General features: G+C 55.1%; 13 protein-coding genes and 1 pseudogene across 37 annotated transcripts; 8 read left to right on the forward strand and 6 right to left on the reverse strand.

The window, feature by feature from the left end:
- Nucleotides 1–9864: 9864 nt before the first annotated feature.
- On the reverse strand, nt 9865–11800 carry LOC102449907 (olfactory receptor 4S2-like). The gene has a single exon (XM_014570165.4). It carries the CDS (start codon nt 11760–11762, stop codon nt 10824–10826), a length of 939 nt encoding a protein of 312 aa, XP_014425651.1. The 5' UTR covers nt 11763–11800; the 3' UTR covers nt 9865–10823.
- A 9245-nt stretch (nt 11801–21045) lies between these two features.
- On the reverse strand, nt 21046–24115 carry LOC149524427 (interferon-induced very large GTPase 1-like; annotated as a pseudogene).
- On the reverse strand, nt 23780–34633 carry LOC149524428 (interferon-induced very large GTPase 1-like). The gene is made up of 3 exons (XM_089778984.1): nt 34357–34633; nt 32118–32189; nt 23780–30001 (listed from the first exon to the last, which is right to left on the reverse strand). The coding sequence occupies exons 1-3, from the start codon at nt 34631–34633 to the stop codon at nt 25317–25319; spliced, it is 5034 nt and encodes a 1677-aa protein (XP_089635110.1). The 3' UTR covers nt 23780–25316.
- A 17-nt stretch (nt 34634–34650) lies between these two features.
- On the reverse strand, nt 34651–54598 carry LOC102454697 (up-regulator of cell proliferation-like). 3 transcript variants are annotated; one of them, XR_012903725.2, is made up of 4 exons: nt 54406–54598; nt 46625–46911; nt 39749–44487; nt 34651–34782 (listed from the first exon to the last, which is right to left on the reverse strand). XR_012903725.2 is itself a non-coding variant. In XM_075928641.2 (3 exons), exons 1-3 carry the CDS (start codon nt 54432–54434, stop codon nt 39806–39808), a joined length of 4995 nt encoding a protein of 1664 aa, XP_075784756.2. In that variant the 5' UTR covers nt 54435–54598; the 3' UTR covers nt 36318–39805. The 3 variants fall into 3 exon arrangements, 2 of the variants coding, with proteins under 2 accessions (XP_075784756.2, XP_075784755.2); XM_075928641.2 differs by lacking the exon at nt 34651–34782 and having other exon boundaries at nt 36318–44487; nt 46625–46908; XM_075928640.2 differs by lacking the exon at nt 34651–34782 and having other exon boundaries at nt 36318–44487.
- A 283-nt stretch (nt 54599–54881) lies between these two features.
- Nucleotides 54882–66305, forward strand: LOC102450138 (up-regulator of cell proliferation-like). Of its 2 annotated transcripts, XM_075928637.2 has the most exons (3): nt 54882–55158; nt 58511–58582; nt 61056–66305. In XM_075928637.2, the coding sequence occupies exons 1-3, from the start codon at nt 54882–54884 to the stop codon at nt 65738–65740; spliced, it is 5034 nt and encodes a 1677-aa protein (XP_075784752.2). In that variant the 3' UTR covers nt 65741–66305. The 2 variants fall into 2 exon arrangements, with proteins under 2 accessions (XP_075784752.2, XP_075784754.2); XM_075928639.2 differs by lacking the exons at nt 54882–55158; nt 58511–58582 and adding an exon at nt 59928–60036.
- Nucleotides 66306–69041: 2736 nt separating this feature from the next.
- LOC102454957 (up-regulator of cell proliferation-like) lies at nt 69042–82174 on the forward strand. The gene is made up of 2 exons (XM_025181358.3): nt 69042–71009; nt 74237–82174. Exons 1-2 carry the CDS (start codon nt 70931–70933, stop codon nt 78916–78918), a joined length of 4761 nt encoding a protein of 1586 aa, XP_025037143.3. The 5' UTR covers nt 69042–70930; the 3' UTR covers nt 78919–82174.
- Nucleotides 82175–84681: 2507 nt separating this feature from the next.
- On the forward strand, nt 84682–98671 carry NOL3 (nucleolar protein 3). The gene is made up of 3 exons (XM_006116439.4): nt 84682–89254; nt 91599–91900; nt 94596–98671. The coding sequence occupies exons 2-3, from the start codon at nt 91618–91620 to the stop codon at nt 94985–94987; spliced, it is 675 nt and encodes a 224-aa protein (XP_006116501.3). The 5' UTR covers nt 84682–89254; nt 91599–91617; the 3' UTR covers nt 94988–98671.
- A 3326-nt stretch (nt 98672–101997) lies between these two features.
- BCKDK (branched chain keto acid dehydrogenase kinase) lies at nt 101998–121237 on the reverse strand. Of its 4 annotated transcripts, none has more exons than XM_075928659.2 (13): nt 121117–121237; nt 116423–116483; nt 115922–116142; nt 112743–112811; nt 111677–111787; nt 110838–110885; nt 108946–109065; nt 107241–107339; nt 106783–106856; nt 105849–105977; nt 105000–105089; nt 104645–104806; nt 101998–102848 (listed from the first exon to the last, which is right to left on the reverse strand). In XM_075928659.2, exons 3-13 carry the CDS (start codon nt 116120–116122, stop codon nt 102704–102706), a joined length of 1248 nt encoding a protein of 415 aa, XP_075784774.1. In that variant the 5' UTR covers nt 116123–116142; nt 116423–116483; nt 121117–121237; the 3' UTR covers nt 101998–102703. The 4 variants fall into 4 exon arrangements, with proteins under 4 accessions (XP_075784774.1, XP_089635201.1, XP_075784775.1 ...); XM_089779075.1 differs by lacking the exon at nt 121117–121237 and adding an exon at nt 119898–120146 and having other exon boundaries at nt 116408–116483; XM_075928660.2 differs by lacking the exon at nt 121117–121237 and adding an exon at nt 119898–120141.
- Nucleotides 121238–122182: 945 nt separating this feature from the next.
- Nucleotides 122183–126007, reverse strand: VKORC1 (vitamin K epoxide reductase complex subunit 1). The gene is made up of 3 exons (XM_075928664.2): nt 125798–126007; nt 123291–123400; nt 122183–123206 (listed from the first exon to the last, which is right to left on the reverse strand). Exons 1-3 carry the CDS (start codon nt 125965–125967, stop codon nt 122980–122982), a joined length of 507 nt encoding a protein of 168 aa, XP_075784779.2. The 5' UTR covers nt 125968–126007; the 3' UTR covers nt 122183–122979.
- Nucleotides 126008–131464: 5457 nt separating this feature from the next.
- Nucleotides 131465–145102, forward strand: LOC112544696 (RING finger protein 112-like). Of its 5 annotated transcripts, XM_089779015.1 has the most exons (17): nt 131465–131551; nt 131983–132338; nt 132535–132750; nt 133408–133545; nt 133863–133967; nt 134853–134903; nt 137583–137639; nt 138252–138338; nt 138462–138585; nt 139845–139975; nt 140140–140193; nt 141006–141098; nt 141364–141576; nt 142197–142265; nt 142540–142752; nt 143358–143426; nt 143847–145102. In XM_089779015.1, exons 2-17 carry the CDS (start codon nt 132090–132092, stop codon nt 144216–144218), a joined length of 2241 nt encoding a protein of 746 aa, XP_089635141.1. In that variant the 5' UTR covers nt 131465–131551; nt 131983–132089; the 3' UTR covers nt 144219–145102. The 5 variants fall into 5 exon arrangements, with proteins under 5 accessions (XP_089635141.1, XP_089635140.1, XP_089635142.1 ...); XM_089779014.1 differs by lacking the exon at nt 131465–131551 and having other exon boundaries at nt 131558–132338; XM_089779016.1 differs by lacking the exons at nt 131465–131551; nt 131983–132338 and adding an exon at nt 131558–131918.
- Nucleotides 145103–146309: 1207 nt separating this feature from the next.
- LOC142829289 (RING finger protein 112-like) lies at nt 146310–157826 on the forward strand. Of its 2 annotated transcripts, none has more exons than XM_075928655.2 (12): nt 146310–146460; nt 148591–149346; nt 149704–149841; nt 152153–152257; nt 153003–153053; nt 153709–153765; nt 154001–154117; nt 154240–154363; nt 155606–155736; nt 156538–156591; nt 156941–157036; nt 157179–157826. In XM_075928655.2, exons 2-12 carry the CDS (start codon nt 148696–148698, stop codon nt 157551–157553), a joined length of 1899 nt encoding a protein of 632 aa, XP_075784770.2. In that variant the 5' UTR covers nt 146310–146460; nt 148591–148695; the 3' UTR covers nt 157554–157826. The 2 variants fall into 2 exon arrangements, with proteins under 2 accessions (XP_075784770.2, XP_075784772.2); XM_075928657.2 differs by having other exon boundaries at nt 154031–154117.
- Nucleotides 157827–178785: 20959 nt separating this feature from the next.
- Nucleotides 178786–194479, forward strand: LOC142829035 (RING finger protein 112-like). 4 transcript variants are annotated; one of them, XM_089779030.1, is made up of 13 exons: nt 178786–179100; nt 180460–180815; nt 181012–181227; nt 181883–182020; nt 182366–182470; nt 182657–182707; nt 190919–190975; nt 192095–192181; nt 192321–192444; nt 192720–192850; nt 193012–193065; nt 193387–193479; nt 193692–194479. In XM_089779030.1, exons 2-13 carry the CDS (start codon nt 180567–180569, stop codon nt 194211–194213), a joined length of 1827 nt encoding a protein of 608 aa, XP_089635156.1. In that variant the 5' UTR covers nt 178786–179100; nt 180460–180566; the 3' UTR covers nt 194214–194479. The 4 variants fall into 4 exon arrangements, with proteins under 4 accessions (XP_089635156.1, XP_089635158.1, XP_089635155.1 ...); XM_089779032.1 differs by lacking the exon at nt 180460–180815 and adding an exon at nt 180259–180398 and having other exon boundaries at nt 178789–179100; XM_089779029.1 differs by lacking the exon at nt 178786–179100 and adding an exon at nt 179434–179517.
- A 4278-nt stretch (nt 194480–198757) lies between these two features.
- On the forward strand, nt 198758–215425 carry LOC102461837 (serine protease 53-like). Of its 11 annotated transcripts, XM_089779021.1 has the most exons (19): nt 198758–198857; nt 203062–203088; nt 204488–204656; nt 205733–206013; nt 206134–206300; nt 206417–206633; nt 206766–206916; nt 207605–207864; nt 208011–208174; nt 209355–209586; nt 209812–209868; nt 210406–210462; nt 210837–210893; nt 211276–211332; nt 211804–211860; nt 212524–212580; nt 213247–213303; nt 214374–214430; nt 215203–215425. In XM_089779021.1, exons 1-19 carry the CDS (start codon nt 198815–198817, stop codon nt 215244–215246), a joined length of 2211 nt encoding a protein of 736 aa, XP_089635147.1. In that variant the 5' UTR covers nt 198758–198814; the 3' UTR covers nt 215247–215425. The 11 variants fall into 11 exon arrangements, with proteins under 11 accessions (XP_089635147.1, XP_089635151.1, XP_089635153.1 ...); XM_089779020.1 differs by lacking the exon at nt 198758–198857 and having other exon boundaries at nt 201703–203088; XM_089779025.1 differs by lacking the exons at nt 198758–198857; nt 210406–210462 and having other exon boundaries at nt 201701–203088.
- Nucleotides 215426–220901: 5476 nt separating this feature from the next.
- LOC106732760 (perforin-1-like) lies at nt 220902–223862 on the forward strand. The gene is made up of 2 exons (XM_075928665.2): nt 220902–221428; nt 222749–223862. Exons 1-2 carry the CDS (start codon nt 220902–220904, stop codon nt 223860–223862), a joined length of 1641 nt encoding a protein of 546 aa, XP_075784780.2.
- The last annotated feature ends 15365 nt before the right edge of the window (nt 223863–239227 follow it).

Raw genomic sequence — 239227 nt, forward strand, 5'->3', positions numbered from 1 at the left:
CTTGGTCCTGCCATGAGGGCAGGGGACTGGACTTGATGGCCTCTCGAGGTCCCTTCCAGTTTTCGTGTTCTATGATTGTATGATGAGCTACATGAACATCTAGTGCAACTTCTATTGTATCATTTATATACACTCCTTGAGTCTCTTTTGCAACTGTCTCTTTTAATACAAGAAGAAGAGCTTGCCCACATTGTCCCTGGCTTCTAAATGACTGTTTTATGCTCCGAGTCGCTGATTTGAACATCCGCATTTGGGACAGAAATGTAAGGAAGCGATGTAGAAAAACTGGTGCCTGCATATTTTCCATCAGAAAAATCTGGAAATTTCTCTTCTATTGTAATGAATGTCATTACTAGAGTAACATATAAAGGGAAATCAGATACTGATATATTATAAATGAATACCAAACAGCTGTGCTGTCCAGACAACAAAGGAGATGGTTAGAGGCAAAAATACTGCTCTTAAATATCTCCAGAGATGGAGATTCCACAACCTTCCTAGGCGACTTATTCCAGTGTTTAACCACCCTGACAGTTAGGAACTTTTTCCTAATGTCCAACTTAAACCTCCCTTGCTGCAGTTTAAGTCCATTGCTTCTTGTCCCATCCTCAGAGGCCAAGGAGAACAATTTTTCTCCCTCCTCCTTGTGACTCCCTTTTAGATACCTGAAAACTGCTATCATGTCACCTCTCAGGGCACGTCTAAACTACGTTTTTTCGAAAGAGAAAAAAGCTCACGTTTTAAAAATCTCTCAATAATAAATACAAATTGTGAAACGGGAATTAGGAGACAGGATTTCAGAGTCATACTCCAATGTAATTATTGTGGGTTCAATTGCACTAGATTGAAACCCCAATTAAAAGATTATTTTCCTTTATGTTATGTGGGTAAAAATAAAGAAAAAAGAATTAATGTATATAAAGTATTGAGCCATTCTGGAAACTTACACTGATGTAGTTGTAGATCCTAATCATTTCTTGGAAGATGTTCTCTCCCGAGCTTTCACCAGCACCAAGGATGAAATCTTCTTATTCTATTCTCTTCCATTCTAGTCGATCTAATCTCAGCAGTGACCAGCCATCTCTAACGATAAGTGAGGACTAATTTAGTAAACGGGAGTGTTGGATGGCCCCTGTAAGCACAGAGCGATCCTTTCCTGTTCACTTCTTTCATCGTTTGAAAGCCATGGGGCAGAAATTGATCTGAAACTCTGTCTTCCCCCGATCCAACCGGATCTCTAGGAGAATGCTCTTCCTCACCTAGCTTTGAAGTGACAGCAGAAATATTAAGAGGGAATCATATAGTGGTAGCACATCACTGCCTTGGGAAATGAGTTCCCAGAGGCATTTCAAGGTGTTTCCATTGGACGCAGCTAGTGAAGAGGCCGCTAAATCATATTACTTGGGACACATCTTTCAGGCAACTTTTTTTTTTTTGCAGGATGTGCGTGCGTGTCATTTCTCCACTCAGCATTACAAGGGATAAGGCAGGGGTTTTCTACCTTTGGGCGGTGGCTCGTAAGGGTAAGCTGCTAGCTGGCCACGAGACGCTTTGTTTGCCTGAGTGTCCACAGGCATGGCCACTCACAGCTCCTGGTGGCCACGTTACACTGTTTCCAGCCAATGGGCACTGCGGAAGTGATGTGGGCTGGGCCACCACTTCCTGCAGGTCCCATTGGCCAGGAATGGTGACCCCAGCCATTAGGAGCTGGGAGCGGCCATGCCTGTGGACCCTGTTAGCCAGCCTGTGGGTCACTCTTCCAAGCCATGCCCTGGAGTTTGAAAGGAACTTGGCTATGCTGCCTTCTCAAAATTGACTTGGGTACCGAGCAACCGTTGGGAATTAGGACTCTAAGGGTATGTCTACACTACCACCCTAACTCGGAGTCCGAACTAGCGGACATTTAAAAATGGCGGCACCCGGCAACATGCAAATGAAGCCCGGAAAATTCAAATCCCGGGCTTCATTTGCAAGTTCGTATGACTACATTAACCACCCTACTTCGAACTAGGGTGGTAGTGTAGACATACCCTAAGTGCCTAAATCAATAGGATTTAGCAATCTAGGTCGCTGAGGCCCTTGTGAAACTGAGCAGAGCTACCCCTAAATATCTTTCCCAAATCTGGCCTTTAGTCCCTTTGGTTTTTCTGTGCCTCACACTTACAACTGGACACGCAGGAGTGGGAAGAAGGGGTGTGGAAGTGCTGCAGCATCCCTCCGTTTTTCTGTACCTCAAGGGTGTGTCTAGACTACATGGCTCCATCGACAGAGCCATGAAGATGACGCAGGATGACAAAGGGAAATGAAGCGGAGATTTAAATAATCGCCGCTTCATTTAAATCAAAATGGCCACTGTGCTGTGCCGATCAGCTGTTTGTCAGCACAGCGCGGCAGTCTAGATGGGGATCTTCCGACCCCAGAACCCTTCGTTTCATGATGCATAAAGGATCTGCTGACAAAGGGTTCTGGGGTCGGCAGATCCCCGTCTAGACTGCCCCTCTGTGCCAACAAAGAGCTGATCGGCACGGGGCGGCGGCCATTTTGATTTAAAGGATGTGGCGATTATTTAAATCGCCACTTCATTTCCCTTTTTCTAGTAAACTAATCTACATGGCTTCATCAACGGAGCCGTGTAGTTTAGACGTACCCCAAGAGGGACCCAGCCACCAACCCACACGAGGAGGTCTGCTACCACCTGGAGTCCCAGACACTGACCCTGCTGCCTCTGGAAGTCCCTGCCACCAGCCCCATGGACTCCGTTGAAGGCCTTAGGTCCTTCTTGGTGGGGGTTCCATTGCTGGCCGGGCTCCCAGCAGCTCCACTGCTGGTTCCATGCCCCCAACCAATGGCCCCATGCCTGGGACGCCGCAGCCGCCTGTAGCATGGCCCCAGCCTGGGGCAGAGAGGGGCAGCATAGAGGGGGGAAAGTAATTACTTTATGTCATGAGCATGTAGAACAGAAACATTGTTAAATCTCTTCTTTAAGTGATTGCGTAGGAGGGGTCTGTCTACACTAGCCCCCTAGTTCGAACTAGGGAGGCTAATGGAGGCATTCAAAGTTGTAAATCAAGCCTGGGATTTAAATATCCCGTGCTTGATTTCCATCTTCCCGGCCGGTCGCCATTTTTGAAATTTACAAGCCCGGACTAACTGCCCGCGTCTACATGCGGTAGGGACCCGGTAGTTCGAATTAAAGCCCCTAGTTCAAGCTACCTGTTAAGCCTTCTTGCAGGAGGAATAACAGGTAGTTCGAACTAGGGGCTTTAATTCTAACTACCGGGTCCCTGCCTCATGTAGACGCGGGCAGTTAGTCCGGGCTTGTAAATTTCAAAAATGGCGACCGGCCGGGAAGATGGAAATCAAGCACGGGATATTTAATTCCCAGGCTTGATTTACAACTTCAAATGCCTACATTAGCCTCCCTAGTTCAAACTAGGGGGCTAGTGTAGACATACCCCTCCTATGCAATCACTTAAATAAGAGATTTAACAATGTTTCTGTTCTACATGCTCATGACATAAAGTTGCAGGACTCAATGGTGACCAGAAAGGGTCCCCTAGACGTAATGGTTTAGTAAGTTCCGCAGCAGAGACATTACAGCAAAATTGATTCAGGGGGGCTCTGGGGAAATGCATACCCAAATGAGTCCTGCCACATTTTTGTCACAGGACGTTGCTTACATCCCACCCTATGACTGCTCTCGACCTACAGCTGGAGTGGAAGGAGGACCCAACCCAAGTGGAACATCTAGCACTACCCGTGATGCTGTAGGACCCAACCCATATAGAATATCTAGCACTACCCGTAGTGCTGTGTTCCTAGGGTGAACGTCAGTGAAAGATTCATTAGTACCCGGATCAAACCCCAGGCAAATTTATGGGGTGGCTGCTCATTGTTCACCTGTGCAAGATATGTATTGGGGATAAACACACTCACCCACAACCTCACTTAACGACTGGCAGAACCAGGACTGCACTGATCGGTAACAAGAGACTTCTGATGCTAGCCTAGATGCAATGACACAAAACCAAGACTGTGACAACTCTCTCGGGTGATGTCTACACTATAGCTTTTTTTCGCAAAAAAAATTTCCTCAATTTGTGTAGCATTTTCCGATTGCTTTTCCAGAAGAGGCTTTTCCAACATTTGGCCCTGTATAGACGGGGTCAAATGGCAGAAAGGCCTCCCTCCTCTTTCAGAGGAGCCCTTATTCCTCATAGAACGATGCATACATGACTCCCTGAAAGAGCGTGTCTGCTCTTCTGCGAAAAAAAAGCAAAAGAGCAAATGTGTTTTCTGGACGCGGTGGAGTTCCCGTAAGAACCCCACAGTGTAGACATAGCCTCAGAGCAGGAACACTGCAAACCCAAACTATTTTTTACAAACAGGATGCACTGGGCCTTAGACGTGGGTTTTGCTTAATGAATCATGTATCAAATAAAACAGATTTCCTTTGAATGAATTTGGTATTTATAAGGAATGGGTAGTAAATTGGGCCAAATGCTATTCATTTCTAGGTTGTTTGCCAGCTGCTCATCCTGGCTTTTTAGTGTTTGCCGGTTGTTCTTTTGTGAGACAGGACAGCTAAGCCATATGATCTACCTCCCACTCCCTGCTTGAAGGGATGAAGATGAAACTTTTTCATCTGGAGAACGATGAAAGGTAGAAAAGTGCTTTTTCTGAGACCAATTTTCAGGAGAATTTGCAACAAAATCTATAAAAGGTTTGGAGTTTGCAATCTCACGAACATGTCGGTGGTCATCAAAATGCTGAAATCACAGAAAACAAACAGACCTTAATGGATTACAGTGACCCAAAATTGTTACTTTGGTGGTAGATACATTCAATCATTTTTTGCCCGTTTTGCTTTAACTTATTGGACCAGACATAGGAGATAGGCTAATATGAGTGAAGCAAACAAACCTCTAATTTTGTAATTCTTCTGTTCTGCTTTTACTTCAGTGTCTGGAGATTCCACTAATTGTTGTTGTGCCTGGCATATTCTCAGTCTGTAGCCAAGTCATTAAGTGTGTGCAATAGTAAAAATTAGTTTGCGTGAGTCACTTGCAGAACTTTTTTTTTCAAAGAAGTTTTAATTATGCCCACTGGACCTATGCTAAGTATCTCTGAAAGTCACCATGGTATCTCTGTGTTGAGGTTTATCTGGGATAAGAACAAAGTTATATAAAAAAAAGTTTTCATCTGAACTGAGTCCTACTTCAATGATCAAAAAGTTCTGAATTGAACCAGCAACCTCCAGAATTTTTAAGCTCACTGGATTGCAAAAATGTGCAAATAAAATATGAAGATTCCATATTTTGCAGAAATCAGTTCTGACGGCGTTGGAATCAAGCATTTTGCCCATTGATCCATAAGTGATCTGTATGATTTTGGCATACATTAGTGAAGCTGTAGGATACAGAAAATGCTCACGCGTATCCAAAAGTTTAAGAGTGGAGCGGGTTGGAAAATTTGTTAAAATCTTTCTGTCAACATCATATCAAAGTAAATGATGTTTTTCATTAAATCAAACTGATTTCAATGAAAATTCCCAGGAAAACAAATCATCACAAAATAGTGGTTTTGGTTAAAAAACAATTATTTTCAGAAAAAAATATCAAAACTTTTGTTTTGAATTTCTTCTACTTTATTTTCATTGTTATGATACTTACATTATGTATTGGTGCAGAATTATCAAATGATAGCATAATGGGACATTTCATGTCAAACTATGATTGTATAATTGTCAACTTTTTATTATTTAAAATATTAAGAGTAGCTGTTATTTAATTCAGATTGAAACATCACATATGGCTGGCATGATGGTGGCAGGTCTGTTCCTGATGGTGATGGAAACAAATTCTTCTTAGGTTATTTTCCACACATGATGGTTCCAGTAGTTCTGGAGGAGTTTTGACCTACAGCCTGTCAATTTGGCTTCTTTCTCCTGTTGTTAGTAAAATTTAATTATTCAGTATTGAGTTTGTTCTCAGGTTACATTTCAGTGGGGTTATTCAGATGAATAAAGCTAAACATGTGGTGTTGTTGCAGAATCTACTCAGAATATTTTATATGACAAAACTTTTGAACTATTTTGAAATTTTAGGAACCCAAAAATGCTGGGAAAAAAACCCCCACAATGTTCTTTGGTCACAGAATGATTTTTCCCAATGGAAAAATTTGATCATTCACCAGAAAGGGGATTTTTAAAACATATTTGTCTGAAAACTGCTGAAACCAAAAAGGATTTTATTTTGGCCAAAACATACAACATTCATCCATTCATTCTGCCTTTTTTTAAGGCATTCTGCTTACTTATGAAAAACAGAAAAAAAAAGTTGAGGAAAGTAGTCACTTTTTGTGAAAATTTTCGTTTAATTGAAAACCCAATTTTTTGTTGGGTCTGAAAAAAAATCTGTTAAAACTGTCCAGCCTTAGAGTTGAGTCTATTCTCGGTTGAAAGGCATTGGACAAAGGCTCATAAGTTACATGAGTAACTTTTAAAAATTGTATTCTATTTAACGTACAAGCCTTTGTCCAATACCTTTCAGCCGAGTGTAGACCCAAATGTAAAATTGGGCAATTTTAACAGAATTCCTCCCCACTCCCCAAAATATTGGATTTTCAATTAAATGACAATTTTCACAAAAAGTGAGTTCCTTCCTCAACTATTTTCTGTTTTTCATAAGTAAGCAGAGAGCCTAAAAAAAAGGTTCTGTCCAAAATGGAATTTTTGGTTTGTGTGTGGCCAGAACCCTTTTTGGTTTCAGCAGTTTTCAGTCACGCAATTTTTTAAAAATCCATTTTCTGGTGAATGATCTTTTTTTTTCCATGGGAAAAAGTCATTCTGTAACCACCTCTGTTCCTAAATCATTTTGGGCTTGATCCTGCTCCAGTGAAGCCACTGGATGTTTTGCCATTGATGTCAATAAGAGGAATATCACACCATTAAGTACTTTGGAAAATTTTACTGTAGAATATATGTTGTATAGTGTATACAGGCCCCAATTCAGGAATGCTTCAGGGTTGCTTTCAAGGTTATTTCAATGACATAACTGCAGCTTTATGAATGGGGCAGGACAAATAAATTAGGTGTGGACTCATTTCCACAGATCAACCATGAAATACTTGAATTAAGCCATAAACTATGAATAATTTTTGGTCTGTAAAGCATTTGTGAAGAGTTTTGCTTTGTGATCAAAACTAAATACTAGCCAGACAATTCCTCCAGGATACTGTTTGCTTGCAGGGCATTGGCCTGGACATTTTGTACCTATTCTAGTGGCAAGTACTAGCTCGTGATTATTATTAAACATTTCCTTTTTGTGTATTGGTCTGCTCTCTGTAGGGAGTTAGTTTCACTCTTTCCCTGGGATAGTCAGTGCTAGACAGTTTCAAAAACCTTGCCTAGATCAAGAGAAGATTTAAAAATGTGAAGGTTTATTTCAAAGGATGTTTAAAAAAATCAGGATGTACAAAGAGGGGATCTTTTTAAAACCGATGAAAAAAATAAGAAAGGAAATGCTTGTGGTTAAGACACTGGACACTTAGGTGGCAAAAACTGCAGAAGATAGAAAATATATAAAGATTGTTAAGACCGAAGCTGATGGCAAAGAGTTACAAAAGAGATCTCACAAAACTGGATGACTGGGCAACAAACTGGCAGATGAAATTCAGTGCGGACAAATGCAAAGTAATGTACATTGGAAAACATAATCCCAGCTATACACACAAAATGGGAAGGTGGGGTTTAAATTAGCTGTTCCCACCCAAAAAAGAGATGTTGGAGCCATTGTAGATAGTTCTATGAAAACATCCACTCAATGTGCAGTGGCAGCCAAAAAAAGGTAACAATGTTGCAAATCATTAGGAAAGACCAAAAAATGCCATATCGCCTTTATATAAACCCACGATATGCCCATCTCTAAAAATTCTGTGTGCAGATCTTGTCACCTTATCTCAAAAAAGATATATTTGAATTAGAAAAGGTACAGAAAAGGGAAACAAAACATTTCTAGGAACAGCTTCCATATGAGGAGAGATTATAAGGCTGCAACTTTTCTGCTTGGGAAAGAAACGACTAAGGAGGATAGGAGAGATCTAGAAAACCATGACTAGTGTGGCGAAAGTTAAATACAGTAGATTTACAATAATCTGGCACCTTTGGGACCTAGGTGGTGCTGGATTATCGGATATGTTGGAGTACCAGGAGGTACTGTACTTGGGATGGAAGAATCCCTGTCCCAAGTCCTGCACTTGGGACGGAAGAATCCCAAGCATTGTTGCAGGCTGGGGACCAACCAGCTAAGTAGTAGTTCTGCAGAAAAGGACCTGGGGGTTACAGTGGATGAGAAGCTGGATATGAGTCAACAGTGGGCCCTTGTAGCCAAGAAGGCTAATGGCATATTAGGGTGCATTAAGAGGAGCACTGCCAGCAGATCCAGAGATGTCATTATTCCCCTTTATTCGGCTTTGGTGAGGCCACATCTGGAGTATTGTGTCCAGTTCTGGGCCCCCCACTACAAAAAGGATGTGGACGCATTGGAGAGGGTCCAGCGGAGGGCAACCAAATGATTAGGGGGCTGGAGCACATGACCTATGAGGAGAAGCTGAGGGAGTTGGGTCTGTTTAGTCTTCAGAAGCAAAGAGTGAGGGGGGATTTGATAGCAGCCTTCAACTTCCTGAAGGGAGGTTCCAAACAGGATGGAGAGAGGCTGTTTTCAGTAGTGACAGATGGCAGAACAAGGAGCAATGGGCTCAAGTTGTGGTGGGAGAGGTCCAGGTTGGATATTAGGAAAAACTATCTCACTAGGAGGGTGGTGAAGCGCTGGGATGGGTTACCTAGGGAAGTAGTGGAGTCTCCATCCCTAGAGGTGTTTAAGTCTCGGCTTGACAAAGCCCTGGCTGGGTTGATTTAGTTGGAATTGGTCCTGCCTAGAGCAGGGGGCTGGATTTGATGACCTTTTGAGGTCTCTTCCAGCTCTATGATTCTATGATGCTATAATACTATAAGGGTATGTCTACACTACCCCGCTAGTTCGAACTAGCGGGGGTAATGTAGTCATCCGCAGTTGCAAATGAAGCCCGGGATTTGAATTTCCCGGGCTTCATTTGCATGAAGCCAGCCGGCGCCATTTTTAAATGCCGGCTAGTTCGAACCCCGTGCCGCGCGGCTACACGCGGCACGGAGTAGCTAGTTCGGATTAGGCTTCTAATCCGAACTAGCTGTACTCCTCGTAGAAGCCTAATCCGAACTAGCTACTCCGTGCCGCGTGTAGCCGTGTGGCACGGGGTTCGAACTAGCCGGCATTTAAAAATGGCACCGGACGGCTTCATGCAAATGAAGCCCAGGAAATTCAAATCCCGGGCTTCATTTGCAACTGCGGATGACTACATTACCCCCGCTAGTTCAAACTAGCGGGGTAGTGTAGACTTACCCTGAGAGGGTATACTCCCAATCCAATACCCCTTCCCTCACCTCCACTCCCCTTCACCAGAGCCAAACACCTCCACTCCCAGCCGTGAGAGTGGCTGACCAGAGCACTTCCGGATTCCAGTTGCTACCAGACTATTGGGAGTGCCGGACAACTGGATGCCAGACCATTGCAGTTTTACTGTAACGTGTTATTTACTCCTTCTCATAATACAAGGAGTTACCAAAAGAAATGAATAGGCAGCAGGTTTCAAATAAAGAAACGGGAGTATTTCTTCATAAAACTCACAGTCAACCCCTGGAATTGCTTGCCTGAGGAGGTTGTGTAGGCCAAGACTAAAACAAGGCTCAAAAAAGAGCTAGATAAATTCATGGAGGATCAGTCCATCAATGACTATTCGCCAGGATGGGTGGGGGTGGGAGTGTTTGCCAGAAGTTAGGAATGGGAGACAGGGGAGGGATTACTTGATGGTTCCCTGTTCTGTTCATTTCCTTTGGGGCCACTGTTGGAAGATAGAACACTGGGCTACATGACCCACTGGTCTGACCCAGTATGGCCGTTTCTACTGATAACGTTTCAAACTTTTTTCCCTCAGTGGGACCTTCTAATCACAGATTGTCCTCATTTGAGTTGTCCATCTCTATTCCCCAGGTTTTCCAGATGGCCACTACCTCCCTGTCATTCCAATGGGATGGAAGCCCCCCTGTTCTCAGGAATGGTGGTTGCTTCACTTTTGTGCTGTAAATCTCCGTTAATATCTGGTTCGTTTCATTCTCTTTTAAAATTCCCATTTTTTTTACCAAAGCAGGACACAATGGAATCGCATATTTACCAGCTGAGAGTATGTCCACTTTGGTTTTCCATTGGGTGGAAGAAATTAGTATATATAGAGAAACATTCTATTGGTTAGAAGTTGGTATAGAGAGGGCAAATTCGTGGTGGATTGGATGGGGTGCTTGAACTGTGTTTTTCCTAGTTTCATTTGATTACTCTATTCTTTATCTTTATTCATACAGTGGTAGCATCTACCAACCCTGCCATAGGCCAAGCCCCAGTTTGAAAGGTGCTGTACAGACATGGAACAAAAAACAGTCACTGCCCTCAAAGAGCTTACAGTCTACGTAAAATGTGATTCATGTTTTAGTGTTTTGAATGTTCACCATCACGGAATGATTCCCAAGGTCTCCATAGTTCATTAATTAGAAGTTTAGTATCTTATGCATCTTAAAATAGAACTGTCGTGACAGCTGAAAGAGGTTTGTCCAGATTCGGCAGTCAAGGGGAATTTTCACGGATGAACTGAAAGCAAGAGACAAATATTTCTCTAAAATCTCATGAATATTGTCCTCATTTCCTTCCCGATTTGTGTAACTGCCTGAACGCTGCACATCACCCTTTTGAGTTCCCATCTGACATAATTTTTCTGCTCCACAATTTTCTCATGGCGCTTTTCACCTCCTCGTTTCTTAGCGTGTAGATCAGCGGATTCAGCATGGGGGTGATCACGGTGTAGAAGACGGCCACCATCTTGTCCTCTGCCAAGTGGCTAGAAGGTCGGATGTAGGTGAACGTGCAAGGCCCGAAAAATAAAATCACCACGGCAATATGGGAGCCACAGGTGGAGAGCGCTTTCCGACGTCCTTCAGAGGAACGTTGCCTCAAGGAGATTAAGATCACCACGTAGGATATAACCAAGAGAAGGAAACAGCCCAACGCAATCATCCCACTATTGGCAACAACTATGATACCGGCAACATAGGTGTCGGCACAAGCCAATTGGAGCAAAGGGTGCACATCACAGAAATAATGGTCTATCTCGTTGGGCCCACAGAAGGGTAATGAGGTGGTTATAAGAGTCTGGACCATGGAATGCACAAAGCCCCCTACCCAAGAGGCCACCACCATCTGGCCACACACACGCCTGGTCATGATGGTTGTGTAGTGCAGGGGTTTGCAGATGGCGATGTAGCGGTCGTAGGCCATCACCGTGAGGATGAAGATCTCTGTGCAACCAAAGAAATGGACACCGAACAGCTGCGCAATGCAGCCAATGAAGGAGATGGTTTTCTTCTCTGTGAGGAAGTCCGCAATCATTTTGGGGGCCGTGACGGAAGAGTAGCAGACGTCTACAAAGGACAGGTAACTCAGGAAGAAATACAGGGGAGAGTTCAGACGCTGACTGCTAATGATTGTGAGAACAATGAGGAGGTTTCCAAGAACAATGGCTATGTAGAAGAATAAAAACAGCGCAAAACACATTTTCTGCAACTTCTGATTCCGGGAGAGGCCCAAGAGGATGAATTCAGTCACGTTGTTTATATTCGCCATGTGCTCTGGTTAGGTGGCGGCTGAGTGAGATAGAGCTGATTTACCTGCCAAAATAAGGAATTATATCATTAACATAGATACATTGATGAATTATTACATTAATATCGAGCTTAGAACATAAGATCATAAAAGTGACCAGACAGGGTCAAACCAAAGATCCATCTTGTCCAATGTTTTGCCTTCCTATAGCGGCCAAATCCAGGTGTTCCAGAGGGAATGAACAGAACAGTAATCATTAAGTGATCTCTCTGACAAACAGAGGCTAGAGACACCATCTCTACCCATCCTGGCTATTAGCGATTGATGGACCTAACCTATATGAATATATCCAGCTCTATTTTGAACCCTGTTAAAGTCCTGATCTTCACAACATCCTCTGGCAAGGAGTTCCACAGGTTGACTGTGCGTGGAATGAAGAAAAACTTCCTTTGATTTGTTTTAAACCTGTTACCTATTAATTTCATTTAGTGACCGCCCTAGTATTATGTTCTGGGAAGAAGTAAATAAGTTTTCCTTGTTCACTTTCTCCAAATCGGTCATGATTTTATAGACCTCTTTCACACACACACAAACATCCCTTAGTCTCATCTTTTCAAAGCTGAAAAGTCCTAGTCTTTTTAATCTCTTTTCATATGGCACCCTACCGTAGGAAATACAGAAAAGTAGCTGTATTTTGAAATGGATTCTTTCAGAAGACCATGAGGGATTACGGCTTCTTAATAAATAATTCTTATGGTCAGGGATGTTCAAAAAAGAGCAAGATAAATTCATGGGGGATAGGTCCATCAATTGCTATTAGCCATGGAGGGCAGGGATGGTGTCCCTAGTGTCTGTTTGTCGGAAGCTGGAAATGGGTGACAGGGGATGGATCACTTAATGGTTCCCTGTTCTGTTCCCTCCCTCTGGGGCACCTGGCCCTGGCCACTGTAGGCAGACAGGACACAGGGCTAGATAGGCCTTCGGTCTGACCCAGTTTAGCTATTCTGATATAAACGCTCATTTCAATTTTCAGGCTATGTTCAAAGTACACCCTGCTTTTTAGGACTTCATGCCTTTTGTTCACCCCAGAATAGATATCAGAAAGCAAAATCCAAACCTCTGCATTGAGAAAGTGCCCCCCCAGAGATATTTCCCTCCCGAAAAAGCGAACGCCCCAATTAAAGGGACATCATCACTTTAATATGTAACCCACTGACCAACCTGTTAAATATAGACATAGAATCTGCCTCTGATTTCTCAGCCATTTGGGAAAGAGGTTAAAAGAATTTGATCTTTAAAAAAAAATTTCTTTGCACCCCTCTTGCTCCGGGACACACCCACATAAGGGAAACTGAGTCAGGCCTTGTCTTCATGGGAAAGATTTGAACAGTTACAGAGTTAGCTCCACCCATTACCAGAGGGGACACTCCTAGTCCTTATGTACAGGAAAAAGCTTGTGAGGCTGTCACTACCCCAGTATAGTTACAGTACACCAAGTGTGGATGCACTGGGAGGAGTTGTGGATGCATGCAGGAGAATAAGCGACACCCTTCTAAACACACCTTTATACTGGCTTCACTGTTTCTAATCTAGGTGTTGCGTTACCATAACTATTTCAGTGCTCTTTCTGTATTTGGGACAATAGCAGCATACCTATCAATCTCAGTCCCCTTATGTTATGCCCAAAAGCTTTCCCACATGGGCAAGTCCTAGCGCATAAATCAGAGAACTGGGTCATTCCGTAACTCAAATTAATTGACCACCCATCCACTGATTTTAATGAACACTAGGATCCAGAATCGAGACGTTCTAGAAACATTTGTTGTGCTACAGTATAGCATGAAACTAGGCCAGGAGCAAATATTCAAAAAGGGCACAGCTCACCATTCGCAGTAGTGTTACATAGCTCAAATTAACTGGCAATTGGTTCAATTATCAGCATGGCCAAACATTCTTGACTAGATAAAGCGTAACAGCCCATACGAAGCAAACAGTGAAACCAACAAGTGTACAAAAATGCAGATGAACATAAAAACGGTCACACTGGCTCGGATCAAAGGTCCATCTAGTCCAATATCCATATCTCAGGCATATCTGACTCAAATGTACAAATCACCCTAGCCAATAAGCTTTCTTGCGCAGGGACTGTAGATTTCTGTAACACTAGGGTCTCTGGCATGACTGACTTTGTCTGCCTACCACAACTGGAGCTGGGTAAAATTTTTCAGCCAAAAAAAAAAAAAGTGATGCAGAATCCGAGTCAGTAAACTCTTTCAAAAGTTGGTGCTGCTGCACTGTTTCAGCTCAAGTTTTAAAAAACTGGAGGGGACCTAGAATATTCTGTGGTGAGACCCAATCTGAGCCCTGCCCCTGTTTTCCTAACACATGAATCAGGGAGTTCTCTGGCTGTTGCAAACACCAGTCAGGCTTTGTATCTGCAGCTGTTTCCCACCACCACTTTGCTGGCTCTGTGCAGGTTTTTCATAGTCAGACTTTGCCAGCAACCAGATCTCCTTTCTGTGCCTAATCTTTCTCTTCCCCTTTTCTCCTCTGCTGGCTTCCTTCCTCCTGCCTTTATAGCCTTTGGCTAATTAGCTTGGCAGCTGTTTCTTGTTGCCAGCTGTTCTATCAGCCCCAATCTAACCCTCTTGAAGAGGGCAGGAGTAGGGGCTGATTAAGTCCTCCTTACTCAACACTCTATCTCAGTTTCCTTTTGATACTGTCTCCACTGAAAAGTTTGTTTCAGTTCCATTGATACATTTCCTTCAGCAACCTTGAAAAGCAACTCACAAGCATTCCCAAATGCTCAAAGCCATTCAGTTCGGGGCTGAGTAAAACCCCCTCTTTGATACAATGTGAATTCTTTCCCACCTTCCCATCTGCCAAAAATTCTGAAAAATGAAAGGTTTGATTTGACCCCAAACTATTTTTTTAAAAACAGTTTTGAATTTGCCAGCAACCTCCCCAAATCTTATTTGCATGGTCCTAATCACAATTTAACAACAGGGGAAGCTCAGATTCTTGTCTACATGGTTTCAGGAAGAGAGAACTCGGGACAGGCAGATAGATTAGATGCAGTTCTTAATACGTTTCCTGCCTTTGCTTGCTACAGCTGTACAAGATGAAAAAATTGCCAGACATGGTAGAAAACTTACCCTGCCTCTGTCTGCAGATTCCAGCTGTCTCCTGAATGTTATTAGGTTTTATCATCCCGGCTCCTACCAGCTCCTGTGATAGAGTCTTTAAAAGACGTAAGTGTCTGTAACATGGCATGTTTTGCATGAGTCTCCCTGCAATGTGGCATCAGAAAATCATTTCAGGAAAAGCTCCCTGATTTGTACATTTCACAAAAACCTGTTCTCACCTGTCTCTTGCCAACTGTAGTGGCTTATTCTCCTCTGTCAAGGTGGTAGCTAAATTTTTGTCCCAAGACGAGGATGATGAATGGATGGACTAGACTAGACAGAAGAATTAACCCCTAAATGCAACATGGCTCTTTCTTAGCCCGGTATCTCCGAGAGCAGCAGAAGCCAGCTCTGACTCTCTGGGATGAAAATGATCTAAGTGCCGGTCTTCAACTTGTACCTGGAAAAGTTGATCAACTGTCAGGGGCCGTGGAGAGGGGGGAGGGAGAATGGCTCTGTGTCCTGTTTGCAAAGTTATAGCAGGAATCTAAGTTAGGTGCTGGTAGTAAGTCACTGCTTTTGGTAATGAGTTCTCAGGGGCATTTCAAATATTTCCCCCTTGGAATAGTAGCCAAAGGAGCAGCAGAATATTATATTGCATTGGACCTAGTGTTTGTAGCAAATGTTTAATGAGTCCTTTTAACTCTTTTCTGAGTTTCTCAGTAAGTAGGACTTAGATGTTAGCACCAGGAGGGACTGTGAGGTCACCAAATCTGATCTGCTTAGCCCTATAGGGCTTGAAATCCAGTGTTTACATGATCCATTTATAATCAACTTCCCTTTCTACTCTTTCTGTAGTCAACTGAAAACAGGCAATAGAAATCTACAAGAAAAGCCAAAACAAGTGTAGCCCATCAATGAGTAACTATTAATGGCCCTTTCCCCCTCATACTGACCCAGAGAAGATAGGAGTTTTTATAGCCAGTGGCTTGCCTTGTTAGCTCAAAACATACTGCTCCTGTTTGTAGTGCTGGGTCCCACAGGTTCAATCCCTGATGTGTAAGATAGAGGTAGCCCCTCACAGAACCTGTCCCTTAACTAGTGCAATAATAAGGCAGCGTGGTTATAGAGAGCTATTCAGTGGTAGATCTCAAAGGAGCATTATTCCCATTTTGGAATTGGGGAAACTGAGGCAGGGTCTTGGTCAGGGTTGCTCAGCAGGCCAGTGGCAGAATCAGCCACAGAAGCCAGGTGTCCTGAGCAATGGTCCCTCTCATCTTTTCCATCCATGTGCTGAATAAATTTTTCTGTGTGCACCGAGGCATGTGCGGAGGTGCACCACCAGTAGAAACAGAACACCACACTGAGGGCACTCTGCTAATCCAGGGGGTGGTATTGGAATCCCCCCTAAGGGTGCACAGCTTATAGAGAACACCGCTCCTGAGTCCTGGTCCAGTGCACTTGTAACCCACATACTTACTGGGTGTGGGTCACTGTTCCACGGAGAGGCAGGTAGACCACTTACGGCGAGATAAGCATGAGTTTGCTCTACAGGGTTTGTTGAGAAACAGCTGGCGTTATAGCTCCAACTGTAGAGGCTCCTGTACCAAGCTCTACTGGTCCCAGGTTTGGTTCTGCCTGCTTCCCCACAAAGAGGAAAATATCACGTCACTCATATTCTCTTTGACATATGCATTGTTGATCCAAATATAGCTGTACAACTCAATGTATAGCAAGTCCTGGACATGGATTAAAATCAAGGAACGCAGCCTATTTAGCTTACCAAAGAGAAGGTTAAAGGGTGACTTGATCACAGCACAGAAGTAGGGAGGGAGCAAATACTTTATCAAGGTCTCTTCAATCTAGTAGAAAAAGCATGATCCAATGGCTGAAAGTTGTAGACAAAGTCAGACTGGAAATGAGGTGCAATTCTTTCTTACAACAAGGCTACGTCTACACTGGCACCCTTTTCCGGAAATGCTTAAAACGGAAAACTTTTCCGTTAGAAGCATTTTCGGAAAAAGCGCATCTACATTGGCAGGATGCTTTTCCGGAAAAGCCCTTTTTGCGGAAAAGCGTCCGTGCCAATGTAGACATGCTTTTCCGCAAAAAAGCCCCGATCGTCATTTTCACGATCGGGGCTTTTTTGTGGAAAAGACTCCTGTGCTGTCTACACTGGCCCTTTTCTGGAACAGTTTTCCGGAAAAGGACTTTTGCCCGAACGGGAACAGCATAGTTTTTCCGGAAAAACACTGACGATTTTACATTAGATCGTCAGTGCTTTTTCAGACATTCAAGCGGCCAGTGTAGACAGCTGGCAAGTTATTCTGGAAAAGCGGCTGATTTTCCGGAATCAGTGGCCAGTATAGACACATCCCCAGGGTAGTTAGCCACCGGAACAATTAGCCAAGGATCAGGGTGGCTTCTCCATCATCGACAAGTTCTAAATCAAGACTGGGTGAAGGGGTTTTCTTGTTTTTGTGTGGCAAGATCTGCTCTAAGAATGGTTTTGGGGATGTTCTCTGCCCTGCCTGATACAGGAGGTTAGAATACCTGATCTCAGTGGTTCCTTCTAGCCAGGGCCTCTATGATTTATTGAGATGTGCTAAAATATCCCTCTTTGCTCTAGTGGAGAAAGGCACAAGAGCCAATAGCTGCAAACCAGATGTGACGAGGTGGGCTGCTTCCACCCCGCGGAGGCGGACCCACCCCGCACTGAACCCACGATCGCCCTCACGCTCCTGGGGGTGGCCCGGGTGCCTGAGCGGCGTGCAGCCCCTGCATCGCCACCACCGCTCAGCTGAGAGGTGGGGACGGGGACGGAACAGGATGCCAGCTGGCATGCCGGAGCCGGGTGGGGGGAACGGGAGAGGCAACGTGTGCCGTGGCTGACGGCATGCCGCTAGGACGCCAGCGCGGGACATTTAAGCCCGGAGCAGGTCCGGGAAGGGAAAAGGCAGCGGAGGCTGGAAGAAAGAGGCAGCGGAGGCTGGGGAGGAGCACACTCGGGAGGACTAAGCCGGGGACAGGGTACATGGGGCGACAGGGGTCTGGTGAGAAGGTAGGGGGATAGGAAGTAGCCCAGGGCAGGGCGTGGAGCCGGTGAGCTGGTGAGTCTCGGGCGTTGGCCCCACCGGCTGGACAGGTCCCAACAAACCTGTCCTTAGGGCCCTGGGCTGGGGTCCGGGAGAGAGGGTGGGCCCGGACCCCCATATCCCCACGAACTGGGGTCTCAGGTGAATCACGCGTCTGACAGCGGGATAGTAATAGAGACGACTGATTAAGGACTTACTCCGAACGAGGAGAATATGGGGGGTGGGTCCCCACTCGTACACCAGACAAAGAGGCTGGCGAGAGGCTGTTCTCAGTGGGGGCAGGTGGCAGAACAAGGAGCAAGGGGCTCAAGTTGCAGTGGAGGAGGTCCAGGTTGGATCTTAGGAAAAACTATTTCCCTAGGCAGGCAATGAAGCACTCGGCTGGGTTCCCTAGGGAGGGGGTGGAATCTCCATTCCTAGAGAGCTACGTCTACACTGGCATGATTTTCCGGAAATGCTTATAACGGAAAAGTTTTTCGTTAAAAGTATTTTCGGAAAAAGTGCGTCTGCATTGGCAGGATGCTTTTCCGGAAAAGCAATTTCCAGAAAAGCCTCTGTCGACAAAGAGTGTCTAGACGACATCCAGTTCTGTCGACAAAGCAAGCCGCTTTGTTGACATGACAGTGTAGACGCAAAGGACAGTGTAGGTGCAATAACACTTCCTGTCGACATAATTCTATCGACAAAAGGCGTTATTCCTTATAGAATGAGGTTTTCAGCCGTCGACAAAACTGCTGAGTTCTGTCGACGTTATATCAACAGAACTCAGCGGTAGTGTAGACGCAGGTCTAGTTTTGTCGACGAAAGTCCACTTTTGTTGACAAAACCCTGTAGTCTAGACACACCCTTGGGGTACGTCTAGACTACCGGAGCCATGTAGATTTGTTGTTTTGGAAAAGGGAAATGAAGCCGCGATTTAAATGATCGCGGCTTCATTTACATTTACATGGCTGCCGCGCTGAGCCGACAAACAGCTGATCAGCTGTTTGTCGGCTCGCGCGCTAGTCTGGACGTTCCCCCTGTTGACATCAAAGCCCTTTGTCGGCAGCCCCGGTAAACCTCATCCCACGAGGAATAACGGGGCTGCCGACAAAGGGCTTTGATGTCGGCGGGGGAGCGTCCAGACTATCTAGCCCGTGCCGCGTGTAGCCGCGCGGCACGGGGTTCGAACAAGCCGGCATTTAAAAATGGCGCCGGCCGGCTTATGCAAATAAAGCCCGGGAAATTCAAATCCCGGGCTTCATTTGCACATTCGGTATGCATACATTACCCCGCTAGTTCGCACTAGCGGGGTAGTGTAGACATACCCTAAGGTGCCACAGGACTCCTCGCCGCTTTTGCAGATTCAGACTAACACGGCTACCCCTCTGATGAGGGACATCCCTGCGTTCATACCCTTTACAGGTAACGGGTGCACGGCACCAGGCAAAGACCTGACATGACCGGGTAGGACAGAAGTGACCAATGTGACAGACAACCACAAAAGGACTGGTAACCATGGTAACGAACTGATGTATGTGACCATAAGCTGAGATCACGGATATGCTAACCTGGAGGGAAAAGACACTTCCCTGTGAGTAAGGGGAGGAAACACAGCTAAGGAAAAGGGGGGAAATTGGACATAACGGCGTCCCTCTCACCGATTATGGAAGTGGCATCCCAGCTGAGGGGCGGTAGGAGGAGCTGTAGCCCTTGGGAGGGGCCCGGATGGTGGCCACAGACGATGACGGGGAAGGTGATGCTGATGAGGAAGACGGTGGCTAACACCTCAGGTTGGTCTACTGGGGACGGCGTGAGTCCAGGGCTGTGGCGAGGGCCATGGTGTGGTATCTCCGCCCGCCTTCCTGCGCTGGGCTGTTTGTGCTAAATCGATGGATGAATGACATTGGTACATACACAAGGGTTCCTCTCATGCACATGTGGAGACTGGGCCCACGGGGTTCCCGGCTACGTAACAATTTACGGGCCTGATCTTGGGGCAAGAACCTGCCCAAAGTGATACGTGGGGAGTTTTACATCATTGATAGAATTAATACTGGGTCAGCGGCTTTCAAACTTTTTCTCTCATGGCCCTGTTGAAGAAAATGGTGGATGCCACGACCCGACAACGTGACTCTGGGGTGGGGCTGAGGAGGGGAGCTTTGGGGTATCAGAGGGGGCTCTGGCTTTGGGAGGCTCAGGGCTGGGGCAGGCGGGTCTTACCTTGGGCAGCTCCCAGTCAGCGGTGCAGCGGAGTGCGGGGGGGGGGGGAGCTAAGGCAGCCTCCTGCCTCTCCTGGCCCCACAGACCATGCTGCCCCCAGAAGTAGCCAGCAGCAGGTTCCCAGCCGATGGGAGGGCGGAGCTAGTGCTCGGGGTGGGGCAGTGCACGGAGCCCTGTGCACCCTCCCCCACCGCCACCTAGGACCCGGGCCTGCTGCCGGCCGCTTCTGGGGCACAGCTCAGTCTGCAGTGTGGGACAGGCAGGGAGCTGCCTTATCCCCCTGCCCCCGCTGCTCACCTGACCCCCCTGCAGCAACGAGCCCCAACGCCCGACATTCCACCCCCCAGTCATGGGCTGCACCCCCTAGTTTGAAAACCACTGGCCTACAGCATGAGTGACAGCTGTATGGCTCCTCCCGGCAGCGCCTGGGCACAGACCCAATGCATTACAAGCCAGTAAAGGGTGGGGCGGGATAGGCAGAGCCAGCCACACAGCAAAGCCGCTGCCCAGCCCCAGGAAAGGGACTTTCCCCGCCGGTCGGGGGACACCACCCCCTGCTCCGCACCACTGCTGCTGCTACTGGGACAGCCCTTTGAATTAGTCCCAGAGTGCCATGGCGGGTGCCCCATGTGGCTCGGAGGGCTGGGACTGGGCCCACAGCCACCTCTGGGCAGTGCTGAGGGCCAGCTGCCCCCAACCCCACCCCCTCTGCCCAGGACCCCACCCCTTGGGGGGCCGTGGAGCCCGGTCCCCACACAACTTGCCCCCAGGCCCAGAGTGGCTACCGGCCCCACTGGGCTACTCCATTGCTGTGCTGGAGAGGCTGCTTGGAGAGACTGCAAACCATCCGACACGCATGCACACAGAGCCGACCTTTCAGTCGCATGCACACAGAGCGCCCGATTTTCAGTCTCTCTCTCACACACTGACATAGCCACAGCCAAACTTCCAGTCACACACGCGCAGCGACTAGCCGCATGTCCCGGGCCCCCCGGCAACGGAGAGGCCCTGGGAGAATGGGAGCTCCTTGTGCCCTGCCCTGCTCTGCCCACTCACCAGCACCCCTATGAGAGAGTGGGGCCAGAGAGCTGGGATTTACCCCTCCCTAGCCACCCATCCCCCTGCCCCTGCTGGGGAGTGGGAAAAACCCCCAGAGCCAACCCTGCTCCTCGACCAGAGCGCTGGTTGGCGCAAGCCCCCTGCCCTGCCCCCATTTCACTGGCAGGAGCACCGGGAGAGGAGACCCAGGGGAGGATGCAGGTGGGCGTGATGGGGAGGCCCCCCAGCAATTTTCTCCGGCCCCACAAAGACATGAGGCGCTGGTGGCTACAAGCCTAGTTACCTCTCAGGGATCCTACTCGCTTGACAGCAGTTCCCAGCTGGCAGAGACACCGGCTGGATGGAGCGAAGGCTCCCTCTTGTGTTCTCTTCAGGGGAATCTCCTCTCCCGGCTGCGTTCCTCTTGCCAGACTTGCTTGGACTGGCTCCCTGGGAGCTGACTCAGCTACACACTGGCCAGCAGGCCCTCCGACCGCTGGCTCCGGCCCACCACGGCCACGCACAACCACTCAGCAGGGAAACTCCCTCTCACCCCACGGCCCCCGCGCCAGACCCCTGGGGATGAACACACCCCCCTCGGGCTGGTCCCCAGCCTTAGAGAAGAAACAGGAGACTTAGAAGCGGGTGGAGGAAGGGGACTGTTTTATTGCTGAGGCGTGTTTCCCCGTAGGACAAAACCTTATTTGCAAGCTCGTTGAAACACACATCTGTCCGCGAATCCCGGCGCCGCCTCTTCGTTTCTTCTGCGGCTTCTATGCTGACTTTTGTGACATGCAGGTGGGGGGGGGTTGGTTGTGTTGGGGAGGCACATCCACATAGTGTCTCGATATTGGTGGGTGTGACGGGGTGTACCAACCCCGCACTGGCTGGGACAGGCTTAGTGGGTGGAGAAGACCCCTCCCGGTGCAACCCTGGTATAAAGGCCAGAGAAGCGGGTCAGTTTGGGCTGGCCACCGGGGAGGGAAGCAGCGGCTGTCCCAATCCAGAAGGAGCCTGAACCCATACCCCACCCCTGTGACCCCAAGAGGGGGGAACACACACAGTTGGATAGACTAAGCCACCGGGCCTGACTGTGAGTAACTGGGCCCAGGGGCCCGACTGCCCCAAAAGAAGGGGTTTTGTTTGGGGTCTCAGGCCCGGACTGACCCAGAGGCTGTGATTGTTTGCAGACCAAGCCGCTAGGGACTGCGAGCGAGGGGCTGGTCTGCGGGGTGTCACCCCTCAGAAGAGACACGGGGCCAGAGGCCTTGTCACAGGGGGGAACATGAGAAATTTCAACCTGCCCAAGATAGGAAAAGGTAGCTGGACATCTCATGGCTTCCTCATAGCAACAGAAAGGGAGTTCCCCTCCCAAACCATTTTAACCTGGGAGGGCTCTTCACAGCCCGTGCTACCTAGATGACATGTGCTCAGAGCTAGGACACCGGCGCCTCGCCGGCGTAGTAAGGAATCGATGTTCTTACTTTCAGTCTCCATTTGAAAGCTGCAAATTGTACCTGAGTTTGCTGTATTTCCCACCGATCACAAAACATCCCCCAGGGTGTAGCCACAGGTGGGCTTGGCTCACCCAGCTTGCATCCAGCCCCACCCCCTGCCACCGTCCCTGGCACTCCAGCCTGGGAGAAGAATAGAAGCACGGGGGCTAACCCCACTGCCCAATGAGCCAGCTGGGGAATGCAATGGGGGTGCCAACGCTCACCCTGCTCTGTGCCAACACTGGGGTGTAAGGGAAAGTTCGATCTCATCTTTTTCATCCATGTGCAGCATAAATTTTTCTCTATGCACTGAGGCAGATGCACATGTGCACAATGGAATTTGTCCACCCCTTGTTATTTAATTTTGAAGGCTTCCTCCAGGCTCTACAGGGCCTGCTCTTGAGTGATCTTTTCCTAGCCTCCTGGGAGCTCCGCTGGTTCAACTTTATACGTTTTGGCAAATTCTCCATTGAACTCCTTAAACACAAACTTGCAGTAATCAGAAGCGTCGACGTCGGGATCTGGCTGGATGCGCCAGTCGGGGAAAATTACACGATACTCCTTCAAGGGACGGGCCTCCCATTGTGTCTCTGGGCATCAGAACGTGCTGCTGGAATGGACAGCAGTGGTGCATATTTCACAGACAAGTATATTTGATTTCAGCCCGCGGTATCTCCCTAATCCTTGAGGCCGATGCACCGATGCAAAATGTTCCGTATGGTCGGCGCCTATCGCCTAACAGGGCACTTCACAGAACGGACACTGCTTCCCACAGCCAAACACTTGCTTGAAGATCTCCTCCTGTAGGTTCACTGACAGATGGGAAAGTTTAGACTCGATTTCCAAATTTTTAAATCCAGCTAAGATTTGGGGTTCCAGCTCCGAAAGGAAAGTGTGAATGAAAACCGCAAATTTCTCCACGTTAACGGTGTTTATGAAGCGTATCCCCTCTAAGCCGTGCTTGGAATTGACTAAGTCTTTCTGCAGCACTTGGCAAAAGTTGTCGAGAAAGACCAAGGTCGAGTTCGTCTGATCTTTGGAGTTTTCCAGCGCGCCCTGGACTTTCTCTATTGTTGCGGAGAGAGAATCTCTCTCTCCATATCTTCCAGGCCTTTCTGCTCACCACAGTGACCAACCAGGTGTCCCTAGCCAGCACTTCCATATTGACGCCTTCCTGGGAGGGGTTCATTATGCTGCGTATAGAGTGCTGGAGAATCTCCACTAATTCTTGTTGCAAGGGGATGTGGATTGCAACTGCTTTAAACTCTAAGGAGAGGGGATCACCACATGGGAGTGTAAAGGGTTTGTTTATTCAATTAAAACTGGGAAGGGAGGGGAATCTCACCCATACACTCAATCACACTTACAGTCCCAGGCAGGATGATAAGGCGAGTAGGAGTCAGTTCATATTGTTTCATCTTCCCAAGTTGACTCCTAAGCTGGTCCACTGGCCAGGAGATCTGAGCAGAGGGCGTTCTGGGAGGCTCCACTTGATGGTCAACCCACTGTGTCTCTGTCCCTCTCTCCTTTAAGGATCATCCACATGCAGCCTCTGAGTGTGGGCCATCTTGGGGCCGTGTGCACTCCCTGCTGGGGGCTGTGTGCACTCCCTGCTGGGGGCCGTGTGCACTCCCTACTGGGGGTCGTGTGCATTGTTGTTGGGGGCCATGTGCATTGTTGTTGGGGGCCGTGTGCACTCCCTGCTGGGGCCGTGTGCCTTCCCTGCTGGGGGCCGTGTGCCTTCCCTGCTGGGGCCGTGTGCACTCCCTGCTGGGGCCGTGTGCATTCCCTGCTGGGGCCGTGTGCATTCCCTGCTGGGGCCATGTGCACTCCCTGCTGGGGCCATGTGCATTCCCTGCTGGGGGCCGTGTGCCTTCCCTGCTGGGGGCCGTGTGCCTTCCCTGCTGGGGGCCGTGTGCACTCCCTGCTGGGGCCGTGTGCACTCCCTGCTGGGGGCCGTGTGCATTCCCTGCTGGGGCCGTGTGCACTCCCTGCTGGGGCCGTGTGCACTCCCTGCTGGGGGCCGTGTGCCTTCCCTGCTGGGGGCCGTGTGCACTCCCTGCTGGGGGCCGTGTGCACTCCCTGCTGGGGGCCGTGTGCATTCCCTGCTGGGGCCGTGTGCATTCCCTGCTGGGGGCCGTGTGCACTCCCTGCTGGGGCCGTGTGCACTCCCTGCTGGGGGTCGTGTGCATAGTTGTTTACTCCTGCTGTTTACCTCAGACATTCTTCTTCACTCACTCAGGGAAGGGATTGGGGGTTAACAGACAACACCCCAAAAGTTTAGGGAACCAAATATCATCATTAACAGGTGAGAAAGAACAACCACCATTTTAACTCTCCCCTTAGTCCTCCTTTGCCTCCAACACTTCTGTCCCATTTGGGCTGTGGCTTCTCTCCAGCATGTTTCACTTGTTCAGTTCCAGCACTGAGGCTAACTTTTCATGAGTGTGGACAAGTGGTCCCATAAAGTTTGTTTACAGCCACCAGTCCTGGCTTTCAGTGTTCTGTGCTGTTATTGTACTCGGAGCACTAAAGAAACTACAAGTGCAGAAAAAGCAAGACTATTGCATTCAGGTAACAATCAAAACCATACTGGCCTTTGGCATATGTCCATGCCGCTTAAAGAGCCTCTGTGCTGGTTGGTTGTTTTATGTTAAATGCCTCCTCTAGGCTCTCTAGCGCCTGCTCCTTGGTGATGTTTTTCCAAGCCTGCGGCAGATTTGCTGGCTTTGCATTGTATTTCCTAGCAAACTTATAGTTGAACCTGTTAAAAACGAACTTCCAATAGTCGGAAGTGTCGATGCTGGGATCGGGCTGGATGCGCCAGTCGGGGTAAATCTGTCGGTAATCTCTGTAAGGATGAAATTTTGTTTCCGTTTCTGAATTTGTAAATACTGCTTTGGAAACCACGTCGGAAGAACACAACGAGTACTCCAACATCCCTGTTTTTTTGTTCTTGCAGTGCCCCAATCCCTGTGGCCGATGGACTGTAGCAAAATGTTCCGCATGGTCCACCCCTCCTGCTTCACAAGGGACCTTACAGAACGGACACTGCTTCCCGCAGCCGAACACGCACTTGAAGATTTCATCCTGGGGCTTCACAAACAGATTGGAGAGTTTGGATGTAAAGGTCATCCCGTCAAATTCAGCTAAAACGTCTTTTTCTAGCTCAGGGAGAGCAGCCTGAACATCAGCCGCAAACTGTGCGGCATTTGCGGTGTTTTTAAATTGTGTGGCTGCGAGCCGGTCCCTGGTTATCACCAAGTCGTTCTGTAATGCTCCACAAAACAGGCCTAAAAAGTCACCGACCGTGTTCGCTCTTTGGTCATTGGCAAACTCCAGAGCCTGCATGACTTTCTTCATGATTGGGAACAGAATCTCTTTCTCCAGGTTTTGCAGCCGGGTTTTCTGGCTGTAGATATCTTGTAAGAGGCCTTCCACCCAGATTTTGACAAAATTTGCATAATTGTTAATGTATATGATATAGGAGTCAAAGTTTTCATATTTCAGCAGCTTCTTTAGGACTGTGAACTGGAAAAGGCTTCGGTTTGTACATTCATCAAATTGCCCACTGCTGAGAATGTCATCCACTATTTCTAACCCAAGTCGGTTATTCACGTATTCCACCAGGGCAGGTTTAAGACACCAATGACAAAAGTCCCTGGCTCGTGTCTGGCAGGAATCCGTCCCCAAATACAGGTTTTTAAACGTGGTGAGGTATTGGGGTTTTAGTTTCTCCAGATACACTTCAGGATCATTTTCTTGGAGGAAGTTTGCTTGCATCTTCTCTAATAAAGGAACCACTTCCCCCAAAATGTGAAGCTTCAGGTCCATGTTGAAGCAAGCGCTCGTGTGAAGGTTCTGAACATCGGTCTCTTGAAGCCGCTCATTGATCATCCTCAACAGATCTCTGCCGTAGGTTTCGTCATAGTGCTCTTTGGCATCGGCAAGGCATTTAACGTAATCCTTGCACTGTTCCCTTAAAGAGTGAACAAGTTCTTCTGTTTTACGCCAGCGTTTCTGTGTGAACCGTTCATTCAGGCTCCTAAGCCAGTGTAAGTCCAAATACTCCTTTTTCATAACAAAAGCTTTTGTGCCATGATTCAGTACGTTGCTGTGCTGCTCTAGCGTTAGACTGGGTGACGTCTCCAGGTCCTCCCTCAGCAGCAACTCAATCTCTTGATAAATTTGCTTTTTGTCCAAACAGTTGAGCCGTATTTTTGACAATGTCTCACTCCACATTTCCTCAAACTCCACGGCCAGCTCCTTGTTGTCTATTTGGTGCTTTCTCGTTTTACAGTCTTCCAGAAGAATGTCCAGTTCACCTTCAATGGTTTTTATGTACAGCGCCTGAATTGTGTTTTTCTTTCGCCATTCTTTGCCAGCGGTCACCAGGTTGGAGCAAATGGAGTGTGAATCACTCGTCCTTAGCAATGAATGAGAAACTGTATTCCTAACAAAAGCCTTCACATTTCTAACTGATTGTTTTGCTGCTGCAATTTGAATCTGCTCCAGAAAAACATGCGATAAATAGCTCCATTTCCGCTTCGTCTCCTTTGTTATGTTAGTGAGGACATGAGCATCAAAGTTGCATGGTAGTTGATTCTGGAAGAAAGTTTGTTTTTCTGTCACCCACAGATTCATCTCCTTGCGGAACTGCCATTCGCACGCGACAGACTGTGCAGATACCTTGGTGTAGGCGTTGGTTACGGATGGGTTTCTAAAGCTGAAGAGGAAGTTTTCATGCTTCAGAGCACTCCACAGATTTCTCACCCATTCGATCAGCTGTGGAATGTCTTTAGGAATGCTGTAAACGGAATGTTGTATTGCAAATGCCAATACATCTTTCCTTAGTTCATAGACTCTCTCACTGTACCCAGTGCTCACAGATGCCGTGGGAAGGTCTTCTTGCCACAGGCCAGGGAGGCACCAGTTGTGTTTCTCTGCTGTATCGCCCATAAGGTCAGAAACTGTAATTTGCGTCTGTAGCTTTTCCATTTTGGCTGCAGCTTTGATCATCTCATTCAGCTGCTCCGCAAGGTATTTCCTGTCCCTCATGTTTTGCTCGTAGGCAGCTGCATCCTTGACACTCTGATGCACAAATAGACAGGTGGGTGTGTGTCCCACTTCCTCCATTCTGAGGAAGGCATGGACCACGACTTGCAGGACCGCCTGCATTTCGGTGGCGTTCTCCATGGCCATGTTAACGAGGGTGATGTCGCTCAGTCCAAACACCAACGTGGCCAGCTCATTGTTGTGCTGGTAACCATCTTCCAGCTTGGCCAGTTCAGGGGCTTTCAAGCCTTCTGTGTCGATCACCAGAAGGAAATCACAGGCCAGGTCCTGCTGAAAGGTCTCTGCCACTTTGACGAGTGACATGAAGGCTCCTCGTGTACATTGGCCGCTGCTCACTGCAAACTGCAGGCCAAACATGGTGTTGAGGAGGGTGGATTTCCCGGTGCCCTGCCCCCCCAGCACCGTTACAACCAGCATCCTGGACTTTCCCTCCAGCTTGCCATGGAGCTCAGTCAGAACGTCGGTCACCCACTGCAGCGGGATGTTGGAGGCATCTCCATCGACCAGCTCCATGGGAAACCCTTCCAGCATCAGATCAGCAACTAACCTTGGGAAGTGAATGAATTTCCTTTGATTTTTTGCTATTTTGCCTTCCTTCATCATGGAGTATTCAGCCTCGTAGAACTGCCCCAGTTCCCGTAAGAAATGCTCCACCCCTAGGGAACAGCCAGAGCTGGATTCATTCAGTTTTGGTAACTTTGATGGGCCAGGCTGCTGGCGAAGGAGGTTCCCCCTGGCGATACAATCTAGATTAAATGTCATGCATTTCAGGAAGTAGTGTATTGCCCTGGGAGACAGCATTCCTATTCCATTGACAAATTTAGTCAAACCATCGGGGAGGTCACGCTCATGCTGCTGTGCGCGTATCTTCAACCATTTCTCTTTCAGCCTCGATTTATATTCTTCAGTGGGTATGTCCCCTTGTCCTTTCAACCGGCACATTTCTCTTTCCACGTTGTTTAAGTCCTTCAAGGCCCCTTGCAGTTTCAGTGTTTGTCTCTTGTAATGCCTCATCTCTTTTATTTCTGCCGTGATTTCTTTCGCGCAGGTACTTGCTGTCTGGCATTCCTCACAGTCCTCATCCAGCTGGATTCCCAGTGCCCGTGCGGCCTCGGCCATACCTTCCGTACTCATCTCTTTGGGATGGTCATCCATGATACTTCCTATGACAGAGCACAGCTTTTCCGTGAATTCCTCTTGGTTGGTCCCGATTTCTTTCTCGAGGACGTGTTGTTTGCTCAGTTTCAGCACCGGTGCCAGTTTGCTGAGGAATTCCTGTGTTTCGGTCTGTTTGCTGGACTCATGGCTGAGGATGAAGTAGTATTTGATGTCTGACCCCTTTAGAGAGGAGAACAGGGCGTATTCTCTCTCACCGATGCCCTCGGTAACGATGAACACCGCTGAGGAGATCTCTGTTAAAAATCTGAACTGCAGCCAGTGCGACTCAATGTCCCCGCGCAGGTTTGTAATCGCAACAGGCTCAGGGAAAAGATCCGAATTCTCCCGCCCGGCAGGGAAGTACCAGGCAATCTCGACCAGCCCGTCGGCGATTTCCCGCCGGACATTCCCAGACTCCATGTCCCGATGGACAAAGAAGTCGTGGTGCTGCTGGGCGGGGCTGAGAACCTCGTTGAGGAGCTGGGACTTGGAGAAGCTGCAGCTGCCCAGCCGCACAAAGGAGACGGTTGGCATTGGGGTGAGCACCAGGCTCTCCTCCCTGAACCCTCGGCTCTGTGCCAGGGAGTGCGGCCGCCACCTCCTCACAATGTCCCGCATGGCCCACAGCAGCAGGGTGCACCTGGGGGAGTCGAGGGGGGGGAGCAGCAGAGGCAGGGCAAACTGGCACATGGACATTCTGGACAGGATCTCCTGCTGCAGGAAACTGTCTGAGCAAAGCAGCACGGCGCAGAGAACGTCCAGGGGGTGCAGGGAAGCCCTTGAGACCGTGTTGCTATGAGGAAGGATCTCACCACCGTCACCTTGTCCCTCGTTCTCCTCACGGCCGGCTTGGTCACCAGGTGCTCCCTGCCCGAGGCTCGTGTTTCTGGCTGCCCCATCCAGAGCCAGGACCTTCCTCAGGAAATGCCACGGTAAATCCCCTACGGCCCGAGGAGTCCAGCTCTGCAGACTTTCTGGGTTGATTTCCTGAAGATCCCTCAGCCTCAGCTTCCTGCTTCTGTACGGCTCCATCTTCAGCCGGGACAGGACGCCCTGGAGAGCCTCCCTCACTGCAGGAAGAGATTAAATCATGCGCAGGTTACATAATCCTTGTGGTATTACCTGTGCATGAATAGGTTTAGTCTGACAATGTGGTGAATGGGGGAGGGGCGCCATTTTCTGGACGTTGCAGCTGTTGGCTTCGCAAACGTCTTTTCTCGGCAGTTGTGAACTCTTTAGACCCAACCCTGCGGGCCTTGCCTACAGGGGTTACAGCCATGGACAGTGAGTCCCCAGGAAAGCTGGGGAAGCAGGAAGTGAGCTGGCAGGAGAGCCAATGAAAATGGAGCGTGGGCTTTTGAAGTGGAAGTAGCAGCACTTCCTGTTCCTGTTGTCGGGCCAGAGCGGAGCTGCTAAAAGGGCTGGTGAGGAGCCAGGGAGCCGGGCATGGAGAATCCAGCCACATCCCTGCCTAGCGCAGCCCTAAGTCAGTAAGTGGCGGGCTGAGTGACTAATGGAACCCGGGATCCCCCAGAGGCACCGCCCACGAGAGAGCTGATTGGACAAGGGCTTGGCTGCTCTGATTGGTAGGACAGTGCAACGAGGTAATTTCCTGTATGGCTCTTATATTGGTCTCTTCCTTCTTCTCAAATCTGTGAGCCCTAATTTCCCTGCCTTGTTTCTAGTTCCTGCCTTGCTACGACTATTTCCTCTGTTATCCATCCATGTGTGGAATAAATTTTATTATGTGCACCCAGGCATGTGCTGATGAGCCCCACCAAGAGAAAGATGTGCTGCTGGCTGTGGGGGCTCTGCTGGGTGGCATCTGAATCACTCCTGGGTGGCCACCCAAGGGCTCAGCTTAGCGGGAACACTGCTTCCTGCTGTGTTCAGGATGCCTGTCCCTGGTCTATGACTTTGGTTCTGGCCTGACTCTTGGCTTGATTCCCAGCCCTGGCCCTGCTCTGACTACTAGGCATGACTTCCCAAGTCCTGGTCATGATGCCAAAGACGAAATCTCTTCCTGCTCTCTTTCCTAGGTGTGTTCCGGACCTAGAGCAATAGCAGTGTTTCACTTGGAAGGCTGACACACCCACCAGCTTTCACAAAGGGGGCATAGTCACTTAACCGGAGCCAACGTTTTAGTACCACTGCTCATCCCAAAATCGTGGCTCTGCTGCTGCCTTATGCTGTAGATGCCTAAAATCTCCGAGGTCCACAAGCATCCACCAGTCAAGTCCCTGGTACAGCTACATCTCAGCAGCTGGACACATGCACAGACCTGTTTGGGGTGGGCAAAATGTGGCCTGCAGGCTGGATTCTGCCCCCCAGACCAGCAGATCTGCCCCCCCCCACCTCCCATCATGCAGCGGGAGCTTTGCGCAGACTTCCTACCTTCCTCAACCTCTCATGCCACTCGCTGTGCTCGCGGGGAGGAGCTTCATTCACTTCCTGCTCCCCCTGCACAATCTCACAGCTCCCATTGGCCAGAAACCAGCCAATGGGAGTTGTCTAAGCTGTGCTCATGAAGGCAGTGCATGATACCTGCCCCTTCCCTAGGGGTTCACAACATGGGCCCCACAGCCATCCCCTCTAAATGGTGTGAGAGGGTGGGGCAGGCAGGGAGCCTGCCTTAGGGTCCTGCTGGGCTGCTGGCTGGGAGCCGTGTAAGTAAGAATCTCCCATCCAGAACCTGCACTTTGCACACCTGTCTTTCCTTCCCACAACCCTCTGCTCCCCCTCCTGTACCCCTTCCCTTTGTAACCCAAACCTTCTGCACCCCCTCCTGCACCTCTCACCCAAGTCACAACCTCCTCCCATGCCCTGTACTCCCTCCTGCACCCCTCCTCCAGGCTAGAACCCTCTCCTGGACCCATACCTCTTTCCTGACCTTGCACCCCAGTCACCTACCGCAACCTCCTTTCTGCACTCAGACTCCACCCTAGACTCTGCACCTCCTCCATAACTATGCAGGAAGAGTGCAGCCCTTGACCACTTACCAAATTCTTGGACAGGACCCCCTGCAAAAATTATTTCCCACCCCTGGGTTGGATCTAGCACACAGAAGAGCTCAGTTCAGTTCCCACGGTGCCACCGCCCAACGGCTAAGATTGTAAAGAATTAAGTAACACTGCATGACATTCCATAACTGTGGCTTGTTGCAGTTGCAGAAGAGGAATCACCTACCTTTCAGAAGAGCTTTCTCCCCCAACTCTGGAACTTGCTGACTGTCTGCTTCCTGTTCAGAATGTAAAGCACCTAGCAAAGGCAATCAGAGAGAAAAACACGCATGGGAACAATGTTTAAATGACGTCCACATGTTATCTTTATTGTCTTAGGTGTGTCTGTGCAAGTTGAGTTTATTAGGAACACTCTGATCACAACAGGGAGCAGTTTTGTATTCAATAAAGTTAATCTGACACAAACAGGCTGGAACAGGGAGGTGGGATCGTTTGGTAGAAGACGGCACCATGAACTTCTGGTAAACCAAAGTCACACACAATCCACGGTACTCAACTGAAATCAAAAGTTTTTTAAAAAGTTCAGTAAGTTACAAATCACAAGTAAGGACTGTTGATCAGCTGCTTGATGGCTGAGGGAAGTGCTTGGGAGAGGGCAGAGAGCAGCCAAGGCAGGGGCCTTGTGGGAGGGGTTGGAGTGGGAGCAGGAAGAGGTAGAATGAATGTGGGGTCTTAGGGGAAGGCTAAGAGCATGGGGTGGAAAGAGGTGGAGTTAGGGTGGGAGAGGGAATAGAGTAGGAAGTGGCAGGGCAAGGGTGGAGCCTCAGGAGAGCAAAGAGGTAGGGTGAGGGCGGGACCTCAGGAGAGGGAGCGGGAAGAGGCAGAGCGAAGGCGGGGCCTCAGGAGAGGGAGCAGGAAGAGGCGGAGTGAAGGCGGGGCCTCAGGGGAGGGAACGGGAAGAGGCAGAGCGAAGGCGGGGCCTCAGGAGAGGGAGCAGGAAGAGGTGGAGCGAAGGTGGGGCCTCAGGGGAGGGAGCGGGAAAAGGCGGAGCGAAGGCGGAGCCTCAGGGGAGGGAGCAGGAAAAGGCGGAGTGAAGGCGGGGCCTCAGGGGAGGGAGCGGGAAGAGGCGGAGCGAAGGCGGGGCCTCAGGGGAGGGAGCGGGAAGAGGCGGAGCGAAGGCGGGGCCTCAGGGGAGGGAGCAGGAAGAGGTGGAGCGAAGGTGGGGCCTCAGGGGAGGGAGCGGGAAAAGGCGGAGCGAAGGCGGAGCCTCAGGGGAGGGAGCAGGAAAAGGCGGAGTGAAGGCGGGGCCTCAGGGGAGAGAGCGGGAAGAGGCGGAGCGAAGGCGGGGCCTCAGGGGAGGGAGCGGGAAAAGGCGGAGCGAAGGCGGGGCCTCAGGGGAGGGAGCAGGAAGAGGCGGGGCCTCAGGGGAGGGAGCGGGAAAAGGCGGAGCGAAGGCGGGGCCTCAGGGGAGGGAGCAGGAAGAGGCGGAGCGAAGGCGGGGCCTCAGGAGAGGGAGCGGGAAAAGGCGGAGCGAAGGCGGGGCCTCAGGGGAGGGAGCAGGAAGAGGCGGAGCGAAGGCGGGGCCTCAGGAGAGGGAGCGGGAAGACATGGCACAGTCACACACAGCCTCTAGATACCCCCTGCCATCCTGGGATACCCCCCTCGCTGTACACAGCTTCTCACTACCCCCTCCGTGTCCCCAGGGCTACCTCCCTGATCTCACACAGCCCCTAGCAACTGTGTGGCTATCCTCTGGGCTACCCCCTGCCTGCACAGTCCCTTACAACCCCATCTCTGCACCCTGAGCTACCCCGGCCACACACGGTCTTTAGCTACACCCTCCCTGTACCCTGAGCTATTTTCAAACTTTTGGAGCTGCAAACCCCCCTCAACTTTGAGTTATAATTTTTGGTCGTGCTCCCTCCCCAAAGCAACTCAGGCCGGGTGGCCTCCTGGGGTGGATCAGGGGAAGGTCCCCAGGTTACTAGCCCCAAATCTCAAAATAGAAGTCGGGCTACATCTATACCTGAGCGGCACCCCCTTAGCCCAGACTCCTATTGCCCCGTTTCCCCCACTGGTCCTTGGAGTTTTCATATGTTTGGGCGGGGCGGCTACTGCCTGGTTTGAATTGCAAGAAATTTTACCAGGCGTCCCATATTCCCCGGAGGAAAATCAGCTCAGCCTAGGTGTAGTCACAGGAAGGTTTGAGGCTACGGAGGTGAGAGAGGCCGTCCTCCCCCTCTGTCCGTCTCCTGCCCTGGGCGGCTTCCTACCGCCCCCGGTACCCCTCTAATCTGCTGTGCCCAAACTTGTCGAGGGGGGAGTATGAACAAGGAGAGACCCTACAGCTCTGATGCGGCCCTGCGGGGGGCGCTAAGTCCCAGAGCCTGGGGGGCATGGGAAACAAAAGCCAGCCCATCCCTGACAACTATGGGGGCTGATTTTTTTCAGGATTTGCCTCTTACCCTTTCCGGTGGCCTGGGCCAGCTTCTCTGCCAGCTCCCTCTGGTTTATCGATCTCAGCACCTCCACGGTCACCTCCAAGGCGTAATCCCCTTCGTAAGAGTCAATCAGGTTCTTAGCAAGGTCAAGGACATCTGCTTTTTCTAGCTTCCCCCAGCCAATGGCTCGGTATCCCTCCTTCAGCTGCATTTCGGGCAGCTTGTGCTTCAACTTCTTCAGCTCCTCTTCCCCCAGGTCTTCCAGGGCTGCCAGCAGATGCTCCCTTGGGGTCTTCTCCATGCGCCCTCCTCAGAGGCCCACCGAGGCCTCGACACCGCCAGGCCGGGGCAGAGCGAGCCAGGACACGGCTGCATGTAAGCAGAGGGCCCCTTTCTTCCTGCACCTCTGCCCAGCTGAAGGGTTGTTTGTTTAAAGGGCAAAACAGCGAGCTGCGAAAGCAAAAATGAAACCAGAACTCAAGAGAACTAGGCTGAAAGCAGCCCCATTCCCTCCACTCATCCTTCTCCTCCCACAAAGCCAGTGCTAGGCACTGTTGTAATATCCCCCATGCAAATTCCACATCTGATCCCTCCTCTCCGTCCTTCCAGCCTGCCTGCCGGTTGTTACTCCCTCCCATCTCTTCTCACGCTGTGTGATAAAGAAAAACAATTTAAAAAAAATGAACAGTCCTGTGGCACTTTTGAGACTAACAAAAGAACACAGAGGCTGTGTCTAGACTGGCCAGTTTTACTGGAAAATCAGCCGCTTGTCCGGAAAAACTTTCCAGCTGTCTACACTGGCCGCTTGAATTTCCACAAGAACACTGACTTCCTACTGTCTGAAATCTGTGCTTCTTGCGGAAATACTATTCTGCTCCTGTTCGAGCAAAAGTCCCTTTTGCGCAAAGCTTTTGCGCAAAAGGGCTAGTGCAGACAGATTAGATTTGTTTTGCGCAAAAAAGCCCTGATCGCGAAAATGGCGATCGGGGCTTTTTTGCGCAAAAGCGCGGCTAGATTGGCCACAGACGCTTTTCCACAAAAAGTGCTTTTGCGGAAAAGCGTCCTGCCAATCTAGATGCGCTTTTCCGAAAATGCTTTTAATGGAAAACTTTTCCGTTAAAAGCATTTCCAGAAAATCATGCCAGTCTAGACGTATCCAAGAAGTAATTCTGAATGCTTATTTCTGGCTTGTTTTCTTCTCACTCTGGTGCATGACCGTTCCCTGGCTCCTCGCAAAAGCAAGTTGTAATCTTTCTCTTTACAACCTGGGTGGAGGAAATGTAATTGCCGTGTGAACGATTTACAGGAATTAAGCTCTAACCGATCCCAGAAAATTTTGAACTTTACTCTTGGAGCAAACACGAGAAGTAATTCTTCTTAATTCTTGCTTTCTCCTCATTCTGGGGAACAGATTGTTTATCTGAACATTTGTTCAGTTCCCTTGTGGTTCCTTCAATTCTGAAGTAATGGAGATTCCACAGCCTCCCTAGGCAATATGTTGGGAAAGAGGTTGCCAGGTTATTTTTTTTAATGTTCTCTATTTCGTTTTCCTTCTGGTCACCATCTCCTATCAGGAAAGGTGGGAAAATGGGTTACATAACCTTCATCTGCCCGGTAACCAGAGGTTTCATAAGGAGAGTTCACCCTCCCGTCAGGGCTCTCTGGATGTATCTAGACTACAGAGTTGTTTCGAAAAAAGTGGCCTTCTTTCGAAAAAACTTCCTCTGCGTCTAGACTACTGCCATGTTCTGTCGACAGTAAATCAACAGAACGCGGCAGTTTTGTCGACAGCAGTCAACCTCGTTTTACGAGGAAGAACGCCCTTTTTCGACAGAGGAGAAAACTTTTCTATTAAAAGCATTTCCAGAAAATCATGCCAGTCTAGACGTAGCCACAGAGGCAAAAACTTCCAGTCTCTCTCTCACACACACACACACACACACACACACACACACACACGGGGACACCCTGGGACAATGGGAGCCCCTTGTGCCCCACTCTGCTCTGCCCACTCACCAGTGCTCCTATGAGGGAGTGGGGCCAGAGAGCTGGGATTTACCCCTTTCTGGCCACCCGCCCACCACCCCCGCTGTGGAATGGGGAAAACCCCCAGAGCCAACCCTGCTCCTAGACCAGAGCGCTGGTTGGCGCAAGCCCCCTGCCCTGCCCCCATTTTGCTGGCAGGAGCACCGGGAGGGGAAGCCCAAGGGAGGATGCAGGTGAACATGGTGGAGAGGCCCCCTCAGCAATTTTCTCCGGCCCCACAAAGACATGAGGCGCCGGTGGCTACAAGCCTAGTTACCTCTCAGGGATCCTACTCGCTTGACAGCAGTTCCCAGCTGGCAGAGACACCGGCTGGATGGAGCGAGGGCTCCCTCGTGTGTCCCAATGGGGGGAATCTCTTCTCCCGGCTGCGTTCCTCTTGCCAGACTTGCTTGGACTGGCTCCCTAGGGGATGACTCAGCCGCACACTGGCCAGCAGGCCCTTCGACCGCTGGCTCCGGCCCTCCACGGCCACACACAACCACTCAGCAGGGAAACTCCCTCTCACTCCACGGCCCCCGCGCCAAACCCCTGGGGATGAACACACCCCCCCTCGGGCTGGTCCCCGGCCTTAGAGAAGAAACAAGGGACTTAGAAGCGGGTGGGGAAAGGGGACTATTTTATTGCCGAGGCGTGTTTCCCCGTAGGACAAAACTTTATTCGCAATCTCCTTGAAACACACATCTGTCCGCGAATCCCGGCACCATGTCTTTGTTTCTTCTGCGGCTTCTACACTGACTTTTGTGACATGCAGGTGGAGGAGGGTGGTCGTTTGTGTTGGTGAGGCACAGCCACACACTGCCTCGATACAGGAAACCCCCGACTTGAGACCGCCCGAGTTACAACCCCCCTCATTTACAATCATTTTAAAATGGCGATAGCACCTAAAACCCCCAACTTACATCCACGGCTCACATTTACGATGGCCCGACTTACGGCAGTTCTCCAGGAACCAATTACGTCGTAAGTCGTGGGGCGCCTCTATTGGTGGGTGTGACGGGGTGTACCAACCCCGCACTGGCCTGGGGGTGGTGGACAGGCTTAGTGGGTGGGAAAAGTCTGTCCCACACAGCCCTGCTGGGCATGCTCCAGATGCAGCCCTGGTATAAAGGCCAGAGAAGCGGGTCAGTTTGGGCTGGCCGCTGGGGAGGGAAGGAGGGCCTGTCCCGGCTGGAGGAGTTGCAGCCTGAGGAGCAGCCCAGGCCAGAGGGAGCAGCAGCGTGAGGAGGAGCAGTGACGGGAGGGGCGCAGCCTGACACCAAACCACACCCGATGCTGCCGGACGGGGGTAGGAAGTAGCCCAAGGGCAGGGAATCAGAAGGTGACCCGGGGTGCTTGAAGCGTTTCGGAAGGGTTCCCCGCTGAGCTGGTGGTTGGGCCCTGGGCTGGGACCCAGTGGAGAGGATGGACCCGGGTCCCCATACCCCACCCCTGTGACCCCAAGAGGGGGGAACACACACAGTTGGATAGACTAGGCCACCGGGCCTGACTGTGAGTAACTGGGCCCAGGGGCCCGACTGCCCCAAAAGAAGGGGTTTTGTTTGGGGTCTCAGGCCCGGACTGACCCAGAGGCTGCGACTGTTTGCAGACCAAGCCGCTAGGGACTGCGAGCGAGGGGCTGGTCTGCGGGGTGTCACCCCTCAGAAGAGACACAGGACCCGAAGCCCCATCACAGGGGGGAACATGAGAAATTTCAACCTGCCCAAGGACAGGAAACGTTAGCGGGACCCCTGGAGCTTTGCCAGACCCAGAATGTCTGTCGGGGCTCAGGAGACGCAGGCGACTGTGGATAATGAGGCAAGTGCTGCCGGGGGTTCAGACCACCCAGCCGTGACTCCATCGAAAGCAGCCGCTCGCAGTGAGCGGATAAAGCACCATTCTGACAGCGTTTCTGTGACTGTACAGGAGCGGACGATACACGGCCACATGCTGGCGCCAGATGTAGCTTTTAGAGGCAGACCTGTTGTAACCTGGCATCGCAACGGAGCCACGCTGGGGACTATCCCACCCTCAAGCGTGGCTAAGCCGCGTCCACACGGCCCACGCTACCGGGGCTACGCTGGTATGGCTCCTACTGATCAATCACCGCAGGGCCGACAGCCACGACGGGCCCCGGGACTAAGTGTGGGGGATGGGCCCAGCTCCATGCCCCAGAAGGGGCGGGGCTTTGGATGGAAGGGGCGGGGCTAAAGGTAATCAGTCTTTAGCACCGTGAAGGTCTCAGCACCCTGCTCACCCCCCCCCCCCCCCTTTCACAGTCGTGGTGGCAGCAGCTGGAAACTCCAGGCCTCCTTGACCTGGGACAGCTGCCCCTGTTGGCGGGCCTGGTACATTGTATCATCAGTGGCTTGCCCCTGCTTTGTGCTGGGCCGAGGGGACACCAATCTCTTCTACCGACCCTACTGTCCGCAACGTGTGTTCCCAGGAGTTCAGCACGCGTACGCCGGAGTAGAGCCGTTCTGCAGACTGTCCCTTCCGCGTAAGGCCACTCGCGTACACTAAGCCCCCCACATCTTAGCATGAGCTGGGGAACGCTTTGGCTAAAGCAGACAGACAACGGTTCATGTCAAGACAGCTCATGGCTTCCTCATAGCAACAGAAAGGGAGTTCCCCTCCCAAACCGTTTTATCCTGGGAGGGCTCTTCATGCCCCGTGCTACCTAGACTCTGTGCTCAGAGCTAGGACACCGGCGCCTCGCCGGCGTAGTAAGGAATCGATGTTCTTACTTTCAGTCTCCATTTGAAAGCTGCAAATTGTACCTGAGTTTGCTGTAGTTCCCACCGATCACAAAACATACACCGGGGCAAAGCCACGGGTGGGTCTCCGTGGACCATGGCTCACCCAGTTTGATTCCAGACTCCCCCTCCCCCAGCACCCACCCTGGCACTCCGGCCTGGGTGCAGGATCAAAGCATGGGGGCTAACCCCCGTCTGCCCGATGATCCATCTGGGGAAAGGGACAAGGATGCCAAGGCTTACCCTGCTCTGTGCCAACACTAGTTAGAAAGCTAGGCAATGATCCCTCTAATCTTTTCCATTCATGTGCAGAATAAATTTTGCTCTATGCGCTGAGGCAGATGCACATGTGCACCACTAGAAGAGACAAAACCCTCTCTGGGTGCTTGGCTAATCTGCTAGGTAGCACTGGAATCTCTCGAGTGGTCGTGCAAGCGCCCAGCTTACAGGGAACACAGATGCTGGAGTTTATCCTGTCTGCTCCAGCTGGGAGTACAACACAGGTTTACTTCCCCATCCTTCCGGTCCTGATCCCTCTTCCCCTCATTTTTGCCCATCCACTCAAAATTGGAGCCCATCCTTCTGGCTACGCCATTGACATACACACTTTAAAAGAGCATTTAAACAGCAGAAGTTACCAATTGTTCTACGGGATCGAATGCACCATTACTTCAATGGAGTTTGTCCACCCCTTGTTATTTCATTTTGAAGGATTCCTCCAGGCTCTGCAGGGCCTGCTCTTGAGTGATCTTTTCCCAGTCCCTTGGGAGCGCCGCTGGTTTAGCCTTATACGCTTTGGCAAATTCTCCATTGAACTCCTTAAACACAAACTTCCAGTATTCAGAAGCGTTGATGTCGGGATCTGGCTGGATGCGCCAGTAAGGGAAAATTGCACGATACTCTTTAAAAGGATGGTCCTCCCATTGTGTCTCTGGGCATCGGAACGTGCCGCTGGAATGCACAGCAGTGGTGCATATTTTACAAATGAGTTTATTTGTTTTCAGCCTGTGGTATTTCCCTAACCCTTGAGGCCGATGCACCGATGCAAAATGTTCGGTATGGTGGGCGCCTACCGCCTCGCAGGGCACTTTGCAGAACGGACACTGCTTCCCACAGCCAAACACTCGCTTGAAGATCTCATCCTGCGGCTTCACTGACAGACGGGAGAGTTTAGACCTGATTTCCAAATGGTTAAACTCAGCTAAGATTTGGGACTCCAACTCCGAAAGGAAAGTGTGAATGAAAGCGGCAAATTTCTCTGTGTTAACGGTGTTTATAAAGCGTATCCCCACTAAGCCGTCCTTGGAAATGACTAGGTCTTTCTGCAGCACTTGGCAAAAGTTGTCAAGAAAGGCCATGGTCGAATCCGTCTGATCTTTGGAGTTTTCCAGCACACGCTGGACTTTCTCTATTGCTGCAGAGAGAATCTCTCTCTCCATATTTTCCAGGCTTTTCTGCTCACAATAGTGACCAAACAGGTGTCCCTCTATCTGAGCTTTCACAAAACCTTCATAGTTTTCAATATATTTCAAATAGTTGGGAAAAGAATTTTCCTCCAACAATTTTTTGTGTGTGGTAAATTGGAAGACGCCCCGGCTGGTGTAATTGATGGACTGTCCACTTCTGAGAATGTCATCTGCTATGGCTATTCCTAGCCTCTTGTTGAGGTAGTCCACCAGGGCGGGCTTCAGACACTGGTCACAGAAATCCCTGGCTCTCTTCTGACTGACCTCTTTGTCTGAGTAAAGATCTTTCAGGATGGAGAAATACTGAAGTTTAAGTTTCTTCAGATTTTGGTGAGGGTCTGTTTCTCTCATAAAACAATCGTAGATCTTCTGAAATGCTCTAGCAGCTTCTCCCAGTACGTGCCGCTTCAGGTCAACTTCAAAGCAGTCACTCATGTGAAGTTCTGAAACGTCCCCCTGTTGGAGTCTCTCGTTGATCATACCCAGCAATTCTCTGCAGTAGACTTCATTGTAGTTGGCTGTAGAATTTGCTTTCTCCTCAATGTAGGCAAGGCACTGGCGCATTAACGACATAGCGATTTCCTCTGCTTTCTGCCACTTTTCCTTTGTGAACAGTTCCTTCACTGTTGTGGACCACGACAAATCTAAATATTCCTTCTTCATTGTGAAAGACTTTATGGTGTAATGCAGCAAGGTCCCGGCGTCTTGGTGCATCAGTTTTCCTCGACGCTCCAGGTCCTCTTCCAGCAGGCGTTGCATCTCTTGAAAGATCAGTCGTTTCACTGAAGAAAACAACATGGATTCGGACAACACCTCCCTCCACATGGCCTGGAATTTCCTCTCCAGTTGCTCGTTGCTCAGTTTCTCCCCACGACTCCTGCAGTTTTCCAGCAGCTTGCCTAATTCTTGTTCGATTATTTTCCTGAACTCCGCCTCGCTGTGGTAATATTTTCCCAGGCGCTTACGTCTGTTCCGGGCCCTCTCCAGCTGGTGGTGGGAGTAATTGTCAAACACAGATGATGACCTTCTTGTGTTCCTGATGAAATCTTCCTTGAGCTGTACCAGGTGTGTGCCTGATGCGCCACCTTCGATATATTTTTTGAAACACTCCAAGATTTTGTCTTCTTCATGCTGCAGTTTTTGCTTGGTTTCCCGGCTTATCTGGGTGAGGCGCTCGGTGTCTAGTTCATCGGGTGCCTGGTTCTGGAGGAAAGTTTCTTGCTCACACAAGCAGAGGTGCATCTTCTTCTGGAACTCCCATTCCAGTTCAGAAAACTTCGTTGATGCTTCGTTATAGGCCTTGGTGGCGAGGGGATTTCTAAAGCTGACAATGAAGTTCTCATGCTTGAGCGCATTCCACAGGCTCCTGAGCCATTCGCTCAACTGGGGAAGGTTTTTGGGAGGAATCCCACCGGATTGGATCCGGATTAATTCCAGCAGGTGATTCTTCAGCTTCCCCACGCTCTTACTGTAGCCGGGGTTCACAGGCGCCATGGGAGGGACTCCGTGCCAGAGGTCGGAGATGTGCCAATTTTGTGTTTCTGGATCATAGTTCACAATATCCGAGAAGGTCACTTCTTTGCCTGGTTTTTCCATCCTTCGTGCACGTTTGGTTATTTCATCCAGCTGTTCTAGGACGTCTTCCCAGTCCCGCCTGTTTTGTCCATGTGCCGACACATCACTGACATTTTGATGCACAAACAAACACTGCGGGTTTTGCCCAATTTCCTTTATTCTGAGGAAGGCATGGACCACGAGTTGCAGAACAGTCTTCATGTTGGTGGCGTTCTCCATGTTGACGATGACAATGTCACTCAGTCCAACCACCAGCGTGGCCAGCTCGTTGTCGTGTTCACAGCCGTCCTCCAGCTTGGCCGGTTCGGGGGCTTTCAAGCCTTCTGTGTCTATCACCAGGAGGAAATCACAGGCCAGGTCCTGCTGAAAGGTCTCTGCCACTTGGATGAGCGACATGAAGGCTCCTCGTGTACGTTGGCTGCTGCTCACTGCAAACTGCAGGCCGAATATGGTGTTGAGGAGGGTGGATTTCCCGGTGCCCTGCCCCCCCAGCACTGATAGAACCAGCATCCTGGACCTTCCCCCCAGCTTGGCATGGAGCTGAGCCAGAACATCAGTCACCCACTGCAGCGGGATGTTGGAGGCATCTCCATCGATCAGCTCCATGGGAAACCCTTCCAGCATCAGCTCAGCGGCAATGCCGGGGAGGTGGGTGAATCGTCTTTGGCTTTCTGCCATTTTGCCTTCTTTAACCATCGCGTGTTCTGCCTGATAGAACTGCGCCAACTCCCGCAGGAAATGCTCCACCCCTAGGGAACCAGCCGGGATTACGTCATCCTCTTCCCGTGTAGGTGGAGCACTTGGAGAAGCACGACCCGGAGCTTGTAGCCTGGGACATTCATCCTTAGCCATGAGCTCCAGCATCAACGTCAGCTCTCGGAGGAAGCGATGTTTTCCTGCGGGACTCAGCGGCTCCAGTCCGTTGACAAACGTCCTCAGCCCAGCGTGAAGCTCGCAGTTATTCTGCTGGGTGTGCAGCTCTGCTAGTTTCTCTCTCAGCTGAGATTTGTAGTCTTCAGCAGGGACAGCGCCTTGGTCTCTCATTCGGCACAGCTCTCTTTCGACTTCCGTCACGGCCTGCCAGAGAGCTCCTTGGAGTTTCAGCATTTCTGTCTGGCAAGTCGCCACGTGTGCGGTGATTTCTCTAGCCCACGTCCTTGCACTCTGACACTCCTCGCAGTCCTCATCCACCTGCACACCTAACTCTCGTGCAGTCCTAGCCAGCACTTCCGTAGTGACGCTCTTCTGGGAGGAGTCCATTACGCTGCGTATTGAGCGCTGGAGAATCTCCACTAATTCTGTCCCATTTGTGTCGTGGCTTCTCTCCAGCACGTTCAACTTGTTCAGTTTCAGCACTGGGGCTAACGTATCGAGGGAACGCAGAGTTTCACTGCGTGTCTCAGCCAGGGCGCTGAGGATGAAGTAGTATTGAGTGGTGGATCCCTGCAGAGAGGAGAGCAGGACGCATTCTCTCTCACCGATGCTCTCGGTAACGATGAACACCGCTGAGGAGATCTCCGTTAAAAATCTGAACTGCAGCTGGTGCGACTCGATGTCCCCGCGCAGGTTTGTAATCGCGACGGGCTCAGGGAAAAGATCCGAATTCTCCCGCCCGGCAGGGAAGTACCAGGCAATCTCGACCAGCCCGTCAGCGATTTCCCGCCGGACGTTCCCAGACTCCATATCCCGATGCACAAAGAAGTCGTGGTGCTGCTGGGCGGGGCTGAGAACCTCGTTGAGGAGCTGGGACTTGGAGAAGCTGCAGCTGCCCAGCCGCACAAAGGAGACGGTTGGCATTGGGGTGAGCACCAGGCTCTCCTCCCTGAACCCTCGGCTCTGTGCCAGGGAGTGCGGCCGCCACCTCCTCACAATGTCCCGCATGGCCCACAGCAGCAGGGTGCACCTGGGGGAGTCGAGGGCGGGCAGCAGCAGAGGCAGGGCAAACTGGCACATGGACATTCTGGACAGGATCTCCTGCTGCAGGAACCCGTCTGAGCAAAGCAGCACGGCGCAGAGAACGTCCAGGGGGTGCAGGGAAGCCCTAGAGTCCGTGTTGCTATGAGGAAGGATCTCACCACCCTCGCCTTCTCCCTCGTTCTCCTCACGGCCGGCTTGGTCACCAGATCCTCCCTGCCCGAGGCTCGTGTTTCTGGCCGCCCCATCCAGAGCCAGGACCTTCCTGAGGAAATGCCACGGTAAATCCCCTACGGCCCGAGGAGTCCTGCTCTGCAGACTTTCTGGGTTGATTTCCTGGAGATCCCTCAGCTTCATCTTCCTGCTTCTGTACGGCTCCATCTTCAGCCGGGACAGGACGTCCTGGGTCGCTCCCCTTCTCTCTGCAGGAAGAGATAAAAATGTGAGTAGGTTTCGCAACTGATTTTTATTTATTTTGTTTACAATTTTTTTTTTTACAGTGAGCGCTGGTGTAGACTGTGAGTAGTGAAAATTTTAGGCCCCCACTTTTTAGTGAAAGAGAGGGGAAACTCCTAAAAGATATTGGAGCATGTGTGGGTGAAGAAATGATCTGTGAAGGTAAACTTCTCAGTTCTAGTCCGTAGCCTCTTCAATTCCTGGAAATCTGTCCTGTGTCCTTTCTGCACATTTAGGATGCGTCTAGACTACATGGCTCCATGCAAATTAGTTTATTCGGCATAGTCAAAGAATTTCACAAGGCATACCGGAGCAGTCGACAAAGACTTCCTTTGTCGACCGCGCAGCGTCTAGACTATCGCGCTGTGTCGGATCAGCTGATCGATCATTGGCACAGCACGGCAGAGGAGAGGAGATTAAATTTACATGGCTCCGTTGACAGAGCCGTATAGTCTAGACACCCCCTTAAAGAAACCAATCTACCCACCCGCCCATCAAAGCAACAACCCCAATCTAACAAAATAAACTCTTTGTTCTAGAGTCTTCAAGTGTGGGCAGTCCCCTGTTTTCTACTGAGCTCACGTTTCTCTATGTCTCTAACGATTCGCAATAACAGCGCTCCCACACTCTTTCCTCCCTTCTACAAGGGCAGTCACAGCAGCAATCCTTTTAGGCCGTACCGGACGGACAGTGCTTTGCGACGTGAGCTGTGAAATGTGAAACTTGTGCCTAATTCTGCATCATCTAGGTGCTTCTATTTGCATCCAACTGGTGGGGAAGTGAGGTCGTACAAACAAGGAGTTTTGCTTGCTCAGGTGGTTTCTCCATGCTTACTCACTAATTGTTGTTAAAGACGGACATTTTAGCAGCTGCCAAACGCCTCTTGTTGTGCTCACTTTATAGCTATCTGTTTGGATTAATGACATCTTTACGTCTTTATAAGGAGGTGATTTTCAAAACCACCTAGAAGATCTTGGGGTTAGCTTGTGGAAGTGGCTCACAGATGTGAGATGTAACAGAACAATCAGTATGGATCAAAACCTTGCCTGGAGCAGGTGGGGCTTGAAGCAGGGTAGGTATCAGGTGGGCTGGGGAGATAGGAAGCCTTTCCTACTAAGCCAAAAAGAGGAGTTACTCCTCAGCTCAGGCATGGGGGGAGGCGTGAGATCAGGGATCCAGAAAATCCACCCCTCCAGTGTTGGTTGACTGTTGAGAAGTAGACAAACAGGCTTGGACAGAGATAAAGTTAGTTTCCAAGGAATAACGGGGCACTTGCTTCCACCAGTACAGACTTTGTCGTAACTTTGCCTAATCCAAGCTGAGCTAAGAATTCTCCCAGGCCCACTGTAGCCCAGTTGGCTAATCAGTGCTGACTTGTTTTGATTCATTTGGACCCTAAGGTGAGAAATCAGAGAGACGGAGAGGTGTAGTCTAGACACATCCTTTGACAGCAACAAGATTTTTTCATAAACAGACAGGAGGGCTGTGTCTAAGCTGGCCAGTTTTTCCGGAAAATCAGCCACTAAACAAAAACACATAAAATATAAAACCTGGCTCTGAAGCAAAGACAAAGATTACCCCAAAAATACAAATGTATGCCTAAAATGTAAGAGCTTTCTGGAACCTTGCTGTAAACTCCTGATATGCCTAAGGTATATGGAGAATTAAGTCCTTTCTCTTGAGGCCGCATCTACGCTGGCAGAGAAAATCGATGCCAAATACACAACTCAAGGTACATGAATTGCATGGCTGGAGCTGACATACCTTGCATCGATTTTCTGGGGTGACCCCATAATGGGAGGTTGAATGGCAGAAACTCTCCCATTAACCTGGTTTACTCCTTGGGATTAACTCTCCCATTAACCTTACCTTACCGGCGCTGCTGGGGGTGCCCTCAGCATTTGATTTAGTGGGTCTTTGATAGACCCACTAAATCAAACCCTGGAAGATCCATCACCAGAGCAGCCAAATCCTCTGGTGAGCAGGAGAGATGGCTTTAGGCTCACACACACACAGATAAAACAAAGCAAAGGCTATGCAGGGAAAGCTCACAGGTACAACAGTCGGAAAAGGGGGTATATTCCTCCAGCTGTTGTTTCTTACCAGATCCTGTGGTGTTTGTCAATCTGTCTGCAAGGCCGTGCTGGTTGATGGCCCTCTGCAGCTCCATAGTCACCTCCTTCCTGTTGTCAGGCTTGTCTCTGGGCTCTGCCCCTTGCAGTGTGCTCCAGATGTTTCCAGAACCATCTTGTGACTGACGGTCACTCCCTTTGGATGCAAACGCCTCGAACTCTTGGCCCGGGTCGTCCAGGGTTCCCAGCAGGGGGTCTCTCACCGTCTTCTCCATGCTGTTTCCTCCCCCGGCAGAGCGCAAGCTCACAACACAGCTGCTGTGCGGCAAACAGGAAATTTGGCAAAAACTCTTCCCAGAAACAAGGCAAAAATGAAACCAGACTCGCTCTAGGGCAGGCTGCATGGAGCAGCCCTCCCTGCCCCCATCACGCCCCTCCCACACCGCTTCTCCACACACAGTGCAAGGGGCCAGGGCTGGGCACGTTGCTTCTCCCCCTCCGCAATCCACAGCCGGGATCCGGCCTGCCGAGCGTTTCTCTGCAGCCCGCCCCGCTGACGGGCAGAGTTACAGCTGGCAGCGTGTTCTGCTGACCCTCCCCTGCTGCGCTCCGCCTCCAAATTCCCTTGCTGCTGTGCAGAGGGCTGGGAAGGGGGTGCTGTCCCCTGGCTCCTGTACCCCGTTTCTGCAGAGCGGGGGACAGGGAGAGGGAGACACAGGGCGGGGATGCAGAGCTGGGCAGCTTTGCCTCTCCGCTCTGTGTGCTGCACACGCTCAGTCGGTGACACAAGGTCTGTCCCGCACACACAGTGTCTGTTTCACACTCGCACACTCTCTCTCTCCTAGGGCCGCCAGGGGTCCAGTTTTGAACCCGACACTCTGGCATTGGAGGGTTCTGTCCGGGAAACAAATTGAGAAAATACCGGACGTATAAAATGTCGGGTATTTTCTAATTAGGTCAGTTTAGTATGATTAGAAGTATCAGTACGGAGCTGCGAACTGGCTGGCTGGTGGACATGCTCACGCTGCGTCGGTGTGTCTACCGGCCAGGCAGTATGCGGCTATGTGGGGGGATATGGGGGAGAATGAAATCCCCTGGGCCGGACTTGCTCGTGCTTCGCTGGGATCATGCACAGGCCTGGTCTGGACTCACCCTGGTGCAGACACACACACACAGAGGCCTGGTCTGGACACACCCTGGTTCAGACACACACACAGTCCTGGTCTGACACACCCTGGTTCAGAAACACACACACAGGCCTGGTCTGGACACACCCTAGTGCACACACACACAGGCCTGGCCTGACACACCCTAGTGCAGACACACACACACAGGCCTGGTCTGGACACACCCTAGTGCACACACAACAGGCCTGGTCTGGACACACCCTAGTGCACACACACACAGGCCTGGTCTGGACACACCCTAGTGCACACACAACAGGCCTGGTCTGGACACACCCTAGTGCAGACACACACACAGGCCTGGTCTGACACACCCTAGTGCAGACACACACACAGGCCTGGTCTGACACACCCTAGTGCAGACACACACACACAGGCCTGGTCTGACCCACCCTAGTGCAGACACACACACAGGCCTGGTCTGGACACACCCTAGAGCAAACACACACACAGGCCTGGTCTGGACACACCCTAGAGCAGACACACACACAGTCCTGGTCTGGACACACCCTAGAGCAGACACACACACAGTCCTGGTCTGGACACACCCTAGAGCAGACACACACACAGTCCTGGTCTGGACACACCCTAGAGCAGACACACACACACAGGCCTGGTCTGGACACACCGTAGTGCAGACACACACACAGTCCTGGTCTGGACACACCCTAGAGCAGACACACACACACAGGCCTGGTCTGGACACACCCTAGTGCAGACACACACACAGGCCTGGTCTGGATCCACCCTAGTGCAGACACACACACAGGCCTGGTCTGGACCCTCCCTAGTGCAGACACACACACAGGCCTGGTCTGGACCCTCCCTAGTGCAGACACACACACAGGCCTGGTCTGGACCCTCCCTAGTGCAGACACACACACAGGCCTGGTCTGGACACACCCTAGTGCAGACACACACACAGGCCTGGTCTGACCCACCCTAGTGCAGACACACACACAGTCCTGGTCTGGACACACCCTAGTGCAGACACACACACAGGCCTGGTCTGACCCACCCTAGTGCAGACACACACACAGGCCTGGTCTGACCCACCCTAGTGCAGACACACACACAGGCCTGGTCTGACCCACCCTAGTGCACACACACACAGGCCTGGTCTGGACACACCCTAGTGCAGACACACACACAGGCCTGGTCTGACCCACCCTAGTGCAGACACACACACAGGCCTGGTCTGACACACCCTAGTGCACACACAACAGGCCTGGTCTGACCCACCCTAGTGCAGACACACACACAGGCCTGGTCTGACACACCCTAGTGCAGACACACACACAGGCCTGGTCTGACACACCCTAGAGCAGACACACACACAGGCCTGGTCTGACCCACCCTAGTGCAGACACACACACAGGCCTGGTCTGACCCACCCTAGAGCAGACACACACACAGGCCTGGTCTGACACACCCTAGTGCAGACACACACACAGGCCTGGTCTGACCCACCCTAGTGCAGACACACACACAGGCCTGGTCTGACCCACCCTAGAGCAGACACACACACAGGCCTGGTCTGACACACCCTAGTGCAGACACACACACAGGCCTGGTCTGACACACGCTAGTGCAGACACACACACAGGCCTGGTCTGACCCACCCTAGTGCAGACACACACACACAGGCCTGGTCTGGACACACCCTAGTGCACACACACACAGGCCTGGTCTGGACACACCCTAGTGCAGACACACACACAGGTCTGGTCTGGACACACCCTAGTGCAGACACACACACAGGCCTGGTCTGACACACCCTAGTGCAGACACACACACAGGCCTGGTCTGACACACCCTAGTGCAGACACACACACAGGCCTGGTCTGACCCACCCTAGTGCAGACACACACACACAGGCCTGGTCTGGACACACCCTAGTGCACACACACACAGGCCTGGTCTGGACACACCCTAGTGCAGACACACACACAGGCCTGGTCTGACACACCCTAGTGCAGACACACACACAGGCCTGGTCTGACACACCCTAGTGCAGGCACACACACAGGCCTGGTCTGGACACACCCTAGTGCAGACACACACAGGCCTGGTCTGGCACACCCTAGTGCAGACACACACACAGGCCTGGTCTGACACACCCTAGAGCAGACACACACACAGGCCTGGTCTGACACACCCTAGTGCAGACACACACACAGGCCTGGTCTGGACCCTCCCTAGTGCAGACACACACACAGGCCTGGTCGGTGCCCAAAAGTCGGCTGACGTGGCTAAGGGCTGCTCCCTGCCCCACACACACACGCCTAGCGACGCCGAACGCGCCCGGGTGTGAAATTGTTCCATCGACCCAGCGCTAGGGGAGGTGGGTTTTTGCCGTGGCGGAAGGACCCTTTCGTCGCAGTCGGAAGCGCCTAGGCTCTGGCTTTAGTGATGGCGTCTGGAACGCGGGGGTCATCTGGCCGGGAGTGTCGGCTGTGGGGTGGCAGGGGTGGGCAGGCCCTGCTCGGAGTGGCTGGGGCAGACCAGCCAGCGGCTGAGGGCAGCTGGGGAGTGCAGGCCGGAGCTCACGGGGGGTTGGCTGGGGCTCCTCTAGCCACGGGGTGCAGTGTGGGGGTCCAGCGGGTGAGGGGAGGTAGAAGGGGGGTAGGGGTATGGCTTGGGGGTAGGGGCCGAGCGAGAGCTCGGCCTCTCCGAAGGGGGGGTCCATGCGCTGCCCCAGCCAGGCTGACTCGACATTGGCTGCACCTCGTGAGGCGTTTGAGAGCCAGTTGGCTTCAGCAGGGACCCCTGAGCCATCCCCTGAACCCCGGGTGGGACTGGGCGCAGCACCATTGCAGGGACTGAGAACTTGACTTGGAGACGGTTTCGCTAGGTCAGTCGGTGGAGCCCCGAGGGGGGCTGTGGCTGCACCAGAAATGGGTGGCTGCCCTCATTTCCTTGAAGGGGCCTTGAGCTGAAGAAGAGGGAAACTGAGGCAGGGGGGCTGCAGCACATCCTTGGCCCACAAGGGGGGGCTACAGAGGTGGTCAGCCTTTGCTCTCCGGGGGGCTCAGAAATGCCGGCCGGACAGAATGTTAAGGGTACAAAGTTGGGCCCGTTTCCCATGGGGGGGAGGGGAGAAAGTGCAGCCATCTGTATTCCCCCCCTAGAACTCCTCCCCCCAAACCCTTCCTGTGCTGCTCCAACAGGCCAAGCAAGGATGCCGGGCTGCCCCCCTACCCCGCTGCTCCCCGATCAAGGGAGAAACCCAGAACTCCCCTCCTTCCCCAGGCTGCCCCCAGCCAGGGAAAAGGGGCGCCAGACTCTCACTCCCCTCCTGATGCGACTGCTTCTGGGGGGGCAAGGAAAGAGCCAGGCTGGGTAAGGAGAGCAGCTGGGGTCAGCGCTGTGCAGGGGGGTATCCGTGTCCTGGCCTCCCCACCCAGGGGTCTCTGCTGAGTCTGCCCCCTGCAGCGTCCACTCCCAACCAGCTCCCTGCCTTTCCGGATCAGTGGCCCCCAGTTTACTCCCTAGCCGTGTAGCCTGTGATGGTTTCAACCCCCCGCCATATTTATGGAAGGGATGTACGAGCTTTGGACAAAGTCCCACAGGTAACCTCTCGACCAGCGGCTGGGTCTGCACCTCTTCCGTAGGCTGTTTGGGAGGAATGTAGAATGGTTCAGAGCAAAGAACTGGAAGGGAAACACGCCAAGGTAAATGTGGCAGCCAATGGAACAGAACGGGACACGATTTTGCTCAGATTAAAACGGAGACGCTTTTTCTCAGACATTTTCCCACCTCGCATAGTCTCAGCGAATCAGAGAACCGTAGGACTGGAAGCGACTGCGAGAGATCATCGAGTCCACGGCAGGACCAAGCCCCCTCAACATCATCCCTGACAGGTGTGTGGCTAACCTGCTCCCCCGAGATGTGGATTCCACAACCACCCTGGGCAACGTATCCCAGTGTGTCACCACCTTGACAGGTAGGATGTTTTCCCTAATGTCCAACCTAAATCTCCCTGGCTGCAGTTTAAGCCCCTTGCTCCTTGTCCTGTCCTCAGAGGCCAAAGAGAACAATTTTCCCCTTCCTTCTTGAAACACCTTTTTAGATACTTGAAAGCTGCCCTCTCAGTCTTCTCTTTTCCAAATTAAACAAGCCCAATTCTTTCAGTCGTCCTTCCTAGCTCATGATTTCTACACCCTTAATCACTTTTGTTGCTCTTCTCTGGGCTCTCTCCAATTCCTCCACATCCTTCCTGAATTTCCAGACAGTCTGCAGGCCACATGGGTGGGGGTGCTAGATGCTGGGGGCAGCCCCAAGAACCTTGTCTCCCCCCCAAACAGTCTGCAGGCTGTGAAGGATGTTGGGGGCCACCCCCAGACAGCCTGCAGGTCATGGGGGGGTGCTGGAGGAGCAGCAGCCTCTGGAGCCTTGTTCCCCACCCCCCAGCAACCTAGGGGTAACAGGGGGGCCCTGGCCTCTGGGAGTTGACAGCAGAGCAGCCGTCTCCTCATCATCACAGGCAGCCCTGGTAAGCCTCCTCCCCCTCTTTCCAAACCCTCTGCCCTGCGTCCCGCACCTCCCACCTGCCTCGACTTCTGCACCCCCTGTCCCTGCCCTGCTGATGTGACGGACCAGGCCGTGTCTGGGCACAGCTGAGGGCGTCCGCTCAGGGCGAATTGCTCAAATCCGGGGCTCCTTACAGCCCCCCTGACTGGCGACCTCTCCACACAGGCCACAAACCAGTCCCACAGAGCGCTTCAGCAGCCTGCCTGAAGCCTCCTGAGCAAAACCCCTCCGACACCCCAGCAATATCCGTGCCCCAGATGGCCCCGGGCCTATACACAGGTGGGGGGTCCTAACACCCAATCCCACCTACCCCGAACAAGTCCTGTCCGGTTCCAAGAAACCAGCCACAGATCCCTGGTCAATTTACCCTCTGGACCTTACCCACAAATCACGCTGGGCCAATCCTTTAGAATCTATATCTAAAGGTTTATTATCACAAGAAAGAAAAGCATGAGAGTAAGGTTATTAAAGTACAGTACGTTACATGCACCGAATCTCCCAGTCCTCGATGCAGGCTCTAGCAGAGATGTTGCAGCTGCTGGTTTAAAAGTTCTTATTGCACATCCTACGATCAGGATGGGTTCACAGGTCTTCCGGGCTCTTCAATCCCTGCAGTGCTGCCTCTGGGATGAAGTGCTGAGCTGAGAACAAAATGGCATCGACCACATGGCCTCTTTTATTCCCTTCCTGGCCTCTTCTTGTATGCAGCAAGTCACCTGGTCAGAGGCCAATCTCTATGTTCCCTGCTGGCTGCCCTCAGGTGACAAATCCCATTCTTTGGGTGTGTCCATAGCCTATTGAGAGCCATTGTTCCACAGGGCTTTGCTACTCAGCCTGTCCATAGCCATGCTTAACCACATTCACAGAAATATTCAGCTTCCACACAGATTACAGATTCCTACCTACACACACAGACATTATACACTCACATAAATAGCGTACATAAGATCAGCAAACAATAAGCTCCCATTCAATACCCCACATGGCTCCCCCCACACCAATTTCTGGGGCCAACACCCCCACCTAGGGGTGCACCAGCGATCTGGCTGCTTCCCTCCAATTCAGCAACGTGACAGCTGGGATCTAGGCAAACTCAGGCTGCGGATAAGTCCTACACGGTGAGCGCGATGAAATTCTACTGCCTGTGCTGAGCAGGACGACCCACGGGCCCTCCCAGCCTTGGGACCTCTGAATTACCCAGAGAGGCTATCGGCCTGTCCAAAAGCCCTCGGAGTCTACAAAGCTGACCCCCTGGATTTTTCCTGGCCAGCCACTGTTAAACTCCATCAATTGCCCGCAGTGATCCACCCAGGCCTGTCTACCAGCGACTCAGTAGCAATTTACGGTGTGTACACACAGGCGAGGGCGGGTGTATGGGAGGAACAAAAGGCACAATCCATTCCTCACCCTGTGCTTTGCACAGCTTGACAGCTTCCTACCCCCGCATGCCCTGCCTGGGTTTCACCCCGCGCCCTTCCTTCCATGGGATGCGAACGGGAAGCATTTCCCACTTCTTACCAAGCAGGACGGAGATGAACAGACACACCCCTTGGCTCAGGTTCAAAACTTGGGCTTCGACCTAATATTTTCCCTTAAAAAACCAATTCCCTTCCTTTCCTCTGGGCTGTGTCTAGACTGACCAGTTTTTCTGGAAAATCAGCCGCTTTTCCGGAAAAACTTGCCAGCTGTCTACACTGGCCGCTTGAATTTACGCAAAAGCACTGACTCCCTACTGTAAGAAATCAGTGCTTCTTGCAGAAATACTTTGCTGCTCCCGTTCGGGCAAAAGTCTTTTTCCGAAAGACTTTTGCGCAAAAGGGCCAGTGTTGTCAGCAGAGATTTCTTTTCCGCAAAAAAGCCCCGATGGCGAAAATGGCGACCGGGGCTTTTTTTGCGGAAAAGCGCGTCTGGATTGGCCACAGACGCTTTTCCACAAAAAGTGGTTTTGCGGAAAAACGTCCTGCCAATCTAAACGCTCTGTTCCGAAAATGCTTTTAACAGAAAACTTTTCTGTTAAAAGCATTTCCAGAAAATCATGCCAGTCTAGACGTAGTCCTGGAGTTTTAGCCTTGAACATGGACGTAAAAAAACTCACCAACTTCCAGACTTTCCTTGACTCTCCATCACACGGACATAAATCAGGAGTCGAGTCCATAAAATCAGCGGTGAAAACTTGCGTATCAGAGAGACAAAGCAGGTTGCTTCTCCTCAGTGTGTGTCTCCTGCAGAAAGTGAGGAGGAGAGGAGAGGGAGAGACAACCAGCGGGCAGGCTGGCAGGATGGAGAGGAGGGAGCGGACGTGGGTTTTGAAATCTGCATGGGGGATATTACAGCAAAGCCCAGCCGGCGTTGCAGGAGGAGGCAGCGGAGAGGAAGGAGGGGGGTTGCTGTCAGCCGAGTTCCGTCGAGCTCTGGTTTCGTTTTTCCCTCAAAGCTGTTTAAACAAACCACCCTTCAGTTGTACAGCGGTGCAGGAAGAAAGGGGCCCTCTGCTTACATGCAGCCGTGTCCTGGCTCGCTCTGCCCCAGCCTGGCGGTGTCGAGGCCTCAGTGGGCCTCTGAGGAGGACGCATGGCGAAGACCCCGAGCGAGCATCTGCTGGCGGCGCTGGAAGACCTGGGGGAAGAGGAGCTGAAGAGGTTCAAGCACAAGCTGCCCGAAATGCAGCTGAAGGAGGGATACCGAGCCATCGCCCGGGGGGCCCTGAAGAAAGCCGACGTCCTCGACCTCTCCGAGCTGCTGATCAACTATTACAAAGGGGATTACGCCTTGGAGGTGACCGTGGAGGCGCTGAGATCGATAAACCAGAGGGAGCTGGCAGAGAAACTGGCCCAGGCCACCGGAACGGGTAAGAGGCAAATCCTGAAAAAAACCAGCCCCATCGTTGTCCGGGCTGGGCTGGCTTTTGTTTCCCACGCCCCCCGGGCCTTAGCACCCCCTGCAGGGCTGCCTCGGAGCTGCGGGGTTTTCCCTTGTTCGTGTTCCCCCCTCGACAAGTTTGGGCACAGGCCTCTGAGAGAGGGGGGACCTCAGCCCCTCTTACCTCCACAGGCCTCAAACGTTCCTGTGACTACAGCTAGGCTGAGGGGTTGATTTCCCTCTGGAGATTACAGGACACAATTGAAACTAAGTGTAACCCCCCCCCCCCCCCCCCCCCCCCCACACACACACATGCCATGAAAACTCCAGGGCCCAGCAGGGAAAATGGGGCCATGTGGGGCTGGATCAAGGGGGCGCAGCTCAGGTATAGATGTGGTCTGACTTCTATTTTGGGAGCAGGGGCCAGCGGGACCGGAGACCTTCCCTTGGTTCACCCCAGCAAGCCACCCAGCCTGTCTTGGTTGTGGGGAGCACAACCAAAAATGATCACTTGAGTTCGGGGGGGGTCCAAAAGTTTGAAAACAGCTAAGGGTGCAGGGAGGGCGTAGCTCCGGGTGTAGAACGAGGAGTTGCAACGGGCTGTGTGGGCCAGGGAGTCGCTCGGGGGGCAGGGAGAAGGTAGCTAGGGGCTGTGTGGGGCCAGGGAGTCGCTCGGGGGGCAGGGAGAAGGTAGCTAGGGGCTATGTGGGCCAGGGAGTCGCTCGGGGGGCAGGGAGAAGGTAGCTAGGGGCTGTGTGGGGCCAGGGAGTCGCTCGGGGGGCAGGGAGAAGGTAGCTAGGGGCTATGTGGGCCAGGGAGTCGCTCGGGGGGCAGGGAGAAGGTAGCTAGGGGCTGTGTGGGGCCAGGGAGTCGCTGAGGGGGGCAGGGAGAAGGTAGCTAGGGGCTGTGTGGGGCCAGGGAGTCGCTCGGGGGGCAGGGAGAAGGTAGCTAAGGGCTGTGTGGGCCAGGGAGTCGCTCGGGGGGCAGGGAGAAGGTAGCTAGGGGCTGTGTGGGCCAGGGAGTCGCTCGGGGGGCAGGGAGAAGGTAGCTAGGGGCTGTGTGGGCCAGGGAGTCGCTCGGGGGGCAGGGAGAAGGTAGCTAGGGGCTGTGTGGGGCCAGGGAGTCGCTCGGGGGGCAGGGAGAAGGTAGCTAGGGGCTGTGTGGGCCAGGGAGTCGCTCGGGGGGCAGGGAGAAGGTAGCTAGGGGCTGTGTGGGGCCAGGGAGTCGCTGAGGGGGGCAGGGAGAAGGTAGCTAGGGGCTGTGTGGGGCCAGGGAGTCGCTCGGGGGCAGGGAGAAGGTAGCTAGGGGCTGTGTGGGGCCAGGGAGTCGCTCGGGGGGCAGGGAGAAGGTAGCTAGGGGCTGTGTGGGGCCAGGGAGTCGCTCGGGGGGCAGGGAGAAGGTAGCTAGGGGCTGTGTGAGGCCAGGGAGTCGCTCGGGGGGCAGGGAGAAGGTAGCTAGGGGCTGTGTGGGGCCAGGGAGTCGCTCGGGGGGCAGGGAGAAGGTAGCTAGGGGCTGTGTGGGGCCAGGGAGTCGCTCGGGGGGCAGGGAGAAGGTAGCTAGGGGCTGTGTGGGGCCAGGGAGTCGCTCGGGGGGCAGGGAGAAGGTAGCTAGGGGCTGTGTGAGGCCAGGGAGTCGCTCGGGGGGCAGGGAGAAGGTAGCTAGGGGCTGTGTGGGCCAGGGAGTCGCTCGGGGGGCAGGGAGAAGGTAGCTAAGGGCTGTGTGGGGCCAGGGAGTCGTTCGGGGGGCAGGGAGAAAGTAGCTAGGGGCTGTGTGGGGCCAGGGAGTCGCTCGGGGGGCAGGGAGAAGGTAGCTAGGGGCTGTGTGGGGCCAGGGAGTCGCTCGGGGGGCAGGGAGAAGGTAGCTAGGGGCTGTGTGGGGCCAGGGAGTCGCTCGGGGGGCAGGGAGAAGGTAGCTAGGGGCTGTGTGGGGCCAGGGCATAGAGGTGGAATAGCTTGGGGCTATGCAGGCCCCCCTAGGGGCTGATCTGAGAGAGGGTAGCTAGGGCTGTGCGTGTCCACAGATTTTAGGGGCAGAGATGGCGTAGTCAGGGGTTACCCAGGGTCTGTGTGTAGCCAGGGGGTACTTAGGGGCTTTGTGGGGCCAGGAAATACCCAGGGGGTAGCCAGAGGCTGTGTGGGGCCAGGGGGGAGCCAGCGACCTTGTGTAGCCAGGGGGTACCCGGGGCTGTGTGGGGCCAGGGGGTGGCCAGAGGGTAGCCAGCAGCTGTGTGGGGCCAAGGGGTAGCCTGGGGCTGTGTGGGGCCAGGGGGTAGCTAGAGGCTGTGTGGGGCCAGGGAGTAGCCAGGGGGTAGCCAGGGGCTGTGTGGGGCCAGGGGGTAGCCAGGGGCTGTGTGGGGCCAGCGGGTAGCCAGCGGCTGTGTGGGGTCAGGGGGTAGCCAGCGGCTGTGTGAGGCCAGGGGGTAGCCAGCGGCTGTGTGGGGCCAGGGGGTAGCCAGCGGCTGTGTGGGGCCTGGGGGTAGCCAGCGGCTGTGTGGGGCCAGGGGGTAGCCAGCGGCTGTGTGGGGCCTGGGGGTAGCCAGCGGCTGTGTGGGGCCAGGGGGTAGCCAGCGGCTGTGTGGGGCCAGGGGGTAGCCAGCGGCTGTGTGCCAGAACAGCTGCCCTGGGGCCCTTATTCCCTGAGCACTCTGCCAGCCATGGCGCTGGGTCCCCCGCCCTCGCTCCGCCTCTTCCCACTCCCTGTCCTGAGGCCCCACCCTCACCCTGCCCCTTCCCACTCCCTCTCCTGAGGTTCCACCCTTGCCCCGCCTCGTCCTGCTTCTCCTGTGACCCCGCTCTTGTGCGGCCTCTTCCCACTCTACTCCCTCTCATGCCCTAACTCCACTTCTTTACACTCCCCACTCCAATATCTCCCACGAAGCCTAACCCTGGTTTCATTCTCCCTCTTCCTGCCCCCACTCCAACCCCTCCCACAAGGCCCCTGCCTTGGCTGCTCCCTTCCGTCTCCCAGCCACTTCCCCAAGCCACCACACAACCGATTGACCACCCTTAACTGTTATTTGAAACTGACTGAACTTTTAGCCAAGGTCTTTTTTAAAAAAGGTTTTGGTTTCAATTGATTCATGTGCACTGTATCCAACGTTGGCTTACCAAATAGTCATGGTGCCGTCTTCTACTAAAACATCCCACCTCCCTGTTTTCAACTCTTTGTGTCAGGTTATTTTCATGAAATGCAAAACTGCTCCTCGCTGTGATCCGATTGTTCCTAATAAGCCCAACGGTGGACAAAAATGCACAGGAATACCTAGGTCAACAGAGATAACACATGGACACCATCTAACCATTGTTCCAATAAGTGTTTGTCTCTCTGATTTTCTTTGCTAGGTGCCTTAAATTCCCAACAAGAAGTGGACACTCAGCGAGTTCCAGAGTTGGAGGAGAAAGCGCTCCTAAAAGGTAGGTAATTCCTCTTCTGCAGCTGCAATGAGCCACGGTTATGGAATGTCATTGTGTGACTCGATTCCCGACAACGTTGGCCATCGGGGCCATGGCACAGTGAGAACTGAATTGAGCTCTTCAGTATCCTAAGAGAGTGATCTGCACTTTTCCACGATATTTATGGAGGAGGTGCAGAGTCTATACTGGAGTCTGGGTGCAGAAGGGAGCTTGGGTTAGGTGCTGTGTGTGCAGGAGGGGGTGCAGAGTCTGGAAGGGGGTGGTAACCTGGGGTAGCAGATTGGGGTGCAGGGTTTGGGAGGGAGTACAAGTGCAGAAGTGGGTCCTGGCCTGAAGAAGGGGTACGGGAAGGAATACAGAGAATGGGAGGAGGTTAGGAATTGTGTCAGAGGGTTTGGGTTACATGGTAAAGGGGTGCAGGAGAGGGAGCAGAGGATTGTGGGAGGCAGTAGCTAGACTACCAGGTTCAGGCTCTGATTGGGAGATACTTACCTACGTGAGTCCCGGCCAGCAGCCCAGCAGGACCCTCAGGCAGGCTCCCTGCCTTTCCCACCCTCTCACACCGCTCAGAACTGCTGACTGGGGCCCATGTGTTCTCTCAGAGCTGCAAACCCTCTCGCACTGAACCACAGCCCAGGCAGCTCCCATTGGCTTGTTTCCAGCCAATGGGAGCTGTGAGATTGTGCAGGTAGAGCTACCAGATGGCTTCAGAAAAAATACCGGACACACTTGATCTCAGATGGGAGGGGGCTGGCCAGGACGGGAGCAGGGCTAGGCAGGAGGAGGTGTGTGTAGGGTGAGGAACCAGCCAGTGGGAAGCCAGGCTGGCTGGGGGAAGGGGGTCGGGGAGAGCAGGGCTGGCTGGGGGAAATCGGGGGCGGGGGACTGGCCAGCAAGAAGCAGGGCTGGCCGGGAGGGGGTCAGAGGGAGCGGGACTGGCTGGGGGAGATTGGGGGCGGGGGACTGGCTAGCAGGAAGCCGGGCTGGCCGAGAAGGGATCGGGGGGAGTGGGGCTGGCCAGAATGGAGGAGCAGGGGAAGCGAATTGCCCGGCAGGGAGCAGGACTGACCTGGGAGCATGCAGATCCCAGGACGCTGCCCGTCCCGCGCACAGTCCCAGCGAAGCAGGAGCGAGTCCGGCCCTGGGGTTTCCTTCCCACTCCAGCCCCGCCTCTCCCTCATGGAGTTGCGACCTAGCTGGCTGATAGACACATTCTCGCAGTGTGAGTGTGTCTACCAGTTAGCCACTAAGTACTGATACTCCCAATAATAACACTGACCTAATTAGAAAATACCCGACATTTTATACGTCCGGTATTTTCTTAATTTGTTTCCCGGACAGAACCCTCCAATACCGGCCTGTCCGGTTCAAAACCCGACCCCTGGCAACCCTGTGTGCAGGGGGAGCAGGAAGGGAGTGAAGCTCCTCCCACAGAGCACAGCGTGTGAAAGCCGGTGAGTGTCTCGGCTTTCCAAGCTAAACACTGCCATTGCTCTGGGTCCAGAACTCAGCTTGGAAAGAAAGCGGGAAGAGATTTCATGTTTGGCATCATGACCAGGACCTGGGAAGCCATCCCTAGTAGTCAGGGTGTCGAGTCAAGCCAAGGGTCAGGCCAGAAACAAAGTCACAGATCAGGGACGGATATTCTAAACACAGCAGGAAACAGTGTTCCCTCTAAGCTGAGCCCTTAGGTGGCCACCCAGGAGAGATTCAGGTGCCACCCAGCTAATTAGCAGAGCCCCCACAGTTGGCAGCCTGTGTTTCTACTGGTGGTGCACATCTGCACATGCCTGGGGGCACATAAAATTTGTTCCACACAAGCATGAAAAAAATTAAAGGCAACATTGACACCAGGAAGGAACCAGGAGCAAGACAGAGAAATTAGGCAAGAATTAGGGAAGAAGGCAGAGACCAATATAAGAGCGAGACAGGAATTCACCTAGTTGCATAGTCGGACCAATCAAAGCAGCCAGGCATTTCTCCAATCAGCGCTCTCATGGGCGGTGCCCCTGGGGAACCCCGGGTTTCATTAGTCACTCAGCCTGCCACTTACTGACTTAGGGCTGCGCTAGGCAGGGATGTGGCTGGATTCTCCATGCCCGGCTCCCTGGCTCCTCACCAGCCCTTTTAGCAGCTCCGCTCTGGCCAGATAACAGGAACAGGAAGTGCTGCTACTTCCACTTCAAAAGCCCACGCTCCATTTTCATTGGCTGTCCTGCCAGCTCACTTCCTGCTTCCCCAGCTTTCCTGGGGACTCACTGTCCATGGCCGTAACCCCTGTAGGCAAGGCCCGCAGGGTTGGGTCTAAAGAGTTCACAACTGCCGAGAAAAGACGTTTGCGAAGCCAACAGCTGCAACGTCCAGAAAATGGCGCCCCTCCCCCATTCACCACACTGTCAGACTAAACCTATTGATGCACAGGTAATACCACGAGGATTATGGAACCTGCTCACGCTTTAATCTCTTCCTGCAGCGAGGGAGGCTCTCCAGGGCGTCCTGTCCCGGCTGAAGATGGAGCCGTACAGAAGCAGGAAGCTGAGGCTGAGGGATCTTCAGGAAATCAACCCAGAAAGTCTGCAGAGCTGGACTCCTCGGTCTGTAGGGGATTTACCGTGGCATTTCCTCAGGAAGGTCCTGGCTCTGGATGGGGCGGCCAGAAACACGAGCCTCGGGCAGGGAGGATCTGGTGACCAAGCCGGCTGTGAGGAGAACGAGGGACAAGGCAAGGGTGGTGAGATCTTTCCTCATAGCAACACGGACTCTAGGGCTTCCCTGCACCCCCTAGACGTTCTCTGCGCCGTGCTGCTTTGCTCAGACAGTTTCCTGCAGCAGGAGATCCTGTCCAGAATGTCCATGTGCCAGTTTGCCCTGCCTCTGCTGCTGCCCGCCCTCGACTCCCCCAGGTGCACCCTGCTGCTGTGGGCCATGCGGGACATTGTGAGGAGGTGGCGGCCGCACTCCCTGGCACAGAGCCGAGGGTTCAGGGAGGAGAGCCTGGTGCTCACCCAAATGCCAACCGTCTCCTTTGTGCGGCTGGGCAGCTGCCGCTTCTCCAAGTCCCAGCTCCTCAACGAGGTTCTCAGCCCCGCCCAGCAGCACCACGACTTCTTTGTGCATCGGGACATGGAGTCTGGGAATGTCCCACGGGAAATCGCTGACGGGCTGGTCGAGATTGCCTGGTACTTCCCTGCCGGGCGGGAGAAATCGGATCTTTTCCCTGAGCCCGTTGTGATTACAAACCTGCGTGGGGACATAGAGTCGCACTGGCTGCAGTTCAGATTTTTAACAGAGATCTCCTCAGCGGTGTTCATCATTACCGAGGGCATCGGTGAGAGAGAATACGCCCTGTTCTCCTCATTGCAGGGATCCTCCACTCAATACTATTTCATCCTCAACCATGAGTCCAGCAAACAGACCGAAACACAGGAATTCCTCAGCAAACTCGCGCCGGTGCTGAAACTGAGCAAACAACACGTCCTCGAGAAAGAAATCGGGACCAACCAAGAGGAATTCACGGAAAAGCTGTGCTCTGTCATAGGAAGTATCATGGATGACCATCCCAAAGAGATGAGTACGGAAGGTATGGCTGAGGCCGCACGGGCACTGGGAATCCAGCTGGATGAGGACTGTGAGGAATGCCAGACAGCAAGTACCTGCGCGAAAGAAATCACGGCAGAAATAAAAGAGATGAGGCATTACAAGAGACAAACACTGAAACTGCAAGGGGCCTTGAAGGACTTAAACAACGTGGAAAGAGAAATGTGCCGGTTGAAAGGACAAGGGGACATACCCACCGAAGAATATAAATCGAGGCTGAAAGAGAAATGGTTGAAGATACGCGCACAGCAGCATGAGCGTGACCTCCCCGATGGTTTGACTAAATTTGTCAATGGAATAGGAATGCTGTCTCCCAGGGCAATACACTACTTCCTGAAATGCATGACATTTAATCTAGATTGTATCGCCAGGGGGAACCTCCTTCGCCAGCAGCCTGGCCCATCAAAGTTACCAAAACTGAATGAATCCAGCTCTGGCTGTTCCCTAGGGGTGGAGCATTTCTTACGGGAACTGGCGCAGTTCTACGAGGCTGAATACTCCATGATGAAGGAAGGCAAAATAGCAAAAAATCAAAGGAAATTCATTCACTTCCCAAGGTTAGCAGCTGATCTGATGCTGGAAGGGTTTCCCATGGAGCTGGTCGATGGAGATGCCTCCAACATCCCGCTGCAGTGGGTGACCGACGTTCTGACTGAGCTCCATGGCAAGCTGGGGGGAAGGTCCAGGATGCTGGTTCTATCGGTGCTGGGTGGGCAGGGCACCGGGAAATCCACCCTCCTCAACACCATATTCGGCCTGCAGTTTGCAGTGAGCAGCGGCCGATGTACACGAGGAGCCTTCATGTCACTCGTCAAAGTGGCAGAGACCTTTCAGCAGGACCTGGCCTGTGATTTCCTTCTGGTGATCGACACAGAAGGCTTGAAAGCCCCTGAACCGGCCAAGCTGGAAGATGGTTACCAGCACAACAATGAGCTGGCCACGTTGGTGTTTGGACTGAGCGACCTCACCCTCGTTAACATGGCCATGGAGAACGCCACCGAAATGCAGGCGGTCCTGCAAGTCGTGGTCCATGCCTTCCTCAGAATGGAGGAAGTGGGACACACACCCACCTGTCTATTTGTGCATCAGAGTGTCAAGGATGCAGCTGCCTACGAGCAAAACATGAGGGACAGGAAATACCTTGCGGAGCAGCTGAATGAGATGATCAAAGCTGCAGCCAAAATGGAAAAGCTACAGACGCAAATTACAGTTTCTGACCTTATGGGTGATACACCAGAAAAACAAAACTGGTACCTCCCTGGCCTGTGGCAAGAAGACCTTCCCATGGCATCTGTGAGCACTGGGTATAGCGAGAACATCTGTGAGCTAAAGAAAAGCATATTGGAATTTGCAAGACAACGTTCCCTTAACAGCAACCACAAGGACATTCCCGGGTTGATCGAATGGGTGAGGAATCTGTGGGGTGCTCTGAAACACGACGACTTCCTCTTCAGCTTTAGAAATCCATCCGCATCCGATGCCTACACCAAGGTCTCCGCACAGTCTGTCACGTACGAATGGCTGTTCCGCAAGGAGATGAATATATGGGTGACTCAAAAACAAACTATCTTCCAGAATCAACTACCATGCAGATTCGATGATCAAGTCCTGACCAACTTAACCAAAGAGACCGAGCAGAAATTGACTCATGCATCGCACCGATTTTTGGAGCAAATTCAAAATGCAGCAGCAAAGCTAGCCCTTCGAAGCGCGCAGGGTTTTGTGAGGACTTCAGCTCCGTACTCGAGTCAAACTTCCAGTGATTCACGTGCCATTTGCTCCAACCTGGTGACCGTCGGCAAGGAATGGCGAAAGAAAAACACAATTCAGGCGCTGTCCATAAAAACCATTGAAGGTGAACTGGACATTCTTCTGGAAGACTGTAAAATGAGAAAGAACCAAATAGACAACAAGGAGCTGGCCGTGGAGTTTGAGGAAATGTGGAGTGAGACATTGTCAAAAATACGGCTCAACTGTCTGGACGAAAAGCAAATTTATCAAGACATTGAGTTGGTGCTGAGAGAGGACCTGGCAAAGTCACCCAGTCTAAAGCTAGAGGAGCACAGCAACTTACTGGATCATGGCACAAAAGCTTTTGTTATGAAAAAGGAGTATTTTGACTTACCCTGGCTTTGGAGCCTGAATGAATGGTTCACACAGGAACGCTGGCGTAAAACAGAAGAACTTGTTCACTCTTTAAGGGAACAGTGCAAGGATTACGTTAAATGCCTCGCTGACGCCAAAGAAGACTATGATGAAACCTACGGCAGAGATCTGTTGAGGATGATCAATGAGCAGCTTCAAGAAACAGATGTTCAGAACCTTCACACGAGCGCTTGCTTCAACGTGGACCTGAAGCTTCACATTTTGGGGGAAGTGGTTCCTTTATTAGAGAAGATGCAAGCAAACTTCCTCCAAGAAAATGATCCTGAAGTGTATCTGGAGAAACTAAAACCCCAATACCTCACCACGTTTAAAAACCTGTATTTGGGGACGGATTCCTGCCAGACACGAGCCAGGGACTTTTGTCATTGGTGTCTTAAACCTGCCCTGGTGGAATACGTGAATAACCGACTTGGGTTAGAAATAGTGGATGACATTCTCAGCAGTGGGCAATTTGATGAATATACAAACCAAAGCCTTTTCCAGTTCAAAGTCCTAAAACAGCTGCTGAAATATGAAAACTTTGACTCCTATATCATATACATTAATAATTATGCAAATTTTGTCAAAATCTGGGTGGAGGGCCACCTACAAGATATCTACAGCCAGAAAACCCGGCTGCAAAACCTGGAGAAAGGGATTCTGTCCCTAATCATAAAGAAAGTCACGGAGGTTCTGGAGTCTGCCAATGACCAAAGAGCGAACACGGTCGGTGACTTTTTAGGCCTGTTTTGTGGAGCATTACAGAACGACTTGGTGATAACCAGGGACCGGCTCGCAGCCACACAATTTAAAAACACCGCAAACGCCGCACAGTTTGCGGCTCATGTTCAGGCTGCTCTCCCTGAGCTAGAAAAAGACGTTTTAGCTGAATTTGACGGGATGACCTTTACATCCAAACTCTCCAACCTGTCTGTGAAGCCCCAGGATGAAATTTTCACGTGCGTGTTCGGCTGCGGGAAGCAGTGTCCGTTCTGTAAGGTCCCCTGTGAAGCTGGAGGGATGGACCATGGGGAACACTTTGCTACAGTCCATCGGCCGCAGGGATTAGCACAGTGCAAGAACAAATGGACTGGGATGCTGGAGTTCTCCTTGTGTACTTCCGATGTGGTTTCCAAAGCGGTCTTTAAAAATTCAGACACGGACGCCAAATTTCATCCTTACAGAGATTACCGACAGATTTACCCCAACTGGCGCATCCAGCCCGATCCCAACATCGACACTTCTGACTACTGGAAGTTCGTTTTTAACAGGTTCAACTATACGTTTGCTAGGAAATACAATGCAAAGCCAGCAAATCTGCCGCAGGTTTGGAAAAACATCACCAAGGAGCAGGCACGAGAGAGCCTAGAGGAAGCATTTAACGTAAAACAACCAACTAACTCAGAATCTTTGTAAGCCGTATGGACATATGCCAAAGGCCAGTATGATTGTTGTGTTACCTGAATGCAATAATGTTGCTTCTGCTCTTGTAGTTTCTTTAGCATGTGAAAATCGTCATGATAGCAAATCCCAAAGAGACGTGGCCAATTTGCAGGCCAGACACGACCTGGATTCTCATCTGCCTACCTCCTTCAGGTGATGTTCAGCCACATATTCAGTGTTTGTTCCTCGTTGGTGATGTTGTGGCGATGAATGTAAGATCCCAGTTAATCGGTTAAACATTAGGTAGACTTAACGTGTTACTCGTTAACCAACTAAAGCAGGATCCGGGCTGGGGCATCTGCTGGGTTCAGCTTCAGACATCTTCCTTACTAATTAAGTCCTGCCACTGAATAACTGAAATAGACAACGAGAGAACCAAAAATTTGAGGCTGGTGTCTCTCTCGCTGTTCTGGCGAGGCGGGCCATGCAGGATATGACTTTGTCCCGCTCTCTCCTCTCACTGCTCACCTCTCGAGCATTGCTGCTTAGCTAATAGTTTGCCCCATCTTCTCGGTGCATTAAAAAGCAATTCAATATGTTTGCATAGTTTTCACTGCACCTCACATTTTGCAGGGGTGAAAGTAACTTACGTTTCTTACAGGTACTCTCATGTTGCTTCCCCTGGGAGGAGGGGAGCTCAGGGAAGGGGGTGTGGTACGACAGTACCTGTAAGATATTTAAGTGTGGGGTGGAGTGTGGGGTGATTATGGAATAAAGACTTCCCCTGGGGAGAGGGGGTGCTCAGGGAAGAGGGTTGGGGAGGGGAGTACAGTGCGGTGTGTGGGGCATTGTGGAATAAAGGCAGGGAGCTGAGTATGCCAGCTCTGGGCAGGGGAGATGTGGGGGATGCAGGAACAAGGGCAGGAGCCTGGAGGGGGGTCTCATGGCTGAGGTGGGTAGAATGGGAAGCAAACGTCATACCCGACGGGCTAGGAATGTGGAGGAGGAGGGCCAACGACAGGCAAGCTTGAGGAGAAACTGTGACGGCGCGTTGGGGTTTCCCCGTCCCCTGCACCCCCGTAGTGGCACAGACAGACTCCACCAGCCAGTAGAATAGAGGGAGTTTATTGCGTCTCCAGGATACAGCACAGCACAGATGTCATCTGGTTACAGGAACCGGGCCTAGGATGCCTCAGCCCCCCTTGAGATGAGAGAGACTGGGCCCCTAAATTCCAGCCCCTTTCCCTAGGCTGTCTCCTCCATGCTCCCAGACAGAAACTACAACTCTTCCAGCCCTGCCCCCCAGCCAGGGGCGGTATTCCACCTTCCTTTGTTTCTCTCCCAGGGGGGTAACTGGTCAGGCAGGTTGGGAGACCCTTGCCTAGTGACTCATCCCCTGCCCTGCTGGGCCGTGCTACAGACAGCAGCCAGTGGGGGTCACCCACAGCCCCAGCCTAGCAACCAGCGAGGTACCAACACTACGTCTCAGAAACCTGCCTGCGTTTCCATACAATTCGTTTTTCAAATGTCCGATCAACCAACTTACAAAACCATTGAGAAGAACCAGGCCCCTGTTCTAAAGACGCGTATTCGGTCTGCCCTGAAGCAAACGTCTCTTTTAACCGTGTCTTAGAACGAAACCCGAGGGTTGTTGTAATCACATGACTCCTGGAGCGGAGGCGTTATGCACAGGCCTACAGAATTTACATCTGAATCCAGCCCGGTTCTTGAAGCCTTGTTTCTCTCAGAGCATGGTAGGAGGACTGATGTCCCTCCTTATCAGCCGCCCTGCAGCATGATAGAGGGACCGTGAGTGTGTGACCATGAGGGTCACCCTGGAATTACGGTACAAATCTAGAAAAACCACCTCAAACACACCCCACCCCGTCACCCTGCCTTGAGCTGAGTTTGCTCTCTGGCTGAGGGGCCCTACAGAACACAACGGGTGCGTTGACTAGGGGACCCATTTTGCACAAGCAGCCTGAACACCAGCTGAGCATTTCTGCAAATCATGCAGCCCCGCGTCCGAGCCGGTGGGCCCAGCTGGGCTCGGGAAAGGGCTACTTCTGGGGCTACTGGGCATGTCTACACTGCAAAGCGAACCCTGCGGCACCACATCTCACCCCACCCAGGTCAAGGAACTCTTCGGCTGTGTCTACACTGGGCCACTTATTCCGGAAAAGCAGCCGCTTTTCCGGAATAACTTGCCAGCTGTCTACACTGACCACTTGCTTTTCCGGAAAAGCACTGACGATCTACTGTAAAATTGTCAGTGTTTTTCCGGAAAAACTATGCTGCTCCCGTTCGGGCAAAAGTCCTTTTCTGGAAAAACTGTTCCGGAAAAGGGCCAGTGTAGACAGCACAGTAGTGTTTTCTGCAAAAAAGCCCCGATCGCGAAAATGACGACTGGGGCTTTTTTCCGGAAAAACGCGTCTACATTGGCCACGGACACTTTTCCGGAAAAAGGGCTTTTCCGGAAAAGCATCCTGCCAATGTAGACGCACTTTTTCTGGAAATACTTATAACGGAAAACTGTTCCATTTTAAGCATTTCCGGAAAAGGGTGCCAGTGTAGACGTAGCCTATAGGTCCAAGGAAACTGCCGTCTGGGGCTTCCTGCGATACCCTTCCCCAAAGGGGATCAGCACCCCAAGTAAATCACACAGGCAAGCCCCGTTTTACACTGACAGGAGGATGTGCACCCTGCATGCTCCCCCCGGGGAATAATTATTTGCAGTGGGTGGGACAGTAAATAAGTGATGTTCTTAAGTACGAGCAGGAGGAGTTAAGAGGCTGCCAGCCACTGATCCAGAAACGGGGGGAGCTGGCTGGGAGTGGACGCTGCAGGGGGTAGATTCACCAGAGACCCCTAGGTGGGGAGGCCAGGACACGGATACCCCCCTGCACGGCGCTGACCCCACCTGCTCTCCCTGCCCAGCTTGGCTCTTTCCTTGCCCCCCAGAATCAGCCACATCGGGAGGGGAGTGAGAGCCCGGCACCCCTTTCCCTTGGCTGGGGGCAGCCTGGGGAAGAAGGGGAGTTCTGGGTTTCTCCCCTTGACTGGGGAGCAGTGGGGGCCAGCCCGGCTTCCTTGCTTGGCCTGCTGGAGCAGCATGGGAAAGGTTTGGGGGGAGGAGTGTTTCGGGGGGGGGGGACACTGACGGCTACACTCTCTGATGCCCCAGACTGGAAAGACTCCCTCTGGAGGACACGAGATGAGCCCAGACGCTGCGTGAATTGGGTGAAATGAGGCTTAATAACCTGTCACATCTCCACCCACCAGAAGCGCCTCAGAGCTCAAAAGCAGCCATTCAGCATCAACAGGCAGGTGGGTGCCCAGGAGAGAGTCAAGTGCCACCTGGCTGATTATCAGAGCACCCACAACCGGCAGTGTGTGTTGCTCCAGGTGGTGCACATCCGAACAATGTTAGGTGCATATAAAACAATTTATTCCACACATGGACGGAAAAATATTAGAGGGAACATTCGTTTGGGGCAGGAGCAGGCTCTAATTTTCGGAGGGGGGCCACGTCATGACTTTCGGGAGGTGGTCACTGTCATGGCTCACAGGCGGTGCCCACACTCGGCCCCTCGGCTCGGGGGCAGAACCCCCCTCTTCAGTGCGGCAGCCCCTTCTCGGGGAGCCCACTCCACTCCAGCAGCCGTGAGACAGCCCCTTCTTAGGGAGCCCACTCCAGTACGGCAACCCTCTCGTGCGGGGCCCACTCTCACCTGGGGGGTCTGCCTCTCTGTCTCTGGGACGGTGCCACTCAGCTGCCTGCCTCCTCCGTGACCCCCTCGGGGGGTCCACTCTCTCTGGATGCCTGGGGCCTCCATTCCCAGAAGGCATAGCGCCCCCCTGTTCTCTAGACCAGAGCGATTATCAGCCAGCACCAAACAGAAGGGTCTAGTGAGCTTTGAACACAGCAACGGGTCTCTCAGGCCAGTCGGCCTGGGCCCTCAGCCCCACGTGAGACCCCCCTGCAGCCAGCTGAGTCCTGCCTGCTCTGCTCTGTCCCCCCAAAACAGCCCCCGTCTCCCAGCAGAGCCTCCAATACCCCAGCAACAGCCTCCCCCCCCAAATCCATTGTCTTCTCCCCCGGTAAGAGGGTCACCTGGCCCCTCTTCTCCGCCTCCCTCCCTGTCCAATGTTCTCCCCTCCTGGGACCAGCTGGGCTGGTTGCTGGGGTCCCCTCTGCAGCCCCTTGTCTGTCGTCTGGCCAGAACCGTCCTCTGAACAGGACTGGGGTCACCAGGCTCCTAGACACCCCGGCTCCAGCTCTGGGCTGTTCTCTGAAACAACAACCCCCCCCCTTTGTCACATTGAACCAGTAACTCCTGGGCACGGAGCGCCCCCCTGTATGGAACACCCCCCTTTGAGCCCCCAAAACTCCCCACTTCCTCAGTCACAGGCTGGTTCCAGGTCCCACCAGAAGGGGCGTGGCCTCGGGCGGAAGCGGGGGCATGCAGGCGAAAGAGAGAGCAAGAGAGCGTGCGCGTGTGAAACGGACACTGTGCGCGAGACCGAGTTTGTGACGCCGATTGAGCGTGTGCGGCACTCAGAGCGGAGAGGCAAAGCTGCCCAGCTCTGCATCCCCGCTGTGTGTCTCCCTCTCCCCGACCCCCGCGCTGCAGAGATGGGGTACAGAAGCCGGGGGGACAGCCTGACATCGGCACCCCCCTCTCCACCTCTCTGCTCAGCCGCAAGAGAATCTGGAAGGGGAGCACGGTGTGGGAGGGGCGGCGGAACACGCTGCCAGCTGTAACTTTGCACATCAGCTGGGCGGGCCGGAGAGAAATGCTTGGCAGGCCGGATCAGTTTATGGATTGGCGGGGGCGGGAGAGTGAAATACACAACTGTGGTCTCCTGCACACTGTGTGGAGAAGAGCTGAGGCAGGGGCGAAGGGGAGGGCTGCTGCACACAGCCTGCTCTGGAATGTGACCAGTTTCGGTTTTGCCTTGTTTCTGGGAATACATCGTCGGGTTTCCTGTTAGCCTGCACAGCAGCAGTTTCGTGAGCCTGTGCTCCGCCGGGTGAGGAAGCAGCACAGAGGAGACGGTGAGAGACCGTTTGTTACGAAACCTGGACGACCTGGGCCAAGAGTTCGAGGCGTTTGCATCCAAAGGGAGTGACAGTCACAAGGAGGTTCTGGAAACACCCCCGGAGCACACTGCAAGGGGCAGAGCCCAGAGACCTCACTGAGGGGACAAGCCTGACACAGGATGGAGGTGACAATGGAGCTGCAGAGGGCCATCAACCAGCACGGCCTGGCAGAAAGATTGACGAACACCGCAGGATCTGGTAAGAAACAACAGCTGGAGGGAGAAAACCCCTTCTCTGACTGTCACACATCTGAAACTTTCCTGCACAGCCTTTGCTTTGTCTTATCTGAGTGTGTGAGCCTAAAGCCACCTCTCCACTTACCAGAGGCTGGATGCTCCAGCCATCTATCCTCCAGGGTTCAATTTAGAGAGTCTAGCAAAGACTGACTAAATCGAATGCGGAGGGCGCCTCTAGCAGCACCAGTACTCCTCACTGTCGCAAGAAATAAGGGACGTTGACAGGAGAGTTTCTCTCATCAACCTCCCACTGTGGGACCACCCCAGAAAATTGATGCAAGGTATATCGACTCCGGCTACAAAATTCATGTATTGATTGTCTCTGCCATTGTAGACCTGGCCTAGAGAGAGAGGATTCAATTCTCCATATACAGTAGACTTCCGATAATCCGGAACCTATGGGACCTAGGTGGTGCCGGATTATCAAATATGCCGGACTATCAGGAGGTACTATAAGATGGTTATATATATACTGTATACATTATATACTGTATATAAAGTGTTCTTAACCCTTTTTATTGTACATACTGTATACAGTATACTGTAATATTTTAGGTTTTTTAAGCCTTTTTTACTCTTTTTGCTCAGTTCAGCTGCTGCCGCTGTTACCTTGTGACTCATTTTTTGCTGAAGCTCACTCACTAGGCTCTTGCCATTTTGATGCCGGACTATCAGGAGTGCCGGACTATTGGAGCCGGACTATTGGAGTTTTACTGTACTTTAGGCATATCAGGAGTTGGCAAAGAAGGTTCCAGAAAACTATTAGGCTACGTCTGCACTGGCATGATTTTGTGCAAATTCTTTTAACGCAAGAGATTTTGCGTTAAAGCATTTGCACAAGAGAGCGTCTACACTGGGATGTGCTTTTGCACAAAAGCATCCGTGCCAGTGTAGACGCTCTCTTGCGCAAGAAAGCTCCAATGGCCATTTTAGCCATCGGGCTTTCTTGCGCAAGAAATTGATGTTGCCTGTCTACACTGGCCTCTTGCGCAAGACCAGTTGCACAAGAGGGCTTATCCGTAAGCGGGAGAGTCAGAGTACTTGTGCAAGAAGCACTGATTTTATACATTAGAACATCAGTGTTCTTGCACAAATACTCGCAGCCAGTGTAGTCAGGTGGCAAGATTTTGCGCATGCTTTTGCGCAAAATCATGCCAATGTAGACACAGCGTCTGATTTTAGGTATATGCTGCCGCTTCAGATCCAGGTTTTACATTTTTCCTCCTCTTGGTTTTCAACAAAAGCAAAAACAAAAACAAAAAAAAAGGGCTTGCAGTGTAGATGTGGACTATGTGATCCCGGACCAATGTCCGTTATTCTGAAAAAATGCTGCTCGTGTAGACATACCCTCAGAAACTAACATCAGTATCTGGTATCACGAGCTTTTGTGGGCAAACCCCACTTCCTCAGCTTCAGTGGAGGAAAAAATGGGGGGGACTTTTAGAATAATAAGGGAGAGGAAGAAAAATATGACCTGTGTGATGTAGTGAGGAGGCTGTCTGCTCTGTAACCCAGTGTCTCCCTGCACTGTGATGTGTGCTTCCTACTGACTCACCCACATGTATACTAACCCAGACACCTAGGTGCAGCCTCCCAGGGGGACAGAGAAAGGGAGGGAGGTGGAGACGAACCCCAGGTTTTGGGGGAAGGGGAAGTTGTTGGCTGGAAAACATGAAGGGAAGAGCCAAAGCTGAGGGGTGATGGACCCCGACTCAAGGGATTTGGGGCATCCTGACCCTGACTCCTGTAACTACGCTGTATCTAGGCTGTGCTGTATCCCGGAGAAGCAATAAACCCCTCTCTATTCTACCGGCTGGTGGAATCTGTTCTTGATATAGACGGGGAACCCCGACGCACTGCCACAACCTGTCAGTTGTATTCCCGGTGCTAGTAGGATTAATTGGGCGGGCTGGAAGTTTCCCATACTTCACTCTTGATGCCAATAGGGTGTGGAATGTACGGAACGTTGGTGTTATAATATGTCATCCAGTGTATGTCTTTATTCAAGCCCAGGCAAACAGTGTCAAATTCACATATGAAGATAAATCCTGCACTTTCTCTGGCTAGATAGTTGGTGATATTTCTTTGTAGAAGAAGAGCTACTTTTAAATCCGTTAGGGTATGTCTACACTAGCCCCCTAGTTCGAACTAGGGTGGCTAATGTAGGCATTCGAACTTGCAAATGAAGCCCCGGATTTAAATATCGCGGGCTTCATTTGCATGTTCCCGGGCAGGTGCCATTTTTAAATCCCCTTAGTTCGAACTGACTGCCCGCAGCTACACGCAGCAGTCAGAAGTTAATCCGAACTAAATCCTGCAATGAGGTATAACAGTTAATCCGAACTAAGGACTTAGTTTGGATTAACTTCTGACTGCCGCGTGTAGCCGTGGGCAGTCAGTTTGGACTAAGGGGATTTAAAAATGGAGCCTGCCTGGGAACATGCAAAGGAAGCGCGGGATATTTAAATCTGGGGCTTCATTTGCAAGTTCGAATGCCTACACTAGCCTCCCTAGTTTGAACTAGGGGGTTAGTGTAGACATACCCTTAATGAGTGCCCAAGCAGGTTAAAATATTCCCCCTCCAGGTTTCTGTGCGTTGCCATTTCAAATATCTCATTTGCGTCCATTAATCCTTTGTCGTAGCGATTGTCCAGTTTGGCTCATGCAGAATTAAGCACACGTTTCATGGGCTTTGAGTTTCACAGTTCCAGATGCAAAGAGTTGTCCTCACAGTACTACCTAAAGAAATTTGCTGCTGTGACTGCCTTTGTAGGAGGTAGAAATTGCATGGGAGTTGACGCTTATTGTGAATTATCAGACTCAGTAGAAAACAGGAGATTCACCATATTTGAAGATTCTAGGACAAAGAGGTTTTTTTGATGGCTTCGAGTTGTTGCTTTGATGGACAGGTGGGTTAGTTAAAATTTGCAAACAAGGGAACAGAACAGATTTCCAGGTACGGAAGAGGCAAGGAACTAGAACCGAGAAGTTTAGTTTCGTGGATGATTTCTTCACCCACATGTACTCCACAATCTTTTACGAGTTTCCCCTCTCTTTCACATGGAAGTGGGGGCCGCAATTTTCACTACCACCAGCCTGCACCAGCACTCACTGTCAAAAGAGATTTGTAAAAAAATAAAAACAAAAATCAGTTGTGAAACGTGCTCACGCTTTACACTGTTCCTGCAGAGAGAAGGGGAGAGACCCAGGACATCCTGTCCCGGCTGAAGATGGAGCCGTACAGAAGCAGGAAGCTGAGGCTGAGGGATCTTCAGGAAATCAACCCAGAAAGTCTGCAGAGCTGGACTCCTCGGGCTGTAGGGGATTTACCGTGGCATTTCCTGAGGAAGGTCCTGGCTCTGGATGGGGCGGCCAGAAACACGAGCCTCGGGCAGGGAGCACCTGGTGACCAAGCTGGCCGTGAGGAGAACGAGGGACAAGGCGAGGGTGGTGAGATCCTTCCTCATAGCAACACGGACTCGAGGGCTTCCCTGCACCCCCTGGACGTTCTCTGCGCCGTGCTGCTTTGCTCAGACAGTTTCCTGCAGCAGGAGATCCTGTCCAGAATGTCCATGTGCCAGTTTGCCCTGCCTCTGCTGCTGCCCGCCCTCGACTCCCCCAGGTGCACCCTGCTGCTGTGGGCCATGCGGGACATTGTGAGGAGGTGGCGGCCGCACTCCCTGGCACAGAGCCGAGGGTTCAGGGAGGAGAGCCTGGTGCTCACCCAAATGCCAACCGTCTCCTTTGTGCGGCTGGGCAGCTGCCGCTTCTCCAAGTCCCAGCTCCTCAACGAGGTTCTCAGCCCCGCCCAGCAGCCCCATGACTTCTTTGTCCATCGGGACATGGAGTCTGGGAACGTCCGGCGGGAAATCGCCGACGGGCTGGTCGAGATTGCCTGGTACTTCCCTGCCGGGCGGGAGAATTCAGATCTGTTTCCCGAGCCCGTCGCTATTACAAACCTGCGCGGGGACATTGAGTCACACTGGCTGCAGTTCAGATTTTTAACAGAGATCTCCTCAGCGGTGTTCATCGTTACCGAGAGCATCGGTGAGAGAGAATGCGTCCTGCTCTCCTCTCTGCAGGGATCCACCACTCAGTACTACTTCATCCTCAGCGCCCTGGCTGAGACACGCAGTGAAACTCTGCGTTCCCTCGATACGTTAGCCCCACTGCTGAAACTGAACAAGTTGAACGTGCTGGAGAGAAGCCACGACACAAATGGGACAGAATTAGTGGAGATTCTCCAGCGCTCAATACGCAGCGTAATGGACTCCTCCCAGAAGAGCGTCACTATGGAAGTGCTGGCTAGGACTGCACGAGAGTTAGGTGTGCAGGTGGATGAGGACTGCGAGGAGTGTCAGAGTGCAAGGGCGTGGGCTAGAGAAATCACCCCACACGTGGCGACTTGCCAGACAGAAATGCTGAAACTCCAAGGAGCTCTCTGGCAGGCCGTGACGGAAGTCGAAAGAGAGCTGTGCCGAATGAGAGACCAAGGCGCTGTCCCCCCTGAAGACTACAAATCGCAGCTGAGAGGGAAACTAGCGGAGCTGCACACCCAGCAGAATAACTGCGAGCTTCACGCTGGGCTGAGGACGTTTGTCAATGGACTGGAGCCGCTGAGTCCCGCAGGAAAACATCACTTCCTCCGAGAGCTGACATTGATGCTGGAGCTCATGGCTAAGGATGAACGTCCCAGGCTACAAGCTCCGGGTCGTGCTTCTCCAGGTGCCCCACCTACACGGGAAGAGGATGACGTAATCCCGGCTGGTTCCCTAGGGGCGGAGCATTTCCTGCGGGAGTTGGCGCAGTTCTATCAGGCAGAACTCGCGATGGTTAAAGGCGGCAAAATGGCAGAAAGCCAAAGACGATTCACCCACCTCCCCGGCATTGCCGCTGAGCTGATGCTGGAAGGGTTTCCCATGGAGCTGATCGATGGAGATGCCTCCAACATCCCGCTGCAGTGGGTGACTGATGTTCTGGCTCAGCTCCATGCCAAGCTGGGGGGAAGGTCCAGGATGCTGGTTCTATCGGTGCTGGGGGGGGAGGGCACCGGGAAATCCACCCTCCTCAACACCATGTTCGGCCTGCAGTTTGCAGTGAGCAGCAGCCAACGTACACGAGGAGCCTTCATGTCGCTCATCCAAGTGGCAGAGACCTTTCAGCAGGACCTGGCCTGTGATTTCCTCCTGGTGATAGACACAGGAGGCTTGAAAGCCCCTGAACCGGCCAAGCTGGAGGACGGCTGTGAACATGACAACGAGCTGGCCACGCTGGTGGTTGGACTGAGTGACATTGTCATCGTCAACATGGAGAACGCCACCGACATGAAGGCTGTTCTGCAACTCGTGGTCCATGCCTTCCTCAGAATAAAGGAAATTGGGCAAAACCCGCAGTGTTTGTTTGTGCATCAGAACATCAGTCATGTGTCAGCGCATGGACAACACAGGAGGGACGGGGAACGCCTCCTGGAGCAGCTGGACAAAATGACCAAAGCTGCAGCAAAGATGGAAAAACCAGGCAAAGAAGTGACCTTCTCAGATATTGTGAACTATGATCCAGAAACACAGGAGTGGTACTTCCCCGGCCTCTGGCACGGAGTCTCTCCCGTGGCACCTGTGAACCCCGGCTACAGTAAGAGCGTGGGGGAGCTGAAGAATCACCTGCTGGAATTAATCCGGATCCAATCCGGTGGGATTCCTCCCAAAAACCTTCCCCAGTTGAGCGAATGGCTCAGGAGCCTGTGGAATGCGCTCAAGCATGAGAACTTCATTGTCAGCTTTAGAAATCCTCTCGCCACCAAGGCCTATAACGTAGCATCAACGAAGTTTTCTGAACTGGAATGGGAGTTCCAAAAGAAAATGCACCTCTGCTTGTGTGAGCAAGAAACTTTCCTCCAGAACCAGGCGCCCGATGAACTGAACACCGAGCACCTCACCCAGATAAGCCGGGAAACCAAGCAGAAACTGCGGCATGAAGAAGACAAGATTTTGGAGTGTTTTGAAAAATACATTGAAGGTGGCGCTTCGGGCACACACCTGGTACAGCTCAAGGAAGATTTCATCAGGAACACAAGCAACTCGGCCTCTGTGTTTCACAATTATTTCCACCACCAGCTGGAAAGGGCCCAGAACAGACGAAAGGGCCTGGGAAAGTATTACCACAGCGAGGCGGAGTTCAGGAAAATAATCGAACAAGAATTAGGCAAGCTGCTGGAAAACTGCAGGAGTCGTGGGGAGAAACTGAGCAATGAGGAACTGGAGAGGGAATTCCAGGCCATGTGGAGGGAGGTGTTGTCCGAATCCATGTTGTTTTCTTCAGTGAAACGACCGATCTTTCAAGAGATGCAAAGACTGCTGGAAGAGGACCTAGAGCATCGAGGAAAACTGATGCACCAAGACGCCGGGAGCTTGCTCCATTACACCATAAGTTCCTTCACAATGAAGAAGGAATATTTAGATTTGACGTTGGCCGAAACTTTGAAGGAACTGTTCACAAAGGAAAAGTGGCAGAAAGCAGAGGAAATCGCTATGTCGTTAATGCGCCAGTGCCTTGCCTACATTGAAGAGAAAGCAAATTCTACAGCTGACTACGATGAAGTCTACTGCAGAGAATTGCTGGGTATGATCAACGAGAGACTCCAACAGGGGGACGTTTCAGAACTTCACACGAGTGGCTGCTTTGAAGTTGACCTGAAACGGCACGTACTGGGAGAAGCTGCTAGAACATTTCAGAAGATCCACAATAGTTTTATGAGAGAAACAGACCCTCAGCAAAGTCTGAAGAAACTTAAACTTCAGTATTTCTCCATCCTGAAAGATGTTTACTCAGACAAAGAGGTCAGTCAGAAGAGAGCCAGGGATTTCTGTGACCAGTGTCTGAAGCCCGCCCTGGTGGACTACCTCAACAAGAGGCTAGGAATAGCCATAGCAGATGACATTCTCAGAAGTGGACAGTCCATCAATTACACCAGCCGGGGTGTCTTCCAATTTACTACACAAAAAAAATTGTTGGAGGAAAATTCTTTTCCCAGATATTTGGAATACATTGAAAACTATGAAGGTTTTGTGAAAGCTCAGATACAGGGACACCTGGTTGGTCACTACCATGAGCAGAAAAGCCTAGAAGATATGGAGAGAGACATTCTCTCTGCAGCAATAGAGAAAGTCCAACGTGCTCTGGAAAACTCCAAAGATCAGACAGATTCGACCTTGGTCTTTCTCGACAACTTTTGCAAAGTGCTGCAGAAAGACCTAGTCATCTCCAAGGATGATCTAGTGGGAATACGCTTTATAAACACAGTTAAGGCAGAGAAATTTGCCGCTTTCATTCACGCTTTTCTTTTGGAGCTGAAGTCCCAAATCTTAGCTGAATTTAAAAATTTGGAAATCAAGTCTAAACTCTCCCGTCTGTCAGTGAAGCCGCAGGACGAGATCTTCAAGCGAGTGTTTGGCTGTGGGAAGCAGTGTCCGTTCTGCAAAGTGCCCTGCGAGGCGGTAGGCGCCGACCATACCGAACATTTTGCATCGGTGCATCGGCCTCAAGGGTTAGGGGAATATCGGTGCAGTGAAACAGAGATACTTGTCTGTGAAATATGCACCACTGCTGTGCATTCCAATAGCATGTTCCGGTGCCTGGAGACACGATGGGAGGGCCATCCTTTTAAAGAGTATCGGGCTATTTTCCCCAACTGGCGCATCCAGCCTGATCCCGACGTCAATGCTTCTGATTACTGGAAGTTTGTGTTTAAGGAGTTCAATCAAGAATTTGCCAAAGCGTATAACGCGGAACCAGCAGAGCTCCCAGGGGACTGGGAAAAGATCACTCAAGAGCAGGCCCTGCAGAGCCTGGAGGAAACCTTCAAACTAAAATAAATAGATGGGGCTGAGATGGGTGGGACTTGGCTCCTTAGGCTGGGCCTCGGGTGGAAGGGGCCGGCTGTCCATCCCCGCACTCCTCAAGCTAGCACAGAGCGGGGCAAGCCACTGATGATAAAATGTAGCAGACGTGCCAACAGTGGGGAAAGGTGGGAGTTGCTCCTGGACCCAGCAATTCAAGGGGGCCCGGAGTTTCCACCTCCTGCCAGCGCTACTGTGGCATCACAACGCCGCTTCACATGGTGCTGGGGGGGGGAGGGCAGCACGACGTGCGCCGTGCTGAGGACTGATTGTCCTTGGCCCTGCTCCTTCCTCCTGAGGCCCCGCCCCTTCCTCCTGAGGCCCCGCCCCCTTCCTAGGCACAGAATAGGATTGTCATGGTTGTCAGCCCTACTGCAGTTTAGCAATAGTATCCATACCAGCAGAGCCATGGTAGCATGGGCAGTGTGGACGCAGCTTAGCTAGGCCTCAGGGTGGGTTTGTAGTCAGCATGGCTACGCTGTGCGGCTGGTGCCCATGTTACCATTGCTCCGCTAAAAATCTACATCTGCCTCTAGCATTTAGCCTTGCACAGCATACTCATATATAGCCCTACGAACACTGAGATGCTCAAGGACTCCTAAGACGACGTTCTGGTCCAGGGCAGAACCTAAACTTCACAGAAGTAGAGAGTTTGCGCTTCCTGGCTCACTTGTTTGTCCCCTGATGCTGTGAATTAAATGCAATTGTATTCCAGGGGTTGTATTAAAATAGAATTAACCATATCATGTGCAGAACGCACCACGACACGGTCCTGCCTGAATTGTCTTTCTCTGGCTCATCAACCAAATGGACCCTTCCCTGGATTCTCTAGTCCTGAGGGAAGGAAGCTGCAATCTTTTAGTCTCAGAATTCCTTGCCATGGCTACCCATAATTCCCTTCAGCCCTAAGAAAAATAAACTCTTACACCGTCCTCGAAAGGAAAATTTTGCCATAACCTTAATTAGGAGGCTGAAATAAAAGGAGTCACTAAGGACCTCTTAACCTTAACTCGGACTCAAAATAAGTACTATTATTTCGTTTGTAAAGTCAAAATATAACAACACAAAAATGCTTTGAAACATAGACATTACATCAGTATGCATTCTCAACTCAGATTCAATCAGTCTCATATGCAAGTCCACTTGAATACCTAATATTTGCATAAATTGCTAATGCAAAACTTTTTCTAATCAACTGCAAACACAAAATTGTGTTTATATGTGCAATTTAGCAAAACAAAATCTAGTTGGCTGATAAATATGAACTGTTCATCCTTCCCATTTAAAAGTACCCCACAGAAGACAATACTTAGCAAAATCAAGTGAGCAAAAAATTATTCACACAAAACCCCATCAATCCACCGTTCAGAGTTAATATATCTGCTCTGTGTTGAAATAAGCATCTTTATACTTGATTACAATTAAGGAGTTTATTGTATCAACAGTGTAAGATTTAGGATCTTCCTAGCTGTTTCTTTCTTCAACTACATGTTTGGGTTTTGTAACAATCTAAGAAACTTAGCCATCTTCCATGGCTTCTGAAATGTGCAGGGTTTTTTGCCACAAGGCACTGAGTTTATGACTAATCAAACCCTAAATAACGACGATAAGAACTTAGTGAAAATAGTCAGCAATAAGGATGTCGATGATTATGATTATGAGGAGGGATTTGAGAGCAGCCTTCAACTTCCTGAAGGGAGGTTCCAAAGAGGATGGAGAGGGGCTGTCCTCAGTGGAGGCAGATAATCGGATGAGGAGCAATGGTCTCAAATTACAGTGGAGGAGGTCTAGGTTGGATATCAGGAAAAACTAATATCCAAACTCGTCCCTTCTCTCTCTCTCTCTCTCTTTTTTTTTTTTTTTTTTTTTTTGTTATAAATTTGGACGTTCCCACTTTTTTCTCCGCTCTCATCTGAGGAAGTGGGTTCCGCCCACGAAAGCTTCCGATATCGTATAAATATGTTTATTCGTCTCTAAGGTGCTCCAGAGCTACTGGTTTTTTTAAAGTCGCAGACTAACCCAGAGACCCCTCTGAGATGCTAGAAGGAAGTTTGGCTTGCAGCCAAAGACGACAGGCCAGGGCGACTCGCAGCCAAACAGGAAAGGAAGTAGAAGAAGAAATCGATTCTGGCCATGAAAACAAATCCAGCCCCTCTGAAAGACAGTTCGGCTCGGGAACAGGATGCGGGGGTGGGGGAGGAAATGCACAGGCATTTTCATGGTGCGGCTGTAATACTGCTGCAAACTCCATTAGGAACAGCTCGGTAACCGTTTTCCTTTCGGTAGTGGACACGGCAGAGCTCAGCGATCTGAGGAACGAGGTGAAATCGGCAGTGAGGTTCGCAGGCAGGACAAAGCACAGAGCAGAAACTCTCTTTCCTTCTCCCTAGTCACACCCCCTGGGGGACGTCCTGTTGCACCACTTGAAAAGACAAGCAGCCACAGATGAGGATCTGGGATTTTCACAGGTCACCAGTTGAAAATGTGGTGCATTTGCAAAAGAAAGAAAAAAAAGGAGTAACTAACTGGGCTAACTGGCATGTTGTATGCACCACACGGAAGGTAATTGTCCCATTCTATTCTATTCTATACACCATTAACAGGAGTGTTGTGAGCAAGACACGAGAAGTCATTCTGCCACTCTACTCTGCGCTGGTTAGGCCTCAGTTGGGGTATGTCTACACTACAGCACTAGTTCGAACTAACTTAGTTCGAATTAGTTAATTTGAACTAAGCTAATTCGAACTAACGCGTCTAGAACTAAAAACTAGTTCGAATTAGCGTTTTGCTAATTCGAACTAGCAAGTCCACATTGAGTGGACTCTGAACAGGGCTTAAGGATGGCCGGAAGCAGTGCTGGCAGGGCATCAGAGGAGGACTTAGAGCGTGGAGATGCTGTCTCAGGCTAGCCGAGGGCTGCGCTTAAAGGGTCCCGACCCCCACCCCGGACAGACAGTTCTCAGGGGTGCCCCGCTTGCAAAGCAGTCCTGGCTTGGAGTGCCCGGAGTACCCACACTGGGCACATCACACCACTCGGCCATCAGCCCGGCTGCACTTGCCACAGGCTGCCATCTGGGGAGAGGGGCCAATCGGGGGGCTGCAGGAGAGCTTCCACCCCCAGAAGCCCGCAGAGCCAGCCCAGTCCTCCCCATCGGGGGCTCGTACCCCATTCCTCCCTCACCTCCTTCCACTTACCCTTCCCTAGCCCCCCTTCTTATTGATGTACAAAATAAAGATAACGTTTCTTCCAACATTGACTCTGTCTTTATTGAACAAAACTGGGGGAGACTGGGAAAAGGAGGTGGGAGAAGGGAAGAGAAAGGCTGGGAGAGGGGAGGGCAACTAACATGATCAGGGGTTGGGAACAGATCCCAGATGAAGAGAGGCTACAGAGACTGGGACTGTTCAGCTTAGACAAGAGGAGACGGAGGGGGGACAGGATAGAGGTCTCTAAAAGCAGGGGTTGGGTGGAGAGGGTGCATTCAGAAAAGTTCTTCATGAGTTCCCATAAAGAAGGACTAGAGGACACCAAAGGAAAGGAATGGGTAGCAGGCTTCAAACTAGTAAGAGAAAGTTGTTCTTCTTCACAAAGCAAATAGTTAACCTGCGGAACTCCTTGCTGCAGGAGGCTGTGAAGGCTACAACTAGAACAGAGTTGAAAGGGAAGTGAGATCAAGTCATGGAGGTTGGGTCCATGGAGTAGTCTTAGCCAGGGGGTAGGAGTGGTGTCCCTGCCCAAAGTTTGTGGAAGGCTGGAGAGGGATGGCACGAGACAAATGGCTTGGTCACTGTCTTCGGTCCATCCCCTCCAGGGTCCCTAGGGTTGGACGCTGTCGGCAGACAGGCTACTGGGCTAGATGGACCTTTGGTCTGACCCAGGACGGCCATTCTAAGCTCAGGGCTCAGGGTCGGGGGTCTCAGTGGACCCCCTTGATTTTCATGCACACCTGCTCCTGGGTGGCCAGGCTGGCAGCTATCCTGCCTTAGACGGCCACTTTCCTGTGCCTAGTGCGGAGATCGTGGACGAGGTCCACGATGTCTGCACTAGCCCAGGAAGGTGCCCGCCTCTTGCGGTCTAGGGCAAGCTCCTGGGAGCTGCCAGCCTGGTCCCGGGAAGAGGGGGTGGGCTGGGGGACATCGGGTGGGTGGCTCTGTGCCGTGCCAGGTGCAGGGTCTGCTGGCTGGGTGCTGGCAGGCTTGCACCTGGCACGGGCACCGTAGCCAGCCCGTGCCCCTTTAAGGGGTCCGGGGCCGGGAGGGGGGCATAGAGTTTCCCTGGTGTTGGCCAGAGTGGCCACCAGGGAAAGCTGGGGAGGGCTAGCCTCCCACTAGTTCAAATTAAGGGGCTACACAGCCCTTAATTCGAACTAGTAAGTTCGAACTAGGCTTAATCCTCGTGCAATGAGGTTTTCCTAGTTCGAACTAAGCGCTCCCCTAGTTCAATTCAAATTCGAACTAGCGGAGCGCTAGTGTAGCGGCTATGAATGTTAGTTCGAACTAACGTCCGTTAGTTCGAACTAACATTGTAGTGTAGACATACCCTCGGAGTATTGTGTCCAGTTCTGGGCACCGCATTTCAAGAAAGATGTGGAGAAATTGGAGAGGGTCCAGAGAAGAGCGACAAGAATGATTAAGGTCTAGAGAACATGAGCTATGAAGGAAGGCGGAAAGAATTGGGCTTGTTTAGTTTAGAAAAGAGAAGACTGAGGGGGGACATGATAGCAGCTTTCAGGTATCTAAAAGGGTGTCACAAGGAGGAGGGAGAAAACTTGTTCATCTTGGCCTCTGAGGATAGAACAAGCAGCAATGGGCTTAAACTGCAGCAGGGGAGGTTTAGGTTGGACATTAGGAAAAAGTTCCTACCTGTCAGGGTGGTCAAACACTGGAATCAATTGCCCAGGGAGGTTGTGGAATCCCCATCTCTGGAGATATTTAAGAGCAGGTTAGATAAATGTCTCTCAGGGATGGTCTAGACAGTATTTGGTCCTGCCGTGAGGGCAGGGGACTGGACTCGATGCCTCTCGAAGTCCCTTCCAGTCCTAGTATTCTATGATTCTATTCAGCAGAGGGCCTGGGGGGGTGTTTTGCACTTCGGAAAGGTTTAGACACACTCGTGAGAGGCTAGAGTCGAGCAACACACGTGATGAGAAGGCTGGAAAACCTGGCCTACAAGCAGGGCTGGTGACAGACTTCACCAGGCCTTGGGCAATGTGTGTGTGGGAGGGGCACGCTCCGTGCTCCCAGAAGGGGCGGGGCCTTGGGAACAAGGGGTGGGTCTGGAGCAGAAGGGGCGGGGCTAGAGCTAGCCTCCCTAGCCATCCCTGAGTGCGGTCCACACCACATCACACAGGACTCCAGCGGCGATTTAAAGGGCTCTGGATACCGCTGGTGCCAAGGGGGCAGCAGTGTGGCTCAGACCCTCTTAAATCACCAGGCTCCAGGACAACTACTGTATTTTAGCGTATATAACCCGCAGGTTATATGAGTTTTTACAACACACACACCCCTCCCCCATGGGGTATACAATATTTTTTTTTACTCACCTGGTGAGTTCCTGTACAACCGCCAGCCTCCGGGTGGGGGAGCGCACATCCCCCTGGTTCCCGCGCAGCCGCAGAAAGCGGTGGGGGAGCACTCATCTCCCGGTTTCCGCGCAGCCGCAGGAACTGGGGGATGAGTGCTCCCCCACCCGGAGACTGGCAGCTGCGCAGGAACTGGGGCGTTTAGGCTGGCTAATCCCACCCCCTCCCCCGGCACCCTAAATTAGCTAATATACCCCGGCACAGTTGGAAAGAAAAGTCTTGTATAGCCTGTGGGTTATACTTGTGCGCAAGGTATACAAGATTTTTTTTACTCAATTCGGAAAAAGTCGAGGGGTATATTCGCTAACATACGGTACCCCATGCGCTCCCCTGGTCTGCAGCCCTGCCTCTGAAGAAAGGTCAAAAGAACAGGACAAGGTCAGTCCAGAGACAAGGCGGCTGTGGAGGGAGCCGGTAACTGCCTACAGCGATGGAAAAGGTTGTGAGCAAGAGGCCAGTGAACCATTGCTCTGGACAACGAGGAGCTGGATTAATTGGTGGCAAGAAAATGAAGGTTTGCTCTGAGGGGAAACTTTCTAGCTATGCTCTGGCACCAGTTTCCACGTGTGGAATCCCCATCGGAGGAGGGTTTTCAGAACAGGAGGGACAAATACCTGTCCGGGATCATCTTGGTTTCCTTGGTCCTGCCTCACTGCTCCTCCCACGGTCCCTCCCAGCCCTAAGGTTGTAGGCTCCCACGCCTGGCACTGATTCAAGTGCTCATGTTTCATGTCAGCAGCAAAGAGCGAATTGCACAAGCGAAAATGACGCAACCTTGCCGGAGGCAACAAGGGAAACGGATGGTGAAACGCACCGCTGGCTGCTCGCCAGGGGTTAGCGGAGGGCTGCTGTCAGCCATTCACTCTCAGGGTAGGTAAAAAAAAAGCCCCGTAAGGAAAGATCCCAGGCCTTTTACTTCCTGACAAGCGTCTCCTTTGCCTATCTCCCTGGTCTGCCCGCTGGCATGCCCCGAGACGCACACAAAACACGTGGCTTGTGTGCTTCCGCTTCCTCGTCACTTCCACATTCCCTGGCATGCTGTCAATTGTCCAGCCCATCAAAACTCGGAACAGCTCAGCCCCTCCAGCTGTGATGAAATCCCATCCCCTGGCTATGGGCTTAGATCCTGGGGAAACCTCTATGGGACACATTTGCCCCTCCTCCGTACACCAGAGCCTTGGAAAGCTGCCTTAATATCCAGACACACGCATGATGCCCTCTTCTCGCGGCATTGCCACATGGGGATACTCATAAAAACCATCAGAGGAGTAGCCGTGTTCGTCTGGATCTGCAAAAGCAACGAGGAGTCCTGTGGCAACTTATAGACTAACACAGTGGTCCCCAGCCTTTCGGGGCTGCCGGGCACCCGGGGGCGGGGCCACGCATGTGTCTGGGGGTGGGACCACCCATACGCCGCATGCCAGGTGCTGGCGCCACCCATGTGCCGCAGTCCCGGGGCCAGCGCCGGTCCTGTGCCGCACGCCATGGGGTGGGGCTGCCCATACGCCACACGCCCGGGGCTGGTGCTGCTCCTGTGCCGTGTGCCCAGGGGCGGGGATGCCCATACGCCATGCACCCAGGAGCCGACAGCGCCCACGGGCCCGGGCCAGCCCTGATCACTCGGCGGGCGCACAGAAATGGCCCAGCGGGCACCATGGCACCCGCGGGCACCACGTTGAGGACCACTGGACTAACAGATGTATACGAGCATAAGCTTTTGTGGGCAAAGACCCACTTCGTCAGATGCAAGTCATGTAAATTCCACTACATGCATCTGATGAAGTGGGTCTTCGCACACTAAAGCTTATGCTCCAATACATCTGTTAGCCTATAAGGGTACGTCAAGACTACAGGCTTTTGTTGACATGACAGTGTAGACGCAAAGGACAGTGTAGATGCAATAACGCCTTCTGTTGACAGAACTCTGTCGACAAAAGACGCTATTCCTCGAAGAATGAGGTTTACAGAACTCGGCGGCAGTGTAGACGCAGGTCTAGTTTTGTCGACAAAAGTCCACTTTTCTTGACAAAACCCTGTAGTCTAGACACACCCTAAGGTGCCACAGGACTCCTCGTCGCTCATAAAAACCATGTTCTCCCGCCCTCCCAGCTCTGCACACTCACCTCCATGTGTTGACTCAGCAATCAAATGAACTTTTTTCCATTTGTGGGAGTGGGGAATATGCTTTCACTTCCATGCACGGTCTTTGCACCTTCTGTGGATTTGCTGCACTTTCCCGACACACCTGGAAGATCAAAGCACTGTGGGATCCGCTGCCTCAGCACGAGAGAACTTGCAGCCGCACAAGCGAAGAGTTGTTGAGAGGTTAAAGCAGGTAAAACATTCACAGGTGAGTCACAGATTGTAACGCCAGGGTCCCCATGTATTGTCTCTGGAGATCTCCACTTTACATCTGGTAAACTTCCCCGTGAGAGTCCAAACAATCCAGAGATGCAGGATCCATCCATGAATCCACACATACAGCTTCTTCTCACAGAAAATCAGCTGCGGATTGCAGGACTCCAGGGTAAAAGATGCAGGTAACTGGGTAACATGATGGCAGGGGAAATTCAGCACAGAGAGGGTGAGATTGCGGGGAGGGGGTGGGAACAGTTTAAACGGAGTGACGTACAATGTCCGAAACAAATTAGCTAAACAAAGGGAGCACTGAGGAGAGATTCCACTCACAGGACACAAGAGGGAGCCAGCGCCCCACTCAGACACCAACCTCCCTGACCCAAAAACACAGAGGGGTTAGAATGAGGCTTGAAAGTACCAGGAAATATGAGACACGTCGACTTCACCTTATCCACACCAACTGGCGAGAACATAGCTCGGTCCATACTCAGCAACATTTACAGAGATGGAAAGTAAGAAAATCCCTGCCCGGAATCCTATCAGAGTTGGATTGAGAGCTCCTGACTTGGTACTTTTTGACATGTGGGGTTGACAATTTCGGCTTCCACAGTTATAAAGCTTTAACTTTTTGCATCTCAGCGTCGACTGGGCTGTCTTTAAATAATTAGAAGCGTCAGGGGGTAGCCGAATTAGTCTGTACAGGATACAATTAAAACACCAAAACTGGTCTGGTAGCACTTTATAGACTAACAAAACATAGAGATGGTATCATGAGCTTTCGCAGGCACAGCCCTTTTTGGGTCTGCACATCCTAAACTCAAAACTCTGGTCATCTGAAGAAGTGGGCTGTGCCCACGAAAGCTCATAATACCATCTACATGTTTTGTTAGTCTATAAAGTACTACCAGATCATTTTTGGTTTTTTAAATATGACACACGCACACCCTTGGTCTCTGATCCCGCCTCAGTTCTGAAATCATAAGTAAATAAGAATTAAAAAAGCTTAAAAATAAACCTTGATATTATCCACTGAAATTGTAAAAGAAAATATGGAAAAATCCGGTTCTGCCAAGTCTACTTACTCTCGACTTCTCTGTCCACATATAAGTTGGTTTAATCACAATAGTTCTACCCTCTAGTTCCGTGGTTTTCCCAGGACTATATCTGACAATATTATAGCAGTTTAATATTCGATATCCATACTTCAATTCATTCATTCGCAGACTGGGAAAAAGGGAAGTCTCTTCAAAGCAACATCAATGAAACACTTTTGTTCAAGGCTGCAAATTCACTGACTTTCCACCGGCTCTTGAGAAAGTGCTAAGAAACACTCCTATTAGACGTCCAGGGATTTTTGCTCTTTCAGGCCTCTGTCCTGCCTTTTCTAAAAGATCTTGATGGCTGAGCAATTCTTAACCAGTGGTGCGTGTTTGAATTTCAATAGCAACACCAACAAAGCAAGGTGTCCTATAATCGGCTCAGTTGGAATGATTGAACCCGCGACAACGAACCTAGCAGACTGCAGAAAAGCACACGCAAGAATGACCATTGATGGACCTAGCCTCCGTGAATGGATCTAATTGTTTTTAACCCATTTAAGGACCGGTGCGACGCCGGGTAAATCTGCTAGTTTGGAGGCCTTGCTCATGACTCTAAGAATAAACGTTGTTATGTTGCAACCATCCACCAAGACTGAGGTGTTTCAGCTAACCTCGGCTAGGAACTTATTCCTTAGGACGGATGCTAATGATATTGAGGGTCCTAAAGCAGCAAGCAAGCTCTTCAACCAAGAGCCTGTTTAAGTGCCAGGGGTATTGAAGTGTCTAGTTTTAGTGCGACTGCAGCCACACAGATAAGCCAGCCCCAAACAGCCAGTGTGGGCAGCAGGGAACAGAAGTGAGATGCCCTTCCTCCACCCCCTTGGTGCAGCTGGCCTTGTCCTGCCATGCCGTGTGAGGAGGGGCAGGCTGGCACTGCAAAGAAAGCCATGATCTAAGCTTTCGCCGTCTCCGTTTCATCTTGGCTCGTCCCCAGCCAGACACAAATAGCAGCAGGGACTGCGCCAAGCGCCACGGGAGAGGAGGAGGAAGCAAAGCGTCTGTGGGTCGAGACTTCTTCCTCGCTGATTTCCCAGCGGTCCTGACACACGCCTCATCCCCGTCGCCTGCTCACACCACCTGCCCGACGCAGCCAGTCTGCTGCTGAACGCAGACGCCTCCCGGGAACACGAGAGCTAGAGAGCAACTCGGCTTCCCTGCCGTGCGAAACAGAGCCAAGGGCATGCTGCAAGAGAGGCTGGAGTGACTCTGCGTTTCTGCAGGCCGACACCTTGCGGGGACGGGGATCTCGCTGGACTCTCACAGACCCAGCAGGTAGGCACCGCGCGACTTTTCACTAATCGCTCCCCCTCTCCCCTCTGGGGAAACGTTTCTTCTGCCTGCCAGAGCCTTCGCGCTCTGCCGCCCTTTCCCTCACGTAAGAACGGCCATAATGGGTCAGAGCAAAGAGCGGTCTAGCCCAGTGTCCTGTCTGCCAACAGCAGCCAATGCCACGTGCCGCAGAGGGAGGGAACAGATCCCTCCTCCGTCGCCCACTCCCAGCCTCTGACAAACAGCGGCTAGAGACACCATTCCTGCCCAGCCTGGCTAACCTGCATGGATTTATTTAGTTCTTTTTTGAAACCTGTTAAAATCCTGGCCTTCAAATCATCCACCGGCAAGGAGTTCCACAGGTTGACTATGCGCCGTGTGAAGAAAAACCTTCCTTTCGTTTTCAACCTGCGACCTGTTTAATTCATTTGGTGAACCCTAGTTCTGATGTGATGGGAACAAGTAAATAACGTTTCCTTATTCACTTTCTCCACACCAGTTGTGATTTTAGAGACCCCCTTAGCCTCCTTTTTTCCAAGCTGAAACGTCCTAGTCTTTTCAATCGCTCTTCATATGGCAGCTGTTCCCAACCCCTTCCCCGGCCCTACCTTCACTCACCACCTCTGCCGAGCTGGTAGCCATCTGGCAGATGGAGTAGCCCTTTTGCTACTCCCCTGAGATGGTGGATATGGAGCAGAGAAGCTACATTGCGGTTTTGCAGGCAGGGGATAATTTTCTCAGCACCTCAGAGAAAACGTTAAGATACGAGAGACGATAAGAAGGGCCCTGGAAGTTCAGTTCGATTTTGGCAGGGTAGTGAGGCGACCGCCCTGCTCCCGGTGAGAGAAGGGTTAAGCCCAACCCTGGAGCAAGCGGCCAATCAGGGCCCAGCTGGGGCGGTATAAATAGGAGCTGCTGAGCTCAGGGACACACTCTTGCTCCAGCGGTGGAGCAGGAAGGACCTGGCAGCCTGGCAAGAGTTTCAGTGTTTTTCCGTTTGAAACAACTCTTTCAAAAAGCCGTCTCGTTCCGTGTAACGTGAAAACAACCCAACGCCGTTCGACACGGCACCAACCCTTGCTGTCCCGGGCCCAGCCAGACATTTCATCCGCCCCCCGGATTGTGAGGTCCGGTTTTCGAATGGCCAGCCCCCCAAAGCATCCACGGCCGTGCCCCCTTCGGATCGCAGAAACCGTGCTGCTGCCGAGAAGAAAGGGAGGAGTCTGATGATCCCCACGAATGGTAACAGCTGGGCCCGGAGGAGGACCGTGCCCAACTGTAGATCCTACAGAGGGATGTGGCCAAATTGGAGAGAGTCCAGAGGAAAGCAACGAACACGATAAGAGAATGTAACCGTCGAGGAGAGGCCGAGGGACCCGGGCGGGGATAGTTGAGAGAAGAGAACACAGCGGAGGGGTCTCAGAACAGTCTTCAAATAGGTACAAAGTGGATACAAAGGGAACGGTGATGAGTTGTTCTCCGAGTCCACTGAAGGCAGGACAAGAAGAAGCGGGTTCAACTGCAGCCAGGGAGCTGTGGATTAGATCTTAGGAAATTATTTTAACTTTAAGCAAAGTGATGCTCTGGACAGGGGAGCCAACAGCTCCTGCAGGCCCCTGGGAAAGGTGGGGTAGGAAGGCTGACTCCACAATCCAGGAAGGGACGGGAGCCTCAGGCAGAAGGGGCGGAGCCTCAGGCAGAAGGGGCGGAGCCTCAGGCAGAAGGGGCGGAGCCTCGGCAGCCAGCCCTCCACACACACCCAGTCCTTAGAGCTGCCTGGAGCAAGAGATGGAAATTTAAAGGGGCGGGGACTCCAGCCACTAGTGCAGCTGCAGTAGAGCAGTGGTGGCCGGGAGCAGCGTTCCCTGTAAGCTGAGCGCTTGGGCAGCCACCGACGAAAGATTCAGATGCCGCCTAGCTGATTCGCAGAGCGCCCACAGGGCTGACAGCCGGCAGCCTGTGTTTCTACTGCTGGTGCACATCTGTGTGTCTCGGTGTGCAAAACAAAATTTATTCTGCACATGGGTGGAAAAATTAGAGGGAACAATGTCTGGGGGTCCCAGGCCCCTCTGAATCACCAGGCCCCAGGGCAACTACCCCTTTACCCCTCCCCTCCCTTCCATCAGCAGGCCTGGCTCTGGAGCTTGTGGACTCAACACTTGAGGGCTCTGAGAACAGGTCGGACAAATACCCGTGACTGGTGTCCTAGGTTTACTTGGCCTTGCCACAGGACGAGGTGGCCTCCCGAAGGCCCTTCCAGCCCGATAGCTCTGTCCTTCGATCCCTAGCGGCCTCTCTCCCCGCTAGCCCTGGCCTCTCAGGTAGCTTTACGATTGTGTCATTCCAGCCCCTGGGACGCGGGAGCCATGGCCGCCGGCGACAACTCCGCCGTGATACGCACCCGGCGCAAGGAGCTGATCGGAATCATCCAGAGAGACCCCGAGAGCGTCTTGGACGAGCTGCTGGCCCAGTCGGCCATCTCCGAAGAGGAGTACGACAGCATGAACCAGATGGAAGACACGGTGGCCAGAATTAGGAAGTTGCTGATTTACATACAGAGAAGGGGGGAGCCGGCCTGCCGCATCTTCCTGGAGTGCTTAGAAAGCTTATTCCCAGGCACAAACCAGCCGTGGCGGCCTTCTGAATATGGTAAGTCGCATGCTGAAGTGGGTTATAGAATCATAGAACCAGAGAGCTGGAAGAGACCTCAGAAGGTCGTCAAGTCCAGCGCCCTGCTCTAAGCAGGACCAATCCCAACTCAATCAACCCGGCCAGGGCTTTGTCAAGCCGAGACTTAAACACCTCTAGGGATGGAGACTCCACTACTTCCCTAGGGAACCCATCCCAGCGCTTCACCACTCTCCTAGGGAAATAATTTTTCCTAATATCCAACCTGGACCTCTCCCACCACAACTTGAGACCATCGCTCCTTGTTCTGCCATGTGTCACTACTGAGAACAGCCTCTCTCCATCCTCTTTGGAACCGCCCTTCAGGAAGTTGAAGGCTGCTCTCAAATCCCCCCTCACTCTTCTCTTCTGCAGACTAAACAGACCCAAGTCCCTCAGCCTCTCCTCCTAGGTCATACGCTCCAGCCCCCGAATCATTTTGGTTGCCCTCCGCTGGACCCTCTCCAGTGCGTAGGTTTGACCTACGAAAGCTGATGCCTTAATAAACCCGAGTCAACAGTGGGCGCTTGTAGCCAAGAAGGCTAACGGCTTATTAGGGTGCATTAGGAGGAGCATTGCCAGCAGAACTAGGGAAGTGATTATGCCCCTTGATTCGGCACTGGTGGGGCCACATTTGGAGTACTCCATCCAATTCTGGAGCCCCCACTGTAGAAAGGATGTGGACGCATTGGAGAGTCCAGTGGAGGGCAACCAAAATGATTTGGGGGCTGGAGCACATGATCTACGAGGAGAGGCTGAGGGAGTTGGGTCTGTTTAGTCTGCAGAAGGGAAGAGTGAGGGGGGACTTGATAGCAGCCTTCAACTTCCTGAAGGGGGGTTCCAAAGAGGCTGGAGAGAGGCTGTTCTCAGTGGGAGCAGATGGCAGAACAAGGAGCAATGGTCTCAAGTTGTGGTGGGAGAGGTCCAGGTTGAATAGCAGGAAAAACTCTTTCCCTAGGCGGGTGGGGAAGCGCTGGGATGGGTTCCCTAGGGTGGGGGTGGAATCTCCATCCCTAGGGATGTTTCAGTCCCAGTTTGACCAAGCCCTGGCTGGGTTGGTTTAGTTGGGATTGGTCCTGCCTTGGGCAGGGGGCTGGACTAGATACCTCTTGAGGGCTCTTCCAGCCCTAGGATGTGTTAGTCCCTAAGGTGCCACAGGACTCATTGTTTTGGGTCAGTCTCCTCCCGGAAGAGCCATGACACCAGGCGCCCGTATGGGTCCGACGGGTGCAGCACGCTGCACTCAGTACGTCCACCAGGGCCAGTGGCTACGCCCCAGAAGGCCCCAGAAGAGCTGCTCCTCGCACGTGCACCACACAGAACTGGTAGCTCGCGGGTGACTCGCATTCATCCTCCGTCCCTGCGCCTTCTGCAGGCTCATCTTTGCCCAGGCGCGCTGGGAAGGCTGCAAGAGCAGCTGGAAGCGCAGGGGCGGGTCCACCCTTGCCGGTTCTACTCGGGGACACGCAGAGCTTGGCCTCAGCGCTCAGGGGAGGCCAGCAGAGGGGTGACACTGCCGGGCACGTGCTGGAGAGGCGCGCGCAGAAGCGAGGCACGAGGCAGGCGGGCCGGGGGAGGAGGAGAAGTAGAAAGAGCCTCCAGCAGAAACAAGGAGGAGCCTCATGGCGCTTCGAAGACGAAAGCGCGGGGCCCAAGTGAACGTGTTAGTCTCGCAGGTGCCGCAGGGCGTTGTTTGTTCAGAAGCATTTGCCGGGAAGCCGGGGGAGAGCGGAGGAGAAGGAGATGAAAACAGGAATGGAAAAGGCCGGGTAATGAATGAGACATGGTGGTAAGACGTCCTGGCGTCTCCAGGAATTAGCCTCAGAGAGCCCCCTGCTGGCAGTACCTCGCCCGCTGTTACCCGTTTTTTTGTACGTTCTCCCCCACACATTAGGACCTGGGTCCCCGCCCCCAGGCCGCAGCACCCGTCCCTCAGGGTTCTGCCTGAAAGGAGGCTCATCTCCCAGGGAACCCTGTTACCCTCTACGCCGCCATCTTGCCTCAGTGACCCACTGCCGTTCGTCAGCTAGCCCCATTCCCTTGGGGGCAAATGGCCATTTGAACCGGCTGCTTCACCACTGGCAAGGGGGGTTGGCCCTGCTGCCTATTCCCGCCCTGGCTGCTCCTCCACAGCCCTGGTATCTCCCTGGGGTCTATTCAGGCCTGAGCGCCCCTGGCTCACCCTGCCTTCCCCCAGCGCTGCTCTGGCCAACGTACTCTGCTAGCAGGCAGCTGGGTCCCTCTCCCTCCAGGGCTGGAGCAAGAGTGAATCCCTCCTGGCCAGCCATCTTTTTATACAGCCCTGCTGGGCTCTGATTGGCTGCCTCAAACCCTCTCCCGATTGGCTCCCAGTCTCCGCCCTCTCCCAGGGCTGTTTTAACTCTTTCCATTCCAGGACAGAACAGCCACCCATTACAGGGTCTTAGAGGCACATCAATGTAAATGCTCTCAAACTTAACAAAACTTTTGTCTGGGAATTTTCTAGAGCTGTGGGCTGCATGGTCCAATTAGGCAGGTAAAGAAAGTCAATTAACAACGATTTCGTTTTGATGATTGAGTTGGGGTTGGTCCTACTTTGGGTAGGGGGCTGGACTTGATGACTCCTGAGGTCTCTTCCAGCCTAGGATTCTAACAATAGACTGCTCTTCTGTTTTTCCTCCTCTGCTTTCCTTGGTAGATTTTTTCAATCCAGAGCGAGATTCACGGCCTGTGCGAAACCCAGAGCCAAGGGAGAGGGATTTTTTCAATCCAGAGCACCATCCAAAGGTGGAGGAAGGAGATGGTCTCGCTCCAGAGCAGGAATCAGAGACCCTGCGAGACCCGGAGCCAGAGGAGAAAGAGGATTTCGATCCAGAGCTGGAGGAGGGAAACGGTTCAAATCCAGAGAGAGAATCAGACACTGAACGGGACCCGGAGACGGGCGGTTCCGATTTGGAGCAGGAACCAGAGACTCAGTACAACCAAGAGCTGGATGAGGAAGTTGGTTCAAATCCAGAGGAAGAATCAGAAACGGAACCGGACCCTGAGTCAGAAGGTTCAAATTCCGAGCAGGAGTCAGATACCCAGTGAGACCTAGACCCTGGTGAGAAGAAAAAACTTCTCCCAAAAGCTTCGTCCTCATAGAGGAGTCCTTCTGTATTGATAGAGTCTGCTTTTACCAGCCACGGGCTGCCCTCAGTGTCAACTTAAAGCCATGAATTCCCTCCAGGAGGCTGCCGATGGAGAAGAGCGATTCCATTGCGGTTGCCAGAACCGTGTTGTAACTGCAATTGTGGATCCCTTTGTCGCGTGGGCATCAGCATGGGAGGAAGGAGGACCACAGCATCACCAGAGTTTCTTTATCCATCAGGACATGGAGTCTGGGAACGTGCCGCAGGGAATCTCAGATGGGCCAGTTGCGATTTCCCTGGGGCGAGGAGAGGAGAAATCAAATACACCAAGTGAACCATGAAACCCGGCCAGTGAGAATGGGAAGGGACGTCAGGGTACCGACAAGATGGACAGCTGCCTGCAATCGTTTCTCGAGCTGTGGATCTTGCGGCTGGCGTCCCAGCCTTTGTCACTCCGATGCTGGATCTGCTCAGAAACGGTAGCGGATGCAGAATTCGGCAGTGTCGTTTCACGAGCAAAATTCCTGCTCTCCAACTTGCGGCAGCTGCTGATTGGTGCGAACCAATCAGGTTAACTTCGAGATCTTGGTTAAACCACTAGGTAGGTCTCGCTCCAGAGCAGGAATCAGAGACCCTGCGAGACCCGGAGCCAGAGGAGAAAGAGGATTTCGATCCAGAGCTGGAGGAGGGAGATGGTTCATCTACCTACCTACCAACCAGCTGTTTTTCTCCCGGGGATATCTGCTATGGCTCCTCTCTTGCCCAACCAAGGCGAATCTTTCCCCTCTGGTACCTCATTCTTGTTGAGGCTGCTTCTTTACATTTCACGGCTATTTCCTTGATGCGGCCAGTTGCATTTTCTTCATGGGATGCCACCCATTGTCATGTGGCCCAAATACCCATTTTACTAGCCCCGTCTGAAGCTCCTCACCCTCTGAACCAACCAAAAGTAATTGGGTGCCTCTGACCAATTTCCCCATCTCCCTCTTCATCCCGTTATTCTGAGCCGGAAACTCACTCCAGGTCTGGCGTGGATCCCATCCCTCGCACACACGGTGATGGACGTGGGATGTGTTTTCCGATGGAGGGCAGCGGGAGGGAGAAGGAGTTGTCCCACAACTGCTCAATGCCCAGGGATGGTCAAAAAGGCCGACAATGATGGGAACTATTAGGAAAGCCATAGAAAAGTATCACTGAGCCATTACACAAATGCATGGGTTCCGAACAGGGAAAGCGACGTGATCCAGGGTACGGAAGAGCTTCCACACGAGGAGAGGGTAAAAAAGGGGAACACCGTGCAGCTTACAACAGAGAGGACTAGCGGGGGACATGATGGAGTCTTTCAAATAAGGAACAGTGTAAGAAAAGCGAACAGGGAAGTGTTAAGTTACCCTTTCCTGCAATACAAAAAACAGGGCTCACCTGAGAAAATTAACAGGCAGCAGGTTCAATATGAAGGGCAAGTACTTAATAGACAATTAAGCAGTGGAACTCACTGCTGCAGGATGTTGTGATGGCCAAAAGCATAACAAAAAAACCTGGGTAAATTCATGGAGGATTCAATGACTGTTACCCAAGATGGTCAGGGACACAACCCCATGCTTGCCGTGACCCTCAACCCGTGACTGCAAGAAGCTCAGAATGGAAGAGAGATGGATCACTCCATAACTGCCTTGTTCTGTGCTGTCCACAAAAGCGTTACTGGCCACAAGTCGGAGACAAGATACTGGGATACATTTGTCTGACCCAGCATGACACCTCTTATCTTTCTGAGATAACCTTCCTTTTCTGATGGTTACAAACCTTCTTCTGATCTTCTGCCTCAATTACTTCCTGGCCAATTAATTCCCATGTGTCCTTGGGCCAACATTGTCCTTTAGCTTCAGTAGCTGTTCTCCTTCCCTGGTATTTAGCCCCCGAAGGATGGGATTTCCAAGTTGCTATGTTGGAGAGGACATTTTCAACACATTTTTCCACCATCAAAAGAGCTGTGGTAGAAAACCAACAAGGCTGAATGGATCAAGCTGTGAAACAATGGCCCGATCATCAGAGGTCCACTATCTTAGGTACATGGAGAAAACAATTCAGATTAAGATAGGGTACGATTTTAAAAGCAGAATAGCTATTCCTTATTAGCCTCATGTGTAGACACACTTATTCTGGAATAAGGTACCCATATTCCAGAATCAATGTGCTCCCATAAGGAGAGAATCCGGAATAGCTCATCAGGAATAACTCCATGTGTGGACAAGTCATACATCCACATGGGGAGTGATGGAGGAATAGCTACTGAGGGACAGACAAGCACGGAGATGCTTCCCTTATCGGGAGTCGGCTTCTGGGCCTGCTAAAACGATGTCAACGGATCTGCTCCTGTAACCGAAACGTGAGGGTTATCTAGCTTGGCTTGTAGTAAGGCAGAAGATGGCTTGCCAAGATTACATTTTTATTGGTAGCTGTGGATAAACGTGGCTTTCACCATACACACATGAACTGATGCAAAAATATTTCCATCGACAATTTTCCAAATTTACAGTGAGCCAAGCTAAGAAAAACGCTGCCTGAGAATGTAAGAGAATTTGATTTAAAGCTATCGACGGTGCACTCTTTGACCTAAGCAGTGTTGCTGTAGCCGTATCTCTCCCAGGATCTTAGCGAGACCAGGGGAGTGAAGTAGGCTCTCTTATTGGGTGGAGAGAGAAGTTTTCAAACTATATAAAACTCTTCTTCACGTCTTGGGAAAGCGACTAGGAGCATGACAGGTAAATACAAAATGGAACAGATAATTTAGCCGAAGTAGGTAGCTTTTGTTCTAAGGGGTGTGGCCCTTTAATACCCGATGATACCCCTGAGATACAGCAACGATATTTTTATCTTCTGAAGAGACAACTTCGGCTCCCTGAGAGATTTCCACCACAGCTTCAACTACCACCACCCAGCCATCCAGTTCCCACTGGAACATGCCTACACCACCACGAACTTCCTGGATACCACAACTAGCTTCAACAATGGAACTCTACCGAGAAGAAACTTCTGGTTCACCCTCCGACCTTCATGGAGCCAAACACACCAAGAAATCGGTTATCAACAGTCAGGCCCTCCGACGTTCCGAGGCGTAAGTCTGGGATCTCCACCTCAACCCAACACTGACTGCAGCAAACATTGCAACAAAGAAGTAGACCCCCATCACGGGATGGGCCACCCAAACACGCTGTGAGAAGACAGAAATACCATCCCCCCTCCAACCACAGACCCTTAATTGTCACCTAACACCCACATTGGAACCCATAGGGGGTGTCAGCAGATAACTACAACCCATACTCAATGGGGATCCCATCCTGGAAGAAATCTTTCAGGAATCACAACTTCTGACCGTCAAACAATCCCCCACTTCTCCAAGCTTCTCCTCGAAGAAAGCAGACACACCTCCACTGCTACCATGATCCACACAAGACACCGTTCACGAGCCAGGGTCCTACACAACTGACCAGAGACACTGGATTTGTGGCTTATTTCAACAACATGTAACCCACGAACCACCCCTTTTTTTTTCCCTTGTTGTTGTCCTATCTTAGAGGAGCGTTAATGGGCCATTCCACCTTGAAGGGTAGATCTACACTACGCAGCGATGGTAGTGACAAGGCTGCGTCGCTAAAAGTCGACGCACGTGTACACTGTTGGTTGGCACGTTCGCCCCACAAAATACTTCCCCCCACCCACTCCTGGGTGCTGTGCTGGCAAAGCAGCGTTGGCACTGCTGCGGCAAAACTTCTGTGGTTCAGGGGTGGGCGGGTTAAGCACGTGTGAATGACAGCTAGGCTTTCCTACCAACCGAAGGTAGTCCAATAAAAGCTATGTCTCCTCCGCCTTGTCTGGCTAGCATACTTTGACTTGGGAGGTTGACAATCTGGGTTTGAACAACTAGCATCGCAGTACTGTCTGACCCGCTCCCCCATCATTTCGCACAAGGGTGAAAACCCTCATTGGTAAAAACTTTTAAAAATAAACATTGGGATGATCCACTGGAAACTACATCAAGGAAATTCATTCAAGTCTCGTCGTAAGACGGGATGAAACCAGACCCACCTGTTTGTCATTTTTCCTCAAACGTTTTGTTCCACTGCCTAGAGAAAGCTCTTTGGGCTCATCTAGAGTACGGGGAATACTCGAAAGAAGATATGCAAACTCTGTGGGAATTTGCATAGCTTCTTCCGATTGCCCTTTCCGAGCTTTCGAAAGTGAAAGTAGTTCAGACGTGGCTTTTTCGGCAAAGCCCCCCCCCGTATTGAAAAGCCGCTCTTCCTCAAAAAGGGTGGTTTACGGGGCGTTTCGACAAAGGGGGGGATTGCCGAAAAAGCTGCGTCTTAACTACTTGCACTTTCGAAAGCTCTGCTTTCGAAAGTGAGATCTGAAGAAGCTATGCAAATTCCCGCGGAATTTGTATACCTTCTTTCGACCGTTCCCCATCGTCCAGATGAGCCCTTTGTTTTCAGGAGGCTGTTTGGTCTTTGGAGAGCACTGACCAGGGGCATGAGAAGGGAAGAGATGCAGGGTCTGGTGGGAGTGGCACAGTCATAAGCAATCGGCATGGTCAGGATGCTGTTCCCAGATTACCAATCAACGAGTGGGGGAATTGTAAATCACACCCAGAAATGGGCGAGGGCGTGAGACCTGACCCCATTAGTGTGAACTCAGAGGGCGCAGAAAGGGGACTGAGGTATCAACACCCACAGAACTGGGATGGATGGACAAGCACAAAACTACAACCTGGTTCAAAAAAAGAGCTAGTAAATTCATGGAGGACGGGTCCGTCAACAGCCGGGCTAGGCTGGGAAGATGTCCCTAACCTTTGTTGATCAGAAGCTAGGAATGGGTGTCTGGGTGCATTGGATAATTTCCTGTTCTATTCCCTCATTGTAGAGCACCTGGCTTTGGCCACTGTCGGCAGACAGGACACTGGGTGAGATGAACCTTTGGTCTGACCCAGTCTGGCTGTTCTGATGTTCTTACACACCCAGGCTGTGTCTACACTGGCCTCCCTTCCGGAAAAGGGATGCTAATGTAGCACTTTGGAATAGGCAAATCCACGGGGGATTTAAATATCCCCCGCGGTATTTGCATTAACATGGCTGCTGCTTTTTTCCGGCTTGGAGATAAGCCAGAGAAAAGCGCCAGTCTAGACGTGATTCTCCGGAAAATAAAGCCTTTTCCGGAGGATCTCTTATTCCTACTTGAAAGAGGATCCTCTGGAAAAGGCTTTATTTTCCGGAGAATCACGGCTAGACTGGCGCTTTTCTCCAGCTTATCTCCAAGCCGGAAAAAAGCGGCAGCCATGTTAATGCAAATACCGCGGGGGATATTTAAATCCCCTGCGGATTTGCCTATTCCAAAGTGCTACATTAGCAGTGTAGACACAGCCCCAGAGTTTACTTCCAGCAGCTACAAGACGAAGACTGGGGGAACCAATGTCATATCTAACGGGGGGAGCGTAAGAACATCCAAGACAACACCAAATACTGTCACTTGAACAGAAGAGAACCTCTGGTCTTGTTTCCTCTTGAAGCGAGGACGTCTCTAGCCCTCCTTGGTGGCCGAGAAAGGGTAAATTCCTCCCCTGAGCATTTCCTTGCTGCTACACCCTGGAGCAACCAGACTGGCTCCTTCACCGAGAGGACAGAGCTACACGGCAAGCTCCGTGTGTGTCACACCCCACTTTTCCCCCAATTCTTCAACATCCTCGCACAGAGGATGAGCTGCCCTGCCATTCCCAAAGCGCCCAGTGCCCATCACGCCCGGCCTTTCGCAGGTCTCCAATATCAAGCCAGAGGGGTCCCCTGGGCACACCTAGTCAGACCCCCTCTCTCACCCAGACCAGAGACCCGCCCTGATATTATCCCTAGGGCAGACCTCTTGGCAAAACATCCAACCTCGATTTCAACATTGCCAGAGACAGAGAATCCACCAGGACCCCTGGGCAAGTCGTTCCAACATCCTACCTGACAATCTACCCCTTTTTTCCAGGCTGAATTGTCTAGCTTCAACTTCTCGCCACTGGAGCGTGCTAGGGCCCTTCTCTGCGCGACTGAACATCCCATTAGGAAATATCTCTTCCACATGTCGCTACCTAGACTGTGATCAAGTTCTCTCCCCCATTTCCAAAGGGGTCTGCAAGCGAAAAGGAGATGAAAACCCCCAGACTCAACTCAGGATCTGGCCCTGCTGTGACCGCTGCTGGAATCAGTCAACCCCCAACCCAAGAAGGACGTGGAGCAATGGAAGAAGGTAGAGAAGACCCAGAAGAAGGCATGAAGGATTAAGAAACCTGCCTTACCATGATAAGCTAAAAGGACTGAGCTCCTTAAGTCTAACGAAGGGGAGGGCACAGGAGGGTAACTTAATCCCAGGCTCTAAGTATCTCCGAGGGGAATAAATATTTGACAATACTATCAGACCTGTCTAACGTGATCCAATGGCTGGAGGTTGAAACTAGACAAATTCAGACGAGAAATACAGGACAAAGTTTTAACACTGAGAAGAATTCATAGAATCATAGAATAGAATCATAAACTACTAGGATTGGAAGGGACCTCGAGAGTCATTGAGTACAGTCCCCTGCCCTCACGGCAGAACCAAATACCGTCTAGACCATCCCTGATGGACATTTATCTAACCTACTCTTCAATATCTCCAGAGATGGGGATTCCACAACCTCCCTGGGCAATTGATTCCAGTGAGAATTAACAGCTGGAACGACTGCCCAAGTGTCGTGGTGAATTCCCCATCGCAACAATGTTTGTACCAGGATTGGATGTTTTCCTAACAGATCTGCTCGACTTCACACAGGAGTCGTTTTGCAGACGTCGTACGGCCTACATCTGCTGAGATGATCCCAACGGTACCTTCTAGACTGATCAGCAAGGAACCACTGCTCCACCCTACCCCCTCCCGCACAGAGTCACATGGCCGAGCTCCCTTTCCGAATCGGCACCTTTAATTGGAATCATAGTGGGATACACGTCAAGGGGCTGGCTCCCCCAGTCACCCCGAAGGGGAGGAGTCAAATCCACTTTGTCCTCCCCCATAAATGAGAAAGCAAAAAAATGGAAAAGGCTAAAAATAGCATCTCCGTGGGTGGGTGAGGAATTCAGCGTCCGTGCGCAACCATAAATGTCTTCCTGTCCAAGGTGTGCGTGGGGGGAGGGACTGGAGAGATACGTGTGTGTGTGAGAGAGAGATTCTGGGGCCATGCGCAGCAATAAAAGTCTTCCCCCTCCTCCAATGCCGGGCTTCCATTTGGTTTCCTCAGAAGAAGGGAATGCAACAAGGGTGAAAAAATGAGCGCACAAGGCGCTGGCAGTGTGGAAGTATCAATGAAGGGACGCACACGGGAAGTGTCCGTTGCCTTAAAAACCAGTTTGGGGGCGGGGCCGACCCATGCTCCGCCCCCGCAGAATACTGCATCCATTAGGGTGCTCCTGGGGCGGAATCGGAATAACCAGCAGGAGGCAACGTCCTGTCCGTAAGCACAGAGCTCCGGCCCCTTTGGGAGATGCTGGGAACCCAGGCGCCCGGGGCCACGGGATCGGGTTCGTCGGTATCCAAGCACAGAGTCACGGGAAGCAAAGCCGAAGTCCACACGGAACTGGAGAGGCCGCGGGCCGGCAAAGGGGTGTCTCTAGATGCGGAAACTCTCCTCCTTGCCATCGATGTGTTTCAGCCGGAGATAAACATCGGTACCGATACCCTGCAGGGACTGGATGTGCAGCGAGCCCCCCAGGTACTCGGCGTAGGCACGAGAGGTCGGCAGCCCAAAGCCGAACCTGCAGCAGGGACAGACAGACGGGCGGATAATCACATGGGTTACCATAATACACCTTATAAATAACGTACAGCACCATGCACAATGGTCCATAGGCCAGGGATTGGGGCTTCCAAGCACTACCGTAATACACCTAATAACACAGCACTGCGCACGAGTCCTGGGCCATGACCGGGGCTGCCAAACGTTACCGTAATACACCTAAGAACATACAGCACTGAGCACAATAGGCATGATTGGAGTGCCTAGGTGCTACCGTAATAGAATAGTAGCACACGTAATAGAATAGTAGCATACACAACATATTGTAAACAACCAACACTGAGATGCTATGCTGTGATCCTGGACTGGGAGTCAGGATTCATGGGTTCTGGTTTTGCAAAAAGGCTCCGTGTCTCCACCTGTAAAAAGGGGGGAACCGATGCCTGTTGGTCTGCCTTCGGAAAGCGCTTTGGAGTGCTCAGGAACTCAGCCGCATCATTCACTATTCACTGCTCAGGTCGAATCCATCAGCTCAAATCCATCTCGTTTAGCCAGGCCTGGGAGCAGAGACTTCTGGTTTTGGAACAGATAGCGGCGGGACTGAGCCGCGGGGGAGCTGTTTGACGGCGAGGGATGTTAAATATCGGTTAACTGAACAGTCCATTAACCTCATGAAATCGTATCCTTTAGTCGACTATTTTATAGTCCGCGGGGGTGGGGCTGGACGCCAGTGTGCTCCGGCCTCACCCCGAAGGAGACTCCTGCCACTCCACGCTGCTGCCTCTGTATCAGAGGCAGCAGCGTGGGGTGCCAGGCGGGAGCTGGTCTGCAAGGGGAGACAATCGATAGCATTAACCTATACGCTTTCCTAATCGGTTAATCAACTACACGATTACATCCCTATTGACGGCTCGGCTTGTTTGTCGAGAAACGGCCTTTTGTCAAAGCCACACGCACAATAAAAATGGTTTCAGCAAACCTCCCGACTCCAAAGAAGTGGGGGAAACATATTTGGAACTGAAAATATGTTTTGCCATTTTCAAGACAACAAAGTTCTCATTTTCCACAGCTGATGAAAACAGGTTGAATCACAGAACTGGAAGGGACCTCGGCAGGTCATCAAGTCCAGCCCCCTGCCCTCATGGCAGGACCAAGCACCGTCTAGATCATCCCTGACAGGTGTCTGTCCAACCTGCTCTTAAATATCCCCAGGAGTGGAGATTCCACAACCTCCCTGGGCAATTTATTCCAGTGCTTCACCACCGTGACAGGTAGGAACTTTTTCCTAATGTTCGACCTAAACGTCCTTTGCTGCAATTTAAGCCCCTTGCTTCTCGTCCTGTCCTCAGAGGTCAATTTGCTCTGCCTCCTCCTTGTAGCACCCTTGTAGGTACTTAAAATCACAGAAGGGCCTGGCCGGATGGGACCTCAGGTCCAGCCCCTGCACTGAGGTGGGGCGAAATAAACCTGACAAGGATTCATCCGACCCATTCTTCAAAATCTCCAATATTGTGGATTCTACAGTTCTAGGACTGAACGCGCCGGAATATCAGAAAGTTTTGCCTAAGATCTAAACGTTTCAACGGATCCGAATGGGTCGGGAGGTGGGAGGGGAAATCGGTTTTTCGATACGCGGGCGTTGTCTGGATTTCGATTTGCAGTCGGTGAATCTCTTCAAACTCTCGGGGGAAAATCGGTTCCTGCCCAGCTGGGAAGATCCGGGCTCAGGACCTGCCTAGGAAGCCCCGTTAGTCGAGGATGCTGGGAAGGCCACCGCGGAGCTGGCCTCACTGCGGCTCCAAGCGCCAGACTCACCCGTGCATGGGGCCCGCCTGGCCGCTGTTGACCATGTCCACCATGTTCCCAAAGAGGGTGTTCATGCGGGGGTCCTGGGTGCTGGACTCCGCCGTGGTGAAGTGATAATCCATCACCTTCTCCAGGTGTTCGTGCGGAATCCCGCCGCCCCGGTCCGAAATCCTACCGGGGCAACAGGATCCATTCAGAACAGTGCAGCCAACAAACCGCCTCACCCCCCTTCCACCCTTCCTGGCGGACGTGGACCCCCAGACTTCCCCCCTTCTTAATTTCAGCCCGTCCTTCAGCGCCCCTGGAGGCCCCCCCGACGCTGGGGGAGGGGGGAAACTCCAGCCTGAGCCGGCGCGCACGGCACCTGATGATCAGGTCGATGTCGTTGTTGGCGATGGTGATGACAATGTCGGGTACGTTGTAGGGAGTGTCCAGATGGGATTCCATGGTGGCTCTGGAGAAAGTGAAAAATGTAGCCTAAAATCAGGCCCCACCCTCTATCCACCTGGCGCCCCCTGGAGTGGACAGGTCCCATGTCCCATTCCCTACCCTGGCTCAGAGCTGGCGCCCCCTAGAGGGGACAGGCCCCGTCTCCCATTCCCTGCCCCGGCTCAGAGCTGGCGCCCCCTAGAGGGGACAGGCCCCGTCTCCCATTCCCTGCCCCGGGCCCGGCTCAGAGCTGGCGCCACCTAGAGGGGACAGGCCCCATGTCCCATTCCCCACCCCGGCTCAGAGCTGGCGCCCTCTAAAGGGGCCAGGCCCTATGCCCCATTCCCTGCCCTGGCTCAGAGCTGGTGCCCCCTAGAGAGGCCAGGCCCTATGCCCCATTCCCTGCCCCGGCTCAGATCTGGAGCCCCCTAGAGAGGCCAGGCCCTATGCCCCATTCCCTGCCCTGGGTCAGAGCTGGCGCCACCTAGAGGGGACAGGCCCCGTGTCCCATTCCCTGCCCTGGGTCAGAGCTGGCGCCACCTAGAGGGGACAGGCCCCGTGTCCCATTCCCTACCCTGGCTCAGAGCTGGCGCCCCCTAGAGGGGTCAGGCCCCGTGTCACATTCCCCGCCCTGGGCCCGGCTCAGAGCTGGCGCCCCCTAGAGGGGCCAGGCCCCGTGTCACATTCCCCGCCCTGGGCCCGGCTCACAGCTGGCACCCCCTAGAGGGGACAGGCCCCACGTCCCAGCCCCATCGCCATGCCCGGTGTAGACAGGGGAACTCACCTCATGGCGTTCTTGAGCAGCTCCGGCAGGATGTAGTCGAGGGGCATGGGGATGAAGGGGAAGCGAGCGGCCACGTGCCCGTTGATCCGCACCCGCGGGGCGTTCCCATACTTGTGCTCACACAGGCGCCTGCGCCGGGAGAAGTTGGGGAGGAACAGGGCATCAGCCAGGCTGGGTCAGCCGCTCAACCCATGGGACCAGTCCTGATTCCAATTCCCTCCACGCTACCCCACTAGCCCCCAACTCTTCTCCCAGAGCTGGGGCGAGAACCCAGGAGTCCTGGCTCCTGGCCCTCCCTGCTCTAACCACTAGACCCCACTCCCTTCCCAGAGCTGGGGAGAGAACCCAGGAGTCCTGGCTCCTGGCCCTCCCTGCTCTAACCACTAGACCCCACTCCCTTCCCAGAGCTGGGGAGAGAACCCAGGAGTCCTGGCTCCTGGCCCTCCCTGCTCTAACCACTAGACCCCACTCCCTTCCCAGAGCTGGGGAGAGAATCCAGGAGTCCTGCCTCCCAACCCCCACCCTCCCTCTAATCCACCAGGACCTGCACTCTTGTTATACAGGCAGGTTTTCGCCTTCCACTGAGCCCGAATGAACAGCACCCCAGCCGTCTGCCGACGAGATCCCTAGATACACACTTGTCTAGCCTTGAAAAGCCCATTCCTAACTCCGGGATGATTTTCCCTTGCTCTGCTCCAAACACATCTCAGCTGGCGACTGGTTAACCAACAGCACCAGCCGCCGACTGAATGGAATTCGGGAACCAACCCTCTGAAGTCACCTCCGGAGCCAGCCAAGCGAGAGGTCGAGGAAGAAGAAATTTCCTCCACTCGCCTTGACTGCACTCAAATCGGATCTGGGCGAAAATGAAGGGATGCCCTTCCCGGCTGTGGCCACTAGGTGGCGCCGCAGGCCAAGCACCCTCCAGCCTTACCTCGCAAAATCCACCCATTTCTCGATGATTTTCTTCGGGGAGAGGCGGGTGCAGATGATGCCCACAAAGTCCGGCTGCCAATCAGCGAGAGAGAGGACCAATTAGGCAGGGCCTTAACCCAGGCCCCGTTCCCCGCCCCTTTGAACCAGCCAGTCCCCTACCAGGGTTGCCAATTTTGTCTGGACTTATTCCTGGAGGTTTCATCCCATGATGTAATCTTGAATTTCAGATTAATCCGACATTCCTGGGAAACTCCAGGACAATCTCAGGAGACTGGCAGCTCTCCCCTCCACCCTAGGATGGGGGCCAGACCCAAGCAGGGAAGTTATACAAAACAGTCTGACTTTCCGGGAGGGCCTACGCCACTGTGCTGGGGGCAGCCGGCTGCGTGATGGACACTGCCCATTGTAGGGAAGCAAGGAGCCGAGGGGAAGAGGGGAGCAGAGACCCGATCGCACCTTTTCCTCGTGCAGCGCCAGGTGATGGATCGCCAGCATCCGGATCCCCAGCCGGGAGGTGAGCGTCTTGTCTAGGAAATAGCGGATGACTTTCTCGTCCTGACACGGGAGTGAAGGAGTTAACAGACAATGGCTTAGCAAAAAGGCAGCAAGAGAGCACCCGACTTGGATTCAGAGACCCGACTTGCAGAGTGATGTTGGGTGAGTCACCTCCCTGTTTGTGCCTCAGTTTCCCCATCTATGAAATGAGTTCCAAAGAGGATGGAGAGAGGCTGTTCTCAGTAGTGACACATGGCAGTACAAGGAGCAATGGTTTCAAGTTGTGGTGGGAGAGGTCCAGGTTGGATATTAGGAAAAACTATTTCACTAGGAGGATGGTGAAGTGCTGGAATGGGTTCCCTAGGGAAGTAGTGGAGTCTCCATCCCTAGAGGTGTTTAAGTCTCGGCTCAACAAAGCCCTGGCTGGGTTGATTTAGTTGGGATTGGTCCTGCCTAGAGCAGGGGGCTGGACTTGATGACCTTCTAAGGTCTCTTCCAGTTCTATATCGACTTCCTTTGTAAAGGGTTTTGAGTTCTACGGGTGGAGAATGCAGGTACTGTTCTAACACCGTGATGACACACAGAACCAAAGCCAAATGTTCCCATCTGATTCGGACAGAAAGGGCCATTCACCATGAACACTCAGGAATCAGAGATATAAATAGATTTTAAAAAAAGCTTAAAAATAAACACTGATGTTACCCCTGGAAACTGCAAACAAACATGGAAATCTGCCAACTTCAGACTTAGCTATTATTAATGGAGATTGCCTATCTCCTAGAACTGGAAGGGACCTTGAAAGATCATCGAGTCCAGTCTCCTACCTTCACAGCAGGACCAAGTACCATCCCTGACAAATTTTTGCCCCAAATCCCTAAATGGCCTCTGCAAGGATTGAACTCACAACCCTGGGTTTAGCAGGCCAATGCTCAAACCACGGAGCGATCCCTCCCTCCTAAAATGGGGTGGCTAAGTGGCTGAAAATGTTTATTATAATTAAAAAGTAATAAAAATGCAATTTGTATAATGGGATTTAATGAGTTCATACCATTCAGGAGAAAATCATCAAGAATCAATAAAAGGTGAATATTGAGGATCAGAAATAAGTGCAATTAGTAGGGAGAACACAGAAATAGCCCTTATTTGCCCAAGATAATAATAAAAACCAGTGTCAGGGGAAATAATAATGGATAAAGTATGTATTTACCAGTGAGTAAAATATGAATTAAACACAGAAATCAGGATGGTTTAGACAGAAGCAGGAGGAATAGCAACAAAAATACTGACGTGACTGAGCCGTCAGTAATAACATGGGAGGAGTACTAGGAAAATGAGAAATATAAATCATAATTAATAAGCATTAAGCCAGCATGTTATAATCATTCCAAGCGGGGAGGGAGCGCTCTGTGTCAGCAAGTCTCAGTTTACAAAGGATGGAATGTGTCTCATTTGCAGGCGGAAAAAATGACACAAATAGAAATAGAGGTCGTGACTTAACCAACCTTGCTGTGCAGAGCACGAGGTAGAGAACCAGAAGTCCTGCTTCCCAGCCTGCTCTAACCCCTAGCCCCCACTCCCCTCCCAGAACTGGGTTGAGAACTCAGGAGTCCTGGCTCCCAGCCCTGCCCCCTCTCTAACCCTTCTCACAAGCCCAGCCCGCCGCTACCTGGATGTGTTTCCGACACTCCCGCAGCCCCTCGGCCAGCAGCGTCACCACGTCCTTGTGATCGTCCAGCAGCTGCCGGACCAGCTTGCAGTAATGTGCCTCCGCCTCTTGGTCCTTGATCTAGGAGCGGGGGCAGAACAGAAGGGACATGAACCGGGGCAGAAGCCAGCGCCCCCTAGAGGGGAAAGGCCCCATGTTCACTTCCCCATGCCTCTGAGCCAGCTGGTCCCCTTCCCTGGAAACAGCACAGAGCCGGCACCCCCTAATTCCACCACACAACCAACCTGTGGTTGATTTATTGCGACGTCAGAGCCATAGACACTCAAGTCGGGAGGAGCAAAGATCCCATAGGAGGGAGGGAGGGAGGGAGGGAGGGAGGAAGGGAAGAAAGAAAGAAAAGAAAGAAAGAAAACAAACAAACAAACAAACAAACAATCTACACCGGGGAGTCATTTCAAAGGAACTCCCCTTATTTCAAAATAACAAGGTGAGCGTCCGTACTATTTTGAAATAATAACTCCTGCTTGTGAAGAGGAACACGCTTTATGGCAAAATAGTTATTTCAGGCGTTATTATTTCAAAATAACCCAGAGCTGCGTCTAGACTGGCAAGTTTTTCCGGAAAAACAGCTGCTTTTGCGGAAAAACTTGCCAGCTGTCTACACTGGCAGCTTGAATTTCCGCAAGAACACTGACTTCCTAGTGTCTGAAATCAGTGCTTCTTGTGGAAATGCTGTGCTGCTCCCGTTCGGGCAAAAGCCCTCTTGCGCACATGCTTTTGCACAAGAAGGCCAGTGTAGACAACGCGGTATTGTTTTGCGCAAAAAGCCCCAATGGCGAAAATGGCGATCGGGGCTTTCTTGCGCAAAACCGCATCTAGATTGGCCACGGACACTTTTCCACAAAAAGTGCTTTTGCAGAAAAGCGTCCGTGCCAATCTAGACGCGCTTTTCTGCAAATGCTTTTAACGGAAAACTTTTCCGTTAAAAGCATTTGCGGAAAATCATGCCAGTCTAGACGCCGCCCGGTAGTGTCGACATAGCCAACGAAAGAAACTACCGTACAAACTCAGGCAGACAGGCAGACTAGCAGACAGACAAGGATGCACACGAAGATGGATGGAGGAATGGAGTCGGTCGAGATAGCTGGATGGTGCAGGGAGGGATGGCGCCAGTCCAGACAGACAGACAGACAGACGGGTGTACAGGGACAGATGGGTGGGTTCGGTTGAGCTAGATGGCTCGTGTCTACATGGATGGAGGGATGCAAGGACTCCCTTAAACTGGTCTCCTATGCCCGACGGCAGCCCCGGGGCAGAGGGGGAAAACGGTCGCATTGTTTTAAGGGTGTGATTTTATATTCTTCAGCAACACACACAGGAAATAGCTTTAAAGCAAATTTTGAACTCAGGTCCTGTAGACTAACACAGTCAATTCAGAAAGGGACAGGATCTATCCAGGCATAGTCATTGCCTGGGAGATGGCTTCATTACCCCTCGAATGGCTCTTTCACGGGGGCAGTGTCTGCTCATAGCCCTGGCCGGCTCTGTCACTGTTAAGTCAAGGAGATCCTCTCCGGAGGAAGCAGAGCCAGAGAGCAGGGGTAGGAAGAGGCGGGTGGTTGGACATTAAGACCCAGCGGTGCCCCAAATTTTCAGGAGCCCTCCAATTGAGGAAGTTAGATAGTACGTACAGCAATGGATGGTGTGTACAGGGAGGGACGGAGCAGGGCGGGAGCCGGGCGGGAGCCTGACTGGGCCTCCAGATATTTTACCCTTCGTGTGACTGGTCCAGGCCCGGGATCAGTGGGTGACAGGGAAGCTAACGTGTACCCTGTTCCCGTACTGTCACTGGCATGCGGTGTGGTGGGGCCGGCAGGGACGTGGATACTCACCGGGGGGAATTCACTCAGCATGTGGAAGGCTCGGATGTACAGCTCGTGCTGAAGGATGGAAAAACGAGTAAGCGCCCAGTGAGGCGTGGACAGCCTGATTGGCTGCAGGGTTCACTGGGTAGGGCACAGGGCTCCTGGTTTCTCGCTCCACCTCGGGGAGGGGGGTGGTAGCTAGTGGTTAGAGCGTGAGGAGTTAGGAGCCACAGCTCCTGGGTTCTCACCCCAGCTCAGGGAGTGGGAGCTAGTGGTTAGAGCAGGGGAGTTGGGAGCCAGGATTCCTGGGTTCTCTCTCAGGGAGGAGAGTGGGATCTAGTGGTTAGAGCAGGGGAGTTGGGAGCCAGGATTCCTGGGTTCTATCTCAGGGAGGGGAGTGGGAGCTAGTGGTTAGAGCAGGGGAGTTGGGAGCCAGGATTCCTGGGTTCTGTCTCAGGGAGGGGAGTGGGAGCTAGTGGTTAGAGCAGGGGAGTTGGGAGCCAGGATTCCTGGGTTCTCTCTCAGGGAGGGGAGTGGGAGCTAGTGGTTAGAGCAGGGGAGTTGGGAGCCAGGATTCCTGGGTTCTATCTCAGGGAGGGGAGTGGGAGCTAGTGGTTACAGCAGGGGAGTTGGGAGCCACGACTCCTGGGTTCTATCTCAGGGAGGGGAGTGGGGGCTAGTGGTTACAGCAGGGGAGCTGGGAGCCAGGACTCCTGAGTTCTGTCTCAGGGTGGGCATGTCTAACAGTTAGAGCAGGGCGAGCCAGGACTCCTGTTTTAACCCCAGCCACACAGCAACTCCCAGCTCCCCCCCTGTCCCCTGCCCCCGCAGGGTGCCCCCCAGGGGTGCCCCGCTCCGGGACATACCACGTGGAGGATGGTGGGGTTGCAGCCAATGATGAAGGGGAGGCTGCGGAAACCCTTGATGCGATGGGCGATGCGGACGGGCAGCTCGCGGTGCAGGTAGTGGGCGCTCTTCTAAAGGAGGAAGAACTCAGCGTGATTAACCGGGGACCAGCAAGCAGAGCAGGGGGCTGGGGGCCAGGACTCCTGGGGTCCATCCCTAGCTTTGGGAGGGGAGTGGAGTCTAGTGGTTAGCGCTGGGAGCCACTAGATTTAATCACGCTGAAGAGGTAAGGTGCTGACCCCACCCCTGTGCCTAATTCTGTCCTTCCCCCTGTAATCAACCGGCCTGAATTCTGCTTCACTTTCTGTCTTACGCTGAAGAAAAACGACATGGCTGTTCCCAGCCGCCCCACCCCAGAGGTGGCTGCATCTCACCCCTGGCAGAGACGGGGCTGGAGGACGCTACGATCCCATGAGCTCATTTCACCAGGCAGGACGTAACATGCCGGGCGATCTGATCTGCCCAGAAGAGCCAGCAAAGGCCCCAGACTGAAGGACTGCACTGAGCAACGAGCATGCCGGTTCTCAGCTGCCCAACACCCTCCCTTCCCGCAGCCCTCTCACTAGACTCCGCTCCCCTCCTAGAGCCGCAGCGAGAACCCAGAAGTCCTGAGGCCCTGGCTGGGCATGTCCTGGCCCCTGCCCTGCGCAGGAGATGCTGGCACCATCTGCCGGGATCTTCAAGGCTGCTTCCACCCCATCTTCGCAGGATCCAACCTGCCTGCGGCCCCTCCCTGCCAATTCCATTACAGCGAGGGCGGGGAGCCAGGATTCCTGGGTTCTCTCCCCGGCTCTGGGAGGCAGCGCAGGCTGATGGTTACAGCAGAGGAGCTGGGACCTAGGGTGCCTGAGTTCTATTCTTAATTCCCTGCAAGACACGGTGACCCTCTCCCCCACCTGGTGCCTCAGTTTCCCCAGCATGTATAACAGGGATAAACACTCTTTTCCCACCCAGTAGAGCGGGGTTCGAGTTTGCGCTCCCAGACAGGGGCATGCTGGGGGGAGAGGGTGCTTGACCCCCACTTACCAGGTGGTGGCTTCCGTCCTGCGACCGTCCCGAATACAGCATGGTGGTGGGCGTCAACCTCACGGAGGGCTGGAGAGAGAACGGAAAGGAGGCGGGTTACTGAGGGTCCAGAGCGCCTCCTGGTGGATGAGGATGGAACTGCAGGTGGAGCAGGGCAATACAGCTGACAGCACCGCTAGGTTGGGGCACAGGGACAGAGAGGGTATGTCTGGACAGCGGAGCTCTTTCGGGATATCGGAAGCATCCCAAAATAGCAACGCCGCATCTTTAAACGTATCCGTTATTTCGAAATATATTTCGAAATGACAGGCACGCTATTCCGGCATCCCTGCAACCCTCGTTCCACGATGGGTAAGGGGTTTGTTGAAACAGTGCTTTATTTCAAAATGTGGCACTGCGCAGATATTTCGCAAAAAACCTCCAAGGTAAGGTAAGAGAAAAAGGAAGAAAAACAGGAGAGCGAGCAGGAAAGACTGGAACAAAAAAGGAAAGAAAAGCAGAGAAAGAAAAGAACGAAGGAGAAAATAAAGATGCAAATGAATAAAGAGGAAGAAATGAAAAAGGAGATGAGAGGGAAAGCACGGATAAGAAAGAAAGGGAAGAGAAACGGGGGGAAGAGTGGATGAGGAGCAGGAGAAAACGAACGAGACAGGAACAAAAAGGAGACAGAGGATCGAATGGGGAAGCCGCGAAGGGAGACACAAGAGAACGAACGAAGCCAGGAAGCGGAGAAAGGAATGGTGGAGGAAGAAAGGAAAGAGAACGAAAGGGAGAAAATCGAGTGAATGAGGAACATGAGACGGCGTGAGGAAGAAAAGGGAAAGAGGAAGAGACTGAAGGAGGCAGGAAAGAAAAGGAGAGAAAGGGGAAGGACCGGAAAGGAATGTACGAAGGGAAAAAAAGAGACTGGAGAGGGAAGACGGATTGAGGAAGAAACGCAAAGGAGGGGAAAGAACTAGACAGTGAGAACGGGGCTTGATTTTGTTCCCTGGGGGAGCCCGGCAGGGGGATGGACCCCCCCACAGAACAGGGGGCCTCACCAGCCAGCACATTGGGCGAGCAGCCAAGTGTGATGGGTTGAGATTTGAGGAAGGGGTGTTTGGGGGAGTGGGGAATCAGAAACTCTGAGCGGCGCTGACACGGGGGGGGGATACCCGGCTCTATAGGCCCAGAGGAGGGGGCGGGCGAGCAGGCCAGGTGCGCTGACTGGGAAGGCCTGGCGTTGGCCGTGCCAAACGCCTGGGAACCCAGAGGACCAACGCCCCAAATTCCCCGGCCACGCGCCAGCACCCGCCTCAGCGTGCGGCGCCGCCAACGCCGTCCCAAATCCGCTGCGCCTGGGGGCCGTGCGGGTATCGTTCCCGCTCTCCCTCCCTTGCTGCACAGCTGCTCCCCAGCCGCCCCGCCCCAGAGGTGGCTGCATCTCAGCCCCGGACAGGCCGCAGCCAGTGGGTCTCCCGCGTCAGCCTCCATCTTTTCAAGGGCCGGGATTTGGCCCTCTGAGCCCTAGGGAGGAAGAGCCGGGGTTGCCCTGGAGACCCACGGTTGCCACGGCAACACGGCTAAGTGCCCAGCAACCGGGAAAAGGCTTTCAAAGGATGGGAAGTGGAGAACGCAAACAGGAAATCGAGATTCCTGGACGCAACAGGGCCAGGCTTCCGCCCGGCCTCTGTAAGGCAGGATCAGAGCCAGCGCCCCATAGAGGGGGCAGGCCCCGGGGCCCATTCCCTGCCCCCTAATCCAGCCAATCCCCATCCTAGGAACTAGATCAGAGCCGGTGACGTGGAGAGGTCGTGTCCCACTCTGCGCTAATTAGGCCTCAGCTGGAATATTGTAGCCAGTTCTGGGCTCCGCATTGCAGGAAAGGTGGAGAAACTGGAAGAAGTCCAGAGACAAGCGACAAAAACGGTTCATGTCTAGAAAACAGGACCTGTGAGGAAAGGCTGAAAGAACTGGGCTAAGTTATTTTAGAACAGAGAAGACTGAGAGGGGACATAAGAGCGGTTTTCAAGTCTCTAAACGGGTGTTACAAGGAGGAAGGAGAAAACTTGTTCATCTTGGCCTCTGAGGATAGAACAAGAAGCAATTGGCTTAATCTGAAGCAAGGGAGGTTTAGGTTGGACATTAGGAAAAAGTTCCTGCCAGGGGGGTTAAACGCTGGAATAAGTCGCCGAAGGAGGTTGTGGAAACTCCATCCCTGGAGATATTTAAGAGCAGGTTGGACAGACACCTGTCAGGGATGGTCTAGACGATGGCTGGTCCTGCCATGGGGGCAGGGGACTGCACTCGATGACCTCTCGAGGTCCCTTCCAGTTCTAGTGTTCTGTGATTTCCTGTCCCTCTAATCCAGCCAGTCCCTGCCCTGGGACCAGATCAGAGCCAGAGCCCCATAGAAGAGAAAGGCCCCTAAATTATTATCTTCAGTCTATTTCACTAAGCCCACATCAACCCCTCTTGGGCAACCAACCCACGCCCACGCCTGCCGCAGAACAGTGTCGGGTGCCAGCATCTTCCTACGCAGCGAGCAGCGGAAATTAATATTTAACTCTCCTCTCGCGTGGGCCAGGGCCAATTCTTCAGCACCGCTGGCTGGTTTCTCTGAGTAAATATTTAGCTACTTATCACTGGCTCCTGCCCACGACCTCCGTCCTGGGACCGTGCTGTTCCCCATGCCCTTCACCCTTCCTGGGTAACACAATGGAGCCAGCTTCCCCTGCTTTCTGTCCCTTGGAGCAGGGAATGAATCCGGCTGGACAGCGGCTGCGTCAGCGTGGGGATGTGAGAGGCAAGAGAAGAACAGATAAGAAACGGGTCGCCCGGTGCAGAGATGCGACCAGCTCTGGGGCGCAGCAGCTGGGAATAGCTACACTGCAAGGCTATAGCAGGAGGGGCGCTGAGATGCAGCTGACTCTGGGGCAGGGCACAGCAGCTGGCTAACACACGTGCTGCACGGCACTTTGGGACAGGAAGCGAAAAGGAATCTTGAGTCCAGTTGAAACAGCAGACAGGAATTTGGGAGAGTACAGGGGAGTCCCCAGAGGTTGACTATAGCCAGGATCCCAGGGTTAACGAGCCCCAGGGCAGTTCCTTGCAGCACAGCACCCCCTAGCACCATTTGCCTCAGTTTCCCTCTAAGCACTGGATGCCCCTTCTGGGAGGGAAAAGGCTGCTTGAGTCACCTTCTCTGCTGCAACATCGATGGCCGACTGATTGTAGAAGGAGGTGACGGTCTTGGATCGCTCTCGGGCCAGCTCCACTTGGTGGTTATCCATGACAGAAGTGGACCGGTACCGGAGGGTAGGGGACAGGAACCGGTGCATGGAGGCAGTCCAGTTCCCCGCTCCCCCCAGCTCCGTCCTCAGCAGAGCTTTCCACAGCATCTTCCTGCCTTAACAGACACCTGGGGATGAGAAAAAAAGAGGCTCAGAGAAAAGTTGGCACTAGGATGCAGCTGACTCTGGGGTGGAGCAACAGGCAAACATCCACACATAACAGCACACAGGGAAGGTCTGCCTGGCACCGAGATGCACCACCGCTAGGTTGGGGCAGCCAGAGGGGGGACAGATGGACTCAATGGGGGGGGTCTGGGCAGCAACCGAAGGCCCAAGCTTGGTTAGGAAATCTTAGTGACTCTCATATTAGACGTTTTCCCAGAAGCTGCTTACTTCAAGTGAACTTACTTCAAGTGAACTTGAATTTGTAGGTTCCTTCCTTGCCAACAGCGGGGGGAGCCGTTTCCATCTGGGGAAAAAAAAGACACATTGGGAATGACATGTCGTAGCGGAGAGAGAATAATTCAGCCCCCAACTCCTGGTTCCACGCCAGCTCTGGGGCCCCGAGCCAGTCGCTGCACCTGTTTGGGTCTCAAACTTCCCCCATCTGCACACCTGGGAGACGCACCTGCCTTCGTCCGTTCCGCGCATGGCACAAAAGGGCCCTGACCTCAGGCAGGCGCGGGCTCTATGCAGCATCCATTGGGACCGGGACCTTGTTCGGGGGGGGAGGGGAAGTGCAGTGCCCAGCACCACAAGGATCCCGATTTTAGTCGGCGGGGCGGAGGTGGGGGCTTTGTATGGCACCCAGGATGACGGGGGGACCCAAAGTTGCAGAGGAAAATAACCTCTGGGTGTAGTGAAAAATTCAGAGATGGAACATGTGGATTAAACAGAGCAAGTGACACACAGGAGGGTGTAGATAGATAGATAGATAGATAGATAGATAGATAGATAGATAGATAGATAGATAGATAGATAGAGTGGGTGGGTGGGGATAGATAGATAGATAGATAGATAGATAGATAGATAGATAGATAGATAGATAGATAGATAGATAGAGGGGGTGGGTGGGGATAGATAGATAGATAGATAGATAGATAGATAGATAGATAGATAGATAGATAGATAGATAGATAGATAGATAGATAGAGTGGGTGGGGATAGATAGATAGATAGATAGATAGATAGATAGATAGATAGATAGATAGATAGATAGATAGATAGATAGAGGGGGTGGGTGGGGATAGATAGATAGATAGATAGATAGATAGATAGATAGATAGATAGATAGATAGATAGATAGATAGATAGATGGGGTGGGTGGGGATAGATAGATAGATAGAGGGTGTGTGTGAGGATAGATAGATAGATAGATAGATAGATAGATAGATAGATAGATAGATAGATAGATAGATAGATAGATAGAGGGGGTGGGTGGGGATAGATAGATAGATAGATAGATAGATAGATAGATAGATAGATAGATAGATAGAGGGGGTGTGTGAGGATAGATAGATAGATAGATAGATAGATAGAGGGGGTGTGTGAGGATAGATAGATAGATAGATAGATAGATAGATAGATAGATAGATAGATAGATAGATAGATAGATAGATAGAGGGGGTGTGTGAGGATAGATAGATAGATAGATAGATAGATAGATAGATAGATAGATAGATAGATAGATAGAGTGGGTGGGGATAGATAGATAGATAGATAGATAGATAGATAGATAGATAGATAGATAGATAGATAGATGGGGTGTGTGGGGATAGATAGATAGATAGATAGATAGATAGATAGATAGATAGATAGATAGATAGATAGGGTGTATTAGGATAGATAGATAGATAGATAGGGTGTATTAGGATAGATAGATAGATAGATAGATAGATAGATAGATGGGGGTGTATGGGGGAGAGAGCGGGATAAGGTGTGTGCGGCGGGGCGGCGGAGGGCAGATAGCAGTGTTCCCTGTAAGTTGTGCACTTGTGCAGCTGTTCAGGGGAGATCCCGACGCCACCCAGCTGATGACCAGAGCAGCCACAGCCAGGTTTCGTTCGGCCGGGCGGTGCACGTTCACACATGGGGTGACGCACACCGAAAAATGTGCATGAATGGAAGGGATGAGGGGAAGACGGAGAGACGCTGAGAACTGGATTGCGCGGGAGAGGGCTGCGTGCAGACGCCAGCTGGCTGGGGCGGACAGGCCGAAGCGGCGCGGATGCCGAGGGTGCTAAATACCGAGAGCACCAGAGAGGCCAGCGAGTGAGCGGGACACCGGCTGCGGCGCAGGGGGCAGCGGGACAGAGGACTCGGGGCAGGCTGGAGAGAGCAGGTGACATGTTTTGTCCTGGGAGCGCAGCCAGGCAGGCAAGGGGCGGGCGGGGAAGAGCCGGGCCTGGCACGGCGGGAGGGGAGGGGGCGGCCGAAGGGCAGAGAGAGCAACGGAGCGAATCAGCGACCGGACGCAAGGGAAAGGCCACGCACCGACCTGCAGGGGATCCCGGCGTCTCCGCCCGGCGCCGAACGGGCAAGCCAAACAGCCAGCGTGGGGTTACACGGGCCACCCCACCCCCAGGGGCACCGCCCATTGGTCCATCCATCCCCGCCCCGGCAGCCAACGCCTCCCGCCCACCTGGCAAGAGGGGCGGCCGCCAGCCAAGCCCCCGGGTGCCTGGCCTAGCCACCTGGAGAGGGGCCGACGGCACCACCCAGGGGTTGGATTCGCTGCACGCGCACCCCAGTGCCAGGGGGATCTTCAGAGTGTGGACGGACAGACGGACGCGTCAGGCAGCCCCAGGACCGACGGACGGCCAGACATCCTCAGCAAGGGCAGAGCTCGCCCCGGACAAGTAGACAGACAGACACATCCTCTAGATCACGGGTTCCCAAACTGGAGGGGGGGGGCACGGAGAAATTCCAGGGGAGGCACGAGGCAATCCAGCTTCCCTCCCCCCCCCCCCCAAGTTTTGCTGCCATTTTTGTTTTTCTGGTTTTCGGCCGCGGTCAGTTCCTTTTTTTTTTTTTTTTTTTGGGCTCAACAAGTTTTGCTGCTGTTGGGGCGGGGGCGGGCGTGAGGGTTTCTTAATCAAAAGGGGGCGTGAGGCCGAAAAGTTTGGGAAGCACTGCTCTAGATGGACAGGCACCGGAAGGACAAGGAGACAGATGGACTGATGCCCTCAGGAGAGGCAAACAGACCCGCTAGGGACAAGCAGGCAGATACGCTCCAGAGATACTGGAGATGGACAGAGAGATGCCCTGCGGAGATACAAACGGACAGACACCCTAAGAACAGGGGGCGGAGGGAGGTGGGGGGGGAGTTGCAGCATCACCCCAAAAGGCTGAGGGGAGCCACGTTGCTGGTGGGGGGATAGAAGCAGGTGTCCTGACTTTCAGCCACCTGCCTCCCAACCCACCAGCCCCGACTCCCCTCGCAGGGCCGGGGATAGAACCCGGCTCCCAGGCCCCGGATCAGACGTGAGTGCTCACAGATTTGTTCCAGGGGACCCCTGCCGACGAGAGGAAGCGGAGAGACCACGGCAGGCCCCACCCCGTTTGCTCTGTGCCACCGCGCCCCCCTCAGAAGAGCCACCAGACACTGAGGAGCAGAGAAAATGCCAGGATTCCTGGGTTCTCTCCCCAGATCTGCGAGGGGAGTGCAGTTTAGTGGTTAGAGCAGGGGGCACTGGGAGCCAAGATGCCTGGGTTCTCTCCACTGTGCGGGGAGCGGGGTTTAGTGGTTAGAGCGGGTGGGGGGGAGGGCTGGAAGCCAGGACGCCTGGGATCTTTGCCCAGCTCTGGGAAGGAAGTGGGGACTAGCGGTTAGAGTGGGGGGGCTGGGCACCTACACGCCTGGGTCCTGAGGCTATTCACTCACCTTGTCCTGGGGTGAGGTCAGCTGTTTCGGCAGCCCCCGGGGAAAGCGGCGAGCACAACGAGAGCGAACAAGGCCCGGTTTGTCTGGCTCGCGCGATCGACTCGCCGGAGCACTGTACAAACGTGCGTAGCAGCCTCGCCGGCCCCTCCCCTCAGCCTGTCCTCAGCTCACCCGGCAGCTACGCAGGGCAGGGCCCCGGGGACACAGAGGGGGGGCTGTGCCCCTGCAATGCAGCCTGCTCGGGGGGGTCTTGGGCACCCCTACAGCCCTGGGATGGGGGCGATAGAGGATTAGAGGTCAGGGCCATACAGCAGGTATAACGCCTGCTAGGGGGCTGCCCCAGGCGGGCGGGGAAGCGATACCAGCCCCAGACAAACCGCCCAAGGCATGAGGCACTGGGCCAAGGAGGCACGGCCCAGGCACCACGCCAGCGAGCGTAGCAATTAACCCCCTGTGCGCCCAAGCTGCCCAAATCTCTCCTACACCAAGGTCCAACCCAGGCAAATCAGACCATGGAGGCTAGTGGTTAGAGCGGGGAAGGGGGCAGGGCAGAGAGCCAGGACTCCTGGGTTCTCTTTCTGGCCCAAAGCAAAGGCCTGGGGGAGCATCCCTGACACCCCGCCCCACTCCTGCAGACCCCACGCTGGGCATGGAACCCAGGCGTCCTGCCTCCCAAGCCCCTGCTGCTCTAACCACTAGACCCTACTCCCCTCCCCTAGCCATGGAGAGAACCCAGGCGTCCTGCCTCCCAGCCCCCGCTGCTCTAACCACTAGACCCTACTCCCCTCCCCTGGCCATGGAGAGAACCCAGGCGTCCTGCCTCCCAAGCCCCTGCTGCTCTAACCACTAGACCCTACTCCCCTCCCCTAGCCATGGAGAGAACCCAGGCGTCCTGCCTCCCAGCCCCCGCTGCTCTAACCACTAGACCCTACTCCCCTCCCCTGGCCATGGAGAGAACCCAGGCGTCCTGCCTCCCAAGCCCCTGCTGCTCTAACCACTAGACCCCACTCCCCCGACAGGGAGAGAACCCAGGCGTCCTGCCTGGCCACGGGCCGGGGATGGAGCCCAGGTGCCCGAGGCCGGACTCGAACCTGCGGTCACGAACCCGAGGGCCCCGTTACCCCCATCCCCTTGCGCCACCCGGGGAAAACAGGGAATGGTACAGCCCCGAGCCCGCCCCCCGCCGCGCACAGTGGTACGTTCTGAAGGGGCCCCTTACCGCCAGGTGCCGGGCCTGCCGGGTTCCACTCTGCAGCACCGGGCCGAGCCAGCTGCCCTGCGTGCGGCGGGCTGAGGGCGGGGCCAACTGGTAGCGTCACTGCGCAGCCGCGGAGCAAGGCGTCATGGGAAACGTAGTCCCACTCGGCCAAGTCAAGCCCCGCGAACTACAGAACGCAGAAAGCCGTGCGGCGGCGCAAGGCTTCATGGGGAATGTAGTTCTATAAAGCCTCTCCAGGCAAGTCGGTGGGAAAATGCAGCTGGGCTGCCTACCGTTCCCAGCATGCTCAGAGAGGGGAACAGGCTCCACCCCCTGCAGAAAAATATCAGCACCAGTGCCTCATGGGAAATGTAGTCTTAGAGGGAAGGAAACTTCTCTGCATGAGTCACAAGGGAAAGAGGGGCAGAGCCAAGGCTCTGGGAGAGAAGGGCGGAGGGAGGGACGCAGAGTCATGTGGGAGCAGGACTCCTGGGGTCTTTTGTTATTTCCAAGCCTTGTACTTCCAGCCCCTGACATAAGCAAGGGACACCATTCCTCTCCATCCTAACAACTATTTAAGCACCTAATCTCCATGAATGTATCCAGTTCTTTCTTTGAACCCTGTTAAAAGTCCTGGTCTTCACAACATCCTCTGGCAAGGAGTTCCACAGGTTGACTGTCACACTGCCCCGATTGCCCATGCAGTGAAATTAACACCGAGGGAAATCTGAACTCTACGCATCTCTGCAGAGCTGACCTGTGGAACTCACCGCTGCGGAAAAGCAGAGACTGCATCTAGGTAGCACGTACATGGAGCATGGATGCTGCAGTGAAAGAAGCCAGCTGGGAGCTCAAGGCACCATCGAGGGGCTGCACCCTCCTCTGGACCATCCATTGCTGGGCAGAGATGGTAGCAGGATGTACTGAGCCCAGGGATCTGAGCTGGGAAAGGGAAAAGGGAGAAGGAAAGAAACCCGGCAAGATCCACCCCTTGTCCCATCACCATATCCTAGAGCCCTGGATCTTTTTAAGCTGACACCACCCTGCATAACCCAAATTTCTCAAGGATTAAATACAAGTCACCAAGTGCCCCCTGCTGCCTCTTGCTGAGGACGACTTTATTTCAGATACAAACATTTGATTTTGTACCCAATCAGCTGCACGCAGACAGCTCTGGCTGGTCACTTTGATGGCATGTGGCTCTCTGTGCACAGTGCCCCCTGCTGGTCAGTGACAGTACTGCGGACACTGCGAGGTTAGATATGTTGCTGTTTAATCCGCTCACGCTGAGTTCATTAAGATGACCATCCAGCCCGGACTCCAAAGGAGTCGCTCTGGATTGACACAGAGGTCCCTGAGCTCAGACGCCAGCCCTGCCTCGGTTGGTCTCGCTAGGGATACGGGTCTCTCTCAGGCTGGTCCCTGCTAGAAAAAAATCAAAGAGATTTAAGAGTCGCTCTGCCCCCTGCTGGAGGGGATGAAATCTGACCTGCGGGTTGGTCTCGCACTCAGTCCCTTTGCTGGGGGGGTGTGTCATGTCGCCCTTTGAAATCCTGGATTCCCTGCATCGTTAAGCCACTAAATTCCATCTCCCCACCAAACAGTCTATTTTTTCCCTTTGAAAATGCAGCTAGGACGTTATAAAAAAGTGGAGGAAAAAACCCTCTAAAGACGTGAATGCATCCAGGGAAGGCCTCCGTTTGTGTGGGAAGGCTGGATGCAGCCAGGCAGCGAGCTAGTTTGGCAGGGAGGCAGTGGGAGACTGGGCTAGCTGAGTCCCAGGAAAGGAGGCAGGATACCGGGCTAGATGGGCCCATGGAGGAGGCTTCCTTATCACAGCTGAAGTTCCAGGAGGGGGCGGGGCCGGGGCTCCGTCAGCCCCGCTCACTGTCCCTTGGGTTTGGCCCGGCGCTGGCCGCTCCGCCTCAGGCAGGCCAGACGGTGGTAGTTGAGGAAGAGGAGGGCGGCGTTGAGCAGGTACGTGGTGACGCAGACCAGGCAGAAGTCGTGGAGCACGAAGAAGAGGATGTAGGCCAGGTAGAGCGAGCCGGCGATGGAGACCACGGAGCTGCCCAGCAGGGCGACGGCCGCCAGGGTGCGGGGAGTGAAGCCTGCAGACGGAGGAGAGACCGTTTCGTGAGACGGTCCGGCCCCAGCCGGTGTCTCTGGGCCGGGGCAGATGGGCTCCCACTTACCCAGCAACACCTGTAGGGTGTAGAAGACGATGCCAAACAAGCTGTTGGGTTGATTCAAGGCGCTGTGTTTCCCCAAGAGACCTTCCACCAAGCCAAAGCCGCGGCCCCACCTGCAGAGAGAAACGGCAGCGTAGAACTAGGGCCTGCGACGCCTGCTGGACGCACACAGCGGCTCTCAGCCTTGCTCCCGCAGAGCTTGCTCTAACCATTAGGTGCCACTTTTTTTTTTTCAGAGGTAGGGAGAGAACCCAGGAGTCCTCACTCCAGCCCCTCTGCTGTAACCACTACACCCCACTGCCCTCCCAGAACTGGGAAAAGAACCCAGGAGCCCTGGCTCCCACGCCCCTCTTGCTGTAACCATTAAACCCCTCTCCGATAGGGGTAGAGAACCCAGGAGTCCTCGCTCCAGCCCACCCACCACACTCTAACCACTAGACCACACTTCTCCCTATAACCCCAGGCAGAACCCAGGAGTCCTGGCTCCCCAGCCCCTGTGCGCTAACCACTAGACCCCACTCTCCTCCCCAGTGCTGGGGATGGTCCTCAGGAATGCTCAGTCCCTTAAATCTTTCTCTTGCTCCGATTCCTGCAGCCCACAGCTCAGGGAGCTCCGTCCTCTTCCTATGTGTTGCCTCTCCCTTTGCAAGTGACAGATTCTGATAGCTCAGTTCACACCCCCGGCATGGAACGTCCCCACTGAGCTGAGGCTGGGGGGTAGCAGGGGTGGGTTGGCTCAGCTGAGTGGAACAGCCCCTGGGGGCCCTAAGAGAGAGCAGAACCGGGCTACACTGCAGCTCCCCTGGGCCCCGCGATGGCCAGCCCCCACCTAGGCACGACGTGGCAGAAACAGAATACCGGGGCCATGACTGACAACAGCTCCCACCTATCGCAGCAGGGCAGGCGGGACTAGTGGCCTAGGAAACAGATTTCATTGAGAAATGCTCCCCTCTTCCCGGCCCCTCTCAGGGGAGGGAAGCCAGCTGTTTCTGCCACAGCCAGATGTTTCAGGGTGTTTTCCGGTGCGGATGAGCCTGCACGTCTGAGACACACACCATCAGACACGCTGATGCTGACACAAGATGCACGCAGCCAAACCCCAGTCCTGAGGGTCTCAGACTTCTCCCTCCCCCCCAGATTCCCGCAGGGGTGTTTTTCACCGACATCGGAAACCCCAGCACACAGCGAGAGACAGTCCCTGCCCCAAAGAGCGGACCATCTAAACAGATAAAGGCTCATTCTCCCCATTTTACAGATGGGACAACTGAGGCAGAGCTTGGGCACAAAATCAAGCTGTCTTGGGTCCCGGCCCAGTGCCTCACGACATGGCCCCGTCCCCGCTGGCTCTACTGACAGGGCACGGGTCATTCCCCTTCCACCTCTTTCTGGCAGCGATAAAGCATCTGTCATCCCTGCCCTGGCCCAGCGTTCGATCTGGCTGTTTGCAGAAGACTGAGTCAACTCAACACTGGTTCTTTCCCTCCACCCCAGCCCCAGGAATACTCCCCCCCCAAGCAGAGGGGCAGCCAGTCATGCAAGCACCCGCAAAACCATTTGAAACAGACGTTTCAAGGGCCTCCTAAGGACATGAAAAGTAGCTTCAAGGGCACCCCCTTCTCCCCCCCGTGAGCTGAAAAGCAGGGGTGCAATAAGGGGATGGGGGGTGCAATGGTGGAAGGGGACTACGCAATGGGAGCAGGGGGTGCAATAAAAAGAGAGGGTGATGCAATAGGGCTGAGGTGCAGTGGGGGGAGCGGGGCCACGCATTGGGGCTGAGGGATGCAACTGAGGGAGGGGGACCATGCAATGGGGCAGGGGGTGCAATGGAGAAGGGGATCGAGGGGTGCAATTGAGGAAGGAAGTCATGCAAGTGGGTTGGGGGGTGGTGCAAGGGAGGAAGGGGGGGCGTGCAATGGGATCGAGGGTGCAGTGGACGAAGGGGGTCATGCAATGGGGACGGAGGGTGCAATGAAAGAATGGGGCCACGCCCCGGAGCAGGGGGGTGCAATGGAAGAAGGGGAGCCAAGCAATAGGGCCGGGGGTGCAATGGAAGAATGGGGCCACGCCACGGAGCAGGGGGGTGCAATGGAGCAAGGGGCCCATGCAATGGGGCCGGGGGTGCAATGGAGGAAGGGGGACCCATGCAATGGGGCCGGGGGTGCAATGGAGCAAGGGGGCCCATGCAATGGGGCCGGGGGTGAAATGGAGCAAGGGGGCCCATGCAATGGGGCCGGGGGTGCAATGGAGCAAGGGGGCCCATGCAATGGGGCCGGGGGTGCAATGGAGCAAGGGGGCCCATGCAATGGGGCCGGGGGTGCAATGGAGGAAGGGGGGCCATGCAATGGGGCCGGGGGTGCAATGGAGCAAGGGGGCCCATGCAATGGGGCCGGGGGTGCAATGGAGGAAGGGGGCCCATGCAATGGGGCCGGGGGTGCAATGGAGCAAGGGGGCCCATGCAATGGGGCCGGGGGTGCAATAAGGGGCGGGGGGGCCATGCAGTGGGGGCGCACCTGGAGGTGAAGACCTTGGAGCAGCTGACCGAGGGGCTCAGGTCGCATATGGCCCGGTACCCGGGGTCCCGCTCCCGCGAGGTCTCCACGTGCAGCGCGTACACGGACAGCGCGAGCCCCAGCGCGCACAGCACGAGCCGCAGCGCCCGCTCCCAGCCCGGCGCCGCCATCGCCCGCCGCGCGCCCAGCTCGGAGCCCCGCCCCCACTGGGCCGCGCGCCTGCCAATCTGACAACAGCGCAGGCCCATTGGCTGACTCTTCGGAGGGTGGGGGCGGAGGAAGCAAAGGATTCTGGGGCTTGTAGTTTTCTGGGGCAAGTGACGAAGGAGGGCAGTGGGGACTAGTGGTTAGAGCAGGCAGGGCTGGGAGCCAAGTCTCCTGGGTTCTATTGTTACTCTGGTGGTTCTCCACGATCCTGCCTTGCCTGAGGTTGCTACAGGTCTGCCAGACAGCCCTACCTGCTCTAACCACTAGCCCGCACTCCCCTCCCAGAGCTGGGGAGAGAACTCAAGGGAAAGGTTGTTCCTATTCTTGATAGACAGAAACATGAGCAGTATCCTGAGGGTGAAGCCTGCGGAGAGGCAGTGACGTCTGTGGTGGACAGCAATGGCCACACTGCGAAAGCTGCGGTGCGACTTGGCAGCTCTTACCTCTCTGCCCTCTGCTGTACCCCAAAGCAGCCCTCGGCGCCCCTGGGCTCCCCACTGTGATTTCATTCTGCTGGGTGTTGCACAAAGGGAGTCCCCTTTTACAAGGAATCAGGGGGCTGCTGAAAGAGAGGGTTTTTCTGACCGCTGGCCCCGCGTAGACGGGCCAAATATCGGAAAATCCTCTTCCGGAAAGAAAAAAAAAGGAAGAAGATATGCAAATGCAAGTGCAATTTGCATACCTTCTTTGGAAACTGCCCCCTCCCACCCCCCACCACCACAGTGTAGCCGTACCCCTTGAGGTGGGGAGATAGGTCCCAGGTTGAGGGGGGAATCCAGCCCGTGCATTGAAAACTGAGCTGCCTGGCACAGCGAGTGGGGAGAGAAACACCTTGATTCAGTCCTGTCAGGCTGGAGACGGCCCACGCCCAAGGGTGCAGGAGGGGCTGTGAACCCCAGGAGTTCCTGTCCCCCACACCGGCTGGCAGGTAAACAGGGCCTGTTTGCTCTAGCATCTCTTGCTGCCTCCAGTTCAGGCTTTACACCAGGCCCAGGTGTCAGGCTCTGACGTTCTCCTGCAGCAGCCGGTCCCTGGGCGAGCGCTGCTGGAGAGAAAGGGCCAGGGCGCCCCACAGTCCCAGGTTGTACCCCGGGGATCCCGCCACCCCCGCCTGAGGAGCAGGAGGTACGACTGGAGCAGCATGGCCAGGGTGTGTTGGGCTCCAAGGCCCTTGTTTGCTGGGTGGGCTGGCAGCCAGGACGTGCTCTGCCTCCTCTCTTGTGCCGCTGAACCTCAGCCCCCAGCTGGGTATCCGGTTCCACCTGTGTGAGACAGGAAACAAACCAGCGCCGGGCGGAGACCGCAGGGCCACAAGAGCCCAAGGAGTGGAGGGGAGGCTGGACTGGAGTGACGTAGGCAGGCAGTGGGGGAGGGTAACTGGTCAAGATGGGAAATGACCCAGAAGAACGTGACAGACGCCAACAGGCCTGGGCAGAGCGATAAGGGAGAGGGCAGGGCAGGGAGTTTGTCTCAGGAACCCCTGCACAGGGAGGAGGGAGACACAGAGTGGGAAGGAAGCATGAGCCCCCGCCCCCCAGTAAAAATCTCTCCTACCCTCAGCACAGGCACCCTGAGAGCAAGAGGTTAGATGAGAGATAGACAGATGTGTGTGTGGGGGGGTGGGTGGGGATAGATAGATAGATAGATAGATAGATAGATAGATAGATAGATAGATAGATAGATAGATAGATAGATAGATAGGGAATAGAGATAGATAGATAGATGGGGGGTGGTTGGAGATAGATAGATGGGGGAATATAGATAGATAGATGGGGTGGAGATGGATAGATGGGGGTGGTTGGAGATAGATAGATAGATGGGGGGTGGAGATAGATAGATGGGGGTGGAGATGGATAGATGGGGGGCGGATGGAGATATATAGATAGATGGGGGGTGGAGATAGATAGATGGGGCGGATGGAGATAGATAGATGGGGGGTGGATGGAGATAGATAGATGGGGGTGGAGATGGATAGATGGGGGGTGGATGGAGATAGATAGATGGATGGGGGGTGGAGATAGATAGATGGGGCGGATGGAGATAGATAGATGGGGGGTGGATGGAGATAGATAGATGGGGGTGGAGATGGATAGATGGGGGGTGGATGGAGATAGATAGATGGGGGTGGAGATAGATAGATGGGGTGGATGGAGATAGATAGATGGGGGGTGGGTGGAGATAGATAGATGGGGGGTGGAGATGGATAGATGGGGGGTGGATGGAGATAGATAGATGGGGGTGGAGATGGATAGATGGGGGTGGAGATGGATAGATGGGGGTGGATGGAGATAGATAGATGGGGGTGGAGATGGATAGATGGGGGGTGGATGGAGATAGATAGATGGGGGTGGAGATAGATAGATGGGGTGGATGGAGATGGATAGATGGGGGGTGGAGATGGATAGATGGGGGGTGGAGATGGATAGATGGGGGGTGGATGGAGATAGATAGATGGGGGTGGAGATGGATAGATGGGGGTGGAGATAGATAGATGGGGGTGGGTGGAGATAGATAGATGGGGGGTGGAGATGGATAGATGGGGGTGGAGATAGATAGATGGGGGTGGTTGTAGATAGATAGATAGATAGATGGGGGGCGGATGGAGATAGATAGATGGGGGGTGGAGATGGATAGATGGGGGGTGGATGGAGATAGATAGATGGGGGTGGAGAGAGATGGATAGATGGGGGGTGGAGATGGATAGATGGGGTGGAGATAGATAGATGGGGGGTGGAGATGGATAGATGGGGGTGGAGATAGATAGATGGGGGGTGGAGATAGATAGATGGGGGGTGGTTGTAGATAGATAGATAGATAGATGGGGGGGTGGAGATAGATAGATGGGGGGTGGAGATGGATAGATGGGGTGGAGATAGATAGATGGGGGGTGGAGATGGATAGATGGGGGTGGAGATAGATAGATGGGGGGTGGAGATAGATAGATGGGGGGTGGTTGTAGATAGATAGATAGATAGATGGGGGGGTGGAGATAGATAGATGGGGGGGTGGAGATAGATAGATGGGGGGAATAGAGATGGATAGATGGGGGGGCAGATGGAGATAGGTAGCTGGGGCTGGGGATACAGAGAGATCTGGCCATCTCTGAGAGGTTTCTTCACCCCATGTCTGATTCATTCCCCTTTTCCGGAGCCTCCCCACCCCGAGCTGGTCCCTCTGCTTCTCCCCCGCCCCCTTGTCTCTCTGCCCCCTTTGCTCCCTCACTTGCCAGCCTGGCTCCACCTCCCCGCCCCGCAGTAGCAATGGGAGAGCAGAGCCGCCCCGCCCCCTCTCGGCCCCGCCCCCGCCCCCGCTCGGCCCCGCCCACGCCCACACGTGGAAGGCAGGGAGGGAGTTTCACTTTCACTTTCACTTTCACTTTCGCTTCCGCTTCCCAGCGCGAGCGGGGCGGCGCGGAGCCGTGTGGCTGCAGGGCGGGGTAAGACGGGGCGGGCGGGCTTGGACCCAGTGTACCCGAGTCGCTGGTTCTTCCCTCGGGTTGCTGTCCCTGGCCAGCCCCGGGAGCGCTCAGCTGGGCTCCGTGGGGTGCACCTCAGCACAAATGACATTTGGAGAAAACTGACTTTGGGTTGGAAGTTTCAGGCGCTGTATTACGTCTGTCCTTTTTCCTCCCAAAATTGTCATCGCCCGCCTGGCGACGATCAAGTTGTTCAGACAAAGGTGTTGCAATGGTAGAAAAACAATTGTGCGTCTGAGACCTGGAGGAAGCGGGGGTACTTTTAAGGATACTTTCTAAAAAAAGGTTGAGAAATACTGCACTAGACTGTCATTGGAAATACCACTAGACTCCAACCAGTGAAACCCCACGGAGAGCCAGCAAGGCTTTAGCTCTGGGGCACCCCTAGAACGGGGCTTGTCGTGTATTAGTCAGGGTTAGGGTTGCCAGAAGGTTGAACCAAAGATACTGAACATCCCCCACCTCTCCCCCCAAAAAAACACCGGGGAAAAATTCTATTGGAGGAAAAAAAGGGGGAGGCGAGACCAAAGTTGTTGAGCAAAAAAAAAATAAAATAAAATAATAATAATAATAATAATAATAATAAAACAGCATGTCCCCTTTAAGAGTGAGTGCGGGGATAGGAACAGGGAAGTGGTTGAGCACTAAGACCTAGGGGAGGCAGTGCGTCCCCTTGGTCTTTTTGCCAGCAGCTATTTTGTACCAGCACCCTTGCGGAACCAGAAAAGTATGGGGTCTCGGGTGTTTGGGGCTCGGGTGGGGGGAGGCCAGGCACTGAGTGTTTATAGGGTTGCCAGTTGCCCGGCATTTTCGCCTCCTGGCTGGGGAAAAAATCAGAAAATACTGGACATTTCAGGTGTCTGGTATTTTCTGAATTTTTTTACTGGACAGGAGGCAAAAATACCAGACTGTGCAGGTGAATACCAGACACCTGGCAACCCTAGCCAGGGTGAGCATTTATAGGCAGATGCCAACCCAGAGCAGGAGAACTGACCCCCTCAGAGGCCCACACCCTCTGGGAAGAGAGATGTAATAGACCCACTTGCTGTTTTTTGAGCCCCCATTCTAGCTCCCTTCCCCCACTCCAGGGGCGAGGGCAGGAAACGTGGGGGTGGGGTGGGCTTGGCTCTGATTGAACAGCTGCCTCCCGAACTGTAGGAAACTTCAACAGTCTTTGCGAACCGCCCAGCCCCTCTGCCGGAGAAATTCTGATCGATTGTGTCCAAAGCTGCAGGGAACAAAATTAAATGTTTCCCCTGAGGATGCAAACAGACATGGGGCTGGCCCTGGTGCTCGATAAAGAGACACCCAGCTTGTTGGACACATGGATCAGGTCTTTACGGGGCGCATTGGTGGATGTGTGGAATCCCAGGGAGGGCATGTTCTTTCTGGTCTCTGTGCCTCAGTTTCCCCAGTTTTCTCTATGGGGCGGGCAGGTGAATTGGCTCTCCCCCCAGTGGGAGGCAAGCTCGGCCAATCAGCACCCAGCTCACTGCCTGATGGACGGAAGCGATTTCCTTGCTGTGCCCTGGGCGTGGCCTTTCCTAAAGCTGGGGGGGTGGTTTCCCCGGCCCAGACTCCAGCAGCCCCGTGTGGCCCAGCCGCCCTCGGCAGCGAGTCCGACCCAGACCGGACCCCTCAGAGGTTTGTGCACCGGCCAGGCAAGAGGCAGCCGGAGATGATCCGGCACATGGCGCCTTCACCAGCTTCCCCAACAGCCCCAGTGCTAGGGCAGGCTGGGCCCAGCCAACAACCGGCACCGTGATACCGACAGTGTTGGCCAGGCTCATGGGCACAGGGGTCTCTCCAGGGATGACGGGAGACACCGACAGAGCACGGGGGGCGGGGTGGATAATCAGCTGGACGTGGGTCCCCAGGGGATGCTCTGGCCAAAAGGGAGGAGGGCGCACGAAGGGGAATCACGAGTCGGAGCAGGGAGTTTATTGAACCTCGGGCTTTGACCCTGATGTGAGCGCAGCCGCGATCCCGGGCCCAGTTCTAGAGCCCTCGGTTCAGGGAGCGGGCGGATCGGTCGGAGAGGGGGTGGGACGAGCCACATCAGTGAATCAAAGGTTAGAAAACATGGCCCGGCGCCCGTGACTTAGCTACCAAAGCGGAGCCCCACCGCTGACTCCAGCTCAGTCTAGACGGAACAAATATTTCCTCCCGGGCTCCTCAGGCGAGCAGAGAAGTTCTCAGGTGACCCCACGGCTGGACGTGGGAGCTGGACCCCAGCAGTGAAGGTTAAGCTGGGAGCAACGTGCCCCGCAGCGCGGGGGACTCTCCGTCAAGGGGCCGTTTCTAGGAGACCTGCTCTCATACACACAGGAATTTCCTGGGGGCCATTCTCTGGCCATTGCTCCGCCTGGTCCCTCCAAGCCTGGGAATCTACCAACCTGCTCTATGGCTTCTGAGAACCTGGTTTCTTGCTGTAGGAAGGTAAACTGAGTCACGGACTTTGTTCTCTGAAACATTCCCCCGTCTCCCTCTTCCTTCCACCCAGCCTCCTGCTGTCAGGAAGGGGCCCAGCTGGGCTGGGATCAGCCGCCCGCCAGCCGAGCCCTTCTGCTGCTCAGCCAGTCGGTTCTCCCCACTCCGTGGGCGGGAGGGATGGAGCGACTCCGGGAGGACGTCACCTGCTCCATCTGCCTGGACGTCTTGGAGGACCCCGTCTCCATCGAGTGTGGCCACAACTTCTGCCGGGCCTGCCTCACCACTCACTGGCACGGGGACTCAGCCCAGAGATCCCGCTGCCCCGAGTGCCGCCGGCCCTGCGCCAGGGACAGGATGATCCCAGACACGAGGCTGAGAGCCCTGGTGGAGAAAATCACGGAGCCCCCGCAGGAGGCGATAGAGCCGGTTAGACCAGATAGTCCATAGGAGGGAAAGGGGCCGGGCTCCTGCTGGCCCCCGGACAGGGATGGGCTGGATCTAGGGGTGGGGAATGGGACACAGGGCCCTTCATCTCTAGGGGGTGCTGGCTCTGATGTGGGGGGCAGGGGCCTGGCTGGCTCTGCGGTGGGGTCCCAGCTCTGACCCTGCTCTCTCCCTGCAGCAGGGGCCGGGGGCTGAGCTGGAGCCAGGGCGCCCGGTGCAGCTGGTGCGTTTGGACGAGGACGGGGGCCTGATCCTGGACGAGGGGGCCCTGAGCTGCTGCCTGGAGCAGGGTGGGGTGGGGGGCGCCCCCGTCTGCCTGGTGTCCGTCATCGGGGAGCAGCGCCGGGGCAAATCCTTCCTGCTGAACTGCCTCCTGCGCCGGCTCCACAGCCCGGTGAGTGGGGGATGGGACACCCAGCTATGCCCCGCCCCTTATTCCACAGACCCCGCCCTCCCTAGCCAGGGTTTGCCCCCCGTTACCTTTTCATCCAGAGCCCCACCCCCTTCACCCCAGGCCCAGGGTGGCCAGGGCTCCCATTTTTGGTCATCACAGAAACCTGGCCGTGTCCGCTCAGCACAGCCGACCAGATGCTAAAAGTCCAGGTGGCTGCAGTAACCGGCCTCTGCCACTGGGGGCGGGAGGGGCAGCGGCACTTGAGGGGGTGACTGGAGCTACATGGGGGAGCTGCTTCCCGCTCACAGACCCGTGGCGAGGCCCCAGGAGACGGGTGCTGCCGCCCAAGGAGAGGATCCCGCCTGTCTCCCCTTCTGCCCCACTGTGCCCCGATTGCCCCAACCCTTGGCCCCACCTTATACTGCTGTGCCCCAGACCAGCCTGCCCTGCTGTTTCTCAGATTTGCCCTCCTGCTGCTGTTCATCTGACTCCTCCTCCCGCCTCCTGTGCCCCAGCCCCCTCCCCGCAATGTGCCCCTGTAGCTGAGACATCTCCCTCCTCAGCCAGGGCCCCTCCCCCTTCTCCACAGGCCCCGCCCCCTAAGCACCCCAGACCCAAACCCCGTCCCCAAGGGACCTCTCTCTGGTTCCCCCACAGGAGGCCGGGGACACGGCGTGGATGGAGCCAGAGGACGAGGCGCTGGGAGGATTCGAGAGCTGCACTGGGAAAGCCAATGTGACCAAAGGGGTGTGGATATGGGGCCAGCCCCTGTGGGTCCAGGAGCAGGGGAGGAAGGTGAGTGTGGCAGACGGGTGGATGGGGCTGTAGGGAAGGACAATGAGGGAATGGGGGGCAGGATTCTTTGGGGAGCAAGGAGGCTGGAGGGTGCTGGAGTAGTGGGGGAGGGAAATGGGTGAATGCGGGGTGGGGGGGAGAATACCAGCCCTGGGTCTCCCCACACAGATTGGATGGAATAGAGGATGGGGGGTGCTCACAGCCTGAGTCTGCTCCCCCAGAGGCTGTCTGCAGCCAGCCCACCTAGGCCACGCTGGTGTCAGTTCAGGGACCCATCATGCTGACGGGTGAATGTGTCCGTGTGTCTGTCCCTGCAGGTGGCCGTGTTCCTGGTGGACACCGAGGGCTGCCTGGATCTCCAGCGTGACATGGAGACCAGCATCAAGCTCTCCGTGTTCAGCATCTTGCTCAGCTCCTACTGGGTGGGGGCGCTGGGCTGCAGGGAGCGGGGGTGGGGGTCTAGCAGGGGGGTGCTGTGCTACTAAGAGCGGGGTGGGGACCCAGCAGGGGGCGCTGTACTACAGGGAGCGGGGTGGGGCCCAGCAGGGGGCGCTGTGCTACAGGGAGTGGGGTGGGGCCCAGCAGGGGGCGCTGTGCTGCAGGGAGCGGGGTGGGGACCCAGCAGGGGGCGCTGTGCTACAGGGAGCGGGGTGGGGCCCAGCAGGGGGCGCTGTGCTACAGGGAGCGGGGTGGGGCCCAGCAGGGGGCGCTGTGCTACAGGGAGCGGGGTGGGGCCCAGCAGGGGGCGCTGTGCTGCAGGGAGAGGGGTGGGGACCCAGCAGGGGGCGCTGTACTACAGGGAGCGGGGTGGGGCCCAGCAGGGGGCGCTGTGCTACAGGGAGCGGGACGGGGGCCCAGCAGGGAGCGCTGTGCTGCAGGGAGCGGGGCGGGGGCCCAGCAGGGGGTGCTGTGCTAAAGGGAGCGGGACGGGGGCCCAGCAGGGGGCGCTGTGCTGCAGGGAGCGGGGCGGGGGCCCAGCAGGGGGTGCTGTGCTAAAGGGAGCGGGACGGGGGCCCAGCAGGGGGCGCTGTGCTGCAGGGAGCGGGGCGGGGACCCAGCAGGGGGCGCTGTGCTGCAGGGAGCGGGGCGGGGGCCCAGCAGGGGGCGCTGTTCTGCAGGGAGTGGGGCAGGGCCCAGCAGGGGGCGCTGTGCTGCAGGGAGCAGGGCGGGGGCCCAGCAGGGGGCGCTGTGCTGCAGGGAGCGGGGCGGGGGCCCAGCAGGGGGTGCTGTGCTGCAGGAAGCGGGGCGGGGGCCCAGCAGGGGGCGCTGTGCTAAAGCACTCACCTCTTCTTCCAATCATTTTCTAGATCTTCAACATTTCCAGCACGTTTACGCGGTTGGAGGCCGATTACATGGAGGTGAGGGGGCCGCGGGATACACAGCCAGGCCCTGCTGTGCCGACACAGGGATCCGGGCGGTGTGATGATCGGAAAGGGGGCAGGAGATTCCAGACACTTTGGCCCAGGCCACGGCTTGGGTGCCGGGAGCCGGAGCAGCAATGGATTGTCAGGCATTAATACGATATTAGCGACTGTTGCATTTGCAGGTCGTTAGCATTCCCTGGCAGCTCTGATGCCCCAACCCCATTGGCTCTCAGCGGTTGAGTATCACAGCTGGGAGCCAGCTCTGTTGGGGACCCAGAGGAGAGGGGATCTCTGTGTTCTGGTCCCCATGCCCCCCAAGTGATGTAAAAAACACCTGCAGACTCCTGTTGCCAGGAGGTGACATGTTTGTGGTGGGAGACTCGTTCCATTGGACTATTTCTAACCAGCGCTCACCCTGACCCCATGTCCCACCCCTCACCTCTATCTGTGTGTGGGCCTCCCTTCTCCCGCCCTCCCCCCATGCCAGGGGCTCTGCTTGGTGCCACTACTCTCCAAGCTCAGCACCTACAAACTTCTCTTACCCCATTCCCCCAGAGCGGTTGGCTCATTGGCTGCTGGTGCTCCTCCCCAGAGCTAAACAGAAATGGGACTTTTCTGGTTTTCCAATTTCCACCGGAAGCAGTCGTGTTTTTCTCGCTGACACCGAACGCATCCCCTGAAATGTGCAATTAGATGTGGCCTCGAAACTTTATCTTGTTGCAGACAGAAAGAGAAATGCCATCGAGCTGTGAGTCAGTCAAATAGTTCAGCCAGTCAAATACTTATCTAATATCTATAATAGGTGACATATTCATTAATAGCTGCCAGGTATTGGTTGTTTTTTAATCACTATTTGTGGGCAGCTGTTTGTTTTTCCAGTACTCACCGTCCATTGTCGGTTGATTTCTTAGTGACCGTGGGTAGAAATGGAAACTAAAAGGTTTTGTTAAAAATGGAAAACAAAATCAGAATGTTTTATGCTCGTTTTCATTTGCAAAGACGTTTCGGACTCCAATTATTGACTTGCTCGGTTGCCTTTCTCCACCTTTGATGGCTCCTTTTCTACAATCACCGTTGTGTTTTCTGAGCTGAGTTCCTACTTTCGTGTCTGATGACGGGTGTTGAGTTATAGGTGTTTGAAACGATGTTTTTTCGCTTCTTTTAATCTAGTTATTCTCTTTGCTGATCAGTTTTCACTGAACATTGTTCAGGTTTTGTTCCGATTTTCTTTTATTTCAGTGGCATTTGTCTCAGTTGCATATTTTGCAAGACGAATCTTGATTGGTTACCTTTAGTCGTGTAACCCCCTTTTTCCTCCCCCGATTATTTGGGGGCAGGTCACACTGACAGGTGTGCCTGGGCACCCGATGGTTTTAACATAAAAGGAGATCCTGAGTACCCCAGTGGAGATGATGTTTAGTTGGGGAAAACCCTATTCCCCCTTGCTGTAGTTCCTTGCTCCAAAAGAACATACAATGCTGGTGCCTCCACCTGGCTGGCTCTGTGCACACTTGCTGGTGTGCCTTGGGAGCCTCCAGGAATAAACTCATTCCAGCAATAATCTGGATCTAACTCCAGAACAACAATTACAAATCATACATAATGTACATCTAATAGATTGTGTTAGAATGAACAACCTTTACTTAACCACTTAAAGAAACAGGGTTAAACAAATGAACAGTGAATAACATCAATTAACAAAGCACACAGAAGTAAAAGGAACTTATAAAGTTGGCATCTGCAGAGCCAATATTTATCCCACCCCAGAGTGTGCTCACCCCTGGACTCAGAGTCCCGGACTCTTGCTTGCGCGGATGCACTTGAAGAGCTGCAGCCATAGTGGAGATTGTCTGGAGGTGGTGTGTGTTTATGTGGGTCCAAGCTGTGCAGCAGCTCTGGTTCTCAGACCCACTTCCCCAGATCATTTTTGATCTGAGGAAGTGGGTCTGGCCCACGAAAGCTCATCATCTAATAAACCATCTTGTTAGTCTTTAAAGTGCTACATTGTCCTGCATTTTGCTTCCACACACATGGAGAGACCCGGATCCCACAACAAAGTCACTTCCTTCCTCGTTTCCTCCAGGGCTCATGGGAATTGTAGTCTCTGGGGCTAGACTGCAGCACACGGGATCTTCCCAGAAAATAAACAGACACACCTTGGCTGTGTCTAGACTGGCCCCTTTTTCCGGAAAATCAGCCGTTTTTCCGGAAAAACTTGCCAGCTGTCTACACTGGCCACTTGAATTTCTGCAAAAGCACTGACGATCTCATGTAAGATTGTCAGTGGTTTTGCGGAAATACTATGCTGCTCCCGTTCGGGCAAAAGTCGTTCCGAAAAACTTGTATGCAAAAGGGCCAGTGTAGACAGCTCAGATTTTTTTCCCGCAAAAAAGCCCCGATGGCGAAAATGGCGATCGGGGCTTTTTTGCGGAAAAGCGCGTCTAGATTGGCCATGGACGCTTTTCCACAATAAATGCTTTTTCGGAAAAGCGTCCTGCCAATCGAGACGCTCTTTTCCGCAAATGCTTTTAACGGAAAACTTTTCCGTTAAAAGCATTTCCGGAAAATCATGCCAGTCTAGACGTAACCCTTTAGTAAGAGGACTACAGTCATTTGTGAGACGGTGTTTTATTCAATGTGGGGAAAAAACCCTTCTCTCTCTCTTTCTCTCAGATGTTTCTTCGTGTTGCAAAGGAGGTTGGAGGAACCTGCAATCTACCATCAATTCAGGTTCGTCCTCATTTCCCATCATGCCCTCTGACAGTCTGCCCCACTCTGTTCACCCCTTTTACAGGACTATGATGAACTGAATACAGCTTTGTGAGGTATCGTTTGAAAACTCATAATTTGCTGATCATTATTGTTCCGGTAAAATATGTGTGGCAGCACTGTCTGTAAAATTGTAAGATTCCGCTCTGTGATATGACTAAGACATATTTGAAGTCTGGGAAATGGCCACACACCAGTTCCTCGGAGACAAAAGGCAACATGATGCCTCAGCCAGACAGCAACACAATCCAATGGGCCCTTCTCTACTTAAATGGCCGTTCTTTGGCAGGAAAGGGTGTGTGGGGGAAACTACATCTTGACAACTAAACATTTTGAGATTCCAGGTGTAGAAGGAGGCTCTGCAGGCAGGTGCCTTTGAGAAAGCCCAGCTGTTCAATGAATACAGACCTGCTGGTTCTAGGTCCCACTCCCATCGGCCAGACCAATTGTTCATTGTCTTTGTTCCTAGAGCACCACGGAGCCCCAGAACCAGGGCTGGAAGCAACCGCCAGCTCTGCCCCTCCTCCCCCCACCGTGCCCCTCTGTGACCCCTCTCTGTGCTCTCTCCTGCAGCCTCTGAACCTGTTGGTGCGGGACTGGCAGCTCTCGGAGCCCTGCGGTGCAGCCGGGGGGCAGGAGTATCTCAGAGACATCGCCCGGGTAAGGTTCAGGGCCGGGCTGTTCATGGCAGCAGCTGACTCTGGGGTTGGGGTGGAGCTGAACAGGTCCATGGGGGGGCTGATTTCCCGCTGACATCTGCAAATGTCCCTTTGGCTCCTGCAGGATCTGGAGGCCACTGCTGAGCAGCCCCTGGTGTTGGAAGCCCTGCAGGCAAGTGGCACCCGGTGCTACCTACTGCCCCACCCCGGCACCAGGTTCACCAAGAGCGGGGCAGGGACACCGCATGGTAAGAGCCATCTTCTGCCCTCTTCCTCCCCAGCCCCATCTCCCTGCCTTGCTCCCCCCCTCCCCAAAATCCCAGTGCCAGGCTCACCACATTGACTTAGAACTGGCTGTACTGCCCACTGCACAGGGATGCCCAGTGGGTCATGCCTGTTGCAGAAAAAAGTCTCCTTCTGAGCTTACTTGATTTCACACACAGATGCATCTTCTGGAAATACACTAATCTGTAAGGTCTAAGGCTTTAAATTGCAACTCGTTGTAACCTTTGTCAAACTTTGTAACCCTCCGCAACTTTGCTTTATAAATTCAGCAACTTCCTGTCAGCTGCAACTTTGTAACCTCTGTAACTCTTAGCCACTTTGTTTGTAACTTGCTCTACACTGCATTCTCTTCTGAGTGATGGGGAGAGAGAGAGAGAGAGAGAGAGAGAGAGAGAATGTAACTGCAAGTCTGGGAACATGGATCACATGGTGATGAGTCATCAGACTGCTCCTTTGCTGGATAAAGGGAAGTCTGAGCATGCTCCCTGGTGACCAGATGGATCAGTCACAAGGGCCATACAGACACAATATAAGGAGAGTACGCACATGACAGAACTCTCTTTTCCCCCCTGTTCCTGAGAAGCACCTCTCTACAGCCATGTAGAGACCCCCCCCCTCCCAGCCATGATCAGCAGCCAGACCCTCCAGGATCAACATGCCTTGGCTCCTAACACAACCCATATGCCTGTGTGAGTGTATGAGGGCAGGAATGAATGTGAGTGAATGAATGAATGAAGGGCTGCGTGTGTGTGTGTGAGAGACAGAAAGACAGAGAGAGAGAGAGAGAGAGAGAGAGAGAGAGATGGTTCCCTTTTAGTTTAAACCTTTGGTGGCCGCTCTATCTTTAGTTTAACCTTGTAGTGCAAATAGTGGAGTGCTGTTTCCTCAGTTAATAAATTCATGCTAGTGTAACCCTAGGTGGTCTCCAGTGGGAATTTTTTGGGTAACAATGCCATCTGTGGGGGGAGGGAAGAGGGACGTGGGGGGTGCTGCTGGGCCCCTCCTTTTAGGTTTTCAAAACTACCCTACACTAGACAGCTGACCCCTCCCTGCTGCCCCGCACTGTCCCCTTTTCCTTAGGCAGTGGGGGAAGGTGCAAAGCGGCCACTGCCCAGAGATGGGGCCTCATTTCCCTGGGCCCAAACCAGCCCCTTCTTCCCCACCCACCCATTCCCCATTCATTTGTGCCCTGCCCCGGACACCTGGGTCCTTCCCCCTGCAGACATGGAGCCAGACTTCCGGCAGCACCTGTGCGACTACGTCAGCAGCCTGGCGCGTGCCACATGGACCCACGTGCGGACGGACCGAGCCGGGAAGGTGCTGAGCGGGGCCCAGCTGGCTCCCAGGATCAAGGTGGGAAAGCGGGGTCTGTTGGGGGGGAGGAGCAGCTGGCACAAGGATAAAGGGGGCTGCTGGCAAATGGGGGGGGTCTCAGCCGGGGATGCCATGCTGGGGGGATGGGCAATGGGAGGCTGAGCTGTCGCTGATCCCGGGGCACCATGTTCTGTTCCTCACAGGACGTCTCCCGATTCTTGAAGACCAAATGCTACGACTTCTCCTCCCCTGGGAAGGTACCAGGTTGTCCCCCACCCCTATGTCACTCTGCCCAGCCTGGGTTTTCCTGTTGCCCCGGCCCCAAGTCCTCCCACTATGAGAGAACTGAACTGAGCTCACAGGGGGCACCACCCTCCCGCCCCATCCCCCGAAATGCCCTGATCCAAGCCCCCAGGTCCCAAGAGATAAAGCAGACCCCCAAGAGAACCAGCCCCCTCCACAGGCCTGGTGGCCGTAGGGCCAGGCCTGGGGAGGTTAGAAGGGGCTGGCCCTGCCTCGGGGGGAGTGTGGTGGGTGGGGGAGGAGACCGCAGCGGGCGGGGTCCTGGAGGAATGGAGGGAGGTGGTGTGGTGGCACATCGGGGTTCCCCTGACTCCTGCACTCCCGTAATGCCCCGAACACACTCCACCAGCCAGTAGAACAGAGGGGGTGTATTGCTTCTCCAGGTTACAGCCCAGCATAGATGTCATCTGGTTCCAGGGCAGGCCTAGGATGCCTCAGCCCCCTTGAGATGGGGGAGCCTGGGCCCCTAAATCCCAGCCCCTTGCTTAAGCTGCTTCCTCCGTGATACCAAAGAGAAACTCAGCAGCTCTCTTCCAGCCTGGTCCCCCAACCAGGTGCGGGTCTCCACCCTCCTCCCTTTGTCTCCCTCCCTGGGCGGCTGAGCCTGGGTGTCTGGTGAATCCACATTTGGGAGAGTCAGTGAGAAATTCCCATCCCAGCGCAGGGGGACCCTGGGTCACAAAGCAGACAGCCCCCCCCAAAACATCACAGGGGGTGAGTGGGGGCTCCCCATTCTGGCATGGATCCTTCCCTGCTTCCCCCACAGATGGCTGAGTCATTGGCCCAGATGAGAGAGGAGAAAAACAGCAAAGCCGTAGAAACTGCCAAGAGGGAACATCAGCAATTTGTGCAGGAGCTGGTGAGTGTGGAGAGGCTGTGGGGTGGGAGTTGGGAAGGGTCCTGCCTTGGGCAGGGGGCTGGACTGGACCCCCTGAGGTCTCGTCCAGCTTTATGATTCTAAGGGGCTGCAGGGAGGGAGGGACGGGGACCAGCAGGGCAGGGGGCAGGCCTGGGCCTGCAGGAGCGGTGGGGCTGAATTTAGGGGGCTGCAGGTGTGGGAGGCAGCGCCCCCTATGGCTGGGTGATGCAACTGCCCATCCCCAGTGGCCGATCTGTCCCGGCAGGACCGTGAGCACCAGAGCATGCGCAGTATCCTGAGCATGGAGCCTGGGAAGATGCGGCGGCACCTGGAGGGGAAGCGCCAGGAGCTGCAGGGCCGCTGCCGGGAGCAGCTGCGGGGCCAGGCCCCCCAGAGACAGGCTGCCCTGCAGGAGCTGGAGGAGGAGCTGGCCAGGCAGGGGGCCCGGTTCCTGCAGGCCTACGAGCAGCGTTTCCAGGTAAATCAGGCCGTGGGGCTGGGCTGGGCTGGGCTGTGCATTGGGGCGGGAGGGTCCTAGGGGGGGGATGGGCACAGGCAGGGAGGCAGGTGTCACTGCGGCTGTGGCCAGTGGCGTTGGGCCGGGGCCTTCCCCCGACGGGGGCTGGGCAGGTGGGCGGGAGCCCCGTGAGGACGGACGGGGGCTGAAATTCCGTGGGCGGCAGCGCCCCAGGACAGCCGGGTGACGGGGAGGGTGGAGTGGGGGTGGGGGGGGGTCAGCCCAGGAGGGAGGAAAGTTGATTCTCCGGGTTCGTGTTTGGTTCCAATATTTTCTCTTCCTCGGGCACAGGGCGAGGGGAAAGAGGACAAGTGGGGGAGTTTTCCCCTCGCGTCCCCACTGCGTGTGTGATAAAAAGGGGGGGGGAGAACACCCCAAAATCCCAGTCCAACAGCTGGAGCTCATCTCCCCCAGCTCCGCCTGCCTGTGGCCAATCGCGCAAGGCCAGGGGGGGACCCACAACAGCCCCCCCACATCTCCTGGTTGCACCCTCCCCTGGCAGTTCCCAGGAGATAAGGGAACACCCCTCAGTACAGAGATGATCCAGTCCCCACCCCCGTCCTGTCCCCTCTTCCCCACAGGTGGCCGAGGAAAACAACAAAGTAATAGAAGATGCCAAGAGGGAATATGGACAATTTGTGCAGGGGCTGGTGAGTGCGGAGGGGCTGTGGGGTGGGAGTGAGGAAGGGTCCTACCTTGAACACCTGAGGTCTCGTCCAGCTTTATGATCCTATGGCACCGGCAGGGCTGGGCTGGCAGGGGCTGCAGGGAGGGAGGGACGGGGACCAGCAGGGCAGGGGGCAGGGCTGGGCCTGCAGGAGCTGTGGGGCTGAATTTAAGGGGCTGCAGGTGTGGGAGGCAGCGCCCCCTGTGGCTGGGTGATGCAACTGCCCATCCCTAGCTGCCGATCTTCTGTCCCGGCAGGACCGTGGCCACCAGAGCACGCGCAGTATCCTGAGACTGAAGCCAGCGGAGATGCAGCGGCACCTGGAGGGGAAGCGCCAGGAGCTGCAGGGCCGCTGCCGGGAGCAGCTGCGGGGCCAGGCCCCCCAGAGTCAGGCTGCCCTGCAGGAGCTGGAGAAGGAGCTGGCCAGGCAGGGGGCCCGGTTCCTGCAGGCCTACGAGCAGCGTTTCCAGGTAAATCAGGCCGTGGGGCTGGGCTGTGCATTGGGGCGGGAGGGTCCTAGGGGGGGGATGGGCACAGGCGTGGAGGCAGGTGTCACTGCGGCTGTGGCCAGTGGCGTTGGGCCGGGGCCTCCCCCCGACGGGGGCTGGGCAGGTGGGCGGGAGCCCCGTGAGGACGGACGGCGGCTGAAATTCCGAGGGCGGCAGCGCCCCAGGACAGCCGGGTGACGGGGAGGGTGGGGCGGGGGTGGGGGGGTCAGCCCAGGAGGGAGAAAAGTTGATTCTCCGGGTTCGTGTTTGGTTCCAATACTTTCTCTTCCCCGGACACAGGGCGAGGGGAAAGAGGACAAGTGGGGGAGTTTCCCCTCGCGTCCCCACTGCGTGTGTGATAAAAAGGGGGGGGAGAACACCCCAAAATCCCAGTCCAACAGCTGCAGCTCATCTCCCCCAGCTCCGCCTGCCTGTGGCCAATGGCGCAAGGCCAGGGGGGGACCCACAACAGCCCCCCCACATCTGGTTCGGCCCTCCCCTGGCAGTTCCCAGGAGATAAGGGAACCTCCCATGGTACAGAGATGATCCAGTCCCCACCCCCCCGTCCTTTCCCCCCTTCCCCACAGGTGACCAAGGAAAACAGCAAAGTAATAGAAGATGCCAAGAGGGAATATGGACAATTTGTGCAGGAGCTGGTGAGTGCGGAGAGGCTGTGGGGCAGGAGTGAGGGGCGCCGGCAGGGCTGGGCTGGCGGGGGCTGCAGGGTGGGAGTGAGGGGCACTGGCAGGGCTGGGGGGGCAGGGTCAGAGTGGGGGGGCTGCGGGTGTGGGAGTGAGGGGCGCCGGCTGGGCTGGGCTGGCGGGGGCTGCGGGGTGGGAGTGAGGGGCACTGGCAGGGCTGGGGGGCAGGGTCAGAGTGGGGGGGCTGCGGGTGTGGGAGTGAGGGGCGCCGGCAGGGCTGGGGTGGCGGGGGCTGCGGGGTGGGAGTGATGGGTACTAGCAGGGATGGGGGCAGGGTCAGAGTGGGGGGGCTGCGGGTGTGGGAGGGAGCAGCGCCCCCCTGTGTCTGGGTAATGCTCCTGCCCGTCCCTACTGGCCGATCTCCCCTCCCCGCAGGACCGCAGCCACAGGGGCCTGTTCAGCTGGCTGAGTGCGGCGCCTGCGGACAGGCAGCAGCGCCTGGAGGGGAAGCGCCGGGAGCTGCAGGGCCGCTGCCAGGGGATGCTGCGGGGCCAGGCCCCCCAGAGACAGGCTGCCCTGCAGGAGCTGGAGGAGGAGCTGCAGAAGCACCGAGCCCAGATCCCGCCGCACCACGAGCCGGGCTTGCAAAACCCACAAAGGAATAATCCCATGGGGCTGCTGGTGCTGGGGGCGGTGGTCGTCGTCGGCGCTGCGGTGGCTGTCAACCCCGGGCTGTTGCCACGGGCGCTGGCCATCGGGGCTGGTTTGAAAACTGCCCTGGTGCGGGCGCTGCGTTTCAGGTGGTGATCCCTTTAAAAAGCGACCGGCACCCACCCCCCAGGGCAGGGCAGGTCTGGGGGCCTCTGTCCGCAAGGGGCGAATCGATGGATTTCTGGTCGATCGATCGCCCTGCCCCGGGGTATGTGCCCCGAGCCGGCCCTGCCCCGCGGTGTGTGACCCGCCGGCATTGCTAGCTTTGCCACTACCTTTTTGCTTCGCTTTTCATATTTTCTCCTCTTAGGACAGGGAAGGGATCGTTGGGGGGGCGGTTCCCCCATTTCCCCACTGACTGGAACGACGACGCAATGGGGTGAGGCAGGGTTGCCAGGGGGCCGGTTTTGAATTGCACAGCCCGGCGTTTGAGCTTTCTGTTCGGGAAACGCTTTGAGAAAATGGAAATGAGCCAAGAGAACTGTCGGGTTTTTGCTAGCGAAGACGGAACGTCGATGGGGGCGGAATGTCACCTGCGCCCGGTATTTTGGCTGAAACCATCTGGCAGCGCTAGTGGGGGGAGGCTGGACCCTCAGAACTTCCTTCCCGCTGATTCTCCCCACGAAGCTTGAATTTGCCCGCTCGAAACCTGGCTGCGAGTGGGGCTGTCGCGTCATCACAGGGAACGTTTAGACGATGTCGTCTTGTCATCTGCTCCAGAGCAAGAGGGAGCCATTTCTGCCAGGGTGGGGGGCAGAGGCCCAGCAGTTGGCCAGGGCCTTTGAGCAGCCGCAAACTCGGCCCTCCAGGCCCATCGGGGGCTGAGCACCCCTGCCAGGCTTGAGGGAGCGTTTCAGCCAAGGCCGGCTGGGGCAATTTTCCCCCGGGGCCTTTGCATCACCCCTCTGGGCCTTTCCTCCCCTCCCCTCCCTTCCCCTTCCCTCCCCCGCAGACCAAATAAATCAGACGTTGGTTTGAAACAATAAGCTCTCTGGTATGTTGATTGGAGGGAAATAGAACTGGGGAGGGACGGGGAAAGAAACTGGGAGGAAGGGGGAGAAGGCAGGACTCAGGATGGGGCTGGTGCCTGCCTCAGGGGGTCCCACCTCCTCTTGTGCAGGGCCCTCGGTGGCCATGGGGAGGGGTAGAGGCAGGTGTGGGGCTAGGGGGACTTGGGAAGGAGCAGGTGTTGGGGGGGTGGCTGCTGGAGCACTCAATGGCAGCGACCGGGTGGGGTGTGTCGCTCACATGCTCCCCTGCTGCCGGGATTTTGCTAGCGAAGACGGAACGTCGATGGGGGCGGAATGTCACCTGCTGGCATCGGGTGCGGCACGGCGCCCGGTCAGCCCGGGGCTCCTGCAAGTCCGTATCCCACCTCCCACTCAAGGCATCACTGTAAGGCTGCAGGCATGTGGTGTGTCCCGCTCCAGGCCTTCGCAGACGTGTCTGGGCGGGCGGCTCTTGCGGGGCGGGGAGGAGGCGCGGGAAGTGTTGGATGCACCAGGCTCGCGGGGGGCCCAGCTGTGAAGAACAGCAAGAAGGCCGGTCACCCCAGGAGACACAGCGCCTGAGGCATCACCCTCCCCTCTGAGGCTACGTCTACACTACAGAGGGGTTGCGCCAAACCGGCCATTTCTGCGCAAAAACCCGCGGCGTGTCCACCCCTCGAGCGCACTTTTGTGCAAGTCCGTTGACGGTGAATCGGCCGAAGAGAGGAGGTTTTGCGGGGCAGGTATTCCCCTTTCTACAAAGAATCACTCCCTTTTTGCACAAGAGCTGTGGTGCAAAAAGGTGTGTGTAGACGGGCAATGGGGGTGTTGCGTGAAAAGCGCCCGTGGAAAAAAGCACAGGTGCCCTGGTGGCCATTCTGTGAAGCAATCCCAGCTTTCTTGTGAGTGTGGACACTTGTGCCAAAGAGCATTGCTTTGCGATGCACTTTTGAGGTGTGGGCACGCTCTTGTGCAAGAAATGTTTGTGGAAGATCGATAGATTGGGGGGATCTGACCATCTTTGCACCCCCTGGGAAGCCCCTGATTTCCCCAGGCTGCCTGATTCGTTCCACCTTTACGTAGCTCCCACCCTCTCCCCCTCTGCACCTCTTCTCCTTCTCGACACTTCCTGGTCTCGGACTCGCCTTGCCAGCCTGGCCAGGGCCTCTGTGTCCCTCCAGCCTGCCCGCCCACTGCCTGGCAGTAGCAATGTGAGAGCAGGGCTGCATCGCCCCCTCCGCCCCCCTCTTCTCCCCCCCCAGAGCAGCACAGACGTGAGCCAAGGAGTTAAGTTTCGTTTCTCAGAGCGAGAGAGGCCAGTGCTGAGACGGACGGACTGGAGGGCCGGGGTAAGACGGGGCATGGGAGGTGGCTTGACCCAATCTACCCAGTTCACTGCCTTGTTTGTGCCAGGGCCTGGCACCCCCTGGCCCGGCCGCTCAAGTCCTGGCACCCCCTGCTCCCTCCCCTGTTTCACTAGCAGGATGGAGCCTTTCCCCTCCCAGGGCAGGACCCTCCCCCCTGCCTGTTCCCCCTTCCCCGTGGAAAAGACCATCCTCTCCAGTCCGTTTCCCACCGTTTGGGGGAGCCTGGTTGTGCCCCCCGTGTTGCTCTCCCTGCCCCAGCAGTGCTAGGCCTGGCCAGACACTGGGGAGCGCTCAGCTGGGGTCTGTGGGTGCAGATTCCTAGCCAGGGGGGATGCGCTGCCGGGGCGGCTGGGGCAGGTCGCACCCCCTCCGGCAGACACACACACAGGGAGCAGCTCATCTACCCCCAGCGCTGCCCTGCTCCGGCTCACGAGAGTGTCACTGGAAATACGGTTAAATCACCGAGAGCTGGGCAGGGCTTTCACTCTGGGGCACCCCCAGGACGGGGCTTGTCGTGGCTTAGCCAGGACCAGCATTTACAGGCGGACGCCGACCCAGGGCAGCGACCCCGGGTGGAACTGACCCCCCAGATGCCCACACCCTCTGGGAAGAGAGATCCGATAGACTCGCTTGCTGTCTTCGGAGCCCCCGTTCTAGCTCCCTTCCCCCACTCCGGGGCAGGGCGGGGCATACAGGCCCTGGGAGCGCTCGGCTCTGATTTATGCCGCCCAGCACTCCCCTGCTTCCAACGGCCGGGCCAGCAACACCCAAGTGTCCTGCGAACCGGGCGACTGCTCTGCTGCTGGTGCTGCGCCGGGAGACCCCCTGCTGGTTTGAGGGTAGAGCTGGTCCCCTTCGGGGCACGTTGGCGGCTGCGCGGGATCCCAGGGTGGGAAACGGGGAGTCTCCAGCAGAAACGGGAGGTTTTGGAGTTGCAAGACCAGAGCAGTGGAGCTAGGTCGGGGCATGTTCTTTCCAGTCTCTGTGCCTCAGTTTCCCCAGTTTTCTCTATGGGGTGGGCGTGTGAATTTGCTTTCCTCTGAGTGGGCGGCAAGCTCGGCCAATCAGCACCCAGCTCGCTGCATGATGGACGGAAGCGATTTCCTTGCTGTGCCCTGGGTGTGGCCTTTCGTAAGACTGGGGGGGGGGGGTTCCCCGGCCCAGGCTCCAGCAGCCCCGTGTGGCTCGGTAGCGAGTCCGACCCAGACCGGACCCCTCAGAGGTTCGTGCACCTTCCAGGCAAGAGGCAGCTGGAGATGACCCAGCACATGGCGCCGGACAGGCCGTCGGTAGCAGAGAAAAGTCCAATTTCACCCTCCACCCCAGGCAGGCGGGGCCCCAGCCAACAACAGGCGCCATGATCCAGCCACAGGGCGCGCTGGCAGGCTCACGGGCGCAGGGACTCTGTCCAGGGACGCTGGGACTCCGACAGGGCGGGGCGGGTAATCGGTGACCCTGTGGCCAAAGGGCGGAGGACGCACAAAGGGGAATCGGGAGTCGGAGCAGGGAGTCGTTGCACCTCGGGATCTGGCCCTGGTGCGACCACAGCTTTCTGGAGCCCTCGATTCAGGGAGGGGGGATCGGTTGGGGAGGGGGCCGGACGAGCCAGAGTTTAGAAAATGGGGCCCGGAGTGAGGGAGTCCGGGGGCGCCAGTGACTGAGCGACCAACGCGGCCCCCCGGGGTGACTCCAGCCCCGTCTAGACGTAACCCCCCAGGGAACAAGTATTTCCTCCCGGGCTCCTCCGGCGAGCTGGGAAGTTCTCAGGTGACCCGTGGCTGGACATGGAGGCTGGACACGAGGGCAGAGCTTGCCCGGGAGGGGAGCGACCGTGGGAGCCACGTGCCCGGCAGTGCGGGGGATTCTCCATCGAGGGGGCTGTTTCTAGGAGTCCTGCTCTCGTCCACACAGGGATTAACCGGGATTAGTTCTTCAGCCTGTTCTACCCAGGAGCTCCGCCTTAGCCCTCTCCCAGGCTCTGCAATGGCTTCTGGGAACCCAGCTTCTCCCTCTGGTTCTATCCAGGGGTCTGGATCACGCAGTGGGCAGGTAAACCGAGTCACACAGCTTGTCCTCTGAAATATTCCCCTGTTCTCTCTCTCTCCCCTCCAGCCTGCTGCTGCCACAAGGGGTCCAGCTGGACTAGTATCAGCCGCCCTCCAGCCGAACCTGTCTGGTCCTCAGCCGGTCGGTTCTCCCCACTCACTGGCTGGAAGGATGGAGCAATTCCGGGAGGACGTCACCTGCTCCATCTGCTGGGACCATTTGAAGGACCCCGTCTCCATCGAGTGCGGCCACAAGTTCTGCCGCAGCTGCCTTGTCACTCACTGGCGCGGGGTCTCGGCCCAGGGACGCCGGTGCCCCGAGTGCCGCCGGCCCTGCGCCAGGGACAGGATGATCCCGGATAGGAGGCTGAGAGGCCTGGTGGGGAAAATGGCCGAGCCCCCGCAGGCCGCGAAAAAGCCTGTTCGACCGGACAGACCAAAGGGCCAGAAGGGGCCGGGCTCCTGCTGGCCCCAGGGCAGGGACAGGCTGGAACTATGGGTGGAGAATGGGACGTGGGGCCCTTCTACTCTAGGGGGCGCTGGCTCTGATGTGGGGGACTGGGGCCTTGGTGGCTCAGTGAGAGGGATCCAGTCTCTGTCCCTGCAGCAGGAGCCGGGGGCTGAGCCGGAGCCGGGGCGCCCGGTGCAGCTGGTGCGTCTGGACGAGGACGGGGGCCTGATCCTGGATGAGGAGGCCCTGAGCTGCTGCCTGGAGCAGGGTGGGGTGGGGGGCGCCCCCATCTGCCTGGTGTCCGTCATCGGGGAGCAGCGCCGGGGCAAATCCTTCCTGCTGAACTACCTGCTGCACCGGCTCCACAGCCCGGTGAGTGGGGATGGAATGTGCAGTAATGGCTCCGCCCTCCCCAGCCAGAGACCCGCCCCCTCTACCGCAGCAATAGCTCCGCCCCCAGCACCGCAGCAATAGCTCCGCCCCCTGCACTGCAGAAATAGCTCCACCCCCTGCGCCACAATCATGGCCCTGCCCCGTGGTCCTCAAGCTACACTGCCCCCACCTCCCCAGGCAGGACCCTCCCCTTGCACCAGGCCGAGGCCAAAACGGGTGGAGCCCCACCCTTCAGCCATGCCCCACCCACATCTCCCTTGGCCCCTCCCCCTTCCCAGCTCCCACTCCCTGCCCCCTAAGAACGTCAGATCCAACCCCCATTCTTGCTCCTTCCAGCAGGCCAAAGGCAGCTCGTGGATGAGCGGAGGCGGTGCATGCCTGGGAGAGTTTGAGTGTCACTCTGGGACAGCGAGTGTGACCAAGGGGGTGTGGATCTGGAGCCAGCCCTTCTGGGTCCAGGCCGAGGAGAGGCAGGTAAGTGGGTAGGGAGCGGCCAGTGGGATGGGGCTACGACAACTGGGGAAGGGGAGGGAAGTGAGGGGAAGGGGGAATCCTATGGAGCAGGGGAGGACAGAGGGCTGGAGGGGGACTGGAGCAGGAGTGGAAGGGGAAAGGGAATTGGGGGAGCTTGGAGGAAGGGTCCTGTGGGTGGGCGGGGGACAGGAGGATGGGGGACTAGTGGGAGAGAGGAATGGGAAGGCCTGAGGGGTGGTGCCCCAACCTTGGGATGTCTGATGGACACATGGGGCGAGAAGTGCCCACAACCTGCTCCTGGTCCCCCAGGGCCCATCCCCAGACAGTGCTCTTAGGCCAGGCCCCATGGAGCTGGGCATCAAGTGAGCCAGAGTGGGCAGCATGACGCACCTCTCTCAGGGTACGTCTACACTACAGCGCTAGTTCGAACTAACTTAGTTCGAATTAGTTAATTCGAACTAAGCTAGTTCGAACTAACGCATCTAGAACTAAAAACTAGTTCGAACTAGCGTTTTGCTAGTTCGAACTAGTAAGTCCACATTGAGTGGACTCTGAACAGGGCTTAATGATGGCCGGAAGCAGTGCCGGCAGGGCATAAAAGGAGGACTTAGAGCGTGGAGATACTGTCTCAGGCTAGCCGAGGGCTGCGCTTAAAGGGTCCCGACCCCCACCCCGGACACACAGTTCTAAGGGGTGCCCCGCTTGCAAAGAAGTTCTGGCTTGGAGTGCCCTGAGTGCCCACACTGGGCACATCACACCACTCGGCCATCAGCCCGGCTGCACTTGCCGCAGGCTGGCATCTGGGGAGAGGGGGCAATTGGGGGGCTGCAGGAGAGCTTCCACCCCCAGAAGCCCGCAGAGCCAGCCCAGTCCTCCCCATCGGGGGCTCGTGCCCCATTCCTCCCTCACCTTCTTCCACTTGCCCTTCCCTAGCCCCCCTTCTTATTGATGTACAAAATAAAGCTAATGTTTCTTCCAACATTGACTCTGTCTTTATTGAAAAAAACTGGGGGAGACTGGGAAAAGGAGGTGGGAGAGGGGAAGAGAAAGGCTGGGAGAGGGGAGGGCAACTAACATGATCAGGGGTTGGGAACAGGTCCCAGATGAAGAGAGGCTACAGAGACTGGGACTGTTCAGCTTAGAAAAGAGGAGACGGAGGGGGGACAGGATAGAGGTCTCTAAAAGCAGGGGTTGGGTGGAGAGGGTGCATTCAGAAAAGTTCTTCATGAGTTCCCATAAAGAAGGACTAGAGGACACCAAAGGAAAGGAATGGGTAGCAGGCTTGAAACTAGTAAGAGAAAGTTGTTCTTCTTCCCAAAGCAAATAGTTAACCTGTGGAACTCCTTGCTGCAGGAGGCTGTGAAGGCTAGAACTAGAACAGAGTTTAAAGGGAAGTGAGATCAAGTGATGGAGGTTGGGTCCATGGAGTCCTATTAGCCAGAGGGTAGGAGTGGTGTCCCTGCCCAAAGTTTGTGGAAGGCTGGAGAGGGATGGCACGAGACAAATGGCTTGGTCATTGTCTTCGGTCCATCCCCTCCAGGGTCCCTAGGGTTGGCCGCTGTTGGCAGAGAGGCTACTGGGCTAGATGGACCTTTGGTCTGACCCAGGACGGCCATTGTAAGCTCAGGGCTCAGGGTCGGGGGTCTCAGTGGACCCCCTTGATTTTCATGCACACCTGCTCCTGGGTGGCCAGGCTGGCAGCTCTCCTGCCCTAGACGGCCACTTTCCTGTGCCTAGTGCGGAGATCGTGGACGAGGTCCACGATGTCCGCACTAGCCCAGGAAGGTGCCCGCCTCTTGCGGTCCAGGGCAAGCTCCCGGGAGCCGCCAGCCTGGTCCCGGCAAGAGGGGGTGGGCTGGGGGGCATCGGGTGGGTGGCTCTGTGCCGTGCCAGGTGCAGGGTCTGCTAGCTGGGTGCTGGCAGGCTTGCACCTGGCACGGGCACCGTAGCCAGCCCGTGGCCCTTTAAGGGGTCCGGGGCCGGGAGGGGGGCATAGAGTTTCCCTGGTGTTGGCCAGAGTGGCCACCAGGGAAACCTGGGGAGGGCTAGCCTCCCACTAGTTCGAACTAAAGGGCTACACAGCCCTTAGTTCGAACTAGCTAGTTCGAACTAGGCGTTAGTCCTCGTAAAATGAGGTTTTCCTAGTTCGAACTAAGCGCTCCGCTAGTTCGATTCAAATTCGAACTAGCGGAGCGCTAGTGTAGCGCATAGGAAAGTTAGTTCGAACTAACGTCCGTTAGTTCGAACTAACTTTCTAGTGTAGACATACCCTCAGTGGCGGGTGGATGTGTCCGTGTGTCTGTCCCCGCAGGTGGCCGTGTTCCTGGTGGACACCGAGGGCTGCCTGGACCTGCAGCGCGACATGGAGACCAGCATCAAGCTCTCCGTGTTCAGCATCTTGCTCAGCTCCTACTGGGTGGGGGCGCTGTGCTGCAGGGAGTGGGGCAGGACCCAGCAGGGGGCGCTGTGCTGCAGGGAGCGGGGCAGGACCCAGCAGGGGGTGCTGTGGTGCAGGGAGCGGGTTGGTGCCCAGAAGGGGGCGCTGTGCTGCAGGGAGCAGGGCGGGGGCCCAGCAGGGGGCGCTGTGCTGCAGGGAGCGGGTTGGTGCCCAGAAGGGGGCGCTGTGCTGCAGGGAGCGGGGTGGGGCCCAGCAGGGGGCGCTGTGCTGCAGGGAGCGGGTTGGTGCCCAGAAGGGGGCGCTGTGCTGCAGAGAGCGGGGTGGGGCCCAGCAGGGGACGCTGTGCTGCAGGGAGGGGGCAGGGGCCCAGCAGGGGGCGCTGTGCTGCAGGGAGCGGGGTGGGGCCCAGCAGGGGACGCTGTGCTGCAGGGAGGGGGCAGGGGCCCAGCAGGGGGCACTGTGCTGCAGGGAGTTGGTCAGTGCCCAGCAGGGGGCGCTGTGCTGCAGGGAGCAGGGCTGGGTCCCAGCAGGGGGCGCTGTGCTGCAGGGAGCAGGGGGGGCCCAGCAGGGGGCGCTGTGCTGCAGGGAGTGGAGTGGGGGCCCAGCAGGGGGCGCTGTGCTGCAGGGAGCAGGGCGGGGGCGCTGTGCTGCAGGGAGGGGGTAGGGGCCCAGCAGGGGGCGCTGTGCTGCAGGGAACAGCACATGGGAGGGAGCGCTCAGCCGGGGAGGGAACACTCAACTTTTTCTTTGGATTATTTTTTAGATCTTTAACATTTCCGGCCAGTTTACGCGGATGGAGGCCGATTACCTGGAGGTGGGTGGGGCAGGGGATTCCCAGCGCTCCTGAAACTGCCCTGCCGGCCAGGCCCCAGCTGGGGGACCCAGGAGTCCGGGTGGTGTGAGGGCTGGACAGGGCTTGCGGTCTAGAGGCTTTGGGGCTGTCATCGGTGGTCAGAAAGCCCCAGGGATCTGCCCCGGGCCGAGCTCCCAGTGCAGCGAGTCTGAACAGAGACAGATCGGGGAGGGGGACGAGGCTTTTGGTCTGCAGGAGGCTCCGTGAGCGCCCCAGGAAGAGCTGGACTCGAGCTCTGGACGGCGCCTCTCCTGGCCCTTTCTTAACCCAGCCCTGCAACCCCGCTCTGGTTTGAGAGGCGCCCGTCGGCTCAGCTGCCAGGAGACTCTGGGACCCAGAGCTGAGGCAGGTGGAGCAAGGGGCTGCCCAGAGAGACGCCCCCCTCCCGAAACCAGCATTTCTCACGCCTGCGGGGTGGGCACGGCGCATGGACTTGGGGTTCCCAGCTGTTCACTCGCTCACCTCAGCAGTTCTCTCCTCGGGGTCAGTTTGCCCGTCGCACTGTCCAGATGCTGAGTCGTTAGGTCTCTGGTTTATTTGGGGCCAGTCTTGGTCCCCCGCTGCGGGGGGATGTTCTGTTCTCCACGGAAACTTTCCTCCCCTCTCTCCATCCCAGATGTTCATCCAGGTGGCGAAGGAGATTGGCGCGACCTGCGATCTGGCTGAGATCCAGGTGAGTCCACGTTTCCCATCACCCCACCTGATCCTTACCGGCCCCCCTCCGTTCCCAGAGTCCCCGACATCCCCTGTGTTAGACCAGGCCCCTTGTGCCAGGCGCTGGACAAACCCAGAGCAAACAGCCAGACCCTGCCCCATTGGCCCTCCACGCCCACCTCCTGTCCAGGGCCTGGGTGCTGGTGGCCTGGCTCAAGGCAGCCTCCATCTCTGCCCCCCTTCCTGTGCCGCAGCCTGACCCCTCCCTGGGCTCTCTCCTGCAGCGCCTGGACCTGTTGGTGCGGGACTGGCAGCTCTCGGAGGCCTGCGGCGCGGCCGGGGGGCAGGAGTACCTCACAGAGATCACCCAGGTAATTCTCAGGGTCCGGCTGTGCGTGGCAACAGCTGATGCCGGCGTGGGGGCGGGGCTGAACCGTCCCATGGGGGGCTGACTTCTCGCTGATGGTCACAAATGTCGCTTTGACGCCTACAGGACCCAAAGTGTTTTGCGGAGCAGCCCCTGGTCTTGGGAGCCCTGAAGTCGAGCAGCACCCGGTGCTTCCTCCTGCCCCACCCCGGCACCGGGTTCACCAGGCGTGGGGCAGGGAAAGCAGGCGGTAACTCAGCCCCCATCTTCTTCCCACTTATCTCAGGGTGCTTCCCCTGCCTCCATCTCCCCTTCTCCACTGCCCCCACCCTGCCCCACTTCCCTCCTGCATCTCCTCACCCCTGCCTCCATCTCCCCTCCTCCACTGCCCCCACCCTGCCCCACTTCCCTCCTGCATCTCCTCACCCCGCCCCCAGCTCTCCTCCTCCACTGCCCCCACCCTGCCCCACTTCCCTCCTGCATCTCCTCACCCCACCCTCAGTTCCCCTCCTCCACTGTCCCCACCCTGCCCCACTTCCCTCCTGCATCTCCCCACCCCTGCCTCCATCTCCCCTCCTCCACTGCCCCCACCCTGCCCCACTTCCCTCCTGCATCTCCTCACCCCTGCCTCCATCTCCCCTCCTCCACTGCCCCCACCCTGCCCCACTTCCCTCCTGCATCTCCTCACCCCGCCCCCAGCTCTCCTCCTCCACTGCCCCCACCCTGCCCCACTTCCCTCCTGCATCTCCTCACCCCACCCTCAGTTCCCCTCCTCCACTGTCCCCACCCTGCCCCACTTCCCTCCTGCATCTCCCCACCCCTGCCTCCATCTCCCCTCCTCCACTGCCCCCATCCTGCCCCACTTCCCTCCTGCATCTCCTCACCCCGCCCCCAGCTCCCCTCCTCCACTGCCCCCACCCAGCCCCACTTCCCTCCTGCATCTCCCCAACCTGCCCTCAGCTCCCCTCCTCCACTGCCCCCACCCTGCCCCACTTCCCTCCTGCATCTCCCCATCCCTGCCCCCAGCTCCCCTCCTGCATGGCTCCCACCCTGCCCTATCTCCCCTTCTGCATCACCTCCACCTCTGCTTCCACCCCACCCTGTCCCCACTGTGAAATCCCAGGGCCCAGCTCACCCCACGGCTGATCCCAGACTGCACTGTCCACTAGAGCGGGGTGCTCCCTGGGTTATGGTATTGATATAGGAGGGGATGGGGACCTCAGGAGGGAAGGATCCCAAGGGAAGCTGTTGGTTCCCCCTTTCTGGCCTTCAAGGCCCCCCCCCCCGGCCATGGAAACAACTGACTGCCCCCCAATGCAGCTTCTCTGCCCCATGGATCCCACATTACCCCCCCCCCCCCCGCAGGGTGGGGGAGGAGTCTCAAGCAATTCCTGCCCCGAGATGCCATCTAGCTCCTGTGTCAAAAAAACAGCTCCCACGTCCCTCCTTAACTGTGCCCCGCCCCGGACGCCTGGGTCCCTTTCCCCTGCAGACGTGGAGGAGGGTTTCCGGCAGCACCTGTGCCAGTATATCACCGGCGTGGCGCGCGCCTCAGGGTCGCACATCTGGAGGGACCGAGCCGGGCAGGCGCTGAATGGGGCCCAGCTGGCTGCCAGGATCCAGGTGGGAGAGTGAGCCCTGCTCAAGGGGGGAGAGGCATTAGTGTTAATGTTGGCAGACAGCAAAAGAGCCTGCAAGGAGGCAGGTGGGCAACTCAGCCTGGGGCACAATGCTGCAGAGGGCGCTGTGCTGCAGGGAGCGGGGCGGGGGCCCAGCCGGGGGCGCTGTGCTGCAGGGAGCAGGGTGGGGGCCCAGCAGGGGGCGCTGTGCTGCAGGGGGCGGGGCAGGGTCCCAGCAGGGGGCGCTGTGCTGCAGGGAGCGGGGCAGGGTCCCAGCAGGGGGCGCTGTGCTGCAGGGAGCGGGGCGGGAGCCCAGCAGGGGGCACTGTGCTGAAGGGAGCGGGGCAGGGTCCCAGCAGGGGGCGCTGTGCTGCAGGGAGCGGGGCAGGGTCCCAGCAGGGGGCGCTGTGCTGAAGGGAGCGGGGCAGGACCCAGCAGGGGGCTCTGTGCTGAAGGGAGCGGGGCAGGGTCCCAGCAGGGGGCGCTGTGCTGCAGGGAGCGGGGCAGGGTCCCAGCAGGGGGCGCTGTGCTGAAGGGAGCGGGGCAGGACCCAGCAGGGGGCTCTGTGCTGAAGGGAGCGGGGCGGGGGCCCAGCAGGGGGCGCTGTGCTGCAGGGAGTAGGTGGGGGCCCAGCAGGGGGCGCTGTGCTGCAGGGAGTAGGTGGGGGCCCAGCAGGGGGCGCTGTGCTGCAGGGAGTAGGTGGGGGCCCAGCAGGGGATGCTGTGGGATGGGGGGCAGGGTGAGGGGCTCACCAAGGAACTGGCTGAGCTGCCCCCTCAGTGCCATCAGACATTGTGCCCCACAGGAATTCTCCCAGGACTTGAAGGCCAGAAGCTACGACTTCTCCTCCCCCAAGAAGGTACCGAGTCACCCCTCACCCCTCTGTGTCTTCTAAGCCTGGGTTCTGGGGGGCTGGTTTCTATGCACCCCAACCCCTGGTCCTCCTGCCGTTGCCTGCTGGCAGTAAGCCAGGAGTGGGCACCACAGCAGTTCCCCGAACATCCTGAGAGATGAGGGGGTGCTGGGCAGAGAGCCCGGCTATGGGGTGGCTGTCTCCACTCTCGGGGGATGGGGGGAGTTGTGGGCCAGTGGGCAGGTGACAGCAGGGATCAGGGTCCTATAGAAATGTGGGGAAGGTGATGGGTGGGGGGGCCTAACTCAGAGATGGTCCCATCCCCCTTCCCACCCTGCCCCCTTCTCCCCCCCAGATGGCTGAGTCAATGGCCGAAATGAGGCAGGAGAAGGAAAACAGAGAAGTCATAAAAGCCGCGAGGAGGGAGTATGAAGATTATCTGCATGCACAGGTGAGTGCAGAAGGGCTCGGGCGGGGCTGGGGGGCTGCAGGTGTGGGGAGGTAGCGCCCCCTGTGGCTGGGTAGCGCTACTGCCCATCCCTAATGGCTGATTCCCCCCCCCCCCCGCCCGCTGGGTATACCCTAACCTCCAGAGCATGAGCCGCTGCAGGGACGTGGAGCCCGCGGAGATGCAGCAGCGCCTGGAGAGGAAGCGCCGGGAGCTGCTGGGGCGCCGCTGGAGGCAGCTGCAGGGCCGGACCCCCCAGAGACAGGCTGCCCTGGAGGAGCTGGAGAAGGATCTAGACAGGCAAATAGTGAGGTTCATGTCTGCCTACGAAGAGCGCCATGAACGGTGGAAGAAGAACGTGAAGATAGGCCAGTGCGTAGGGGGTGCTGTCCTAGGAGTGATGGGCCTGGGTATCGGGGGCGGAGTAGGGGTAGGTCTGGCTGCGAAAGGGGGCCTTGGCCTGGCAGGGGCGGACGTGGGCTGCAAGGTGGGGGCCTGGCTGGCGGACAAGATTTCTTAGAAATAAACAGACACCAACACCCCCTGGCACAGGGGTCAGGGGAGGGCGGGGCAGGGTGTTTGTATCAGCAGCACCTCCTGCAGGGGAGACATAGGAGAAAGGAAACATCAAACCCATCCCAGAAAAGGCCCTGTCCCAGCCCTGAGCACCGGGGATCCCTGCGGGCAAAGGGATTCTCATGGAATCTAGATAATCAATAACCAAATAAATATACTGATAGATAGATAGATGGGTATGTGGGATTAGATTAGATTAGATTAGATTAGATTAGATTAGATTAGATTAGATTAGATAGAAAAAGCCCAACCGGTAACTAGATAACCACAGAACACCGAGATGGATCGGTTTACAGCGGGATCAGCAAGTTTGATTGGTTTTCATTTTCAACAAGCGTGAGAACAATGGATTCCCACATTCCGCATTTGGCGGCAGTTGTTGTTCTTAACGTTTTCTCCTCCCCTGGAAACATTTGGGTCAAAGGGATAATTGGGGAGGACTGTTCCCCTCATTTCCCCACCGATTTGATGCAAAGCGGGGAGGGAGGTGTGGAAGAAAACATTGTCCTCACTCTGAGTTTGTGAGCAACAAGCAGCCAGAGGCAGTTTTATTACGAGCTGCAGCAAGGGAAAAACTGGTTCGGACAGGGGGGAAGCCCCCCCCCCTCCGCCCCGAAGCAGATCTTCGAATACAAGCAATTCTGAAGCAGTTTCTATACTGTCTATTAAATATAATAACAATACCAATTAGTCTCCTTCCCTTTCCAAACAGCAATGGTTAACAGTTATTTAGTTCCACCCAAATGCTCCTTTTCTCAAGGTCCCTGCCAGAGTCAGCGTTCTACCCTTATCTCCGTATGGAGGCGAGAGGCAAAGGCAGCGTCTAATTACAGATCTCGCGTTGTCAGGCCACAGACTTAGCCTGACTCTTGCTCTCTTGTTAACAAGACCAAGGTGGCTGCACACAAATTCCCTTATTCCCTTTTCCTGCCTCCACAGAGGTTAGAAGATCTCTAAATGCCCTTCCAACTTGTTCAGGTTAGTCTCCCAATGACACCTACATTTTCCCACCAGAAAAGCACATCAAACACAACACTTTTCCCACACACAGAAATGTGTTTTGTGATGAAAACTCAGGTTTTTTGGTGACAAAAAGTCTCTAGAAATAGTTCCATCAGCTGGGAGGAGGGAGGATCGCAGCAACTGTATGATCATAAGGGCAGGAAAGAGGGAGTCTGAACTCATCTAAGTTGACTCATGTTACGGTCCGAGCGAGGACAGGAGTAGTGAGAACCGGGACACAACCCCACAGGGGCTGTGAGCCCCAGACTTACATTTCACTAGCCCAGTATTAAGTGTGAGCGTCTCAGCTATAGTAACAGCCTTAAATGGAGTCCCAAACAGTCCCCTCAGGCAGCCCGATCTATGTCGTGTAGGGGAGCCTGGTCGGCCGTTCCTTGACCACAGTGCGGATCTCTAACAAGCAAACCCAGGCCTGTCTCAAGTCTGGTGCACGTAGCACGCAGGCAAGGCTGGGGGGAGCTTTGAGAGGCAGGAATGTTTTGCACCATCATGCAGGTTAAGCCTGGGACAGCGAGCCCACGTCAAGAACACGCGACAAACGACCTTCATAGAATACTAGGACTGGAAGGGACCTTGAGAGGTCATCAAGTCCAGTCCCCTGCCCTCATGGCAGGACCCAGCACCATCTAGATCATCCCTGAGAGACATTTATCTAACCTAGTCTTAAATATCTCCAGAGATGGGGATTCCACAACCTCCCTGGGCAATTTACTCCAGTGTTTGACCACCCTGACAGTTAGGAACTTTTTCCTAATGCCCAACCTAAACCTCCCTTGCTGCAGTTTAAGCCCATTGCTTCTTGTTCTATCCTCAGAGGCCAGGAAGAACAATTTTTCTCTCTCCTCCTAGGCTATGTCTAGACTGCAGGCTTCTTTCGAAAGAGGCTCTTTCGAAAGCATCTTTCGAAAGAGCCTCTTTCGAAAGATCGCGTCTAGACTGCAGGCGGATCTTTCGAAAGAGAAATCCGCTTTTTCGAAAGAGAGCACCCAGCGAGTCTGGATGCTCTCTTTCGAAGACGGCCTCTTTACATTGAAGAACGCCTTCCTTCGAAAGAGGAACTTTCGAAGGAAGGCGTTCTTCCTCGTGAAACGAGGTTTACCGCCATCGAAAGAAAAGCCGCGTTCTTTCGAAATAATTTCGAAAGAACACGGCTTGAGTCTGGACGCAGGGGAAGTTTTTTCGGGAAAAGGCTACTTTTCCCGAAAAAAACCCTGAGTCTGGACACGGCCCTAGTGACACCCTTTTAGATACCTGGTCCTGGTACTTCTATTTCTGATCAGCAAAAATCCCAGATCCAGCCATAACACTGTTAATCACACCTGTAGTTTTTGCAACAACCTGAGTAACCGGCTGTACCCCCCAAAACGGGCATAATAGCTGCCTTACGCAATACGTCATCGACCGGTAGAGACAATTAGAATGACCAAGTTGGGGATAAATATAAGCGTAGAACCCAGCATCGGTGGAAGGGACGGGGTAAGGGGCCCTCACAGGCCCGGCCTTTGGGCAAGGCAAGCGAGGCGGTTGTCTTGGGCCTTGCGCTGCCAGACTCCTGCCCACCCAGCTGCCCACTCGCTGCCCTAACTGGGAGCCGCGTGGCTCGGCCAATCACAGCCTTGAGCCCTGCAAACTCTTCGCCCGGGCCTGGGTCCTCACTTCCTTACTCGCTGCAAGAAAGAAGTTGGTGCCTGTTCCTACCGGCAAATGCTTTGTGGCCGCCTCTGTGCGCAGGGAAGGAAAGAGGCCGTGGCCTTCTGTCCGACAGCTGTAAGTTGCAAACAATGGAGCGGTGTGTGAGTTACAGAACTGAGGTCATGTCTGTGTATATCCTTGAAGTGAAGTATCCAATGGATTGCCCTGGGTGTAGGTGTTACCCTATTGCCTATGTACCTCTCCCGTGGGTTGGAACGGATTTCTGTAACTCGCCATTGCTTTCCGCTACTATTCTATGTGTAATAAACTTAGAGAGCCAGTTTCTCCTGGGTGTCTAGTGGCTACTTTCGCATCTATCCCAAACACACCACACCTCTTCCTCAGGAGAGAGATCGCTGGATCATTCCCTGGTTGGTCCACCCCCTCTGGGGCACCTGGCGCTGGCCACTGTTGGCAGGCAGGACACTGAGCTAGATGGACCTTTGTTCTGACCCGGTATGGCCGTTCTCATGTTCTTATGCCCTGGCCTGTTGGGACGTGTCACCTTCTTCTAAGTAATTTTCCATCTTAGCACCCCTCTTCCCCCACTGCCAGCTCTTGGGCTTCCAGTCCGGCCTCCTCCCGCTCTTGTGGCCAGCATCCCTAGCAGGGCTGTGACGTCTCCGCTCGGTGCTGGCTTTGTGTCCTGTCTGACACAGGTGGAACCCAAAAGCCAGCTGGGGGCTGAGGTTTAGAGGGGAGGCAGCGCATGTCCTGGTTGCCAGCCCAGCCAGCCAACAAGGGCCTCAGAGTACCACATACCCTGGCTGTGCTGCTCCGGTCGTACCTCCTGCTCCTCGGGTGGGGGTGACGGGATCCCGGGGTCCCACCTTGAACTGTGGGCTCTCCATGCCCCTTTCTCTCTTTAGTTTGGGCTGTCCCTGACAGAGCTCTCCCAAGGGCCAGGTTTCGGGCTCTGATGTTCTCCTGCAGCAGCCAGTCCCTGGTGTATGTCCTGAGGCCTGACCCAAAGGCAGCAAGAGATAAGTCAGGCCCCATCTCAAGCAGATGTTTGTTTGGCAGTAGTGTCCGGGACACGAAGTGGGTAGCAGTATTGCTAGCAGTGCTAACACCCATGCAACAGAAATGCATTCTGACCCAGCCATTCCCAGAGACGTGGAATCTGCCCCAAATACAGGTGAGACCTCATTGACTATCACCCCGTGTTGTACCACTATGTTCACCCCTTCTGTAAACCTCTGATGAATTTGGTACCACCTATGCCTTCTGAGGGATCAGTGAAAACTCATGATTTGCTGATCACTATTGTCCTGGTAAAAGATGTGTGGCAACATTGCACGTACAGTTATAAGATTCTTGGGGAATAAAAACAAACCAGAAACTCAGAATCCATGTCCAATCTGATCAACGGTGTCCGGTTCACATGTGGATTCAGTTCTGCAGTTTCTCTTTGAAATCTGGGTTTGAAGTTTTGTTGAAAGACCGCTACTAGGAATTCTCAGGGACTGGGAATGTCTGGCTTACTACAAATACTTTTTTTAATTCCTGGTTATTGAACTTTGATTCCCAATATCTTACATCACTTACTAATTATCTGCCTTGAGGACTAAGATTCGTGGATTTTGTACTTTTGGTCTGATAATAATTAATTTGCTAATTTGTTAATTTCTTTCACTGGTCTTTGTGTTTCAGCAACTGGCTTTGTGATTTCAATGACTAGTTTCCTGCTTTTAATTACTTCTTTTTCTGACTCCGATTATTGGCTCGCTGAATCCCATTATTGACTTTCTTTGTCTTCAGCGATTGCTTTCCTATAATCAACCATTAAGTTTTCTGAGTTCAGTTACTATTGCTTTTTTATAACACCTAGTATTAGAATAATTCATAATCTGTAATTATTAATGTTGAGTAACTGGCATTTGAAACTGTTTTATTTCTTAATTTAAGCAATATTTGCTCTTCAATTATCAGTTTTTATTCAATGTTGTTCATTGCCGATCCTGACTGGTCACCTTTAGTCACCTTCAGGGGGATGTTTTGGTCAAAATTCACCTCTTCCTTCTTCTTCTCCTTCTCTCTCTGATATTTTTTCATCTTGCAAAGGTTGGAAAGACGTGTAGTCTACCCCAAATACAGGTGAGACCTCATTTACTGTCACTCCCTTGTGACCATCTGCATCCCTTTCATAAAACTTTGATTAATTTGGTACAAACTATGCTGACTGAGGTATCATTGAAAACTCATAATCTGCTGATCATCATTGTTCTGATAAAATATTTGTGGCAACATTGCACATACAGTCATAAGATTATGGGGGGAAACTTAAAAAATCATGGATAGTCTTGTAGCACCTTAGAGACTAACAAAAATGTAGATGGCATCATGAGCTTTTGTGGGTACAACCCCACTTCTTCAGATGACTGGGGGTCCAGTTTCCAAATAAACAGCAGAGAAAGAGATGGGGGGAGAGAAGGAAAAATGGGGCAAATTATCAGTTACAGTGCCCATCCTAAATGAAGGTGATAGAGTGGTGGGAAATAAGGACAAGCCAGAAACTCAGAATCAAAGGACTATCCAATGTCTCAGACTCCCCATCTACAAAACAGAGATGATAAAACTTCATCTGTTTGCACCGTGAGCTCTTTGGCTTGAGACTCTCTCTCCTGATGCAGATGTGCACAATGGGGGGGGCCTGATCTTAAGGGGGGCAAAGCACCTGGCAAATTGTGGTGCTAATCTCCCCTACCACAAAGCCCCTCGCTCCTTTGAGTAAACTGCTCTTAGGTAGAGCCCAGCCCACTTCCCGTCTGTGGAAGAGGGTCTGTACTCCACGGGGACCCTTCCGAGTTTCTCAGGGCGAGGGCCTGATGCAGAGCCCTATTATCCCAGCAGGGGTCTCTCTTTCTGCTTTTTCCTTAACTTCTTCCACTCTCTGACTCTCACTCCCCATTTCTACCTGCATCCTCCAGCACAGGCAGTGGGTATAAGAGGCAAGAGGAGGCATTGTCTTCCCTGGGTCTTAATGCTCGCTCTCTCTCCTCTTCCTATCCCTATTCTGATCCTTCCTGCCGGCTTCCACCGCTGGCTGTTGCAGCCTGGTGTGTCTCCCCCCGGAGCGGATCTGTTAACTTGCTAGTGAAAATCCTTCCCGCTGGCCAGACCTATTAGCCTCGTATTGGCCCTGTTAAAGAGCCATTCAGTGGTAATGAAGCAGTTTGTGAATGTACTGACAAGTACCGTTGTGTGTTGCTACGGCTGTTTAAAAAAATGTTTTAAATATTTCATCCTCATGTGGCTGAGGATTGTAAAAATCACAGCTCTAAAAAAAATCCTTGCATAGATTTTCTAGATGCACAATCCGAGTATTTAGCTTTGGCCTTATATGCTTGCATCTTCAACATGCAGTTTTTTAAATACTCTCTGCAAAAGAGCACCCTTATCTAAAACACACATTGTAGTTACTACAGTAGCACAACGCACTTCCAAAGTCTTCCCGTCCCATCTATCCATCCCTGCTCTCCTTTCACCCTCCTGCTGAAGAGGAACCTTAAACGGGCATCCTTTTTGCCTCCAGATAGCTGGACCAAATGAGTTTCCATTTCTTTATTTCTGACTATTTGATGAATTAGTTTGGAGAGACCCCTCTACCAAAATCAGTATCTGGCTAAGATACAAAACCCTCTGTTCTGCCTAAAATCTTTGGAAACGTATTTTTAACCTAAACATATTATGGAATTTCATAAATATGTTTATTGGTACGGAGATCACACAAAATAAATTTTGGTGGTGTCCCACCAGGAGAAGACGTCTATCCCTGCCCACTGAAGGAGAGGTGGGGAGGGTGTTGGGGAAGGGGGTGTGAGTGGCAGATGCTGCGTGCCAGGGAGGGTGTTCATAGAATCATAGAATAATAGGACTGGAAGGGACCTCAAGAGGTCATCGAGTCCAGTCCCCCGCCCTCAAGGCAGGACCAAGCTCCGTCTACACCATCCCTGACAGATGTCTATCCAACCTGTTCTTAAATATCTCCAGAGAGGGAGATTCCACCACCTCCCTTGGCAATTTATTCCAATATTTGACCACCCTGCCAGTTAGGAATTTTTCCCTAATGTCCAATCTAAACCTCCCCTGCTGCACTTTAAGCCCATTACTCCTTGTCCTGTCCTCAGAAACCAAGAGGAACAAATTTTCTCCTTCCTCCTTGTGACACCCTTTTAGATATTTGAAAACCGCTATCATGTCCCCCCTTAATCTTCTTTTTTCCAAACTAAACAAGCCCAGTTCATGAAGCCTGGCTTCATAGGTCATGTTCTCTAGACCTTTCATCATTCTTGTCGCTCTTCTCTGTACCCTTTCCAATTTCTCCACATCTTTCTTGAAATGTGGTGCCCAGAACTGGACACAGTACTCCAGCTGAGGCCTAACTAGTGCAGAGTAGAGCGGCAGAATGACTTCACGAGTTTTGCTTACAACACACCTGTTGATACAACCTAGAATCATATTTGCTTTTTTTTGCAACAGCATCACACTGTTGACTCATATTCAACTTGTGGTCCACTATGACCCCTAGATCCCTTTCTGCCATGCTCCTTCCTAGACAGTCGCTTCCCATCTTGTATGTATGGAACTGATTGTTCCTTCCTAAGTGGAGCACTTTGCATTTCTCTTTATTAAACTTCATCCTGTTTACCTCTGACCATTTCTCTAACTTGCTAAGGTCATTCTGAATTATGTCCCTATCCTCCAAAGAAGTCGCAACCCCACCCAGTTTGGTATCATCTGCAAACTTAATAAGCGTACTCTCTATCCCAATATCTACATCACTGATGAAGATATTGAACAGTACGGGTCCCAAAACAGACCCTTGCGGAACTCCACTTGTTATCCCTTTCCAGCAGGATTTAGAACCGTTAACAACAACTCTCTGACTACGGTTATCCAGCCAATTATGCACCCACCTTACTGTGGCCCTATCTAAGTTATATTTGCCTAGTTTATCAATAAGAATATCATGCGAGACCGTATCAAATGCCTTACTAAAGCCAGCCAGAACCGGTGTCAGAAGCAGGGGTGCGCAGTGTGCAGGGAGGGCGGGAGGGGCTGTGCTGCATGAGAAGCAGGGGCAGTGGGGTGCGGAGGTGCCCCAGAGGAGCTGCCGGCCCTGCTCCTGCAGTACCAGGTGGGCAACCTAGAGTCACGGCGCCAGGAGGTGCGGCAGGAGGTCTTGGCGGCAAGGGCCCTGCAGTGGCTCCTGCTCCATGGCCGGAGAGCTGTGGGGCCACGAGGGCAACCAGAGCAGGAGTGGGAGGCGCTGGCTGTTCCCATGAAGGGGTCGGCAACAGAGGTGTGAAATACAGGAGCCCCTTTAAGCACCAGCCTCAGCCAGCCTCGGGCAGCAGCTCCAGGACGTGCGTGCTGTCCTGATGCCCTTCCTGGAGAGCTTTCCAGGGGCTTTCCATGCCATACAGGATCCAACGGGTGCAGAGGGGCTAGTTCCATAGGCTAGTTCCATGGGCAGTGGTAATGTGGAAAGAATTCTTATTTCTCAGATAACGAGCTGTGACTGCAGGGCGGAGCTGTGAAAACCACCCTGTCCACGCTGAGACTCGGGAAGTTGAGAAACCAGCATCAGCAACTCCTGGTAGCACCCAGCGAGGTCACTGCCCTGCTATGCCTCGGCCCAAGTTTGCAAGTTCTGCATTGAAAATAAAGCGGTTGCACAACAGGACTTGTATGTGGCGAACTGAAAACGCTATTTCTTCAGTCTGTCGTTTTACAGTCCAAATCTCTGCAATATCTATAATAATAGAAAATCCTGGACGCTCCGTATTCGGTGTTGTAACAAAAATCAATCGATTTGGAAATGCAGAAAACCACGTGCCCCATACTGAACACGTTTCCGTTGGGATCCTGTTGTTTAACAGCGCGATTCATTCTGCTTTTTTAATTACAACCAATTTTGGGAGCTGGTCCTGTAAGTGAACTGCGATGAATCGAGAGTCCCACTTGCAATGTGATTTTCAGTGGGAAACTGTACGTTCCATGGGGAGAATAAGGTGAAATGTGTTGGGAAGGAAGATTTGATGGTCCAGCCTGCCTCAACCCATTGTTTAATTTTTCAAATCAGAGAGGAAAGTGTCCCACAAAGATCCCTTCCCTGTTCACGGTCTCACGGGAGGAGAAAAAATGAAAAGCAAAACCAAGAGCCAGTGCAAAATCTGGCAACGCCGGCGGGTCACACTTGCTGAAAATGAAACCTCCTGACAGCTGTGACCGTGGGAGTTGGGGTGGCTCAGGGCAGAGGTCCCAGGGCAGGGCGATTGATCAACCAGAAATCCATCGATTTGCCCCTTGCTGACAGAGGCCCCCAGACCTGCCCTGCCCTGGGGGTGGGTGCCGGTCGCTTTTTAAATGATCACCATCTAACAGGCAGCGCTCGCATCCAGGCAGTTTTCACTCCATCGCAATGACCGGTTCCTGTGACACCAGACTGGGGCTGACGCCCACCCCAGCACCGACGGCAACGACCACCCCACCCCCCCCCCCCACAACCACCCCACGTGATTATTCTTTGGGACGTGCTCATAGGGAGGCAGGACCAGGCTTGGTCCCTTGTAGCTGCGGTTTGAGTAGTGCCCAGGCTGGGCGTTAGGAAAAACGTCCTGCCTCTCAGGGGGGTGAAACACCGGAATAAATTGCCTAGCAGGAGGGGGGCGTCAGCCCTCAGCAGGGGCACCCGATCGGAATCCCCTGCCCCGCCCGGCCCCTCGGCCCCCTGCCTTGGGGCGTTGCAGCACGTCTGGTTCTGAGCAGATTTCTGTCCAAAAAAGGCCCCCAGCCAACTGCCCACAGTCCCACCCCCTATCTAGCAAAGACCTCCCACCCCAACCCAGACAGCCACTAGTTCCCCCACAGCCAGCACAGCCAGACCCACCCCCACCCCCACCCCCACCACGATGCCCGCCCCCGAAGCAGCTACCGCCACTCCCAGAACAGCCCCGCCAATGGCCAGGCCCTGCCCCACGGCCTTCTTTCGGAAACGTCGCTCGTAGGCCTGCAGGAACTGGTCCCTCTGCCTGGCCAGCTCCTCCTCCAGCTCCTGCAGGGCAGCCTGTCTCTGGGGGGCCGGGCCCCGCAGCTCCTCCCGGCAGCGGCCCTGCAGCTCCTGGCGCTTCCCCTCCAGGCGCCACCGCATCTTCCCAGGCTCCACACTCAGGATACTGCACATGCTCCGGTTGCCACGGTCCTGCCGGGACAGGAAACTGGCCACTAGGGATGGGCAGTGGCCTTTTCCAGCCACAGGGGGCACTGTCTCCCCCAGCCACACACCCCTGAATTTGACCCCACAGCCCCTGCCAGCCGAGCCCTGACCCCAGACATGACAGTGCCCCTGACTGACACCCCGCAGCCCCTACCAGCCCTTCCCCCAGCCCTATCAGAACCCCTCACTCCCGCCCTGCAGACCAGACTTGCCCCCAGCCCTGCCAGTGTCCCTCTCTCCCCGCAACCCCTTCAAGCCCAGCCCTGTCAGTTCCCCTCACCCCACCTCACAGCCCCTGCCCAGCCCGTCCCTTGCACGTGCTCCACAGCCCCCACAGTGCTCACCTGCCCCTGCACAAATCGTTCATATTCCCGCTTGAAAGCTTCTACTGCCCTTCTGTTTGCCTCCATCTCGGCCACCTGTGGGGAAGAGGGGACAGGACGGGGGTGGGGACTGGATCATCTCTGTACTGTGGGGGAGGAGGGTGTCCCCTTATCTCTTGGGAACTACCGGGGAAGAGCCCAACCAGGATATGCGGGGGAGCTGTTGTGCTGCCCCTCTTGGCCTTGCGCCATTGGCCACTGGCAGGGGGAGCTGGGTGAGAATGAGATGCTGGACTGGGAATTTGGGATCTTCTTTCCCCTCCGCCTCCGCTGCGTATCACAAACTCAGTGGGGACATGAGTGCCCCTTCCACCCTCGTCCTGGGTCAGGGAAGAGAAAATATTGAAAACAAAACATGAACTCGGAGAATCAAGTTTTCTCCCACTTGTTGCTATTTGAAATCTGGGGGGACATGTCAGAGGTTTGCAACAGAGGAGCCAGATGGGGACACTGAGCAGAGAACCCTGGACAGTGCCCTCTGCTCCTCAAATCTGTCCATGGAGCCAGTGGACCCTGCCCAGAGAAACTCTGCCCGGATCCAGGACACAAGAGAGGATGGAAATAGGCCCCACAGTCGCAGACAACCCCATGTCCAGCATCCTCCTCCTGGTGCTGTATATGGCGGCTTTCGTCAGGGCCAGGAGGAGGCTGACGAGGAGTCTTGCGACTTTGTGGGGCCATGGATGCGGTGTGAATAAATGAAAAGGTGAGGGGAAGAGTGCAGCCAGAACTTCAATAAAAGGGTCTGTAGGAGCTGGAATAGGGGCTGCAAATTGACGTATTCAAGGTAGGCGTGCACCAGGTTTTCCCTCACACCGCAAAAGGAGCAGGTGTCCAGGATGGGGTGAACCGTCCCAGGTACATTCCCATGCTCATGGCTCCATGAAGGAGCCACCAATTAATGTCCCTGATGGGCCACGGGATTAAGGAGGAATACACAATAGCCCATCGGGGGTCCCCACCCTCCTCAGGTCTTAGATAGCCCCATCACTTGGTGTCAGGGTGGGACACAAGGATGAAGAAATGTATCATATGGAGCAGGAGTGTGCTGGGGTTCAAAGGGTGGGAAAGCTGGGGGTGGGGGTGGAACAGGGGCCAAAGTACAAATGGCAGGAGGGCTTGCACTGAGGCAGGGGTGGGGCGTGCTCTTTCACAGAGTTCACTGCCGGAAATCGAGAGCAGGCTGCGGCAAAGCCACCTTCACCTCCTGGACTAGGCGCAGGAGGTGTTTGGGGGGTTGAGAGCTCCATGCGCTGAGTGAGCGCTTGGGGATCCACCCAGTCCCCCCTGTCCTAGTCCAGAAGGTCTCCCACCTTGGTGGCATCTGCCAGGATCAGACTCCGGCGCAGTGAGGGAGACTCCGCCACCCGGAGGCACAAGGTTGGGTCTGCTCCCTCGGTGGCCACGACGGACCTGGTCGCTGAGAACAGCTCCAGGTCCGGAGGAGTTCCTGGTAGAATTGTGGGAGCTCTGAGAGGTCTCGCGGAAGGCCCCTTGGGTGGATGAAAAAGAGCTGCCGGTCGTATCGGAGCCCTCGGAGTCTCTGCAGGGCCTGGGGGCAGAAGGTCCAGTTCTGGCTGCGCATGCAGACCGGGCCCTGGCCCCCCTACTCCAGTGGAAGAGACAGATCACCCACAGTCGTGGCCAAAAGAACTCCAGCGCCATCCTCTGGAGCCTGGCCAGGACCTCCAGGGCCGAGCTCAGGGTGTTGAGCCGGTGCCAGAGCATGGAGAGGACCTGTGTGTACAGCACCAGCACCCTCCTCCGCAGGGAGAGACTCTGGAGCAGTGCTGTCCATCTCCGCAGCCGCTCCCCCACCCTGGTCTCCAAACCCAGATGGTTCTCCAGCAGGGAGGGATGCATGGTGCATAAAAAGAGGCCCACATAGGGCAGAAGACCCGCACCCCACCGCATGGCCTGAAGCGTGGGTGGGAGGGACCTGGCTCACCACCCGTCCCCACCACCAGGCCGGAGCTCTTGACACACTTGACCCGGGCAGAGGACACCACCGAATAGACCACTATGCAGACCTCCACCCGCACCAGGTCTCCTGGGTCCTGGACCATGAGAAGCACGTCATCAGCGTACCAGAAGCGGCTCCGGCTCCCGAAGAACCAACCCGGTCAAAATCCAGCAAAGAAGACAGAGGAAGGGCTCGATTGACAAAGTGTACACCCGGCTCGAAAGGAGACACCCCGATGTACCCCCAATAAAGTGACTGTGCTGGGATTTAAACCCAGGGTCTTTGAATGATTAGCAGGGCTCACATGGAGCACCACAACACTGCCTGTTAGAAGGCAGCTCAGTTTTCAATGCACAGGCTGGATTCCTCCCTCAGCCTGGGACCTATCTCTCCACTTCCAGGTCTTTGGCTTCTAGCCACTCTTTCCTGGGTTGAGCTAGGGCCGGGTGGGGTGGGAGAGAGGCCAAGTGATGGTCACTGTCCTCCTATTATATTCTCTTCCAGTTGCTAGAAAGACCCTGGTGATGGCAGGCAGAGGCTCAGACAGTCCCTAGGGGCATGTATGTAGTAGGGAGTTAATTCAAAATAACAAGGCGAGTGTTCACACAGACAGCCAAGTATTTCATAATTATTTTGAAATAACAGGTTTCTTATTGCAAAATACTAGGCTATAATTCTGGGGTGCCATGCTGAGGGGAGGGAGCAATGGGAGGCTGAGCTGTCGCTGATCCTGGGGCACCATATTCTGTTCCTCACAGGCCGTCTCCCAATACCTGAAGACCAAACACTACGACTTCTCCTCCCCTGGGAAGGTACCAGGTTGTCCCCAGGCCACAAGAGATAAACCGGCCCTCAAGGAGCCCTAATAGAGAACCAGCCTCCTCCACAGGCCTGGTGGCTGTAGGGGCAGAACTAGGGGTGGTAAGAAGGGTCTGGCCCTTCCACTGGGGGAGTGTGGTGGGTCAGGGAGGTGACAGCAGCGAGCGGGGTCCTGGAGGAATGGGGGGAAAGTGGTGAGTGGGGGGGCTCCCCATTCTGACATGGACCCTTCCCCTCCCCCCCGACCCCTGCTTTCCCCCACAGATGGCTGAGACATTGGCCCAGATGAGAGAGAAGAAAAACAGCAAAGCCGTAGAAACTGCCAAGAAGGAATATGAGCAATTTGTGCAGAAGCTGGTGAGTGCGGATACTGCAGGGCTGGGGGGTGGCAGTGAGGGGCACCAGTAGGGCTGGGGGCTGGGCTGGGCTGTCAGGGGCTACAGGTCGGAGTTGGGGGGCTGTGGGTGTGGGGAGTCAGCGCCCCCCCTGTGGCTGGGTAATGCTACTGCCCGTCCCTACTGACGGATCTCCCCTTCCTGCAGGACTGTGGCCACAAGAGCCTGTTCCGCTGCCTCTGGGTGACGCTTGCGGACATGCAACAGCGCCTGGAGGAGAAGCGTCAGGAGCTGCAGGGCCGCTGCCGGGAGAAGCTGTGGGGCCAGGACCCCCAGAGACAGGCTGCCCTGCAGGAGCTGGAGGAGGAGCTGATGAAGAACATGACCTATGAAGCTAGGCTTCATGAACTGGGCTTGTTTAGTTTGGAAACAAGAAGATTAAGGGGGGACATGACACAAGGAGGAAGGAGAAAATTTGTTCCTCTTGGTTACTGAGGACAGGACAAGGAGTAATGGGCTTAAAGTGCAGCAGGGGAGGTTTAGATTGGACATTAGGAAAGAATTCCTAACTGTCAGGGTGGTCAAATATTGGAGTAAATTGCCAAGGGAGGTGATGGAATCTCCCTCTCTGGAGATATTTAAGAACAGGTTAGATAGACATCTGTCAGGGATGGTGTAGACGGAGCTTGGTCCTGCCTTGAGGGCGGGGGGCTGGACTCGATGACCTCTCGAGGTCCCTTCCAGTCCTATGATTCTATGATTCTATGAAGCCGGGGGACCAGTTCCTGCCAGCCTATGAGCAGCGCTACCAAGAGAAGGCCGTGGGGCAGGGCCTGGCCATTGGCGGGGCTGTTCTGGCATTGTTGGGAGCAGGTGTCGGGGTGGCCATTGGAGTCGGTGTGGCTGCAGCTGTGGTGGTGGTGGAGGCAGTGTGGCCATCCCGGTTGGGGCAGGAGGCCTTGGTGCAATAGGGGCAGCTGTGGGAGGCAAACTGGGAGCCTGGTTTGGACGGAAATCAGCTCAGAAGAAGACGGGCACCAACTCCCCAAGGCAGGGGGCAGAGGGGCTGGGTGGGGCAGGCTGCTCCGATCGGGAGCTCCTGCTGCGGGGTGGTACCTAGTGAAGAGGAGCCATCCCCCTGCCCCCACCCCACTCTGAGCACCGGGAAGCTCTGTGTGCCGCAGACAGACGGGCAGAGGGGCTTGTGGGAATCGATGGAATTTCCAAGCTGCCATGAAATTTGGGGAGCTCACCCAGACTGGTGCTTTCCCATGGGAGCGATACAGAACCCTGCCCCCAGACCCTGTGCCCCTCCCCCCCCCCGGCACCCCTCTGCCCGCACTGTCACTGCTTCCTTTCAACAAGTGTGAGAAACACAGATTCCCCTGGTTTGCGTTTCTTTGGGGGGGGGGTTACATTTTCGTGACCACGGAGCATACTTTAAGAAATGCTTCCCTAGAGGGTCCCCCTTTCCAGGGTGGTGAAGGAGACGTTGCTTTGAATTCACAGAGCTTGTTGAGTTGGTATTAGCTGCATTTTACTTCTTAGGAACTTCCTGACACTGCGTAGCTTCCAGTGCCACACAGCTGGGTGCTATGTCCCAGCCTCAAGCCCCCCAAGAACTCCCTACCCATCTCAGATACCATGCACAGAGCTCAGGAGTCTGCCAGGGGCCAAAAGAGGCATGTGCCATCCTGCCCTGGGGCACAGATCCTGGCCCTCTTGGAGATGTGGGGTGACGAGGAGAACCTCCAAGATCTCCGCTCCAGTCACAGGAATGCGGACATGTACGGCTGGATGGCCGACAGCCTGGTCATGATGCACCAATATAGTTTATCTGTAGCCATGTAGGAAGGCCTGAGCCAAGCCTTCCTCTGCAGCCAGTCTAAAGAGCAGCAGCCATTAGTTGTAAGGTCTAGAGTCACATAGTCACATTCCATCTAAATTGTGTTAAAATGGCATCACACCCAGTTTGGGAGGAGGGGCTTTTGTCCTCATAGCCCCCCACTACCACCAGATAAAGAAACAGGTCTCAAGGTGGGTAAAGAAAACTTAAGTCACCCCGTTCTGTCTGGCAAGGAACCGCTTATCAACAGCTGAGGTTGTGGAATCCTCACTCTGTGATCAAGTATCCTCACTTTCCTATTGTTTGGCCCTGTGATCTCTGTCTGGTTTGTAACTGTTCTGCTGGATAATTCATTTTGCTCAGTGTAAATCAACCAAGTTGATGGGGGATGCTTGGTTAGGTAACTCTGTTCTGATTGGTTAGTAAAATGATACTCAAATAATTGGTGAAGCTCTAGCGAAGCAGGACTCAGGTTTCATTATATAAACTGGGGTCCAAAAAGTACTAGAAGCAGAAGGAAAGAAGCAAAAGGCAGGAAGAAGAGCAAAGGGAAACAAACACAGGAAGGAACACCAGGAAGAAAAGGGAAGACCTAGAAGAAGGACTCTTCTCCAAGACCCAGCCTAACGCCAGAGCTGCCAGGACCCCTCTGCACGACCGTGACGTGCAGCAGCTAGGAACAGAGAGACTGACCTTGCCTGGCCCACAGGGGAAGTCTGCCTGTCGGTACCAGGATTGGTGAGCGTGACGTGACACCGTGTGCTGAGCATGTGCATTCTGCTTGCTTGGGAATTCAATAAATAGAGGATATGGATATTACTGTGTGAGGCTCTTTCAGTGGCTCAAGATCCTGACGCCCTGTGCCCTGAGCCCTAGGAAGATGCGCCCGGAGCCCTAGGAATTGGGTGAGGGTGGGTGTGTAAATTCATAGGGTTGCACCTTGAGCCCTAGGAACTGGGTAACGGTGCGTGTGTGTCCCTGCAATGTGGAATCAGATAGAGACATTTGTGCAGGTAACAAATTTGGTGGAGAACGCGGGCAACCTAAGGGCTGTGGAAGAAAACAAGCCTTCACTCTGCATTGTGTTTAAGCAACAAGTAGCCAGAGGCAGTTTTATTACGAGCTGCAGCAAGGGAAAAACTGGTTCGGACTCCCCCCTCCCCTCCCCCCCCCCGAGGCAGATCTTCGAATACAAGCAATTCTGAAGCAGTTTCTATACTGTCGATTACATATAATAACAATAACAATTAGTCTCCTTCCCATGACAAACACCAATGGCTAACAGTTATTTAGTTCCACCCAAATGCTCCTTATCTCAAGGTCCCTGCCAGAGTCAGCGTTCTACCCTTATCTCCGTATGGAGGCGAGAGGCGAAGGCAGCGTCTAATTACAGATCTCGCCTTGTCAGGCCACAGACTTAGCCTGACTCTTGCTCTCTTGTTAACAAGACCAAGATGGCTGCACACAAATTCCCTTATTCCCTTTTCCTGCCTCCACAGGGCGTTTGTACCAAATTCTTCCAGCCTAACACAGGAATCGCAGAGGGCTTGTGGCTTGTGTCGAAGGGTCACCGCCTGCCTGGCAGAATGTTTCCCCTGAAGCAGCAGGAGAGAAAGGAAATCAAGCAAAGAGACCAGGAGGGGTGGGTGTTAGCTGAGGAGCCCCCTGTCCTTGCTGAATGGGTAGTGGAACAGGGTCCACAGAATGACAAGATTCGGTCCAGGGGAGGGACGCCCTGGGTTCTGCCTGTGAGGGGTTTGGCACGGTCTGTAAGTGCAGGAAACGAAAGCCAAAGCAAAGGGCTGTGAAAACGACAGCAGCCTGGGCATTGTGGAATCCGGCCACCAATCACTCAGGGTATGTCTACACTACCCCGCTAGTTCGAACTAGCGGGGTAATGTATGCATACCGCACTTGCTAATGAAGCCCGGGATTTGAATTTCCCGGGCTTCATTAGCATAAGCGGGGAGCCGCCATTTTTAAATCCCCGCTGCTTCGAACCCCGTGTAGCGCGGCTACACGGGGCTCGAACTAGGTAGTTCGGACTAGGGTGCCTATTCCGAACTACCGGTACACCTCGTTTCACGAGGAGTACCGGTAGTTCGGAATAGGACCCTAGTCCGAACTACCTAGTTCGAGCCCCGTGTAGCCGCGCTACACGGGGTTCGAAGCAGCGGGGATTTAAAAATGGCGGCTCCCCGCTTATGCTAATGAAGCCCGGGAAATTCAAATCCCGGGCTTCATTAGCAAGTGCGGTATGCATACATTACCCCGCTAGTTCGAACTAGCGGGGTAGTGTAGACATACCCTCAGAAGTGCCCGTGCAGCCTGTGCATTACAGAATGCAACTGCCCTGCCAGCGAAAACGGGCGAGTGTGAGCAGCTAAAGCTGACAGTGGGAAGCCTGAACAGGGAGCTCTCTGCACTGCAAATGAAGCAGGGGGATGTGCAGGCGGCTGTCAGCGTACCTGGAGTTAAAGCAGGATATTGTTCGAGCAGTGACAATTTGGCGAGACACACACAGACAGGCAGGGTAAGGGAGTAAGGACAGGAGAGTGGCGCCTGGACAGGCAGGAACTTCTGCCGACAACGAACCGAGGGGAGCCAGGGGAGAAGGGGCCGGGTGCTCAGTAGCATGGGAAAGGAAGAGGACAGAGAGGTGCAATGAGCGGCAGAGGAGCAAGAGGAAGAAATGGGGATCAGGTGGAGAACAAGCCATTGGGCTGAGGGTGCAAGAGCTGCACTTAGAGCGGGGATGTGGAAGAAACTCATGGTGGCTGGGGAGCCAAAGGATGGGACTCCCACAAGTGAAATACTGCAGAGGGCTGCCTAGCTAGCGAGGCAAAGGGAAGTGACTGCGGGGGCTCCTGTGAATCCCATACCAGACCCCGAACCATCAGCACCTCCCCATTAGGAGTGCCCGCCTCCCCGGACTCCCCCTAAGGCTGGGGCTCGACTTCAGGCTGACAGATGGGGGCATCCCATTGTCGGGATGATGATGGGGCGGGCGGGGAACAGACACCCCCCACTGTGCTCATCGACACTAGAGCATCAGTCTGGGTGCTGGGGGAGCTCTGGTTCCCAGGGATTCTGTGGACACAGAACAGTCATCCCAGCTGGTGTCATGTCCAGGGGAGACAACAAAGCCTCTATCACGTATAAATTGGAGTGTGGGAAAATGGATGCTCAGGTTTAAAGTGGAGGATCTGACCCTCCTGCGCAGCGACAATACAAATATCCCCAGGCCATGTTTCAATGTGCGACCCATGACGATTAACATCTGTGTGTGAGGATCCAAATGTACAAGAAAGGGACGAATGTTTCCATGTAAAAGACAAAGGAACCCCAAGATGTACGTTTGCCATATTCACTGAACAAACGTCAGCCGTTGTATCTGCAGGAGAGGGATGTGTGTGCGTGAGAAGTCATTGTGCACTCGCAGTCGTGTATGATACGAAGGGTATTTTATGCCTTATTTAGTTACTAGATGTTTTTGTTACATTACAAAGATTAAGAGTTGTGATTTTGAATACTACGTATCTGTCTGGACTGTAAATTATCTGAAGTTTAAATCACAACTGTTTCATGATGTAACACCTGTCACCTTAGGTATGACTATGACTCTGATAAGAAAACGATTCATCCATCCTCTGTTACATTCACATTTCCAGCATATCGCACAGACAGGAGAACAAATACTAAACTGGGGTCCTAGAAGGAGACCAGCTAAAGAAGGGCAAAAGGGAATCGAGCACAGAAAGGAAGACCAAGAAGAAGGGGGAAGCTGCCAGGACCAGACCAGAGCTGCCAGGACCCCTCTGCACGACCATGAGGTGCAGCAGGTAGGAAGCAGAGAGACTGATCTTCCTTGGCCAACAGGGGAAGCCTGCCTGTCGGTATCAGGATTGGTGAGTGTGACGCTGTGCACTTAGCAGGTGTATTCTGCTTGCCTGGGATTTGTCAATAAATAGAGGATAAGGATATTACTGGGAGAGGCTCTTTTGATGACTCAAGTTCCTGCAAACCCGCAGGAAATTCCACCCTGAACCCTAGGAATTGGGTGAGGGTGGGTGTGTAAATTCACAGGTGTGCACCTTGAGCCCTAGGAAGTGGGTGAAGGTGGGTGTGTAAATTCACAGGTGTGCACCTTGAGCCCTAGGAAGTGGGTGAAGGTGGGTGTGTAAATTCACAGGGGTGCACCTTGAGCCCTAGGAAGTGGGTGAAGGTGGGTGTGTAAATTCACAGGTGTGCACCTTGAGCCCTAGGAAGTGGGTGAAGGTGGGTGTGTAAATTCACAGGTGTGCACCTTGAGCCCTAGGAATTGGGTGAGGGTGGGTGTGTAAATTCACAGGTGTGCACCTTGAGCCCTAGGAAGTGGGTGAGGGTGGGTGTGTAAATTCACAGGGGTGCACCTTGAGCCCTAGGAAGTGGGTGAGGGTGGGTGTGCAAATTCACAGGGGTGCACCTTGAGCCCTAGGAAGTGGGTGAAAGTGGGTGTGTAAATTCACAGGGGTGCACCTTGAGCCCTAGGAAGTGGGTGACAGTGGGTGTGTAAATTCACAGGGGTGCACCTTGAGCCCTAGGAAGTGGGTGAGGGTGGGTGTGTAAATTCACAGGTGTGCACCTTGAGCCCTAGGAAGTGGGTGACAGTGGGTGTGTAAATTCACAGGGGTGCACCTTGAGCCCTAGGAAGTGGGTGAGGGTGGGTGTGTAAATTCACAGGGGTGCACCTTGAGCCCTAGGAAGTGGGTGAAGGTGGGTGTCCCTGCCGTGCGGAAGGGACAGAGCCATTTGTGGGGGTCACACCCTGACCTGAGGAATTTCAGCCGGCTGATAACTACGCCTTGTAGTGAAAACAAACAAAACCGGAGGGTGTGGACAGGTCATTGAGAACTGAATGGAAGGTGAATGTGTTTCAGTCATGCAACCAGACATCGCCCACTGGGACTCACCTCCGAAGGGGCACCTGGGGGAGCCAATTTCAGTGACACTATCTCCTCTGCACCCACCTGCCCCACACTGGGGAAGCAGCAGCCCCTCTTCCCCCCCCCCCCCCACTCCAACAAAATGAGCAAAACTTCTAATCAAGCCAGGGAAGCAGGCGGGCAAGACCATCTGCTCACGGGGGGACATTTAAAAGTCTCCCCCAACAGCTCAAAGTGTTCTACCCCCTCCCGAGCCAGTGGCCCAGCCCTCCTCAGTTCCCTGGGGGGCTCTTGGGGAAAAGGGGGAAAGAGGGGGAGGGGTGACCCACACCTGCTCCGCACCAGCACACACCCAGGTAGCAGGGTGGCTCCCAATCCCAGCCCGCACAGGGGGAAGCTGCGCAGACAGACACAATCTTCAGTCCCCACCAAACCCACTGCCCCCGCGAGCCTCTTCCAGCTCAGCTGCCCCACCCTGTCCCCACAGGGCTTCTAGGGGGCCTCTGTCCCAGGGAGAAGGGGGAGCCCTGCCCCGGGCACCCACCCTGCTGCTGCTCCCGCCAGAGCCGAGGGGTCGCCTGGCACAAGGAGGTGCCTCTGTCCCCCCTGCCCTCGGCTGAGCTGGCTGCGGGCTCCCTCCTGTGGAGCTGGCCGGCCCCAGGGACGGTCACATGAGATATTCCAATGGGCCCTCGGCCCATGGCCCTGGCAGCCGCCCTGCGTGCTCGGGACCCGGCTGGCCGGGCGGCGCAGACACCGCTCGGGGATGCCAAAGTGCTGGTGGGGCTGGGAAAAGCCTCCTTTGTGCGCTGGGTGGCGGGTGAGTTTGGGGATGTCGGGGGCTGGCACAGGCGGCCGTGCCGAGGCGAGTCGGGCTGAGGGAGTCGGGAGGAACTCGGTGTTCTGGAGACTGGAGTGGAGGGGAACGTGCCGGATTTGCTACAAATCTACTGGAGAAAAAGTGAAAGTAGCTCCAAGAGAAATGACTTGAGCAAAGGAGAAATACCGAAGAAATGTCCTAGAGTAGGGTAACCGAGTGTTTCTACTCCGTCACTTTCCCCTCTGCTTGGCTGCCCCCACCCTTTGCTGTGTGCTTCTCCCTCCCCAACTCCCACATCCTTCCCTCCTTCCTACCTCCTCCTGGCAGTGCCTTTGAGAGAGCAGGGCCACCCCCCCCCACTCCCCCTCCACACAGCCTGACTTCCAGGAAACTAGGACACCACAAGCCGAGTTTCACTTTTGCTTCTCAGAACTGACCGGAGAGAAGAGAAGACGCGTGGCAGGTAAAAGGGGACAGTGGGGAGGGTGTTTGCCCCACTCTAGCCCGTCCCTCCCCTGGGGGCAGGTTTCCCCCCACCCCCAGGCTATCCCCCAGGGCAGGTCTGTGCCCCCAGTGCATCCCTTTAGGAAATGCTTGTCCCCGCAGCCTATTCCCCAGGTTGCAGGATGAGCTACTGTGGGTGATGCCCCCTCTGGGGGGAGGATCAGCTCCCCCATTTGCTCCCCATTGCCCCCTCCCCCCCTCCCACACACACTGTGCTAGGGCAGTGGCCAGTCACAAGACAGCTCCTGGCTCTCGTTGGAGTGGAAATTCCCTGCCATGGGGGGGGGGGGTGCTGGGAGGGAGACTGGGGCTGGTTCCTGCCGGGTTGGGGACTTCGGACTCCCCCTCTGCCCAGCCGACAAACACGCAGGAGGCGGTGAGCGGACACCCCCAGAACCCCCCACGGGAAAGAGAAAGAATCACCAGGCAGGGGAAAGGGGCTGGCTGGGTCCCCCTGTCCCCTGCCTGCCTGTGTGGGACTCCCCCAGCCCCAAACCTCCCACCCCTGGCTGCCTTACGGAGGGGTGGGGGCTGAAGCGCCGCACCCCCCATGATTGATACAGGGACGCGCTGGCTGCTCCCCTTCAGGGCACAGAGGAAAGTCCCCAGTTTGCTGCGTCCCTCACTCTGGCTGGGCGGGTGCAGGGGGCAGACAGACCTGGAATCTGCCCCAGCCAGGGGACATGCCCCCCTCCCCGGCTGTGCCTGCTGGAGCTGCAGGGGCCATGGAGAGGCGCTTCCCACCTGGCCCAAGGTGCAGCAGTGAGGCAGGGCTGGGGCTGTCCCCTCTCCCCAGGGCACCCTGCAAACTGACCCTCCCCCCGGCCTGCCCCAGAGCAACGACTCAACTGCAGCCTGGCCACTGTCACTGGACATCCCCAAACCAAACATCCCCTGAGCGAGGGGCCGGAGCGACGCCGGGAAACCTGCCGATTCCCTCCCCGGCGCATAAGGCGAGCTGGGAAGCTCTCACATGGCCCCGTGCTCAACGTGGAGGCTGGACATGAGGGCAGGGTTTGCCCGGGAGGGGAGTGACCGTGGGAGCCACGTGCCCGGCAGTGCGGGGGATTCTCTGTGCAGGGGGCTGTTTCTAGGAGTCCTGCTCTCGTCCACACAGGAATTCCCGGGGGCCGTTCTCTGGCTGGTTGGCTGGCACCGCGTTGGTCCCTCTGGAATCTGCCTGTCCCCACCATGGCTTCTGGGAACCCAGCTTCTCCCTCTGGTGCCACCCATGGGACTGGATCACGAGGCGGGCAGGTACACTGAGTCACACAGCTTGTCCTCTGAAATATTCCCCTGTTCTCTCTCTCACCACCAGCCTCCTGCTGTCAGGAAGGGGCCCAGCTGGGCCGAGATCAGCCGCCCTCCAGCCGAGCCCTTCCGCTGCTCAGCTGGTCGGTTCTCCCCACTCCGTGGGCGGGAGGGATGGAGCGACTCCGGGAGGACGTCACCTGCTCCATCTGCCTGGACGTCTTGGAGGACCCCGTCTCCATCGAGTGCGGCCACAACTTCTGCCGGGGCTGCCTCGCCACTCACTGGCGCGGGGTCTCGGCCCAGGCACCCCCCTGTCCCGAGTGCCGCCGGCCCTGCGCCAGGGACAGGATGATCCCAGACACGAGGCTGAGAGCCCTGGTGGAGAAAATCACGGAGCCCCCGCAGGAGGCGATAGAGCTGGTTAGACCAGATAGTCCATAGGAGGGAAAGGGGCCGGGCTCCTGCTGGCCCCCGGACAGGGATGGGCTGGATCTAGGGATGGGGAATGGGACACGGGGCCCTTCATCTCTAGGGGGTGCTGGCTCTGATGTGGGGGGCAGGGGCCTGGCTGGCTCTGCGGTGGGGTCCCAGCTCTGACCCTGCTCTCTCCCTGCAGCAGGGCCCGGGGGCTGAGCTGGAGCCAGGGCGCCCGGTGCAGCTGGTGCGTCTGGACGAGGACGGGGGCCTGATCCTGGACGAGGGGGCCCTGAGCCGCTGCCTGGAGCAGGGTGGGGTGGGGGGCGCCCCCGTCTGCCTGGTGTCCATCATCGGGGAGCAGCGCCGGGGCAAATCCTTCCTGCTGAACTGCCTCCTGCGCCGGCTCCGCAGCCCGGTGAGTGGGGGATGGGATCCCCAGCTATGGCCCCGCCCCTTGTTCCACCGACCCCACCCACCTCAGCCAGAGCCCCTCCCCTTGTTCCACAGACCCCGCCCTCCTAAGCCACAGCCCCGCCCTCTGCACCACGGACTCCACCCTCCTCAGCCAGAGCCCCGCCCCTTGTTCCACAGACCCCGCCCTTCCCAGACAGGGTTGGCCCTCCACTGTCTTTTCACCCCGGGTCCCACTCCCTTCACCCCAGGCCGAGGGTGGCCAAGTCTGCCATTTTTGGTCACCACAGAAACCTGGCCGTGTCCGGTCAGTACAGCCGACCTGACCATAAATGTCCAGGTGGCTGCAGTAACCGGCCTCTGCAACTGGACGGATCCTGCTGTGCCCCGAACCCGCCCCTCCCTGTGCCCTGCTGTGCACCAACTGGGGAGGCTCCGCATCTGCAGCAAATGAGTCTGGGGTGGGGTGGGGAGGCTGAGCAGGGTCTGGACAGAGGGCGGGGGAGAGAATGGGGGCGGAGCCTCAGGAGAAGAGGCAGGAGAGGGGGCGGGGCTAGGGTTTGGCACTGGGTTTTCAGGCATTAGAAAGTTGGTGCCACCCCCGAACCCTCCTGACCCAAACCCCGTCCCCAAGTGACCTCTCTCTGGTTCCCCCGCAGGAGGCCGGGGACACGGCGTGGATGGAGCCAGAGGACGAGGCGCTGGGGGGATTCGAGAGCTGCACCGGGATTGACACTGTGACCAGAGGGGTGTGGATGTGGGGCCAGCCCCTGTGGGTCCAGGAGCAGGGGAGGAAGGTGAGTGGGGCAGGCGGGTGGATGGGGCTGTAGGGAAGGACAGTGCGGGGAAGTGGGGGCTGGGATCCTGGAGGATGCTGGAGGAGTGGGGGAGGGGAATGAAGGAATGTGGGGAGGGCAGGTTACTAGCCTTGGGGCTCCCCACACACACTGGAAGGGGTAGAGGGTGAGGGCTGCTCCCAGCCTGCTCCTGCTCCCCCAGGGCCTGTCTCCAACAGACGCAACCAGGCCAGGCCCCAAGGAGCCAGTCAGGGCAGGTGCCAGGGCTGGCGACACGAGGGTGGTGTCAGCGCAGGGCGGCTGTCGCAGTGGGAGCTGGATGTGTCCGTGTGTCTGTCCCTGCAGGTGGCCGTGTTCCTGGTGGACACCGAGGGCTGCCTGGACCTGGAGACCGACATGGAGACCAGCATCAAGCTCTCTGTGTTCAGCATCTTGCTCAGCTCCTACTGGGTGAGGTTACTGTCCTGCAGGGAGTGGGGCAGGGCCAGCAGGGGGCGCTGGACTGTGGGGGTGGGCGGGGCTTGGCCTAGAGTGCTGGGGAGTTGGCGCGTTGGGGGCGGAGGGGGGGCACTGTGCTGTGTGTAGTGGGGGGGGGTGGCAAATGGGGACTCATCTTTCCTTCTCGTTATTTTCTAGATCTTTAACATTTCCAAGACGTTTACGAGGATGGAGACCGATTACCTGGAGGTGGGTGGGGCAGGGGATACCCAGCGCGCCAGACACTCACCTGCCGGCCAGGCCCCTGGTGGGGGACTCGAGTCCGGGCAGTGGGAGGACTGGAAAAGGGGAGGAAATTCCCAGACCATTTGGGAAGGGAAAGGAAACTAAAAAATTCGCCTGTCAGTGGTAGTACAGTCGTAATAGTGACAGGGTCCGTGTTTCCCCTCCCTTTGCATCCTCTCCATTGTCCGTTATCATTCTGATCGTGGATCTCTGTTTTTTTTTTCTCCTCTCAAACTCATATTCCGACCTGGGCTGTGCCCGTACAATCTAATGGCAGATCCGTTCCAAACGGTTTAGTGTGAAATCGTATCCACCCTGCAGGAAGCCTCAGAATGAATCCGAGGCAGCTCCCCTAATGTGGACGCGCCACCTCGATTTAGAGCCCCAGGAGGCGCTGGGAGAAGTTGCTTAGAATGGCTGGGGGAGAGGTTAGTTCGAAGTAGCACCCCTGAGCATCCACACTCCCGCTATTTCGAAGTGGCTATTGGGAAGAGGCGCGATTCCTCGCGGAGGGAGGGTTCCAGACGTGGGAACAAGCCGCCCGTTAGTTCAACGTGATTTCAAAACACCGGGATTGCAGGGGGGTGGGGGACACTCGCTTGGTGATTTCGAAATAACGCGAGTTCTCTGGAAATAACGGCGCAGTGCAGATGCCCCCTAAGGCCACGCCCACACGGCAGCGCCATTCCTGGAGGTACCTGAAATAGCTCGTCTGTGTCTTCTGAGCGCACCCGCTATTTAGATCTGTAACGGGCTCGCTGCTCCAACACCCTGCAAACCTCATTGCACCAGGTGGGAGGGACCGTTCAGAACAGCGATTTAAAGGGAACATCCGCCCAGCAAACCAGTGAGTGAGAAGAAACAGGCTTCTTATTCCCGAATAATAAACCCCCATTTCACAAGGAATAACATGACTATTGAAAACAGCAACTTCGAAATAGCAGGCGTGTGGGCGCCACAGGGCTGCTATTTCAGAACAGCCTCTCCCCAGGCCAGGCAAAGTAATTACTGCCCAGCGCCTCTGGGAGTCTAAATCGAGGTGGTGCGTCCACTTTACGGCTACATCTAGACTGGGCGCCATTTTTGACAGACACAGTGTTGGCAGATACTGTCGACAAAGCCTCTGTCGAAAAACAGCATCTAGAGTCTCTAGACTACAGCCAGTGCTGTCGACAAAGCAAGCCCATTGTGACGGCGCGTTGGGGGTTCCCCGTCTCCTGCACCCCGAAATGGCACAAACAGACTTCACCAGCCGGTGGAATAGAGGAAGTTTATTGCCTCTCCAGGATACAGCACAGCACAGATGTAGTCTGGTCCCAGAGCTGGGCTAGGATGCCTCAGGCCCCCTTGAGATGGGGGAGACTGGGCCCCTAAACTCCAGCCCCTTCTCCTAGGCTCTCCTCCATGCTCTCCCACAGTAACTAACTAAATTCCCTTGCAGCCCTGCCCCCCCAGTCAGGGCAGCATCCACCTTCCTTTGTTCCTCTCCATGGGGGGTGTCTGGCCACTGGTTCAACCAGTTTGGCCTTACCTCTGCCTAGCGAGGTTTTCCCTGCTGGGTCTTGCTCCAGACAGCAGGGGTCACCACAGCCCAGCAAGTACCCCCACTACGTCACAGTTCTCCCCCCTCCGAGAGCGAACTGAGCAGGGTCACTCCGCTCGTGACCTAGGGAAGTTCGGGTCCTCTGCGTGGGAACCCGCCCTGGGGACATGGGTGCTCCCCTTGACTCAGGCCGGCCGTGGCAAGGCCCCACATGAGCTGGCTTCCCTCTGTCCACTCGCCGCCCCGCTCCAGGGCGACTGGCACAGGCCTGTCCTCGGGGGTCACACCCACCCTTCCACTGGCCTTGATCTCTGGCCAGGGTCTCTCGGGCCGGGGCCATGAGCCCAGTGAGCCTTCTCTGGACAGCCAGGGCGGCTTCCACCCCTGACGCTCCATCCAGGGGGGGTCTTCCCCTCCCATAACTCTCTCAGCAAGCCCAGAGGGTCTATCTGGGGTAGAGACCCCCAAGCCGCTTTCCTCCTGTCTTGGGCCTTCCCGCCCCTCTGGCAGGAGTCACAGGACCGGCAGTACCGCTGCACGGCTGTAAAGATTCCCGGCCAATAGAAGTGCTGGAGCAGCCTCAGCCGGGTGCTCCGGATCCCCCGGTGGCCCCCAACGGGGACGTCGTGGGCCAAATACAGCAGCTCGAGGCGATACTTTCGGGGGACGACCAGCTGCCGCTGGACCCCCCATGCCCTCGCCTTCCTGGGGGGGAGCCACTCATGGAACAGGAGCCCACGCTCCCGCAGGAATCTCTCCTGGCCACCTCTCCCCCGGGGCTGAGCTGCACGGAGGCCAGCCTGGTCCCTCAGCCTCTGCAAGGAGGGGTCTGCCTGCACCTCAGCCCAGAATTCAGCTGCTGAGGCAGGGATCGGGACCTGTCCCCCACCTCTGCCTAGGTCCGGAGTCCCAGCCTGGCTGGACCCCGTGTCCACTGGGATGGGACCCTGAGGACGCTGCCCGGAGTCCTTCCCTGGACCCACGTTGTCAGCCCCCCGCTGGCTCTGGCTCCGGGTAGTGACTAGAGCCCGCTGGGATTCATGGGGCCACTCCTCTAGGTCATTCCCCATCAGCACCTCGGTGGGCAAGTGCGGGTGCACCCCCACTTCCTTGAGGCCCTCCTTGGCCCCCCATTTCAGATGCACCCGGGCTACAGGCACCTTAAACGGGGACCCGTCTATGCCCTTCAGGGTCAGCTGCGTGTGGGGTAGTATCCGCTCCGGGGCCACTATGTCGGATCGGGCCAGAGTCACCTCCGCCCCCGTGTCCCAGAAGCCCGTCACCTTCCTACCATCCACCTCCAGGGGTATGAGGCACTCGCTCCGCAGGGGCCGTCCTGCCCCCACCCGGTACACGGAGAAATCCGCCTCCTGAGAATCAGACCTCCCAGGGGAGGTGCACTGAGCATCCTTCCCCTCTCTCTGAGCTGAGGTTTGCCTGCCAGCCCCTGCCTCTGGGGCAGCCTGCCCTTCCTCCCGCCCCAGCCAGTTAACCCTGGAAAGTCCCCGGTCCTGGGACCTGGTGCACTGAGCCCTCTTGTGGCCTTTTTGCCCACAGCGATGGCAAGTTAGGCTTTGGGCTGTCCCTGTCCAGGCCCTGGCTGGTTCTCTGGGGCACAGACGACCTGTTCCTTGGTCTCGCCCCGTAGTTGACTCCCTCCGTCGCTCAGCCGAGATCCGGTCTCTGCGCGGTTCCCTCTCTCTCCGGGACTCCCATTCACACCCGGACCGGCTCTCCGTGAACTCATCCGCCAGTCTCCCGGCCTCCTGGGGGTTCTCTGGTCTCCGGTCCTTGAGCCACAGCCTCAGTTTGGGTGGGCACGCTTCATAGAACTGCTCCATCATGACCAGCTTGAGCAGCTCCTCTGCGGTCTGGGCTCCGACTCCAGACACCCACTTGCGGCAGTATTGCGCCAGGCGGGAGGCCAGGTCCACATAGGTCTCCCGTGGCCCTTTCTGTACCCCCCGGAACTTCTTCCTGTACATCTCGGGTGTCAGCCCGAACTTGTGCAGCAGGGCCTCCTTGACTCGGTTGTAATCCCCTGGCTGTAGGTCCTCCAGCTGACTGAGCACTCCGGCCGCCTCCTGGTTCAGTGCGGGGACGAGCTCCTGTAGCCAGTCAGCTGGGGGGACCTGTTGCAGCCCACAGGCCCTCTCAAAGGAGCTGAGGAACCCGTCTATGTCGCCCACGTCCTTCAATTGGGCCACCGTGAGCCTCTCCAAGCACCTGGCAGCCCCGGGACCCTGGGGCCCATCCGCACTTGGCGCGGCCGGTGCCCCGCCGGTTCTCCGCTCTGCCATGGCCAGCTCATGCTGCCGCTGCCTCTCTCGATCTTGGCGCTCCTTCTCTCGATCCTGGCGGTCCCTCTCTCGATCTTGGCGTTCCTTCTCTCGGTCCTGTACTTCCAATTCCTTCATCCGCAGCTGGATCTCCAGCCGCCGCAGCTCCGCTGGGCTGGCCCCTGCCCTAGATGGGCTACGGCTTGCAGGCCTCCCGGGAGACGCTGTCTCATCTCTCCGTTGGGTTCCAGTGCTCCTCCCCCTCTCTGAGCCTGACACACTCTCAGGTGGGGTCTGGCTGCTTCCCCTGGGGACAAGATCCTGGCCCTGTGGCTGGTCATTATCTTCCAGCTGGGTAATCAGCTGGGCCTTGGTTGCTTTCTGCACAGGCAAGCCCCTCTCTCTGCACAGCCCCACCAGCTCTGCCTTCAAGAGTCGGGCGTAGGCCATCTGCCCGCTGGTCCCCTCGGTGCAGACTCACCAGTGTAGTGCTGCAGCGCCCCACGATTCCCAGGAACCGCTTCGCTCTGTCTCCAGCACGCCTGGCTCCAGGGCTCTTGCTTCTACTGCGCCTTGTCGCTTGCCGCTGGAAGCTCCATCCACGGGGTGCAGTGCATCCCACTTCTGACACCAGTGTGACGGCGCGTTGGGGGTTCCCCGTCTCCTGCACCCCGAAATGGCACAAACAGACTTCACCAGCCGGTGGAATAGAGGAAGTTTATTGCCTCTCCAGGATACAGCACAGCACAGATGTAGTCTGGTCCCAGAGCTGGGCTAGGATGCCTCAGGCCCCCTTGAGATGGGGGAGACTGGGCCCCTAAACTCCAGCCCCTTCTCCTAGGCTCTCCTCCATGCTCTCCCACAGTAACTAACTAAATTCCCTTGCAGCCCTGCCCCCCCAGTCAGGGCAGCATTCCACCTTCCTTTGTTCCTCTCCATGGGGGGTGTCTGGCCACTGGTTCAACAAGTTTGGCCTTACCTCTGCCTAGCGAGGTTTTCCCTGCTGGGTCTTGCTCCAGACAGCAGGGGTCACCACAGCCCAGCAAGTACCCCCACTACGTCACACCCATTTTTTCGAAAAAGAGTCTAGACGCTTTCTTTTGGAAAAGCCCGGTGTGGATGCAAAAGCGCCTTCTGTCGACAGAATTCTGATCAAAAAAGGCATTATTCCTCGTAGAACGAGGTTTACCGCCATCGACAAAACTGCCACATTTTTGTCGACTTATTGTCAACAGAATGTGGCAGTAGCGTAGACGCATGTATAGTTTTGTCGACATAAGTCCACTTTTGTCCACAAAACCCTGTAGTCTAGACACACCCTAGGGGAGCTGCTTGGGACTCATTTTGAGGCTTCCCTGCAGGGTGGCCTGGCTTTTTTCAACTAGTTATTTCTGGGGTCATTTGTCCAAAGAGCTTATCTTGAAATCCCCTTGTAGTGCAGACACACCCTAAGGTGCCACCAGACTGCACATTGGGTTGAAAGTTAAAGACTGAGACAACCACCCCCTGAGACTTTTTAGGTTCAGTGACTGGTTTTCTGCTTTTTTGACTGTGATTATTGGTTTAATCAGTTTGATCATTAACTTTTTTCCTTTTAAATGGAGATTGCCTATCTCCTAGAACTAGAAGGGACCTTGAAAGGGTCATTGAGTCCAGTCCCTTGCCTTCACAGCAGGACCAAGTACTGTCCCTGACATACTTTTACCCCAAATGGCCTCCACAAGGATTGAACTCATAACTCTGGGTTTAACAAGCCAGTACTCAAGCCTCTGAGCTATGCCTCCCCAAAACTTTCTGCATTTTTAGTGAGTGCTTTGCTACAATCATAGCATCATAGAATAATAGGACTGGAAGGGACCTCGAGAGGTCATCGAGTCCAGCCCCCTGCCCTCAAGGCAGGACCAAGCTCCGTCTACACCATCCCTGACAGATGTCTATCCAACCTGTTCTTAAATATCTCCAGAGAGGGAGATTCCACCACCTCCCTTGGCAATTTATTCCAATATTTGACCACCCTGACAGTTAGGAATTTTTTCCTAATGTCCAATCTAAACCTCCCCTGCTGCACTTTAAGCCCATTACTCCTTGTCCTGTCCTCAGAAACCAAGAGGAACAAATTTTCTCCTTCCTCCTTGTGACACCCTTTTAGATATTTGAAAACCGCTCTCATGTCCCCCCTTAATCTTCTTTTTTCCAAACTAAACAAGCCCAGTTCATGAAGCCTGGCTTCATAGGTCATGTTCTCTAAACCTTTAATCATTCTTGTCGCTCTTCTCTGTACCCTTTCCAATTTCTCCACATCTTTCTTGAAATGTGGCGCCCAGAACTGGACACAGTACTCCAGCTGAGGCCTAACTAGTGCAGAGTAGAGCGGCAGAATGACTTCACGAGTTTTGCTTACAACACACCTGTTGATACAACCTAGAATCATATTTGCTTTTTTTGCAACAGCATCACACTGTTGACTCATATTCAACTTGTGGTCCACTATGACCCCTAGATCCCTTTCCGCCATGCTCCTTCCTAGACAGTCACTTCCCATCTTGTATGTATGGAACTGATTGTTCCTTCCTAAGTGGAGCACTTTGCATTTCTCTTTATTAAACCTCATCCTGTTTACCTCTGACCGTTTCTCTAACTTCTAAGGTCATTTTGAATTATGTCCCTATCCTCCAAAGAAGTCGCAACCCCACCCAGTTTGGTATCATCTGCAAACTTAATAAGCGTACTCTCTATCCCAATATCTACGTCATTGATGAAGATATTGAACAGTACGGGTCCCAAAACAGACCCTTGAGGAACTTCACTTGTTATCCCTTTCCAGCAGGATTTAGAACCGTTAACAACAACTCTCTGACTACGGTTATCCAGCCAATTATGCACCCACCTTATTGTGGCCCTATCTAAGTTATATTTGCCTAGTTTATCAATAGGAATATCATGCGAGACCGTATCAAACGCCTTACTAAAGTCTAGGTATATGACATCCACCGCTTCTCCCTTATCCACAAGGCTCGTTATCCTATCAAAGAAAGCTATCAGATTAGTTTGGCATGACTTGTTCTTCACAAACCCATGCTGGCTATTCCCTATCTCTTTATTACCTTCCAAGTGTTTGCATATGATTTCCTTAATTACCTGCTCCATTATCTTCCCTGGGACAGACGTTAAACTGACCGGTCTGTAGTTTCCTGGGTTGTTCTTATTCCCCTTTTTATAGATGGGCACAATATTTGCCCTTTTCCAGTCTTCTGGAATCTCTCCTGTCTGCCATGATTTTTCAAAGATCATAGCTAAAGGCTCAGATACCTCCTCTATCAGCTCTTTGAGTATCCTGGGATGCATTTCATCAGGACCTGGTGACTTGCTGACATCTAACTTTCCTAAGTGATTTTTAACTTGTTCTTTGTGTATCCTATCTTCTAAACTTACCCTCTCTCTGCTTGTATTCACTACGTTAGGCACACCTCCAGACTTCTCGGTGAAGACCGAAACGAAGTCATTGAGCATCTCCACCATTTCCAAGTTTCCTGTTACTGCTTCTCCCTCCTCACTGAGCAGTGGGCCTACCCTGTCCTTGGTCTTCCTCTTGCTTTTAATGTATTTATAAAAGGTCTTCTTGTTTCCCTTTATGCCTGTAGCTAGTTTGATCTCATTTTGTGCCTTTGCCTTTCTAATCTTGCCCCTGCATTCCCGTGTTGCTTGCCTATATTCATCCTTTGTTAGTTGTCCTAGTTTCCATTTTTTATATGACTCCTTTCTTATTTTGAGATCATGCAAGATCAACTATTGTGTTTTCTGAGTTCAGCTATTGCTTTCATAGCTTATTACTGGTGTTGGGTTATTGGTGTTTGAAACTATGTTTTAATCAAGTTTATCTCTTCATTGATCAGTTTTCACTTCATGTTGATCAGATTTTGTTTTATTCAGTTGTTTACTCTTCATGACTAATCTTGATTGGTTGCCTGTAGTCATTTGTGGAGTGATGTTTTGTTTAAAGTAGAAAACAATTCCTTCTCTTTCTTTCTTTCTTTCGTTCTTTCGTTCTTTCTTTCTTTCTTTCGTTCGTTCTTTCTTTCTTTCTTTCGTTCGTTCTTTCTTTCTTTCGTTCGTTCTTTCTTTCTTTCGTTCGTTCTTTCTTTCGTTCGTTCTTTCTTTCTTTCTTTCGTTCGTTCTTTCGTTCTTTCGTTCTTTCTTTCTTTCGTTCGTTCTTTCTTTCTTTTGTTCGTTCTTTCGTTCTTTCTTTCTTTTGTTCGTTCTTTCGTTCTTTCGTTCTTTCGTTCTTTCGTTCTTTCGTTCTTTCTTTCTTTCGTTCGTTCTTTCTTTCTTTCGTTCTTTCGTTCTTTCTTTCAGATGTTTCTCCATGTTGCGAAGGAGGTTGGAGAGACCTGCAATTTGACCTCAATTCAGGTTAGTCCTTATTTCCCACCACGCCCCCACCTCTCCTCACTTTGTTCCCCCCTTTTAAAAGACTGTGATAAATCTAGTACAAAGTTTGCCTTGTGAGGCATGATCTGAAAACTCATAATTTGCTGATCATTATTGTTCCCGTAAAATATGTATGGCAGCACTGTCTGTAAAGTTAGAAGATTCCACTCTGATATTACTAAGCTATGCTCAAAGTCTGGCCCACACGCCAGTTCCTCGGAGACAAGGGACATTCCGAGGTTCCCAGCTTCACAGACTTCCTGTCTCCTGAACCTAAGTTTGTGCTGACTCTCAAAGAAGAGGGAAAACTTTGAGAAGGGAAAGCAGACACCCCAAACATCCCTCTCCTTTTCTGTCTGTCCATAATGAGGAAAACACCTGAAAACAAAGGAATCAGCATTGGGCTGAGCAGAGACCCTGACTGAAAGAAATTCAGCCAGTCAGACGGGTGGAAAATGTGGTGAAGGAGACTTTGCTTGAATTCTCTTTGCTTGTGGAGTGGGCATTACGTGCATTTTATTTTTCTTTTCTTGAGGCTAATGTTGGCTTTTATGCCTCATTGCTTAAAATCTCTCTCCAGCAGCTAATACGTTAGTTTCCTTTTTAATCTGCCCCAGTGTGTTTGTGTTGATGCGCAGTTTAGACCTCCCTGGCCCCGCACACTCATAGGATCGCAGACTCATAGAAGGGACCTTGAGCGTCATCCAGTCCAGTCCAGTCCCCTGCCCTCATGGCAGGACCAAGCACCGTCTAGACCATCCCTGACAGGTGCTCTTGCCTACCTCCGGGGATGGAGATTCCAGAACCTCTCTCAGTAATTTATTCCAGAGTTTAACCATCCGGGCACCCTTGCTGCAGTTTAAGCCCGTTGCTTGTTGTCCTATCCTCGGAGGCCAAGGAGAACAATTTTTCTCCCTGGAGCTGCTGTTCACAGACCTGGGGCCGCTGGTTCCAGGCCCCACTCCCGCCAGCCCGACCCCGTCTTATCCTTCATTGTCTCTGTTCCCAGAGCACCGCAAAGCCCCCGCCCTTGCCGCTGGCCTCCAGGCCTGCCCCCTCCCCGTCCTCCAATGCGACCCCTCCGTGTGCTCTCTCCTGCAGCCTCTGGACCTGTTGGTGCGGGACTGGCAGCTCTCCAGAGCCTACGGCGCGGCCGGGGGGAAGGAGTATCTCAGAAAAATCACCGAGGTAAGGCTCAGAGCCGGGCTCCCCGTGTGTTCCTGGCAGCAGCTGACACATCAATGGGGCGGAGCTGAACGGTCCCATGGAGGGCGGGGGGGGGATCATTTCCTGCTGACACGTGCAAATGTCCCTTTGGCTCCCACAGAAACTGGAGGCTGCTGCTGGGCAGCCCCGGGTGTTGGAAACCCTGCAGGCCAGTGGCACCCGGTGCTACCTACTGCCCGACCCTGGCATCGGCTTCACCAGTAGCGAGGCAGGGATGCTGAGTGGTGAGAGCCCATCTTCTGCCCTCTCTCTCCCCAGGCTGCTCCCAGCCCCTACCCCCCTTCTGTGCTGCCCCGTCCCCTTCCCTGAACCCCAACTCCCTTCTTGTGCTGCAGCCTGCTCATAATCCCTGTGCGGGGCTCACCCCATTGGCTTAGAGTTGGCTGTACTGCCCACTGCAGAGGGATGGGGTCTCATTTCCTGGGCCCAATCCCTCCCCCCACCCACATTCCCCATTCACGTGTGCCTGCCCTGGACACCTGGGTCCTTCCCCCTGCAGACACGGAGCCTGGCTTCCGGCAGCACCTGTGCGACTACGTCAGCAGCCTGGCGCGCGCCGCAGGGACCCACGTGCGGACGGACCGAGCCGGGAAGGTGCTGAGCGGGGCCCAGCTGGCTGCCAGGATCAAGGTGGGAGAGCGGGGTCTGCCCAAGGGAGGGGCCCGGCTGGCAGAGGCTAAAGGGGGCTGCCGGCAAATGGGGGGGTCTAATCCGGGGGAGGCATGCTCGGGGGGGGCAATGGGAGGCTGAGCTGTCCCTGATCCGGGGGCTCCATGTTCTGTTCCTCACAGGACGTCTACGAAGACTTGAAGACCAAACGCTACGACTTCTCCTCCCCCGTGAAGGTACCAGGTTGCCCCTGCCCCCTGCTTCATCTCCCCACCCATGCCCTGATCCAGGCCCCCCGGCTCCCAGCCCCCAAGAAATAGACTGGCCCCAAGGAGCCCTGTCAGGGAACCAGCCCCCTCCACAGGCCTGGAGGCCGTAGGGCCAGGACTAGGGGTGGTATAAGGGGCTGGCCCTGCCTCTGGGGGGTGTGGTGGGTCAGGGAGGTGACAGCAGCGAGCAGGGTCCTGGAGGAATTGGGGGGAGGTGTGAAGTGGGGGGCTCCCCGTTCTGACATGGACCCGTCCCCTCCCCCACCCTGCCCCCGCTTTCCCCCACAGATGGCTGAGACATTGGCCCAGATGAGAGAGGAGAAAAACCGCAAAGCCGTAGAAACAGCCAAGAGGGAACATCAGCAATTTGTGCAGCAGCAGGTGTGTGCAGAGTGTCTGCAGGGCTGGGGGGGGGGGAGCAGGGACTGTAGGGTGGGGTGGGGGGCACCAGCAAGGCTGGGGGTAGGTCTGAGTTGCATGGGGCTGCAGGTCAGGATTCAGGGGCTGTGGGCGTGGAAGGGAGCAACACCCCCCTCCCCATGGCCGGGTGATGCTACTTCCCATCCCCTCTGGCCGCTCTCCCCTCCCGGCAGGACCGTGGCCACGAGAGCCTGTTCAGCTGCCTGAAGCTGAGGCCTGCGAGGATGCGGCGGCGCCTGGAGGAGAAGCGTCAGGAGCTGCAGGATCGCTGCCGGGAGGAGCTGCGGGGCGAGGACGGCCCCAGACAGGCTGCCCTGCAGGAGCTGGAGGAGGATCTGGCCAAGCCGGGGGCCCAGTTCCTGCAGGCCTACGAGCAGCGCTTCCTAAAGAAGGCCGTGGGGCTGGGCCTGGCCATTGGCGGGGTGGTTCTGGGAGCAGTCGGAGCAGGTGTAGGGGTGGGGGTTGGAGCGGGGGTGGCTGCCATTGTGGTGGCGGTGGAGGAAGCAGCGGCCATCGGCGTTGGGGCAGGAGGCCTCGGAGCGATAGGGGCAGCTGTGGGCGGCTGGCTGGGGGCCCGGTTTGGGCGGAAATCGGCTGAGAACCAGGGGGGGACCAACGACTCAAGGCAGGGGGCAGAGGGACCGGGCGGGGCAGGGGATTCCGATCGGGAGCCCCTAGTGCAGGATGACGACTAGTGGAGAGGAGCCAGCACCCCCAGATCTGAGCCCCGGGAAGCTCTGTGTGCCGCAGACAGACCGACCGACGGGGGAGGGGCCTGTGGGAATCGATGGAACTTCCAACCTGCCGTGCGATTTGGGGAGCTCACCCAGACTGGTGCTTTGCCACCGGAGCGATGCAGAACCTGCCCCCAGACCCTGCGCCCTGAGCCCCCCGCACCCCGCCCCCGCACCCCTCTGCCCGCACTGTCACTGCTTTCTTTGCAACAAGTGTGAGAAACAAAGATTCCCCTGGTTTGCGGATGGGGGGGGCGGTCACATTTTCATGAAAAACCCCTGGAAGGAAGAATTGGAGTTTTTTCTCGCTCATTTTCCGTTGCATTGGAGCCAGCCAATAGGGGCGCGGGAGGGTTGAACCCCCAATCCCGTTCCAGCGTTTCTCAGGTCACTGTCCCACTGTCAGTGACATTTTTCCACCCAAAGGTCACTGAGTCGCGATCGTTTGCTCCCCAAAGGAAATGGGGTTTGGGAGGAAAACACACTTGGGGTGGGACAAAGGGGGCTGAAATGTGGCCCCCCGGGAAGGGGGAGCCCAGGCTGTGTCCTCATGCAGGGAGTCCCGGGGAGGTTGAGTTCATGGCTGTGACCCGTGTTACTCTCCGAGGGAGGAGCGGGGAATTGTGCTCCCAACGTGGGACCCTGCCAAGCCACCTCCGCTGCTCCCGGCTCCCCTGGGGGCCGCTCACACCCCTTCATCCAGGCGGAGACAAGGCCAGGGGGTTAAAGGAAGAGAAACAGGAATCTCCCTCAATGGGGTGTCCCGTTCTCTGCCCCCCGTTCCCAGCCAACCCCCTGGTCTGGGGCTGGAGACTGGGACCTTAGGGGGTCCCTTACCATGTCCCTCACCTCCGTGCAGCCTGGTGAGAAGCCGGGTGCAAGCCCCAAGCCTGCTGGGAGCGTCCACACGGCACCCTGAACGCTAAACGATCCACACGATTGGCTCTGCTTATTTCAAACCCTACCCCGCGCCCAATGAGGAACTAGCGCTATTTCCAGCCACCCCTTAACCCGCCTGGAACAAGGGCCACAGGGAAGCTGCCACAGCGCGCCCCTGAGTTGGAAAAATAATTCGAAACAACGGGCGTGTTTGAGGACGCGGGGTCGCTATTTCGGAGGAAATATCCCCCAGTGTCGCCGTTCCCTTAGATTTCACCAACCATGCACAATGTGTGAGCATCCTGAGCTCCATCACAGCCTCTAGATGGAGTCCCCGACCCCCCTGGGCATCCCGCTCCATCTGGGCCCCCCGGGAGCCTGCCTCTGTTAGAGGTGGTGCCCTACATCGGAGATCCCAACAATATTCAGAGGATCATGCCAGCTGGACCACCCCTCCGGTTCCCTGCCAGAGCCCCCCGGGCTGCCCCAGCCCCCGCCCTCCCCTGGGGCATGGCCCCACAGCCGAGTCCCAGAGCAGCAAGCAGGAGCCGGACTCCATCATGAGGATCCCATCTGGCTTAAGGTCTGTGAGTCGCTGCGCGCAGCGCCCCCTAGTGGTGACTGGGGACCAGCACTGGGGAGAGCGCCCCCTGCTGAGCCTCCTGCCCCATTTGCTGCAGCATGGCGCCCCCTAGGGCCACACTGCGGCATTAGATCAGAACTGACTGGAGGCAGGAAATTCCCCCCCTCCCCCTCCCCCACCAGCAGCACATGCCCTGGAAGTGCCAAGATAGGAACCAGCTGGTTTGGCTCTTTTGGCCTGTCCCTCCCTGATGTCCTCTCACCTGTTTGCCTCCTCCTCATGGACTGAGCCTGCCCCCCACTCTGCACAGGGTGTGGGCCCCTCTCTGGTTGCCCCCCTTCCAGCGTGGCTGTCTGTGATCAGCCAGAGAATACTGATAACCGCCATTGGTAAGCGTCATCATTAGACTTCAGAGGCAACACAGGCTGAACCTAGTCTTCCTGGCAGCAGCTCCCAGTCCCCCTCCTACATCCCAGATGGGCTCCACCCGTGCTCTTTCTCCCACCCTTCCACTGAAACCATCAGGAGTGACAGAGTCAAAACCAGCATTTGTAAGTACCGTCATTAGGCTTCAGAGTTAACAGATTCTACCACAGGCATAACTGTTTCTTTGGCTCCTGTAAGGACCCACCATTTCCCCCACCCACATGGGTTCCACCCTCAGTCTGCTCTCTCTTTCTTATCCACCAGAATAATCAGCAGTTGAATTTAAACTGATGTCACAGGTGTCATCATTAGGTTCAAGTGTTAACAACGCCATTGGGCTATAAGAGGCCATTGCTCACCTCTTGGAGCTATTGCGTCATGCTCTCTATGGACTCAGGTACCCCTCACACTGGCTCAACAGCTTTCTTTGCAGCTGGGAGGGTTAGAGAATGAATGTATTAAATAAGGCAGAGATGCTGTCGAATCCAATTACTCCACACTAGCCTCAGCAATACATCATCCAGGCTGAGTGTTGAATGGGAAAGGAGAACTGTTGTGCTTAAGGCACAGGGAAGGATTCCAGGACTCCTGGGTTCACCTCCCATCTCCCTGCATGACCATGGGCAGGCCACTGAATTGTTCTGTGCCTCAGTTTCCCCTCTCCACTCTGGCCTTATCTGTCTATTTAGACCGTGAGCAATGTGGGCCGGGGACAAGCTCTTGCAAATATTGGGGATTTCACTATGGGTGTGCAATCCACAGTGACCCAGCTGGGTTATGATCTCGGTAACAAACTCTTTTATTCTTGGCATCCGCGACTGAGGAATTTGCCCCTCAGCATTTCCTATGAAGTCCCTGAGCTGTTAGTGAGAAATCTGGCTTTGTCTGGTCTCCCCATATCATGGGTGGGAGTGTTTTCCAGGGAAACCGAGGCGCAGCTCGGAAATGCGTCGCTTTCCCCTCACGCGCTGGCCTGCACTCATGCTGAGCTGGCTCGTTATGGCCTCTTGGCCGGTAAATGATTGGCTGGTTCAGTTCCAGGCTGCCTCTCTGTACAGATACACGCACATGCACGCATGCAGACCCAGATGAAATATAAGAAACACGCTTCCCAGGAACAAGTTTTGCCTTGTGCTGGCTTCATCAGTCCCTATTCATTGATTAACAATGCACACGGGGCCTCTGCCAATCTGCAGGGATCATGCATGATGTAGAATGAAAGCCTGAATACTTCGCCACAGCCTTTCAGCTGTGCTTCCTTGACCTTCAACATGTGCCTCTGGTTTACACCGGTTTGGGGGAGACTTTTTTAGATTTGTTTACCTTTTGATGGCAGTGCCTGGGAGCCCCAGAGACAGACCAGCTCCCCACTGTACTAGTTAGTGTATAAACCCCAAGCAGCAAGGTGAGTTCTGCCTCAGAGAGATTAAAGCATGTGGAACTTTTCACAAAAACATCCCTTCTCCCCACTGTGTCGTAAGTGTTTGAGTTAAATGTAGATTTGGGACTTACAAAGCAAACAAGTCCATGCTTAGATTATGAGTTTATTGGGGAGGGACTGTCTATAACTCTGTCTCTGCACTGTGCCTCAGATAATGAGGGCCACACTTTCTGTAAGGTCTATGCAGCAACCACAAGAATGGGGTTCCCAGTCTCAGTTGATGCAGAACCTGGCAAAATGGGGTCTTCTATCTTGGTCTATGCAGTGCCTGGCACAAGGGGAGTGTGTGTGTGTGTGTGTGTGTGTGTGTGTGCGCGCGCGGGATCTTGACAGGTTCTTAAATTGTGTAACAAGATTGTACAATATTAGTGGTCAATATAATTCCTTAGTGGTTAATAATGAATATGGTGAATAAAGTAAAATATTTGACAAAGAAGGGTACTCGAGTGACCTTTTTTAAAAAGGGAGTCAAATGGGTCTAAAATGACATTCTTTCACCAAAGAGATTTCAACCAATTCAACAAATATCAGTTAAATACAGAGATTTTTCTCCCAACGGTTTCTTAGTTCTTTGAGACAAATGTGTGTATGTGTGTGTGCGTGGGGGGGGGGGGGAATACACAATCCAAATACAATCTGAATATTAACTCAGCAAGAATTCCTCTTGAGGTTGCATTGTGGATGTGAGTAAAAAGTGTGTTCAAAAAGCTACTGCAATAAAATTGAAATCTTTAACACTGAGAGGTTTTATCCCCTCTGTTTATTGGACATCGGAATACAATAGAGATTCCCAAAACCAGGCAGAAGTGTTTTCAACTGCCTAAGAACTCCTTTGTCTTCAGAGTTAATCTGGGCTTAATTCCTCACTGTGTCTCATCTCAAAATCTTCCCAGATCTCCAGTCACCCATAGAGGCATCTAAGGTTGCCAAGCACTTAATTTCCAATGGCCTAAAATGGACACAAATTCCAGCACCACCAGAAAAGATGCCAGGCAGGGGCAAGAAGGCCCCTGTATTTCTGATTCTGTCCGAGAGCAGCGAGGAGCCATACAAGCCCGGGGGTGGTGGGCAGAGAGGGCCCTCGCGAAGCGGCACACGCACACACACGCCTCATTGAGTAATGCTGGCGAGGCGCGCCCAGGCGTGACGACCCGGGGCAGCAGGTGCGAGGTGTATTTAAACCGTGCCTAGGAGGCAGGCGCGGGAGGATTGCAGGAGACGGGCCCGTGGAGGATGGAATCCCTCAGCCTTCGGCGACTGCTGCTGCTCGGGATCTGTGAGTCATGGGAGGGGAGGGAGATCTGCCTGCAGGACGGGGTTGGTGCGGTTTGGAAGCGGCTCTGCAGGCATGTTGTGGTGAGGCTGAGATCGGCACCGAGCGACTGTGCAGCTGGGGCCAGGACCTGCAAAGCAGGGCTGGGGAGAGAACCCAGGAGGCCTGGCTCCCAGCCCCTGCTGCTCCAACCACTAGACCCCACTCCCCTCCCTGAACCAGGGAGATAATCCAGGAGTCCCAGCTCCCAGTCCCACCCCCCTTCACTCACTAGCCCCCTCGCCCTTCCTAAAGCCAGAGAGAGAACCCAGGATCCTGCCTCACACTCTTCCTGCTCTAACCACTAGCCCCCACTCCCCTCCCTGAACCAGGGAGATAATCCAGGAGTCCCGGCTCACACCCTTCCTGCTCTAACCACTAGTCCCCACTCCCTTCCCGGAGCCAGGGAGAGAACCCAGGATCCTGGCTCACACCCTTCCTGCTCTAACCACTAGTCCCCACTCCCTTCCCGGAGCCAGGGAGAGAACCCAGGATCCTGGCTCACACCCTTCCTGCTCTAACCACTAGCCCCCACTCCCCTCCCTGAACCAGGGAGATAATCCAGGAGTCCCGGCTCACACCCTTCCTGCTCTAACCACTAGTCCCCCACTCCCTTCCCAGAGCCAGGGAGAGAGCCCAGGATCCTGGCTCACACCCTTCCTGCTCTAACCACTAGTCCCCACTCCCTTCCCGGAGCCAGGGAGAGAACCCAGGATCCTGGCTCACACCCTTCCTGCTCTAACCACTAGCCCCCACTCCCTTCCCGGAGCCAGGGAGAGAGCCCAGGAGTCCTGAGTCCCAGAACTCCCCTCCCCCCAGTCTCACTCATTAGCCCCCCCCCCCCGCCACAGAACCCAGGAATCCTGATCTGCCCCCACCCCCGCACCCGCTCTAACCACAGCTCCTAGGGACCCCTGAGGGAGAGCAGGGGGGGCTCCCAGCTGTGCCTGGGGACCGGTGAGACCCCTCCGGGGCAGAGGAAAGGGGCCGTGGCCAGGGCTCCGTATCAGGGCAGGGCTGTTTACATTTGGGGCTGGAGCGGAGCTGGGCCGCAAGGAAACCCTCATTTCCGAGAAGAGGTCGCTGCCCTGTTTGTTCACTGCCTCTGAGCAGGTGCAAAAAGTTGGTGAAACTCCAAACTGCCATGAGCAGCTTCCTCCAAGCCAGGGCTCAGCTCAGGGCAGGGCTGCACCACTCAGCTCCCAGGCAAACCTGCAATGTCCTGGCTCCCAGCCCCCTGCTCTAACCACTAGACACCACTTCCCTCTGGGAACTGGGGACAGAACCTAGCACAGCTGACGTGGAACCCTCCCTGTTTTAACCACTAGCCCCCACTCCCCTCCCAGAGCTGGGGACAGAACCTAGCCCCTCCCTCCTGACACCCAGCCCCTTGCTCTAACCACTAGCCCCCACTCCCCTCCCAGAGCTGGGGATAGAACCTAGCCCCACTGACACCCAGCCCCTTGCTCTAACCACTAGCCCCCACTCCCCTCCCAGAGCTGGGGAGTCCTGGCTTCCACATCACTGCCAGGCCCTGTTTTAATTCTGGGGTCCACCCCTCCCAGCGCCCCATCAGACAGGGCTCCCCCTTTCCCACCATCTTCCTGTGAGCTCCTCAGACCCCGGCTCCTCAGTGTGAATCTCTCCAAGCAATCTCTGCTCCCGGTACATCCCTGGGCCCGCCAGGGGCTCAGGGCATCGCCCGCTGCCTGGGTGCCGCCTCGGTCTCAGCTCTGCCCAGAGCCCCCTCTCTGGGGATGCCCCGCCTGTGGGGGCCTTTGCCCACTCTCTGTCCCTCCTCGGCGTCCCGGGGTTCCTCCCCCTCTCCCCCCTTCTCCTGCCACAGGGCGTCTTGCCAGGGCCCAGCCTCCTGCCTCCACACGTCTCCTCGCACCCAGCGCAGCCTCCCTGCAGCTCCCCCGCAGCCCTGCCTTCCTGCACATCCTCTCCCCAGCCCCCCAAACCTCCCCCAACTCCTCCCCCTTGGGCTTCGTCATCCCTGCGTCCAGCCCCTCCCTGGCTCGGGTTCTGGCTCCGAGTTGCCAGGCTCCCGCCTGCCGGCAGCCTCTCACGCAATCTCCTCCCCGGTCCCTTTCCCATGGCCCTGAGCATCCTCCTTCGAAACCCAGCCCTGCCCGGCGGGGTGCGGTCCCAGGTCCAGCACCCCCTCCGGTGCCTGCTGGTGGCCGATGGATTCCCAGATTCCCAGATTCCCAGAGCCGAAGGGCCCATCGCGACCAGCTAGGGGTGAGCTCCCTGGAGACCATCAGCCTGTCCCTCGATAACTCCTAGGGCGGATCTCTCGGGAAAACAGCCAAACTTGATTCAAAAATCAAGGACCCCACCCTAAGCCTGGGGAAGTTGTTCCCATGGTTAATTTCGCTTCCCATTAAAAACATGCACCTTATTTATAGGCTGAATTTGGCAGCCACGTCCACCCTTGGCAGTTTTGTGAGAACAGGTGCTAGGTGTGACGGTGCTTCTCATCCTTTACTGATGGGCAGACCCCTCGAAAATGAGGGGCCGACGTTCCCTCTAGTCTTTTCCATGTCCTGATTTTCCCCCTTCCATGTGTGGAATAAAATTATTCCATGCACCAAGGCACGTGCAAATGTGCACCACCAATAACAACACAAAACACCCAGCAGGGGGCGCTCTGCTAATCAGCTGGGTGGCATTTCAATCTCAGCGGCGTGGCCGCACAAGCACACGTTTTACTGGCGGGGGCCCCTCTCAGAATCGATTGTCTGCACAAATACAGTGGAATGCTGTTGAGTCCGTTTTCAGTTTAAAGTCTTTTGGGGACCCCTTTGGCACAGGCCACAGGCCTCCCAGGGATCTGCGGACTGCTGTTTGAGAATTACTGGTGTGTATCACTTACAGGCGCAGCTGCCACACGGCTAGCTGTAGGATTTCTGTGTGTGTATCACAGCAGATCCCGCGGAAAAAACCTTCCAGTCTTGATTTACCGATAGTTACGGATGGAGAATCTTCCCCGACCCTTGATTAATTGTTCCAGTGATTCAATCCCTCCTCGTTTCCCATCGGAATGTGTCTGACCTCAACTTCCACCCACTGGATCTTGTTAGACATTTCTGGGCGCAACTGAACGGCCCATTAACAAATATTCACTCCCCGTGGAGGTCGTTAGAGAAGGTGACCAAGGCAGCTTTTAACTCTCTCTTTGTTAAGCTAAATAGATTGATTTAGGGCATCTCCCCATAAGGCAATAAAAAAACCCCTTAAACACCAAGGACTGGTCCTGTAGCACCGTAGAGATGGACAAAACATGCAGATGGTGTCATGAGCTTTCGTGGGCACAGCCCACTTCTTCAGATGAGTGGAGCAAGAGGCACCGGGGGACAAATATAAAGCAGAAAAAGGGGAGAGGAGCAGGAGGGGGAAAAGGAGCCTTAACTCATTCTCACGGCTCTTCTCTGCACCCTGCGGCAACGTTATCCACACCCCATCTCCCCTCCCGCTGCAGGGACTTGTTCGGGGGAGTTTTGCCAAAGTTTCCGCGCTGGGAGCTGCTCGTGGGAGGTTTTCTCACAGCCACCTGCAGGTGCTGATGCTCTGGCCAGTGCATTTCGCGGGGAAGACACGTGTTTTGCTTCAAGGGGGGAGGGCAGGTTCTGAGAAACGTGAGTCAGGCACCTCGCCCTGGAGTCTGAACCGAAAAGAGCACGTGCTGGTCTCGGCAGCAGCGGCGCGAGCCAGGGGGCTGATCGTGAGGAAAACGTTTCCAGAGTCTGACAGGCTTTGGAAGGCTGGTTTTGAGGAACTGCTGCCCGGGGAGGGGCGCACTGGATCACGACAGCTCTCTGGTTTGTGTAGAGTGGACCAGTCCTTGCCGACAGCTGCAATCTGGGTTTGGGGTTTAGATTCCATGGTCAGCCATAGTCACTGCTAACCACTAGACTCCACTGCCCTCCCCGAACCAGGGACAGAGCCCAGGGGTCCTTCTCCTCCAACCCAGGGGCTCTAGTCCACAAAAGTGAGTGCCTCAAAGATGGACGCTCTCCCTGCTGAGTCCACTGGACATATTGGGCCTGGGCTGTCCTGGAGTCAGATACCAGGCCCTGCTGCACCACCGTGGCCCTCCAGATGAGACCCCGCCCGGGGCTACCAACGCAGGCTCCTCACCCTTGTTTTCTCTCCCTTACAGGCCTCCAGCAGGGAGCAGCGGCTGCAGGTAGGAAGCCCCAAACTCTGCTCCGAACTTGTGGCAGGTGATTTCAGCTGCCCTCTTCCAGGCTCCCGACTGGCTGGTTCCACCAACCATGGAGCAGTGGTGGGCGGGGAGTAGGGACAACGGGTCCCGAAAGGAGGATTGACGCATTCCCCAGTGGGCTACTGCGAACCTGTCAATGCCCCGAGACCGGGGCTGAGACCCTGGGGTGGAAATTCAGCACTGGGGTGTGTGAACCCGGGTGCTGCAGGGAAGACATGGGAAGGGACCATCCCCTTCTCAACACTGGGGAGGCCTCACCCGGAGTCCTGTCTCCAATTCGGAGCGTTGCGCTTTAGGAAAGATGTGGCCACGTGGAGAGAGTCCGGAGGAAAAGCAAGACCCTGGGAAACGCTTCCATTTGCTGAGCGATGGGGAAAGGCTCACACCCCGGGCTGGGTTGGGTCTTGAGAAGAGAAGAAAGCGGGGGGGGGGGGGGCGGAGGCCCATCTTGAAATGGGTGCAGGGCCGTTATACAGCGGCGGGTCACCCGGGGGTCTCCATGTCACTGATGGTCGGCCAAGGAGCAAAGGGCTTACTCGGCCGCAGGGGAGAGTTAGGTTAGAAAGTAGAAACTTTACAGCATCACAGAACACTGGAACTGACAGGGACCTCCAGGCTCATCAAGTCCAGCCCCCTGCCCTCACGGCAGGACCAAGCACCGTCTAGACCATCCCTGACAGGTGTGTGTCCAACCTGCTCTTACGTGTCTCCAGGGATGGAGATTCCACAACCTCCCTTTATTAAGCTCTGGACCAAGGTTTGCAAGGGCGGACGTGGGATCCCCATTCCTGGAGGGTCTAAAGATCAGGTCGGACAAACACGGGTCAAGGACGATATAGACTTACTGTGTCGGCGTTGGGGGCTGGACTCAATTGGCCCTTCCAGTCCGACATTTCCAAGAGTCTATACGGGCTGGACCTCTCTAATCCGGCCCTCTCTGGCCGGCAACATCCATGGTCCGGCGTGATTTGAGCTCGCCGGACGTCCACTTGTGGGTGTGGCCAAGTTTCCTGCAGTCCCATAAAGTTTGTGTCCAGCTGCCCATCCTGGCTCTGTGTCTGGGCTGTTCTTTAGCTCTAATTTACCCCTTGACGTCTTCTAAGCGCCCAGGAAGCAGCGGCAGTGTTGGGAATATTGACTTCTGTGGTCCGGCAAATTCTCTGGTTCAACATCAGTCAGGTCCTGAGGGTGCCGGACCAGAGAGGTTCAACCTATATTGATAGACTAGGCAAGTGAAGCCATTCCCTCCTGCTTTAACCACTGGACTCTGCTCCCCTCCTGGGGCAACCGCTCCTCCTTTGATTTCTCCCATGGGTGGAGTCGATTACTGGGGGATCACTCAGTTCCCTCCTCTCTCCAGGACCAGCCTGTGGCCAGCAGAGAGTGTTAAACCGAATCGTTGGTGGGACCAATGCCCAGAGAGGGGAATGGCCCTGGCAGGCCAGCCTGCAGCTCCGTGGGGAGCACTTGTGTGGAGGGACCTTGATCGGTGACAAGTGGATCCTCTCGGCTGCTCACTGCTTCATCGGGTGAGTCTAGAACTTCGGGGCTAGCACAGGGGCAATAAAAGTCTGCATCATGGGGCAGCTTGACCTGTGGGTCTCCTCTCCTGCTGAGAGTGCTCAGGGCTGTTCTGGACCACAGCAAGGCCTCCAGAATGGTGTCGAGAGCTGTGCATCTAGAGCTTTGAGAAAGCAGAGCTGGACATCCAGGGCTGTTTCACCGCCTAGGGCAAGAAAGCTAGAATCACGTGCGCCACTCAGAAAGCTAGAACCGTGTGTTACATCCAGAATGAACAAGCCTCCGTCTACGGCTCTAGACCAGACCTGTGCTCAAACCACGTACGCCGGAGACTCTAGGAGAACATCCTCAGCTTAAATCTCAAGCACCTACAAGATCTAGAAAGGTGTTCAGAGTCTATAGTACACAGCAATGAGTCTAGAACCATGCACCTAATCTAGAATGAGCCACGAGCAGTGAATGTAAAGTGGTGTGCACCATCTGCAGTTGTGGAGCTAAACTTGTAAGCATAATCTAGAAATTATGGAACCTTTAATCTAGAAAGAGCAACAGGAGCAGTGAATCTAGATCTGCATGCACCATCTAAAACAAACATGGAGACATGGAACTAAAACAGCATGTACCAACCACAGCAAAGAACCTCATGCTTTCTACATCTAGAATTAGCCTAGACCCACAATCGAATAGTTTTATACACTGCCTGGAGCCGTTCTAGAGCCATGGATGAAAAACAGTGAGCAAGACAGTTGAGTTCTGGAGGCACAATCTAGAAGGAAGCTAGAGCCACACATCTCCAGCTGAATCCAGAGCGAGTTTAGAGCCATGCATCTAAAGGGATGCCCACCAAGAGACACAAATCTAGAGCCGAGTGCATCCTACTCGATAACCCCAGAATGGGGAAGCAAGAAGCGTCCAGAGGCATTGAGATAGAACAACGTCCCCCACCCAGAGTCAGGAAGCAACCTCAAGCTATGTGCCCTATCTAGAACAAGCCACTCCAGAGCCGCGGGCCTATAACAGTGGAGTCTAGAACCCAGCACTTTCCCAGCCCGGTCATGACACCCCCTTTCTTATCTCCCCGCAGGAAAGACACGACCAAGGACCCCATTGCCTGGAAGGTGGTGCTGGGGCGTCTGCAGCTGAGCGGTGGCCCGTTGCAGGGGGTCGTGCGCAACGTCTCCCAGATCATCACCCATGAGAAGTACCAAGACTACACCAAGGGCATGGACATCGCTCTGCTGCGCCTGGCGGAGCCCGTCCCCTTTGGCCGTGACGTAGCCCCCATCTGCCTGCCCTACCCCAGCCACCAGTTCGCCTTCGGGTCCCAGTGCTGGGCCACCGGCTGGGGCCGGGTGATGGAGGACAGTGAGTGAAAGGGGAGAGCCCACTGGGGGAAGATGGAGACGTCTCGCTCACCCTGCTCAGCTGGGGCAGGCAGGTCCCCAACTGGGCCCAGAGTGAGTCTTCTCCTCCCCCTCTCCACAGGGACCCTACCACCCCCCATGCCTCTCAAGAAGGTGGAGCTGGACCTGCTCAGTGCCGAGACTTGCAACTGCATTCACAGCAACCTGCGGCAGAAGGAGCTGTCCAGTCCAGCCAGGCCGGGGCTGATCTGTGCCGGGTTCCAGAGTGGAGGCGTGGGGCCCTGCCAGGTGACTGAAAAGGGGTGCCCAGTGGGAGCAGATGAGTTAGGGGAGGAGGCAAAGCATTGCCCCAAGCCAGGGGGCGAAGGGACCCCGCCCTGACTCCCCTGCCCATCCCTTCCCAGGGTGATTCGGGCGGGCCGGTGGTCTGCTCCGAGAACGGGACGTGGTTCCAGGCCGGGATCCTCAGCTTCTCAGTGGGCTGTGCCCGGCCCCACAGCCCCATCCTGATAACCGAGGTCACGGCCTACGCCAGCTGGATCGAGAACCGCACCGGGGGAGCCTCCTTTGCTGTCCAGACAGGGCCAGCCCCCTTCAGCAGCGAGGAAGGGAAGTGCAAAGGTACGGCCAGTGGGGAACGGGACATGGGGCCTTTCCCCTCTAGGGGGCGCTGGTTCTAGTCCAGCCCCAGGACTGAGGGTTGGGCTGGCTTAGGAGGGCAGGCGAGGGGCTACTGACTCCTACTCTCTCCAGGCTGTGGGAAGCCGAAGGGATACGAGCTGAACTTTTCCCCCACGGGGGCCTGGCCCTCGTACGTGAGCCTGCAGTTTGGAGGGCAGCACGTCTGCGGGGGAGCGCTGATCTCCGAGAGCTGGGTGCTGGCGGCTGCTCACTGCTTCATCGAGTGAGTGAGGGGCACCAGGCTGGGTGACCTAGCAGGGGCTGGGAGGAGGAGGGAGGGAGAGGAGGCCCCCTCCTTGGATATGCATGTCTCTGCCAGAGATGAATGGCTGTCTGTAATGTCTGCCCTGCCCGGTTTTAATAGGCAGCAGGTTTGAGACACACAGAAAGAAGTGTTTTCTTACTCAGTGCACCAACAACCTGTGGAACTCCTCGCCAGATGATGTTGTGAAGACCAGGAGTTGAACAGAGCTCAAAAAGAGCCAGATAGATTCATGGAGGTTAGGTCCATCAATGGCTATTAGCCAGGATGGGCGGGGATGGTGTCCCTGGCCTGTTTGCCAGAGGCTGGAAATGGGCAACAGAGGAGGGATCACTTGATGGTTCCCTGTTTTGTTCACTCCCTGGGGGCACCTGACATTGGCCACTGAGGCAGAAAGGACACTGGGCTGGAAGGACCTTTGGTCTGACCCCGTCTGGCTGCTCTGATGTTCTGATGGTCTCCCCCTTTGAACCCCGCTCTGCTCCCAGAGCTAGGGACAAAACCCAGCAGCTTACCCCCCTCCTCCAGTCCCTGCTGCTGTATCCTACTAGACCCCACTCCCTGCCCTGAGACGGGGATAGGACCCCGGGAATCCTGGCTCCTAGCCTGCCCCCGACAGGTCGGTGACCCCCGAGGGGCTGTGTTGCAGGCGGCAGGAGCACACGGACTGGAAGGTGCTGCTGGGTGAGCGGCGGGAGGGGGCAGAGCCACGCTGGCAAGAAGAGCGGGGCCTACGGAAGCTGATCCTCCACGGGGCCTTCGTGAACGTGACCGAGGGTAGCGACATCGCGCTGCTGCAGCTGGCCCAGCCGGTGGGGTTCGGGGAGCACCTCTGGGCCGTCTGCCTCCCTTACGAAACACACCGGTTCCGGCTTGGGGGCACCTGCTGGGCCAGGGGACGGGAGAAAGGTATGTGGCACACGGGGCCTTTCCCCTCTAGGGGGCACCAGATGGGGTCTGCCCCCCAGCTGGTAACTGTCTGGCTCAAGAGGCCCGGGTTGGATTCAGGGGTAGGACGTCCTCACTTCCAACCCAATGTCTCTGTGCTTCCACAGCTCGGGCACCCACCCCACAGCCACTCCAGGGGGTGGGGGTGGCTCTCGTGGGACCAGTGGCCTGTAACTGCAGCTACAACCAGTCCATCTTAGCTGGTGAGGCTGTGCCCATCCTCCCGGAAATGCTTTGCGCTGCTCAGCAGGAAGAGACCACCAGCTGTGAAGTGAGTGAGCTGTGGGCCCAGCATGGCCCCAGGGTCTTCAGAACATCTGGGCAGCCTCAGGAGCTGGCTCTGAAGGTCCCATCAATGGAGACATCCTCCCATCTTCTGTACTGGGGCCTGGTGCTGGGAGGGCTTCCATCCCTCCGTCTCATCCCTGCCCCGTTCTCAGATGCTCCGGACTGTCAGGGTGCAGACGACTCCAATGTAAATCTTGGCTCCTCTAGAGCTGTCCATGGTGCTGAAAAGTCCTATCCCCCAGGGCTGAAGTTGGGCATGTACCCAGCACTGGGGGGGGGGGGGGGGATGTTATGGAACTGCCCATCATGTTGTAATGTCCAATTGGCCATTGCTGAACCAACCAGCATTGCCCTGAACATGCACCCGGCCATTTACTGGCCTCATGGAACTGTCCATGGTGCTGATATGGGCTATTGGCCCTGGCTGATTGGGTCAGGCTCCTTTCTCTCCCCCCCCCCCCTTCCACCTTCCTGTGGAACTGTCCATGGTGCTGATATGTTCTATTGGCCCAGGCTGATTGAGTCAGGCTCCTTTCTCTCCCCCCCCCTCCACCTTCCTGTGGAACTGTCCATGGTGCTGATATGTTCTATTGGCCCAGGCTGATTGAGTCAGGCTCCTTCCTCACCACCTTCCTATGGAACTGTCCATGCTGCTGGCATGTTCTAATGTCCCTGGCTGATTGGATGGGCATGTTTCCCCGCCCCCGTCCTCCTGTGGAACTGTCCATGGTGCTGACATGTTCTAATGTCCCTGGCTGATTGGATGGGCATGTTTCCCCGCCCCCGTCCTCCTGTGGAACTGTCCATGGTGCTGGCATGTTCTATTACCCACTCAGGGCTGGGTAAGGCCATGGATCCAGTATGTCCTGGTTCTCTGGCTGAGCTGTCCCATTTTCCATGGCTAATCCTGCCTTGGGTTGGGCATGGATGCAGCATCCTCAGATCCTCATGGTGGGAGGGGAGGCCCCTGTGACTTCTGACCCACTGCACACTGGGGTAGCTCCTGGTCATTCACGGGGGGGGGAGATTCCACTTAATTTCTGGGACTGCTCCCAATGCAGCCACTCCAAGAGGAATACCCGGAGTATCCCCTGGGCCACAGCTTCCAAGAATGCACCCACCTGGGAGCTTCTGAAACTGTCCCTTTGCTCTTGGCCATGCAGGGCGATGATGGGGGGGCACTGATATGCAGCGAGAAGGGCACCTGGTTCCTGGCGGGCCTCTCCAGCTTCAGCAATGGCTGTGGGAGGAAGAGCCAGCCAGGCGTGTACACGGACGTGAGGGCACACGAGAAGTGGATCATGGACATCACACGGGATGGTTACTTTGCCAACCAGCCCATGCCAGTGCCGGCCATCACAGAAGAGGACACCTGCCCAGTGGAGCCGACTCCAAGTAAGGGGAGATCAAGAAAGCAAATTCCATTTCCTTGCAGGGTGCATCTAGGTCACGGCTCGGAAGGGAGCCCATGAAGGAAAACCAGGGTGCTCCACAGGGTCTTCCTGCTCTGCCCAGGCTCCTGGTGCTGTCCCCAGTGCCCACTGTGACACTAGGGGGCGCTGTGCTGCAGGAAACAATGTGGGTGGCTCAGAGACACTCCCTGACTGTGTCTTCCTGCAGGTTCTGGTGGAGCAGGGACAAAGCCGGTGCCCACGGTGGGCACCACAAGTGGGCAAGGTGAGTCTCTAGGCAACTGAGGGGACATTTTCACTCCTCAGGCAGGCTGAGGGGTATCTGGCAGCGTGGTCTCACCACAGAGCGACCTGCAATCGGCCCCTTCCCAAGCAGAGCCACCGCCCGGCTCCTGAGAGAAAACTTCCACCCTGCCTGGCCAGAGCCCGGCCCTGCCACAACCAGCCCCTCTAGTGCTGTGCTAGGGCGCTCCCAGCTCCAGCGGGGGGAGAAGGGCAGAGCAGGGGATGTTCCCTCCTGGCAGACAGTGGTAAACCTGATGCCACAGGGTCCAGCAGGGGGTGCTGTGAGGCAGGGAGCAGGGCAAGCCTTAGCAGGGGCGCTCTCCCCAGGTAGACAGGGATGGCCCAGTGCCCCAGGGTGGTGCTAGGGGGTGCAATGGGGAAGGGTTCAGCAAGGGGCACTCTCCCCTGACAGGCAGGTCTGGCTCAGTGCCCACAGCAACACTAGGGGGCGCTGTTCTGAGAGAACCAATGTGGGTGTCTCTGAGACACTCCCTGACTATGCTGCTCTCTCCTGCAGACTCCAGTGGAGCAGGGACAGAGCCGGTGCCCACGGCTGGTACCACAAAGGGGCAAGGTGAGTCCCTAAGCCATGTATCGCTCCCCAGGCAGTGTAACTGGTGTTCAGACGTGGGTGCTCCCTGCAGAGTGACCTTCCCCTCCTGCAGTCTGCCACCCCACCCAGAGCCACCTCCCAGCTCCTAGGACCAACCTTCCCACCCTGCCTGCCAACCTCCCCCCCCCCACCTACCCTTGCCAGCCAGAGCCCAGCCCTGCTGCCGCCAACCCCTCTAATGTCTCATTAGGAGCACCAGGTTCCAGGTGGTGGGGAGGGGCAGAGCAGGGACTTGGCGTCCCTCGGCGTCAGTGCTGCCCCCCGATGCTCACTGTGACACTGGGGGCGCTGTGCTGTGGGAACACGCCCTGACGATGTGTCTCTCTCTCCTGCAGGCTCCGGTGGAGCGGGGACAACGCCGGTGCCCACGGCTGGTACCACTAAAGGGCAAGGTGAGTCCCTAAGCACCCAAAGGTGCTTTTTCACTCCCCAGCCACCCTGTGAGTGCTCCAGAGTGTGCTCCCTACAGAGCGACCTGCCCCTCCTGCAATCTGCCCCTCCCACCCAGCGTCACCTCTCAGCTCCTGGGACCCACCTTCCAGCCTGCCTGTCAACCCCCCTGCCAGCCAGAGCCCAGCCCCACTGCCCCCAGCCCCTCTAGTGCAGCACTAGGAGCACCAGGGCCTTAGCTGGTGGAAGGGGCAAAGCAGGGGATTCCCTTCCCTGGGTGTCAGTGTGGACTCCAGTGCCCCGCTGTGACAGTAGGAGGCGCTGTGCTGCGGGAACCAATGTGGGTGGCTCAGACACTCCCTGACCAACCTGTCTCTCCTGCAGGCTGCGGTGGAGCGGGGACAAAGCCGGTGCCCACGGCTGGTACCACGAAGGTGCAAGGTGAGTCCCTAAGCACCTGGGGACACTTGTACAGTCCTGTGGACACTTAAAGGGTGTTCAGACGTGTGTGCTCCCTGCAAAGCAACCTGCCCCTCCCAACCAAATTCCACCCTGCCTGCCAACCCCCCAGCCATCCAGAGCACAGCTCTGCCACCACCAGCCCCTCTCATGTGGGGCTACGGGGTGCTGTGGGGCAGGGAGTGGAGCAGGGCCCAGCAGGGGGCACTCTCCCCTTGCCAGCATGGCTGGTCAATGCCCCAGGGTGGCACTACGGGTCGCTGTGCTGCAGGGAGCAGGGCCAGGGCCAGCAGGGGGCGCTGTGCTGCAGGGAGCAGGGCCAGGCCCAGCAGGGGGCACTCTCACCTCCCAGTAACTGCTCATGCTAATGCCCCCGTGAGACACTAGGGGGCGCTGAGCTGCAGGAACAATGTCAGTGGCTCGGAGACCCTCCCTGACTCTGTGTTCCTGCAGGCTCCGGTGGAGCGGGGACAAAGCCGGTGCCCACGGCGGGTACCACAAGGGGGCAAGGTGAGTCCCTAAGCACCTGGGGACACTTTTATATACCCCAGGCAGGCCAAGGGGCATTCAGATGTGTGTGCTCCCTGCAGAGCAGCCTGCCCCCTCCTGCAATCTGCCACCCCACCCAGAGCCACCTCCCAGCTCCTGGGACCAACACACTGGGGCAGTGGTCCCCACAGGTGACATAGTGCCCGCCAGGCCATTTCTGTGCGCCCGCTGAGTGATCGGGACCAGCCCCACCCTCGGGCGTGTGGCGCATGGGCTGTTCCAGTCCCGGTTGCATGGCATATGGGTGGCCCCGCCCCTGGGCATGCGGCACAGGAGCAGTACTGGCCCCGGGCACATGGCGTATGGGCAGCCCCACCCCTGGGCATGCGGCACAGGACCGGCGCCCTCCAGGCGTGTGCACGGCCCCACCCCCGGGTGCATACGCAGCCCCGCCCCCGGGTGCCCAGCGCTTGAGTGGCCCTGCCCCAAAATGTTGGGGACCACTGCACTGGGGTATGCAGCTAGCCCTGGCAGCCACCCACCCACCCAGCCAGAGCCCAGCCCTGCCACCACCAGCCCCTCCAGTGTGGCACTAGGGGGCGCCGTGCTGCTGGGGGGCACTGTTCCTGCTCCGGGGACCCATGTAGGCGATTCACACGCTGACTAGACCTCTCTACCCTGCAGGTTCCACTAAAGGCTGGACAAAGCCAGTGATACCTGGTGGTGCCACGGAAGAGGAAGGTGAGACCCCGAGGCTCCTTTTTCACTCCCCTGCAACTCCCATGGGTGGTCTCATTGCGGAGCCTCCTGCCCCTCCCACAATCCGCCCCCTCCCAGCCAGAGCTCCTGGGACCAGCCTTGCTGCAAACCACCCAGCCAGAGCCCAGCCCTGTCACCACCTGCCCCTCTAGTGCAGTGCTAGGAGGCATCAATCTACAGGGAGCAGGCCAGGGCCCAGCAGGGGGCGCTGTGCTGCAGGGAGCGGGGCAGGGACCCAGCAGGGGGCGCTCTCCTCAGGTAGGCAGGGCTGGCCCCAATGTCCCAGTGCAGCACTAGGGGGCACTGTGGGGCAGGGAGCAGACAGGGACCCAGCAGGGGGCGCTCTCCTCAGGCAGGCAGGGCTGGCCCCAATGTCCCAGTGCAGCACTAGGGGGCACTGTGGGGCAGGGAGCAGACAGGGACCCAGCAGGGGGCGCTCTCCTCAGGCAGGCAGGGCTGGCCCCAATGTCCCAGTGCAGCACTAGGGGGCGCTGTGGGGCAGGGAACAAGGCAAGGACTCAGTTGACGGAGCTGTCCCCTACTGCCAACGCTGCTCTTGTTATACCAGCCGGGCGCTAGGGGGCGCTGTGCTGCAGGGACCCACGTGGGCCTGCGCAGACACTCACTGACTGACTCTCTCCCCTGCAGGTGCCAGTGGCAAGGGGCAGAAGCCAAGGCCGCCTGGTGGTGCCAAAGGGGGGCAAGGTGAGTCCCTAGGCACCTGTGGATGCTTTTTACCCCCCATCCGCCCCGAGAGGTGTTCCAGAAAGTGTGCTCCCTGCAGAGCCACCTGCCCCTCCTGCAATCTGCCCCCTCCCAGCCAGAGCCACCTGCCCCCCCTGCAATCTGCCCCCTCCCAGCCAGAGCCACCTGCCCCCCCTGCAATCTGCCCCCTCCCAGCCAGAGCCACCTGCCCCCCCTGCAATCTGCCCCCTCCCAGCCAGAGCCACCTGCCCCCCCTTCAATCTGCCCCCTCCCAGCCAGAGCCACCTGCCCCCCCTCCAATCTGCCCCTTCCTGATCAGATTCCCTTCCCAACTCCGGGGAGCAAACTTCCACCCTGCCTGCCAACCACCCAGCCACCCGCAGCCCAGCCCCGCCCTGCCACCTCCTGGGGCTCCTTCTTCCCTCCCCTGCATGTCTCAGGGGTGGTCAGGAGTGTGGTCTCACTGTGGAGCGACCTGCCCCTCCCGCAATCTGCCCCCTCCCAACCAGAGCCACCTCCCAGCTCCTGGGACCAACCTTGCTGCAAATCACCCAGCCAGAGCCCAGCCCTGTCACCACCTGCCCCTGTAGTGTGGTGCTAGGGGGCATCAACCTGCTGGGAGTGGGTCTGGGCCCAGCAGCGGACACTCTCACCTGGCAGAGCTGGACCAATGCCCCAGGGCGGCACTAGAGGGTGTTGTGGGGAAGGGCCCAGCAGGGGGCACTGTGCTGCAGGAAGTAGGGTGGGGGCCCAGCAGGGGGTGCTCTCCTCAGGCAGGCAAGGCGGTCCTAATGCCCCAGGGTGGTGCTAGGGGGGTGCTGTGTTGCAGGGAGCAGGGCAGGGACCCAGCAGGGGGCGCTCTCCTCAGGCAGGCAGGGCTGGCCCCAATGTCCCAGTGCAGCACTAGGGGGCGCTGTGGGGCAGGGAGCAAGGCAAGGACTCAGTTGACGGAGCTGTCCCCTACTGCCAACGCTGCTCTTGTTATACCAGCTGGGCGCTAGGGGGCGCTGTGCTGAAAGGACCCATGTGGGCCTGCGCAGACACTCACTGACTGACTCTCTCCCCTGCAGGTGCCAGTGGCAAGGGGCAGAAGCCAAGGCCGCCTGGTGGTGCCAAAGGGGGGCACGGTGAGTCCCTAGGCACCTGCGGATGCTTTTTACCCCCCATCCGCTCCGAGAGGTGTTCCAGAAAGTGTGCTCCCTGCAGAGCCACCTGCCCCTCCTGCAATCTGCCCCCTCCCAGCCAGAGCCACCTCCCAGCTCCTGGGACCAACCTTGCTGCAAACCACTCAGCCAGAGCCCAGCCCTGTCACCACCTGCCCCTCCAGTGTGGTGCTAGGGGGCATCAACCTGCTGGGAGTGGGCCTGGGCCCAGCAGGGGGCGCCCTCACCTGGCAGACAGGGCTGGCCAGTGCCCCAGGGCAGCACTAGGGGGCTCTGTGCTGCAGGGAGCAGGGCAGGGCTCAGCAGGGGGCGTGCTCCCCTGGCAAGCAGGGCTGGCCCAATGCCCCAGGGTGGCACTAGGGGGCGCTGTGGGGCAGGGAGTGGGGCAGGGCTCAGCAGGGGCACTCTCCCCCAGCAGGCAGAGTCCCTCCCTGTGCCTCCCTCACTCCCCCCCAGCACTTTCCACTGGATCCCAGGGTAACCTCTTTCTACATTGAACTACGTGCTAGTGGCTCAGTACCCAGCCAGCCCACCCCAGAAGTGGCTGCATTTCATGGCCAGATGAGCCAGGCCCATGCAGCTTCCCTGGCCAGCTGCTCCCCTGCAATTCCTCCCCAGAGGCAGCTGCATCTCAGCCCCAAGCCAGTGATCCCTGTGTCTGCAGCTTTCTGGAATCCGCCCAGACATAACCGTGGATGAAGATACCCCGGGGCCTCACTGCCTGTCACTTTCGCAGGTGGAAAAGGGAAGGGTCCCAAAGGGAGGCTCCGTTTCTTCTAGCCACTGACCCGCATCGGAGAATTCTGGCACCTCCCGGCCTCCAGCTGCTTCCTTCACCCACTGGAAGAGCGCCCGGGGCTAATCGGCAGCTCTCTCCATTTTCTGTGCGGGCCCAGCTGTCGAGATGTCGAATCAGGCACTAGAGAGGCCTCCCGGTTTCCATGTGTGAGGATCCCAGAACCAGCGCCCTCTGGATTTGGAAAGCACATTGCCTGGTGCTGCGATGCGCCTGGCTCTGGGGCGGAACGTTGTTGTTGATTATGGTTCCTGCTGTTATTTATGCTACAAGAATAGGCAGACTCTGGAATCAGGGACTCCCGTGTGCTGGCCATTGTGCAGGCCTTGACCGAGTTTGGGGGCCTCACTGCACCGGATGCCTCACAGGTCTCGACTCGGACCTTGTCAGGGTGGGCACTGCACAGACCCCAGTCAGATCGGGCCTGGCTTTGTCACAGCCCCACGGCGGCGACGGCCGTACCAAGAATCCAATAGCCGATATATAGTGAGTGTGGGGTGACCCCAGCCCCTCTGCAATGCGGGTTTCATTCCTGTGCTCTACGGCTGTCCCGGGGGGTTGCGATGCTCCTGGGTGTGCCAGGGCGTCACACCAACGGGACCCGGTTCACCCGCACACGCCTGGTCTGTGCACGATTGTTAAAATCACAATAAACCCAGAGTCACTGAACGCAGCAAAGGGCTTCGCGCCTCAATCGAGAGTTTAGCATTCGGGAGATTTCACGGGATCCTCTGCCCCCCGACAGGCTCCCGCCCTGCTCCGTACAGGGCAACGCCCCAGCACCCTGCTTCATTCCCTGCAGCGCAGCGCCCCCTGCTGGGCCCCCCGCCCTGCTCCTTGCAGCACAGCGCCCCCTGCTGGGCCCCCCGCCCTGCTCCCTGCAGCACAGCGCCCCCTGCTGGTCCTCGCCCACTCCCTGCAGCACAGCGCCCCCTGCTGGGCCCCGCCCACTCCCTGCAGCACAGCACCCCCTGCTGGGCCCCACCCCCCCCTGCTCCCTGCAGCACAGCGCCCCCTGCTGGGCCCCCGCCCTGCTCCCTGCAGCACAGCGCTCCCTGCTGGGCCCTGCCCCGCTCCCTACAGAACAGCGCCCCCTGCTGGGCTCCACCCACTCCCTGCAGCACAGCGCCCCCTGCTGGGCTCCACCCACTCCCTGCAGCACAGCGCCCCCTGCTGGACTCCCGCCCTGCTCCCTGCAGCACAGCACCCCCCTGCTGGGTCCCACCCACTCCCTGCAGCACAGCGCCCCCCTGCTGGGCCCCACCCACTCCCTGCAGCACAGCGCCCCCCTGCTGGGCCCCGCCCACTCCCTGCAGCACAGCGCCCCCTGCTGGGCCCTGCCCACTCCCTGCAGCACAGCGCCCCCTGCTGGGCCCCCACCCTGCTCCCTGCAGCACAGCGCCCCCTGCTGGGCCCCCGCCGCACTCCCTGCAACACAGCGTCCCCTGCTGGGCCCTGCCCTGCTCTCTGCAGCCCAATGGCCCCCTGCTTCCCACTCCCAGCCCTCCTCCTCATCTGGGGTCCCACCAATCAATGCATCCCCTCCCTCCCAGCACCTCCTGCCCACCCATCAGTTGTCCTGTAGCACCTGGGAGTCACTGTGGGAGAGGGGCGGACTGGGGTGGGAAGGAATGAAGAAGGGTGTGATGAGGGTGGGAAGAGGCAGGGAGGGGTTGGGGGCAGGTGTGCAGAGGGGGCGGGCACCCCACTTAACACTGAAAGAACAAAGAGCTGCTAAGAGGCGTGAACATATTCCCATTTAAAGAGAACTGGCAGCTTTTATGCCCTGTCTTGGCCCTGGTTAACCCCAGGGCCTGTTTGTGGGTCTTTGATAAGAGTCTTCTTGCCTTGCGTCCTTTTGGACGGCAACGTCTGGAGAGTTCCAACTGCCACCGATCCCATCGACACCTTGCAATTAACACCGCCCGTCACGTGGTTCCTACACAGCCTGAATCCCAAGGACACAGATGTGCCTTTCAGAAGGCAGCCTACCAGGAAATAGGAGGGAAGATTAAAGATGTTATCAGCTGGATTTTATGTCCTGTTGTGTGTTTCGGAACACTTTGAAGGCTGGTTGTGTTATCTCCGCTGACACCCACCGCCTGTTGCTGGGACACAAAGGAGTGTTCCTCCTCGACGTTGCATTCCCAGCACACAAGAACTAGGAATCACCACATGAAGTGAATAGGGAGCAGGTTTAAAAGAAACAAAAAGTTTTTCTTCTCGCAGCTCACAGTCAACCTGTGGAACTCCTTGCCAGAGGAGACTGTGAAGACGAGGTTCAAAAAAGAGCTAGGTAAATTCATGGAGGTTAGGTCCATCAATTCTTATTCGCCAGGATGGGTAGGAATGGTGTCTGATGAACAGAGGATGGGAATGAGCGACAGGGGAGGGATTACCTGTTCTGTTCGCTTCCTCTGGGGCACCTGGCATTGGCCACAGTCGGCTGACAGGACACTGAGCTGGACGGACCTTTGGTCTGACCCAGACTGGCCACTCTGATGTTCTCTTCTGGGGGCTGAAATCTTTCGTGTGATGAAATCAGCAACCCGATTGCAAGCCTGGGACTGATTCTATCGCCAAAGGTCGGGACAAGAATGGTGAGTCTCTCTTCGGTTGCTTGCAGGAGCAGGCAGGTCTGTAGCGGCCTCCCCTTAGCAGCGTAATGACGTCATCTACACCCATAACCAGCTTTTGATCCAGGCCTCTGCAAGCCAGTGGACAAAGGTCTCGTAAGATCCGACAGCTACAAGGTGAATCTAGCTGAATTCCGGCCAAACAAAAGGGACCCCTTTTCGAACCGAGAGGAGTTACCCGCAGCAGCGATGCACCGACAGCTGGGGTGGGTTGTCCATCCTGGCCAGTTTTGAAAGCCAGAGTGTCTCTGTTTTCTCCCAGCAACCTGCCCTAGTTCAAGCAGGACGTCAGAGAGGGTCTCGGGTCTGTGTTAGCCGGGGGGTTGGATTAAATGACCCAGGATGGTCCCTTCTGGACTAAAGTCTGTGGCTCTGTAACACGGCGCTCTCCCCCTACGCCCATGTCCGATGGCACCTCGCCGGGTGGCTGCAACTTTCGCCCAGGCTCTGCATTACCCATGATCCTCTGCTCAGCCGTATCCCCTCGAGGAAGCCTCCTCAGCCATCGCCCCCCGTGGAACCTCCCGCCCCCTCTCCCTAGCCCATCCTGCCACGCCACCCCCAGCCCTACAACCTACCCCCCACCCCCTGCTGCTCAATGGCCCATTGTCCCGGCGGGGACGGGCAAGCGACAGCTGGCTCCCAGGTGTGTTGATCTAGAGGGCGGCAGCCGGCTGGTTAAATTGAGTGGAGCCGCCGGGGCCGAGGCAGATCTGGGCAGCTCAGCCTCCGGCCGGGGAACAGGCACTGGACCCCCAGACAGGAGCCCTGCGTGTTGCCGGACCCACAGCAGACGGTATTCCTGGGGGCAGGGAGGAGGGGCAGATCCAGGCTGGGGAGGATGGGTGCTGGGGAGAGAGGTGCAGATATGGGGCTGGCATGATGGGGAATATGGGGGGGCAGCACCATACCCCACTGATAGCCACTGGGTTAGTCAGGGCTCCCTTGCTAACTACCTTCTCCCCAGAGACCACTGCCCTTCCCTGTGCCCCCCAATGCAGCAGGCGGCTGTTCCCAGCTGCCCCTCCCCAGAGACAGCTGCATCCCAGCTGAAGGCTGGTCTCTTGTACCTACCGAATTTGGTCCAATAAAAGCAATTTCCTCCCCCTGCCTTGTCTTGCTGAGGGTTTTGTTTATCCTGTGAGCACTAGAAGTATCAAGTGAGATCGGAGCCCCTCGTGCCAGGCACGGCATGTACCCCGGCTGAGTTCAGAGCCCCTTGTGCTAAGCACAGCATGGACCCCGGCTGAGATCAGGGTCCCGTCATGCAGGTGCAGCGCGGATCCTGAGCAAAATTACTTCCCATTGTGATGGGCGCTGCCCAGCCATGCAGGGAGGGAAAGTCCTTGTCCCAAAAAGCCAACTCTGGAACCCAACAAAGGCAGGATCATTTTGTCCATTTTACTGATGGGGAAACTGAGGCCCGGAGAGATTCAGAGGCTTCTCCCATCACATGGGGTCTGTAGCAGAGGCATGACAGGGACCCAGCAACCCTGGCTCGGTGCCTCTCAGCTCTCTTCTACCTTCCCCATTGCAAGGTAGAGCAGCCAACAGATGGCACAAGCCACCTGCAAGTTACCTGCCCGGAAAGAGATGACCATTATTTATTCCCTGTAAGTTGAGAGCTTGGGTGGCCACCTAAGAGCGATTCCAATGCCACCTGGCTGATTAGCAGAGCACCCACAACCGGCAGTGTGTGTTTCCACTGGTGGTGCACATCCCCACAGGGCTCAGTGCGCAGAACAAAATTTATGCTGCACATGGATGGAACAACACTAGAAGGAGCATTGGCCAGGACCCATGACTAAAATTATATTGAAAATACTGTCCTGCAATCACTGCATAACCTGTGGAACTCACTGGTGCAGGACAAGGCTCGGGCCAGAGGTTTATCAGGAGTCCAAAGGGACTTTTCCTGGAGAACAGGACAGCTCGAGTTATAAGCTTAAGGCATTTAAATCAATGTGTTAGAAGGGGACACAAATGTGATGCTTTCCAGTCTGAACCCACCTCTGATCAGTAAGGGGCAGGGGGATTGGCCTGTTAGAGATGGCACATTGGGCGAGATGGGCCCCTGGCTCTAGTCTGGGGTGGCAGAGAAGGGGCAGGATGCCAGGCTAGATGGGTCTGATGCGAGGCTGAAGAAACGGTAGAATACGTCCCTCTGTCAGTGGCAAAACAAAACCAAAGCAACCATGTGCATGGCCACTAGGGGGCACCAGAGGTGGCTGGGCCCAGCTGGCCATCACCTGGGGACTCCTGTGTAGGGACCCCAGGATTTTGGGTAGGAACAGAGCACAGCGCCCTCTGGTGGCCATCCCCAGCCAGAGCAGCAGCCCTAATGTAATCGCAACTTACAGGCTACGGACAACTATCTCCGCCCTCTAGAGCAGGGATGGGCAAGCATTTGGGGGGGGGCACTTAATTAATTTTGGTTCATGCTTGTTGGTTGGCTCTGGACCCCCAGAAGGGGCAGGGCCTCAGGCAGAAAGGGGTGGTTCCCTGTAGGGGCCATACGCCCCTGGCTGGAGGGGGAGACTTCGTGTGCTCCCCTGCTTGCAGGTGTCGATTGGGCTGAGAGCAGAGGCATGGCAGGGCGGGATGGGCCGGATCAAATGCTTGGTGGGGTTATCTGGTCCATGGGCTGGATCCTGCCGACCTCTGCCCTAGAGGTTAGTGTCAGGCATTGTTTATTCATTATTATTCATTATTGTTGTTGCTGTTGCAAGAGAAATGGATGGGGTTATGCAAATTAACAAATGCACGTTCAAGAATGCAGATTGGGCCACGTATCATTTGCATGAAGCCACCAGGTTCTGTAAGGTCTGGTTGACACTGACAGTGGTAATTGGCTCTTTCTCTCTCTTGCCGTATAAGGGTGTTAACCTGTGGAACTGCCTGCTACTGGATTATGGTCAATGAAGGATTCTCTTTCTGTCGCTCCCTGTAGGGGTTTTGGAGACTGATGCCCTATCGTGTGCACGCGATCCCTTCGTGTCAGCCATGCACAAATGTATCGCCTGCATCCTCCTCCTCTTCCTCCTCCCCCTGGCTTCTGCCCAATGCCAGACAGGCACAGCTGCTGCATGCAAGAATGCAACTTTCGTGCCCGGGCACAACCTGCTGGGGGAGGGCATAGATGTGACCACGCTAGGCCGGACGGGGACCCACGTGGTGGACACCAGCCGGTGGCGCAGCCCGAATGGCACCTGCACCCTGTGCCGGAACCCGCTGCAGGGAGGCAAGTGGCAGAGGCTGCCGCTGGCGGCCGTGGACTGGCGGGTGCCCAGTCGGTGCCAGTGGCAGCTTGGCGGCTCAGTGCAGCCGTCGGCCCTGGGCGCGGTGGCGGCGGCGGCGGCCGTGGTGCAGAACGACTGGAAGGTGGAGTTGGACGTGACAGGGGGGCGGAAGATTAATGGCCAGGTGGGGCTGGCCGGCTCGCACTCCAAACTGGCTGAATTCGTCACGCAGAAGTCGCAGAAGGACAGATACGCCTTCATCAGCCACGAGGTTTCCTGCCCCTATTACAGGTAAACGGGGCTGGCTCATCCGGCACTGAGATGCAGCTGACTCTGGGGAGGGGCGAACATGCTGGGAAGTGCTCAGCGTGTCCCTGAATGAGCCAGCTCTTATCCCAGCAGCCTGCAAGCAGAGGCAGAGTTTGGGGTGGTTGGCAGGAGCACTGTGCACCCCAAACTGCACGGGAAGCCGGAGCCCCAGAGGCAGAGAGTCCGGATGTTAGTTATCATCCAACAGGGGATTCCGATGCTGCCAGTGAGTGGGGGAGGGACCCTGCTGCCAGCACCGGCTCTGGCTAGTGTCCCGGGGCCACCTTACTCAGGAGAGGGGGAAGAGACAGGGCGGAGCAAGGGCGGGGAGAGGGCAGATCAAGAGCAAGGAAAGGCAGGGCCTAGCGTGGACGGGGGTTGTCCTGATCCTTCTCCAGTCTGGGGGGAATCATGTGGCTGGTGACCTCCCTCACCCCAACTCGCCCTCACCAGTTGCCTCTGGTTAGAAATTTCCTAATGACGTGCTCCAAGGTGGGTGGAAAACGTAAGTTGCCTACAGGAAGTGATTGTAGCCTTTTGTACAACAGCTTCACTTGTCGGACGAGTAACAAAGTTACTCATATCTGTGGTGGGGGGGGGGCAGAGAGCCACTGTTTTCCACCAGGGGAAAGCGGCAGATCTACTGTACCTGGCTATGAGGAAGGCATCTAATACAACTCTGCATGGGGAGTTGAGTTCCATCGGAGAAGATGGGGACCCACAGAAGAATCCAGCCCAGCAGACCCTTTCTTTCAGCCCTTAAGCTTCCTCCGGAGAGTGTGGATGGGGGCTTGCCCCACTTTGACTCCACCGCCTGGCTGGAACACAGGGCAGAGTGTTTCAGGGAGCAGGTCTTTCAGGTGCAGGTGATGATGTGGGTGAGAGGAGAGATACTGAACGGGCCAGGCAGTTGAAATTCACCACTATGCACCAGGGAACTCCTGGGCCTCTGGCATCGGTGTTAAGGTCACAGGGGTGCTGGCTCTGACCAAGCCCCAAGGCAGGGGACTGGCTTGTTCAGGCGGGCAGGGGAGAGACATCGGGCCTTTTGCCTCTGGGGTGCCAGCTCTGATCTGTCCCCAAGTGATGGGACTGGCTGTTCGGAGGGTGGGGAACAAGGGATTTGGTCTTTTCCTCTCTAGGGGGCACCGTCTCTGATGCACCCCAAGGTCTGGAAGCTGGCCTATCCTTTGCGGGAGGGGAATGGGGCACTGACCTTTCCCCTCTAGGGATCGCATTTCTAATCTGCACCTGGCTGGTTATGGGGGATTTTCTAATTGTCCCATAAATTCTCTGGGGCAGGTTTGGGATCAGCGGCACCCCTCCGCTCACTGACCACTTCATCCAGTCTGTGAAGAACCTCCCCAGCGTGTACAACAAGACCTCCCAGCTGGAATACCATCACCTGATTCACACCTATGGCACCCACTACCTGACGCAGGCATCCTTGGGGGGCCGGGTGCGGGATGTGACCGCGGTGCGGGCCTGCCAGGCGGCGCTGGATGGGCTGTCCCTCAACGACATCAAGGACTGTCTGAGCGTGGAGGCCGCCGTGAACATCGGGGTGGACTCAGACCAGGCCAGCGTCCGCGAGTGTACGGAGAAGAGGAGGAGGATGCGCTTCCCGCAGGGTTTCCACGAGAAGTACCGGGAACGCTACGTGGAGGAGGATGGAGGGAAGAACACGGACGACTTGCTCTTCTCCAGGAACTACGTGGGGGCCTTCTCCAACTGGGTGAAAACCCTGAAATCCCACCCTGGCCTGCTCACCTACTCCCTGAGGCCAATTCACACCTTGTTTGGGCAGGACGACCCCAAGCGGGAGGCACTGAGGCAGGCGGTGGGCAAGTACATCCGGGAGAGGGCCCTGTGGGGGGGTTGTGCTAAGAGCTGTCCCCAGGGGATGCGGCACAGCGCTCGCGACCCCTGCTCCTGCGACTGCCATGGAGACAACATGACCAACGCCATGTGCTGCCCACGGGAGCGGGGCCTTGCCCTCCTGTCAGTGACGGTGGAACAAGCCAGTGATCTGTGGGGTGATACTTTCTCCGCTACGGACGCCTACGTGAAGCTTTTCTTTGCCATGAGGGAGCTCCGGACCCACACCCTCTGGAACCGGAGAAACCCCAAGTGGAACAGACGCATGGACTTTGGCTCTGTCCATGTCACGGACACCAGCCGGCTCCGTGTCGAGGTCTGGGACAAAGACCATGGGTGGGACGATGACCTGCTGGGGTTCTGCAACATCCAACTGATGGCCGGGGGGCCCCACCACAGGGAGTGTTACCTGAAACACGGCCGCGTCAGGCTCCATTACAGCCTGCACTGTGGGCCCCACCTTGGGGGCCGGAGCTGTTCTGAGTACGTTCCCCAGCCCCCCCAGCACACCATAGCCATAGGGAAGAACCCCTTCTGATGAGGAGGGGCACAAGGGTGCATTGGTCAATAATGCTCCATCTTCCCCAAAGCATTTCGTACCTCCAACGTTGCTGACGCTACTGGGCTTCATGCTGTTACTCCTGCTCATGAATCGGTGTCCCCTAAGCTCATAAAAAGCCTCTCCCTTCCATGGACCAGTCACCCTCACAGATCCCCCAGGAAAAACATCCCACACGAACTGCCTCATGCTGCTCTATCAAACCAGTGCATCTATGGACTGTCTCCAACCAACCAACCACTTAATGTAGCCAATGCATGCAAGCTATTCATCCAACCAACCAACCAACCAACCAACCAACCAGTGTAGCTATCCAATACATCTATGGACTGTCTCCAACCAACCAACCAACCACTTTATGTAGCCAATGCATGCAAGCTATTCATCCAACCAACCAACCAACCAACGTAGCTATCCAATACATCCATGGACTGTCTCCAACCAACCAACCACTTTATGTAGCCAATTCATGGAATATTTATCCAAGCAATCAAGCAACCAACGTAGCTATCCAATACATCTATGGACTGTCTCCAACCAACCAACCACTTGATGTATCCAATATATGCAAACTATTCTTCCAAAAAACCAATCAACCAATGTATCTATAAGATACATCCACGGACTGTCTCCATCCAACCAACTATTTTATGTAGCCAATGCATGCAAGCTAGCCAGAGAACCAACCAATCATCCAACGTATTCATCCAATACATGGACCACCTCCAAGTAATTAACCAACCAACTAACTGACCAACCAACTAACTGAAACAACCAATGTCTGTATCCTGTGCATCCAATGTATCCACCAAACCAATTAACCAAGGAATGTATCAAGTTCACCCAAACTTTCTATCTAATCAATTAGTCTATGTATCCTCTACATCCAACATCTCCAATCAATCAACCAACTGTTGTATCCAGTGCTCCCAACATATCCAAGCAATCAATGTAACCGGTGCATCTAAGCTATCCAAATAACTAACCTACCCACGTCTCTCTCCTACGTATATATCCAACATGTTCAACCAACAAAGCAACTCATCCTTCCATTTATCCATCCAATGTGTATATCCAGTACATCCAACCAACCCATGTGTGTCCGTCCATCCATCCATTATCCATCCATCCGTCCAATGAATGTATGTAGTGCATCCAAGCTGTGTCTCCAACCAATCAACGTATGTGACCAGTAGACCATCCAAGCAAACGTATCATATCCTGCATTCAGTTTATTCATCCAATCGATAAACAAGCAATGTTATCCAGGGCTTCCAACCTATCTATGAAACCAACCAATGTGCAGCACATCCAATGTTGGCATCCATCCATCCATCCATCCATCCATCAATCCAGCCAACCAGCCAACCAACCAATAGGTGTTACCAGTACAACCAAGCACCCAAAGCATGTATGCAGTACATCCAACCAAGCTGTCCACCCAAGAGATGATCAGGACCAAACATCAGCCCCTGCCCTATTGCGGCTTCAATAATGAACCCTTTGCAGAGACTCGAAGATACTCCAGGGGTAGGCACAGTTCTAAACACCTAGAGGGTGGTTCATTTGGGGGCTGTTCTCTGTTGTCTCTTTTGCTTTCCAGAACACCCAGTAGCTCTGACCTTAATTATCTTATCATGAACATGCAGGCCCCATGCTCCACCCCCACCATCCAACTGGATATTCCCTGCTCAGATGATCAACAGTCATACTAATATATCACTTGCCATTGGTAAGATTCACAGTGAACACCGAGTAGGAGCTGTCTCGGGGTTGTTGATTCAGGCTGTCGGCCGACTCAGGGAGATGGCATTACATTAGGGTCATACTGCAAAGGGAACATTACCCCTATCTGTAGGATGTAAGCATCCTGCTGGCTCATGCCTACTGATGTCTGCTGAGAGCCTAGATCACTAGCTCCATTGGGTAGTTAGCTGTTGAAAGAGAGTTGTTAACTCTGAACCCTACTGACGGCCAGACAAATAACTCCAGCCTGGAAAACTACCATGCAGCTTTGCAGCTCCCTCACCACATGATTTGCTTCTGGGTGGCTTCCAGGTCTCTAGCTCTTTGCAATTGTATCTCCCCTGCTTCAATAAACATTTGTGAAAGGAAGTTTGCAAGCAGGAAGCCTCGTTATTCTTCTCACCCCACTAGGATGGAGCGAGATGGAGCAGATGAGAGATGAGCAATACACATTGGGGGACCCTGGGGAATGATAGGCTGCAGGGCAAAAGGCATGGCGAGACAGGGAAGCTAGACATTGGGGTGAGTTTGCTCAACGGGGAGTCCATTGTCATGTGGCCAACACCAGTCAAAGGGAAAGGTTTTGCGAGAGACAGCGAGTGGGTAGAAAAGGGACACAAGGGAATCAATCTGTAGTTTCACAAGGGGGTTTTACCAGCACATGGGTGATAATTGCAGGCTCATACTTTTGCTGAGGGATGCTGGAGGAGATCTGAGGCCTTTCACATCTCCGGGTCCCGATACAGCCGGGGTTCCCAAACTGTGGGACGTGGCTTCATGATGGGCCATGATACAGCCCTTGGTGGGCCACCATGGACAGGGTTGGAGGGTGGACGGGGGGAGATTTCCCCCATAAATGGTACACACCAGCTGTGGCCAACCCGAGGCTCGCGAGCCGCATGCAGCTTCCCCCACCCCACCCCACCCCACCCCCCGGGTGCAGCTCGCGAAGCTCCCTCCCACCCCTCCTCCCCTGTGGCTTGAAAGCAACCCCCATGCCTCCCAAAACTGCCGTCTCCTCCTGGCTCCCTGTGCTGACCTGGGCAGGGGAGCCATCCGGTGAGGCCATGAATGCTGCAGAAATAAAGATGGCAGCAGGTGGCAGGAGCCTGCTGTGGCCAAAAAACCTCAAAATGCATTTAAATGCAGGTTTTTTAAAGGGGCAGAGGCTTTTTTTTTTTTTTGCTTGACAACTTTGCCCCAGCTGTTCATGTTGGATCCACTGCTATCTTGGCTCTTTGCCCAGAATGGGTTGGCCACCCCGGTATACACTGATGGGAGTGGTGACATCCCCTGCCTAGGACCAGAAGAGCCCAGCACCCAAGGCAGGTGGCAGAGGCCGAAGTAGAGCTGCCATGCGGAGGGAGGAGGGAGGAAGGGGAGGAGAAGGGGGCAGCCCCCAGAAATGGCGGCTTCCAGGGCAGCTGGAGGAGGCTGGAGGGTTCACGGTGGTTCTCACTCTGAGCTACCACACTGCACAATCAATGGCTGTTGGGGACCCTGGAGTTTCACCCTCGTTCACCATTCCTAGCTTGACAGCAGCTGAAACAGGCTGGAGCCGTCCTCCCTGCCCATCCCGGCTGTAAGTAACGGCTGCTCCCACTCGGCCAGGGCATGCGACCGGGTCGCTGGACTCCATTTTGGTGCCTGTGTTTTCCCACAGGCTGGGCTGGCAGCCTAGCGTGGCACAAAGCGTTCCCGCTGTAGGAAGAGCCTGCGTAAGGGGGGGCAGGAGACCCCGATTTGTCCTCCCTCCCCCACCACTCACCCCCCGAAAGATGCTGGGAAGCACAAAGAACTCAGTCTGGAGAAGGGGAGCCCAGTCTGTGCCATGAGAATCGGAAGGCCGGCTCGTCCCATCAGCCAGGGGGAGAAATTGCTAATTCGCACCGGCCGTCTAGTGTGCCAGGCGCAGTGTGCGGTCAGGGCCGCATTATGACTTTCGTGGGCCCTAGGCACATTTTACGACGACGATGGTATAAAGACGAATATAATCCAGGCTGGATTATATTCCTCTTTATACCAATGCAGTCGAAGTACGTATCTCCCTTATTGCGAGACGTAAACTGCGCTGAGGCTAAGTGGGCCTCCTATCCGCCATCGTTCAGTTGGTGCTTATGGCCGAGGCGATATTGGCCATACAGTTTACAGTCACTACGCGTCTCACTATGGTACAAAATAATAGTGCATATATCAAAGTGTTCTCCGTTTTCATTACTTAAAAGGTACCTATTATAAGTAATTTCATCAGTAAGTTATCATCTATTTAGGTTAGGGATTACCTTATATAAATAATTTATTAATTTTGCAAATATGGGATTGTTATTCACGAAATACGTGTGAATAAATTTGAATGGTATGAAGTGCACATGTATATTTTATCATGTCTATATTGTGTGCTTAATTAGAACATTTGAAAAAAACGGGTACATCTCAAATATACTCACCTTATTTCAGAATTGATGATAAGTAGTGCCATAAAATTATTACACGTTTACACGTGAAAGAAATTATTTAGTAAAAATCCCAAAGTGTATTACTGACGGAAATTCCGTTACAGTGTAATAGCCGATTGTTGAGTTGAGCTCTAACTTTCGATTGGAATTATTGCAATTCATAATATAATATAAACAATTAAATTTTTAAATACGGTGATTTTTTTTGTATTTTAATAAACATTTTTGTAGGCCCTAAAAGTTTCGTGGGCACAAGGTACTTATGCCTTCGTGGGCCCCTCCCACCATAATAATATCAATATTAAAAAATATTTTTGATATAACTTGAAATACTTCAATACTATTTTTTTTCTGTTTTAGGCAAAATTTAATAGATTTTCGTGGGCCCTAAAAGTTTCATTTTTTCCTGATGTGAGAAAAAAATTCAAACATTTTCTTCGACCCTAAAAGTTCATTTTTTTCCTTCTGATTTTAAAAGAAATTAAAACATTTTCGTGGGCTCCTAAAAGTATCGAGGGCTCTGGGCACGGTGCCTACTGTGCCTAATGGAAAAGTCAGCCGTGTGTGTGGTTGTTTATTCACAAGGTAATCTGCTGGGATCTCTTTGCGACCACTTCCCATGGGGCTTTTTGTCCTTCATGCACTTGTGTTGTGCTTTGCCCTAGCCACTGTGCTAGGCATGACGCATCTGGGCCATCTCCGGTCAGTTAGCACAGGCGTGTGGGGCAGGAAGGGGGCTGTATTAACGAACCTGTCTGGTGCAGAGCGCTGGACCGTGCAGGATGGTATAATCCTGGGTAACGTACAGCTGCACATCTGGGGAACTGGCTGGCGTCGCCGCTCTGTGAGTGACTCAAGGCAAGTACTCTGGTCACTCAGTTATCTGGTGCCACCTGCTGTTGTGCTGGGTGATCGCAGGGCCCAGAGAGGCCGGCTGAATTACCAGTAACGTGAGGCTATGTCTCCACTACAGAGTTTTTTCGGAAAAAAACTTGTGTTCAAGGCCTGAGTGCAAACGAGATTCTGGGCTGCATTAACAGGTGTGTTCTGAGCAAGACACGAGGAGTCATTCTTCCGCTCTACTCTGCACTGGTTAGGCCTCAGTTGGAGTATCGTGTCTAGTTCTGGGCGCCGCATTTAAGGAAAGATATGGAGAAGTTGGAGAAAGTCCAGAGAAGAGCAACAGGAATGAGGAAAGGTCTAGAAAACATGGCCCGTGAGGGGAGACTGAAAGAACTGGGCTTGTTTAGTTTAGAAAGGAGAAGACTGAAGGTTCAGCTAAACTATAAAGATCTTTCAGAAAAAGGTGATGCAAATTCCACAGGAATTAGCATAGCTTCTTCCGATCGCATTTTCGAAAGCGGCTCTTTCAAAAATGGAAGCAAGTCTAGAGGCAGTTTTTTCCAGAACCCCTCCCCCTTTTTCAAAAAAACCCCGCTCTTCCTAAAAAAGGATGTTTACACGGTCCTTTCGAAAAAGAGGGTTTTTTTTTTTTAAAAAAAACCTTCATTTTTTAAAGATTCTTTTTCAAAAATGTGATCCCTTGGAATTTGCATATCTTCTTTCGAAAGATGAGTGTAGTTTAGATGTACCCCGAGAGGCGATATGATAGCAGCTTTCACGAATCTAAAAGGGTGTTACAAGAAGGAGGGTGGAGAAAAATTTTTCCCCTTGGCCTCTGAGGACAGGACAAGAAGCAATGGGCTTAAACTGCAGCAAGGGAGGTTGAGGTTGGACATTAGGAAAAACTTCCTGTCCGGATGGTTAAGCACCAGAATAAATTGCCTAGGGAGGTTGTGGAGTCTCCATCTCTGGAGATATGTAAGAGCAGGTTGGACAGACACCTGTCAGGGATGGTCTAGACGGTGCTGGGTCCTGCCGGGAGGGCAGAGGACTGGACTTGATGACCCTCGAGGTCCTTTCCCATTCTGTGATTCTACTACGAGCGCGCAGTCTGGCACTGAGAAGTCTTCCCATCCGGGAGCTTGAAAGCTCGGCTCACTCACGCACAGAAGCTGGCTCAGCAAAAGATACGACATCACCCACCTGGTCTCCCGCCTACTCATCCCGTCACTGTGGCTCCGTTGGGTGCCTCCTGTGCATTTTGGCCCCTGGACGAGGGGTGCAGCTCTTAATGCTGGTAGCCTGCGTTGGGTCCTACTCCTCTCTGAGCCGGGGAGTGGGGGGACTTTGGCACGTGTACCCATGAAGGCAGGGGGATTTAGGAATAAGGTGAACGCAGGGCCGGCCTTGATAGGGGAGTTCTGTGGTTAAGAAGCAAGGAGCACGCTCAACCTGCCGTGTGAGGCCATACAGGAGGCGGAGGCAATGGGGGAAGGAGGAGGTGAGGCCCAGAGGTGACAGGAGGGATTCCTTCGCTACTTTGTCCTGTCCTCCCCCTCACATACTTCTACAAAGGTTCCATCATCCTTGGTGCTCCCCCAGTGACCCGTCTCCCTGGGCAGCTGCTGCCGCTCTTAGCACAACCCAGCTCGGCTTCCGGCCTGGCCCTCGGTGGGAGAAGGAGCAGGGGGAAGAGGTGGGAGTATAGGTGAGTAATGGGTGGGCGAGATTCTGTGGCCTGCACTGTGCAAGGGGTCAGACTAGATGATCGTGATGGTCCCTTCTGACCTTAAAGTCTATGAGTCTATGAAAGCGGCGAGGAGTCCTGTGGCACCTTATAGACTAACTGAAGTGCAGGAGCATAAGCTTTCGTGGGCAAAGACCCACTTTGTCAGATGCACTAACACGGCTACCCCTCTGATATATGAGTCTATGAGTCGTTTAAGTCATCGTTTCCCTTTCAGGCAGAGCGGCCCTCACTTGGAAAGCGCTGAAGAAGCAGAGTCCTTTCATGGTCACCTTCTGCCAGGCAGAGGGGCACCCAAAAGCGCCAGATTCAATCGCGAAGGGTTCCCTTCCTGACAAGGCAACGCAGAACAGCCACCTGGGAGATTCACACACCACCCCTGGGCCTCTCTAAGGAGCAGCGTTCCCCCACTCGCCCGCACAGAGTCGGGGCGGAGCAAAGACACTTCTAGCAAAAGGCGAGAAGTCGCCTAGCATCCACTTGAGAACAGGGTTCATTAGCACCCTCCCGAGTTTGGTCAGCAGTGTCTTTTGCCCCAGGCTCTGGGATCCAGCACCCAAAAGTTCCCTTCACGTGTCCCTCCGGTCTCAGGTGTTGGCCTTGCTCAGGGAAGGCCCAGAGATCGGAGGTGTATCTGCGGGAGAGGGGAAAGTCCCTTATCTGGTAGCCGTCTGGGTGCTCGGTTTGGCCTCAGCCGCCCTGCCTGGCACCCTGCCCTCCCAGCTGCTCCGCATTCTCTTGGGTGTCCCATCACTGAACACAGCACTGAGAGAGTTCAGCATCCTACCACTGATCAAGCGGATCGACCTGCTTATCGGTGATTTCAGCTCTCCTGGCCTGCAAGCCAAGGACCCTCCATTGGGTCTTCACACACAGTGGAAAGGAAGGGTCAACTGGCGTCTTGGAAAGCCCCTCGCCAGCTGCTCCAAGAACACGTCCCCATCTCTCCAGTAGGTGGCCCTCTGTCCCCCAGTGAGAGAAGCCCCCTGCAGGGGAAATGCCTCGGTGCTGCAGCCCTTGAGTTGCACAAGTGGGTCACGAGCCATTAGTGCACCGGCCCTCGTGAACAAAGTGACTTGCCAGCCACAGGTGATCTTTGGAGCAACGCCGCCCCCTCGTGCTGCCCACCTGGGCAAGGTTGGGTGCACCCATGCAAGCAAGGTCAGCGCTTGATGTTCTGTTACCCCAGAATTGTGGGGACTTGATCATGAGCTCCCATAACAACCTGGTCACCCACAATGCACTGCAACAACACCACCAAGGATGCTGGTCGGGGGATTCTGGGAGGCCTGCCCATAATGCACCATATTTTCTGCTGACCTAGCCACTCAGGCGGCCCAGACAAAAGTAATCAAATGCTGCCATGTGGATCAGTCAGCCCCCAAAAGATCTGACGATGATATTTTCGAGGGTGGACATGACATGTGGTCCCGGTGTCCAGCTGGAAATGGTGCTTGGTCTTCCCTGATGACTGTATTCCAATCCTCATTACAAACATTTCCTGGAAAAGGTAACTCCTTCCAAGAACAGCTGGGGTGTAGCACGTAGGAGAAATAGAAGTTAGCTAGTAGTAAGCAATATTGTCTACAAACGATTTTCCCGTCATCAGCGTTCTCCTGAAAGTTGGAAGAACAAAGACATCAGAGAGCTGCTAAAAGGAATTCATTGAATAATATTTACATAGAAATTACAGCTTTTATGGCCTCCTTCTTGGCTCTTGATAACGCCGTTTGTTAGTCTTTGATAAGACAAGCTTGCCGATCTGCTTGCCTTTTGATGAAAAAGCTCGAAGAGTTATAATTGCCCATGCATACTGTGGACAATCTTGCCAGTAAAGCCGTCTGTCACATTTTGGCAACAAAACATGAATACCAATGACACGCACCTGGACTGCGTTCTAAAGTAAGTGTTCAAGGAAATAGTAAGGAAAATTAAAGGGCCGATGCATTATCATTTGTGTAAACACATCTAGGTGATCAATGGCCAATAACGTTTCTTCTCTGACGCCTGAGGTCTGTTGCCCTGAGAGGACAAAGAATTCCTCACAGGCATTACCCTAGCTATCTGAGATCCATTCTATGATAAATCCGCTACCACATCGCAAATCTATAATGCCCTATGTCCTCCAAAGATCGTGTAGAACAAGAATGGTCAATAGCTCTTCAATTCCGTAAAGGCCCAGGCAGCTTTGTAGTGGCCTGACTTCACTGGAATAAATAATCCAATCTACATCGGTAACAAGCTTTCTATCGTGGTCTCTGCAATCTAGCAGACGACACTGATGGTGTCTAGGAAAGAGTCCTACAGAAACGGAGCTAGGGGTGAGAGTGGATCATAAGCTTAATATGAACCAACAGTGAGACATGGTTGCAAACAAAGCAAACATGATTCTGGGAGGCATGAACAGGAGTGTTGCGAGCAAGATACGAGAAGTCATTCTTCCGCTCTGCTCTGATCTGCGCGGATTAGGTCTCAGTTGGAGGATTGTGTCCAGTTCTGGGCACCACATTTCAGGAAAGACGTGGAGAAATTGGAGAAGGTCCACAGAAGAGCAACAAAAATGATGAAAGGTCGAGAGAACATGAGCTATGAGGGAAGTTTCAAAGAACTGGCTTTGTCTGGTTTGGAAAAGAGAAGATTGAGAGGGGACGTGATGAGTACATCTAGACTACACGGCTCCGTCAACGGAGCCATGTAAAGTAGTTTACTTGACATACTCAAAATTGCGGGGATTTAAATAATCCCCACTTTGTTAAAATAAAAATGGCCGCCGTGCTGTGCCGACGAACAGCTGATCCAGCACAGTGCAGCAGTCTAAACGTGGCATGGTTGACAAGGGAAGCCTTTGTTGACCGCTCCGGTATGCGTCGTGAAACGAGGTTTACCGGAGTGGTCGACAAAGGCTTCCCTTGTCGACTGCACCATGTCTAGACTGCTGCGCTGTGCTGGATCAGCTGATCGTCGGCACAGCACGGCGGCCATTTTTATTTTAACAAAGCGGGGATTATTTAAATTCACACTTCTTTGACTATGCGAGTAAACTACTTTACATGGCTCCGTCGACGGAGCCATGTAGTCTAGACATACCTGATAGCGGTTTTCAAGTATCTAAAAGGGTGTCACAAGGAGGAGGGAGAAAAATTGTTCTCCTTGGCCTCTGATGATAGGGCAAGAAGCAATGGGCTTAAACTACAGCAAGGGAGGTTTATGGATGGACAGGAAAAGCTTCCTACCTGCTACCAGTAAAACACCGGAATAAACTGCCTAGGGAGGTTGTGGAATCTCCATCCCTGGAGATATGTAAGAGCAGTTTGGATGACATCAATCAGGGATGATCTAGACGGTGCTTGGTCCTGCCGTGAGGGCAGGGGACTGGACGTGAAAACCCTGCAAGGACCCTTCCAGTTCTAGCGTGCTAGGATTCTAGGATCCAACAGCTGCAGGCTGAAGTGAGCCAAATTCAGACAGAAACTAAGGCCACAAGTTTTAACAAAGGGGGTGGTTAAGCGCTGGAGCAATTCGCTGAGGACGCTGGTGAATTCTCCATCACGGACACTTTGTACATGAACGGTGGCTTTTCCCCCCTGAAGGATCTGCTCTCGCTCCCATGGGAATTCGTTTTCCTGAAGTTGGGAGAGTTGGGACGCTGGGAATGGGCGACAGGGGGGCGTTCACTTGATGATTCCCTGTTCTTTTCCTTCCCTCTGGGGCACCGGGCGATGGCCACTGTCGGCCGACAGGACACTAGACTGAGAATCACACGGCCCCTGGTGGACCTAGCTCTGTGGATCCATCACACTGAGCTCCGTCCCTACCCCACGCCGATGTCAGGGGTACGTCACATGGTGACCACCCCTCGACGCTCCTCTTGCCCCCAGCCATTTCACCGGAACCTCCCAGTGGACCACACCTACCACCAGCAGAGCAACACCGACATGCCCCGGCTGTGGGGTGCCTGGGGCCGTGTGGGCCTGCGAGGCGGCACTGGACGGGGTGCAGGATGATGAGGACGCAGGCTGGAGCATGGGGGGCAGGAAAGGCAGGGACCAGGCGGCCTTTAGCCGCTGTGAGGGGCAGAAGAAGCAGCAGAACTTTGAACGGAGCCGCCCCAAGACACACAGTGAGCACCACACCGAGGCGCTGGGCCCAGCCACTCTCCGAGGGGCAGGGAGCCTGGATGGAAAGTCTCAAAGCTGGCCCAGCCTGGCGTCCTGCTCCCTGCGTCCCATCCACCTCTTGCTGGGACAGAACAGCCCCAAGCAGGAGGCGCCGAGGTGGGGACCGGTGCTGGTCGTGGGAGCAGGACCAAGGGACACTCACAATGACGGTGAAGCGGGCCACCAACTTGTCGCCCACAGCAAGGTCTCCTGCCAGGCCGGGCAGTGCTTCCTCGCCATGAGGAAGTGCCAGCTGAAAATGCCCCCCCCCGCCCCAGCTGGCTCCCAGAGGCTGGATCTAGCAGGTGGCAGGCAGATGCCGGAGCCTGGCTGTTTCCTGGATGCCCTGGAGCTGGGTCATTTAGGGGCAGCGGAGCTGGTGGGGTGGGCTGGAAGACCCTGCAGTGGGGCAGGGCCCCAGGCTGGGGTGAGGGGTGGGGAGCAGGGAACGTACCCCACTGCTAAGGATGCTGCTACCCACGGCTCCTTGCTTAACTATCCTCTCCACCCAGATCACAGCCCACCCTTGTGCCCCACACCAGAGCTGGCTGCATCTCAGCGCCGGGCAGGTTGCATGTTTGATCCCTGGGGCAGAACTCAGCCAAGTCCCGGCCACGGTGAGGCCTTGGGGCACCCTGGTCCCTGCCCCCCGGCACAGCCTGGCTGGCTGGGGCTTGAAGGTTTTGGTCTAACCCCCGAGCTGGGCTCAATGTGACGCTGCAGGTGAAATTCCCTGCCCTGGGCGAGAGCCGCTGACCATCTGGCCTCGTTCGAGGAAAGATGCTGGGAACGACAGGGTGGGGGGAGCTGGGACTGTGAGGGAGGGGGCAGGAGAGCCCATAGGCCCAGTGGAGGAGGGTGAACGGCTGTGCCACCCCCCCCCCATGGTGCCCTATAGCCCCCAGTCCTCCTCTGCCCACAGATCTACCACCCATCAGGGCACCCCCCAAGCCGCCCCCAGCCCCACTACCCCCTCCACCCCCTGCTGCTCAATAGCCCATTGTCCTGGCAGGGGAGGGGCAGGCAACAGCTGGCTCCCAGGTGTGTTGATCTAGAGGGTGGCAGCCGGCTGGTTAAATTGGGCCCAGCCGCCGGGGCCAAGGCAGATCTGGGCAGCTCAGCCTCCGGCCGGGGAACGGGCACCGGACCCCCAGACGGGAGCCCTGCGCGTTAGTGGACCCACGGCAGACGGTATTCCTGGGTGTGGGGGGATGGTCTGGGAGGGGCAGGACCGGGCTGGGGGGAGGGGCCAATCTAGGCTGTGACAGGGGAGGGGAGAGCGGGGGGCTGACGTGGTGGGGGAGTCAAGAGGAGCAGCACCGTCCCTTCAATTCTGTGTGGCCCATATGGAGCTCTGGGAGTGGGAGGCGGCTCCGGGCGGGGGGGTGGGGCCGAAGGATACAGATGACAGGATGGGGCCCTGGGTTGAGGCAGGGGCCAGGGGGAGGGCTCTGGGGCTGGCCCGGGGATGAGGGGGTCAGGATGCAGAAGGGGGCTGTGGGTTGAGGCAGGGGGTCAGAGGGAGGGCTCTGGGGCTGCCCTGGGGATGAGGGGGTCAGGATGCAGAAGGGGGCTGTGGGTTGAGGCAGGGGGTCAGAGGGAGGGCTCTGGGGCTGGCCTGGGGATGAGGGGGTCAGGATGCAGAAGGGGGCTGTGGGTTGAGGCAGGGGGTCAGAGGGAGGGCTCTGGGGCTGCCCTGGGGATGAGGGGGTCAGGATGCAGAAGGGGGCTGTGGGTTGAGGCAGCGGGTCAGGGCTGGGGGGAGGGCTCTGGGGCTGCCCTGGGGATGAGGGGGTCAGGATGCAGAAGGGGGCTGTGGGTTGAGGCAGCGGGTCAGGGCTGGGGGGAGGGCTCTGGGGCTGGCCCGGGGATGAGGGGGTCAGGATGCAGAAGGGGGCTGTGGGTTGAGGCAGGGGGTCAGAGGGAGGGCTCTGGGGCTGGCCCGGGGATGAGGGGGTCAGGATGCAGAAGGGGGCTGTGGGTTGAGGCAGCGGGTCAGGGCTGGGGGGAGGGCTCTGGGGCTGGCCCGGGGATGAGGGGGTCAGGATGCAGAAGAGGGCTGTGGGTTGAGGCAGGGGGTCAGGGCTGAGGCAGGGGGCCGGGGGAGGGCTCTGGGGCTGGCCCAGGGATGAGGGGGTCAGGATGCAGAAGGGGGCTGTGGGTTGAGGCAGGGGGCCAGGGGGAGGGCTCTGGGGCTGGCCCAGGGATGAGGGGGTCAGGATGCAGAAGGGGGCTGTGGGTTGAGACACGGGGTCAGAGGGAGGGCTCTGGGGCTGGCCCGGGGATGAGGGGGTCAGGATGCAGAAGGGGGCTGTGGGTTGAGGCAGCGGGTCAGGGCTGGGGGGAGGGCTCTGGGGCTGGCCCGGGGATGAGGGGGTCAGGATGCAGAAGGGGGCTGTGGGTTGAGGCAGGGGGTCAGGGCTGGGGGGAGGGCTCTGGGGCTGGCCCGGGGATGAGGGGGTCAGGATGCAGAAGGGGGCTGTGGGTTGAGGCAGGGGGTCAGGGCTGGGGGGAGGGCTCTGGGGCTGGCCCGGGGATGAGGGGGTCAGGATGCAGAAGGGGGCTGTGGGTTGAGGCAGGGGGTCAGGGCTGGGGGGAGGGCTCTGGGGCTGGCCCGGGGATGAGGGGGTCAGGATGCAGAAGGGGGCTGTGGGTTGAGGCAGGGGGTCAGGGCTGGGGGGAGGGCTCTGGGGCTGGCCCGGGGATGAGGGGGTCAGGATGCAGAAGGGGGCTGTGGGTTGAGGCAGGGGGTCAGGGCTGGGGGGAGGGCTCTGGGACTGGCCCGGGGGTGAGGGGTTTGGGTGCAAGAGGGGGCTGTGGGTTGGGGGGGCTCAGGACCGGGGTGCTGGGAGGGGTGCCAGCTCTGGAATGGGGGTGTGGGCTTTAAGTCGGGGAGCTTGGGGGGCAGGAAGTGGCTCGGGGTGCGGTGGGAGACTTGGAGCTTGGGTTTACCTGGGGGGCTCCTGGTCCGGCTTCTGGGGGCGGCATGCGGCTCCGTAAAGCACCCCGGCCAGTGGGAACACAGAGTCAGTGCCCAGGGGTGGGGCAACACATGGGCCCCAGGCTCCCCTCCCCCCCCCAGGGACCTCCCCTAGCGGCTGCCTCCCCGCCTGCCCCCGTCGGAGCAGCCCCATGCTTGGGACGGTGAGGAGGGTCCCTGCTGCCCTGGCTGTGGCAGCGTCGGGGCGGCGCCTCCCCGCTGCCGCCCGGAGCCCCCGCACGGCTTGGAGGGACCTGAGATCTCCGTATGCACAGCCCCTGGTGCTGTCTGTGCCCGTTCCCCCGCACCCTGCCCCAGAGCGCGGCAAAGGGAGGGCCCAGCGCTTCGCCCTGCTCAGACGTGCCCGTCCCCTTCTCGGAGCCCCGCACGCAGGGATAGGGACTCGGCTTCCCTGCCTCCTGCTGTCCCTGTGACAATCAGCCCGAGCTCGGGAAGCCGCTAGCAAAGCCTCATCTGCTCGTGCTCAGAGGGGACTTGGCGAGAGCCGAAATCTCAACCATTCTGCCTGCCCCGAGCATGCCCAGAGTAGGGCTTGGCCTGGCATTGCTCCTCCGGGGTGGGGCGGGGGCAGGTAGCAGAAGGGAGAGCGTGGGGGGTGGGTGGGTGTCTCACTGCTGCTGGGGGGGGGGGGGTTCAGTGACCCTCCAGCCCCCACAGCGTGGAGGAGGAAGCGTCTGATCCCAGCACCGAGGGGATAAAAGCCAGACCAGGGGGGAGCTATAATGGAAGAGACAGATGGGGCAAGGAGCCGGGGCCAGACGGGGGAGGGCAGAGATGCTGTGACTGGAGCTGGAGGAGGGGAGAGGGAGGCCGGGAAGGGGACCTGTTGGGGTGGGGGGGGGGGGTACGGGAAGGCTAGAAGCCTGAAGTAAGATCAGAGCCTGTCAGACCAGATGCAGCCTAGACCCCACTGACTGAGCCCAAGACACTATTGTGACGGGTGCTACCCAGACAGGGGGGAGAGAAATTCCCTGTCCCAAAGAGCTGACGTCCTACCCCAACAAATGCATGATCATTCTCCCCATTTTACTGAGGGGCAAACTGAGGCCCAGAGAGACTCACAGGCTTGTCCAACATCACACAAGGGTCTGCAGCAGAGATGCGAATAGGACCCATTGCGCTAAGGGCAGCTTGAAACGGTTCTCCTGAAATTGCTGCACAACCTGTGGAACTCACCAGTGCAGGACAGGAATAGGGCCAAGAGTTCATCTGGATTCTGAACAGGACCTGTCTGTGGAGAATGGGAGAGCCAGAATTGGCATCCCAACAGGTTTCAATCCATGTGTTTGAAAGGGATACAAGTCAGATGCTTCCCATTCTGGCTTCTCTTAGAAAAAGCTTTCTGGTGTGCATAGGCCTAGCGGGGGACAACAAGGGTTCAGCCTCCAGCCCAC

Source organism: Pelodiscus sinensis, chromosome 5 (genome assembly GCF_052426305.1).
Source record: "Pelodiscus sinensis isolate ZL-2025 chromosome 5, ASM5242630v1, whole genome shotgun sequence".
NCBI classification, from domain to species: domain Eukaryota; kingdom Metazoa; phylum Chordata; order Testudines; family Trionychidae; genus Pelodiscus; species Pelodiscus sinensis.

Bases quoted from the DNA above. Each gene is read 5' to 3' on its own strand.
- LOC149524428 (XM_089778984.1), bottom strand. From the start codon at position 34,633: ATGGAGAAGACCCCAAGGGAGCATCTGCTGGCAGCCCTGGAAGACCTG. The intron at 32,190-34,356 runs GTAAGAGGCAAA...TGCCTTTGCTAG, and splicing joins GGCCCAGGCCACCGGAAAGG to GTGCTTTACATTCTGAACAG. The intron at 30,002-32,117 runs GTAGGTGATTCC...CTCTTCCTGCAG, and splicing joins GGAGAAAGCTCTTCTGAAAG to TGAGGGAGGCTCTCCAGGGC.
- BCKDK (XM_075928659.2), bottom strand. From the start codon at position 116,122: ATGCTGTGGAAAGCTCTGCTGAGGACGGAGCTGGGGGGAGCGGGGAAC. The intron at 111,788-112,742 runs GTAAGTGGGGGT...TTCCTCCTTTAG, and splicing joins AGGACGGAAGCCACCACCTG to AAGAGCGCCCACTACCTGCA. The intron at 110,886-111,676 runs GTATGTCCCGGA...TCCATCCTTCAG, and splicing joins ACCCCACCATCCTCCACGTG to CACGAGCTGTACATCCGAGC.
- LOC112544696 (XM_089779015.1), top strand. From the start codon at position 132,090: ATGGAGCGACTCCGGGAGGACGTCACCTGCTCCATCTGCCTGGACGTC. The intron at 132,339-132,534 runs GTTAGACCAGAT...CTCTCCCTGCAG, and splicing joins CGCAGGAGGCGATAGAGCCG to CAGGGGCCGGGGGCTGAGCT. The intron at 141,099-141,363 runs GTGAGTGTGGAG...CTGTCCCGGCAG, and splicing joins AGCAATTTGTGCAGGAGCTG to GACCGTGAGCACCAGAGCAT.
- LOC102454697 (XM_075928640.2), bottom strand. From the start codon at position 54,434: ATGGAGAGTCAAGGAAAGTCTGGAAGTTG. The intron at 46,912-54,405 runs GTGAGTTTTTTT...TTTGCCGCACAG, and splicing joins CAAGGAAAGTCTGGAAGTTG to CAGCTGTGTTGTGAGCTTGC. The intron at 44,488-46,624 runs GTAAGAAACAAC...CTCTTCCTGCAG, and splicing joins GACAAACACCACAGGATCTG to AGAGAAGGGGAGCGACCCAG.
- NOL3 (XM_006116439.4), top strand. From the start codon at position 91,618: ATGGCCGCCGGCGACAACTCCGCCGTGATACGCACCCGGCGCAAGGAG. The intron at 91,901-94,595 runs GTAAGTCGCATG...TTTCCTTGGTAG, and splicing joins GTGGCGGCCTTCTGAATATG to ATTTTTTCAATCCAGAGCGA.
- LOC142829289 (XM_075928655.2), top strand. From the start codon at position 148,696: ATGGAGCAATTCCGGGAGGACGTCACCTGCTCCATCTGCTGGGACCAT. The intron at 153,766-154,000 runs GTGAGTCCACGT...CCTGTGCCGCAG, and splicing joins GCGATCTGGCTGAGATCCAG to CCTGACCCCTCCCTGGGCTC. The intron at 155,737-156,537 runs GTGGGAGAGTGA...TGTGCCCCACAG, and splicing joins AGCTGGCTGCCAGGATCCAG to GAATTCTCCCAGGACTTGAA.
- LOC106732760 (XM_075928665.2), top strand. From the start codon at position 220,902: ATGCACAAATGTATCGCCTGCATCCTCCTCCTCTTCCTCCTCCCCCTG. The intron at 221,429-222,748 runs GTAAACGGGGCT...TCTCTGGGGCAG, and splicing joins GTTTCCTGCCCCTATTACAG to GTTTGGGATCAGCGGCACCC.
- VKORC1 (XM_075928664.2), bottom strand. From the start codon at position 125,967: ATGGCGGCGCCGGGCTGGGAGCGGGCGCTGCGGCTCGTGCTGTGCGCG. The intron at 123,401-125,797 runs GTGCGCCCCCAC...TTCTCTCTGCAG, and splicing joins TCCAAGGTCTTCACCTCCAG to GTGGGGCCGCGGCTTTGGCT. The intron at 123,207-123,290 runs GTAAGTGGGAGC...CTCCGTCTGCAG, and splicing joins CACCCTACAGGTGTTGCTGG to GCTTCACTCCCCGCACCCTG.
- LOC102450138 (XM_075928637.2), top strand. From the start codon at position 54,882: ATGGCGAAGACCCCGAGCGAGCATCTGCTGGCGGCGCTGGAAGACCTG. The intron at 55,159-58,510 runs GTAAGAGGCAAA...TTTCTTTGCTAG, and splicing joins GGCCCAGGCCACCGGAACGG to GTGCCTTAAATTCCCAACAA. The intron at 58,583-61,055 runs GTAGGTAATTCC...CTCTTCCTGCAG, and splicing joins GGAGAAAGCGCTCCTAAAAG to CGAGGGAGGCTCTCCAGGGC.
- LOC102461837 (XM_089779020.1), top strand. From the start codon at position 203,001: ATGAGACCCCGCCCGGGGCTACCAACGCAGGCTCCTCACCCTTGTTTT. The intron at 208,175-209,354 runs GTGAGTGAGCTG...TTGGCCATGCAG, and splicing joins AAGAGACCACCAGCTGTGAA to GGCGATGATGGGGGGGCACT. The intron at 211,861-212,523 runs GTGAGTCCCTAA...TCTACCCTGCAG, and splicing joins GGGTACCACAAGGGGGCAAG to GTTCCACTAAAGGCTGGACA.
- LOC142829035 (XM_089779030.1), top strand. From the start codon at position 180,567: ATGGAGCGACTCCGGGAGGACGTCACCTGCTCCATCTGCCTGGACGTC. The intron at 182,471-182,656 runs GTGAGGTTACTG...GTTATTTTCTAG, and splicing joins TCTTGCTCAGCTCCTACTGG to ATCTTTAACATTTCCAAGAC. The intron at 190,976-192,094 runs GTTAGTCCTTAT...TCTCTCCTGCAG, and splicing joins GCAATTTGACCTCAATTCAG to CCTCTGGACCTGTTGGTGCG.
- LOC102449907 (XM_014570165.4), bottom strand. From the start codon at position 11,762: ATGGCGAATATAAACAACGTGACTGAATTCATCCTCTTGGGCCTCTCC.
- LOC102454957 (XM_025181358.3), top strand. From the start codon at position 70,931: ATGGAGGTGACAATGGAGCTGCAGAGGGCCATCAACCAGCACGGCCTG. The intron at 71,010-74,236 runs GTAAGAAACAAC...CTGTTCCTGCAG, and splicing joins GACGAACACCGCAGGATCTG to AGAGAAGGGGAGAGACCCAG.